This window comes from Oryctolagus cuniculus, chromosome 6 (genome assembly GCF_964237555.1).
Source record: "Oryctolagus cuniculus chromosome 6, mOryCun1.1, whole genome shotgun sequence".
Lineage (NCBI taxonomy): Eukaryota > Metazoa > Chordata > Mammalia > Lagomorpha > Leporidae > Oryctolagus > Oryctolagus cuniculus.
In genome coordinates this window covers 101015864-101304221 of record NC_091437.1, presented here as the reverse complement: position 1 = coordinate 101304221, position 288358 = coordinate 101015864, and the positions used below count along the sequence as shown (strand labels likewise).

The 288358-nt window shown below is 38.4% G+C and overlaps 1 protein-coding gene and 1 pseudogene across 5 annotated transcripts; both read right to left on the bottom strand.

The window, feature by feature from the left end:
* Window positions 1-120378: 120378 nt before the first annotated feature.
* Window positions 120379-259005, bottom strand: HNF4G (hepatocyte nuclear factor 4 gamma). Of its 5 annotated transcripts, XM_070075241.1 has the most exons (12): window positions 258687-258742; window positions 189510-189632; window positions 187941-188060; window positions 143667-143838; window positions 140657-140751; window positions 136606-136712; window positions 134922-135077; window positions 131464-131551; window positions 128248-128400; window positions 127887-128123; window positions 126798-126920; window positions 120379-123145 (listed from the first exon to the last, which is right to left on the bottom strand). In XM_070075241.1, the coding sequence occupies exons 4-12, from the start codon at window positions 143810-143812 to the stop codon at window positions 123024-123026; spliced, it is 1227 nt and encodes a 408-aa protein (XP_069931342.1). In that variant the 5' UTR covers window positions 143813-143838; window positions 187941-188060; window positions 189510-189632; window positions 258687-258742; the 3' UTR covers window positions 120379-123023. The 5 variants fall into 5 exon arrangements, with proteins under 5 accessions (XP_069931342.1, XP_008253895.1, XP_008253898.1 ...); XM_008255673.4 differs by lacking the exon at window positions 189510-189632 and having other exon boundaries at window positions 258687-258820; XM_008255676.4 differs by lacking the exons at window positions 187941-188060; window positions 189510-189632 and having other exon boundaries at window positions 258687-259005.
* A 12119-nt stretch (window positions 259006-271124) lies between these two features.
* On the bottom strand, window positions 271125-272251 carry LOC103348152 (stress-70 protein, mitochondrial pseudogene; annotated as a pseudogene).
* Between the last annotated feature and the right edge of the window lie 16107 nt (window positions 272252-288358).

Here is a 288358-nt window from a genome sequence, read left to right as displayed (position 1 = left end):
CGGGACAGACTCCTGCGCCCCGACTGGGACTAGAACCTGGTGTGCTGGCGCCACAAGGCGGAGGATTAGCCTAGTGAGCCGCGGCGCTGGCTGAGATCATGCATCTGTTGATTGACTTAGCAAATCCCTGCAGCAGTCAGGACTGGGCCAGGCTGAAGCCGAGTCAAGAACACAATCCTGGTCACTCTTGTCGGAGGCAGAGACCCACTACTTAAACCACCACCTGCTGCTTCCCAGGGTAAGCATTAGCAGGACACCAGACCAGAAGTAGAGCCCAGAATCTAACCCAGGGACTTCGATATGGGATATGGGCATCTGAAATGGAGACTTCACTGCTGAGTTGAACACCCACCGCAACAGTTACTTTTAAATTGAGTCAACTAGTCTACTTCCAGAATTTTAATCCACTCCTTGGTATTTTAAAAAACCTACTAGAAGCAGTCTACAAATGTAAATACCAGAATTTTATACATTCAAATATAAAGACACTCTTAAGACTAGTATTTGCCAGAATTTTAGCAGGCTAAATTTCAAGTGATGTAAGTTAGTAGTAACACATGTCTGAGTAGTATACTGAGAAGAATTCTGAGGGCACACTTGACTTCAGCTGGAAACTCTGACTGATATTTAGCTGAAACTTCTCAGATTAGTGATATCCATCATTGATGCTGGAAATTGTACTGTTAGCCAGTGTCCACATATTTGACATTTAAGTCAGGAAATCTACCTGGTGAACTTTCCGTTTTGTGACAAGACCTTACACGATCATTGCATATGTTATTCTGTCTAAAAATAGGAGTGGATTTTTGTTGCAGTTTAATTAGAGATATTTTCATGTTAAGACGCATAAGAATATTTCAAAAATCTGAAGATGTAAAAATGAGAGCTTGATGTTTATGTTTAAGTTTTTTTCTCCTTCCTTTCTTCAGTTTAATAGCATCTGTATGATACTAAAAATTAGGGAAAACATGAATGACACAAATTCCATGCATAGGCTAGCAATGATTTGATATAGACCAATGAACAGGGCTTGAGTTGAGCACTTTTCTGCCTTTTGGGTCAATGATCACAATTTATATTCTACAGGGCCTTGAAAATGTTTAGTAATGTAGATGAAATGCTGGTTAGTTAGGCTGTCAGAACATCTTTTATCAGCCAACGATTTAGTTTCACATATTGTCTCAGAAAAACAGAGATTTCTTACATACTTTTCAGTACCAAAGTGAATTCAGTCCTGTCTGCAAGCTTCAAACATATTTTGCCAATGAAATAATTTGCTGCACATATTGACATCAGGTACAATGTGGCTGTATTTATGTGTACAGATTAAGAGAAGTAGTCTGAAGTGAATGCTCCAGAAATATTTTGTTGAAATCATATATTAATTTTCTGCTCTTTACAAGGTTTGCACATAATATTATCAGACATTCTTTCTATACAATATACTGTGTATAAGTATTTTTAGTTGATTAAATCTCAACTTGAGTAGGTCAGATACCATTCAGTGTAAGATTTAAGCAAGAATTAACAATCTATCTCTATCACAGTCTTTTCAAGAGTACTTGACAAAATGCTTTCCCCATGTTATTTGCAGATTGCATTTATCAACTATTAATCCTATAAGACCCATTTGAAAAGTTAATACTAATATTGCACAAGGAGCCATAATTTTAAAAAATTCTGTTTAGATAGCATTTTGACATAAAAACTTTTTTTAAAAAGATTTATTTTATTTATTTGAAAGACAGCAGAGAGAGGTAGAAGCAGAGAGAGAAGTCTTTCATCTGCTGGTTCACTCCCCAGATGGCCACAATGGCCAGAACTGCGCCAGTCCGAAGCCAGGAGCCAGGAGCTTCTTCCCTGTCTCTCACGAAGGTGCTGGGGCCCAAGGACTTGGACCATCTTCTACTGCTTTCCCAGGACACAGCAGAGAGCTGGATCGGAAGAGGAGCAGCCAGGACTAGAACTGGTGCCAATATGGGATGCCGGCACTTCAGGCCAGGTGTTAACCCACTACGCCACAGCGCCGGCCCCATCAAAACTTTATTTTTTAATGATAGCAAAATATATCTTTGATAATCACTTACATAACTTTTAAACTCAACAGTACAAATACATCCTTCAACAACAGTAAAGGAATTATTGGAATATATTGCCACTACTTTAAAACCACTTTTAATAGTGTAAGGAGGGGGCTTCTGTCATTTATTCGCATGCAAATTCTCTGATACTCTTCTATATATTTGGGAATTCCCTTGCCTGATGAGAAAAAGCTTTACGTCACAGCATATCCTTAATTAGATACTTCATTGCCTTCAATTATAGAACATTATCTGAAGGGATTGTAGAAGCAGAGAGATGCTGACTGCAAGCCATTTAAGGAGGTAGCAGGCCAATTTCCATACAGCAATTCTAGATCCTCCTCTTCCCATGCTCCACTCCTTTATCTATTTCTGTTTCCTGAAAATACACACTTTCTACTTTATCCATGCCTCACCTCTCTCCACAGTCACTAATATTTTTTTTTAAAAAAAAAGAGAAACAAGGGCCAGAGCCATGGCGCAGTAGGTTAATCTTCCACCTGTGGCACCAGAATCCCAGATGGGCAACGGTTCTAGTCCTGGCTGCTCCTCTTCCAATCCAGCTCTCTGCTGTGGCTTGGAAAAGTAGTAGAAGATGGCCCAAGTCCTTGGGCCCCTGCACCCATGTGGGAGACCAGGAAGAAGCAATTGGCTCCTGGCTTCCGACTGGCGCAGCTCTGACCATTACAGCCATTTGGAGGGTTAACCAACGGAAGGAAGACCTTTCTCTCTATCTCTCCCTCTCACTGTCTGTAACTCTACCTCTCAAATAAATAAATAAAATCTTTGAAAAAGATCCATCCTTCTGTATTTCAAGATGCTTATTCTAGTGCTGAACACTTGATAAATCATAGATGAATTTCACATATGAATTTATGAACAAGTCAAAGATTTATACATAGTTCATTCCCTACCACAGATGTCAATTCAATAGCAAGCATTTGGCCTAGTGATTTAAGGTGACTCAATGTTATAAGAGAATGCCTGGGCCGGTGCCGCAGCTCAGTAGGCTAATCCTCCACCTGTGGCGCCTGCACCCCGGGTTCTAGTCCCGGTCGGGGCGCCGGATTCTGTCCTGGTTGCTCCTCTTCCAGTCCAGCTCTCTGCTGTGGCATCGGAGTGCAGTGGAGGATGGCCCAGGTCCTTGGGCCCTGCACCCCATGGGAGACCAGGAGGAAGCACCTGGCTCCTGGCTTCGGATCCGCGCAGCGCACCAGCTGTAGCAACCATTTGGGTGGTGAACCAATGGAAGGAAGACATTCCTCTCTGTTTCTCTCTCTATCTCTCTCTCTCTCACTGCCTGTCCAAGAGAGAGAGAGAGAGAGAGAGAGAGAGAGAGAGAATGCCTGAATCAGAGTCACAGCTACTGCTCCTGATTCCAGCTTCCTGCTAATGCAGACCCTAGGAGGCAGCAGTTTATGGCTCAAGTGATTAGATCTCTGCTACACACATGGCAAACCTGAATAAAGTTCCAGTTTCTGGCTTCAGGCCAGCCCAGCCCTGGGTATTGTAGGCATTTGGGGAATGAACCACCAGATAGGAGCTAGGTCTCTCTCTGCTTTCTGTCTCCGGATAAGGGAGCAGAGAAAATGCATATGTGTGTGTGTGTGTGTGTGTGTGTATCTTGTTCTCTCTCTCAATAAATATATGTATATTTTTAAAATGCCAATTCTAATGGGAACCAAGATGGCTATAAAATATCTGAACAGTATACTTGCTAAAATTCTGAGCTTTATTCTCTTTCCACTCAGAGAATTAAAAATAAAAAAAAATTCATGGGGTTTTAAGGAGGCTTAAGAAATTCCATATTCTCGTATCAAGCATCTGGAGTTTAGTTGAAAATACATTGTCCAGTGCTCTTTAACCTCCTCCACTGGGAGACAGACTTCAATGATTATGTCATTCTTTCAAGAATAGTTGGGCTCTAAAAGAATTCTGTCATCATTGGTAGAAAATTTGTTTTTCTGGATAGCAATAGGATTAAAAATCCTTATTACAACTGACAGTTTGATCACAAACTTTTGAGGAACTGTACATATGGTAGACTTAAAATGAGTAAGGGCAGATCAAGTGTTTGAGTTTCTGAAAAACACATGTCCAAGCGATTTATTTAGATTTTTTATGTTATCTAATGTTATTTAGAATGCCAGTTTTTTTCATGCTTCAAAACTATTCAAATAATATCAAAATATTAGTGTATCATATTATTAATATTCATCTTTTGGAAGATATTTGGATTTGTATCTACATTTCTTCTGAAATTTCAGATACTCCTCTCGTACTAGGACATCTATACATACCTTTTCAAGGCACTGCATATCATTTATGAGTGTGCTAAGTTTAATGAATATACATATATTCATTATATATATATATATATATATACACACACATACACTGTGGTTGACTGCTCCAAGTCACTCCCCATTTCTAGTAGGAAGATCCCAGAGATCTACTTTATATAGAGAGTTATATATCCCTACGTATGTCCTCATCCCTGAATCACTGTTGGGAATCTAAGCTAATTGAGCTCATCCCCTCTTACCGCAGAGAAATAAAGACAAAGAAATTTGATGAAATTTTGGTCAATGAGGCAAGAGGTAAAAGGTTTACTTGTCCTTGAAAGGAGATAAAAGGGGAGAAAATGTTCTTTCAGTGAACACTTTAGATGAACACTGACATCTAACATTGACACTATCTTACAATCATCATAACAAACTAACACTTAAAAGAGCAACTTAAATGATCAAAAAAGAAAAAAAAAGAATAAATCCATGTTAAATTACTCTACTAACCTTGGAACTTTCCCAATTTGTTGTATTTTTGTATGATTCATTATTTTTTCCTAAATTTTTTTCTTTAATATTATATGCTGTTTGAGATGGGGTGAATGTTAAAAGAAATATATAAATTTCCTGAATTTATTTTAACTATAGACTATCAGTTCTGTTATCAAATTTTTCATAACCAGTTTCCTCTTTGACAGTGTGATTAATGTAAATTTTAATATATTCAGTTAAGGAATTTTAAAATTACATTTTTAAAAGTTTGATGTATTCTATAAAACAATAAAATAGGTTTGTTTTATTCTTGTACACAAAGAATATAATTGGATCACTTTTCCAGTGGTGTTTGTAATATATTTTTATATAGTCATTACTCATAATGTTCTGACATGTAATGTTATTATTGGAATTTCTCTCTCAGTTTTTATTACAAAAATCTTCTGGGTCTGAGAAAAGTTTAATTTATTAAAATGTAATAAATGCATATCTAACCTTAACCCCAATTTATGAAAATTAGATATACTATTTGACATTCAGAGTACTAGGTTTTACAAGTTTCACATTTAAAATGTGAAAATATACATACTTGCCAAAATTACATTTAGCATCTTCTATATAATGTATATGTTTTCCTTTAAAGAGACAGGTGTATGTAATTTTAATGTCACCCTCAGAATCACCAAAAAGCACCCTGGCAATCAGTGGAAAGGTTTAATAGGTTTTCTGTCTTGTTCTTAATTTGCTGAAATTACAAAATCAATACTTTCAGTTGTAGCTGCAGTTACCCGTTTTACTGCTTTAAGATAAAGTCTACAAGAAAGTAACCTTCACTTTCAATTTGTAGCTCAGAACATCAGGTTGTTCTTGGCCACTACTTAAATAGCCTGTTCTCTGCCATCCTATGTAAGATATTCCAAATGTGTTGTGGTTCCATTTCCAAGGAGATATATACTAAAAGGAACTGTGATTAATACAAAACAAGCAGAAACTCCAACTTGTACAACTTTCGCACTTCGCCTTTCTCTGTGCAATATACTCACGCACCTTGATTTCTTTAGCTTAAACTCATGTGAGTTCCTACTATAATTTTCAAATCTGAATCTTAGATCAGCATCAAATATCCACAAACACTCTCCACCCAAAAAAGAAATAGTTTCACACTCTCTGAACTCTGTCTTACCTCTACGATACTCGTTACAAGGGCACATTCCTGCCGCTTTTGAGATAAGGAAATTCTCCCAAGCTGGAGTCAGGTTAATATAAAGTAGACAAGTAAATACATTTCTAAGATTTTAGTTTGGAAAAAATGTGATAGATCAGTTACTTTAAAATGTCAAAGATACTGGAACCTACAAAAAGATTGTGAGTATTAAAGCTATAAATGTTTTTCATTGTAAGAAGTCTCAGTTAACATGCACAAAATTGCTACTTAAACTCCAGTTATAGTGTTTATCATAAAGTCTTGATGTGTACATCTTTTTCATATTAAAACTATTGAGAGAAATAAGCAATCTTTGTTAAAGAAAAAAAAAGGTTTATGTAAATTTTTTTTTCAGGACAAGATATGAGTGACCTAGCCCCAGGAAACACAAGCCTAATGCGTTTTAATGAGTCTTGGATGTGCTACAAGGTAGGCAGGTTCTCATCAGAATTTATGTATTCCAGGAAAGTAAATTTTCATCATTACAAGTGAATATGCATTGGCGTGGCCGTAAAAACATGGGCCTTAGGTGAGCAGAGTGAATTTCCCACAGGGTGGAGATTGCTTTCTTTAGAACATGATTGGTTACAAACATCATCTCTGAAAAGAGGCTACTGGAAAGAAGGCTACTTGATTAGTTTTAAGAAGGACATTCCTGGGAATAGATAAGGAATGTATAGATAAGGAACAAAGGATTACACCAGTTGCTCCAGATGCCCAAGAAGAAACAGACCCTATGTGCACATCCACAAGTGAAATTGACCTGTTAGATAAGATTAACAGCTCTGTCCAGACATTTCTCAACTAAGTCTCACTAAGTGTTTCCCTTGAATGCTCTGCAGGATTTTTAAGGGAAGTTTATTCTCAGTTCTTTCTGCCAGTCACATATCATTAGCTTGTGCATATGCAGACCAAGCTGTGAATACGAGCCCATGTATCAGGAAAGTCCATTCCAAGAGTTTCCTCAACAGTGATATGGCAGCAATTTCAGGTTGGTAGGATAGATATAGCTATAACTAAATTATACCATAGATCATAGCTAGTTGTTGTGATATCATGATCTGTGGATTTTTATTTGGGTCTTTTGACATATACAACATCTGGTCCAATATTTGCAAGCAACATGTGAAATAATTAGCAATAGAATACAAAAGAGTGATTATAAAAGTATACATCCTAAAGAAGTTACTTTCAATCAAAAGGTAACATACATTGATCATAGCCTACCAAAAAATTCCCATACAAGCATTGTTATATTCCTTAACAAACTCTAATTTGTGTTTGACTTCATTATCCATAATCATTGGGACCTTATTTTTAATTTTTCTTAAAGCCAACCAATTTCCATTGGGATTACATCATAGGGAGGAATAAGGGTGTTGTCTTTGGAAGACAGGATTAATCAAAGGAAATATGCTAAGCACAATTATATGATAAAGTTTAAATCAAATAACAATCATTATCATGAGCAAGCAAGAACAGATGCCAAAGATAATTTCAAATATCCCAATAATCTCTTCACCAGATTCCCGAGGTCTAGTCCATGGTCTTTGATGTCTGCATCTCTTGGGAGCTCACTGGAAACTTGGCCTTTTTGTGGTAAGCTGATAATTTTGTAGATTGCTTCCTTTTTTTTTTTTTTTTTACCAAAGAAAACTTTTATTTAAGGAATACAAACTTCAAGCATTACATAAGTAAAACTTTAGAATACAGTGATACTTCCCACAACACCCCCCTCCCACCCACACTCCCACTCCTCCTCTTCCTCCCTCTCCCATTCCCAGTCCCATTATCCATTAAGATACATTTTCAATTAAATTAATACACAGAAGATCAACCCTATACTAAGTGAAGAGTTCAACAATTTCCACCAAAAAAAAAAAAAAAAAAAAAAAAAAGAAAGAAAGAAACTGTTCCTCAGCAGTCGAGACAAGGGCTGCTCAAAGTCATTGCATCTTAAAGTTAATTTCACTTTTTTTAGAGGCATAATTAATTTTAAAGAAGCACCCAAAAATGATAACATCTTTTCGACCACTTAGACATAATTATAATACAACTTGAGGACAGAGGTCCTGCATGGGAACTTGGTGCACAGCAACTCTTGTTAGATTTTTTCTTTTTCTTTTTTAGTTATACACCAAGACAACTGGTGAACTAGAATCACTAAGTTTTCAGTCAGAAGAGACACCCCGTTACACTTCTTTTTATCAGGGTGCTTCATCAAGTCCTTCCATGAAGCTGGAATTTTTTTAAAAATGTATTTATTTATTTGAAAGTCAGTTACAGAGAGAGAGAGAGAGAGAGAGAGAATGGTCTTCCATCTGGTTCACTCCTCAACTGGTCGCAACAGCTGGAGCTGCGCTAATCCAAAGCCAGGAGCCAGGATCTTCTTCCTGGTCTCCGACTCAGGTGCAGGAGCCCAAGGACTTGGGCCATCTTCTACTGCCTTCCCAAGCCATAGCAGAGAGCTGGATAGGAAGTGGAGCAGCTGGGGCTCGAACCAGCACCCATATGGGATGCCAGCACTGCAGGTGACGACTTTACCTACTACACTGGAATTTAAAAGGTTGTCACTTCTGTGACTTTCAAAATTTTGTGGGGAATCTCAGAGTGCTATTTAAAGGTCTTTTCCAAACTGAATATAAAAATCAGCAATAATTTTATTGGGTCTTATCTTCACTATCATATCTTAATCTAATCTTGGATTCTAAGAATAATTTTGTGGCCAGGACCTTACACAATCACCCAATTCCCTAATTATATCATGGCCATCACCATGTACTTTATCTAGTGGTTTCAACCACTCTGTTAACCTAAATCATTGAATTTACTCCATGATGCCAATATTTGAACCAACTGGTTTAGGTAGGAGTACTTAAAGTTGTAAGTCTGGAGATTAATTCTAAATTTATTGAAAACTCTAGTGGATTTTGGATTGGCTCAATGAATGCGAAAAGTAAGACTATTAATTCTGTTTATGTTCAGGGAGCAGAGAGTATTTGGTTCTCCATATTGAGTGGGTTTGCTTTTTAATGGTGTGATTAATATCCACCCCTTTATCTCAATTTTCTTTCTTTTTATTAAGTATAGGTAAAGATTCAGGTGGAAGAGGAGAAGGAAAGTTGAGATTCAAATCATGAGGTAATTCAGTGTGGAAAGGACAGAGAGTAGCTATAGGAAGATGAAACAGGTTCTCAAGTTCAAGGGCAGATGATTTTTCTGCTGCAATTTCTGATGCCCTTTCAAGCTCTGTAACAGTCTCAAACATTTTCTGATTTACTTCTTTTATAATAAGGCTAATTTATCAACCCCTCTTCTTGATGTTTCAAGATACCAGTCAAAATAATTTTCCCATTTTTTATCTTTTGCTCAAGATTCTAATCTTTCCAACCAAGTTCCAAGAAGAAAAATTTCATATATTTTCTCTGATTCATGGTAATGAATATAAGGGGTACAGAAAAATGTAATATATATGAATGAAAATAACAACTTGAGACTTGATTATTATTAAAGCCCTTCTCTATTCTCCTGAGGAACAGTGGTCTTTCTACTTACTACTTGTTGAATTCTTCATTTAGTAGAGGGTCAAGCTTGTAATTATAAAGTAAATTGAAATTTTTATGTCATTGAAAAATTAAAGAACAATAAGAAAGAAGAAGAGAGGAAGGAAAATATGATATATCCTTAAAATTGTATATATGAACAATATCAATTGTTCCTCATTTTGGAATTCTAAAGTCATCTTTTCTAAGACTTTCCCTTTACTGAAATGCTTACAAGTAAAGGTGCCATAGTCACTGAGCACAAACCAGCTTGTAAGCCAGAAGGAGGCTAATTGTCTCCTTGTTCCTCTGTTTTTAAAATCATCCTTGGCCGGCGCCGCGGCTCACTAGGCTAATCCTCCGCCTTGCGGCACCGGCACACCGGGTTCTAGTCCCGGTCGGGGCGCCAGATTCTGTTCTGGTTGCCCCTCTTCCAGGCCAGCTCTCTGCTGTGGCCCGGGAGTGCAGTGGAGGATGGCCCAAGTGCTTGGGCCCTGCACCCCATGGGAGACCAGGAGAAGTACCTGGCTCCTGCCATCGGATCAGTGCGGTGCGCCGGCCGCAGCGCGCCGGCCGCGGCCGCCATTGGAGGGTGAACCAACGGCAAAAAGGAAGACCTTTCTCTCTGTCTCTCTCTCTCTCACTGTCCACTCTGCCTGTCAAAAAAAAAAAAATCATCCTACCCATTTCTGGAGGAGAAAGCTGCTGGATTTCTTGGACTAAGATCATGTGTAGTGGATCAGAATGCGCTGCTTTAGGTAATTTTCTTACCCATCTTAGGTGTCTTGGTTTTCTCTCCACCATAAACTTAATGTTTCAGGGAGAATTCAAAGCACAGGGTGATCCTCCCTCATATGTGCTTCCCATCTTTTCCTATTTTCATTATCTGGTTGGAGTCACCTGTGTAGCTGGACGCATCAGAAAGGGACCACCTCCTTGACATTCCACTAGGCCTCCAGTAACTTAAGGGAGACTTCCAGCTGGAAGGAGCTGGTGCCCATCTCTTCAGAGCTGATGAACTTAGTCTCATTTTTTGTAGCAAAGCTGGGGCAGTCCAAGCTTTCCCTTATTTTAATTACACCCTATTGAAAGAATCAAGAAGGCGAGGCTTCAAGCTTCTGAAAAATGAAAAGTCTCGAAGTTTCTGAAAAAGAAAGACAAAGATAAGCCAAGAATACACCTGGGAGGCAATTGACCAGAAACAAGAAATTCTAGAGGTTCAGGAGTACTTACTGCCTTAACCCAGGAGAGCAGCTCAGGTTAGGAGGGGCACAAGGGGAAACTTCTGGTACCAAGTCCCCGCCTGGGCAGCCCTCTGGGGTCCCAAGTTTTCTCTCAGCCGTACATTGGGTGTCCACCTATGGTTGATGAAAATAAGCAGGCTCTGTAAAAAGATTAATAGAATAATTACTCAGAACAGACTATGAGTGACTTAGGCCCAGGAGACACAAGGCCAATACCTTTTAATGAGTCTTGGGATGTGTTCCAAAGTAGTCAAGTCCTAGTCAGAATGTATGTATTACATGACAGCAGATTTTCATTTATCACTACACAACAATGAGCGTTCATTGGCGTGGCCTGGAAGTGCAGGCTTGAGGTAAGCAGGAGCAGAGTTCTCACAGGCTGGAGATTACTTGCTTCAGAACTTGATTGGCGGCCGGCGCTGTGGCTCACTAGGCTAATCCTCCGCCTTGCGGCGCCAGCACACTGGGTTCTAGTCCTGGATTCTGTCCCGGTTGCCCCTCTTCCAGGCCAGCTCTCTGCTGTGGCCAGGGAGTACAGTGGAGGATGGCCCAAGTCCTTGGGCCCTGCACCCCATGGGAGACCAGGAGAAGTACCTGGCTCCTGCCATCGGATCAGCGCAATGTGCCGGCTGCAGCGCGCCGGCCGCGGCCGCCATTGGAGGGTGAACCAACGGCAAAGGAAGACCTTTCTCTCTGTCTCTCTCTCTCTCACTGTCCACTCTGCCTGTCAAAAAAAAAAAAAATCATCCTACCCATTTCTGGAGGAGAAAGCTGCTGGATTTCTTGGACTAAGATCATGTGTAGTGGATCAGAATGCGCTGCTTTAGGTAATTTTCTTACCCATCTTAGGTGTCTTGGTTTTCTCTCCACCATAAACTTAATGTTTCAGGGAGAATTCAAAGCACAGGGTGATCCTCCCTCATATGTGCTTCCCATCTTTTCCTATTTTCATTATCTGGTTGGAGTCACCTGTGTAGCTGGACGCATCAGAAAGGGACCACCTCCTTGACATTCCACTAGGCCTCCAGTAACTTAAGGGAGACTTCCAGCTGGAAGGAGCTGGTGCCCATCTCTTCAGAGCTGATGAACTTAGTCTCATTTTTTGTAGCAAAGCTGGGGCAGTCCAAGCTTTCCCTTATTTTAATTACACCCTATTGAAAGAATCAAGAAGGCGAGGCTTCAAGCTTCTGAAAAATGAAAAGTCTCGAAGTTTCTGAAAAAGAAAGACAAAGATAAGCCAAGAATACACCTGGGAGGCAATTGACCAGAAACAAGAAATTCTAGAGGTTCAGGAGTACTTACTGCCTTAACCCAGGAGAGCAGCTCAGGTTAGGAGGGGCACAAGGGGAAACTTCTGGTACCAAGTCCCCGCCTGGGCAGCCCTCTGGGGTCCCAAGTTTTCTCTCAGCCGTACATTGGGTGTCCACCTATGGTTGATGAAAATAAGCAGGCTCTGTAAAAAGATTAATAGAATAATTACTCAGAACAGACTATGAGTGACTTAGGCCCAGGAGACACAAGGCCAATACCTTTTAATGAGTCTTGGGATGTGTTCCAAAGTAGTCAAGTCCTAGTCAGAATGTATGTATTACATGACAGCAGATTTTCATTTATCACTACACAACAATGAGCGTTCATTGGCGTGGCCTGGAAGTGCAGGCTTGAGGTAAGCAGGAGCAGAGTTCTCACAGGCTGGAGATTACTTGCTTCAGAACTTGATTGGCGGCCGGCGCTGTGGCTCACTAGGCTAATCCTCCGCCTTGCGGCGCCAGCACACTGGGTTCTAGTCCTGGATTCTGTCCCGGTTGCCCCTCTTCCAGGCCAGCTCTCTGCTGTGGCCAGGGAGTACAGTGGAGGATGGCCCAAGTCCTTGGGCCCTGCACCCCATGGGAGACCAGGAGAAGTACCTGGCTCCTGCCATCGGATCAGCGCAATGTGCCGGCTGCAGCGCGCCGGCCGCGGCCGCCATTGGAGGGTGAACCAACGGCAAAGGAAGACCTTTCTCTCTGTCTCTCTCTCTCTCACTGTCCACTCTGCCTGTAAAAAAAAAACAAAAAAACAAAAAAAAAAAAAAACAAAACACTTGATTGGCTACAAACATTGTCCCTGAAGAGAGGCAGCTGAAGAGAAGGCTACTGGTTAAGTTTCAGGAGGATACCTTTGGGGTTAGAAGAGGAATGCATAGGTAAGGAGCAAAGGCTTGTGCCAGGCTGCTCCAGATGGCTAAAATGACACAAACCCTATGTGCTCATCACTCAAGCCTGACTGACCTGGTGGGCAAGATTAATGGCTCTCTCCAGACACCCCTCAGACAAGTCTCTGCAGGTGTCTCTCTTTTAAGCTATGAAGGTCTTACAGGTACATTTTTTTCTTGCGACTCACATTGTCCAGGAAAAGGGGTGATCATTTGGACTTATTAACTCAAATGTCCATTATTCAATTCCAAAATTCAGAAGTGGTGTGTTCCAGGCTATTTTGTAGGAAAGGAGCAAGTCCAGATCAGTAGTAAATGTCCTTTCACCTTTGCTTTCCTGAGCCCTCATGCGTCTTACTCGACATCTTGACTGTAAACACACGAGGTGTCATTGTCTGATCATGTCATGCATACTATGTTTGAGGTACAATAGTAGTAATTACATCCTTTATTTTTCTTTAGGCCTTAAATTACCAGAAGGTTCTGGGATAGAAAGAAAGGGATGATAGGAAAAGATAAAATACTCCACTCTGGTTTTTTTTTTCTTAGCCATTCCCTTTTTTAAAAAATTATTTAAAAATATACTTCAGTGCTATATAACATTATACCTATGCATAGGGTACCATGCAATGTTTTGGAACCCGAATACTCATAGACTGTGTAATGCTTAAATCAGGATAAATACATCCATGTCCCTACACCTTTATCATTTCCTTAACATTCCAAATCCTTTTTTCTAGCTTTTTTTTTAAATACATGACAATTCTTTAAAAAGAACAGAGAAAAATGTATATTATTTAAAAAGCATGGATTTAGAATTTGAGTTTAGTTTTCATGGACTTCAAATATCCCACACCAAATATAACTGATCATTTAATTCCATGTGTACTTTTGAATTATGTTCATACAGTATGTTATATATTCCCCCATACAGTACAATATATAATCACCTTCTCATGCAGCACTACTCATAATAGCCAAGAAAGGGAAACACCAACTGATGAATGAATAAACAAAATATGCTGTAGATATGCAGTAGAATGCTATTCAGCCATAAAAAGGATTAAATGATATTCTTCAACACTGTGGACAACTAGAGATCATTATCTTAATTGAAATAAGCCAGGCACAGAAAAACAAGTATCGCATGGTCTCACTCATGTGTAGAATCTAAAAATGTTTCTCTCATGGAAGATGAGAGTAGAATGGTGGATAGCAGAGGCTGAGAGTAGTGGAAGGTAGAGGGGAAGTCATTTAACAGGTACTAAATTAAAGTTAGACAGAAGAGAAATGTTCTGGTATGTTCTCATATAATCTGTTTCAATGATCTATTTTCTATGCTTGTCTGTTCTTACAGACTATAACTATTTGAAAGAAATAATTTCTTACTACTCTAACACAAAATCTCAATACAAGGCATTCAATATACTCTTTAGAATGAAAAAATCAAGAAAAATTAAACAAAACTTTAACTGGAACTAAAATCATGATGAACAGCCAGTAAATTTTAGAGTTAATAACACGAGAGTTAATAACAGATGTTAAATACATGAATTCTAAAAGATTCACAGGATTAAATTTAAGGTGGGATGGGCGAGGGGGGAAATACCATCATTGAACACATCACATGGGTAAAATGCTTTCATCTTATGGTATCAGTTTGGATGATGTTTCTCGAACTATAGGTTTTAAGCCATGAATGAATTATGAAATTGAGTTAGCAGGTAGTAACCAAAATTATTTGTCCTCACAGAATGGAATAGAATAAAACAGAACAGGGAATAACAATAGATAAGAGGGTACATACTTAAGAAAAATATCATAAAAAAACTCTTAATTAGCTATATATTTGTATATATTGTATTGCAATATATACACTGAGGGTAGTAGCCAAAATAACTTGAAAGATATAGAGTTACAATATGCAAGGTATACTCCATTGAGCATAAAAATAAGTTTTATTTAGATGCAAAGGACATTGATTAATCTCTTATCTAAAGGTCTAGATGTAAACAGTCCAGATTACCCTGGCACTTCAGAGTCAGTTTCTGTGCTCCTTCTGCCTTGTTGCCTTGTTACCCCTAGAACATTGCTCTTATCTATGTTATCCAAGAGACTCCAACTCCAAGTCCCCATGCCCACATTTCAATCATCAGGAGAAAAAAAAACGTGGAAACAGGAGAGCATGACTCAAAAGTTGTCCACAACCCTCTACCAACATCAGATGCCATACCCAGATCCAGGAAAAATTTGAAAAATATTGTCTTTATTCTGCAAAGCCATACACCACCTAAAAATTCTAGGTTAAATTTATTGTGTAAGAAAGGGAGAATGGGGGCTGACATTGTGGCACAGCAGGTTAAGTCACTGCCTGTGATGCCAGCATCCCATATGGGTTCTGACTTAGGTTCCAGCTGCTCCACTTCCTATCCAGCTCCCTGCTAGTGTGCTTTGGAAAGGAGCAGATGATGGTCCAAGTACTTGGGACTCTACCACCCTTGTGGGAGACCCAGATGGAGTTCCAGGTTCCTGGCTTCCATCTGGCCCACCCCATCCATCCCAGCCTTTTGGTGAGTGAACCAGAAAATGGAGGATCTTCCTCTTCCTTTCTCTGATTCTTCCACTCTATATTTCTCTGCTATTCGAATAAGTAAAATGAATATCTTTTTTAAAAAAATGAAGGGGAGGATTGAAAGCTATAGACCAATTGCAATCTTGATACATGTTTGGTAAACCTAAGGCAAGGAGACTGTATGAAATAGATTTCGCTATATGCAACAAGTTTTATCAGTGTCCAGAATGAAGTCATCCATGGGTAGTTTCCCTCTCTCTATTGATCTCCTGGTCAGTTTTTCTGAAGAACATCATATGTTGGTAAGCAGGCTCCCTGTGATTCTCACTGATCCCTATCTTCTCAAAGTCATACCCTTACGTAATCCCCTGCCATTGAGTAGGGCTGCACATCAACATAGTGACTCACTATGACCAAGAAATATGGCAGAAGGGATGTTGTGTCACTTTCCAAGGTTAGATAATCAAAGTGACACAGGGATTTCTGTCTTGGTCTGTTTTGTGCTCTTTCTCTTAATCTTGGAAAGCCATGTCATGAACTGCACTATGGAGAGGCCACATGATGAGGGACTGATACCTCCTGTTCACACTGTGAGTAAGCTTAAAAGCAGATTCTCCAGCCCGAGTTGAGACTCCAAATGCTGCAGCCTCATGAGAGATCCTAAGCAAGAAACGTAAACTAATCTGCCCCAAACTCCTGACCCTCAGAAACTGACATGATAAATCCTCAAATTTTCTAGGGAATTCATAATGAGTCCTACATTTACAATGTAAACAAGAGACCACCAGCAAAAAAAAAAAAAAAAAAAAAGGAGCCACAACTCAGAAGAGTTTATCTCGTCTACTGAAAATATAAAAGTTGGTCATGTAAAATATGTAGATGTGTTTATTTTCAAGAAATAGATTCTGGGTCTAAGTGGATGCAAACCATTATTTATCTTGTACATGCACATTTTTAATCAAACTTTTAGATCTCAAAAAATTCTACAAGAATAAGTTCTCCTTTATCCTCTTCATATTGGAGAAGGGAGACTTGAATTGATTGGATAAGACAATTCATATAGCATTGCTGATGTCTTACAAATGGTATTATTTTTAACTACAAAGCCAGAGACATAGAATATACTGGTTTTGGGTTATTAAGTACTATTGAGTCAATGGGGTATAACCACACATTTATTTTTAAAAGCCAGATTTCCTATGAAAGAGTTAGATATTATCCATGCAGGAAATTCTCTGTTGTAACTTGGAATATATTCCCCCTCTTTGTACATACTTTCCAGTACCACAAGGACTACATTTATTTCTCAGAGAGAGAAACAGGACTATATTTAAGTCTCCTTTAAAGTAGGACTCTACCAATGAGAGGTCTTCATGCATATTTGTAAGGCTCAAGTAAGGTGAAAGTGTTTGCATTAGCTTCTTTTGTAGCACAATAAACTATCAAAAGTTTAGTAACTTAAATACCAGAAATTGTCACATGGTTTCTGTGGTTTACAGGTCTTGGTACAGTTTGGCAGAGTCCTCTGCTTAGTGTCTCATTGTGCTGAAATGGTTGAATGAGTTACAATCTCATCTGGAGCTTGGCAGCTTTGAAGCACACTGTACGTTGGCAGAGTGCTGTCTCTTATGGTTAAAAAACTAATGTCTTTACCTCCTTGCTATCGGTCAGCTAAAGGCTGCTCTGTACTCCCAGAGGCCACCCTTCCGCTGCTGCCATGTTACACTCTCCATCACAGCAAACTCCTTCAAGGCCAACAGGTCAGACCTTGGCACTTTACATTCTCTGTTCTGTTGTAAGGACTCATTCAATTAGGTCAGGATGATGTCCCTTGATGAGTTCAAAATCAACTGACTACGAATTCAATTACAATGGTGAAATCCCTCTACCACTGAATGTAACATAATCATGTGAGTAATAACCCATATTCAAAAGTCCCATGCACAATCAAGAGAAGGGAAATATATAATACATGTACATCATGGAGCTGGAATGCTGGGGCTATCTCAGAACTCTGCCTTATGCAGTCATCTCCCTCTTGCTTTTTCTTTTGGAAAGTAAGGTACCAGAGACCTGAAAGTACATAGAAAGTTGTGTTTGCTCAGCTCAGCATTACTGTGTAACTACCAGTTCTTTGAATGTTAAGATGCAGCTCTACAAGCAGTGATAGTGGGAGCTGCAGCAGATTTCTACTTTCTATAATTATTGGGTGTGATACTGCCTTAAAGTCTAATCCAGTGGCTTCTGTTTGATCTCTGCTACTCCAGTCCCTCCAGAGATGTTTAAACCTGAATTTCCACATTAAATTTCTACCTAAAATATTGTAATGTTTTTGAGTCATGCATAAAACCAGACTGATTCATTCCAATTGGCAAAAAAAAAAAAAAAAAAAAAAAAAAAAAAGACAGGTCACAGGGAAGAAAGTGAAGAAAGAAAATAAAATTCTTAGACTGGAGGAAGAGAACATGGCCACTCTGTTCTCAGGATTGAAGATTCTGGGCAGAGTTTCTTCACCTCGAAGAAAGCTGGTATCAACGGAATAGAAGTCAGGAAAGAGTTAGGAATGATAAGGAGCCAGATTCTGTTGGCTATCATAACAGTCAAGAGAATGTTGCTTGGAACTGAAATTCCTGGATCTTATCCGCATGTTTCTGATAAAAACCTTGTAAAACCTTCTTACAAGCTGTATCTGGATATTTACTAAACTATAGAGAATTAAAGGCAATATTGTGAATTTTCTTGATGAACATTCCAGAGGAAAGCAGTATCTCTGCAAGGCCAGTGTGTTGATAGGATTGGCAGCCTAAGCAATTCCTTGGGCTGGGATCACAAAAACAGCAGTAGCAGCAGCAATAAAAAAACAGACCCTTGGTCCTACTACAGCTTGGAGCTCAAAGTTCAAGCAGACTGTGACACACACTGTTAGAATTCACACAAAATATTCCCTCTTAATAAATCAAAGAGGAAAGAAACAAGAAAAAGAGACTGAGGCAATTCTGCCTTAGCATGTTGAAGCTTTGCTGCATTTTAGTTATACACACACACACACACACATATATACATATATATACACACATATAACCTGTAAAAATGCTTACTCTTTTGAATTGGAATCTGAAGATAGTATGGCCAATATTTTTGTTTCCATATGGCATAACTCAGACAATAAATTCTTCAAATACATTATGATCCAGTTGTTCTTTTATTATATTGTATTACCTCTCTTGACCCTATGGAGCTATAACTGCTAAGTAGTGTTAAGTATTTGAAGCACACCTGGCACCTATAATATCCTGCCCATATATTCATGTTGAGTGCAAGCATTTAAAGCCACCAAGTAGGCTAAAGGAATCAACCATTATTAAAGAAAAAATTACCTGTGCTTAAAAAAGGCACATCATAGGATGGCATTGTAGTACAGTGGGCTAACCCACCGCTTGACACTTGCATTCCATAGAGGAGTGCTGGTTGAGTTCTAGCCACTCTGCTTCTAATATACCTCCCTACTAATCCATCTGGAAAGGCACCTGATGGTCCAAGTGCTTGGGTCTCTGCCACCCACATGGGAGACCCAAATGGATTCCTGCCTTCTAGCTTCAGCCTTGCCCAGCCCAGACTGCTGTGTGCATTTGGGGAGTGAGTCAGTAGATGAAAGATATCTATCAATCCCTTTCTCTGTCTCCCTTTCAAATAAATAAAAAACAAATACATTTAAAATGAAAAAGAGTAAGGAGTTGCTTTTCCTAAATAAATGTTTATGTCAAATAATTATGTATTAGAGAAATTATTACTGTGGAGAATTTGCAATAATGAAGACAAAACACAATAGAAATTGTATTGAAGAGAATATGATAATCAATAAATACTTTTAAATTGTATAATGCACTTCTTCAATACCAAGTTAATTATTTAAATAACAGAATTTTCTGATGTTTTGCTTTGTTTTTACTCATTAAATTAGCAAAAACTAAAACACATATAGACATTTGTAATATCCAAAGCTAGCATGAGTTGGAGAACACAAATATTTTTGTAGTTGATAGAAAACAAACTAGTTGAGCATTTTAGAAGATAATTGGTGCATGTATATCATGTGTATGCATAAGACTGCTGGAATTCAACAGGATATACAGCAATATTGGTGAGAGTAACTACTCCATAGGTCTTGAGAGTTGGTAACTGAAGGTAACAATTGCCAGAGAGATAAGATCCTCAGACTCAGAATTCTGGGATTACCTGTTGTTCAAGGACATGGGGTCTGGAAAGGCAGGGTTCCATCCTGCATGTTCATTTTTTATTCACTCTCTACCATAAATGTGTTTTACTCTGAGAATATTTTCTTGGAAGTTCCATGTCATTCTGAACTATTTGTTACCAGAATATCCCATGATTCTAAAAATCAATAGCAGCTATTAAACTCATGATGGGAAAGAAGGGTGTTGTGCATCTGAAGAGATAACAAACACCTGACTGGCCTCTGTACTCAAGAGATTTTCAATCTAATCAGCAATTTTATATAATAGCTTCACAAAATTAAACAATTTTAGCAAAACTAATATTCACTTTCTTCTGAATTTTTTAGGCACTTTATTTGTACTTCTCTTACTAAATTCATGCCTGTGTCACAAGTTTTGGTGCATATTTATTAACTTCCAATTGTAAAATAAGATAATCATAGCTAAGACCATGTTTTCCATATTTAACTATTTAACTTTCATAGAGTGCAATATAAAAATATGAATCAATAATGATCTATAATTGATGAGGAAAAGTTGTATGTAAAAAGTACTTTAAAAGACAGTTGAGACACAATGGGCTAGATTAATCTGCCAAAAATTTATAACTGTGTAGATGTGACAAATTTCACAGTCCTTGAGGTATATAAGACTAGAGTCTGTAAACATATATTCTATGCGAAGAAAAAAGTTTTGATGGACACCTTTGAAAACTAGACATATTTGTGTGAAAAGACAACATTAGGGACTCATAGACAGCAAAACTAAAAATAGACTGAGAAAGCACTCCTGTTCGTTGTGCTATAAAATTCCATAGAAATGCAAGTGATAATGGCAAATTTTCATTTTTTTTATTGTGAATGGGTATAAAAGAACAAAGAGCTGCTGCAGCCAGCCTAAGTCTGAGAGGCCAGGGGAGAAGAGATACATAGGATTGCAGAGGGAAGTGAAGGCCTGCCAGAAAGCTGCTCAAGAGCCCCTGAAGCCCCCTTGTGAAGGAGTCACATGGTTGACTGTTGGAAACTGCAGTCTGGAGCACAAGGGAGCAGACAAAAAGTGACCAAGCCTCACTTCAGCCCTGCTCCTACTCTCGCATCTCCTGCGTTTGCTCTCATCAGCTGAACATAACCCAAAGCCAGCAGGTAAGGGAGACTGATGATTAAAATAACATCATGTTCCAGGGAACAAGGTAGAGTAGGAGAGGGAGACCCATGGGTTCAAGGAGGGGAGACGAGGGACCACCAGCACAGTACTTCTTCATGATAAATGAGAGTTTTAATGTCCCATAAGACAGATGGAAGCAAGTACTGATTCTGCCTCTTAGTAGTTTTTTAGATTTGGACCATCCACTTCCTTTGTCTAACCTCCAGTTAGCTGTCTTTCATAAAGATATATGCAAACAATTGCCTTATTGAACAAAAGATATTAAAATTCCTCTAAAGGTAAGCTTGAGGGGAGGGTATTTAAAAGGAAATTAAGGGCCAGCACTGTGGCATAGCAGGTAAAGCCCCCGCCTGCTATGCTAGCATCCCATATGGGTTCCGGTTCAAGTCCCGGCTGCTTCACTTCCAGTCCAGCTCTCTGCAATGGCCTGGGTAAGCAGTGGAAGATGGCCCAAGTTCTTAGGGCCCTGCATCCGTGTGGGAGATCCAGAGGGTCCTGGCTCCTGGCTTCTGATTGGTCCAGCTCCAGACATTGCACGAGTGAACTAGGGGATGGAAGACCTATCTCTCTGTCTCCCCCTCTCTGTGTCTGTAACTCTGCCTCTCAATTAAATAAATAAATCTTTTAAAAATGGCATTTCCAAGGAAGTATCATAATGTTTTCCTCACTGTTTAGCTTTCAGAATTGTCATTTGACATATTCAAACCAAATCTGTACATATAATCAATTGTGATTACTAAGTTGTTTGTATGCATCATGGTTTTTTATGCATTTTGTTGGTTTTATCTGATGTTGTTTTGGTTTGCTTATTTGTGAAAATAAAGATATGTACTCTTTGACACATTTGTAATGATAAATACTTCCATATAGTTTAATCTTCAATACTTTGAATTCATGGTAAACAATAAAACCATTTTCCTGGAACCCAAAAATATAAACAATATTTATGTAAGAGATTTGACTTTTTTCAAATTAGATAGTAAACTACTATTTAAAATTTCTGTGGCTCAATAACACATGTATGGATAGATTAGGCCCAGTCAAGAGTTTGATGGGCAGCATGGACTAGCACACATCAAAAACCACGTATTTATTTATATCACACATTCATGGATTATTTTGGGAAGCAAGAATCATTCTTTTCATGAAGCTGGGCTTCAAGGGTATCTACAGTACTGCATGTCCTACTGTCTACTATTTGGTCCAGTCTTAAAGAACTGACAATCTGCCTTGAATTCCTTAAGTGACACTCTGTGAGTTAGCATAATTCAGAATCAAAACACATCTCCAACCTCATTGCTACCACCATTATGATATTTTTATCAGTTCAGCAATTATTATCATGAGCAGTACTAGCACCAAATTTAAATTTAGACTACCTGTTTTCATGCCTTGCCCAAGATTTCACTTTTGTGAGTGTTGTTGCTTCTTATCTTGTCAAAATCTGTTATAAAACCTGGATTGTTGGGGCCAGCATTGTAATGTAGCAGGTAAAGCTGCCACCTGCAATACAAACATCCCATAGGGGTACCAGTTTATGACCCGGCTGCTTCACTTCCAATCTAGTTCCCTGAAAATGGCCTCAGAAAATCCTCATCTTCAGAGGATGACCCAAGTGGCTGGGCCCGGGCTACTTACATGGGAGATCCAGAACAAGCTCCTGGATCCTGGCTCCTGGGTTTGACTTGGCCAGGCCCAGGCTGTTGCGTCAACTAGGGAGTGAACCAGCAGATGGAAGATTCTCTCTCTCCCTCCCTCCCTTCCTCCCTCTCTCTCTGTAACTCTGCCTTTCAAATAAATGAATAAATATTTAAAAATGAAGTTAATAATCCATTTGTAGAAATAAAGCATGAAAAGCAAAAAAAAAAAAATTATCATTTGCAACTCAAGATAATAACAAAGACAATCAAAAGACAGTACAGGGGTGGGCACTGTGACACAGTAGATTAAGCCACTCCTTCAAAGGCCTGCATTCCATATTGGAGTGCCTGAGGTGACTCCAGCCTCTATGTCTCATCCAGCTTCCTGCTAACAGGCCTGGGAGGCAGCACATAATGGGTGAAGTAGGTGAGTCCCTGCCATCCTCATGAAAGGCTCAGCTGGAGTTCCTGGAACCTGGCATCATTCAGGCCCAACCCCAGCTTCTGCAGGAATTTTAGGAATGAACTAGCAGACAGAAGATTTCATTCTCTTTCCCCATCTCACTATCCCTCTCTAGCATTCTTTCTTTCAAATAAATAACAGTATGTGATCTTTAAATAAAAGGTGCACTAAGTAATCTCTTCAGGGAATTAGAGAATGGCTATTATACTGGTTTAAGAAAGCATAGCTAGTAGGTAGGCAGAGAGAATAATCTAGTACATGCAATATTATAAGTGCAGGTAATGAGATAGATGAACAGAGGGACCATTTTGTGAGTAATATATTTACTAAACAGAACTATTTTTTTCTGAAAGATTGTGATGAGGCTGGAAAGAATGCAGAGTTTAAAATTTTCAGGGCCTTACATAATGAGCCAAGTCACCTTACCTTTGTCCAATAGACAACGAGGAGCTATAAAATATTTTAGATAGCAATAGGGTCATTAACCTAGTGGTGATAGAAAGAACAGATTGGAGAGCATGAAGCTTACATGGAGGCAAACTGGGAGGCCACTGCAGTAGGTCCTAAGGTGCAGCGATAATTTCAAGAATCCAGAGTGGCAGTGAGAAGAAAACAATGAACTATTTTCAGAGTGGACAGTAATTTAACACATTAAGCACAAAAGACATGGAAAAGCAAGAGTCAAAGATGATCCTAGAGCTAGTGAGCTGGGAAAACAATAGCACTTTAGAGGGGCTGATTTGGAAGAATCACGTTAGAATAGAACTTGGGTTCTAAGTCTAGATATTCAGTATGTGAAATTTAGAAATGCGGGTCCAGAGTGTAGGAGAGAAACAGGGTCTAAAGGTATGTATTTTGGAGTGACAGCACAGTGCTATTTGAAACTCCAAGTTGACAAGCTGCAAACTACAGGAGTGGAAGTGTAGAGAAATGAGAAGATGTGTCACAGTCAGTGCTGAGCCACACTCAATACATGTATTTGATGATCACAAAGCCACGCTCCAAACAAACCAACCTCTGAACAAATGGTTTACAATAGCAATTCTGACAGGCTCCTGATCTCTGTTAGAGCACCCCTGACTATCAAAGACGATAACACACTGTTTTCTTGTTTTTATTTATTTTGCAAATTAATGTAATAAACATGCACTCTAGTTGTGGAATTTGGAGCTCCTTAGGAAAACATGAATGTCATTAAAATTAAGTAGACAGTATATGATTTCATAAGCAAGGCAGATGACCTAATATTAAACTATAGTTGTAAAATATGTAACTGAACTAAATAGTACACAGATTTTCAAGAAAATCTATAATTTTATAAGTGTGTTATGGAGTAGCAATGGTATTAATATCCCTGAAACACTGAACTGAAACATGTGAAAATTTGAAGATCCCAAGTACTCAAATATCCATAATTTACATTATTCTACCTATAATTTGAATTTATACGTAAATTTATACCTTTAGCAGATTTCCAAATTTTAAAATTCAAAGTAAAATATAATATGCAAATAAAAATTCCTGATCTTACTTCGATATACAAATATTTTTACTGTATTTAAATCTCAAAAAAGAGTTGTATGCATGATAAATTATATTTTATTTATAACCACATTAGAATTACACAATGACTACTGTGCTATAAAAAATTAATGAGGGGCTGGCATTGTGACAAAATGGATTAAACTGCTGCCTGGGACATCCTATACGGGCACTGGTTCATGATCCAGCTGCTCCATTTATGATCCAGCTCTCTGCTAATGTGCCGGGAAAGCAGCAGCAGAAGAGGTCCAAGTGCCTGGGGCCGAGCACTCACGTGGAAGACCTGGATGAAGCTCCTGGCTCCTAGGTTTCCACAGGGTCCGGCACTTGCTGTTGAGGACATTTGAGGAGTGAACCAGCAGATTGAATCTTTCTCTCTCCTTCTCTCTTTATAAGCACTATCTTTAAAAAACAAAGAGCAACAACAAAACAAAAGCTAAATGAGCTGCTATTTATTTGACAAAGTTGTCAAAATATAAGATTTAACAAGTAGTAAAAACAAAGAGGAAACTATGTCCTCTTAACATTGTGTCTACATTGATTCTCATTGATTCTATTAACAAGAAAATTGCCAAACTATTTTACTTTGTACTCTATGAACATGAGATCATTTACTTAAATCTATTGAAATGCTAAGCAAAAGATAAAAAAATTACTTCTAAATTATTGATCTACTTTTAAAGTAGATTGGACAGTTCAGCATCATGAAGCTCAGTACAAAACTAATTTTCTTCTTTCAGAGAAGGCACTATCATAATCTATTTGCTAAATGCATGCATTTGATATAAGAAAATTATGGTAATGTGACATTCCTACTACATGATGGAATATTCTTTTAGATAGCGAAACATATTAATAACACACATGATAGAGTTCTTTTTGGTTCTTGACATTTAGAACAAAATTTTTCAAAGGTTGTCCTTATTATATATGTATACAGTAAGTATAAACCACATCACGCATACACACAAATGCCTCTTAGCTTTTGCCTCAGTGGAGTTTTGCACAAATCAACAGGTGATCACAATTTTCCAGTTTCTTTTCAATCAGTCTTTCACATAACTGAATGAAAGAATTTCTTGTGAAATTGACACTTTTGAGAAAAACCTCTGTTCCTTTGTGACAAAAGTATTTGGGATGAAGGATGAAAGGGAGGTTAAAGAGTTACACAAAACATAATGCTCCCTTGTCTCCTGCTAAAAACTTACAAAATAACATTTGTTAGAGATTCGTGTTTTATATTACTCAGATGCACATATGTATACAGACCTAGCTATTACATATTTAGATAATGTTCCATGGAACACATTTTTTTATAAAGATTTTTATTTATTTATTTGACAGGTAGAGTTACAGACAGTGAGAGAGAGAGAGAGAGACAGAGAGAAAGGTCTTCCTTCCGTTGGTTCACTCCCCAAATGGACGCCACGGCCATAACTATACCAATCCAAAGCCAGGAGCCAGGAGCTTCTTTCCTGGTCTCCCACGCAGGTGCAGGTGCCCAATCACTTGGGCCATCCTCCGCTGCCTTCCCAGGCCACAGCAGAGAGCTGGACTAGAAGAGGAGCAACCAGAACCAGAACCTGGCGCCACAGGTGGAGGATTAACCTAGTGCGTCACCGCGCAGTCCCTGGAACACATTTTAAAAGCTTTTATCTCACCCAGCTGATCTCTTTGAGATTCTTTGAAACCACACCCCAGAAACACACTCATCTGCAATACATGTCACATTTTGCATGACAATACAAAGTTCAGTAGAATTCTGGAGTCTAATAATGGGACTCTCAAGCTGCTGCCTTCAAAATAGTGAATTCAATAAACCCTTTAAATATTTTAACTATAATTCCATTTTTTAGAATTAAAATTTTTCATTGTCTATGGCTGAAGTAAAGAATATATCTCAAATTTCACTGCTTCTGGTTTCAGACATATCTTATCATTCACACACATGGTGTGGTTTTGAGTGCCTGATAATATCTTCCTAAGGACATCAATACTACAAATCACAAACCTTTTTGTCTTTATAGATTTGTTTTTCTGCTATTGTTCCTTTTTTAAAAGAAAATGTATACTACCCAGTCAATAAATGATTTTAAGTACTCATCATCAATATTTATTTGAAACCACAGAGAGGCAGCTATGGTTCTGATACAGCTCAACTTGAAAGTTTCGAGTGCCTAGCTTGGAATTTCGTTTCCCCTAATTATTTGATTCATTACTAAGTCACTTCACTTGTCAAAGTCTCAGTTATCCTGCTTTCTATTCATGGATTTAAAAAAAAAAATCAAAGCATGTTAGAAATATAAAAATACTCATAAAATTTTACCACTTAAAATAGCAACTATGGGTAGCTATTTTTATTTTTTTAACTTGTTTTTTAAAGAATTTGCATATTTGATGCTTTGTCATCTTTAAATTATTTTTATTTTTAAAAATTGATAGGTTTTTATTTATTATATATAATAATAAAGTATATATACATTGTGGAATGGTTAATTCTAGTTAGTTAACATATATAATATCTTACATGTTGTGATTTCTGATTACAAGTAATGATCTCACACCAATGTGGAATTTGAAAAGACTGATCTCATAAAAGTAGGGGGACAAGTAGTAGTCAGCAGAGGCTGGGGAATTGAGGGAGGAGAGTGGGATGTTGCCAGTCAAAGAATACAACAGTCCAGTTGGATAGGAGGAGAAAGTTCCAAAGACCTACAGTATTACACAGCATGGTGACTGTCACTAAGGATGAAATATCTTTGAAAAACACTAACAGTTAACTTCAGTTTTGTTCATCTTCTAGCTTTCCTTTTGTCTATCTCAATGTATCCCGTTGCCCAAATTTATAAGTACTTACATTCTCACTTGTGGTGATTGTAATCAATTAAGATTTGTTTGGGTATTTTTGCTTTTCGAAGTATGTTTTCATGAAATGAGTTTATCAACTGAGTATAACCACAGTAATAATTGGCAACCTCAGAAAACATATTCAACTGCAAAATGTGGTAAGGTGGATGTCATACCTCCACAGTCACATTTCTCCTCTGATAACATATATAAGTTTTATATACATTTGTGTATGTAAGTTATAAATATATATATAAAAAAGATGAGGGGCTTTCAACCAGAAAATTGTGCTTTTTGAATATAACAAAATATTAGAAATTTTAATGAACCCTTATGCCAAGCTTTGATTAAAATTTAAAATTGACTTATGGATTTTGATAATTGACTTGCTACTGAAAAAAATTTAGAAAAATACTGACTGTTAAAATGTATTAAGTGAATTAACTTGAATTTTTGCTATAAATTCCATATAATCCATCAGCACAATGTAGAATACAATGAGTTTGAAGGCAAACAATTTACCTTAAACAATAGCCATCTAGCAACATAGTACAATAATAATCATTCTATTAACTGATGCTCATTTTCATTTTATGAAACGGTGATTCCGAAGTTTGTTAGCATAGCAGCCCAGAGAGTTGTATAAAAAGGGAACTAGATTGCTTCCAAGACATCATAACCCATCAAATGTCCTTTGTCCAGGCAAGGATTTCATTTTTCTGAATCTCAGTTTAATGACCTCTGCTATAAAACCAGTTGATTTAGCAGCATTTGGGTAGTAAATAGAGTTCAATTTCAACTTTAGTCAGTTAATGGTAACTTCCAGGAGCCCAGATACTTACTTGTCGACTCCATCTATGCTGGGCTATCAGAAGGATGCCAGAGACTAAGGTGGAGTCAATACTAACCCCATGTCTCGTTTTCACTAGTGTGGTGTTATATAAAAATATAAGTTTCTTTGCAATTTTTTTTAAAAATTAATTTCTTATGGCTGCTAACAAATAATTTATACTTATGCTTTCTTGTGAATCTTTTTTTGAAAATGATTTAGATACATATAGACTTTAAGTGAAACATATTTGACCTGATAAAGGAATAAGTACAATACAATTCAGATTTTTTAAACAATGCTTTTTATACAAAAAGAAAATTTTCCAATATGAGTTGGTTTATAACACAAAAAAAGTTGTACATTCATAAAACTGTTTGCTTTATAAATTGACATCTATTTCACCCTAAATAACAGAATATAAATGAATGTGGGTTGTGAATAGACTGCAAGTGCTGGTGATCAGTAAAATCAGGAAAACAATGGCTACGTGTTAAATTAACTTTGGAGCCCTACCTGGACTTGTCAAATAAGTGATATGTAATAAACTTTAACAAAATTATACTGTATACAAGGGCCGGAGTTGTGCCACTGTATTTAAGCTACCATTTGTGATGCCAGCATCCCATATCAGATCACCAGTTCAAGTCCCAACTTCTCCATTTCTGATCCAGCTCCCTGTTAATGCACTTGGGAAAGCAGAAGGTGATGGTTCAAGTGCTTAGGCCTCTGCAACCCCAGTAGGAAACCTGGATGGAACTCCTGGCCTAGGCCGAGCCTAGCCCCAAACATGTAGGCCAAATGGGTAGTAAACCAGCAGATGGAAGATCTCTTTCTCTGTCTCTTCCCATCTCTCTGACACTCTGGTTTTGAAATCAATGAATCTTTAAAAAATATATATGCAGCATCTAGTTAGAACAGCACTTGGTTCAAACATTTATTGACTATCAATTACTCCAGTCTTAAGTAGTGTTTAAGTACTGGCAGAGAAGTTTTAGTTTCAGTTTTTTTCTGTTATTTTTTAATTTTAGGTCATTTTTATGGTCAAAAATGAATTTATGAAATATCTTGCCAATATTGTGATTCGATTTCTAGTAGACAGCACAGTGGAGAGACCTTTGTATTCAGGACCATCCGGCCTCTTGTTCACTTTATCCTATCTCTCTATGGACCACAGACTGGACTCCCCATGAAGCAGGAATGGGCTGGGTAGTAGAAGGAAGGGGAATATCAGTCAGTTTATGGACAACTCTATGAAAGGGGAAGGAAGGAAGCAGCCCTGGGGTGTGGAGAAGCTGAACCTGATTTGAAGTCTCAACCCATTCAGTGGGAAGTTCTGGAGCAAAAATGAAGCAGGAGTTGCTTGAGTAGGTACTGCTTATACCCCATGCTATTCATTAAGTGTGGGTGCCCCCAGAAAGGGAAGGTGACCTTGGGCCTGAAACTTTTGTTTAGCAGAAACAGTCTTATCTGAAGGCTGCCAGCTGAGGCCTACCCAGGTAGCATTTGCTGCAGGGAATAAAGTCAGTCTGAAGGGGGCTGTAGGCATGCAGCACACTCTACAGCAGGATGAGTTAACAGGCAACCCTGGACCTAATCATGTAGTGTGACCACTGGTTGTCTAGTAGCTGGAATGTTGATAGTCAGTCTCTAACTTAGATCCCTACACCTTTGCTATGGTTCTCTCTTAGGAATTATTTAAGCATAAGGCAACATAGCCATGAACACCATCAAGACATATATTCAACCATCATTTTTGAGAATTCTGGGAGAATGTCTCATCAGCCATTAGTCAGTTTAACAATAATCAGTTTGCAAGGCTTGGTGCACACTGTGGCTTACACCAGGCCACACTGCAAGGCTTGGCCACCAAAGTCAAGCCTGTATTCATTCAACTTTGCCTTCTCTAGTGAGAGGAAAGGGTGGTCATTGCAACCTGTCAGCATAGGGTCATTATTTTCTAGCTTGTACAAAGCTGTTCGGTCCTTATTGCTTTTTCTCCCTATCTATTAACACTGCGAACACATACATACCCCACTGTGTTCTTTTCTTTTCTCTTTCAGATGCTAAAAATGACCATGTTGACAGTGGTGAAGAATTCTATTTCTGTACTATCAGCAAAATGGGTTGAGTGCTGTCAAGGTGCACTATGCCTAATATACATAGAGATCACACAATGACCTTGATATTTATTTTTACCACTACACAAAACAATTCAGAAGAAACATGGCAGAGGAAAGTGAATTCTATTAATCAGTTTAAGCTCTCTAAATTATTGTTTGGTTTTAGAACCCCTTAAAATACCAATATAAAAATCTACAGAATTAGGAATTTATGAAGTAAAATTCTACAGGAAAAAAGCTAAGTAATTATTCCTACTTGTATTAAAAAGTCAACATTTTCATGAATTATACTCAGTGTGCACCCACTTAATCATATTTATTGCCATAAATTTTAATCTACATTTCCACTATTTGACATATTGCTGACTGTACAAATAAATATAATTCTAAATAAATAATAATGATAACAAAATACCCCTGGAATTTTTACAATTTTTGTCCATGTTCCCATTTGTTTACATATATGAATTTATATACAGAGAAAACCCATTTCTAGTTCTTCAATACAAGTCAAAGAGTATTTAGGTAACAGTGCCACCTATTGCTGCAAAGTTAAAGTAGCCCAATTTTTTATCATGCCCTCAGTATTCGATCTTACAATTATTTTTCTGACTTCCACCTGTTATCCAAAGTTCTCACTTTGACTGTAAAATAGAAATAATTTAAGGAATTTAAACACATGAATGCTTCCCAAAAAACTACATTTTAAAACAGAGTTATTTGAAGGTATACAATGTTTCAAGAAGCAATATAAAAATAAAATAATTTAGGCTTGCTTTTTTTCTGCATTAAAAACCAGGATTATAGTAAAATGTGAAAGAAATTCATCCTTTTAATTTAGTTTTATATCATTATCAAGCACAAACTGTTTTATTTCATCTGTGGCAAACTATGATACACTATATTAATAATAGAACACTGGAAAAAGGAAATCAAATAAATAAAATTTCTGAGTTTTTCTAAGAGAACTAATCATAACACTAATTTGGATTTACTTGAGAATATTTAAATGTAATATTTTGCCACATTTTATTTTCATTGTTTCTACTTTATAAGGGTTTAAAGTTATTGGAAATACATGTTTATTTCTATGGATATTAGCTGCCTATTTTTAAGTAAAATATTATTTTTGCATATGTTTTAATGTAACTATTTTAATATGCATATAAAAATGCTTATTTTCTTAATTAATGTCAAAGACTACTAGCTCACCTAGATATATATAATTGCAGCTTTTAATTTTATTTTCATTTTGTGTTTTATTTTCTATTTATCATTGTATGTAAAAATAGTAGCAAATGGCTTTGTAAATAATGAGATTGTCTAAAAAATGTAGAGAAGTTCTTGAATTTTCCATCAACAAAGTCTCCAAGGAAGATAAACAAAAGAAAAGCAATTTTTTTCTTTTCTTGCCAAAAGAATGAAGGTATGAAGTTGTAATTTTAGAGTCTGAACGTAAGAATACTTTAGATGACCAAAAGAATGGTTGATTTTTAATACATGCTTTTCAGTCTTAGGGATAATGTAACAAAGCATGCATTTCTAAAACCTAATTATATAGATTGTATTGATTTTAAAATTATAATTAATATATAGTTTGTATATAATCTCTGTACCTTAAATATAAACAATATTTCAAGTATAGCTTTTAATTATTAAATGAAATTATAATGAACTGTTTCATTGATTGTATGTTTTTATGAGGACAGTAATATTCTTAAAGAATCTCAAATTGTAAAACTTAAACTCAAAGTATTATGAATGCCATATAAAATCTGAATATGTGGAACTATTGAATTAGTTCAATACCACTGAGTAACTGAATGCTTGTGTAGCTCTGAATATAAAGACACTAAAGCTTAATTAAAATAGAATCAAGTACTTATCTAGGAGAGCAGACAATACATATTTTTATTTCTGGATTCTTAATTACTTGTGTTATGGGAAAGATGTAATTTACAGATCAGAAATTTTGTTCGTAGCTATACTTACAGTATCTAACACAGTTCTTGGTACATAGTAGGTATTATACAGTTATTTTTGGAAGATTAAAATAATAAATATAATTACTAGCTCTTCTTAGAAAGATAAACATTTTTTATTTGTTGCATTTATAATTGATCCTCTTATTCAGTATAATTGATTATTTTAAAAACAATTCCATTTAAGTAGATTATTTTCAGAAAAATGTTAACTGGGCCTTTCAAGACACTATATAAAAATAAAGAAAGTTTAAAAACTTGCAAGACATCTAACTGTTCTTTCAAAAATCTTTGTTTTATATGATATAAAAGACATAAAATTATTATCAATTAATAGCATAACAAACTTTCAAATGTTCCTTGTCTGTGGAATAGTCTCTTAATACATTTCAACTGAAAAAATAGGGAAAAAAATAACAAGATTGGAAGCATGGGGAAGGGGAATTGTAAAAATGTCTTAAACAACCATTTTTAAATACTTTAATGCAACTGTGTAATAGATAGTACTGGATATGAAACAGTGCTTTTATAAAGCATTTTGTATTATTGAGAAAAGTAAAGAACACTAGTAAGGTATATTAAAAACAAAATTACATGTTTCCTTGAGAAAAATAAGCTTGACTGATTGTCTATAGACTGAACTTGTTAATGACTGGAGTCTGAGTGGTTGGCTTCTTACTGTTGGAATCAAAATAAGTATTTCATAAAAAGATGTTCAGGGTTTTGAATTTAAATTCTGAGATCATGATCCTCTAAATAAGATTATCATTAGAGCATTATTCGGTCTGGAATAAGAGTAAGGAGGTGTGAGTGATTTGGCCTCAAGTTTAATTATTTGCCTTGGCTTCCCACATAATTTGCTAAGAAGGAAGACTAGGAATGCGAGTTAGAATGCAAAGACAAGATGGCTATACCTCAGCAGCTAACATCATCATTGCTTTTATGTCTTGGCTTTACTAGGTCATTGCTTTACCTGAGCATCACAAAACCAGTGGAGCTTTAGTCTCCACATGACCTTCCCCTCATGATCATTTTCAATTTATTTTTTTCCTTTAATGTCATCATTTTAATGTAAATCTTTCTTTTTCTTTTCAATGAAATGAAATGATTAAGTAATTCTGCCTTTTGCATGATTAAAGATGACGGATAAGCTTGGGTGGATAAAAATCAAGGCTCCTAACAGAATCTATGCACCTCACATGTCAGAATCCTTCTAGCTTGCTCACTGTTAATGACAGGAAAAATTAGCATGTCTGTGGAAAGCCTAGGAAGAAACCATAGATAAGGAAACTATATCATTTTTTTACCAAAAATTAAATTGCTTTCACTTTTTGTTGTAATTAATCTCCAGTATAAAGAGTAGAAATTTAATTTATGTTAGTCCTAAGCACAATAAAGTTTCTATTACACTGAAAAAATCAGTGGTTATTTAATAATTCTTTAGAAAATATACAGATATAAGCATATATGGGACAGGGAGTAAATAAAATGCAAGGCAATTTACTGAATCATTTATGATATAAAATATTGTTTACTCTAATAGTACTGCTTTGGTAAGTTCCTCACAGTGACTTAGGGAAAACAAACCAAAAAAAAGATGGTATTTTTCATTTTACTTTTTAGAACTCCTTTGTAGTTCATCTTTTTATAGTTTACCTAGAACTATCTATCAGAAAGAAACTATTACAAGAGACTACGTATCTATTGCCATTGTTTTCAGATACAAGTCCTGGACTCCTGCTAAGAATTGGATTTTTGGCCTAGCACTAGCTAGTCTTCTGTGATTCATTTGAATTTTTAGCAATCTGATGTTAAATGCCCAGAATATTTTTAATTTCCTACATTTTCGAGGACTCACCCATAGTTTCAGCTTTGGTTTTGTAAAACAAAAACCATTAGTTTCTAAGCAGAGGCCTGTGGTAAAACAGCTCAGCATCCCCTCATCAGCTCTGCCAGCCAGGATCACGTTTCCTGACCTAAGTTTTGTAGACATCTGTAGCGTGGTATCCCTGGGTTCCTTTTTTTGACAGAAGAAATTACCATTCTTTGAATTTTTTTTTTTTCTGAGTATGTTCTGGATGGCAAAATTTGGGCTACAAAATGCTAATTTCTAACCTAACACCATGACAGCAATCACAGCCGTCACAAGGACGGAATAAAGAGAGCAATCTAACATCCAGGGAGATGAGTTTCTCATCAGTGGCTGGCAGGCTGCCGTGAAGGCTTACAGTAATCCCATTGGACAGCCCTGGCTGATGAAGCCTGGGAACAGGCAGCCACAATGTAGGGAGTTCACAATTGCAAGCATTTGTCCATAATTTAAAGCTATACGAGAAGTGGAGAGTATTCATCTGAACAACCAGCTGTAATTTCACTGCAGTAACATTTACACAGCGTTTAACCCATTAACTCCTTCCTTCCTTATGCGCACTCTCATCCTTGTTTTATAAAACGTGTCTCTAAAAAGCAACATGCAAACACCTACCCAAGCTCATCTATTAAGCTGTGAAATGCTGCCACAAGAATAAAAGCTTTCTGTTTGGAAACAGCATCAGTGAGTGACATTTCTAAATCTCAGACTTGGCAGTTTTTTGATAGTTTCCTCTATCTATCGTGCCTTTAGTACTTGAAATTCATTTTTAGCATATTTTGAGCCTATCTATCTAGGCTAGTATTTAATTTTTTTTTCATTTTTCATGTGTGCTGCATCTGGTCATCTATGATTCCAGCGTGAGATGTAACCAGAATGTAATAATTCAAGGTATCACAATTTTACCACTCACACAGAGCCGTGTGTGTGTGTACATCTTCCCTGGCTACTGCACATAAATATCGCAGACCTCTGCAACATATGCTTTATTTTTCTCCATTGTTTCTTTAAATATTGGTCATAGTTTAAGGAAAAAATTATTTTGTTATGGTAAAAATGTAGAATGATAGCTTTTGTTTTGTTTTGTTTTGTTTTTAAGGCAAGGAAAGAGGCAGAAAGACAGACTGAGATATCTCCCATCAGCAGATATCTTTGCCTAGAACAACCAATGCTGGGCCAAGGCAAAGCCAGGATCCCAGAACTAAATCCACATCTCCCACATGGATGGCAGTGACCCAAGTACTTGAGCCATCACCTGCTGCTTCCAGGGATGTATATTAGTAGACGTTAGAATGAAAAGCATAGCCAGGACTTGAACCAAGGCACCCAGGGATGTGGGCATCCCAAGCACTGTCTTAACAACTATGCCAAATGCGTACCCCTGGAATGATAGTTCTTAAATATACAAAGTGTTCCCCCTTTTAAGAATGATAGTGGCTATGTTATCTGCAGCTCATTTGAGTGGAAGAATGTTGCATCATCTATAGTGGAGTTGGCAAGTTAGGGGTACTTTCTTTTCTGACATAATCATTTTTTCTCCTTCTTTCCCTTCATTCTTTCTCATCAACATTCTCATATGAATAAACATTACAATTAGACTATTTTTTCTTCTTTTCCCAGCTAAAAAAATTAGGCCTTCTCATATCACATATTATATTAGTTCCAATATCAACCCTCCACCAGTATACAAAGAAAATCTGTTTTTATATCTTAACAATAGTTACTCCTTCTCACCATTGTTCTTACCCCCATCATACCCTTTCCTTTTCAAACCACAGAAAAATACTATGGTAACCTAACATTTTAAGCTTTTAACAGTTTGGTCTCAAGTCCAAGTTTCTTTCTCAATAAATTTGTTGAAGGGTAAAGTAACTTGACTTGCCTACAAATCCAACCTTGTTAATGACACTAAACCTTCCATTTGAAATCAAGATCATTACTTATTGTGCAGAAGTATGGATAAACATAATGAAGATTAGCAATTCTTTTAAAATCAGACATATTACTGGGGCAAAAATCACTTTTTTGGCTGCTAATTATTCCATTACACAAATAGAAGAATCCAATAGATAGCTTAGCATTGAGCCACACAGAATACCTGCCATGCATAGATCTTTCGCCCCTAAACAAGTTTGCTCTTTTCATGAAGTTGTCACATATTATTATTACCTGTGTGTATGTGATGCCTAAAGAACAAGGATTTTTCTTTTTAATTACATTCATCATCTACATTTCTTAAATTTTATTGGTACAAAGTATTTATATGTAGTTAAGAGATATAATGTGACATTTTGATACATGTATACATTGTGTATTGATCAAATCAAGTTAATTAGCATATCCATGACCTTAAGGACTTATAATAACAATTTTTTACTTAAATATGCTCCAGAATCCTCAAGAATAGCCAAGATGCACTTCCAGATGGCCCTGAAAGTGATGTTTCTATTCATTCTGCTACTCTCAAATTACCCTTTCAGATTCATATTTAAGCTTAGATTCCTAAAATATGATTAGGGGCCAGTGCTGTGGCATAGCAGGTAAGACCACTGTCTGCAGTGGCAGCATCCCATATGGGTGTCAGGTCGAATCCCAGCTGCTCCACTTCCAATCTAGCTCTCTGCTATGGTCTGGGAAAGCAGTGTAAGAAGGCCCAAGTCCTTACACTCCTGTGGGAGATCTAGAAGAAGCTCCTGGCTCTGGTTTTAGATGGGCCTGGCTCTAGCTATTGCAGCCATTTAGGAAGTGAACCAGCAGATGGAAGATCTCTCTTTTGCTTTCTTTCTCACTGCCTCTTCCTATCTATAACTCTGCCTTTCAAGTAAATAAATAAATATTTTTTTAAAAAATTAGACTAAAAATAATCGATAAATAATTACACAACAGAACATTTAATTTACATTCTTTATCTTACCACTCATGACCCCCAACCTCTAATCTTGTAAAACTTTATTGGAAAATTAAACACAGATCCAGAAAAACACACACACAAAAAATATTATAGCTTAGTCTACTACTGTAGGCAAACCCTCTGTAACCTAACTCAGGCAGGAAAAATAGGACTTATATACCTATGAAATCACTCATATATCCCTTCCCAATGTCAGTCCACTCTCCCGAAATTTGTTGATGGTTTAATCACCAGAAGTGCCCACTTTATAAAGTTCTGATCACTATAACATAGTCTTACCAAAATTTTAACTGGATGTCTTTTTTTTAAAAAAAAATCTTTGTATTTTCCTACATTGTTTCCCATAAAACTTTTCAGGTGAGGTACACAGAAGTCAAAGTTCCCTAAAAAAGCTACAAGCATTTGATTTGAGTTCATAAATCTAGTCTTGCTGGTTGCAAACTCAAGGTACCATTAAACGTGTTCCTTATCCTCTCTACTTCCTGAAAACTGAAATGTTGTTTCCAGAGACTTGACCAGTCTCATGAAACATGTCTTTGAGGGTGTTTTCTTTCATGAGGAAGCACAAAATGCCTTTTCTCTTCTGTTGAAGTTGGTAGCTAGAATGCAAAATGCTTAAATCTATTCATTCATTGAGAATTGCAAACTAATGATAATCTAATTCTATCATTCTTTCTTTGTTAGTTGCGATGACTTTATAAGTAGGAATTACCTATAACTGACCTTGAAAAGCTCTCTCTACCTCTAGAAAAGCCTAAATATCTGACTCTTGGGCAAGTTAAATGCAGTGGGATTTATAACATGTTGTTTAAAATCTAAAACTCCCCTGATGACTCCCAAACCCAGGGTCAGTTTGTTTACTTATGATTTTCAACTGGTTGAATAAGTTAAACAACATGGCTGAGTATGTGAACTGAGGGCCACAAAATGGAAAATTCTGCCTTTACCTCTTCAAAACTGAGATCTATTCCATATATCTTAGTGATTCAATCCAGAGACATACACTTGTTTTTTAAAATAATAACCATACAAAATTGCACCTGGAAATATGTGGATCCTCAGGGTTCATCTGAATTGTATTCTTACATACCATCCTCCTTGACTTTTTTTTTTTAAAGATTTTTTATTTATTTATCTGAGAGGTAGAGTTATAGACAATGAGAGGGAAAGACAGAGAGAAGGGTCTTCCATCCCTTGGTTCACTCCCCAATTGGCCACAACGGCCGGAACTGCACCGAACCGAAGCCAGGAGTTTCTTCCTGTCTCCCACACGGGTGCAGGGACCCAAGGACTTGGGCCATCTTCTACTGCTTTCACAGACCACAGCAAAGAGCTGGATTGGAAGAGGAGCAGCAGGGACTAGAACCAGCGCCCATATGAGATGCCGGCACCACAGGCGGAGGATTAACCTACTGCGCCACCACACTGGCCCCCCTCTTTGACTTTAAATAATAGTTTTAAATAAATATACTCTGTGGAATCTTAGAGATATTTTCAAATATACAAAATTACTCCCAACAATTTTTTATATTGTGGGTTACTTCATACAGACAAGCAAAACAAATGTTTATTTCTTTCCTGTGATTTAGTCAGCAATGAATTGATTCCTCAATATGTAACTATATCCTAGATATATGAATATATGTATCCATTTTTGAAACCCATATGTAGGATGGATCTATTTAAAAGTTCATGGAAATGCATAATATGAAAATCTATGCATGGATTTCAAAACCTGCTTGCCCAAATAAACTTACTATTTAATTCCATTTTTCTACAAACCTTTTGAAATATATATAACTTATTTAAACATATTTAACAAATTTAGATCAAGTTAATATTGGCTTTGATTCCAGCTCAAACTGTTCCACTTATTCAACTACTGTTGCCATCCCATTTGTCCAGATGTTCCAGAGTCATCTTTCCTCCCCCTGACATGCTGTGTTGATCAGGATTCTACTGAAAGACATCTGCAATAGGACATAAGATATACAGTTACATAAGAAGAATTTATTAGAGAAATTGGCCATCTCAGTTATGAAGTCTGAGAAGTCCCACAGCAGGCCACCTAAGCTGGTGGCTTCCAGTGGTATGGCTCAGGGTCTCAGTCTAACTTAGAAGCAAGGAAGCTGCTGATAAACTCAGTCTAAGACTCAAAAGTCTAAGGCTCAAAAGCCCAGGAGGCCACTGGTGCAGGTTCTGGAATCCAAAACCGGGCGAACCCAGAATTCCAACACACAAGGGCAAAAGAAGAGGAGTAACCTGGCTCTGGGAAATAGAGCAAGAATTTGCCCTTCCTTTGCCCTTTTATTCCACATGAGCCCTTTGTCAATTGCATGATGCCTGTTAGGTGGATGTTGCTCATTCAATCCAGCAACACACATGCCAGTCTCCTTCAGTAACAGTCCCACAGACATGCAGAAGTAATCTCTTAATCCATAGGCATCTTGGATGTGTGCTTGCTGCTCCAGAAGCTATGCTCATTGCTATTGAATCAGCCATTCTCTACAGGCCATTTAAGTGAATAGAATAAAATAAACATTTAAAATGCCATATGAGTTCTTACTTATACCTTGAATTCAGAATCAAGACTGTAGAGTGTTTCCTTAATCTGTCCTAAGCATCTTCTCCAGAGAGAAGACACAAGGTGCTCTAATGGATATTTGAAGAGATTTATCTACAAAGAGGGAAATTGCAAAAGTTTGAATATAGAGGAAACACAAAGGTTGGCACAAAAACCCAGGCAACCCATTATCAACCCCATTACAAACGAATGGAACTGGGGACATATAAAAGAAAGGTGTGGAGAGTTAGTGTTTTGCTAGGAAACATGAGGATGACCAAGGAACACAACCAGTATAAAGGGACTTTATAAGGAGGGAACCAGGAGAATTAATGCTCCGATCTCTCACTCTCTTCCCTTCCAGTCTCCTCCCCAGAGCTCTGCAGTGGATACATCTAAGTAGAATCAGACTCAGTAAGAGCACTGTTGATACAGTCCATAGAATAAAGGTGGATGGAAGATAAATAATAAAGATGCAAATGGAAGATGTTTACATCATCAACCTTATCCTTTGTCCATGTGAAAAGTTCAAGTTCTCACATTAGCTGAAATCAATTGCCATAATCAATGAAGTAATCAGTCTCAAACTTAGGCTTCTCTTCTTTTCCTTTCTTCCTTTTAGAATTCATATGAAGGACAGAATTTGTTGTTAACACAAAAATTTTCCCTAGAAGTTCATTTCTTCCTTTAGGCAGTAAGATCTCTGAATCTATCAACTCCAAGATGATAAGTGCATGAACGCTATTGATACAGTCCAGCCAGATCAGTCCCCACAGCCAGAGAACAGGGTGGGAAAACAATGGAGAATCAACCTAATGTAAGCCAAAGACATATGATAAAATCCAAATTATACTCATTGTTTCATAGCTTATTTTTATACTTACTGTGTTTACCAATAAAAGTTCATCAAAGACAGCATTTCAATTGCTGAAAGATATTACATGAATTTGTCACAAATAATATATTCAATTAGTAAATAATCACCTTCTTTCCAGTTAATTTTCTGATTTCAGGAAACATCATTATGGACATCCATGTGACTAATTATTTTGGTTTTTAGCTATATATTGGGCAGCTATATGTTTATAGTTATATGTTAGGTAGTTTTGTAGAAATAGAATTGATATTCCAAATAGAAAGTGCAATTTTAGTGCTTTGGGGATAGTTCACAAAATTGCTCTACAGAAATACGGTACCAATTTATACTCCTTCCAACAACAATTTCCTTCACACTTTTGCCAATAGTCAAGGCAAAATCAAATCTTAAGTAAATATATGGCCCATGATTTCATATCTCCTGACACGAAAACCAGACTCTACTATATATTAGCTACCAAGCTCAAGGCATGTAACTTAACCTTTCTCAGTTTCCTAGCTTCATTGTTCTGTAAATAGAGATGGTAGTTATTGTATCAACTTGTAAATTTTCCTAAAAAGATTGAAAAGGATCCTGAATGCTCAAATACTGATATTAGCTGGCGCCGCGGCTCACTACGCTAATCCTCTGCCTGTGGCGCCGGCACACCGGGTTCTAGTGCCAGTCAGGGCGCCGGATTCTGTCCTGGTTGTTCCTCTTCCAGCCCAGCTCTCTGCTGTGGCCCGGGAAGGCAGTGGAGGATGGCCCAAGTGCTTGGGCCCTGCACCCGCATGGGAGACCAGGAGGAAGCACCTTGCTCCTGGCTTTGTATCAGCGCAGCGCACCGGCCGCAGCATGCTGGCCGTGCCGGCCATTTGGGGGGTGAACCAACGGAAAAAAGGAAGACCTTTCTCTCTGTCTCTCTCTCTCTCTCACTGTCTAACTCTGCCTGTCAAAAAAAATTTAGACAAAATACTGCCTGATATTTAAAAAACATTTAATAAATGTCATCTAAATAGTAGTGGGTTGTTTTTATAATTCTAAAAGTATTTTCTAATTTGGTAAGTATAAAATTGTTTTTTATTGTTTTAACTTAAACTTGTTTAATAATTTAATATTTTTTCATCCCCTTACTATTGATTTGGGTTTATACTTGGTACACATTGTTTTTATTTTGTTGGTGTTTAAGTATTAAGGATGGCATTTCTATTTTACAGATACTTTACATATTATGTATGTTCATATTATTCTCAGCATTTCAATTAGATTTCGTGTTCATGATGATTTTAAAAGTTAAATATTTCCACATAATAGGTAATTTCTTCTATCATTTTAATAAATGATTTCTGACTTTATAGTGGCCAAAAGACCTTCCACAAGAAGAAATTACATGAATAATCATTGTTTTCTCCTAGCTCTATTATAATATCTTTAAAATGTATCTGCACATTAATTGAATGTAAGTTGTGAAATGGACAATCTATTAATATATGATCTTAATGGTTATAATTGCATCCATATTGTATGTGCGATTGTTTATGTGAATTTAGGTATAATTCAGAACTTTCTGTTGTTTCAACCATATCTTACAGCTTTGTAAAACATGTGACTAGATTGCATGTGGGGCTAGAACTATGGTGTAACAGGTAAAGCCACTGCCTGCAGTGCTGGCATCCCATATGGCATCAGTTTGAGTCCCAGCTAGTCCACTTCTGATCCAGCTCTCTGCAGTGGCCTGAGAAAGCTGAAGATGGCCCAATTCCTTGGGGCCCTGCACCCAGGTGGGAAACCCAGAAGAAGCTCCTAGCTCCTGGCTTCGGATCAGCACAGTTCCTGCCATTGCAGCCAATTGTGGAGTGAACCAGCAGATGGAAGACCTCTCTCTCTCTGCCTCTCCTTCTCTCTCTTTGTAACTCTGACTTTCAAATAAATATTTTTAAAAAAAGATTGCAATGTAAGAATTCCCTCTCAACATTTATTTTAAAAAATTCAATTAAGTAGTTTTGTAATGGTTCTGGTAATTAACTTATTGGAATGTGACATTTTAAGGAAAATTAATAAAATAGGAAAACGTGACTTCATTACTGAATTTAGAATAAATATTATTTTTATGTAACTTGGTCTCTTTTTGTGTACATGCATTTGTATATGTGGATTGGAGTCCAATTCTGAATTTGCTTCATCAGTAGGTCACAATCCAAAAAGATGTAAAGCCACTGCTATATTAAAAATTTTTCCAAATAATGTTAGAATAATGTTGATTCAAATTTCAGTGCCTACACCAAGATTTTTCCCATTGGGATTTTTAGTGGCCTTTTATATGAAGCTTTACCATCTTTACTTTCCATTTTAAAGGACAACTTTGTCTGAAGGATTCCATATGCAAGCTTATATCATTGCCATGATGTTTTAGTATTTTTCAATGTGTTAGATAAATCTAATTTAGAATTAATCTGGATTTGTCTTTCATAATTTCTTCTCTGTATGTCTCAGTGTTATTCATTACCTGGTAAAGGAACATTTACTCATATTGAATTTACGGCTCCCATTTGTATCAAGAAACACTTACTCCATTGGAATGTAGGTGAGAGACATTTCTCATGATAAATGGATAAGTATCATATCCTACCCTGGGCCATTTTTTCCTAGAATTTAAGAAGCAACTCGCATATCACTGAGACAGACAGCAAAGAAACATCGAATAGCATTTTGCCCAGACTAAAAAATTGAAGGAGTAAAGATTTCATATGTTTCTTGGTGCTTTAGAAACTTGTGATAGGAAAACAATGATGAAATTATAATATCTTGTTTAGTAAGGTGAACATTCTTAAATTGACTAAGAGGTGAATTTGTGTGTGTGTGTGTGTGTGTGTGAAAGACATAAAGGATAAAGGCACCTCAAAGAGTTCATGAAAACTGAATTAAAACATAAGTTTATTCTGTTACAACAAATTCTGAAGTCCATGTTTATGAGGGGTCTTCAAAACATCCATGGAGATGCACATTATGAAAAAACTATGAATGGATTTCCAAAGGTTTTCATGCCAAAGTAAACGTCTTTTAAGTATATTTTTCATAAACATTTAAAATTTCCTGTGTATGTATATCATTCCTGATAGTACCTTTACCAATATCAAACTTCAGAGTAGCATTTAAAATGTTCTCAATATTGGGGCTGGTGCTGTGGCGCAATGGGTTAATGCTCTGGCCTGAAGCGCTGGCATCCCATATTGGCGCTGGTTTGAGACCCAGCTGCTCCACTTCCCATCCAGCTCTCTGCTAAGGCCTAGCACAGCAGTACAAGATGGCCGAAGTCCTTGCGCCCCTGCACCCACGTGGGAGACCTAGAGGAAGCTCCTGGCTCCTGGCTTTGGATCAGAACAGCTCCGACCCTTCCTTGAGGCCAACTGGGGAGTGAACCATTGGATGGAAGAACCCTCCCACCGCCCCCCCACCCCCGCCTCTCCTCTCTCTGTGTAACTCTTTCAAATAAATAAGTAAATCTTTAAAAAAAATGTTCTCCATATCATGCTAAGGGTTCTACATGTATTCTCTTATTCTCTTATTTAAACTAATCCTATGAAGTTCAAATTGTCATTGTACAAATGTTGAAACTGATGCTAAGAACTAAGAAACTCACACAAGGACTCAAAGCTGGTCTGCAGCATACCCAGGACTGGAAATCTGATTTACTGATGCTTAAACACTGTACATACTGCCCAAATGACAGAAAAATAGTTGTTTCACAGGTTCCTTCATTTTGGAAACAAAGAGATGGACTTTTCCTTTCCAGTTCAGAGTTCCTTGTGGCACTCATTGTTGTCCTTGATTGACTGAATACTAATTCATTCCTTCCTAACCAACAACATTGCCCCAGCATTCTTCACCCTAGATATAATGGCATTTTTCTCTTGTTCTGGTATTCATATTTTTCATTCACATAACTTTTTGAGAGAATAAACGATTCTTCTAATTTAACTTCAACACAGGACAAAGCAAGATAAGTTCAATGTTTTTTTTCATTTTTCACTTTGGGAAAAAAATAAGCTGTTAGTCAAATCAACTTAAGAAACAGCTTGAATTGCAAGATAATACTGTTCCTATAAGTAATTGCTTATGTGCTTGTCCTATTCATAGTGGAAGAGCTATGATTTATGAACATTTTTATTTAAAGCATAATCTTGGATTTATTCCAAATAATTGTCATCTTTGAGATGTTGTCAACCTGGGCTAGCCACAGGGATGCCAGAATTAAAGTATTATATCAGCTCACCACATGGTCCACCCATTGGGCTCAAGTACATTTTTATCCGCTCTCTTTTATCACGCATTCCCTTACTTCACATTTATATTTAATCCATTGACTTATGTGATTTCTTTTATACAAGAGAGCATGTAAAACACAGGAGAAAATGAGTAGACATAGTCACTTAGCAGGAGCTTTCCTCCCAGTTTTTCTCTCCCCCTTTCTGGCTGAAACTCCATTAGACAAAAGTGCCCCTGGTATTAATCTACAATGATTAGCTGTGAAGTGGAACACAAAGGCAGGCCTGGGATGGAATCATCTGAGGGTGGGAAGATACTTGAGAGCAAAAGGATCATGAAGAACATGAGTTTAAGAGGCAAACTTTCAAATAATACCAGGAGCAAGAAATTATGTTAGTGACAGCTGCAACCAAATGGGGATTTTTATACACACACACACACACACACACACAAATTCACTACTGTGGGATTATTACTAACCTGGCAATACATGCAGCCAAGAGAGCAATGTAAATATATTTCAGTTAGTTTTTTCTCTCTTTCTTCCCTATTTCCTTTCTAAAGATTGTAATCTCCTGACCTTTTCCTCCTGTAACCTTCCACATTTTATTTTTACAACCTGCCATTAATATTGGGCTAAAAGCAGCACTTCTTACAAAATATGTCTATGCTCCTCTAATTAATCCAGACTCTGTTGCAATGGTATTAGGCCATAAGTTTAGCTGCAGTCAACATTAATTAACAGAGATGATTTGTTTTACCTGTAGCCTGTGTTTGAGAATTAGTGTGCTGCTTCCTTGGGGAGAAAGTAACATAACATCATGTAGTGAGCTGAATCTCTGTCACCAGATGGAAGAGCAGCTCCAATGACTGGCATAGGATTTCCCCTGGATAGTTTTTTTTTTTAATTATTTATTTATTTGTTTACCTGAGAGGCAGAGTTACAGACAGAGCGAGCTCTGGAGAGGCAGAGAGAGGTGTCCTCCATCTGCTGGTTCACCTTCGAAATGGCTACAATGGCCTGAGCTGAGCCAATCTGAAGTCAGGAGCCAGGAGCTTCTTCTGGGTCTCCCACGTGGGTTCAGGAGCCCAAGAACTTGGGCCATATTCTTCTGCTTTCCCAGGCACATTAGCTGGGAGGCAGACAGAAAGTGAAGCAGCTGGGATTCAAATCAGCACCTGTATGGGATGCCAGTGCCAGCCTCTTGAATAATTATTAAAAGTTGTGAATTCAACTGCTAAGATTCTAAGATCAATTTCCTCTGTAGTGTATAGATTTAGTATGTTCTATATAGATTATAGGTCAGTTTGATCTGTAATATAATCTGCTTCCCATTAAGCAGAATTTTAAACTAATATGTACATTGATACTTACTGCTAACATGCCCACTAAGTTGAAAAAATACAAAGGTCAAGACCAGGGTTTTTCTGGTAGCCCTTCTAAATTCCTTCAGATACATGTAGAATGCCTACAGTATGTTCATGATTATTTCAGGTATGTATTGGGAGCGGTGAAAGACAGACAAGATTCCTGCTCTCAGAGGAGGCTTCCAAAAAACAAATAAACAAATAAACACATAACACAGAGATTGAAAAGTGCCATAACAGCAATACCATTATTACACGACAGGAGTGGAGAAGGGGATTTTTCAGCTAACTACTTAATGAAAGCGAAAGTTAGGGAGTTAGGGCATGAATGAAATAAAGGAACTAGCTCAAATTTTTTTGATTATAGATGAGATTATTTTACTGCTTTAAGTAGCAGAAACAAGTCTAAGATAATTGGACATCAAAGCATAATGAACCTGCAGAGAATGTACTAGTACTAGTAGTACTTTAACTACTTAAAGTTTAGTACTTTAACTACTTATAAGTACTACTAGTACTAGCTGAGGCCAGAGAGCAATACGCAGTGCCTTCAGCCATGATAAGGATTTGCAGTTTTACTCTAAATTCTATGGGGAAATATTGGAGAAATTTAAGTAGGAAAATGTCTTAATACCATTTACATTTTTGAAAAACTTATTCTGGACATGATGCAGAGTGAATATATTTTTAACACAAAACTGATCAGAGCACTAACAGATGTGTAAAGTAAAGAAACAAAGAATAACTCCTCTGTTTAGATTTTGGTGGCTATGTACAGGGCTCCCTTTGCTAAAATGTAAAGCTGGAAGAATTTGCTTTCAGAAGGGATTTGTGATGCCAAGGGATGTCCAAATGTAATAGTTTAGTAAGAAATTAGAAGATACAAGAAAACAGTGGGAACATTAGAGGAAGGCATACAATTTACAAATCTCTTTATAAAGATTTCCTTCAACGGTGTTAGATTGAGTAGGATTCCTTGGGGAGAGAGCTCACATCAAGAGGAGTGATCTGAGGTTGGAGTCTTGGAATATCCCAGTGTTTAGAAACTCAGTCTTAATTACTCAGTTTCTAACTTCCTCTCATAGCCTATTGCTCTAAGCATCTTCAAAGTTGTATTTTCAGGGAATCCATAGCTATTTTTGTGAAAATTTTAGTCATGCTGGGAACCTATTAGGAAAACAACACTTTTTGAAAAATCTATAAATCACACTACTTACATGCTAGCTTACTGTGTCTGTAGCCCTAATTTAACTATGAAATAGTCAACTAACACAAAAAAATCCACATCATCTGGATCAACATAGGGAGAGTCAGAACAAACTGCTTCCTTCAATAAAAAAAAAGAGTGTGAATATAATCATAAATTTGAAATAACTTATCACCCTGCCACAAATCTTGATTGGGTTTCCATGAAAAGCCCACTAGTGAAAGAATCACTTGGGTAGTCAAGGAAGTGATAAGGAGGGCCACAGGAATGAGTAATTGTTCTAAGCATGATCTGACCTAGTTATATGGCTTGGAGACATCACTCAAATTTCCTCTATTTTTTTGAAGCAAGTGCTTTGAAATGACCAGCAGCAGAAATCCCATTTGCCATCTATGAGACCTGCATTCACAGGCAAACCGCAGCCCACTGCTCACCAGTTTATACAAGTATGGCTTTTATTGGTAACAAATGCCAGATCATGCAGATGAGGGAGGGGGCAGAAGATGTCTCAATGAAAGAATGATGTTCATTTCTTTAAAAACTCTTAATGAATTCCAGAATGCCAGCAACAGCTTTCTTTCTATAGCACCATAAACACTGTATCCAGAGAAACTAAAGGAAGATGTTAAATAAAAATGTCTACAACACAGTCTTAATTAGCAATTTCATGAAGGATCTTAATAAGAAGGAATTTGGGGTGGGGAGGAGAAAACTTATTTGTTCAATTTGTTTTAGTAATAGCCTATATATAACTTTTTCACATCTGCTTAGTAAACGTTGATGAATAGGGTAAATATGGATTGGCTTGATTTGCTGTGAACTGTCTCATTGCCATAGAATGATTTCCAATTACATTGGGAGCATTGTGATATATACAGCTGCTATTATAAATTTGATAAAGGATAAATACGAAGAGAGAAAGAAAATGGAAGAGGAGAAAGGTATCAAGGAATCTCCACCTTACCTGAAATCTTGGCTTCTGCTGTTTGGCTCAGATTCATATGAAACTGAAGATCCTGGTATTGTCCTTTCTCCAAACTTGAGAATCCCAGACTTGAACATAGATGTCTAATTGGCTGTTATTAATGATCCATGAGATCTATCAAATTTTTTCTTCATTTTCCAGTTACATATTTAACTTCCAGCAATTTCTACTTCCCTCTGCTTTGCCAGCATGAATTAAGCTGTTTAAGAATTAGGCGGCTTTCAGTACAGTCACACAGATCTCCATTACCATATGTAAAACTCAAGCTTATCCTGATAATCACAGTATACCCAGTCATCTTGTATGGGGTTTTGTTTAAATTTACCTGCATATTCATATATCAAGACCCTTCAAACAATAATTCACTCAATTTATTAATTTATTAAATATTATTGAGCCCTTACACTCTAACATTTGTCTCCTTATGATATACTAATTATAGAACAGTGAGCCAGACAGACATGTGGGAGCCAGCACAGTGGCGAAGTGGATAAGCCCACTGCCTGCAGTGCCAGCATCCCATATGGATGCCAGTTCAAGTCCTGGGTGAACTACTTCCAGTCCAGCTCTCTGCTATGGCCTGGGAAAGCAGTGGAAGATGGCCCAAGTCCTTAAGCTCTTGTACCTGTGTGGGAGACCTAGAAGAAGCTCCTGGCTCTTGATCGGCACAGCTCCGGCTGTTGTGGCCATCTGTAGAATGAACCAGCGGATGGAAAAATCTCTCTCTCTCTCTCTCTCTCTCTCTCTGTCTCATTCAAGAGGCTGGCACTGGCATCCCATATAGATGCCAGTTTCAGTTTCAGCTGCTCCACTTCCAATCCAGCTGTTATGGCCTGAGAAAGCAGAAGAAGATGGCCCAGGTGTTTGGGCTCCTGCACCCTTGTGGGAGACCTAGAAGAAGTTCCTGGCTCCTGGCTTTGTATCAGCATAGCTCCAACCATTGCAGCCATCTGGTGAGTGAACCAGCGGATGGAAGACACCCCCCCCACCTCTGCCTCTGTGTAACCCTGCCTTCAAATAAATAAATAAATCTTTTTTAAAAAGACACGAGTCTAATGTGTAAGCAAGAATTATAGAAAAAAATAAAAATTATTCAGTGACACAATATATGGAGTGATTCTAGAATACATTTTAATTATTATAATAATACTGAGCAGTATCCCTAAAATCATGGCCTATTTTTCTCTATAGTGGAAATCACTCCTTCGTCATTCCTGAGTCACATTGTCTATATGTTACTATATGTCTATATGTCTCAATGTTACTACATTGAGATCTCTTCTGCAATAATCTCAATTTGCTGGGGCTAAGATAGGGTCTTGGTCATCTGTGTACTTATTCAGGGACTTGATAATTGTAAATCGATGAGCAATTTTGTATAGACTCCCTCCACTGAGAATTATCATTAAGATAAAATCTCTTGTAATTAAGCTCTACCCAGGTGGATGGGGATTTATTGGGAATTTTCATGGGGAATTACATATCCCTTCATTCTTCATTATCATACAGTAAAACTGTGCTTCTCAAGTTCATTTGAAGACTTAGACATTAATACACTGATGCTGTTAGGTCTAAGTTCATATTCTACCCAGAAAACATGGTGAGAGTCAATGCAAAAAATTTAAATTTAATCAAATCTGCAAGCTATGATATGTATGCAATAAACAGGCAACATTTTTCGTCTATGTTTTGGAGTAGCTATCTTCAACAATCTAAGTATTTATAGGGTAAAAATCCATGGAGTAGAAAGAAATATATTTATATCCTATTAACCCATGAGCAGAATCTTATAAAAAATATTTCTCTTCCCAATAAACATCATATTGACAAAAACATTTTGCAATTGAATTCTTCAGTACATTTGTTCCAGTAAGATTTTTCTTTTTTTTAAAATTTTTTTACACAGAAGCTGTTTTCACAATTTTCTATTTACCAGCACATGTCTTGGGTCTTTCTCCTCCTGTGAACAGTTTGTTTGGAGTGACTTGTCATTTCACATGCTTATTTGGCACTTCCTTAAGTGCTTATAAAAAGCCTTTCAAATAATCACTCAACCAGATCAGAATTTTAGAAGAGAATTCAATTGGTGCTTTGGTTGGTGGTAGGGTGGGTTGCATTTAAAGGAAATAGTTAATGTTGTCTATACCACTTACAGTGATGCACAGTGAAAAATGTTTCTTGGTTTATTGCCTCCATCTGAACAGCAAATCTGTGTAGAAAATCTGATCAAAGCACACTGTTTAATAATGCATCATCTCTCACTATTGACATTCCTAAGTTGTGTTGACTTTTACAACACTGGTAATGGTAGGCAAAGCCTAACATTAATAAGTGGATTGGTATTTAAAATATATATGCTCCACCTGAGTATTTGGAAAGTCATTTGAATGATGTGGGAGGTCAAATACATTGAAGAAGAAAAATCTTCCCCAATTGTATATGGAATAAATGTAGGTAAACTAGATCAGTATTTGTCTTCATTTGTTTTCTTTTTGTCTGGTAGAAAAATAGGACATATGCCCTGTTGTGTATCAGGATTGCGCTTTAGCTATGGGGTACCCACTGGATTGGTCATGAAGTGGCTGATTTGTGAGTGGTGAGTTTACTGATTTCAACGCCAGCAAAGGTGTTTCAAGAGTGTTGTCTCATCAGTCGGTATTCTAATGACCTTTCAACACTGAATTGAGATAAAGCAAGAAATGCTACTAATAGAATTTGCTGCAGGGAAGCCCATGGTGAATTGCTGACTTTACCATGAACTCTAGTGCTATTTGACACTGAAACAAAGTTAGAATGAAGGAAACAAAGTGAATAGGAAATAAAGAGGAAATGTATTTTTAAAAAATTAACCAGAATATTCAGAGGATGTGTAAAATATTACACAATTTAACCCTCAACAATTTTGTTTGTGAAACATACAATATGCTAGTGACTTCTTAGGTTAAATAAGCATTAAGGAAACGCACAAGTTTTTATGCAGCTTTGTGACACTTAGGATAGCATTATACATTATAATAAACAAAATGCTGGAAGGTCACAGTTGGCTAAATTCCTATCAATTATGAACTTAATTTTTACACATATTTAATACTTATCTCATTTCAGATTTTGCTATACTGAGAAATTTTCTTTTAAAGAAAAATGGTTTATACAGTTCACTTCCTGCCATAATCAAGGTCTTTCTAACCTGATATCTGAAGGTTATGCTTCAGTGAATAATTCAGTAGGTTAGTGAAACTCTGGCAGCAAAGAAAGTGCTAATCTTAGATGGAAGCTGTGAGGGATATTAAGAAACAATTGCAAAAAGTGACATATTTAATAGAGAAAGATTACACTGTGCTACATCTATTTAATTTGAATTGAATAAATTTTTGCCAGTATTTGATGAGATGCAGGCTAGAAATTATGTGAAACTTCGTAGTGTCACTGAAGTCTAGGAGAGAGAATGAGGGCCTTAAAATATTTTATTGTGATTTTTGAAGACTTCTCATTCATTCAAGAGAATTTTGAAGACACTGCGAAAGAACTCACTGCAGGGTTTTATTCGTCTGGATTAAAAAGTAAGGACTAGTGGAAGGAGATCTACCAAAAGACAAATAAAATACAGACCTAAAAGGAAATAGAGTTGTGTGAGTCCTTGAAATTGAGGAATCTCCTCTGGACTGTGACTGAGTGAGATGGGCTTCCTCATCCATTTTTCAAGGAAATTTAGTTCATCTGGCTGAAGCAAGTCTGAAATTATGAATAATTGCAAGTATGAAAAATGACGGGGCAGTTTGTGGCCTTCCCTGATGAGCCCATGTACGATGTGTGCAACCATCTTTCGCCAGATGTTGGTTAATGACAAAATTTCTGAAAAAGAAAACTTAAATACTTTTAATGCATAACTTTGTACTACTCAATTTAGGATCTTTCAAATGACACATTTATTAACAGGTTAACCTGAAGAGTATTTGTCTGCAGAGATTTCTAGTGTAAAATATCACAGGATCTGTTCACAGTATCTAGAACCTATTCCATGAAAACTATGAATCCACTTCAAATAATTTGGGCATACATATATAATCTATGTTTTTATTGGGTATTCACAATATAATTTAGCATACTTAACAATCTAGGGCAAGGTGTTGAATCACAGTGGTTAAGCTGCTACTTGGGACACCTGTATCCCATGTTGGAGCGCCTGGTTCCAGTTCCAGTTACTCCATACTTCTGATTCAGATCCCTGGTGATGCACCTGGTAAGTAGCAGTTTATAGCCAAGTACTTAGTTCCTGCTACCTATGTAGGAGACCCAGCTGGAGTTCCTGACCCCTAACTTTGACCCAACCTACCCCAGTTGTGGGCATTTGGGAAGTGAACCAGCAGATAAAAGATTCTCTCTCTCTCTCTCTCTCTCTCCCCCAAATAAATATAGTTTTAATTTAAAAATTAATCTAAATATTCCAAGGGAAAACAAGTTTTGAAACATTTTTAATTGCTTAACATTATATTTCCCTAACGTATTTGGCTCCCAAAGTCTATATATAATACCTACTAACATTCTGAAAAATACATTTTTGGACATTATTTTTATATTTATTATTTTATGTCTTATTTTGCTTATATCACATCCTTAGGTCACTAAACTTTCTTTTGTCCTTATCCCACGTAGGGTTATACATCTTAGTGTTTTAAAAGATAGCTGCCTTTCAAAAAAGGCAAAGGAGGGGCAGGCATTTTTGGCTAGCAAGTTAAGCCAGTGCTGGGGACACCAACATTCCATATGAGAGTGCTGATTCAAGTGCCCATTGGTCCGCTTAAGATCCAGCTTCCTGCTAATGTGCCTGGAAAGTCAACAGATGGTTGTTCAAGTGCTTGGGCCTCTGCCATTCACAAGGATGGTGCAGCTAGTGTTCCAGTATGCTGACCTAGGTCTAGCCCAGCCCTGGGAGTGAAACAAGCAGGTGAAAAATCCTCTCTCTCTCTCTCTCTCTCTCTCTCTCTGTGTGTGTGTGTGTGTGTCTCTCCCTCCATCCCTCTCTCTCTCTCTCTCTCTCTTTCTCTCTCTCTCATCTGTCTCCCCCCAACTCTATTCAGTTTGCCTTTCAAGTAAGTGAAATAAATAAAATTTGTTTTTAATAGAAAGGACCATGTCCTTGGTCTCTGTCTTCATATCCAGGGCTTACTTTTGCGTATTCTAGAGTCATTTCCATACCTTTCGGAGAATTATTCATATCTAAAACTGAGTAGAGTAATACCACATTGTTAAAGTGATGCAAAATTAAATGTTACCTAACATTAAAAAGTTTAGAACAGTGTAAATTAGATAAATAGATGATAGCCCTTAGCATGTGGCACAACATTATTATGATCATTATTATTAAAGAATGTCTAGGAGCTGACATTTGGCACAGTAGTTAATCAAGCAGCCATTTGAAATGCCCACATCCCACACCGGAGTGCCTGGATTCAAGTTCTGACTTCACTTTAGATGCAGTTTCCTTCTAATGCACACCCTGAGAGACAGCAGAACATGGCTCAAGTACTTGTGTTCCTGCAGTCTATGTGGGGATAGAGTTCCATACCTCTGGTTTCACCCTGGCCCAATTTGGCTGTTGTGAGAATTTGGGGAGTGAGTCAGTCAATTCAGAGATAGTTCTCTTGTTCTCTCTCTCTCTCTCTCCAATCAGTTGATAGTTCTCTCTTGTTCTCTCTCTCTCTCCCTTCGCCCTGTCTCTTTCTTTTCCTCTTGAATAAATAAGATAAATAAATAATTCTTTAATTTAAAGGAAGTCTAAAACTACCTAAGCTATTATCAGTAGGCCTTTATGTGCTATAATAATACTACACATACACACACCTTAACGTAGTTAGGCAGCCTTAGAGAATAAGTCTACTAGGTTTCTGATCCCTTTCCTTCTTAGCCATGTTACAGATTATGAGATAAAACATTGCCTGTTTTGTTCCTATTGCAGATGCTGCCCATTTTCCAGTTTGCACCCTGTGGGTCTCTCTGATTTAGTGCACACTTGCTACACGTGAGCCAAGTGTGCCTGAGGGGCTTTCCATTTGGCCACTTGGCTCATGCAAAGCAGGCCAGAAGTGCAATCCCCAGCATCCTTCGAGAAATTGCTTTTGAAAGTTGGGTATACATCCCCCACCTCCCTTGCCCCTAGGTGGGATAACTCTGAGATGCCTGTATTTCTGAGTTTCCTGGAGGGGTTAAACTCACTTGCTTACTTCCTTTGTTATATTCCCTGCAGTTTCCAAATAAATTCCCTGCACTTGAAGCTTTGTTTCAAAGTCTGCTTCGGGGAGAAAACATCCTAGGACACCCTTAGCTCCTTTGAGTGGGGGGAGAAAGCTCCTGCAGATTGGGGCGCACACCCAATGGATAGCTTTCTCAGGAATGCTGCTTTTGTCATCAACTTTCTGGGCAGTCTAGGCTTCTGACACAGCAGTTCCACTTGATGCTCTTCCATTTTCCTCAAAATCCTAAAGACTGATTTGGAGGCAAGGACATTTTGAAAACATTTTTGTGGTGAAAAATCAAAAATAAACTTAGTTAATAATGTAATCCACATTATATGTAATAGGAGCACTAACGGTAACATGACTGACACCTGAATCTGAAGTCATTTACCTGCCTGGATTCTACACTGAGAGTCCAAATTCCTTCTCAAATGTTCTGAAATTCTAGGACAGAATACACTTTTTCAGCATCACCTTTGCCTCTGGGACTTGCGTCTATGTGTACCTTTTTAATTTATACAAAATACCGCTCACACCAATTATCAGTGAAAGTAGCTGATGTTACTGAAACCTGGAGAAGCTGTTAAGCAACAAACAGTTGTATTTATTGTCTTGTAATAATGAGGAAAGCCATTTTTCTTCCATAGAGCATTAGGCAATCCATTGTCAAAGTATTATCTGGCCACTAGATTCCCTGCACTGTAAAAGACTCTCTCCACTGTAACAGTCCCCACTTCCCACAACTTTCCCCTAAACCCATCCCCTAAAGCACACTGTCTCTATGCCCCGATCAATCATCTTTCTTTCCTCTGTCTTTACTTCCCCTCTTTGAGAAACACATTATTTTCTGCTTAGCTCCTTAGTGGTTCTCTCTATCCCCTAAAGGCAATGCTAGGTGTTTTCTTCACTAAGAACACTGGTGCCACTTACTTCTAAACACCATTGATTTTACTTATTTATCTAAATACTGACAGTAACTTCTTGTAATTCCTTATCCATCCTCACCATGTCAGAGTTAATAAGGGGCTAAATTATGTGTTCTACAAAATGTTACGAGATTCCATTATAATTTAGTTATAAACTTATTTGTACAAGTATCAGAATCAAACTCAAGATTTTAAGATAAGACTGCCTAAGATACTACTTTTAAAAATTCTGATTCAAGTTCAAGTTGATATAAATAAAATATCATAAACATGTTAGTAACCTGAGTGACCCACCGACATGACAAGAATGATGAAGGTGACATTTGACTAACTGAATAAAATATTTCCCTAAGGTAATGACGAAATACTTAATCAAAAAATGTCTAGGAGAAATGTTTTTTTCATGATGCAGGTCCTATTCATTTATCTCAAAATTGTATATATTTCTTGAAAATGTGAGTATATGCTACTATCAGTTGAATTGTTAAGTGCTTTTTTATCAGAATTGATATACTAGCTTCAGTTAGTTGTAACTCCCTCCTTCAGATACTATTCAAAGTTTCATAGTGACTCTATCAGAGGAAATTATATTGGCCTGGTTAATTCTTTTTTTAATTTAATATATAATATTCATGTGCACATATCTTTATGGATGGATAGATAGATGATAGCTAGATATAGATATAAGGATAAAATAATACTTTCAACTTCAGTACTCTTTCAATGCCTTTAAGCAGACCAGCATTTCCACTTCTGTCATTAACCCTATTTTCTTCAAAATCCCACTTTAAAAATGTCATTTTCTTTTCTCTTCTAAAATGAGTGAGTTCTTGTTAAATATTGTGAATTTGAAATAAGATGATAATCGAACGTTAATATTATCTGTAAGAGGATTTCTTTTTATTTTTCCTTGGCTATTTAAGATGCATATTTCCTGTCCCCAAAACATTATTTAGAAAGACTTTCATGTTTTAGAAATACTTCTCAATTATTTAACAATTTGGAGATAATTAGGCTGTTTCTCAAAATTTGGGAGACAAAAGAATAAAGATCATAGCAGTTCTTCAGAATTCTTCTTTCAGTCAACAAATATGTATCCAATATTACACTGATTGACATACAAAAAAAGCAAAATCAAATTTTGATTTTTATTTGCCTATATGCCAAGTGAATGTAGTATTATGTCCTCATGATGCCAGTATCTTATACAGGAATGGTGGTTCAAGTCCTAGCCCTTCTGCTTTCTATCCAGCTCCTGCTAATGTACCTAGGAAGGCAACAGATCGTGACCCAGATTTGGGCCCCTGTCCCCATGTAGGAGTTCTTGGCTCATGGCTTCTACCTGGCCCAACCCTGACTGAAGAATCCATTTGGGGAGTGAACCAGTAGATAGAAGATTGTCTCTCTCTTTCTCTCTCTCTCTCTCTCTCTCTGCCTCCCTCTCTCCCTCCCTCCCTCTCTCCCTCTGCCTTTAAAATAAACAAATCTTTTTAAAATACACTTATTTCATATTGAATGCATAGGCCATAGCCCAATTTCAAACTTTACCATCCATTAGTTCAAAGAGACTAAAATGGTAAAGCAAAAACTTCTCAATCTGTGATTTTTTGACCTTGTATTTGAGAAACATACTTTTTTTTCAAAATATTGTTCAAATATTACCTAACTTTATCTTCATAATAAATAAATCAACTGGCTAGGTTAGGTCATTGCACCCAGTTCATCAATAAGTTGATAGATGAGAAGAAGCATATGGACCTTAAAAATGGCAAACATGTTTACATCTAAATTTCCATCCCAGTCCCTCTCACTTTGCCTAGAAACCCCACCCTCTAGTTGGCAACGGACAAGTCTTTCTATAAAGAAAGAGTACTAAGGAAACAGTCATTAAATTATGGATCTCAGTCAACCATAATTACCCTAAAGCCACCTGCACTGCTATTTATAAAAAAAAAAAAGAATGATCCATCAGCTTTTGTCCAAAATATGTGATTCAATGACTCTGTTTAGACACTTCATAGAAAGAACATTTGTCTTCTAAGAGGCCAGCCTTCCCATTGCTGCCCTAATCTTATAATTTTCTCTTACCTTCTATGTCTCTCCCTCTCCATCCATCCATCTCCCCACTTCTGCCTTTGAGCATAACCAGGACATTCACTATTAAAAGAAAGAAAAAAACTGAACACTGTAGGTTCCAGCTATCATGCATTTTATATGTTATCCCATTGTATTTTTCAAAAATCTAACATTCATAATCTCTCTGTAGGTAAGCCTTAAATATATCTTTGAGTAGGTATAAAATTTGAATTATATTAAATGATTAAAATATTTTTTTTGTTTTTAAAATTTTTTTATTTGAAAGGTAGAATTACAGACACACACACAGGGAGAAAGAGATCTTACATTCACTGAAAGAGAGAGAGATCATACATTGACTGGTTCACTTCCCAAGTTGCTACAATGGCCAAGACTAGCCCAGGCAGAAGTCAGGAGCCAGGAATTCTATCTGCATTCCCATGTGGATGGCAGGGACAGAAATACTTGGGCCATCTGTTTTCCCAGGAACATTAGCAGGGAGCTGGATCGTAAGCAGAGTAACTGGGACTGGAATTGGCGCTCAGACTGGGATGCCAGCATTCCAAGAGGAAGCTTAACACACTGTACCACAACACCACCCCCTGAAGAATATCTCTTCCTCCAAGTTTGTACCAGCCCAGATGCAGTTATTTCATCACTGGTGTCCTTCCAGAGCTAGTAGAAACTTATGTGAGCATATGTATTCATTTTTTATACAATTGATAATATACAATGCACATTGTTCCATGTGTTAGTTGTTCCGTCTGTCAATCTATCTTGAAAGCTACAAAATGTTAGTGTCTATGAAAAGGCATAAATTTACTTTTTGCAGCTTCCTTTATTTTTTGACTTGCTTGCTTGTTGTAGCTGCTCCGTAGACATTGCATAGAGGCACTATAATTTATTTATCTGTTGACGAGCCCTTAGATGTCTCATATATTTGGTATTTCAATAATACTGTAATCTACTCACATGAGAGTAAGATTAACTGTAGGCTAAGTTGCTTGCTTAAAAAGAGAGCACAGGGGAGAGTATTTCTGGTGCAATGGTTAAGACATTGCTTAGAATATTCCATCCCGTGGAAGAGTGCCCAGGGTTAAGTCTCGATTCTCCCCGATTCTCCTCGATTCTCTCCTCGATTCGCCTCGATCCTCTGCTAACGCACATCCTGGAAAGCAGTGGGTGATGGCTCAAGTATTTGGGTCTCTGCCTCCCATGTGCGAGACCCAAATTGAGTTCTGGGCTTCTGGCTTTGGTCTGACCCTGCCCTGGCTGTTATGGGCATTTGGGAGAGAGAAACTGCAAGTGGGAGAATGATTTCTCTCACTCTCGCTTTCACTCTGCCTTTCAAATAAAATAAAATTAATTAATTTTTAAAAGGGTCCAAATACCTTCTTTGTAAACTTTTCTTTCCATGCTACTACATGATTCTACACTCCAGCCAAAAGAAATGACCTCATAATTCTCACCACCATCTATTTGCCAGCCATTCAAATAACCTTCATTTTGTGTCCTTGTGTTTTAGTGACCTTGCCATCACACCATTCTTTTTAGTTACTAGAATCCTCCTCCCGCACAAACTGTTTTCTAATTATTCGTTCCATGAGAACACACTTCTGTTTCTTAGCATCACCAGTACAACTTATTTATAACGAACTCTCATGACCTTTACTGATCTCAATTTTGTAATGTAATTATTTGTATTAATACCCAATTCCCTTGTAAATTTTAAAGGACAGGATATAACTTTTTTGTTTGTTCCTCCTCATATGCACTTAAGACAGGGCTATATGCTTATTAAATTTAATGTTTGTTTGATTAATGTATTAATGGGAAAAATGAATAAATGAATGTGTAACTGAAAGAAATCAAAGTTTTCAAAAAGCATATTTGATTCAGTCTGGGAAGGCTAGGCTCATTCTTCTGGACTTTACGTATTTACTTGACAAAGCTGTTTGTTAAATGAAACATCAGATTAATTGTAATCCCTTCAAATTCAATGCTACCCATATATATTTGTCATTCACAGGAAAATGTTATTGTGAAAATGTAATCTACTCCACTCATGCACAAGGAGTCTAGAAATTAATTCCTATATCGTAGTAGGGAGCAAATGCACGTTCCTAGAGAATTACTGCTCGTGTTCACTATTCAAGGAGGTTTTGCCTTCTTGGAATCCCCTTTGTTGTTTTGTTTTGAACATACATTTAACTTGGGTTTCAGTGAAAAAAGAAAAAATTTGGTCTCCAAATAAGGTGGAATACAAGGCTTTTTAATTTTTTTTTTATTTTTATTAATATAAAGAGAACAGATTTCATGTATTTCATAGATTTCATTCTAAGAAGATAATGCTATTTCCCTCCCTACCTCCATCCAATCCCTCATGTTTCCTTCCTTTTTTTTTTTTAAATTTTCACAATAACATATATTCAGTTTACTTTACAATCACAGTGACTGGTTCTGAAAGAGGTACACAATTGAGGGCACTGCTGTTGTGAGACAATGCTAACATCATTTGCTATTCCTCTGTGCAGATTTCATTTAGGATCTTTTGTGAGAAAGCTCTCTCTCTCTTTTTTAAGATTTATTTATTTATTTGAGTTAGAGAGAAAGAGAAGAGAAAGAGAAAGAGAGAGAGAGAGAGAGGGAGAGAAACTTCCCTCTGCTGGTTCAGTCCTCAAATGGCTTCAACAGCTGATCTGAAACCAGGAGCCAGGAGCTTTCTCTGGGTCTCTCACATGTGTGCAGGGGCCTGAGCATTTTGGCCACCCTCTGCTGCTTTCCCAGGCACATTAGCAGGGAGATGAGTCTGGAGCCGCTAGGTCTCAAATTTACTTATTTATTTGAGAAGCAGAATATAGGAGAGAGAGAGGGAGACTTCCAACCACTGGCACACTTTACAAATGTGCATACTAGCTTTTTATTAGACAGGAATTTGATCTGGGTCTCCCATATGAGTAGCAGGATGTGATGTCCCCAGTGGCTGCTTAACCAACTGGGCCACAATGCCTGCCCCAGCTTTTTCTTTTTTATTAGGGAAACCTATGAAAGCCATTTCCTTTTCTCATAATCAGAGGTCAATTGTATAATTATCATTATTATAAATATTGGAATGTTATACATTTTACAATTTCAGGCATTCTCAAACTTTGTAGGAGAAGAACTATTTAAAATTCTGACTACTGGGTATTGGAAATAAGAAAAAAGATCAACAACTTAGAAAAGAGTTGTAATCTAATTCTGTGTCTGTGTCCCATTGTCCAGGTCCTCGTCTCTGTCCTCCATCTTCTCATTGCATAAATAATGACTTAGGCTAAAAAACTTAAAGGTTCATTGAAGTCCTAATGAGCTATTTAGGAGTGGGGGCCCGGGAAATGGATAACCTGCTTCCCAGATACAGTTCCACTATCATGCTAAGTGAGTTATATAAGTTTCTGAGCCTCTGTGGCCTGTTCCCTCTGAGATGAATGATGCCTTCTTTAGACATTTATTTTTGGGTTCAAATAAAACACAGTGAAAATATTTGTAAACTCAAAGTCACTCCATAAAAATAGTAATTATTATAATAACATTGTTATTTCTTAATTGTGAGTACAGACAGGTATCATTTTTATTGCATAGTGAGTCTTAGATAAAGTATTTAGTGGAGAAGTGGTGAGGTGCCACACGCTGGCTTCCATAATAAGCACTAAGACTTAATATGTTGGGAGTCACATTATCTCTTTTAGCCACAAAAAGCTTTTCAGGAGAAAAAAAGCCTCATTTGTTGCAAAAATCCTAATATAAAAGTAGAGTATCAAATACTATTTAGGAATATTTGAAAATAAACCAACCAGGCTGGCGCCGCGGCTCACTAGGCTAATCCTCCGCCTTGCAGCGCTGGCACACCGGGTTCTAGTCCCGGTCGGGGCGCCGGATTCTGTCCCGGTTGCCCCTCTTCCAGGCCAGCTCTCTGCTGTGGCCAGGGAGTGCAGTGGAGGATGGCCCAAGTGCTTGGGCCCTGCACCCCAAGAAGTACCTGGCTCCTGCCATCGGATCAGCGCGATGTGCCGGCTGCAGCGCGCCGGCCGCGGCCGCCATTGGAGGGTGAACCAACGGCAAAGGAAGACCTTTCTCTCTCTGTCTCTCTCTCACACTGTCCACTCTGCCTGTCAAAAAAAAAAAAAAAAAAAAAAAAAAAAAGAAAATAAACCAACCAGACCAAAATAAAATGCTTAAACTTTAGCATATTTCTATATATTCCTAATAATAACAAAAATAAAAAATCCTAATAATAACATATATTCCTAATAATAACAAAAAGTAAGTAACATTTTACATTTGAGTTTTAGACATTTTTATAAGGACAGTATACATTAATAGTATGCATTAATCAATCAATACTAAAACCAGGTATGCGCGTGCGCACACACACACACACACACATACAGTTTCTTTAACTTACAAGTGAGATGGAGGAACAGGTTAAAGAACTTGATCAAGTCACATTAGTAAGTAATGTCATTTAGATTCATATATTTCAGTTTATAATCAGACTTTGAATGTAAACTACATAGCTCATAAAAGATGTTGAATGACAAAAAAGTAACATAATAATAATAATTACACTAAGCTCGGTTATTGTAGTCCCTCCTAGAGAGAAAATTTATTAATGAAACTTTTTTATTATCCCCATGGTTTTAAATATAACATGAAAAAAATGGAGAGAGAGAGGAAGACAGAGAAGCCAAGATAGACAGGGACAGAGAGATAGGTGCTGTGAGAGATGGGAGGTTAGCACGTAGAGGAGAGGAAGAATGAGAAGAGGGTATCTGAAAGTTCATCATGGGGAGAGAGAACTTGGCCTAATGACCAAGATTCCTGTATCCCACATCAGAGTGGCGGAGTTTGATTCCCAACTCTGGCTCTTGACTCCAGCATTCTTTTTAACGCAGACCCTGAAGGCAGCAGTATTGGCTCAAGTAATTGGGTCCCTGCCACCCATGTAGACGACCAGGACTAGAATCCTGGCTCCCATTCAGGCAATTCGTGATCATTGTGGGTTTTTGGAAAGTGAACCAGCGAATGGGAGCCCTCTCTCTCTCTCTCTCTCTCTCTCTCTGTGTGTGTGTGTGTGTGTGTGTGTGTCTTGCTTTCAAATAAACAAAAGCGTTCATTATCATCTTTTTGTCTCTATGGTACATGAAAGCTTCACTCCCTTATCACCTATAAGGGAGATGAATGTGGTAGCAACTGCAATGTTGGAACCAGTGTCAGTGACAGCAGCATTAGTATCAACATCAGTAAAATAGTCAGCATTAGCATTTAAAAGAGATTTCTGCGCATCAAAATTGTAAGCAAAAATGCATTCCGTCCTTGTTTTCTTTTTTTGATTGTGTGCGTGTCTTGCAAGATTGTCCACAAAGTGAGAGAATATTTAGAAAAGAAATGCTTATTATTAAGCCTATGCATCTGCCGCTTAAAACAGCAGTAGTCTGTTGTTATTTCCTTACAGAAGAGTGAAGGCGAACTCTGTCTTTTTTCCTTGTTGTGATTTATTTTGTTTGGTTGCAGAATGCAACATTTTTTATAATCAGTAACATTTGTCTCTATCCCAAGGAGTAACTAAATGAAAAGTCTGAAATTATCAAACATTATCATTGCAATAATGGTACCAACTGGAAGCAATTGGAAATTTTGAGAAACTTTAACTTGCCTTAAATTCTTTAGGCTTATAAAGCTTTTAGAATCTAAGGGTAATTAGACCGCTGATTTTAACAACGTGGATTGGTCAAAAACCTAAATTGGAAAAGGTTGTGTTTCACTGAGAATAATGCATTTACTTTCCAAGCTTGTATGCAAAATGCTATTTAAAATAATAACAATAATAATATAATAATAATAAAAACAGGCTGCCTGAAATATGGCTGAAGTCACCGAAAGTGTGGTTATGTAGAATTAAAGGACCACAGACTCAGACAACCACAAAAAATAGGAGAATAATCTTTCCTCAAAACTCAAAAACACTGCATTTGCTTTCATATGCTCAAATGTACTCAGCAGACCTAAACAATTTATCAGTGCAAAGCAACCCAGAGTTTTCTTTGTTTTTGTTTGCTTATTTGTTTAAGAATCATCTTTAAAAACAAGAAACATTTAAAAAAAAAAAGACGCATCCTTGCTATGAGCGCTGTAATTTACAAATCTACCTCACTGGCGTGTCTCAAAAATGAGAAGCAGTATTGTCAGAAAGATCCCTGTTTATTTTACTTAGCCTTAAACATCAGGATTGTGTTTCTTGGGAAAAAAAGGAGAGATGTTGTACGTCAGATGTTAGTTACTTGGTAACTCAGAACTTCACATTAAACTAGCTCTTGAAATTTTGCCACCCTTAGATTTAAGACAGTTACTGTAAGCCTATATATATATATATGTGTGTGTGTGTGTATATATATATATATATATATATAGCCTATTCTTAAGTAGAGAAAAGCATTCCTCTATTTTTCATCCACTGAAGAGTTTAAAGTCCCTGGTTTGTAAGACAGCAGTTAAAAATAAGAGTCATGGGAAACATTGTGTCCTCTTGAAGAGTAGGAAAGAGAAAGACAATGCTTGGCTTCCATAAATATGTAATTAGCCAACTGCGTTCTTTAAGCCATGCTCCCACAGGAAAATAGGAATAAACGAGGAGTCTGCTTAAAAGTGGGTACTTTCTATTGCTTGCTTTTTTTAAAATAAAGTTTTCAACTGTGTGTGTTTATATGCTATGCATATGAGACCAGAAATTGCAGTATAACAAATCCAATAGAACATGTATGTCTGTGCATTTCCCCTAGATTTATAGATGGTAGATAGATGATCAATGAAAGATAGATAAGAACAACAGACAACAAGACAGACTTCTGAAAGAGAAGTGAAAAGAAAGGGAAAAAAAAGATAAAAAAAAAGAAGAAAGGAGAAGAAAAGGAGAGCAAAGAGTGAGTTTTATGAAGAAGGGATCTTTCAGGATCTGGAAACCACTTCAGTTGCTTTCATATCCTTTGCTTCCTGGCAGCTATAGAGCTGAGTGGAGCCTTCTTACCTGGCTTAGAGAAAAAAGGGAAATCTCTAACCTCTTCTCTATCCCCTCCAATTAAATCCCTGCCAACAACCTGCGCTTAGTCTCCAAGCATCTCTACATAATGCTGGGGATTACATTTAACTATACTCTGCAATTGAGACTACTCATTCAATTGTATCTTCCCATGTATGGAAGGAAATTATAACATGAAACCAATGCTGCCAATAGTCTACACTGAAACAAAAAAAGGAAATACAAACTGATATAAAATAATATTCAGGGAAATATAAATTGACATCAGGGCAATTTAAAAATAGTAATTAGAAGGTATATGTTCAAATTGTGAAGATGAATATTCCCTTCATACAGCGTCATAAAAGCTCAAGTTGTCCTAATCCCAAGAAAAAATATAATTATATCTCCACCTAGTGGATATTGGTGGCAGAGCAAGTGTAAGAAGTAAAACCCTCAGAAATTCCCTGGAATAAAGCATCAAAGTAGGCTTGCCATTAAAAAAAAAGTGGGAAATGAGCCCCAAATTGGCTTACGATGTCTTGAGAGTCCTAAGAATTTCTAGGGTAACCCTGTTTTCAATTTTTATCTAAGGCCGGATAATTCTTCCTCTAAGCGGTACAACATGGTCCCTGCCTCTCTGCTGGCAAGATGTTTTTCACTGAGCAGGGAAAAAACTAACTTTGATACATCTGAACTGTGCATTCCAGTTTATCTCAGAAAAGCATGGATTTTCAATGGCATTTAGGATTTATTTAGTTTTTAGAAACAATCAGGTAAATAATGCCTCTTAAAATTTTATCAAAAGAAAATTCAGTTCTTGATTATTATTGTTGAGGTCAAAGAGAATTCCAGATAAAATAAAAGATGAAAAGAGAGCCTTGGGTTTTAGTAAAGATCTGCCAATTGACAATTATTTGGATCCTACTGATGGAAAAACTGACAAAAGACAAATACATTGAATACCCAGGGTTAGGTAGAGGTGATTGGATATAGTTCAAGTTCTTACAGAAAACTGTAGTTTTTTTTTTAGCCAGCATAAGCACTTTTACTCTAGGAGCAAATGAAAAATTTTATTTTGGCTTTCTCCCTTTAAGTGTTCATGGGAATGTTATAAATATTTAAAAGCTGTGATTTACAGCTATAAGATCTAGAAGCAGTGGACTGAAGTAATCTGCACCATGTAATATATTTAGCACAATAATGTTCATCACGAAGATGTATATGTGGGGTGTGTGTTTGGAGGAGGGTGAAAAATGCACTTCCTGGAGAGTCAAAGAATAGATGGTATTAAAATACCATGATTTCTCAACACACACCAAAAAAGTGCTTTAAAGTAAATCATTGCTAGAAAGCCAAGATCATGGGTAGTTTCAAAAAAATTGTTGGACCCATGCACAGGATGATTTAAGCATCATAAATTAAGCATAATAAGAAAAAGGAAAAAAGTAATTTGTTTAAATGAATTTAAATAGTGAACAATGTATAGATTCTTTATGGTAGCCATGGATGAAGACTTATGAACTAGATAGCACATGTCTAGAAAAGTATACTAATAGAAGAAAAAAATCATTCAGCAATATAAAAATTATACCACTAAAAACTGTTGCATGTTAATGATGAAATAAGATAGCAGTAGAAGAGCGAGGATTCAAGTTCCAAAATAGTCCAATAGTAAGTGTGTTCAGAATTATTTTGATTCTACTTTCAATATTTGTTTATTTTATTATCATTTGTTTATGTTTTGATTTTCTAAAACTTCTAAAAATGACATTTTGTCAATCTTTCCATCTGGGAACTTTGTAATATATTAGCTGCTATTTTATAGATAAACTTGCCTAAATGACATTTTGTTATTGATAGTTTCAAAGATAATTTAAATAAAATTTTCTATCCAATTTTATTTCTTCTTACAGGATTGAAAGTTAACTTATAGCTCTACTATCCAATGTCATATATATTTTCTATTTTTTACATTCCTTTGCTGGTCTTGTTTTTGGAAAAGTGCTGAATGCTATTTTCATAATAGTAGCACATTTAATTTCCTTCTGCCTAATTCCATAAATTTCAAAGCTAGCTTTTAAACATAATTCTCTAATCTAGCAACAGTTTTTAAAAGAACAAAAATTTACAAAAATCCTAGCAAAGATTCCATTTCCTTCCCACTGTAGATGGCAAATTAGTTACAAATAAGAAAATTAAATCATGTGTACCAGTGTTTAGGATAATTTTTGAAGCCTGTGTCATGGTAAATGAGCAAGCTTATTTAGTCATGCAATTACTCCCAATATGTAATATCAGCAGTGAAACTCTTCTGCATGTATATTCTTGCAATGTTTCTTAAATTTTTCCTAGGTTTTTTTTTTCTCATTTCTTATGAAACTAAATATAGACGCCATGCCTGCTGTTGTCCTTCTTCTAAAGATTTAAATTTAAGAAATAACACATGCCTGTCTAGACAACCCTAAAATTGTTTTAGTTACTGATGTATGGATGACTGATAAATGTCATCTTTCCTGCCGGCAGCGCATCTTGAATCTAGTCTACTGACATTTGGCTGTAGCTGACCTGTGTCTGCATTTTAGATTTACATGAAACATTTAAGTTGTACAACTATAAGCCTTTTGGTTTCATTGTTCCTACTCTACATCCACTACAATAAAACAATTAGATTCTCAGCCGTGTTTCTTCCTCCTCACATGGATGTTTTTAATTAAACCAGCAGGGAAGATTGTAATCAAACGAAAGGCAATGGAATTTACTTCATCCCTTACCTAGTGAAACAATTATTAAATTCCCTAGCTTCATATTTCTCATACCGATAAAATTAAATCTGCAGCTTTGCTAGGAAGGGAAAAAAATGCAGTCCCAAGTAATCAAAGCGTATATGTCTTCAGAACAATAATGCAAAATATATAACTCCGTTGTCTGGAAAATTGTTAGCTTACTCCTGTAGGTTTCATATCAGTTTTCCTCATTTTTGCTTTACTGGGAAGTGTTCCTATATTTTACACATAATATCAGAACAGTAGCCCTTAGAAATGTGGTTATAAGATCTAATTAGGTTATTTCTGAACCATGTTTTTATAGAATAATGGCTTACCTTGCGTTGACCCATGATTCTACTGAAAGAAATAGTTTTCTTTCCCTATGCTACATTATGAATGTGAAATTATCAAGATCATGAATATGAAGAAATGCTTTTCAGGCTGTGTGTCTATGAGTCTATGTTAGACATCTCATTACCCTGATACACTGTGACATGTGACATTCCCACTTTTCACCTTTTATGCTGTTTACAATGCTTGGACACACTGAAAAATTTATATGAGAAACAATCATCCTTACATTTCAGAAAAACAGAGAAACATAATTTACATAATTTCTAGCCAATAAAGACACAAAGAATTTGAGCAGCTGTATGAAGTGATAACTTGTGTAACATGAACAACTGACAGATTTAGGTTTGCACTAGATTTCTAGCTGGCAATCCCATGTGTATACCTTGTTTTCAGCACTTATCTCAGATATATCAATATTTGTCTCCATCATTTGACTGTGTGTTTGAGGGAAGAAAACATAACATTTGTCATTATCAAATACTTAGCTCACTGTAGGCACTCTATGAATGTTAAATGAATTAATAAATATTAAAAGAATAAATAATGTGATAGTTGAACTATTTGATAATATGCCACAGAATCCAGAATCTGTCTTCTTTTAACACCAAAAATATTAGAAACACACTTGTTTATTTGCCAGAGTATCCTATAAAGAAAACTAAAAGTCATCAATGAAGGTAAGCAAAAAATTAAAGCACAAAAATCCTGAAAATCCAGAGAAAAACACTTATGGGACAATAGCATATTGAGATGAGATCAAAGAAAAAAAGCAATTAAGATAGATACAGTTTTACAATATTTTGATTATGAATTTGAAGCTTTAAAGTATATTAATGGAGATAACTAAATGAAAATTGGGCTACAGTGTTAACTTCCTGGCTCTTCTTTATGATTCATTTTGACTGTCTTAAAAATGAATCTATGTTCTGTGAGGAATGCTGACTCTAATTTATGAAGTGATTTATATGGGCAGAGGCAGACAACTGGCTGAAACTGGTGTTTGGTCGGGGATACAGGAAATGGAGTTATATCTGCAGTAAATGCAACTGTGTCAATGCAACTAGTCAATGCAAATGTGACAGACTGTATAATTAGTAAGACAATAACGATTCTTGAAAAACAATACAGAAAGACAAATGATGCCATCTTACACTGTTTTGGATATGACTATGGATGTAGGAAATCAAGAATAGAGCACCAGAAAAATAAAACAAATCCTCTCAGTAACAAAACAAAACAATAAAAAAGAATATCACCAAAGAGGATAAAAAAAATAAAGTAAAACAGAATATAGGTGACTCACTTATTTTCCTCCAAAAAGATTATCTCCTTCATTAATTTCTTTTATAATTTCTTATTTATTATCTGCAAACTAAGTAGAAAGTGAAAAAAATAATTCCACTTAAAAATAAGGACTAAAATATTATCAATCAAATAATAAAAGGCAAAATATAGTTTCTAAAACTCTAGTGAATTTAGAGAAAAGGAAATGAACCCATTTTTAGCGAAAGTAGAGTCTGATTTTCAACAACTCTCTTCACAAAATATCCATGCCACCCAAAGCAAACTTTACAATGTTGAGCTATTTGTTTTCTTGCAAATTAAGATATATAATCAGAAGGTCTATGTTTGGAAAGCAAATATCACTCATGTTAGCTCAACTTAACACATTGCAGAAATCTCAACTGAACTTATAACTTGAATAGATACTTGATAGATTAGAAGATAGGTTCCATAAGTTTACTCAGAATGCACTATAGAAATATAAAAAGAAACATGAACAAAAATTTACAATATCAAAGCTAGATTGCAGAGGTACTAGATGTAGCTAATAGATCTTAAGTTTCAATTTTTTGTATAGTACAGTAAGTTATTAGTGAACTGATCTTCCTACAGCTTTTTATTTTGATAAACTCCAGGCAAAATATCATAAAACAACTACCTTATGTGTTTGAAGCATAGACAAAAGCAGGCTTATTTTGAATGAGACCAAAAAATTGGCAATGTAAACTATCAGGAGTGAATGCTCTGACTTTGTGGCTTTGGCCTGGCTTCAGGCTGAGGGTACAGCCTGCACAAGGTGACACAGTCCTATAGAAAACCTGCCGTCTATGTGGTGTGAGAAAGAAAAAAGACAGGCTAGTCAAGAAGCCAGACAATGAGCACGGAATTTAGACAAGAGGGATTCAAGAAAGGGAAGCCCCAGTTCTGTGTATGAACTCTGTCCAAGTTCTGCCTGACCACTGGTTCCAACATTTCAGAAGCAGAATGCCTAGCTAAGGGGGGCGGGGGCGGGGGCGGGGCCGGGGGGGGGTGGGGACTCAACCTGCAAGCATCTCTAGGCTGCAACAAATAGCACGTGGAAACCTTTCAGTCTCACCATGTTAACTACATGCTAGATCAAAATCATTACATTCTTCGGAGGTAAGAATACAATCTAAAACTGCTCACTCTACCAAGAATCGGAGACTATGATTCATCTCCAGAGAAAAAGACGATCCAGAGGCAACTGTTGGATGACTTACGTCTTGGAATGAGAGAAAAGATTTACAACAGCTATCCCAACTATGTTTAATAGGACAAAGGCAAACTTTTTTTTTTATTATTAAAGGAAGATACCAAATTCTCAGCAGAAGAAAGAAAATGTAGAAAACCTTATGGATGTGTGCTCCCACAAAAAAGTCAAAATCCTAACCACTGATATTTGTGAATATGACCTCATTTGGAAATAAGCTTTGCGCAGATGTAATGAAGATGAGAGCAGACTGTAAATGTAATCAGCATTGTAGTAAGACACAGAGACACAAGTGACGAGGGAAACATGGAGGTAGAAAGCGAAGTTACACTGCCACAAGCCAAGGAGCTCAGAGAGGCGAGGAGAGATTCTTCCCCAGAGCTTTTGGAGAAAGCACAGCCCTGCCAATGCCTTGAGTTCAGACATAGGCTAGAGAACTGGAAACAAAATAACTTTCTTCTTTTTTAGACAACTCAATCAGAAGTAATTTGTTATAGCTTCCCTAGGAAACTTACACAAGAACAAAACTGAGCATTTAAAGCTACAAAACACAATAGAGAAGCATTCAAAAATTCATGGGCTGAGCTTAACAGCAGAATAGAGACGACAGAGCAAAAAGACAGTAAATTTGAAGATGAATCAATAGTAATTATCTAAACTGAAGAACGTTGGCATGGACTGGGGAATAAAAACAGACATAAAAAAAAAAAAGACGGACCTCAAGGACTGTGGCACAACACCAAAAGACCTAAAATATATGTTATGAGAATTTCAAAAAAAAGAGAGAGAATAAAAATTTAAAAAAATAATGGTAAGAAATGTCTAAAATTAGGTGAAAAACATAATTGGACAAATTTCAAAACATCAAGGTATCCCTAAAAGTAAAGAAACCAGATCTAGGCAAACCATAGTCAAACTGCTGATAACCCAAGGTGAAGAAAAACCTTGAAAGCAGCCAAAAAAAAGAAAAGTGAAAGATTACACAAAGAAAACAGACTGTTGCAGGCCTTTGGAGTGTAAGATATATCTCTCTTTCTCTCTGTGACTATCTCTCTCTCCCTTTTTCAAACAAACAAACAAACAAACAACTAAGTGAACTTAAAAATGGTAATGAGAGAAAAAAAATCTAACCCAGAATTTAATAAAAAATAAAACATCCTTAAACGATCAGATGGAGGAATATCTCTTTAGCAAAGAAGAAGACAAGGAAGAGGAAGAAAACTTATCTCCAACAATGCTGTAAAAAGCTGAAGGAAAATGTTCCTGGAATGAAACTTAAATCTTTAGGAATGTAGGGAAAGTATTGCAAAGATTATTTAAAGCAAAAGCTATAGCATTGCTTTCTTGTATTTAAAACATATGTAGAAGGTGCCTGCTGATCCACTTCCTATCCAGCTCCCTGCTAATGCACCCAAGTCCTTGGTCCCCTGCACCCATGTAGAAGTCCTGGAAGAAGCTCCAGGCTCCTGGCTTCAGATCAGCCCAGCTCAGGCCCTTGTGATCATTTGGGGAGTGAAACAGGGAATGGAAGATCTCTCCCTCTCTCCCTCTCTCCCTCTCTTCCTCTCTCCTTCTCTCTCTCTCACTGTAACTCTTTCAAAAAAATAAATAAATCTTTAAAGACAAAAATCATATGTAGATGTGCATTTGGGGAGTGAACAGCATATGGGAGTGTGTGCAGTCTCTCTCTAATAAAAACTTTTAAATGTTTAAAGATGTACTATAAATACAAACTACAGCATAAATAATCATATATAAGTTGGTAAGGAAAGGCAAATTTAACTATTAATAGCAAGTAGACTCTTAGAACTAGAATGTAGGTTCTATGCTTTAGTGCAGTGAATTTTAAAAAGTGAGTTACATCTTTAAAGAAAGAGTAAATAATATAGGCATTGCAAAAGTGAGAATATATAGAATATAAACAGTAAATAAGAGGTACTCTCAAAGTGAGACTATAAAGAATATACAGAATAAAGCTAATTTCAAAATAGTGACTTCTACCTTAGAAGCACCATAATCCTAAAACAAATGCAGCTGGAAGAAAAGTCCAATCTTATACCTAAGACTCATGAAAATTTAGATGAGAGCATAATTCTTATAAATAAAAAATGCCAGAAGACAAATTAATATTTCAAATGCTGAGGTAAAAACTCTCAACCTAGGGTGCAATATCCAGTTAAATGATTATTAAAGAAAAAATGGGAAAATAAAGACATTTTCAGGCAGCGCCTGAGGGAATATAATTTTCATGACACTGATTGAAAGAAATATTAAGAATGAATTTTGTTAGGAAAGAAATTGAATCTTTAAGAAAGCATGTTGGTAACTCTAACTAAGTACTGACCTCATAGACAGGAATAATAATAATAATAATTGTTTAAGCAGGGATAAAAAACAAAGTAGAACTAAAGTACTGGAAAACAATAAAATGAAAGATGGAAATCAGCAGGCAATTGTTTGGACATCAATTGTTGTGTGGCTTTGTATTGTTCAGCATAATGATAGAGGTATTTATTTTAAAATTTAATAAATGTAGGATGAAAAAATATAAGGGTAACTAATGAAAGAATCCAAACACATTAAGTATCACAATAACTATAAAAAGTATTATACTCCTTTTCAAACAACGGCAATTCCCACATTGGGGGAAGCACAGAAAAAAACAGAATTTATACAAAAATTCACCAATATTTCAGTACATGTACATACACACACACACACAGAGAGAGAGAGAGAGTCAGAGAGACAGAGAGAGAGAGAGAGAGAAAAGGGAAAGAAAAAGACCAATCAGTGTGGCAGTATTGCCAACAGACTGAATGGACCTGAAAGGACAGTGTTCTTAGGAACCTAGGCTGTTCTCTAACATTAACGTAAACAATCTCCATAAATATGAAACTAATTCTGAATCTGTATGCATTGAAAACTTTGCTGTGAATAGTTAAAATAATCAAAGAACTTTAAGAAAATTCCATAAATGGCAGAGTTGAAAAATAAATGTGGGCTTAGAGTTGTGCATGTGTATATCTGTGTGTGTACATATACATAAGGCATATGCATGAATATATCTACTTATATGTGTTCTGGTATAGGAAGAGAGTATTCTGACACATTACCTTCAAAATACATTTTTTTTTTTTTTTTTTTGGACAGGCAGAGTGGACAGTGAGAGAGAGAGACACAGAGAAAGGTCTTCCTTTTTGCCATTGGTTCACCGTCCAATGGCGTTGCAGCCGGTGCGCTGCGGCCGGTGCATCGTGCTGATCCGAAGCCAGGAGTCAGGTGCTTCTCCTGGTCTCCCATGTGGGTGCAGGACCCAAGGACTTGGGCCATCCTCCACTGCCTTCCAGGGCCATAGCAGAGAGCTGGCCTGGAAGAAGGGCAACCGGGACAGAATCTGGTGCCCCGACTGGAACTAGAACCCGGTGTGTCGGCGCCGCAGGCGGAGGATTAGCCTAGTGAGCTGTGGCGCCGGCCTAAAAATACATATTCTAATATATACAGATAATTAAAATTTAGCAACGTATTAGCCCACAAAGCAAATTTCACAAACATCAGCTATTATTCTTAAGTTTTTTTCAAACCACAGTGATTCAAATTCAGAATAAAGCTGTTTTAGAAAATGTAATCCAAAAGAAAGTTTTGGAATTTTTAAAACATATTTCTAAAAAAACTTTGAGCATAAGAAAACTAGAAAGAAAATATATTTACAACTATAAGATGATATCACAATGTGTTAACTGCAAATGTGCATAGCTAAAATTAAAAATTTATAGGCTGAAATATTTATATTAAAGTTAGCAAGAGATTGAAAATTACTAGCTAAAGCATCCTATTCATGAGGTTAGAAAAATGAGAGAATAATACAAGAAAGTATAAAAATAAATAAAATAAAAGACATAAATAAAATGTAATATTAAGAAAAAATTATCCAATTCTAAAGCTAGCTCTTGGTTTTTAATTTTTAATGAAATATACAAATGGTTGGCAAGTTTATGCAAGAAAAAAGAAAACAAAATATATTAGAAATAGTAAAAGTGAAATAACTATAAAAGTAGAGATTTCCAATAAGAAAATATTGAAATGTATAATGTCAACTGATTTTAAATAACATAAAAATTATCTAGAAAAGCATAACTTTCAAAATTTATTTAAGTAGATATAGTAATCCTGAGCAAACATTTAACCATTAACTTAACCAAGTCAGCAGTCAAGTCCTACTTCAAAGGAAAAAAAAAAAAAAACAGTAATTAACAAAACACCTGACACAAACTCCTTCTTAGCACAACTAGATTAAAAGGAAAGAAGACACTACTCCATATGGAAAAGGCTCCTTCTCATGCTCTCAGCCTGAACCTCACAGAAAGGTTTAAGTAATGAAGGGGTAGACAGTGGGAGGGGGAAGGAGGGAGAATGATTGACAACTAGGAAAAGATTGGGAATAATCAACATTTAGCTGAGTTACGATTATATGATGAGAAATTGAATTTAAAGTTTTTAATCTTTTTAAAAATGTGTTTAAAGGCAGACTGACACAGGGAGCAACAGAGAGAGATCTTTCATCTGCTAATTTACTTCCCAAATGGCCACAACAGCTAGGGACGGGCTAAGCCTAAGCAAGGAGCCTAGAACTCTATCCAGGTCTAACATGTGGGTGTCAGAGACCCAAGTACATGAGTCATCCTCCACTGTTTGCCCAAGCACATTTGCAGGGAGCTGGATAGGAATTGGAGCAGCCAGGACTGGAACTTGCACTCCAAATGGGATGCTGGAGGCTCAGGCCACAGCTTAGCCTGCCATGCCATAGCTCCAGCCCCTGAATTTAAAGTTTTAAATGAGAGGATTACATGACTAGCAAGTGACACAATATATAAGTGTAGATGTCATTACTTCAAGAGAAAAATCAAAAAACAAATTAATTCAAAAACTGTATTTCAGCTTTGAATTATGTGTTCTAGAATCATGAGTTCTGGGATGCTGGTGCTTCAGGCCAGGGCAATAACCTGCTGAGCCACAGCGCCGGCCCCAGAACCTCAATTAGATTGTTCATCTTTAACAAAAAGTATACAAAATAAAATGTTCATACATTGACTTGCAAAAGAAGTGCCACTATTATGAAAATAAAAGTTCAAAGCTATAAGACACTAATCTGAGTCATTTTTAAATTTAAAAAATTATTCATTTGAGACAGAGAGAGAAAGACAGGGAAAGAGCACCATCCAATGGCTCACTCTCCAACTGCCTGCAGTAGTCTTGAGTAGCTGAACCAAATCTAGGGGCAAGGGCTCAATACAGGTCTCCCAGGTGGGTGGCAGGAATCTGATTATTTGAGCCATCACTGCTGCCTCCAACTGGAGTCAGGAATTGGAGCCAGGTATTGAGCCCAGGTACTCCAGTGTGGGACACAGGAGTCTTAAGCACTGGGCTAAAACCCCACAACTAATTGAATAACTTTTACTTTACCAAAATATATGTTTTTAAAAAGACTGCAAGAATGATAAATTAAGAATTAAAACCATAAGAATAAAAAAACTTGGGCCCTGCACCCCATGGGAGACCAGGAAAAGCACCTGGCTCCTGGCTCCTGCCATCGGATCAGTGCGGTGCACCGGCTGCAGCGCGCCGGCTGCGGCGGCCATTGGAGGGTGAACCAACGGCAAAGGAAGACCTTTCTCTCTGTCTCTCTCTCTCACTGTCCACTCTGCCTGTCAAAAAATAAAAAAAATAAAAATAAAAAAATGTAGATTCATAAACATCTTTATTGGGACCAAGAAACTAAAAACAAAAAGAAATATAAAAATTTATTTATAGAAACATAGATGTATGGGTGAAAGATGTCACAGATGAGCCATTCTAAGTGATAACAAGGTCTTAGTTATGTCTGTGTCGATGAGTGACTGAAGGTGTTGAGAAAATTCACTGGAATATAAATGGTAGGAGAAACACGGTTATTAGACACTAAGACATTAAAATCACAGAAGTTGTTGGGAAGGCGTAGAGTGGAGGAAGAAGACAGGTCTTGCTCTGAAGTCTCTGAATAAGCTCATGTGAAGACAAAGGGTAAGACAGCTCTGAGGACATGTGTTACACAGATGGCATAAACATCCACAGAGGTGAGGTGTGTGAAACACAGTGCAGTCGCCGACTGACCGTGGGAGCAGAGAGTGTGCCTGTTCTCTCAACCACGAGGAGCAGAGATTAAGAAGCAGGGGCTGCTGCAGCACAAAAGAGATGTGGTGTAGTCAGGAGAATTGCAAATTAACACGAAGGGCTAAAAAGATGGGAAAAACAATTATGTCATTTCTGAGGAGTCTGGAGAGACTGACAGCCACACGTTAAGGCATCTACAGGGTAGAGGGAAAGAAATCACTGTGAAGGACTGTTGAAGGGTACACTTAGAAAAGGACAAAATTGGGCTGAATAGGATTGAGAGTAGAAAGCAGATTTTCTAAGATTTATTTTATTTATTTGAAAGGCAGAGTGGCAAAGAGAGAGGGAGAGACAGAGAGAGACAAATTGCCTTGAATCCACATAATCCCTCATCAGGTTTTTTGTTTGTTTGTTTTTAAAGATTTATTTATTTAAAAAGCAGAGTTACAGAGAGGCAGAGACACAGGGAGGGAGAGAGAGAGAGAGAGAGAGAGGAAAGAGAGATCTCCCATCTGCTGGTTCACTCCTCAAATTTCCACAAACGCCAGGGCTAAGCCAGGCCAAAATTAGAAGCCAAGAGCTTCTTCCAGGTCTCCCACCTGAGTACAGGGGCCCAAGTACCTGAGCCATCTTGCACTGCTCCCAGGTGCATTAGCAGCGAGCTGGATCAGAAGTGAAACAAATGGGATTCAAATCCGCACCCAAATGGTGCTGCAGGTGGCAGCTTTACCCATTGTGCCACAGCACTGGCCCCACCTCATTGTTTTTATAAACACAATCAATATCTTGAATAAATTATTGCCTCTATCAGTTGCAAATATAAATTTACATGTATTATTTAGCAAATACACTTGTAAATGTCATTAAGATTTGAAAGCAGGAATGCATAGAGAGAGCAGCGGAAGAAAGGATAAGAGGAATTTTATAGAAGTCACTCCATCATCTCTATCCTTTTCCTGCAACATAAGAACCACCAACACACATTACAGTTAAGTATCACAACACTGTTTGATATTGCTGTTGTTTTCTAAATCAAGGACTAAGCACACTAAAATGAAACAGATCATTTACATTTTGTCACTGTTCTGCAGATGGTGCTGTTGGCCTGGCTTCCCACTCTGGGCATTACAATGGGAACAAAAACAGCATGTCCGGTACACATGCTTTTAGCAATGCAAACTTGTTGCTCTCATACATAAAAACTTCTCTTTTCTAGCTTCCGAAGTATTAAAACATAAATTCTCTTCTAAAAACTGAAAAATATATTGAAAGAAAATATTCATAGTAACACCATCCAAACATTAACATTATTATAATATCCTCTAGTATTTTTGTTAGACATATTTAATATTTTCAGACATCACAAATTACTCCAAATTCTTCTTCATTTTATATTACATTGAATAGCATTTTGGGGTGTATTTCAAGCATCACTTTATTTTATTCTTATTTATTTTTATTTTACTTAAAAGTCAGAGAGAGGGATCCAGGATTCACTCCCCAAATGCACAGAGTAGCCTGAGCTGGGTCACACAAAAGCCAAGAGTCATAGACTCAATCCGGGTCTCCCATGTGGGTGAAAGGGACTCACGGAGTTGAGCTATCAACTGCCTAATTCCAGGAAGCACATTCAGAAGAGCTGAAATCTTGAGAGTAGCTAGAACTCAAACCAAAGCACTGTGATACAAGATGCCGGTATCCCAAATAGCAACTTAACCACTACACCAAACACCTTCCATTCTAAGGGTATTTTGAATGATTTTTTTGAATATCTGAATATTCCATCACTTAAATAAAAATACATTCTGTTTTTAACTCAGGTCCTTAATGAAAAATCTAATTGCAACATACAACACTCTCCATGTGTACATCAGTTTGAATGTAGCTATTAAGAACAATTTGTATGTAAAAGACAGACATACAGGTATACAAGAATGGTGGAATTGATCAACCACTCAGATGTCAACTGCTTACTTTTTATTAAAATTGATGAAACCTTCAGTCAGTTATGGCTCTGGGGATCCCTCTGTTCTGATTCTGGGCTAAGTCTACACTACTAGAGGATGTCAAGAAGTTTATGGAAAGTAAAATTAATAGATAAGCTTCCCATGTCCAATAAAATAAAAAAGGGAGAGAACGATCCAACATGGGAAGCGGGATACACAGCAGACTCATAGAATGGCAGATGTCCTAAACAGCACTCTGGCCTCAGAATCAGCCCTTAAGGCATTCGGATCTGGCTGAAGAGCCCATGAGAGTATTTCAGGCATGGAAAGCCAAGTCACTCGGGGAAAAAACAAACAAACAAACAAACAAACAAAAAAAAAAAACCTAAATGAAAGATTTCTGTGAGATTCCAGTAGAAAGAACGGGCCATCAAAGAAGGAGGTACCTCTCTCTGAAGGGAGGAGAGAACTTCCACTTTGACTATGACCTTGTCTAAATAAGATCGAAGTTGGCGAACTCAAAAGGCTTCCATAGCCTTGGCAACTCATGACAAGAGCCTAGGGTGATTACTGATGCCATAAACAAGAGTGTCAAATTGTTAAGTCAACAATAGGAGTCACTGTGAACTTACTCCTCAAATAGGATCTCTGTCCTTAATGTGTTGTTCAATGTGAATTAATGCTATAACTAGTACTGAAACAGTATTTTACACTTTGTGTTTCTGTGTGGGTGCAAACTCATGAAATCTTTACTTAATATATACTAAATTGATCTTCTGTATATAAAGATAATTGAAAACGAATCTTGTCTATTAAACATTATATATATGCATTATGCATATGCAAACATTATGCATTATGCATTATGCATATGTTTTTTAAAAATTTCTTTATTGCATACTATAGAAATGAGCATAATAGAGACTAAAGGGAAAATACATAGTGTCAGTCCTAAACAAAACAGGAAGTTAAGTTATTCATCAGAAGATTCTCTCTCTCCTTCTCTCAGCTTTCTTTCAGCAATTCCACTCTTTTATCCTCACACAAATCCCCATATCAGAACTCCTTTTCCTGCCTTGATTTCCACATGGTAACCCATTCAGCTAAGATTTGTCACACCCTAACTTACTCACTTTTGGAGACATACATCTTCAGAATAATAACCATAGATCTGATGAATGATGACACAGTAGGAATCAGGTAAGGTCTTTGGTGATTTTATTTGCATTATTGAATTCATTGATATAAGTTTTCTATCAGGCCAACAGTGAGTTTTTTTCCCAGTAGGTTTGCCATTTTGAATCCCTTACAAAACATAAGCAGAAAAGTTACAAATACTTCTTTTGATAATTATTAATTTAGATGATGAAATCAAACCCCTACAAAAAAGATCCTTAAATAAATCCAGGTATGTAATGACTCAGTCACCTTTGACTGCCTTTTACTGCCTTTGTACAATGGGAAACTCAAAAAGCCATTCTAAGTCTCAGTCTCTTCACTGTAAACTGTAGACTTTTTAAAATGATTTATGTATGTATTTGTTTGTTTGAAGTCTCACAATGCTGGCCCCTAAATGTAGATAATTAATAGTTCATCTACATTAGGGTTTTGAAAGTCAAATGAAAAATGCACACAAAGTACTAAGTACAGTGTATGGGAAAGAGAAGGCATGTAATAAAAATTACCTACTATTGTTGGTGTTATTTGTCCTAATCATTAAAATAATTAGGATACTATCAATTTAATGACAACATTTTCTGTATTTAAATACTCTCTAATACAGAAATAGTAGAATTTAAAATTTAGATAACCTTTAAGGTAGCTTCAAACACTGGGGTCTAATTTTGATTATTCATTAATTATGAATTATGTTTTAATATGTATCTAATCAAAAATAATTCCAGGGAGAGGAGTTGTAGTGCAGCCAATTAAGTTGCTTGTTACAACACCTGTATCTTATATGAAAGTTCTGGTTCAAGTCCTGGTACCTTCACTTCTCATCCAGCTTCCTGATAATGCATCTTGGGAAGTAAGATTATTACTCAAGTGCTTGATTCCTGCCATCTATCCAGTGTGTGATCTGGATAGATTTCTAGGCTTCTGGTTCTGCACTGGCTGTTGCAAGCATTCAGGGACTTAAGCGGTAGTTGGGAGATTTCTCTCACTTTTTTTCTCTTTTTCTCTCTCTCTTCCTTCCTCCCTCCCTTCCTTCCTCCTTCCCTCCCTCCCTCCCTCCCTTCCTTCCTTCCTTATGTTTTAAAATATATTTATTATTTTGAAAGACTAAGTTACATAGAGGGGATGGAGGGAAGTCATGGAGAGGGATCTCCCATCTACTGTTTAAAATGGCCACCATGGCCAGGACTAGGTAATGTTGAAACCAGGAGCTAGAAGTTTCACCTGGGTCACACATGGTTGGCAGGGGCCCAAGCACTAGGGATTTTTCCCACTGCTTTTCTAAGCACATTAGCAGGGAACAGGATCAAAAGTAGAGCAGCCAGGACATGAACAGGTAAGTACCCATATAGGATGCTGGTATTACAGGCAACAGCTTAACCCACTTAGCCAAAATGCTGGCCCATGGCTCTGCCTTTCAAATAGATGAAAATAAATTTAAAATAAACTTTTAAGAATCCCAAATGTAATATTACTATATTTTTCATTTTTCCTTTTTATTTGTAAATTTCTAACTGCAAACTCTTATAACTTAAAAGTGATGAGACTCTAGGCACCAATGTCCTTAGTTTTACTTGAGTATCTAATACAACAAATGGTGAGGGTGACTGTGTTATTGATGTTGAGAGACTGAAACTAAAATCACCATTGAAGCAAATGGAGGTTGATGATTCCCCCTTCACTTCAGACAACACAATTGTTCAACGTCATTTCTTTGGGGATGTGTCTGCTGTCGGATTCTACTGACCTCATTGAGGATGCCATCGTTATCTGGTTGCTTATTCAGGGAAAGTTGGAAAGTGCTTCTGCCAGTATACAAAAAATAATTTGATTTTTAACATTTTTGCTCTTTCAAAACCCAGATTTTTCTTTTTCTAAATGGCAAAAAGCAGTAATGCCAAACATGCTGTTTGATTATTTGATTTAAGAATCAGACTTAAACTCTTAAATCCAGCTATCATCTTTTTGACAGATTTTGAAAAAGACCACAAGAGCTACACTACTGACTGTCAAAAAAAAAAAAAAAAAAAAAAAGGTTGTGTTCAATGCTATAGCTTCCCCAAGGTCTGGTTACCATTTGGTATTCTTAACGTACTTATTGAATTTTCACTCAAGTAGTCTGGGTTTCTGAGAATTGTCAAGCTGTTCTATTAGCAAGAAAAGCTTGTTTGTAGAATGGCAGTGAAAACATGACTCAACCAGAATTATGTCAATTCAGTCATTTTAACTTCTCACATTAGTGTGTGTCATATTTGGACATGATTTTCACTTAGATTCAAACATGCAATTTTTAGAAAGTTCTTGATGCAATGAGTAAAGGACTAGGGTTTAATTTTGCTTTGTGCCAAATTGAAGTATTTCATTTCAAATCAATATGTACATCCCCAAATGCTTTTGCAAATTACATTAATAAGCTATGGTAGCATTCTGAACACAAAAATGTTTTGGAATACACTTTCTCTGCAAAGAAAAATGAGTGACAGACTAGTTATTATGTTTTACACATTCTTGACATTTTCAGTTTCAGGGCATTATTTACAGCTTGTTAAATTACTTCCAAAATGCAAATGTTATAGAACTACCAGTTATGAATGGCCCTAGAAATTCAAACAATTTATTGATTGTGTATAATCTAAATATAAATGAAAGAAATAAAGCCAAAATGCAGGTATGTATGTGACTAAAAGTTTGCTTAAAATTAGGTCATTTGGATGCAGGTTTTGGCCTCAAGGTTAAGACTTCTGCATTCTGTAACTGAGTACCTGAGTTTGTGTCCCAGTTCCATCTCTTGATTCTAGTTTCCTGCTTCTGCACCCTGGAAAGCAGCAAGTGAGAGCTCAAGTGTTTAGATTCCTGCCAACCATGTGGGAGACCTGGACTGAGTTCTCAGCTACCAACTTCAGCCCAGCCCAGCCCCAGCAATTATAGGCATTTGGAAATTGAACAAGTGAACCAGTGGATGGCAATTCCGTCTACTTTCTTTCTCTCTCTCTCTCTCTCTCTCTCTCTCTCCTGCCCTCCAAACTAAGCAAAGGTAAGCCTTTTTCAAACAGATTAAGTTAACTTATAGAAGTACACTTACTGAAATGGACACTATGAGAAACAGTGACTTGATCAGCCCTTGTCCTGACTGTTGATATACAATTTAATACTTTATCCCTTTTAGTATTTTTTGTTCTACTTAATACTATTGGTTGAACTCTGTAATTAGGACACAATTATTCTTAGGTGTTTAAATTTAACTGAAAAGTGATCCCTGTTAAATATAAGAGTGGGAATAAGAGAGGGAGGAGATGTACAATTTGGGACATGCTCAATCACACTTGCCCCAAATGGTAGAGTTAGAAATGTGCCAGGGGATTCCAATACAATCCCATCAAGATGGCATGTACCAATGCCATCTCACTAGTCCAAGTGATTAATTTCTGTTCACAATTGATCATAATGATAATAGGTCTAAGAGTCAAAGGGATCACACAAACAAGACTAGTGTCTGCTAATCCTAACTGATAGAATAAAAAAGGGAGAGAACGATCCAACATGGGAAGCGGGATACACAGCAGACTCATAGAATGGCAGATGTCCTAAACAGCACTCTGGCCTCAGAATCAGCCCTTAAGGCATTCGGATCTGGCTGAAGAGCCCATGAGAGTATTTCAGGCATGGAAAGCCAAGTCACTCGGGGGAAAAAAAAAAAAAAAAAACTAAATGAAAGATCTCTGTGAGTGAGATCCCAGTAGAAAGAATGGGCCATCAAAGAAGGAGGTACCTCTCTCTGAAGGGAGGAGAGAACTTCCACTTTGACTATGACCTTGTCTAAATAAGATCAAAGTTGGCGAACTCAAAAGGCTTCCATAGCCTTGGCAACTCATGACAAGAGCCTAGGGTGATTACTGATGCCATAAACAAGAGTGTCAAATTGTTAAGTCAACAATAGGAGTCACTGTGAACTTACTCCTCAAATAGGATCTCTGTCCTTAATGTGTTGTTCAATGTGAATTAATGCTATAACTAGTACTCAAACAGTATTTTACACTTTGTGTTTCTGTGTGGGTGCAAACTCATGAAATCTTTACTTAATATATACTAAATTGATCTTCTGTATATAAAGAGAATTGAAAATGAATCTTGATGTGAATGGAATGGGAGAGGGAGCAGGAGATGGGAGGGTTTCGGTGGGAGGGAAGTTATGGGGGGAAAAAAGCCATTGTAATCCATAAACTGTACTTTGGAAATTTATATTCACTAAATAAAAGTTTTTTTTTTTTTTTTAAAAGAAGTGCACTTATAGAAGTAGCACAATCTTCTCATTTCACAGATAACAGGATGCTACACAGAGAGGGCAACTGACATACCCAAAGTCATATCTACAGCTCAAAGCTATTACATCTACAGCTCAAAGCCACAGGCATTTTGACCCATAATTCTATATGGTTTGCCTTTAGTTCATGCTATTAGTGTAAAATCATTTATTAATTCTAGCTCTATCAATCTGGACTGATGTATGCAGCAATGAACATAACTGAGTTCTGTGAATCACTCACCAATCACAATTCTACCAACATTTCCCATATTTTAAATTATCTTATAAGAAACAGACAATTTAAAACAAATCTATAATCCGAAAGTTTGATTTTTCTGAGATAGAAAAATTATTGCAGAAGCAAGTCCATGTTCAAGTATTATGTTTTAAGTAACTGGTGATAAATTAGGTGGGAAAGATAAAATTGAAAAGGGGAATATTCTGCTGTTAGTACAATAACCATTTTCTCCTTCATTTTTATCTCAAAGGCACATCTAGCTAGCAACAGTTTTGTAGTTTGACTAGATTTTACATATTCGCATATAGAGATATTCATTCAGATGTACATATAAGCAGAAAAAAGAAGATTGTTCAGAGGAAACTTCATCTTTGTTTTGTAGGTCGGTGATTTCTTCATATAATTTCTATGCTAATTCTTCACTTCAAAGTTGTTTTTATACTTTTTCAAAGATCATAAACTCTGTACACTTACATTCTTTCCTTCTCCTTTAAATATGAAGACATTCCTCCAAAAGTCACAACTTCACACCATGGCTACTGGCAAAAAAAAAAAAAAAAAATGCACTAATAGAAAAAAGCCAGTTATCTAGAGTATTGTGTGGTCAACTTAGCAACATTCCCTGCCAGTTTTATTTAGGAACACAAATGATATACTCTGATATACTTGAACTTTTCTGATAATCAACAATAATTTGACTATTCTTATTAAAATATGTGAGTCCCAAAACGTTAAGGAATATGCAGCAATCTAAAATGAAAATTGAATAAAATCATTTAGCTTTATACCAGAGGCCAAGGTGTACTTTGTCATTTGAATTGGGGTGAAAAAAGATTTTGCTTTATTGTGGTGGTTTATCATGAATTACTTCCAGTGGCAGCCTTTTCAATCAATTCTCCAGAACCTCTTTGACTAGTGTTTTACCAATCCATTCAAAAGAGGAATGGGATTTTTATTTGATGGTTATTCCATCTGCAGCAGACTACTTTGATACACAGTCTATAGACCATTGTTTGTAATATCACCTTCATAGGAATGTGACATAAGCTGTGAAGCAGTTAAGAAGCTGGTTGGAATACCTGTGTCCCATGTCTAGAATGCCTAGTTTGAGTCCTGGCTCCTCTGCTTCTAATTCAGCCTCCTGTTAATGGCTGCCCTGGGATGTTGTAGATGATGCTTCAAGTACTTGGGTCCCTCCCAATCACATGGGAGACCCAGATGGAGCTCCTGGCTCCAGATTTTGCCTCTGGACCACCCTTGGCTATTGGGGACATTTAGGGAGTGAACCAGTCAATGGAAGATCTCTGTCTCTTTCTCTGTCTTTCAGCTTTCCAAATAAAGTAAAAATAAACAAAAAAAAATTAAAAAAAGAAAAAAGAAATGTGACACAAAATGTGTGTATCCTAATCCAGAAATTTGAGGGCAAAACTAATATCCATAATTGATCTATCTTAAAAGACAGTGATGAAGTACAGGAAAATCTTAATGTCATGCATTCTTTAAACTTGTTTTTAAAAAGCTGGTTGATGTCACTTTTCCTTTATTAAAGCATGCTGTGGCATTATTAAGTGGGCTAATTTGGTTTGTCACATAGAACAGATATCCAAAATATGCAGTAAATCCATAGAACACACAGTTTCCAAAGATCTTTGTCAAGGAAAATATACTGTCTTTTTTATAGTTATACACTGTCAATCTCACTTTTCCTCTCTGAGTCTCTTTAAATCAGTAGTGTGCATTCTGTTTTAAAAGGTGAGCATTTGTTTATTGATTTATTTATTTGTAATAATTTTGCCAGCATTTCTAGCTCCTAATTATTTAGCCTTCTAAATCTTTTCGAACATACTTCACTTTTGCAAATGAATATGTGGAAGATTATACAACTCTTCCTACTATTTTTAATTATTAAGTCCAACAGGGTATTTGAACATGTATTTAGGAAGCTGCTGACCTAAGTAGGTTATAACAAAATCACATAATTGCATGGGTGCCCTGTGGTAATTCTCATTCATTTCACTTGGAAAGAATGTTTTTTGAAGCTGTGCATAAAAGTAAACCAAAATAAACAGAAGTTCATCTACTTTAAAGAATGAAAAACAAAAGAAAAAATTGAGAGGTATGAGTATTGTGGTACAGTAAATTAAGCCTCTGCTTGGGATGCCACTTACCATATCAGAGTGCCGGTTTGAGTCCCAGCTCAGCCACTCTGATCCAGCTGCCTGTTAGTACACGCCCTGGGAGGCAGCAGATGATGATTCAAGGTCTTGGGTCCCCATGACCCGCACGGAAACCCAGATAGAATGTCAGGTTTCTGGCTTCAGCCTGGCCTAGCCCTCTTTATTGTAGGCATTTGGGACATGAACCAACGGAAGGAAGATCTTTCTGTTCTGTGTCTCTGTCCCCCCACCCCCAATCCCATCACTTAAATAAATAAATAAATCTTTCAAAAAAATTGAATTGTCTTCAGAGTCTCTTGGCATGATGTAGGTGGGTGTGTGAAAGAGAAATAGCTAATTGTATGGAGCGGTTTTGTATCCAGAGCTGGGATGAGGTTGGAATGATTTGCATTGAAAAAGTTATATTCAGGCAGTTGACAAGGGAATTCCTGACACTTAGGAACTATGCTTGAAAGAAAGATTGACAACCCAGGCAAGCACACAAGACTAGAATAAAATGGCTACTAGGTAGACCACAGTGAATATCCTATGAGGAATGAGAAGCTATAAGGCCCATTACGAGTACAACTCTGTGTTGTCAGGGCAGTATGTGAAAATATTCAGAGTTTCTTCTACGTGGACTGGCTAAGGCTTGGCTTGGGGAGTAGCAGATAGCTGGCACAGTTGGTCCTATACTAGGTGGGAATAATAGCTTTTACTATTTTTTAGATACTGCCTCAGTTCCTTATATTCCTTATATGAAACTCACAGGAGGCCACCAGTATAATGGCTGACAGCTTTCTTCCCTCTCAACATTGAGTTGGTTCTTCCTATTATCCAAACAGTAATGCTAAATGAATTTATTTTACTTCATATTAATTTTATTCTACTATTTTCAGTTCTTCAAGGGCCAACTTTTTTAATTAGCCAGAAGGTTTATATACATCCATATCTGAAATTGAGACTAATAAAATAAACACATTTAATATAAATCTATATCCAAGTAACATTCTCATCTAAAGCAACAAGAGAACATTGATGACAAGTGATTACAGATTTATTCTTTAAAAAAAAAAGTGTTTTTAAATTATTATTTGAAAAGGCAGAGTATTAATGAGAGAGAAAGAAACAAAGGTTGGTCTTCTATTCACTGGTTCATTCCCCAAATGCCTGTAAGAGCCATGAATAGGCCAGGTTGAAACCCGGAGTTCAAAACTCAATCCAGGTCTCCCACATGGGTATCACATACCCAGGTGCTTGAGTTGTCCTTTGCTGATGCATTTCTAGGTTGCATTACTAGGAGGCTGCATCAGAAGGTGAGTGGCAAAGACTTGAACTGGCGCTGTCATTATGGGATGTAGGCATCCCAAACAGTGGCTTAATTTTCTGTGCCACAGTGCCTGCCCCAACATCTGTATGTTCCAAAAAATATCTGGGCATGAAACTTAAGGGTAAAAGAAAATTTATCCTTATACATTTGATCATTAAAGAATCTCTTAGTTGACTGATGTCTTACGAATAGCTTACATAACAAACAGAAACAGTAAAGAAAATTATGTACTAAGGGTAAAGCAGGTAAAGCTGCCATCTGCTACACTGGTGTCCCATTTGAGTGCCAGTTTGTGTCCTGGCTGCTCCATTTCTGATACAGCTCCCTGCTAAGTGCAGCAGAAGATGGCCCAGATTCTTGAGCCCCTGCTACCAACATGGGAAAACCAGAAGAAGCTCCTGACTCCTGGCTTTGGTTTGGCCCAGCCCTGGTCATTGCAGCTATTTGGAGAATGAACCAGCAGATGGAAGCAATCTCTCGCTCTCTTCTTCTCTCTCCCTGTGAATCTCACATTCAAATAAAGAAATCTTTTATAAAACAAAATAAAATTCTGTACTGAAGTTTAACTTTGTTAGTCAATTGGTCACACTCACACTCTGAATCTGATAATTTTCATCATCTTCACCCTTCCAATAAAATAACAAATTATTTTTTAAAGTTTTATTTATTTTACTTGAAAATCAGTTACACACAGAGAGAAGGAGAGGCAGAGGCAGAGGCAGAGAGAGAGAGAGAGAGAGAGAGAGAGAGAGAGGTCTTCCCTCCGCTGTTCATTCCCTAATTGCCCACTAAGGCTGGAGCTGCACTGATCTGAAGCCAGGAGCCAGGAGCCTCCTCCAGGTGCAGGAGCCTCCCATGCAGGTGCAGGGGCCCAAGGACCTGGGCCATCTTCCACTGCCCTCCCAGGCCATAGCAGAGAGCTAGATTGGAAGTGGAGCAGCCGGGTCTTTACCCGCTGCGCCACAGGGCCGGCCCCATAAATTATTCTAATATCCAAATTATCATCACATTTCTTATAGATCTCCTGTTTCCACTCCAAAGTTTTGGTTAAAATTCAAATATTTGGTCTGATACTGTGGCACAGCAGGTTAAACCACCACCTGGAGTGCCAGCAGCCCATTTGGATGCTGGTTCAAGTCCCAGCTGCTCCACTTTCCATCCATCTCCCTGCTAATGGGTTTGGGAAAACAGCAGAGGATGGTCCAAGTGTTGGGTCCCCTGTACTCACGTGGAGACCCGGATGAAGCTCCTGCCTTCCGGCCTTCAGCCTGGTCCAGTCCTGGTCTTTGAGACCATTTGGGGAGTAAAATGGCAGATGGAAGAACTCTTTTCTCTCTCTCTCTGTCTCTCTCTCTGTGTCTCTCTATCTCACTGTAACTCTTTTAAATAAATAAATAAATCTTTTTTAAAAATCTCAATAATTCATTTAATATTCCAAGTGCATTTGCTCCTCAAAATGCAACTTAAAGAGTTTTATTTGTTTGGGCAAGGACTAGAACATCAGGGAGGATTCTAAAAATACAGATTTCCTAATTTTTGTATTTTACAAGATGATATTTTCATTTTTAGAAAAGATTTACTTATTTAAAAGGCAGAGTGACTTGGAGAAAAAGAGAGAAAAGAGGTCTTCCATCCACTGGTTCACTCCTCAAATGGCACCAAAGGCCAGGGCTATGCCATGCTCATGAGCCCAGCACTCTATCTGGGTCTCTCATGTGGGTGGCACAGACCCAGTTTCTTGGGCTATCTTTCTCTGCCATCCCAGGCACATGGCAGGAGGCTGAATAGGAAGAGGAGCAACCAGAGCACTCACCAGGGATGCCAGCATCACAGCCGGCTTAACCCATTGTGCCAAGTGCCGGCCCCATCTGTGAGGTACTGACACAGAGACACGTACCTATGTTAAACTGATACCCAGGGCCAGCGCCACAGCTCAATAGGCTAATCCTCCACCTGCGGTGCCAGCAAACCGGGTTCTAGTCCCGGTTCGGGGCGCCAGATTCTGTCCCGGTTGCCCCTCTTCCAGGCCAGCTCTCTGCTCTGGCCCAGGAAGGCAGTGGAGGATGGCCCAAGTACTTGGGCCCTGCACCCCATGGGAGTCCAGGATAAGTACCTGGCTCCTGCCTTCGGATCAGCGTGGTGCGCCGGCCGCAGCGCGCCAGCCGTGGCGGCCACTGGAGGGTGAACCGACGGCAAAAAGGAAGACCTTTCTCTCTGTCTCTCTTTCTCACTGTCCACTCTCTCACTGTCCACTCTGTCAAAAAACAAACAAACAAACAAAAACAAAAAAAACCTGATACCCAAAGCAACAGCTGCCTCTTCAAGGTTTCGGAAGGGATACACCTTGCCGTCGCCTTCAGGTTCTCCTGTGGTGGTTGGGGCTAAGGTGGTGCAGAGTCAGGACACTGACTCCTGGAGTCAGTGAAAGCAGGATAGAGGCAAGGGGCCCGCACTCATTTATTTCAGGAAATACATGTGCTTATATAGCTGAGGCAGCCAATCCGGTCAGAGGGAGGGCTATGCCATAACCAATCACTGCCTGTTGCTAAGCAGACTCCATTGCCAGGTGTATCCTGCCGCCATTCTCTGTGCAGCTGAGCCCACATCTCGCTCATTTGCCAGTACCATCTTGGCACGGCCTGCTCATTCCACCACAACGCCTAACACATGGCACATTAGAATGTAAGAAGCTTTTATAACTAAGTAAGTTCAACTGCCTTTTCTTTCTCAGGCTCTAAAAATGAAGTGGATAGTTGTTTGCATAGTATGAGTCTTCAGTGATGTTTAATGAGATCTAAAGATAGTGAACTGACATAAATCCTAACCATGGAAAATTAGAATCAGATAGAGTAACAGTCTCTGATTAAGATTTAAGACAGAGTTGGCCGGTGCCACGGCTCACTAGGCTAATCCTCCACCTGTGGCGCCGGCACAGCAGGTTCTAGTCCCGGTTGGGGTGCCGGATTCTGTCCCGGTTGCCCCTCTTCCAGGCCAGCTCTCTGCTGTGGCCAGGGAGTGCAGTGGAGGATGGCCCAGGTGCTTGTTTCATGGGAAACCAGGGGAAGCACCTGGCTCCTGGCTTCGGATTGGTATGGTGCACCGGCCGCGGTGGCCATTGGAGGGTGAACCAACGGCAAAGGAAGACCTTTCTCTCTGTCTCTCTCTCTCACTGTCCACTCTGCCTGTCAAAAAAAAAAAAAAAAAAAAAAAAAAAAGATTTGAGACAGAGCACACACCTGAGATGCTTTGCCATTCCTATTTCTCACTACTGAGTTGTTGCCATACTTAGCTGTTTTAATTGACATTCTCATTGATTTTCTTAATTGCTATGAAAGAAACAATAACATTGTGGCAAAGTCATTGCAAAGATTTGACAGACCATTCTGCAGAGTTGATGCAAGTACTTGACCACATACTGTGTCAAATGGCAGAGAATAAAATTTGCTAATTTGTAATTTTCCATTGTCTTAGTTCTTATTAGTCATTTAACATTACTTTTTGGTCTCCCTTTTGTTTGTCAAGATCTGTCTCTATACCTGTGTCTCTAACTCCCTTTTATTCTCCTTCTCTCTCTCTGCTTCTCATTTCTTATATAATAATCCCAATTAGTGTTGAGTCTGCCGCTGGTGTCCTGAACTGTGGGCTCCCACGCTCTCCACGCAGGTCCACTGTGAATCACTGGTTCCAGAAGAGTTTCTTCTGCTGTTTCTTCCCCTACTCTTCCTTGAACCCGCAGTAACTCCACTTTTATTAAACTGTCTCTCCCCGGACTATCAGTGTGCTCCCTTCCTATTCCGCCATCTTGCCCGGTCATCAAAATAAATAAATAAATAAATAAATTTAAGACATAATAATAAATCATTCTGGTATTTCATGTTCTTTTGATCACTGCATTCTATGAAAAATTTGGGGTTGTAATCATGCATGTACTACTTTGGGGCCCACCAACTTCATGAGATTTTTGAAACTTTCAGTTGGTCGTTGATGAACATCTTATGTAATAGGAATAAACAATAAACATTATGGATCTAAATGGTCATTGATTGGTCAGCTTATCAGACACTAAATCTAATGATTTTCTTCATATACATCTAACCAAAAAAAGTCCAGAAATAAGTATTCTAACATCCAGATTAGCTTCACATTTCTTATAATGCCATTGTTATAATCAGCAGGAAGCTAAAAACAACAAGTAAATATTCAATCAGGAATTATCACTATTGATGATATTGAGAACATAAGAAACTACTGAGAATAGATGAGGAAGATAATATGTAGAAGGAAATAGATATACTTGTCTATTTGATTTTGCTGAAAACTTTTTAATGATTTATATTCCACCATATAAGCTCTTTTTTGTACATGCGTGGACTTCTAATGGTAGCCACATTTAAAAAAAAATACAACAACAATCTCATGGAAAATGTTGTTTTTTCCATTAGAACTCCAGATATTAAATCCATTATCCATTTTTTTTTCCTTCAGTGCAATATGTCTCTTTGCCTTGCCCCTATTAATGCCACGTTGAAAAGTTGAATCTATTCCCTAAGTTAGTCTCTAACCTCTTTTATTATTTGAAAGAGAGTTTAGTGCTTGGAAACTTGCTCAGGGAAATAGAATTCCCTTCCTAAAATTTTCCATCTCACTTACATCAGTATTGCAAGCATGTTCACAAGTGAGCCCCTGGCCTGCTTTTGAAGAATTACTGAACAAAATGACTGAGGTCAATATAGGGCTTCTCAGAGCTCAGTTAATTCACATGCTACAGGTGATGCTGATCTTTGCAGACTAAATGAAAAACCACTACTTTTAACACCCATTGTATGATTGTGGGAGGGGAGTGAAGAGGAGAGTAGGATTCTTAGATCCACAAGCTTTTAGGGATCTAAGAAGTTGAATAAACTTAATGCCGGTTTCAATTGTTTTAAAATGTCTTCATTTTTAAATCAGAAGCAGATTCTGTTTTTCCATATTAAATTAATTTATTGCTTAACAAAATTATCATTCTTTATTTAGTAATTTGTGCATGTGGACTGAGTGAGAGAAGATTGCTCAGAATTGAATGCATATCATGCACAAAGTAATATAGAAAACAAATCAAGTGGTTTTTTTTCCTTCAGAAACATGGAAAACAGAGCAGATGAATTAGCACATCCTCCCCCATAAAACTCTTTATCTCTGTCTCCTGGTCCCTCAACTTGGTTAGATCACTGTTTCTTTTGAGTTCTGCTCCCTATGTCATGGTCTGGGTTTGGGTGTTTCATCCAGACAAAAAAGTTGATGCAATTTTAAGAGTCACACCATTGAGGTTTTTTTTTTTAATTTTTTAATTTTTTGTGGCTCTGTGGTTTTTCTTCTCTAAGATCTAAAAATGCTAGTTTTATGTTTTATTTTTCTTTCAATTTTATATTCTCCTTGACTCATGCAAGAAGAAATTGCTACATTTGTTTTGGGATTTTAAATTTTCAATTAAATTGCAGTCCTCATACAGAAAATTTTGCATATGAGTGTGTGCGTGTGTATAATTTAGATCAAATAACATATTATATATAATTATATACATATATGTTATTGCATCCACAAAAAACATAGTATCTATATACTTGACAATATGGAAAATCTCATTAAATTTCCATTTCAGTAACAGAATTTTAAGTTTTCAAACTCATTTTGCAGTATGAAACTGTTGGTCTGCTTACTTTCAGATTGATAGGTTTATTAACTTCTGCATTTCCTTGCTTAAAGTATGTTGAATTAAAATGGAGTTGAAGTAAGTGTTAGGAAGCCAACAGTAAGGTAGATAAGTTGCAATAGGAATAAGGAATCTCACAAAGTTACAACACATTCATGATTTATTTTTGATACACAAACCACAGAAAAGTTTGAACCAAACCATGCAGTGATATTGAAAGTGTGATTAATATGCACCTTGTTTATGCACATTCTGCGTTCAGTCATTTTTTGCTCTTACGCAACTCCAACAAACAATTATGCTGAGCACTGGCACAGAGCTTAAAGAGTAACTACATTGCAAGATTTTATTTTAGTGGGCTCTAACAGAGTTTATGGATAAAAATGTTCAGAAAGCTACATTTGATCAGTTCAAGTCTCTTGTTTGGAGACCACTTCTACTCCACAAATGCTCTTTGCTCCAAACTCTCCAGAATCTGACTCCAGTTGTCTCTTTTACTTTAGTTTTCGCCTTACCTTACTGTTTAGAGCACTGCCTGTAGAGTTATTATATAAATGATCATTTATATATGGTTATATAATGATATTTATAAAACTGTATAAAGATAGTAACAAATACATAAATATTTTTATAACTATATCTATGGATATAGTTATGGATATGGGTAGTATCATAATTACAATCATAACTTAGTTGAATACTAAATAATCTGAAGGTTTCATGATTGCACACTCCCTAACCCAAAGTCCAAATTAGACAAATGAATCACAGCTGAACACAAAATAGTATCATTGGAAGGTTATTCATAAACAAGTTAAGTGCTCCCATTTTTACTCTGAAGTACCAAATTCACTGCCAAAGATGTTTGTGCCTGTGTATTAAATTAAGTGTGGCAAGTACATGGCTCATAAGTAAAAAATACTTCTGATTTATTTGTGTAGAGATTTTTAACAAAGTCAATTATGAGACTGAATTGTTAACAGTGGTTATTTTACTTTTATGCTTTAATTAATTGTTTCTCCACCTAGATATTCAATTTGTACTCTCTGGACTCCCACCCATCTCAGATCATTTCCTCTCCTGTTCTTGGTTCCTATTATACTTTACTCCCCAGTGTGGAAACGCCTCTATTTATTTATTTGACAGGTAGAGTTATAGACAGTGAGAGAAAGAGACAGAGAGAAAAGTCTTCCTTCCATTGGTTCACTCCCCAAATGGCCGCTGCAGCTGGTGCACTGCACCAATCCGAAGCCAGGAGCCAGGTGCTTCCTCCTGGTCTTCCATGCTGGTGCAGGGGCCCAAGCACTTGGGCCATCCTCCACTGCCCTTCCGGGCCACAGCAGAGAGCTGGACTGAAAGAGGAACAACCGGGACTAGAACCCAGTGCCCATATGGGATGCTGGCGCAGCAGGCGGAGGATTAACCAAGTGAGCCACAGCACCGGCCCGTAAACTCCTCTTTATAAGTAGATTATGTTGTGAATTCTTTGAGCCTTAAGTATCATAAAAGCAAGCATTGACAACTCATTTTATCACACTCCTGTTACAAAAGGTGAAACCTCAAGCACAAATAAAGAGAATGACTTATTTACATCATGCGAAAGTCCTTGATTAAGAGCTAAATAATGACTTAAATATAAATATATATATATATATATATATATATGTATCTTTTAATCACATGAGAGTTCTTGTGTAAGAATCTGGAAACATCTTTCTGGAGCTATGGGAGCTCTAGAGTGTATGATAAAAGCCAATAGGATCGCAGTTGGCCATTCTGTATATGAAATTGTAAGACATCTGTAAGTGAAGAGAGGGAAATTTATGGAAAGTCTAAGAAATAGATATGAAAAAACAAAAAGATAATATTAAATTTTTACGTAGCTCAAGAAGGACTCCTGCTAGCCAAGAATTTCAGAAATTATATTTTAGAATTTACTACTAGAAATAAATTTCTTTTTTGACTGTAGCATCTTGAATTGTGCTAGTCGGAAATATTTTATTGTTTGAGGCAACTAAAAGTATCATGGTATCATAGTTTTCTAATTTCTAATTTTTACATTCACTGTCATTCACTAACACCATGAACATGGAAGTGTCAAAGCACTTGCCAAATGTAAACACTGTATGTTTGGTTTGTTTTTTTAAAATACTTTAACATAAATGACATTGATCACAAAATTGAACTTACTTTAGTTAATTTTGTTTGGAACTTGATTTCAAATAAATGCACATTATAGAGAGAGCACAAATCCGGTTGCAGCTGGAAGTCCAGTAGAAACAAAGACCTCGTCTTAGAGTGTCTGGATCTGAGTTGCGGAAGTGTGGATCCCGGTAGGAAAATTAGCCAAACCTCCTCTACATGAACAGGTTTGTCATGACGCTCATCATCATTAAAGTTGTTTAAAACTTTATTTTCGGCCGGCGCCGCGGCTCACTAGGCTAATCCTCCGCCTAGCGGCGCCGGCACACCGGGTTCTAGTCCCGGTCGGGGCGCCGGATTCTGTCCCGGTTGCCCCTCTTCCAGGCCAGCCCTCTGCTGTGGCCAGGGAGTGCAGTGGAGGATGGCCCAAGTGCTTGGGCCCTGCACCCCAGGGGAGACCAGGATAAGCACCTGGCTCCTGGCTCCTGCCATCGGATCAGCGCGGTGCGCCGGCCGCAGCGCGCCGGCCGCGGCGGCCATTGGAGGGTGAACCAACGGCAAAGGAAGACCTTTCTCTCTGTCTCTCTCTCTCTCTCACTGTCCACTCTGCCTGTCAAAAAAAAAAAAAAAAAAAAAAAAAAAAAAAAAAACTTTATTTTTAAGCATGATTAAGCAGAAATTACTTTTAGAACATTGTTGGGTTCATAGCCAAATTGTGCAAAGTAGAGTTCCCATGTTTCCTATTCCTATATACTCATGCTCTCTCCCACTATCCACATTTGCACCATAACAACATCTTTGCTCCAATCAATGAACATTCACTGATACATTGTCACTAAAGGGCTAAAATTGCCATCAGCATTCAATCTTGATGTCGCTCATTATATAGGTTTTCACAAATGTACGATGTATATTCACAATCACAGTGCCGTGTGGAGAAGTTCCGCTGCCCTAAAAGTGTGCTTTCATTCTTTGCCCTCCTCTACCTAACATTTGGCCTACACTGACCTTTTTACTGACTCCAGTTTTGCTTTTCCAGGCTGTTATGTGTGGTTGGAATCACTCAGCCATTTCAAATGGGCTTCTTTCACTTAGTCATGCATTTAAGGATCTACCATGTATTTTCATGGCTGGATAACTCCTTTCCTTTAAATGTTAAGTGATGTGCCATTGGCTAGATGAATGAAAGCTGATTTGTTCACCCATTGAAAGACAATTTGGTTTTGTCCAAATTTTGATAATCATGAATAAAGCTGCTGGCTTTTGTGTAAACATATTCTTGATTCATTTGGGAAACATTCAAGAAGAATCATATGCTGGAGCATACGATAATAGTGTGCTTAGTTTTCTACAAAACTGGCAAATTGCCTTCCAAAGGACCATTTGGTATACATCAGCGATCAGTAAGAGTTTCTATCAGCTAGCATCCTTGCCAGGATTTGATGTTGCCACTGTTTGGGATTTTGGCTACTCTAATAGACATGTAGTGGTATTTCTTTTCTTTCAGCTTCTTCTAGATGACAATTGACATGGAGCTTCTTTTATTATGTTTATTGTTATCTAAATGCGTGTTGTGGTGAGGTGTCTGTCCAGGTCTTTTGTCTATTTTTTAATCAGACCATTCATTTTCTAATTGTCAAATTTTAAGAGCTCTTTGCATATAGATGAAATTGATTATTTGTGCTTTATCTTTTTTCATGGTTATTCTTAGTAGGGATCTATTAATTCTACATTTCTTCAAAAAACTTTCAGATCTGTTATTTACTCTCATTTCATTTATTTTATTCTTCAAATAATTTCTAATTATTTAGGATATAATATTTATCTGTTTTAGTTCCTTAGAAGCAAAGTATAAGGCTGGCATTGTGGTACATCAGATTAAACTACTTCTGATTTCAACTTACCATATCTAAGTACCTGGTATGAGTCCGAGCTACTGTGCTAATGATTGAGATTCCTGCCTGGGAATGTAACAAGATATGGCCAACGAATTTGGGCCAGTGCCACCCAGTTGGGGGACGTGAATGGAGTTCCTGGCTCCAGGCTTCAACCCGGATTTTCCTCAGCTATCGAACCCATTTGAGGGATGAACTGACAGATAGAAGATCTCGCTGTATGTCTCACTCTTTTTTTTCTGAATCTGTCTCTCCCTTTCTCTCTCATTCTGCTTTTCAAATAAATAAATAAATCTTTTCTTTTAAAAAGAATAAGGCAGGTCCTCAGTGTTTCAATGTTCCTTTCCTGAAACAAGTTTTTAAAGCCATGAATATTCCTTTAGGAACTACTTCAGTTGTCCTCAACAAATGTTGATGTTTTCTTTTCATCAAATTGCAGTCCATATGTTTTCCAATTTTCTTTATAATATTTTTTCTTGGTTCAGGTGGTCTTTAGGTGTACTGCCTAACTTAAAAAAATGTGAATTTCTAGATATCTTAGTTGTATTGATTTCTAATTTAATTCTGTTGTGATCAGAAATGATGCTCTGTATTATTACAGAAATGTGAAAATTATCATGATGTTTATGGTACAATATATGATTTACCTTTATTAACTGTCTATCTGTCATTGAAAAGCATGACTGTCCCAGAGTGGTTAGGTGTCATTTAAGATTTATTTATTTATTGAAAGCCAGAGATACAAAGAAAAAGAATGAGATATACACACATATTCACACACACAGAGAGAGAAAGAGGGAGAGAGATCTTCCATCTGCTGGTTTACTCCACTGATGGCCACAGCCACTTGCACTGAGCCAAGCTAAAACCAGGAGCCAGGAGCTTTCTTCAGGTCTCCCACATGGGTGGCAGAGGCCCATACACTTGGGCCATCACCTGCTGCATTTCCCAGGCCATTAGCAAGCAGCTGGATGAGAAGTGGAGCAGTAGGGACATGAACTGGCATGCGTGTGGAATGCTGGCTTTTTTTATCTGCTGGCCCACAGCGCAGGCCCTATTAGGTGCCATGTTGATGTAGTATAACCAGGCAGTTAGTGCAAGTTTTGGTGAGTTGGAAACTCCTGTACTCCTGCAATGTTACCCTATCATTTTTACCTATTGGCTTGATTCTCTCATTTTTCCAGAATGTACCTGTTGTATCCAGGACCAGGTCACATGCTCAGACCCCACCCCAGCTGTATATCTGATTACGGCTCCTCCCCTTTTGTTTTGAAAAAAGATGGAAGACAGGAGAGAGAGTCCTTTCTGCCAGGACCCCTACTTAGAAGTACTGCTCTCTTTTTCTCTTTCCGCCGTGGACCACTCTCACACAGACCACTACTCTCCAACAGATCACTCCTGTGTTTCCTTGGAGGAACCATTTATTTGGTTTTTTCTTCTCTTCATTCAGGGGCAGCTCTTTGGCCCATTCATACTGGGTATTTCTCAGTGTGGGCGGCCCACACTGCCATGTGAATGGATGCTCATTCCTTCACTGCTAAATAAATTCCATTCCTATTTGCACACAACACTTAGTACTTTTATTTCTTCAGGAGACAGACAAGAATTTGGGATGGAAATTAATACATTCATTGCTCACATCAATATTTGTCAAAATTACAAAATGTTGAATGATGATTTTATTTAAATTTTTATATGCTGATTTTTGTGTATTTTCAATAGGTTTTTGTCTCTTTCAATCACTCAGGTATAAAATTTCTCCAGCTCTGATTGTAAATTTATGTGCACTCTCCTTTAGTTATCAGTTTATTTCAAATATTTTAGCACTGACATTAAATATATACACAATATTAACACTCTGTTCTTAATGAATTGAATTATGAGAATCTATGTTAACATAACCACTCCTGTTTTGTTTGGAATAGTTTCTATTCTATTCTATTCTTAAGTTTATTACATTATAAGTTTTCCATCTTGTATTTGTTTTTTGTTTGTCCCACATGTTCTTCCTGTTTTTCTCAATTTCTACTTTCTTAAGGATTTCTGAAGGTTATTTTAAATACCGTAAGTGGGCCTACGCCATGGCTTAATAGGCTAATCCTCCGCCTGCGGCACCAGCACACCAGGTTCTAGTCCCGGTCAGGGCGGGACTAGATTCTGTCTGGGTTGCCCCTCTTCCAGGCCAGCCCTCTGCTGTGGCCCGGGAGTGTAGTGAAGGATGACCCAAGTGCTTGGGCCCTGCTGTCGCTCCCCCTCTTCGTGGAGGAGCGACACAGGACCCTGCCTAGGTTTCCTATCCGAGTCACGGCACCATTATGTCACTCCCCGTCTTCGTGGAGGAACGACACTAAACCCTGCCTAGGCTTCATATCCGAGTCACGGCACCATTATGTTGCTCCCCCTCTTTGTGGAGGAACGACACAGGACCCTGCGCTGTTCTTTTGTCTGCTCGGCCCTTCCCGGGTTTGCTGCTGGTTCTTCCCGGGTTGGCTACCGACCCTTCCACCTCCGTGGAAGGGCGGTTCCCCCTGCCACTTTCCCCACTTCCGCGGGGGAGCGGCACACCACCGGCCGGCTCTCTCGGGTGCTGCACAGGTGTTCCTTCAGGTGTTCCTGGTGCATGTTGTCTCTCTCCTCCTTTATAGTCCTCTTCCACCAATCCCAACTCTGCTACCCACACGCCAAGTATGCTGCTCTCCTCCAATCAGGAGCAGGTCCTGCTGTTTATTGGTTGAACTGGAGGCAGCTGTGTAGAAGCTGTTTCCTCCTCTCCCAGCGCCATATTGTGGGAGAGCAGATGCATAGAATAAATCTTAATTCGAGTAACAGTCTAGTCCCAGTTGCTCCCCACACCCTGCACCCCATGGGAGACCAGGATAAGCACCTGGCTCCTGGCTTCGGATCAGCGCGGTGCGCTGGCTGAGGCGGCCATTAGAGGGTGAACCAATGGCAAAGGAAGACCTTTCTCTCTCTCTCTCTCTCTCTCTCTCTCTCTTTCTCTCTCTCTCTCACTGTCCACTCTGCCTGTCAATAAAAAATAAAAATAAATAAAATAAAATAAATACCATAAGTGTTGCTATTGTTTTGGTTTTATAAGTCCTATAGACTTTTTATAGTTTATTTTTTATTTACTTACATCTTTGCCATTTTTTTCTCTGCTAAGATCCAAAGTTCAATCTGTTATTATTCATGTTCAAAAATAATCATGTTCCTTGGCATTTCTTGTATTTTATGTGTGCTGGCAATTAATCCTTTCTGTTTTCATTTATACAAACTAATTTGTTTGCCTTCATATTTTTTGTAGACTATTTCCATGAAGTTGCAGATTCATATTATACTTCTTCTAGCACTTTAAAGATTCATTTTTGATCTTTAATTTTTTTTCTGCCATTATTTTTATCATTGCTACATTTTATGTATCTTTTTCTTTCATTTCTTTTAATTATTAGTTTTTAACATTATTTTTCAACATGTAAACCATAATATGCCAATGTATATGAATATGTGTGTGTATGTAAGTGTGTGTTCTTTTTGGATTAAGCTGGGTTTTGTATTTCTCTGGGTTGATATTTTTATTAACTTTGGAACCTATTCAACCAATATTTCTTCAAATATACTTTTTATCCTATTTTATCCCTGTCTTCATACTGAGACTCCGATTACATATATGTTAATCCAATCAATATTGCCCACTTCTCAAGGAAACTTTATAATTTTTAAAATACATTTTTTTAAAATAATTATTTGATTGTTTAAAAATTTACATCATTCCTATGCCTCCACCAAGTATACATATTTTTCTTTTTATTTATTTATTTATTATTAATTTGAAAACCAGAGAGGCAGAGAGAGAGAAGTTCCATCCACTGGGTCACTATCCAAATGCTTGCAACAGCCAGGGCTGGGGCAGGCTGAAGCTAAGAACATGGAACTTGATCCAGGTTTCCCATAGTGGGTGACAGGGACCCCAGTACTTGGGCCAGCACTACTGCCTTCTTGACATCACATTAGCAGGAATCTGGAATAGACAGTAGAGCCTGAACTTGAACTCAGGCACTCTTATATAGGATGTGGTCTTCCAGGCAGTGTCTTAATCACTGCACCAAATGCCCGCTCCAGACACCTTTTTCCTGTAAGTTCGTCAACATATTCAGCTATTTTATGATGTGTATCTACTAACCTAATAGCTTCAATGCAAGTTTTCTCTAAGTCTGATTTTATTGACAGCTTTATTCTTAGAGCTATAAGTTACATTTTCCTGTTATTCATATGTTTAGTAATTTTTATTATATACTGAGCATCATTAATGTTACATCACAAATATTCTGAATTGTGTTATTTTCCACTGAAGAGAACTGAATCGTTATCTAGTTTACTAAATTATTGTGAAACAACCTTGATCCTGTAAGATTGACTTGTGGCTTCTGTGGATCTATGTAAGTTCTGCCTTCTTGCTAAAGGACAGCCCTTAGCCTGGAATTTGATCTTTGCTTCCTAAATGTAGATCTATTGTTTCAATGGACATATTTATTTACCAAGGCTTTCTAATTTGAAGAGATTAAAACTCAACATTTAACTGTTTAGATGTGAAATGTCTTCTCAGCTCTTTAGCTTTCCAACTATTGTTTTCCTCTGGGTTCCTTGGAATTTTTCACTATTTATGCACAATTCAGAAATCAGACAATTATTTCAAGGAAATTTGTGGATTTTTGAGGCTTCCTAAGAATAGATTTTTCTGCTTGTAAGTTCCTTCCATTTCTATCTGCTCTGCAGCCCTGATCTAGAATCTTGCCAGTATATTCCAGAACATGGACACACTGGGGAGTCACATCAGAAAAAACCTATCACAAATGATCTCAACTATTGGGCTTCCTTCTTTCAAAAGATGTATAATTTACAATTTTGCCTGTATTTAGTTGTTTTTCAGTGTTCTTAAGTAAATTTTTGTGTTATACAAAGTTTATAATTATCCTCAGTAGAATGGTTGGTTTAATATAAACTATTCTAACATTATATGAACCAGGATTCTGTTCTTGCCTTCTTTTAAATTATTTTACTACATAAAAATAGCTAAAACTTAAGGAAATGGATATAACAACAATGGTATTACAACTTGCAACACACCTACATGGCTTAAAACCACCACAGCAAGCAACCAGCCATTTCATTACCTTTCTTTGCTTCGCATTTGGAGCCTAGCAGCCCCTATGTTCTAGTTTTTATGCAGAATATTATAAAGTATTATGAGTCACTCTCAATCTACTGTGATTCAAAATAATAGAAGCCATTATGTTCATTCTTGGGGAATGGGAAGAATTTGATAATGAGTGCTAAAATTCAGAATGTGACCGTATTCAAAAGCAGGGTCATTGCAGACTAGTTACATACATACACTAGTACATATGTAGTTACATACGTACACTGAGGTCATACTGGATTAGGGTATATCTTAAATCCTATTACTTGTAGCCTTATAAAAGGAGAATAAGGCACATGTTGTTGCACAAAAGAAAGAAAGCCACATGACTGTAGAGAGAAGGAGAGATTGGAGTGATGCACCAACAAGCCAGACTGCCAAGAATGGCTCCCAAACTCTGAAAACCGGTGGGAATATAGGGAATGGGTTCTTTCTCAGGGTCTCCTGAAGGAATCAACCCTGGCAACACATGGATTGCAGACTCAAGGCCTCCTGAACTATAACAAAGTTAATTTCTGTTTTTTTAAGCTAAACAGTTGTGGATATTTATTTTCCTAGTCCAAGAAAACTGATAGATTACCTTTAAAAAGCAAATGATCAATGATATTAAGAATATATCTCAAAATATGACAGGGATAAAGCTAACTATAAAAATGGAAATTATATGTCATCTGAATGCAGAAAGCAAGTCAAAATATATTTAGAGGTTTAAATTCTGGAATTGTTGTTTAACAATAATCTCAAGATGGTTTTTTATAATAACTGTGATTATGAGTATAAAATAATCATCAAGAACAAAAACATTGGCCGGCGCCGTGGCTCACTAGGCTAATCCTCCGCCCAGCGGCGCCGGCACACCGGGTTCTAGTCCCGGTCAGGGCGCCGGATTCTGTCCCGGTTGCCCCTCTTCCAGGCCAGCTCTCTGCTATGGCCAGGGAGTGCAGTGGAGGATGGCCCAGATGCTTGGGCCCTGCACCCCATGGGAGACCAGGAAAAGCACCTGGCTCCTGGCTTCGGATCAGCGCCGTGTGCCGGCCGCAGCGGCCATTGGAGGGTGAACCAACGGCAAAGGAAGACCTTTCTCTCTGTCTCTCTCACTGTCCACTCTGCCTGTCAAAAAAAAAAAAAAAAAAAAAAAAAAAGAACAAAAACATTTAATTTAGATAATTCTTACTAATTTGAACCCAAACATGCATAGGAAATTATGTGATCATGGACAAGTTGTGTAACTGCTCAATTAAATTATTTCATATATGTGTAGGTGTATATATAGAATGGTGTGTGTATGCCTGCTGTGAGAATTAAATAAAGCTGTATGTGTTAATAATGGACCTGATATTTTAAAAAATAGTAACAATCAAATAAATGAATTAAAAATATATAATAACTTGGGCCAGCATTGTGGCACAGTGAGTTAAGTAGCCATCTGCAGTGCTTGCATCCCATATGGGCACCAGTTCATAGTCACAGGTGCTCCACTTGTGGTCCAGTTCCCTGCTAAAGCACCAGGGAAAGCAGCAGAAGACAACCCAAATCCTCGGGCCCCTGCTCCCATGTGGGAGACACAGAGGAGGCTCCTGGCTGCTGGCTTTTGCCTGGTCCAGCCCCGGAAGCTGCAGCCATTTGGAAAGTGAACCAGCAGATAAATGACCTCTCTCTCTGGCTCTCACTCTCTCTCTCTCTCTCTCTCTCTCTCTTTCTCTCTGTAACTCTGCCTTTCAAATAAATAAACCAATCTTAAAAAAAAAAGATAGGGACAATTTATGAACTTAATGGTGAAAACAATTTTGAATTATAATTTTGTAGCTATCACAAATAATGGGGTGAAAAGTAATTCACATTGGGATTGCAAAAAAGAGTAATTTATAAATAATGCAAACACACATCCATGGAAAATATTTAGTTCTCGTTAGTTGGAAGTAGCAGAAGGAAAGGAATTAGCAAGTACTAGCTGTGCATACCTTTGAAAACAAATGTTTGTCTCTTAATTCATTCAACAAATATTTGTTTATATCAGCTCCATTTGTGACTCCTATAAATTAAATTCTAAAGACAAATGTACAAATAAAATAATGTCTAGTTTAGTTACTAAAAATATAGCTTTTACAAGGTTCTCACTGTGACAATAAGAGGTCCTTGTGAAGGCGTGACATAACATTGAAAAATGAACTGTTACAATGTGTTAACCATATGAAGAGTATTCTGAGTAGAAAAATGAGTATGGTCAAAAGTGCTAAGTTCCAATAGCCAAAATAATCATGAGAGCAATAATGGTGGTGGTGATGATGATGAGCATGCTGTGGTGAAGAAGGTCCAATGGGGGATGATGAGTTGGAAAGATAGAATGTGTATATTATATAGGGCTTCGTGAGGCAAAGTATAGGACTTACATTCACTCTGATAGGATACATTAAAGGACTTGAAAATGGGGAAACACCATGATCACTTATGTTTAATTTTCACACAAAAATCCAGTTCTACCTTAACATTTTGGTCCAATTTTATAGGTGTACCAAGATATCGTGGTATACCAAATAATTAAACAAGCACCCCTCTTTCAAAATATAAACAAATCTAAATATTTTCAACTTCATGAATTTTAAGTGAAAATAGAAGTTTAAACGAATGTCTCCCATTATATATTTATTGCTACTAAAGTTTTAGCATTTCTTAACTGCTGAAATGCACATGGTGGGGCGAATGTTTGACACAGTGGTTAAGCTGCTAGTTGGGATGTCCACAGCCCATGCTCCTGAGTTCACACCCGGCCTCCACTCTCTGTTGCACACCCTCAGAGGCAGCAGGCGATGCCCTGAGGAGAGATGGGTTCCTACCACCCTCCCGGGGACCTGGACAGATTTCTGGGCTCCCAGATTCCAGTTGGTCCAGCCCTGGCTTCTGTGGGCATTTGGGGATTCAACTTATAAATGGGGGTTTCTCTCTGTTTCTTCTCTGGCTCTGCTTTTCAAATAAATAATATAAATAAATAAGATTGTTTAAAAAGATATATGTACATGTTGAAAAGGCATCATGCAGTTTCTCCAGTAATTTCCTAGGGAGGACTGTTCTCCATTTGTGATCTTATCTGAATCTACCTGGGAGTCAGGAGACTACAGTGTTGGCCCCAGAGTGAATTGCTATAAATACTTGGCCAGATCTCAAAATCCATGTGAGAAGAGCACTTTGAGCTTTCTATAACTATGAAAAATTCTCAGCCTATAGGAATTAGAGAGATCCTCATTTATAGCACTCATGTAATTGCACCTGTATAATTATTTACAGCATGTATAATAGCAAGAACATAGATTAGGTTCCTTGGACTGTCTGGATCTTAAGTATTGCCACATAGGCTTGAACTCTTGGGTTGTGTTCTTGAAGTTATTCTAGCTACCTGCTCCAGCCACACCACAAATTCTTGGAAGAAGATTAACCACTTCCTTGCATCTCTACCGTTTCTTTTCAGCCAGGTATTTCTTAGATAACAGCAGCAACAAAAATATGGAAGTAGATAGCCCGTATCCAAGCTCAAAAAATGTATCCCACACAATGTATGGGTGTTTGTTTTTCATTTCATTGTTCAATAATTATGTTTCTAGTCATGTTTATAAACTTCTGGTTTGTAGGTCCTCAGAGAGTTTATATAATCACACAATGTTCAACCAGAATAGAAAAATGACATTATCATGTTAGAGTCCTATATAGAGTAATACATAGTATGTTTCAGGATTGGGTTCAAAAACTTATTTAACTGACTTAAAAGTGGGTTTTATTCATCTAAGCTCTTAGATCTAGCTTTAACTTGTCATCTCTGTGGTGCGCTGTGCCCTTGCTTACTGAATCTTCTGATATAAGTATTAACAATTTGTCACTCGGTTTCAAACTACCACAGAGCAGAAATATAAGTCATTCATCTTTGGGTTTCTGACCACATCCCACTGACTGTACTACTTGATCTTAGCATGTACAAAAGAAATATTTGTGAAGTATTAAATATGCTTAGATGATCAAAATTCCTCTTAATTTCATTTTTATTCTGTAATTACCAAGATACATTTTATTGTAAGAGTTTTTTCTGTATGTTGGTAGAGAAATGTAGAGGCAGTTCTGTGGCAATTTAATAGCATGAGACTTTCATTATGGTATTGAAATACCATCACCTTGCATGTATTATGATGCCATTGGAAACTTTTAGAATTTCCTGGTTTAGACAAAAGGTCCGACTGTGGACTAAGGTCAGTGTTTTTCTTTTGCTTCCTTGTTTAGATGGACTTTTATTTTTATTTATTTGAAAGGTACAGTGATGGAGAGAAAGGGAGAGGCAGACAGAGAGAGATGCCATCTGCTGCTTCAATCCCCAAAGGCCCACAACAACAGGCTAGGCCAGGCTGAAGCCAGAAACCCGAAATTTCATGTGCTTCTCCCACATGGGTGACAGGAACTCAAGTACTTGGGCCTTCATCTGCTGCCTTCCCAGGTATGTTGGTAGGAAGTTGGATTGGAAGTTAGAGTAGCCAGAATTGAACTGGCATTCTGATATGGCATGGGGGCATCGCAACGGGTAGCTTACCCAGCTGCACCACAATGCTGGACCCACCCAGGTCAGCATTGTTCTAAACAAACACTGTAACAAGTTTTGATTTCTACTTCTGACTCATTTTCCTGCCAACTAACTACTCATTAGATTATTTTTTCTTTCTTTCTTTTTTTAAATTTATTTGACAGGTAGAGTTATAGACAGTGAGAGAAAGAGACAGAGAGAAAGGTCTTCCTTCCATTGGTTCACTCCCCAAATGGCTGATACGGCCAGCACTGCGCCAGTCCAAAGCCAGGAGCCAGGTACTTCTTCCTGGTCTCCCATGCGGGTGCAGGGGCCCAACAACTTGGGCCAACCTCCACTGCACTCCGGGTCCACAGCAGAGAGCTGGACTGGAAGAGAAGCAACCGGGACTAGAACCCAGTGTCCATATGGGATGCCGGCGCCACAGGTGGAGAATTAACCAAGTGAGCCACAGTGCTGGCCCTAGATTCTAATATTTGTATTTAAATCAATATGGGTGTCAGTTCGGGACCCGGCTGTTCCACTTCCCATCCAGCTCTCTGCTATGGCCTGGGAAAGCAGTGGAGGATGGCCCAAGTTGTTGGACCCCTGTACCCACGTGGGAGACCCGGAAGAACCTCCTGGCTCCTGGCTTCAGATCGGCGTAGCTCCGGCCGTTGTGGCCAACTGGGGAGTGAACCATCAGATGGAAGACCACTCTCTCTCTCTCTCTCTCTCTCTCTCTCTCTCTGCCTCTCCTCTCTCTGTGTAACTCTGACTTTCAAATAAATAAATAAATATTTTTAAAAAGATAAATAATCAAATTATTGTATACTTCAAGACAATGATAATTTATTTTTATTTGTTTAAAGATTTATTGTACCTTTATTTTTTTAAAAAAACTTTTATTTAATAAATATGAATTTCCAAAGTACAACTTTTGGATTATAGTGGCTTTTCCCCCATGACCACCCTCCCACCCTCCCACCCACAACCATCCCATCTCCCACTCCCTCTTCCATCCCATTCTTCATCAAGATTCATTTTCAATTATCTTTATAGAAAGAAGATCAACTTAGTATATACTAAGTTATCAACAGTTTGCACCCACATAGAAACACAAAATATAAAGTACTGTTTGAGTACTAGTTATACCGTTAATTCACATAGTACACACATTAAGGACAGAGATCCTACATGAGGAATAAGTGCACAGTGACTCCTGTTGTTGATGTAACAATTGACACTCTTACTTATGACGTCAGTAATCACCCTAGGCTCTTGTCATAAATTGTCAAGGCTATGGAAGCCCCCTGAGTTCACCGACTCTGATCATATTTAGACAAGGCCATGGTCAAAGTGGAAGTTTTCTCCTCCCTTCAGAGAAAGGTACCTCCTTCTTTGATGGCCCATTCTTTCCACTGGGATCTCACTCACAAAGACTTTCGTTTAGGTTTTTTTTTTTTTTTTTTTTTTTTTTTTTTTTTTTTTTTTTTTGCCACAGTGTTTTGGCTTTCCATGCTTGAAATGACAGTGATGATTTATAATAAAATAATCATCAATATAGCCTTGTAGCTTTACTTCATGTCTTTTTTTTTTTTTAAAAGATTTGTTTATTTATTTGAAAGGCAGAGTTACAGAGAGGCAGAGGCAGAGAGATAGAGAGGTCTTCCATCCACAGGTTCACTCCCCAGATGGCTGCAATGGCCAGAGATGTACTGATCCGAAGCCAGTAGCCAAGAGCCTCTTCCAGGTCTCCCACGTGAGTGCAGGGGCCCAAGGACTTGGGCCATCATCCACCGCTTTCCCAGGCCATAGCAGAGAGCTGGATCGGAAGTGGAATAGCTGGGACTCGAACCTGCGCCCATATGGGATGCCGGCACTACAGGCGGTAGCTTTACCGGGTACACCATAGCACTGACCCCTTCACGTCTTTTTATGACCATTAATTATCTTAGGGCATCTGGGCTTTACAAAGTTTTCCATAATTGTCAGTGCATTGTGGGCATGTTATTTCATAGCTAAAAAAAAATAAAATTAACCAGTACTATTGTGACTATATCTACTTAGCCACCTAAGACTAACCCTACTTCTAGTAATATAAGCAGGAGAATGATTTATATGATTGATGATTCAGATTAAACAAAGACAAAAAGCTTAACATGTAAGAAAAAAAAAACACTTTGCACTTTTATACTGTTTTGTCACATAAAATATTTATTGTAATATATATTTGTTGAGGCGGGTGCTGTGGCTTAGTGGTAAGACCACCGCCTACAGTGCCCACATCCTATATGGGCACTGGTTCGAGTCCCGACTGCTCTATTTCCAATCCAGCTCTCTGCTATGGCCTGAGACAGCAGGAGAAGATGGCCCAAGTCCTTGGGCCCCTGCACCCACATGGGAAGATCCAGAGGAAGCTCCAGACTCCTGGCTTCAGATCAACATAGCTCCAGCCATTGCAGCCATCTGGAGAGTGAACCAGTGAATGGAAGACCTCTCGCTCACTCACTCTCTCTCTTTCTCTCTCTGCATCTGCCTTTCAAATAAAAAATAAATAAATCTTTAAAACTATATATATTTGTTATAAAATATCCTTTTATATAGTTAAAAATGTAACTTGAAATGTATTTTAAATGCATATATAAGTGGGCCTGGCACTGTGGCATAGTGGATGCGGCACTCCAGTGCTGGCATTCCATATGGGAGAATGGGAAACAGTTAGAGTCTCTGCTGCTCCTCTTCCAATCCAGCTCTCTGCTATGGCTGGGAAAGCAGTAGAAGATGGCCCAAGTCCTTGGGCCCCTGCACCCTCGTGGGAGACCTAGAAGAAGCTCCTGGCTCCTGGTTTCACATCAGCACTGCTCCAGCCATTGCGGCCATGTAGGGGTGAATCAGCAGATGGAAGATATCACTCTCTCTCTGCCTCTGCCTTTATAACTCTGCCTTTCAAATAAATAAATAAATCTAAAAAAAGTAAGAAAAAAATATAAGTTAATAGCACAGAGATTAAATCATAGTACTTACTAAAATTTTTCTATTTTATTTTTAAAAATTAATTGACAAATTATATCAATGCAATTTTCTTAAAATAATTCTTTGGACTAGTATACGCTTTGTTTTTTCTTCAATACTTTTTAAATATATTTACGTATTTATTGAATTTATTTGAGAAGTGAAGAGAGAAACTGACAAAGAACTTCCATCTGCTGACTTACTACTAAATTCCCACAATAGCTAGGATTCGGCTGGGGCACAGCTGAGAGCCTGGAATTCAATTCAGTTTTTCCAGTTGGTTGGTAGGGACTCAACTATTCAGTCACCCATCACTGCTGCCTCTCAGGGTCTGCAGCACTAGGAGGCTGGAATCAGGAGCAGAGTGTGGACTTGAACATAGGCACCTCAACATGAATGAGGGTGTCCCAAGTGGCATCTGAACCACAAGGCCTAATGCTCATCCCTCTTCAACAGTTCTACTTACTGACCTCCACTAACAGAGAGTAATTAATAGTTGTGACTATTCTCTTGTCTATAATTTAGAAATCATCATTGATAACCCAATGAGCTTTAGGAATTATATTGAATCTTGGAAATATAGCGATGTATCCAATATTGTTCCTGCCCTCCTGTAGCTGGCAATAAACAAACTATTGAAATAAATGCTATAAACAGCAGTACGTAGAATAATTGCTTACAATTATTAATATATAAATATAAATATAAACACATTCACAGAAGAGTTGAGGGTGCTATTTAGCTGAATCTCAAACAGCAAGTAGAAACAAGCAAACTAGAAGAAAACGCCTGTCAAAGAAGTAGGCTGTGAAAAGGGTGAAGCTAGAAATATGTCATCTGGGACTCTTCTGTTATGAATCCAAAACTACAATATATTTTTTGAGACAAAACACAGATCTGGCCATCTTTTCTATTTTATTTAAGCCCCCAAATATCCGTAGTTTAATCTCATCACATGTTATATGTCTCCCTTTTCTCACAATCCATTTGTTCTTGACATTGGTACTTGACATTTACTTAAAGATGAATGAGAAGCAGAAATGCTTCATAGTTTTCAGTGTCTTAGCAGAACATTTTAATTAGAGTATTTTATGATTTTTTCTTTTTTTAAATTAGACTTTTGTATTTATTTTGTTCAAGGAATACAACTTTCTGCATTTAATACATACAGATTTGGGAACATGATGCTTCTTCTCCCTCTTTTACTCCAGCCTTTCTTCCTCCTCCCTCTTCCTTTCCCATTCTTCTTTTTTACAGAGATCAATTTTCAGTTAATTTTTATACTCATAAGACAAATCCTGCACTAAGTAGAGAGTTCACCGATTAGTATGAAGAAGAAAAAAAGATGTAAAGAACAAAAACAAACAGGAAAAACATTGTTCCCTAACAGTTAAGACAAGGTGTGGGGAGCAACTGAGACTAGACTAAGTTACTGGAATTAAGACTTATTCTATGCATCTGCTCTCCCACAATATGGCGCTGGGAGAGGAGGAAACAGCTTCTACACAGCTGCCTTCAGTTCAACCAATAAACAGCAGGACCTGCTCCTGATTGGAGGAGAGCAGCGTACTCGGCGTGTGGGTAGCAGAGTTGGGATTGGTGGAGGAGGACTATAAAGGAGGAGAGAGACAACATGCACCAGGAACATCTAAGGGGAACATCTATCTGAAGGAACACCTGTGCAGCCCCCGAGAGAGCCAGCCGGCGGTGTGCCGCTCCCCCGTGGAAGTGGGGAAAGTGGCAGGGGGAGCCGCCCTTCCACGGAGGTGGAGGGATCGGCAGCCAACCCGGGAAGGACCAGCAGCAAACCCGGGGAGGGCCGAGCAGACAAAAGAACAGCGCAGGGTCCTGTGTCGTTCCTCCACGAAGAGGGGGAGCGACAACAAGGGATGTTCAAAATCATTCCATCTCAAAGTGTCAGTGTTGCTCCTATAGATTACATTTTAAGTACTCTATTAGTTACCACAGATCAGAGACCATATTGTATTTGTCTGTTTGCGACTGGCTTATTTTACTAAGTATAATGGTTCCCAGTTGCATACATTTCATTGTGAATGACAGGATTTCTTTTTTTTTTTCACTGTTTTGTAGTATTCTATAGTGTATATATATAATTTCCTTATCCAGTCTACAGTTGATGGACATCTGGGTTGATTCCATATCTTAGCTGTTGTAAACTGAGCTGAAATGAACATGGGGGTACTTAGCCCTGCCATTTTTCCTTGAATATTCCTATAATTTACTTTGGATTTTTTGTACTTTTACTGGGGGATTTTCTGCCTTTGTATTCTTTCATGTGGTGACTTTCTTTCTGTATTTCTGTGTGTATCACATCCTGGATGCATGGTGACAAATTTTTTCAATGTCTGTTTGTTATGGAAGGCTTTTATTTCACCTTCATTCATAAATGAGAGCTTTGCAGGGTTTCTGGATTGACAACTTATTTCTCTTAATATTTGGACTCTATCTTGCTATTGTCTAGTCTGTAGGATTTCTGATGAGAAGTCAGCTGTGAGTCTAGTTGGAGATCCTCTGTCTCCATCAGTTGCTCTAGCACTTCTGTGGGTGCCCCTGCTGACTGGATGGGGGGGTGTGACCTCAACAATTGCTGGGTGGGTGTGCACACACCATCTGGGGCTGCTGCTAGGTATAGGTACAAAAATGGCACCAGCCCTCCCACCACCGCTGGCTGCAGGTCGCTGTTGTAGGAGAGTGAAGGCAAACTTTGGTTAAAGAACAAGTCCAATGGTGACACAGACTCAACAAAAGGGTGAGCAGGTCCTAGCATGAGATCTGAAACTGGGATGACTCTTCAAGAGTTTTCGAGCTGAGATAAGAGGTCTAAGTTTCTTATGTGTTCTTTAAAAAAAGATTTATTTATTTATTTATTTATTTGAAAGAGTTATACAGAGAGAGGAGATGGGGAGAGAGAGAGAGAGAGAGAGAGAGAGAAAGAGGTCTTCCATCAGCTGGTTCGCTCCCTAATTGGCTGCAATGGCTAGAGCTGCGCCAAACAGAATCCAGGAGCCAAGAGCTTCTTCTGGGTCTCCCTTGCAGGTGCAGGGGACCAAGCACTTGGGCCATGTTCTCCTGCTATCTCAGGCCATAGCAGAGAGCTGTATTGGAAATGCAGCACCTGGGACTTGGACCAGTGCCCATATGGGATACCAACACTGCAGGAGGCGGTCTTACCAGCTACACCACAGAACCAACCCCTCATTATGTTCTTTCAAGAGGCCATTTCCTCTTTCTTAAGCAAATAGCTTCAGACTGAATATAAACCCATATGATGTCCTATAAAATGTCATAATGATCTAGGTATTTATAAGATTACATACTGGAAGAAGGCAGGAAGGCAAGATAACTTTGGATCAAACTGTAAATGTGTATTGTTGTCCGTTCTCAGAGAAAGGAAATTGTTTCTCGTACTTCTTACTTGTAAGACCAGAAAAGAATGCATTCATTAGATCAATTGCCTTCTATCTCACACCTGCAGCCATTAATCCACTGAACCAGGGGTACCATTTGAATCCCCTTTGTGATACTCTGCTCTCATCCTTCAGGATCTAGACGTCTCTCTTTTGATGGTTCCGTCTGATAAATTAATTGGAGATATAATGGATATCACTCTCTTACATCTTGTAGATAGTTAAGGGATCATAATATTGGTCTGCACAATACACACACACTCACATAGGATATGTTTTTTTTTTAATTTTTATTTTTACCAGATGTATTCCTTAATCTTTTTCTAAAGATCAATTGTCTCCAGAGACAGCTAGCTAATTTGCATCTTATTACCATGATCATTTCCCCCATTTTTCCTAACATTTTCAACAATATTCTGTCAGAATTTACCATAGGTGAACATGCAAACAATTGCTGTTTTTTGACAAGGGCAGTGACAGGGTCTTCAGTTGGAACTCGCTGTTGTAGCATCCTGTTTCAAAATCCTATTTTAGAGTCTTTTTTCTTGCATCACTACTTCTATAAAATGTTGCAAAATGGGTTCTCTGAGGAGCAGACTATAAAATTCAGATTAGCTTTCAGGACATTTATGAAGGAGTTATTTGGAGATCAACACAATTAGAGGAAAGGGAGGATACAAGCCTAGGTAGAGTGAGATGCTGAGTGACACTGGATTCTTAACAAAGAATTCAGCCAGTACCACAGGGAAACCTACATGGTTTGTCAAAAGCTACAGTTTGTCAAGATTATCACAATTTGAGGTAACAGGGCCAAACCTTTATAATCGTGCAACATTGGGTAAGAGATGCCAATGTAAAGAGAAATTTACTCTGTATAAGCAGGCATTCTATAGCCAATGGAAATTCCCACAAGGTTAGCAGCTAACAGAGAGAATCCTCCAATCCTGAAGGATTTTATTGCACATCACGATACTCTGTATACATATTGACACTTCATATAGTGCCTTTGATATTTTCACTTATAAATTCCAAACTTATCTACTTAAAATATTTTATGTACACGATTGTAGAATATGTAAAAATTGACAATATTCTTTCATTATCCTCTCTCCATATATATATTCTCTCTCCATAAATATTATATATATATATATACACTTAACATCTGTATATAACATCTGCTCTCTGCCTTATTGTACTGTCTGGGATTCTAAGTACATTATTATATGGAAGTAGAGAATCTCTTGTCTCCTGACTTGAGAAGAACATATTCAATATGATGTTAATTATAGAATTCAATGAGGTTTTCTTTTATTTCTAATTTGCTGAGTTTTGTTGTTGTTGATATTTTTATAATTTGATGATGTCTTTCATCAATTATTTTCTGCATCAGTTGACACAATCATCTTAGTCCTAATAATGTGGTGGATTACATTGATTAAATTTTTTAAATGGTAAACCTATCTTGAATTTCTGGGATAAAGCCCATTTTAGTGCGATACATTGTCCTTTTGATGTAACATTGAACTTCCAAGTGTTTTTTGGTATTTTGCATTCATGAGTAATTAGGCTACAATTATTGTGCTTCCTCTATGTTCCTTGAGTTTAGTCTAATGTTTCTGAGTAATTTTTCATTTCAGTGTATATTCAATAACTGAACTTAAAAATTATCAACTCTTACCACCCTCCCACCCCCTTCCTCCTCCCTCTCTTATTCTCACTCTTATTTTTTTTAAATATTTATTTATTTATTTGAAAGAGTTACAGAGACAGAGAGGGAGAGGCAGAGAGAGAGAGTCTTCCATCTGGTTCACTCCCCAATTATCTGCAACAGCCAGAGCTAGGCCAATCCGAAGCCAGGAGCCAGGAGATTCTTCCGGGTCTCCCACACGGGTGCAGGGGCCCCGTGTGGACTTGGGCCATATTCTACTGCTTTTCCAGGCCATAGCAAAGAGCTGGATTGGAAGTGAAGTACCAGGATTTGAACCTGTGCCCTTTGGTATGCCAACAGTGCAGGCAGTGGTCTTACCAGCTATACCATATGCCGGCCCCTCTCTTATTTTTTACTAAGATTTATTTTCAATTATGCACTCATGATTAACATGCTAGGTAAAGAGTTCAACAAATAGTCTTAAAAAAAAAAAAAAAAAAAAAAAAAAAAAAAAAACTGTTCCTCAACAGTCAAAACAAGGGCTGTTGTTGTGGCTTAGCGGGTAAAGCCGCCTCCTGCAGTGCTGGCATCCCATATGGGCGCCAGTTTGAGTCCCGGCTGCTCCACTTCCGATCCAGCTCTCTGCTATGGCCTGGGAAAGCAGTAAAGGATGGCCCTAGGGCTTGGGCCCCTGCACCCACCCAGAAGAAGCTCCTGGCTCCTGGCTTCGGATTGGCACAGCTCTGACCAATGCAGCCATCTGGGAAGTGAACCAGTGGATGGAAGACCTCTCTCTCTCTCCCTCCCTCTCTCTCTCTCTCTCTCTCTCTCTCTCTCTCTCTCTGTCTCTGCCTGCCTTTCCTTCTCTGTGTAACTCTGATTTTCAAGTAAATAAATAAATCTTTTAAAAAAAAGGGCTGTTGAAGTCATTGCTTCTCCAAGTGTCAATTTCACTTGTAGAGATTGCCTCTTAGGTGCTCTGAACCACTATGTTCCTAAAGTTGTATTTATGAAAGGCATGAAGTCTGTATTCCTTAAATAAAAGGTTTCTTTTTCTATTTCCTAAATACCTTTGTTTTTGCATTCCTGCTTATATATTGTTCCCTACTGCTTGATTTAAGTTTATTTCTTCTTATAATTTCTTATTTATAATTATTACCTTGTTTTCATGTGAATGTTATTCAGATATGATTTATGTACAATATAGTCATTTCAATGTAAAGTTTGATGAATTTTAACAATATGTACACCCATGTAATTCACAAAAATCAAGATTTAAAACCTTCCAACATTTCCTTCTGCCCCTTTGTAGTCAGATTCTAACCTACGCAATAATTGACTTGCTTTCTGTCACTATGGACTAGTTGTATACTTTTCTGAATTTCATATGCATGGGATTACACTGTGTATACTCTTTCTTCTGGCTTTTCATGCTCATCGTGTTTTTGGGATGTATACATTTTGTAGTATTTATCAGTAGTCCATTTATTTTTAGTGCTAAATTAAATCTGCTTACCTATTATCAGCTCTTAGATATATGGATTGTTTGCAGTTTTCAGCTATCGATAAAAATATTTGCACAAGTCTTTATGTGATATACATTTGCATTTCATTTAGGCAAATATCTAGGAGTGCCATTTCTGGCTTATATGGTAATTATATATATAACCCTTATAGTAAATCCCTAAATTATTTTCAAAGCAACTATACCTTTTTACATAACAAATCGCAATAGGATCATTCTATTCTTTCTATATCCTTATTAAAAACAGGCTATAAAGGACAAATACCATAACAGACAAATTAGATAAATTGAACTTATCCAAATAAAAACTCAATGTTCTTTGAATGCATAAGCAAGAAAATGAAAAAGCAAGTCAAAGGCTGGGAGATTTGAGGGGCTGGCGCCATGGCTCACTTGGTTAATCCTCCGCCTGCAGCGCTGGCATCCAATATGGGCGCCGGGTTCTAGTCCCGGTTGCTCCTCTTCCAGTCCAGCTCTCTGCTGTGGCCCGGGAAGGCAGTGGAGGATGGCCCAAGTGCTTCGGCCCCTGCACCCGCATGGGAGACCAGGAGGAGGCGTCTGGCTCCTGGCTTTGGATCAGCCCAGCGTGCTGGCAGTAACAGCCATTTTGGTGGGTGAACCAACGGAAGGAAGACCTTTCTCTCTGTCTCTCTCTCACACTGTCTAACTCTGCCTGTCTAATAAAAAAAAGGCTGGGAGATTTGATAGATATATTGATAAAATTGAGCAGAAAAAATACACTAAGTGAAATTAAATATGTCATCAAAGTCTTCAATAGCAGATGGATCAAACAGAAGAAATAATTCGCTTGAAGCCAAGATATTTTGAAATATGCAATTGGAGGAGAAACAAAGAATCCAGAGGAATGAAGATGGGATAACATGAAAAGAGCAATATTGCAGTTATTGAGATTCAAGAGGAACTGAACATAAAGCACATTCAGAAGGATATGAGAAAATACTTCCTACTCTGAAGACAGATGGAACCATCCAGGTACAAGGAAGTCAAAGGACACCAGTTGCATTCAACTTAAGCAAGTCCACCCAAAGCCGTATTATATTCAACTTCTCCAACATTAAAAATAAACACAGAATTCTCAACATTGCAAGGAAAAAAAGACCAACACACTAAAGAGTATTTCTCAATTCACTTGACTGGAGATACTGCAGTAGAAACCTTACATGCTGAGAGAATGGAGTGAGATTCTTAGTACTGAGGTTAGATAATTTCTATCCAGAAAAACTGTATTGAGCAAATTTATTCTTTCAATATGAGGGAGAGATACTTCTATCAGATAAGTAGGTTTTTAAAGGCAGTGAAAGGATACCAGCAAGGTCATTACATAATGATAGAGTTCCATCCTGCAAGAGGAAATAACATTTGTGTGTATATATGTATAGATAGATAGATAGATAGATAGATAAAGATATATAGTTTATAGCCCTTGTCTCTACTGTTGAGGAATAGTGTTTTTTTGTCATACTATTTCTTGAACTCTTTATTAGTGTAGGGTTAATCATGAGTATAAAGTAAACTGAAAAAAAGATTTTTGTAAAAGTTAAGAGTGAGGATAGGAGAGGGAGGAGGAAGAAAGGTTGGAGCTTGAGTGTGAGGGAGGATAGAGTGGGAAGTATCACTATGTTCATGAATCTATATATATGAAATACATGAAATTTGTATATATTTAATAATTTTTTTAAAAAATGTCCCATCAAAGAAAAGCCCAGGATCAGATGACTTCACTGCTGAATTTTACCAAACATTTGAAGAATTAATATGAATCCTTCTTAAATTTTAAAAAATAGAAAAGTATGGAGTTCTTCCAAAGTCATTCTATAAGGTCAGCCTTTTTTCCATGCCAAAATCAGACAAAGATACATCCAGAAAAAAAAAAAAAAAAAGAAAGCTATAAACCAATATCCTTGATGTTCATAGACACAAAAATCCTCAACAAAGTATTAACAAATTGAATCCAATGACACACTGAAAAGATACTCAAGGCCTAGAGTTGTGGCATAGCAGGTTAAGCTGTGACCGATAATGCCAGTTTCCCACATGAGCTCCAGTTCTACTCCCGACTTCTTTACTTCTGACACAGCTCCCTGCTTAAGTACCTGAGAAAGCAGCAGAAGATAACTCAAGTGCTTGGGCCCCTGCCCTCATGTGCGATACCTAAATGGAGTTCCTGGCTCAGCCTCACCTAGTCCCGACCCTTGCGGCCTTTTGGGGAGTGAACCAGAGAATGGAAGGTCTCTCTCTCTCTCTCTCTCTCTCTCTTTCTCTCTGTCTCTTCCCCCCATAACTCTTTAAAATAAATAAATCAACATTTTAAAAAATAATTTAAAAATAGATGAATAAAAGATCTTTCATCATGATCCAGTGGAATTCATTGCAGGATTACAAGGATGGTTTGATTTATATAAATCAATTAATGTGAAACACATCAATAGAATGATCACTTCTCGGCCTTTTGGCTAAGATCAAGTGTACATCAATAGAATGAAGGACAATAATGATATTATCATCTCAATAGCTACTGAAAAGTCATTTGATAAAATTCAACATTCCTCATGATATACGTTCAAATTAGGTTAACATACCTTAATGTAAAAAGTGTTGCAAAGCCATCAGATAACATAATAATGAATGAGGAATAGCTGAAGGCTTTCTAAGATGTGGAACAAAACAAGGATGCCCACTTTCATCATTTTGCTTTTCAGGATAGTACTGGAGCTCCTAGGTAAAGCAGTTAGACAAGAGAAGGGGATAAAATGTTTCGATTCATGTAATTCATGGGAGAGACCTGGACAAAGTTCCAGGCTCTGGCTGCAGTCAGACCCAGCACAAGCTGTTGTGGCCATTTGGGGAGTGAACCAGCAGATGAAAGATCTGTTTCTCTCTCTGTCTCTTCCTCTCTCTCCATAACTCTGCTTTTCAAATTAATAAAATAAAAATCTTAATTTTTTTTTTAAAAAAGAAGGTATCGTGTCTGCTTCCAAATATACATCCAGTGTTGGTATTCTCATCCAACATCAAATTACAGGCCTCTCTTTTCTCCCTGTCTCAATAATGTCACTCTCTGAACTCATGCAGTGCTACTCCAACTGGACTTGCTTTTCATGAACAGAGTGATGTATTTTAAAAAATAAAATCAAATCACGTTTCATCCTACTAAAGACAATTCAGTGAATCATTGACACATTTAAACCAACATTAAAAATACCTAGCATTCTCTCTAAGGAATTGCATGTTCAGCCTGCCCTTCTGTGTTTCGTCTCCTTCTCAAGGTTTGGCACTAACTTTCTTGCTTGCTAAACATTCGTGACCAGTGTCTTTCAGGTTTTTGAGACTTTTTTTTTAACTTGGAAGCATGTTCATCTGGTAAAGTCTCGAATAGTACTGAGTTACTGGACTATAAGATAATGACTGCTTACTTTAAGTTACACGTATGACTAAGACTTAATGTCTTTCCCCAAAAAATTTCATGGGAAACTTGAGAGCTCTGGTACCCAAAAGTTTGTGGCACTGATAATAATTTTATAAAAGATAATATCAACATCTCTAAAATTATTAAACCATTTTAAACACTAACAAAACAACCCATTTCAGTTTTTTTCTGTTTTTATTTAGAAAGTTCAAACAACATCACAGTTCAGAAATATTTTAATCTCATTATAATTTAACATTTAAAAAATCTAATAATTTTGATTTTCAATAATGAAATTTATAAAAATAATTTTACATTTATAAAATGAATTATTTCACAATAACTTATCCATTTCTGTTACCTGAAAAAAAAGTTGTGTATTATATAAAAGCAATAACTTTCTTATCAATATATTGAAAATATGCTGAAAACATCAGTTCCTGTCTAGCATTTTTGGCAGTTCTGTATATAAAAATATTATATTACAAATCCCCTGACCATAGGTATTAAAACCAAATCATTGATAATAATTTCTAAAACATAGTTGTGTAGTAATAAATTAGAAGATCCACTAAAAGTAAATTTTGTGTTTTACATTTTAGCGGTGTTTGTTATGATCTGAATGCTTGCCTAGTTCAAAGTTCCTGTGTTGAAACGTAATTGCCAATGTGACGGCATTAGCAGGTGGTGCCTTTGGGATGTCATGAGGGCAGAGCCCCTGTGAATGGGATTAGTGCCCATACAAAAGAGGACACAGAGAGCTCCTGCCCCTTCCACAAGCAAGGACCTAGCTTGGAGGTCCCACTCTGAAAGAGACACTGAATTTGCCATGCCTTGATCTTGGACTATTTAACAAGGAGAACCATAAGAAATATATTTATGTTGTTTATCATATGTGCGGTTTATGGCATTTTGTTATTAAAGCTCAAATGGACTAAAACAGTGTATTTTATATCTGCTGACAGAAGAACCCAAAATAGTAAACAAAACCTACAGAAGACATTTGTATTTATAAAAATCAAAGACATTCATGAGACAGACATTAGAGAAAATTTTCCAAAATTAACAGCTAAAATTTTTTCCATCTCACCTATATATTTTACAGTTTCACAAGAGTGCCAGCTCTTGAAGGAATACTATTGATTGTATTAAATCAATGACAGCTTTTAAGTAATCATTATTCCACTTTAAGTGTTCAGTTTCATTTTAACAGCCAATAAGTCAGTTAATGTTAACATCTTTTTATTTCTAATAATAGAAATTTTGAAGGGCCCTAAAATGATTTAATTCAATCTCTTACAGCTTGAGATACTCTTTATTACATCATTCATAATTATGTTCCCTGCTTCAGTAAGTATAGTGAGAGAGAGGAACCACTGCTTCCTGAGGTGAAGTGTTACTGATTGTTTAAAATAAATTCCAGATTCAGATGATATTAAGGAGCTTAGGGCTCCAGTTAGCTGTGTTCAGTCCAGAACCGGTCATTTCACATATTCCGGGTTGTTGAATTTCTGAAAGTCTTCTAAGTCAGTTATTTGATTTTGCTTTGATTTATTTTATCAAAATTTATTTGGTGTATTTTTATTTTCTTTAATGTTTTGAGGGGAAGATTTTTGTCATAAGTAGAAAGGTGGTTCATATTCACACTACAACAATTTTGTGCTCATCACTTATTTGAAAGATATATTACAGATAACATGACGGACAGCATTCATCCAATCACTCAATTGCATATATTTAAAAACCGCAGTGTGAGTAAAGTGCTCACATTTTTCATCACATACCAAAGATCACCTTCATTAAAGTCGATCAGACCTGAGTTTTGAATGTGGCTTCTTACTTTTCAGGTATATGAAGTTCGGTTACAATCCATAAGCCTCCAAGCCAAAGATGTTTTTATTTCCAAAAGAGAGATAATAATGCTGCTTTAATGGGGCTTTTGTGAGGACTACACAAGGCACACGTGTGGAACATGGCTCATTGGTTTCCCCATATCCTTTCTCCCAGAGTTGTACAGCCTGAGCCTGCACAGGCTTTCCACCCAACAACTCCACGGCCCCCTGGGAGATAGTCGTGGTCATGTGCTGCTTCCTGCTCAGTGGATGGCTATTTCTAGATTGTTTCAGCAAAAAAGAAACAAACATTTCTCTCAGTGAGGCCACTGTTTTAGAGGTTTCTTTGGTACAGGGTAGCTGTATCCTAACTGATAAAATGAGCATGCTCTATCTGAATACACACATTCAAATACAGTCCAGTTTCATAGATTACCCAGTCATCCTTGAGAAAAGCAAGTAACTGTGGACCAGAGAAGCTTCTTGGCCACCGAATGCACATAATGATTCTTCTTCAAAGAAATACATTCTATTCTACAGCAACTGCTTTGCCTTTCTAATCTGCAAGCTTATAATTTATAAAAAAAACTTGGTTCATTTTATATTAACCTGGGATTTCTCATCTGCTATTCTCAGTTAAAAAAAAAGCACTTAGTTCTGTATCACATCACAATAAAGCAATTATTTACAGATTTAAATTAATATTAAGACAACAAATGAAAGTAATACATAGGATTCAACTGTTTCAGGCACAGTTGGAAAAAAATACAGTATATAAACATATTCAAACTCAAATATACACTGGTTGCAGGTGAAGTTTTACACAGTAGGCATAACAAACAAAAGGAGCATATAAACAAGAAAATGATACCATCTTACAACAGCACCATGAAAAAGTTTTGGCTGAGAGTTTGCCAAAAGGTCTATCCTGAGATATTTCAAGGCCAACTTTTCACATTTATGCAGTGCCGTTCGAAGTAAACATGTCCTCACAATTGCTTTTGTTTGGAGAGAGGCTGATGTGAGATGACGGACGCTTGGTTTGCAGCTATTTTGTACTGTTCTTGTCCAGAACCTTGGGGTGGGGAAGGGAGTGGTGTTTCTGGAGTTGCTGAAACAAACAAACATAGAATTGTCTGTGATGGTAGTGGTTAATGTGCCTTTGCCCGTGAAACCCCACACAACTCCAACATACACTTGTATTTTTTGACACATTTAAAAATTATCTTACATCCCACAATGAGCTACATCATGCATTATCAGTCTGTCGACATACACTGAATAGGCAATTTCACTCTGCTCCTCAAATAACATTAAGCAGGAATAGGTCACTGTAAGGTGTCATTTGGTTTCTCAATAGCATTTGTGAGCATTTGAGTTGCTAACAAACCCAGGAAAAAGGAGTTAGTGAAAAGAATGAATAGACTGTTAATGATTTCAAATGTTTCAAAGCAAAATATACTTTTTAGATAATCAACATGCATGAAAAATAAAAACATATTTGGTGTGGATTCCATTAATTTAGACACATTAGATGACATAAAAAATTAAGGTTAAAATACTTTGTAAGTGTTTTGATATCTAAGCTACAGTCAAAGGCATCTGAAAAATGCTGGTCTTGTTTTTTCAGTATTATGCTATTACAATTGATAGCTTGCCTGTCCTCTCCCCATCAATGTAAAAAGTAAGCCTGAAAAAGTGAATAGAAAGTAATTAAATATTTTAAAAAATTGTGTTGAATATAAGATACAATTTGAATAGTTCATTGTCCAGAATAGTATTTCCTCCTATTATAAACCCTTACCATGTAATTATATAATTTATTAGATAATTAATATGTTTAAAAACTTGAAATATTTTAGTACTTATTATTCCATATATTGAGCAGAATAGATAAAAATTTTAATCAGGATAATTAATTTTATTATTTTCAAATGCAGTTTATCAAAAGAATATAAAAATTTGCCTTTAAAATTATTTGTAGATATTTATAATGGACCTAGAATCACACTAGCCTTTTCTAAAAGACAGACAAAATATGCATCATCTTAGATTTTTTTATTCATGTGTTTAATGTCTTGTTTTGCATAAAATATAAACTATTCCAGATGAGCACAAGCAACACCAAGTTTTCTGTTACAAATGATTCTCATAAATGTTTTGTTAAAAGAGGAAAAATAAAATTAAAAAGTGTGATAAAGTGATTTTTAAAAGATTAGGGCTAGTAAATATATTTTTTAAAATCATAGAACACTAGCACTTACAAAGTGAGGGATTCAAGTGCCAGCAGTATTGTCAGACTCTCCCATTGATGCCTACAATACTTAATGCATTGTCCATGTGTTTATTTTCTGAATTTATGAATAACTGTTCCCTGAGAAACACAATTCTGATATGGTATTGGGCTTGTCTCTCTCACTGTTCTTGACTATCTGGTAAATGAAAATGGTAACATTTACTTTGCAAGGATGGTTCCAAATTAACATCATTCAAATACTCATGATTAAATACATCAGATTATTTCCATAATTTATGCTTTTTATTATTAATTTCCTTTCTGCTTCTCTTAGAAACTCAAAGAATATTGTTGCATACACAATTTACAAAAACACACTCCAGGCCTTGTTTTTTTTTTTTTTTTTTTTTTTAATTTTTTGACAGGCAGAGTGGACAGTGAGAGAGAGAGACAGAGAGAAAGGTCTTCCTTTGCCGTTGGTTCACCCTCCAATGGCCGCCGCGGTCGGCGCGCTGCGGCCGGCGCACCGCGCTGATCCGATGGCAGGAGCCAGGAGCCAGGTGCTTTTCCTGGTCTCCCATGGGGTGCAGGGCCCAAGCACCTGGGCCGTCCTCCACTGCACTCCGTGGCCACAGCAGAGAGCTGGCCTCCAGGCCTTGTTTTTAAAGGGAAGCATGACAGCGTCCATCTCACTGGTCTCTACTTTCTCTCATGCTCAAGCAGTCAGGTGGAAATCACAAAACTGTTATTGCATAGCAGGGAACATTTAGGTAAAGCAATATTGTAGCTAGATACTAACATTTATTGTGAATTCAATAGGCAACACTAGTATGCCTTTTGGTTGCAACACAATAACTCTAGTCATCTCAGGGAGTTGGTTGGTTTGGTGTTCTGAGGCAATGGAGGCAAATATGAGATTAGCCAATAAAATTCAGAAGCAATGAATTAATTCTAGATATTTTGTTAGATAATTAGAGATTTTTAGCACCAGGGTAGCTTGAATAGACTTTGCACTAAAACTCCAAATAATATGTGATTAATTTAGCTACTAACAACCCCTAGGGTACATAGAGCTTTATGAGTTCCAAGGAGTTTCACTTTGCCTAGTTCTTGTATGCAGGAATCCAGATAAAAGTCTTAGTTGAATAGCACTAGTCTTGCAACAATGTAGCGCAATTTCATCAGGATTACTCACAAATAACTGCGAGCTAACTGCATAAATAACACCTCCATCTATTAGTTCAGCCAACGACTTCCAATGGAAGGAAGACCTTTCTCTCTGTCTCATTCTCTCTCTCACTGTCTAACTATCTGTCAAACAAATAAATAAAAAGATCCAAATGTTTAAAAAAAATGTAAATGAGAAATCAGCTGAGTCCTGGAAGTAGCTGACCATGGGTATTTGACACTGCCGCTATCTGAGTCACTAACTGTGCAGCCAGGAACAGTGAAGGAAGACATGTCCACATCAGTGACAAAACTGGCTGTAATGAAAAGGATGCAGCTATCCCAAAGGAATTAAAACCAGCCAAAAAGATCACAATAAACGCATTCATAGATATTTTGGGACACTGAAAGTACAAAGACGGAAAGGTTGAAAGCTAACAAACTTTCCAAGGAGTAAAATTCATCAGGCCATAGACCAAGATGCTCATATCTTACTGTAAGTTACAGAAGGAGACCAGCTCTGTTCAATTTCCCAGATTTTTTACATGAAAATAATACACTTTAATGCTCAGTGTTTCTAATGTTTCAAATTACAGTACACTAAATAAATATTAGGATTATTACTTCCTCAATTTCTCTACATACATATATATATAATCTATAGTTTAATAGAGTTCTTAATGTTTGGAGAAACATCTGAAAAGTTTATTTATTTTCAGTTTTATTTGAAATGCAGAGAAATAAAAAGCTCCCAATCCACTGGTGTAGTCCCCAAATGCCCACCACAGTTGTGGCTGGGCCAGGTCAAAGTTAGAAGCCTGAAACTCAGTCTAGGTCTCATATAGGGGTGGCAGAGTCCCAGGTATCTGAACCATCAGCTGTCACCGCCAAGGCTGTGCACTGGTAGGAAGCTGGATTAGAAGGGGAGGAGCTGGAATTGGAACCAGGAGCTCTAATAAGGGATAATGGTATTCTAAACATCTTAATAGCTGCACCAAATGTCTATCCCCTTGATAAGCATTTTTACAGGCCATAAACAATCATACTTTTCCCATGATTATTGATTTTTGTATGATTTTAGCTTGCATGGTCATTTTTATGGTCCCTTGCCAACATGCAAATCTAAGACAACCTGTGCATTCTTTTGTGCTTCCAAAACCTATGAAGTAGAACATTTTAAGATCTCATGCCTAATTAATGAGTAGCTGAATATCACTATGCCCCATAGTTGAGTCATGGAGAGTACATTCTATCCTGTTTCTACAATTTCTGGGTAATAATGGATTCTTCCCTGAATTCCACTTTTTCTCAGTTAATTAATTTAAGAAATATATAGTGGAAAAGTATCCCAGATACTTACAGATCTGGTCTGTGTGAACCAGGGTTGACATGGGACCTAAAAGTATTGTTTGTCCAGTTAATGGATCTTGAGACAAATGTGGATGCATTGGGTGATGGAGATGGCTACCATCATTGGAAGCACCTACAGAAGATAAGAAGACACTTGCATGAGTGGTAATGTAACCAGAACGGCAAGTTTACCTGGACATGAATGTTGATAGAAGTTTGAATATTGCTATTTTTGCCAAGTGCTTTTTGAGAATTCAAAAATAAGTGCACAGAACCACTGCCATAACACGGACCATGTCAACTTTCACTGCACATTGGCTAGATTAATGTTGTTTCATATTTTGCTGTATATTAATAATGGAACGTATATGCTATTTCCTGGAATCATTAGGCTTGCTGCCTGTTGTTAAGGCAATTCCAAGAATCACTTACCTTAAGTTTATAGTATTTGGGATCACCCTAATAGCATGAACAACTTTTATTTCACAAAGATATCATTAGGAACACATTAAGCACCAGAAACTCAAAAATAATGCAGTGATTTTACAAGGAAATTTAATTTACATCAGAACACAAAATAAATGGTTTCTTAGCTTATTTCTGACATTTATTGGAGCACTGAAATCTAATTTTCCCTGTCTACTGTTTTGTATCAATTATCTCAAGACAACACATTCATTTTTAAGTTATTTACTACTCAGGCTATGTTGCAATTCTAATATTCATAAGATTTTAAAGCAGTCAGGGCATTAAAAAATTAATACATTTCAAGAGGTCTTTAAAACAGGAAATACACTTCTATTTATCATATTTGGAAGGATCTGAATGTAGGCTTAAGGGCTCTGTGGGGTAAAGATGGTGGATTAATAAGAACGGAGACTTGAGCCCGTTCAAATTTTTTGTCTCCCTCCAATAGGTTTTTCAGACTTTCTAAATATTAAAAATTGAGTTATCATATCATGGCAGAACAAGATAAAAGGCAGAAAAACATGGCACATCAAAAGATGAAAAATACGTGAACCAAAAAATAGGTCAAATTTACTTTAATGTATTTAGTATGATGTCAATTGATGAAATAGAAGTTCATAAACATACTCACCACCCAGTAACATTTCCTGAAGGAGGTTGTCAATTTTGACCATCCCAAAAAGTTTCACAAACTGTATTTGCTCAATCATTTGCCAGGTGATGCTTTGCAGTGTGGGCAGAAGCAGCAGCAGTTCTCCAAACCTCCCCCGAGAATCATACTGCCGATCATTGATATAGTCCTCCAAGCTGATCTGCACTTGGAATCGCATGTTCTTAATTTTCACTGGGTCACTCAGCCCTTTGGCATCTAATAAAGGGGGAAAAGGGACAATCTGAACACTTAATCTCATCAGAGTGTGAAACCAAATATTCAAATACAGAAAAAGTTTCATTTTCATTATATTAATTTTAATGGAGTTTTGAAAACAAACCTGGGTCAAAAAACACAATTGCCTTCAAACAAGCATATTCGTTGTCATCAATCTGGATTTCTTGAAATGGTCGAACCAGCTCATCTAGGACCCGATTGGCCACACGGCTGATCTCAACTTCACAGCTGTTGCGGTGAATTACATAGTTGTTTCCTAGGGTGCAAAGCAAACACACAAGTTAACCACCTCCCCTCAAAAACTATCAAGCCTTGTTTACACCTTTACAGAACAACAATCAAAACGGAACAGTGATAGTATTTCTTCTCTCAGTAGTTACTTTAGAAAACCTTAAGGATACTTAAAGGATCAATAATATTGATAATGTGATCACATGCATTTTAACAGTCTCCGTCACTGGTGATAATACCAAAGTACAGACTAATAACGAGCTAATAATTGACAAGGGCAAACCAACATGTAATGATTAGCTTTCCTCCATGTCAGTCATCCATTAGTGTCTTACTCATTAACGGGCGTAACACAAATCCTAAAGAATCTTTGTTATTTATAGTGGATTAAACAGCTCTCCTTTGATGCTTAGGCAGATGAAGGAGTGAAAACTGAGACAGGGCTTTAACAAGCCTAAGTAAAGGAAGCCGATGTGAAAAAATAAAAATAAAATAGCATGTGTATTCTCATGAGTTGCTCATTAGATATTCCCTCTTCCTGGATTTCTTTAAACAGATGAGTGATGAACACTTAAGGAGCTACATTCAAGACAGTTAAGAAATTAGAGCACTTGGTCAACTACTCCCTGTAGTTCTTTCTAATTTAGATATTCTCTGGCTATGATACAATAATTACTTATTGTACTTTCCTTTTTATTTTTTATTTTTATTTATTTATTTTTTTTGATAGGCAGAGTTAGACTGTGAGAGAGACAGACAGAGAGAAAGGTCTTCCTTTGGTTGGTTCACCCCCCAAATGGCCGTCACTGCCAGTGTGCTGCGCTGATCCAAAGCCAGGAGCCAGGTGCTTCCTCCTGGTCTCCCATGCAGGTACAGGGCTCAAGCACTTGGGCCATCCTCCACTGCCTTCCCAGGCCACAGCAGAGAGCTGGACTGGAAGAGGAGCAACCGGGACAGAACCGGCGCCCCAACCAGGATTAGAACCCAGAGTGCTGGCACTGCAGGCGGAGGATTAGCCAAGTGAGCCGTGGCTAAGATAGAAGCTAAATTGCTATTTTCCATTTTCATGAAAAGCAAAATATTTTCAATTCTTTCACTATATGCAAAAGACAATCTTTGAAGTAAGAATATGTCCTAAAAGATTTATTCAATGTAGCCTAACTCCTTTCCCCAGATTTATTGAGGTATGATGGGCAAGGTAGTATAGATACATAAAGTGCACAGTGTGATGTTTCAATATACATATACAATGTGAAATGATTACCAAACTAATTAACCTATCCATCATCTCACAGTTCCTTTTTCTCTCCTTGAGCCTCACTCTTTCTTACTGGAAATTACCTATCCTAATGTTTCAATTTGAATGACATAGGAGACTATTATAGTTATGTTGCAATCAGATTTATGAAGAAAGAAATGTTTGAAATGTTTACTAGAAAGGCAAGAAAGGTATTTAATAAGGATTTCAGTGCACAGTCTCTGCAGTCAAATTATGTGGTTTAGAATCTTGGCTCCACTCTCTCTTAGCTTTGTGACCTCAGATAAAAGTTCTCTGTCCCCATTTCTCCACTTGCAAACTGGACTGAAAATAATAGTATTCATCCCTTAGCATTCTAGAAATTAAAGTAGAAAGGATGTACCTGTAAAACACTCAGAGACACATACTTACATAGTAAGTCCTCAATCAATACCAGCTATTGGTATATTATGTTCTGCTTATTTAAATTTAGAGCAAAAACATCTATCAATGAAATAAAAAAATCTCATCATCATTTTATACAAGCTAGTAATCATTAGAAGGAAAGTAATCCTAAAAATCTAATTTGATGAATTTAGTAAAATGAGGATTTAAGCAATTAATGAAGCTTTTCCCTCATGTTTTTCCCACTTGATATCCTACTTTTGTTTCTTCCAGAACAAATTTTTCAGACATTGCCACCAAATTTTTTTTTTTTTACAGGTAGAGTGTACAGTAAAAGAGAGAGACAGAGAGAAAGGTCTTCCTTTTGCCATCGGTTCACCCTCCAATGGCCGCGGCGGCCGGCGCACCGCACTGATCCAAAGGCAGGAGCCAGGTGCTTCTCCTGGTCTCCCATGGGGTGCAGGGCCCAAGCACTTGGGCCATCCTCCACTGCACTCCCGGGCCATAGCAGAGAGCTGGACTGGAAGAGGGGCAGCCAGGACAGAATCCGGCGCCCCAACCGGGACTAGAACCTGGTGTGCCGGTGCCGCTAGGCAGAGGATTAGCCTAGTGAGCCGTGGCGCCGGCCCACCAAATTTTTTAATTGGTTATTTTGTAGCACATCAAGGACAATGACATCATAGCAGATAAAAATGTTCCTTAAAAGCACATAAACTAATTCATTAAGCAGACACTTTGAAGTGTGAAAAAATTTTGGGACCACAAAAGACAATCAGATACATTACTAACTCTTTGTTCCAATGCAATTTAAACAAACTTCAATACTATGTTTATTGAGCAATCTTTCCTTTTTTTAAAGAAAAAGATTTACTTATTTATTTACTTGAAAGGCAGAGTGACAGAGAGATAGAGAAAGAGAGGGAGAGACAGAGAGAGAAGGAGAGATCTTCCATCTGCTAATTCATTCCTCAGATGGCTGCAATTGCTGGAGCTAGGCCAATCCGAAGCCAGGAGATAGGAGGTTCTTCCAGGTCTCCCATTTGGATGCAGGGGCCCAAGTAATTGAGTTATCTTTCACTGCTTTCCAAAGTGCATTAGTAGGAACTAGATCAGAAGTACAGCAGCTGGAACTCAAACCAGAGCCCATATAGGATGCTCCTGCTGCCGACGGCTGCTTAACCCGCTAGGCCAAAGTGCCGGCACCATGATCTCTCCTTGTTATTAGGAAATTTTGATGTTCTGTAATCATATCATTGTACTCTGAACTTAACACAATCAAGGCAAGGAAAAACAGGAGCAAGTCAAACACAATTAATCAAATTTGATGTGTGAAGTAAGGGCACCATGTGACAATGCTTATGAATGCTTTGTATGTACAGAATAGATCCTGCTTGTTATTGTAAGGACGAAATATGCATAATTTTTCTTAAATTAAAAAAAGCTTACCCAAAAGCAATATATCTTTATACATCATGGATCTCTTTGTAGCTCCAAGCAGTAAGTGTTCCCCCGCGTGAGCTCTCAACAGTGCCACCTTAATGAAAGATTCCAAGTTTAGCAATTAATTATAAAATATAATGATTAAATGATGGCATAATTCAAGTCTGATTAACTTACAGTGCTCTTTTAAGCCTGGGACTTTTTAGTTTTAACAAACTATAATACTCATAGATCCTCACCATATTAAGCCTTCTAGTTTTCTATCTTATCATGTCAAAAGAGTTTACACTTCAAAATTTCTAAAATTGCCTAAGAAATCAATACAACGGCAGCAGAAAAAAATGCAGAGCAGTTAACTCTTGGAGGGAAACAGAATCAGGCAGATAAGAGGTCAAATACCCACTTAGTCACGAACTACATGTTTAACCTTGTGTAAATTAACCAGTGTATTTGGGTCTGATTTGTTCACATCTATAAAATAGGAGTAACAATAAAAAGAAAACTCACTGTATTTATGGAGACTAAATGATAAAATACACATAAAACATAATCCTCTGACCATAATAAACAAAGGCAAGATGAGGACTTGTAGTGGGAAACGGATAGAGGTCTGGGTTCCACAACTCCAGATAGAACCTCTGAGTGTGCAGGAAGCTCTCAGTTGAGCTTCATTCATATTCTCAATACCGGCTGGAAATCACCACTGGGAGGCATAGGAAGCATTCCACGTCCAACACATACCAAAGTCATGCTTCTCCAACATCTTTGTCATCTTAGTAAACAGTACCATTATCCAAACCGTGTGTTCATATCTAAACAGAGCCTACTTTGAGTCCTCTCTAACTCTACAATAAACCCCATTGCTACTTCTCACATTAGAAGCCAAACAGAAGCATCACTCTCTATTGCCATGGCTACTATTCAGGTCCAGGTTCCTAGACAACCACAACACATTCAGTAGGTATTCTGGCTTTCTTACTAGTTCTTCCATCCTAAATCCTCTTGACGGAGCTTTCATCTTGATATTTGCAAAATAGTAATCACTTAATATCACATCTCTGCTGAAAACTCTTCAACGGTTTCTTGTCCTTAGAATATGATCCAGAGTCATCAATCATAGCTGCTGGGGTGATGGGAGGTGTGGGGGAGGGTTTGATACTTTAACCTCTCACCCGCCGTGTCTCTTGACTTCATCTTGCGACACCCTCTCCTAGCATGACTCAGAACTTTAGAACATGCTGTTCCTGTGCCTGGAATGCTTTCTCCTACTATCATGGTGTGCTTAGGTCCCTTGTTGTTCAGGTTGCAGGGCCTATTTTCCCTGATGCCTACTTGGAAGTATCCTTTCCATTCCACCCCAAGCATTCTCCAACAATTCATCCTATTCCACGTTATAGCATTTTACAGAACCTATCTCCACCCAGAATTAACTTTCTCATAATTTGTTTATTATTTATTGTGTGTCTCTCCTAAATTTCAAATTTTATGAGAATGTTGAAGCAATCTTTCTTTAGTGCTGAATACCCACAAACAATAAAACTCAACAGCAGTCTCCCGATAAATGTTTGTTTGATGAATTTACTGAATGGATTCCATTTCACCAATGCAGGATTCTATTTCATAGATGGTAAAATGGAGATAATAATACCTGTGCCACAGAGCTCCCCAGAGAATTAAATAAAATAATATAATTTATAGTGCAAGCAAAAGTTAATTCCCCAGGGCATTACCCATAATAGACACTCATTAATCATGGTTGTTAATGTACACTGTTAATATTAAAATATCAGTTAGCAAATAAAAACTGTTTCTGACTGGTTACTGGATTTCAGTTTCCCAATTCTTAAATCATGTCTTCATACATAAGTCAGCAACTTCTAAAGAGTGATAATAAAAATATAAAACTGATAAATAACATAACCCTACTTATATTGCTTGGGGTGAGACTGGTAAGTTTTAGCAATTTAGCATTATTCACTTTGGCATAATCTTCTGAGCCAAGCTATCTTTACGATATGTCAATAACCATGACTCAGACCAGGAAGGCAGTTACAGAACATTTTAAGAATGATTTCAGACTTCACAGTATTTTTTTTTTCCCTGTCACCAGGTGAAATGCTCCCTTAGAAATAAAACTGCTAACTTCTTAGGAGTGTTTTTTTTTCTGGTTGTGCAAACATTTTGTCCTTCTTTGATTTTTACACAGCCATGCCCTTTCCCCTGTGGTTGTTTCTTTGTTTTTGTGTGTCAGTGATAACGAACGCTGGTCAGAGGGTGTACAGATGTATACCATATATCACATCTACCAACGGTAATTCAATATGGCAAAAATTGAAGCTTTCTAATGACTTTCATCTATAAAAATTACATAAGACAAGTTCAAAATGAATCTGAATCTTCATAGACTAATTGGAATTCAAGTCCTAATTATGAATTAAAATGTCTTAATACCTGTGACAAAGTACAAAGACATCTGTATTAGGAAACAATCACGAGATCTCTATTTTTCTGATGATTTCAGATTGTGATTTCCCAACCTTTCTTGCCAAAACTAATATTTTTATACGATAAACGCTAGAATAAAATTGTCAACATGAAAGGTAAAACTTCTGCTAACTGCATAAACTGCTTGCCAAGACACCAACACATCTTGTATGGTGTCTGTCCAGGAGTAGCCTGGTATTGCTGAGGAATTTTTACAGCACCTGCGGGAAGCACCAAGACACACCAGTGCACCTTTTGCCTCCCAGAAATTTACTCTTCCAATACTTTCTCTCACAATGGTAGTTACTGTCAATCTTGCTCTCACATAAGCTTTTTAAACTCCAAGAGGGCAGATCAGTGTCTTGTTCAACTCTTTTCCAATCAATAAGTTTGCTAGAGCCCTAAAATACAAGTCAAACAATAGTGCCCCTTGTCAAGAAAATATATGGAAAAGAAAACCCAAACCTTTTCTCTTATGATAATTTATCCCTGGTCAAATAAAGTAAATTTACTACAAATATAATTAGGCTGGCGCCACGGCTCACTAGGCTAATCCTCCACCTTGCAGCGCCGGCACACTGGGTTCTAGTCCCGGTCGGGGCGCTGGATTCTGTCCTGGTTGCCCCTCTTCCAGGCCAGCAATCTGCTGTGGCCAGGGAGTGCAGTGGAGGATGGCCCAAGTCCTTGGGCCCTGCACCTCATAGGAGACCAGGATAAGTACCTGGCTCCTGCCATTGGATCAGCGTGGTACGCCAGCCGCAGCGCGCCGGCTGTGGCGGCCATTGGAAGGTGAACCAACGGCAAGGAAGACCTTTTTCTCTGTCTCTCTCTCTCACTGTCCACTCTGCCTGTCAAAAACAAAACAAAACAACAACAACAACAACAACAAAAAACAAATATAATTCAAAGGACACAAATGCTTAGTACAAAAACGTTTCTTTAAAAAACATACAAACACACACAATTTCCTTAACCTATACCTGATCATCCAGTGGTAACTCACAGAAGGCAGGAATATATTTAGCCCATTCCACCAGAACTAAGAGCTGCTGCTTCATAGACTCACAAACATCACCAATACCTGCAATTTTCTTAACATTTATGTCAGTGCTTGCCCCTGGGCTGGGGACTGAGATCTAGGGGTAAGAAGAACATAATATTAATTCGTCATCTAAGATAATACATGGAAAATCTCTTTTTTATTCCTATGGCTATGATAAGAAAACACAGCTGAAGCAGGCATTTGCATTTTCACAGTGTTTTGAATCATACTAAAATATGACTTTTAGCTGAGAAATAGCATACTTTTCAACTTAGAAATTAAGGTGAAAACATTCAATATGCAGCTTCATGCTCTGGGAGCAGTATCTTGTTTTCTGGTCAAGTTTGCAAATAAATTTACCACAACTTCTGGGGAATTTCCTAATTCAAAATGGTTTCTATATGCAATAGGCTTTATGGCTCTGTTTTTCATTAAAAAATGGAATTTCCATTAAGGAAGTACACTTTTAGTGTGCTGAAGTTTGTGAGGAAAATATTTGCAGCTTATAAAATTTGCTCAACTAGGAAGAAAAGTTTTAGACAGGAAATCAGAACTACTGAGTTTAGTTGCATGACAAGGAAGAGCATCAGAATAAAATCAAGAAACCAACTGTTGACTCAGCAATGCTGAAGAGATTAACACACAAGGATAAATTTTTAAAACTATAATTATGAGATCTGCAAAACTATAAATGGTGCTTAAAAAACTTCTCTGCTACTCTACTTAAAAGTTTTTATAAATTTAATTTTTGAAGATGTGTGTGTGTATGTGTGTGTGTTGAGTGTGTGTGTGTTTATGTGTATCTGTATATTTTCCCACAACTCCCTTCTAAGTCATTCTCTAAATGGTGCCAAAGTCTTTTATAAAGTTGGTCATCAAAAAATTTCAAGCTGACAAAGGTGATGTTAACCTCATCATATGATGCCTTGGTTTTTAAAAATGAAAGTCATATCGACTCTGTAGAATCTGATTAACTACCTAGCTGCTTCACAATTGACTTTGTAATAGAAAAATATCATTGGCATTTCTAATGGGGCAAGGCTAAAATAAACGGCTTTCAGTGAATTTCTTTGTCTCCTGTTTGAATATATAATGAATGACTTACTTTTTAAACTTTAAAACTGATATTCTAGAAAAAACTAAAGTAAAAGATCACTTTTTCTCATGTTTTCTGAATTTTGGCACTTCATTAAAAAAAATCTATTTCCAAAGCAGGTATCAAGGTGACTTGAAATGACTATAAGTCATTTTCAAGGAAAGAAACCTTGATGACATGTCTTAACCCAACTGTCTGAAGGTCATGGTCTCTGATTTTACAGATTCAACCCATAAAATAAAATAACACCCCCAGGGCATCATGCAGGGCCTTTTTTCATCAACATAGTTTTTATTCTCAAGGAATTTTAGACTGAAATGCTCTTGAATTTTCCACTTAAAAATAGGATCTTGTCTCAAAAAAGTCAAAATTAAACCAGCTGCCCATTAACTCTCTCAAACAAAAAACTCTCGAATTTGTGTCGATGTGATTTATTCTAGTAACGAGTACCCTTGAATGAACCTAGATGAGTTCAGCTTTATTCCTAAACATAACACAGGGCTGGATGCCAGAGAGCAGCAGGTACCTGGCGAGAACGAACTTCAGCTTGTGCCAGGGTGTTAATGGAGGGAATGTTGCTGCCATCAAATGTACTTCTTCTGGTGCTTATTCTGTCGCGTTCATTTTGTACAGCTAAGGAAGAAAATGCCAGCATTTATTGGTCAGTTCTCTTTCATCTACCTCAGGTTACACACTTTGGAGTAAAAAAAAAAGTACAAAAAGTTAAGGAAGACTCTAGAACACGTTCATGGGGAAACAAGACTGACAATATCTTCATTCTGTGCCAGTTAGAGCTCTTACAATGCCACTGGTTGATACTTTGTGATGGCACACACACAGGCAGCACACCTGGCTGATGGTTCTGCCACACTCTGTGTTCAACCAAATGGTCTTCTCTTCACTCCAGGTTACTAAAACTGTAAGATAACTAGAAGCAAAGTATCGCCTATGCGATTGACCAGGTCAAAGATAAGAGTGTATTCACAGTTGGAAGGTGAGTCATAGATTTTGAAACCTGGATTTTCTTTTTCCTATAAAACCCTACCAAAACTGGAAAGTACATTTGTCTTACCTAAGGTGATTGTAAGATTGCAGTCTTATGATCTCTTAGGAAGCACTGTCCCTGGGAGAGTTTAGAAGCATTAATAATAATACTAATAATATAATAATAATAATAAAAGTTGCAGCTGTTTAAGGTCATTCTGAGAAGACTGAGATTTGAGGATCAGCATTTTGGACAGGTGAAGAAATCTTACAAAATATTTAAAAGTTTCTAAAACAGCATTATTGTGGAAGGCAAAGAATGAATAACATATATCTCCAAATCCCTTACTAAAAGCTATATTCTTAAACATTAAAAGTGAGAAAGAGTATGTTAACTACTTTCTTGTCATATAAAGAGTACATTGAGTCAGATGTTAAAGTTGTATTTTAAAACTTAGAAGGTAAAATTATCTTTTATTAATCAATGAAAAGGAAAACAAGATGTGGATACTCTAACTTATTTACATTAGTACTCTAATCTGTTCTGCTGAAAAGAAGACACATTAAACTAATAGATTTTTTTCTGCAGTTATTATTTTTAGTAAAGAAATACACCAATGCTTTTTTCTGAAATTTTATACTCTTACAAGGCATTCTTTTTTTTAAAAGATTTATTTACTTATTTGAAAGACAGAGTTACAGAAGCAGAGAGAGAGACAGAGACAGAGACAAACAGAGATAGAGACAGAGGTCTTCCATCCACTGGTTCACTCTCTAAATGGCTGGAATGGCCCAAGTTGGGCTGATCTGAAGCCAGAATCCTAGAGCTTCCTCCAGGTCTACCACATGGATGCAGCGGCCCAAAAACTTGGGCCATCTTCTACAGCTATCCCAGGCCACAGCAGAGGGCTGGATAGGAAGTGGAGCAGCGTGGACACAAATCAGCACCCACATGGGATGCCAGCACTGCTATACCTTAGTGCCAACCCCTGAAATCCAGCAATTCCCATGCCGAAATCTAGGGAGAGACCCAGAATTGCTGGCCATCAACTGCATTAAGACTTGTGTCTTTAAGATGAAGTGAATGGTCTTTAAGTTGGAGTGAATCATTAATATTTTATTTTAAAGTCATACTTATTGATAGCTTGCACTTTTGTTTTAACAGAAATTTTAGTGATTTACAACTTAAACTGATTCATTTGGAAACGCATCTATAGAAATTAAAAATCAACATGTTATCTTTGCTTTTATGAATTAATGTACATGATCAGACATTAGAAAGAGATTAAGACATTGTCAACATTGGTAATCCTCTTATTTTTATCAATGTAATTTAATGTTTATATGTTTAATCAATCTTGATACTGTTATTACTAAAAAGAAGAGAAATATATCAACTTTGAAACTCAAATGTTACTCTGTATTATCTTTAGAAAAATTATTGCATTATTTCTAAAGACATACTTATTTATTTGAAAGGCAGAGTAACAAAGTAAGAGGGAGAGAGAGATCTTTCATCCATTGGTTCATTCCCAAAGTGGCTGCAGTGGCCAGGGATGGGCCAGGCTGAAGCCAGGAGCAGGAACTTCTGGCTCTCGCACATGGGTACAGGGGCCCAAACACATGGGCCTTCCTCCATTACTTTCTCAGCCTCATTATCAGGAAGCTGGATTGGAAATGAAGCAGCTAGAACTGGATCTGGCACCCATGTAGGATGCCTGTACTGTAGGCAGCAGCGGAACCTGCTATGCCAAGACACCAGCCCCACATTATTTCATAAAAAATTATAACTTCACTAGTTCTGACATAATTTCATTTTATAATTATAAACTCATAAAGGAAATATATGCGCATGATTTACTTGCAATTTTAGGGTAAAAATGAAGTTCAAGTGAAGATGGATGAAAACAATTTAAAAGCATGTCATTAACTCTATAAGCTACCAAATGGATATTTTTATATTAGAAATGCCATTTTTGGAATGAAAAAGTATTTTTTGTAATTTTACAGACTTTTTTTGCCAGCCTTTTTGAGATTAACAACCTTAGCAAAACCATTGGAATGTTTGTATTTTTAGCATATTGAAGGACAAAGAAATAAACTAGCTATATTTCAGTTGGATTTGGTATATTTTTATACTTCTGTAGTATCATGATTTAAATTGAATTTTTAACTTTGTAAACTAGTTGTGCAAAACCACTAAATATGATATGTACAGGGATACAGCAAAACTAATAGGTATCAAATATTATAGCTGCTGGACCCTGCCAAAGATTTAGAATGTGTTCAACATGTTTATTTGTAAATTAACCATTTTTAGAATGTAGAAGAACATACTCAGAGTTTTTAATATTTCAAAATGGAATTAGCACACATTAAATTAGTGCACTTAGTTGAGCTGATTATATTCAATAGAATAACAACTCTCTAAGGGAATGTGATTTTTTCTATTATGCTCACTACTGAAACCTCAGTACCTAGCTCAGCATCTGGAAAGTAGCAGTGCTCAATAAACATTTGTTAATTGAATTAATGCTTGAAAAATAGAGCTAGTATTCATGAAACAAAGATATTAAATTGTTGTGAATATAAAATGTGTTTAAAAACACACGCATACTGGGGCCAGCACTGTGGCGCAATGGGTTAACACACTGGCCTGACGCGCCGGCATATCATATGGGCACCTGTTCAAGACCGGGCTGCTCCACATCCGATCCAGCTCCCTGCGATGGCCTGGGAAAGCAGTATAAGATGGCCCAGGTCCTTGGGCCCCTGCACCTGAATGGGAAACCTGGAAGAAGCTCCTGGCTCCTGGTTTCAGATCGGCGCAGCTCCGGATGTTGCGGCCAATTGGGGAGTGAACCAGCAGATGGAAGACCACTCTCATTCTCTGCCTCTGCTCTCTCCGTGTAGCTCTGACTTTCAAATAATAAATAAAATAAATCTTTAAAAAGAAACACATGCATAAAGTGTTAGTCCAATAGATTATATTATTAATCTTTTGACAGGACACTGGAATGGTGTTTAAGACTAATTATATAGCCAGGAATAGCACAAAGGTGGAGAGAATCGTGTCTCTATGGAGTGGTCACCCCACACACTAGCTGGACACTTTTGAGCTAAATTTTTTTTTTTGACAGGCAGAGTTAGACAGTGAGAGAGAGAGACAGAGGGAAAGGTCTTCCTTCTGTTGGTTCACCCCCCAAATGTCCGCTATGGCTTGCATGCTGTGCCGATCCGAAGCCAGGAGCCAGGTGAATCTCCTGGTCTCCCATGAGGGTGCAGGGCCCAAGCACTTGGGCCATCCTCCATTGCCTTCCGGGACCACAGCAGAGAGCTGGACTGGAAGAGGAGCAACCAGGACAGAATCCGGCGCCCCAGCAGGGACTAGAACCCGGGGTGCTGAGACCTCGGGTGAAGAATTAGCCAAGTGAGCTGCAACGCCGGCCTGAGCTAAATTCTTTAACACAAGGAGCCAAATATTCTCTCATTAATACACTGAGGAAAATCAGAACTCATGTAAAAAGATTATTATGTTTAATTAGTATGTGTGTATATCAATAATATTCTCATCATCATTATTACTATATTACCTTCTTTTTTCATTCCTGCTCTAAAACATTTTCTTAATCGACAATATCTACATTGATTCCTTTTGTCCTTATCAACAACGCATTGCCGACTGAACCTATAACATCAAACAAAGATATATTAGTTTGCAGAAAATTAGCATTTATCAAAAAGCAAATAAACAGACAAATGGTCTTTAAGTAATAGTCAAATATGGCTCAATAGGAAGAATGATCTGTATGTACATGGAAATATAAGCTTGACGTCTCAGGCAATCTTATAATGAGATTAAAAATGAATGAACTCTAATTTTTGGATAGTATACATGATCATTTCTACCATGAGTCATGAAAACAAAATTTAAATTCTAGGTGCTTACTGTAAATAGTTTCACAATGGCCTGGATTACAGATCAGAACTTCAGTCCATTGCTTTGTCTCTTTTTCAATATTTTTTTTATTAATTTTAAACATTTAAAATATATTTCAGAATTTGTTTAAGAGACAGAAAATAAAACAGATATCTAGGGCGAGAGCTCCCATCCACAGATTCACTCCCCATAGACTTCGAAGGCAGGTGAGCCAAAAGTAGAGCTGGGAACAGGGCAATGTGGGTGACAGGAGCCTAATTACTTGAGACCTCAGTGTAGCCAGGAAGCTGGAGCCATAAGCTAGAGGCAGGTATCAAACCCATGTAGGACATGGGTGTCCCAACTACCAGCCCAAGCACCAGATCAATTTTAAATGCACACACATCACAGCCAACTGAAGTTCACTTTAAATCTCAAATTATGTATCGAGGACATTGAGAACAGCACTGTGACAACAGTCCCTACACAATGATGTACTCCATACCCATTAGAAAGATTGTAATTGAAAACAAAACAGAAAATACAAATATTGATGAGAATGTGGAAAAACTGGAACTCTCACACAATGCTAGTTAGATTATTAAATAATGAAGCTATTTTGGAAAAATGTTTGGCAGTATCTTAAAAATCTAAGCCCAGCCATTCCATGCTAGACATAAAGTCAAGGGAAATAAAACATATGAAGGTTCTTCAAAATGTTCAGAGAAAATGTATGTTGTGAAAAAAGATATGTTTGAATTTCAAAATTCTTGAGCAAAAATAAACTTTTTTGAATTAGATTTTTTCCACAAACTTTTTCAAGTACCCTCATATTTCCATGCACACACACACAAAAGCCTATACACAAGCGTCCATAGCATCAGTCACAAATAGCCAAAAAGTGGAGACAATCCAACTGCCCATCAATGAAGAATATCAAAATGAGGTATGCCCACACAAAAGAATATTATTATTTGTCAATAAACAGGAATGAGGTACTGATACATGCTACAATGTGGATGAACCATGAGAACATTCATCTGTTCTAAATTAAAGGAGTTAGTCCTCAAAGGAGTCCTCAACGGCCACATAGTGCATGGCCAGCTAGAAGAGACAAATCTATAGAATCACAAAGTAGATTGGAAGTGTGGGAGAGAACTGGGGGAAAGGGTATGAGGAGTGACTGCTAAAGACTAGTTCAAAGGTTGATGAAAATGTTTCAAATTGATGTAATGATAGTTCACAATTTGTGAATACACTAAGAAAGCTGAATTGTATACTTAAACAAATATACTCTCCCAAGTCTACCATTCACTGTTGATAGAACTCAGAGATGTTAAACAAGGTTAATTTGCAATTGTACAGGAAGGAGTAGGACTTGCCAAAAAATATTGTTGTGTGACTGTACTTTACAGATTTCAGAGCAAATATTAATCATATAGTAAGCAATGACATTTCTTTAAAATTATAACATAAAATGATCCCTTTGTATTAGTATGTCCCTGATCATTTGTAATTTATCATTAATAATGAAAATAAAAGAATATATTTTGTGAGCCATAGAAGAATATAGTTCCTCTGAAAAATATGAAGGGCCACTTAAAATTGAGTAAGAAGTAAAACTTACTGCAAATGAACTGAGCAACAACAGAGATGTGTTTTCTGGGTGAAGAAAAAGCATTGTTTGTTTAGAAATGCATGGCTAAGGAGACCAGAAAATACTAAGTAGATATTTGAAGATATCTGAAAGTTATATATTGTTTATTACACTAGAAAAAAAGAAATAGCACCATGCTGTAAGTTAACTTCTTCCCAAATGTCCAACTTGCTCTTAAAACAACTTAACAATTATATACATCCCTTTCAAAGATAAAATTTTCTGTTAAAATACATAATTTTTGTTAATAGTTCATATTCATTCTAGATGTATTCTGCATCCAAGAACTGATCAAATTGCAATATCTAAATCTAAAGTGTTATGATGTTGACTTGATATCATTAACAATAAAAACAGCCTACTAGAAATGTGTGGCACATATAGTTAAATGAGCTTTAAATAAAACATTTACATTTAAGGGCAAGAAAATGTTACATTAAAAATACATTTCAAACTGCAGGAGTCAAAAATTCACTTTTACTTGTTGACATCTTCAAGCTACCAAAATCACCTGCAGTTTTATAATTTTGTTTTACAAGATCCAGGATGTAATTACACTGAAAGGAAAGCCAATATACATAAAAATACACACACTGAGAAACCATTTAAATAAAGATTTTGAAATGTTTAGTGGTGTATGAACATGTGGTAAAACAATAAACACAAGGAAAAGATCGCCACCAAATTTCAGATAATAGTTACTTCTGGGAGAGAGAGGACAAAGAGAAAGTGACAGGGGAGGTGTCTAGTAGAAGCATCAGCTGTACTGACCTAACCGGGTAGTACACACATGAAATTTTTTACACGTACATATGCCTTTCATAAGTCTTAATGTTTCATAAAAGTGAACTACCTGTGTGAATGCATTGCGCATATATACCCGTGCATTTTTACCTTTATTGTGGCTTAGAGGTTTTGTTTATGAGTTATAGATATATGAAAGCTCTGAATTTTCTGCTGTTACCTCCTGCATGCCATTTTCCAACACATCTAAAGATTACTTTCCTAAAAGGCGCATTTCAGGTACCTGCAGGAATACACGTGACTCTTGCGTATGCTGCGTCTGAAGAAGCCCTTGCACCCATCACAGCTCGATGCCCCGTAATGTTTTCCTGTTGCTCTGTCTCCACATATAGCACATAAACAGTTGACGCCATTGTCTGTGGTATTCATACTTGTTGTCTCTGGGGCAGAACTATCTGTTGCAAAAAAAAAAAAAAAACAACAACAAAAAAAAACAAAGGAGTTTAGAGTGAGTACTGAGTATTTCTTTCATTTTTTTAAAAAAAGTATTTATTTATTTATTTAAAAGGTAGCATTACACAGAGAGGGAGGGAGAGAGGGAGAAAGAGAGAGAGAGCGAACGAGCGAGCACACTTCCATCTGCTGGTTCATTCCCCAGCTGGCCACAAGGGCCTGGACTGGGAGCCAGGAGCTTCTTTCAGGTCTCCCACATGGGTGGAAGGGGCCCAGTGAATTAGACCTTCTTCCACTGCTTTCCCAGGCACATTAGTGGAGAGCTGGCTGGATAGGAGGAGCAGCTGGGACTTGAACCAGCGCTCATATGGCATGTTGGTGTCACAGGTGGCTGTTTTACCTGCTTTTACACCACAACGCAGGCCCCCAAGTGCTTCTTGATTAAATTGTCCTTTCGATTACCCACAGGCTCACAAGAATCCATTCTTTGGCTTCTTGGAGTCCTTTCCTTTTTCATCACTAGTCGTCCATTCCAAACACCTGAATCCCATTTCTGTTCATTACATTTCAGGATACCATAAGGCTCAGTCCCCAGCTAAACTCTTTCCCAAAGAAAGCTCATCCAGTCTTATGACATTAAACATCGTCTGTAGAATGAAAAGTCCTCAAATTGTATATTTTGTTCTAGTCTATCTTCCAGATGTCAGTCTGAAATGCCTAAGTATCTATTTTGAAGCACATGTAAGACTCATAAATTAATGTATCAAAAACAGAACTGTGATTTTTTTTTAACCTATAACTTGTCTTCTTTTCAGACATTCCTATGTCAGTCCATGGCTTCATGCTGCACTATAGTCAGTAACCTGGGACTCTTTCTCAAATTATCTCCTTACCTTTATATATAATCCATTAATTAAGTACATATTTAACATACAAATGTAATCTATCACTTTTTACCCTTTCACTATGGCCAACCTTATTCAATCAAACACCATCTTACCTTGGCTTATTGCAACAGTTTCCTATCTAATTTCTCTACTTGCACCCTTGCTCTTCCAGTGTTTGTTTATTATATCAATGCCACCAAAGTGATCTGGGTATAACAGATTTATATCCTATCACCATTCTGTGTCCAAGCCAGCCATAACTTGTCACTAGATACAGAATAAAGCCTTAGCACTTTACCATGGCCCATAAAGTCCTGTGGGATGAAGTCCCTGCCTGCCCCACCCCCTGCTCACAGATCTGTTACCACTTTTCATCCTGTTCACCACTCTCTAGAAATATTGCCTTTTTCTTTTCTTCTTTGAAGCCTCTTTACAGCTTGAACCTTTTGCACTTCTTGCCTCAACTGCCTGGAAGGAAAGTTATTTTCCTAGATTTCCTTGAGTTAGTGTCAGATTTCTGCTCAAACCACATTTTGTGGGAAATCTTCTCTTAAAACACTTCTAAAAGAGTCACCGCTAATCTGCCCTTAAAGTACTACCTAGAACCTTACTTATTTTTTAATAGCAACTTCATTGCCCAAAATATATTATGTATTGGTTACTCATTTTTTACTCATCTTTACACATAGAATATTAATATTATGATATCAATGTATGTCTTATTCATTCCTTTGTTTTCCAACTTTTAGAGCTGTACTCAGCATAAATAGGCATCAAATACATGTTTCCAAGGAAGAGGCATTTAAAATACACTCAGATATTTTTACTAAGTAAACATTTCTTAATTGAGTTGATGTTGACATCTTAAAAATCCATATATACTCAAAATATATTGACTAAATATATGAAAATTTTAATTTATCAATTGTATAATATGAATTATTATATTTGTAATATAAAAAAGAATAAAAACACAGATTGTCATGTCCCAATTACATTCAGTGACATTACATATATTCTACTTCCTAATACCTCTGAGTAATCAAATATTGTCATACATAATTTCATAAACTTGGAACAAACTTTAATGAGAATACACTTAGAGTTAACTGGGTGACATTAGAGAATTTAAATGTTAAGAATTTTTTGGATAATATCAACAAAATAGATATTAGCAATATGGAAGTTAGAAGTGTTCGGAATTGGTTGAATTCTGGTAAATATAGGAACATATGAAAAGGTCGGCTTTAATGCTATACTTACATGTAATTATCAACATTATTCTATGCAAACAAATTAGATAGCACTTTGGAAATGGCCAAACAACTTAGCTATTATAATGTATTTGGTAAATATTTAAGGAAAATCTGTCCCAACGATTTAGCCGTTAACTTCTAGAGCCTTTGTTTTTGTTAAGTAATGATTCTATTGTGGCAAATATTCTGTTAAATATATCTAAATGATTTTTTCACACACACAGTAACATTCTTTACACAATCGATTCATTTTAATTCTATCTGTGCTAAAATTTCAGATTTCATTTTTGACAATTTTTAAAAACATCCCCCACCAATAAATTATTGCTTATTGGAACTATAACTAGAATACCAGTTACACAAATTGTTCGGCATGGTAGAATATAAGATATCCTAAGACTAAGATGTATTCTCAGTCTTGAACTAAACACATACACACATTCACAGAGAAACTTTCCAAAGTACACATAATTACTAGATGTTAGGAGTTCTAACAATTATAACTTATCTTGGACAAGACTTTTACTTGGAATTCTTTAAGTCTGTAGTGAAATGTATTACATAAAGACACGAACCCTAAACAAGTCATGTCTTATTTAAAGTTAAACTGTTACAGTAGATAAATACCAAAAGCTCTGTGCAGCTAAACATTAGCTTGTCAAGTGAGGTTATAATATAAACCTTTACTTCCTTTCATATTGGTGTTCAATGCAAAAACTTGATAGTAATTTTAAATGCAATTTCTCATCAGCAGTAACTGAGAACTGAAATAATGGAAGGAAGAGGCAATCAGTAAAACTTCCCAGTGTTTTAAGGAAATTTTGTTCTATAAGTCATTTTAAATATTGTATAGAAAATATATTTTCACAGCCAATCTGCCAATATTACTTATTACTATGATTTACAGCAAATAAAATAACTGCTGAAACTACTCTTTTCACCTTTCTAACTGGCTCATGACAGAATTCTGAGGTTACTTTATTACATAAAACCAGACTTTTTCTACCTCTAATATAAAAAAGCCATAGTATTATTAATTTCAGTTTTATTATGAAGTAAAAAGCTCAGATTTGTGGCCTTAAAAAAGCAAACCTTAATACTCTAGCAATAAAATGTAGAGCCACCACCTCAGGAAACTCAACTTTACATCTCCCATTATGCTTACCTTTTCTTTATGCTTATAAGCAAATGAGAACTCACCATTTGAATTGTATAGAATCTGCATAGTTTCAAACTCCAAAGTTGTGTAAGTTGGGTCCAAAACTTCACTGTAATTTGCCATGTCCATGTCCAGTATTGGTTCCGATACCCTCATCATTGATTTAGAAACACACATACAAGTGGCACCACAAGCCCAGAGTGTGTGATGACTGTTTTTGCTTTCAATCTGTGAGTGATAATTCCAAGTTAACTGTAACTGAGTGACTTAAGTGCTGCAGTGGGAGGGGCTGTAAAACTGTAACCTCCTTCAGCAAACCATATTCTGCTTATTTCTTCTTCTTTTATGGCATACGAAAGCAATTCCTTGTGATAATCTTGGAAGGCTTCATGGAATCACCTTATCTGAAGTGCTTAGTAGACTAATACGATTTCCTAAATAGATTTCCAGTAGACAATAAATGATATCTCTAAGACAAGGATTAAAACTAGAAATGAGGATCTCTCAGGGTATAAACTGTAATTATAATGTGAGGCATCCTAGTTAAGGGCTCAAAACCACACATGCCATATCTTCTGGAAGATGGAACTTGGTGTCTTGTCATAAATTTGATAATTTGAGACTATAAGTTAACACCTAACAGGCTGGGTAAGCACTGCACAGTTTCAAGTTTTCTTCGAATACATTGACACAAAAGAAGTTTGGAATTTGGAATTTGGAATTTAGAATTGACAAAAACTTATAAGAGTCCAGAAGCATCTTGAGTATAACTCTTTCTTATTATCAACCTTTTCTTATTATCTTTAGCTATCAGTTGATGTGTTTGTGTCCCATCTGTGTCAAGTTAATTTTCCCAAGACAGAACCAGTATAGTGGCTAGTATATTTTAGATACAAGTTTATTATTGTTAAACAAATAAGGTTTTATTCCTTTTGACTTCTGATGCTTATTCCATGATAAGCACTAAACTTAAGTATATTTACCCTTAAAATGTGTGGCCATACATGTTCCCATCAGCTACCTTTATTTATATAGCACAGTATGTCTTTTTGTGTGCATATGTGAAAATGGGGCATTTCAGAGTTTGGGTAATATCGAGATGACAGTATTTGATGGGTATATTTTACTACTGACAATGTGTTTATTCATTTTATCTTCCAAGAAAGAATTACAGCCCCATTCACAGCAAAATAGTATTTCTTAATCAGTTCAATTTCTTTTTTAAAAAAGAGTTATATATTTATTTGAAAGACAGAGTTACACAGAGAGAGGTAGAGACAGAGAGAGTGGTCTTCCATCCGCTGGTCCACTCCCCAGATGGCCGCAATGGCTGGAGCTGCGCTGATCAGAAGCCAGGAGCTTCTTCCAGGTTTCACAAATGGGTGCAGGGGCCCAGAAACCTGGGCCATCTTCTACTGCTATCCTAGCCCACAGCAGAGAGCTGGATTGGAAGAGGGGCAGCGGGCTTCAGGCCAGGACATTAACCCATTGCGCCACAGTGCCGGCCCCCAGTTCAACTTCTTAATACCATAAACCTGTGAATGGTCTGTCTTAGAAATTGCTGACTTCATCATCTGGAAAAGCTAGCCTCTTCTGTGCAAAACCATGTGTAAAGAAAATAGCAGTTGGGGCTGGTGCTGTGGCGCAGTAGGTTAATCCTCCACCTACAGTGCCAGCATCCCATATGGACACCAGTTCAAGTCCCGGCTGCTCCACTTCCAATCCAGCTCTCTGCTATGGCCTGGGAAAGCAGTAGAAGAAGGTCCAAGTGCTTGGGCCCCTGCACCCTCATGGGAGACCTGAAGGAGGCTCCTAGCTCCTGGCTTCGGATCAACTCAGCTCCAGCCACTGAGGCCATTTGGGGAGTGAACCAACGGATGGAAGACCTTTCTCTCTGTCTCTCCCTCTCACTGTCTGTAACTCCATATCTCAAATAAATAAAATAAAATCTTCACAAAAAAGCAAAAAATAAAAAATAGCAGCAAGTCATTTAACAATATGATTCATTAAATCAAACACTGATCATTGGAATGCATTCTGTATGTCCTTAATTGTGAGGTTAATATTTTGAGATAATTTTAGGAACTGGTTTTCTTTAATGAAGGCTACCCATCTTACTCAGTTTTGGGGCAGTAGACAGTACAAATCCTGTGGCTTTCATTTGCAAGAAGTGGTTCTCATTTATCATAAAGCAATGAAGGGGTGAATTGTGCTGAGCCCCTGTTCTTTATCTGTGTGGCAACTAATCAATACTTAGGGATGTCACTAACTGGAGTGACCCAACAGAAAGAAAATAAGAAAAAGATACGGAACCTCTCACTTACAGGACTGCACAACACCAAAAGAAATCTGGACTCAGCTCAGGAGAACCATGTTGTCACAGTTTGTCATTCGCCCCTGTCTGTTCCCATGGCAGTTCAGGGCATGTGACTCTAAGTTAGAAGGGGCTATGCATAAATCTCAGCACAGTTCTCCAAGTGGCCATGAATGTTTAATCTGAGCTGAATCCTCAAGATGGGACTTACTGTGAAAATTCTTTTTTCATTTTATAAAGTAAGAACTTGAGGATTTCCAGAGGATAGAACAGAGCTGAAGAGCAGGTCTGTCTCTATTAGTGGACAGTTTTGTCCTCTTAATGATTTTCAGATGTGAAAACAGTGATAGAACTGTCAGCCTCAATCTGGCAAAGGGGGATTTCCTGTAACTTTTATTCTGAGAGAGAGTACAAACTGCAGTAGATGTGCTCTTCTCTTAAATTCTAGGACTTGTAATTTATTGACCTGATTAAGCAAATGAAATTAAAACAGAATCATGAAAATGATATATCTATATTTATAGTGTTTTGACTTAAATGGATATAAATGCTACTATTTTGTTTTGAGAATAAACAGAATTGAGTACAAATCCACTGATTAGGATTCTGTACTAATTGTTTCCTTCCTTCCTTCCTTCCTTCCTTCCTTCCTTCCTTCCTCTTTTTCTCTCTTTCCTTCCTTCCTCCCTCCCTCCCTCCCTTCCTTCCTTCTTCCTCTTCCTCTCTCTCTCTTTCTTTCTTCTTTTTCTTTTTCTTGCATAACATTCACGCACTGCCTTTGATTTCCAGTCTTTATTTTAACAGAGGAAATAGCTATCTATAAAACAAGCTGAATGCAGAAGGCTTCTATAATTTTATAGTTCTAAAGATTTTGTGTATTTCAATTGCTTTGCTTTTACCTATATCCAAATTATATCCCTTTTAAAAATGTATTCATTTACTTATCCATTTATTTTTTATTTCTTTGAAAGGCAGACAGACAGTGAGAGCTACAGACAGTCAGACAAACAGAGATCTCTCATTCCATCCACTTGTTTATTTCCCCAAATGTCTGTAATAGCCGGAAGACCTGGCTGGGCTAAAGCCAGGAGCCAGGAACTCAGGCTTTGAGTCTCTCATGTGGTTGGCAGAGACACAACTACTTGATTCATCACCTGCGGCCTCAAAGGGTGCCAACCAGCAGAAAACTGGAGTCGGAAGCAGACCCAGGACTTGAACCCCTGCACTCTCATATGGGATATCAGAGTCCCTACTGGCATCTTCACTGCTATGCCAAATGCCTGCCCCTCCCTTGATTTTATATGTGGGAAAATAAAACTCGTTTAACTCTCATTTCCATTAGATTGTGCAACAGTTAAATTATGAAATAAAATAATAAGAATAAATGATAGTAACATGCCAGGTAACAGGTACAAGTGACTCCAGGTAGGTATATAAAATTGATGAGATATGCCTACTCTGGAAACTAATTGGTATTGCCCACAAAGGAAATTGAGAACCTAAGTTAATCCCAGGAGCTGGCTAAATGGAGACTGGTTATGTTTCTCCGGTATTGATTTTTAACTTAAGATAACTTATATTTATAAATATTTATATTCTTCTTTAGGACCAATCTTTTATGCCTACTTTGAAAACCAGTCAGGGCATATTAATAAATTTATTTTTATTTTATCTAAAATGCAGAGAAAGAGATCTCCCATGAACTGGTTCATTTCTAAATGTCTACAGTGGCTGGGGCTGGGCAAGACCAAAGTCAGAAGCTGAGCACAAAATCTGGGGCTCCCTCATGGTTGGCAGAGACCTAACTACTTGAGGCAGGGTCTGCTCAGTTCTGTGTGCGTCAGCATGACACTGAAATCTGGAGCAGAGTTGAACTCCAAACAGAGCTCTGATATGGGCTACGGACGTCTCCGGCAGCAGCTTCACCTCAGGATACTTTTAATTTGTTTAAAGAGGAGGAGGAGATGATGGAGGACAAGGAAGAAAAGAAAGAGAAAAAGAGAAAGTTACAGAGAAACAATTTTATAGATTTTTAGCTGTGTATCTTAAGCAAAGCAAGTAACACATTCTAGTATCCCTTGTGTTTTTCATGGAATAGTGATTGAAGTTTCGTGATTCTGAAAATGTCCATGATTCACCAGCAGCAAAAATAAAATAAAAAGTTGTAACAAGTACTTCCAATGGGTAAATTCATTAAGAATGTATTATATTAAAAGAGATAGAAAAATGACATGAATTTTATGCTTATGTGATAATAATAAGAATTATCTTTAAATGAATGGGACTTATGCTACTAAACCCTTCCTTTAAAATAAATATATGAGTAATTTTAAGTTTACTTCTATAAGTTTAATTGGGTAAAATATCATAGATACTTGAAAATATAGGGAGTGGATAAGGGGAGGGTTGCGGGTTGGAGGGACGTTATGGGGGGGAAGTCATTGTAATCAATATTCTGTACTTTGGAAATTTATATTCATTAAATAAAAGTTAAAAAAATTATAGGTGATTTCAAAAAAAAAGAAAATATATGAAACAGTAATTTATGAATAGCATTCATTTCCTACAGTAGAAATATATAAATGTAATATATCCAAAAGTACAAACATATATGATAAAGTATCATCTGAAGAGCTCTTGTAGCACAGGGCATTTTGAAGTACCTGTTCCCTAAGGTGAGTAATATAGTACTGTTATTTTCATGATCTCATGTTTTGTGCATGTACTGTTTTAGCCCTACTGAGATCAAATACTCCAGTGAGAATGACAACAGTATTTGCTAATAAAAGGTCAACTTTGAATAGCACAACAAATTATCTTGAAAAGTTTTTCTCTCAGAGCAATGGTTTTATAAACAGGTATGTGAAATATGATATTTAAATTTCTTTAGAGTAACACGAGCTGAAAATAGCATAGCATTTAAAAAAGACAACTCAATTCACAATTGACTGCTCAAGATAATAGCAGAAACATTTCTATCTTATCTGTGAAACTATTAAGACTGTTAAATCGTTCTATATATTTGATTTAATCATTCCTTAAGAGCGTGATTTAGAATAGAAAACAGGCTAATAAAAATCAAGGTTGTTTTCATAAAAGAATTTTCATGGAAATAATCCAGAATGCTGGTATCAATACAAATACATTTAATAGTCAACAAAATTTGCTCTGAACTTATTCATTTGGCATTATTTTTCATTACATAAAGTGCTACATAAGAATCCCAAAAGCACATTTGTAGTGTTTGCTGTTTCCATATCCCACTTTTCAAGTATGAAGATTATACAAATATGATCACTACAAGCCAGGTGAACACGAACAATCCAAATCAGCTCAGCATATTTTTCACTGTAAGCATTAGTGGAGAACTCTACCTGACAAAGTGGCTTATTAATTCATAGCAAGTCACCTTTCATTTTTTTCAAAAAAACCCCAAAACATTGTTTTTCCTCACTGCCTCTGTCCTACCTTAACTATCATTCATCTTTTGAAACAAAAATCTTGTCTTCTTCCTAGTTTTGAGCAACAAAAACAAGAAAATTAAAACAAAAATTAGGCATTTTGAGCTTCAAAGCAAGTCACTATCACCAACAAGGCTTATAGTTGCTTGTAAGGATGCCGTCTATTTTCAAAGACTTCCATAAATCTTCTCAAAAGACTCAGATTATACATAATTTACAGATAAGCAAAAATAATTTTATTTTTACCTTGTTTTTTGATCTAGCAGAGCTATATACAATGATCACAGAATCAAATTAATTCATTAGGATACTTAAACCACAGTCATTCCCATTATTTAAAAAATGTAATTTTGTTATTATTCTTGAAACATAGTTCTTAAAATTGCTCAAAATTTATAAATGCAAATTGAACTTTCAAAGCTTTTCTTATATAATTTTATAATTCCCCTTAAAGAATTACATTAGAGCACATTTCCCAATTTATATTGTTTTTATTGTGTATAAGCCTTATTTCAAAGAATCAATTTTAAGTCTTGATTTTAGTGTTATATCGGATCCACATCTTTTTTCTGATCAATGTAACCAACTCATATCAGTACTAGAGAATGTCATTTGACTGTAAAACCTAAATATATTAGAGAAACATGAGCACCTTATGAAATAACTGAATTACTTTGGAAATGTGCTACTATTCTTTGTAATATTTATGGTTACCTAATCTATTAATATTTAATTTGTTCATTAAGCATTCAGATTATTTTAAATCAGTTATGCAAGTAAATGCAAAGTCCAAAACTAAAGAAGAGTGAAAACTATATTATAATTAAATCAGTTACTGTTATAATGGACAAAATAAAGCTTGTACAGCTGAGAAGTACAGTTTAGAGGTGATATAGGAAATCTGCATATATTAAATCTACCTTCAAGGTCAGTTCCCTTATGATTCAAAACATACTCTCCTTTTCGGAAGATAAGCAGCTGATTAGTACTAAATTATTAACTGGAATATAGATTATACTGGTAAGGGGAAAAAAGTTCAGAACATCTTGGGATTTGACAGTCACTATTTCTGCATCTTATTTTTACAGTAAGTATAATCATTGTTGCCACTGCAAACTCAACAAAACTCGTCAGAATATTGAAGATTATGGTGGTATTCCGATACCAAAGTTGCTGCATTATACAAAATGAAGGGAAGGAAGTTATCAGTTTAGGTCAGTACATTCAAATACGTTCTAAAGAGGTACAATGTTTAAGAAAAATAGCAACAGTTTATTTACACTTCAACGTTTTAAAAAATATACTGTAATGACCATAAACATTAGCTTCAGGATGCCAGACACATGAGTAGATAAATAACGATTACAATTCTTCCATTTAAAATACAATAATAAATTATGTGTAGAGTCATGTGTTGGGAATCAGTTCAGCATTGCTTCTTATACTTTTTTCAGACACCAAGGGAGAACAAAGTTTTAATGTGATATTTAACTTGGATAAAACTTAACTATTACATTTCCATTTAACAATGGTTTAAACCACTACTTGGGATGCCTACAACCCATGTCAGAGTGCCTGGGATTGAAGTCCAGGTCCCCTGTTTTCTATCCAGCTTCCTGCTAATGCACTGGGAGGCAGCAGATTATGACTCAAGTATTTGGATTACTGACATTCATGTGGGAGGCACGGATGGAGTTCCTGTCTCCTGGTTTCTTCAGCCTGGCCCAGCCTTGGCTGTCATGGGCATTTGGTGAGAGAACCAGCAGTTGGAACCTCTCTGTCTTCTCTTTCTCTCTCCATCTCTGTCACCCTGCCTTTTAAAGAAATAAAGGTCTTTTAAAAACACATTTTCAAAACTGCTATGATAAAGTATTTATTTTGGAGTAAAAATGCAGGAATTAAGTGATATTAATAGGAAACATACAAATCTACTATGGATTAAACATCTTAGGTGGGGGTCGGTGCTGTGGCTCAGCGGGTTAACGCCCTGGCCTGAAGGGCCAGCATCCCATATGAGCGCCGGTTCTAGTCCTGGCTGCTCCACTTCCAATCTAGCTCTCCGCTATGGCCTGGGAAAGCAGTGAAAGATGGCCCAAGTCCTTGGGCCCCTGCACCTGCATAGGAGACCAGGAATAAGCTCCTGGCTCCTGGCTTCGGATCGGTGCGGTTCTGGTCATTGCGGCCAATTGGGAAGCGAACCAGCAGATGGAAGACCTTTCTCTCTCTGCCTCTCCTCTCTCTGTGTAACTGTGACTTTCGAATAAATAAATATTTAAAGAAAAATAAACGTCTCGGGTAAGGTGGTACCTTTTGTAACACAGCCACCATCCGTAATTGTTTATTGTCTAATTTACATTAAAAGTCAGTGATTCACAGGTTCTACTGCCCATTAGTATAATCTGGGGAATCTTGAAGACTTCACAGTATCAAAGTTGTGTCAGATACCACTTAGGTCAGAATATCTGGAGGTGGAGAGTATTCAGTATTTTTTTAAACAATTTTTTTACAGATTTATTTATTTGAAAGAGTTACACAGAGAGAGGAAGAGAAAGAGAGAAAGATCCTCTCTCTGCTGGTTCAATCCCCATATAGTCACAACAGCCAGGCTGAAATTAAGAGCCAGGAGTTTCCTCCAGGTCTCTCACGTGGGTAGCAGGGACCCCAGCATTTGGGCCATCCTCTGTTACTCTTCCCAGGCCATTAGCAGGGAGCTGGATTGGAAGAGGAGCAATCAGGACTCAAACCAGTGTCCATATGGGATAGAGTCACAGGTGATGGCTTAACCCACTACACCACAATGCCAGCCACCTTTAAAAATCTTTACATGAGGGCCGGCGCCGCGGCTCACTAGGCTAATCCTCCGCCTAGCGGCGCCGGCACACCGGGTTCTAGTCCCGGTTGGGGCGCCGGATTCTGTCCTGGTTGCCCCTCTTCCAGGCCAGCTCTATGCTGTGGCCAGGGAGTGCAGTGGAGGATGGCCCAGGTGCTTGGGCCCTGCACCCCATGGGAGACCAGGAAAAGCACCTGGCTCTTGGCTCCTGCCATCGGATCAGCGCGGTGCGCCGGCCGCAGCGCGCCGGCCGCGGCGGCCATTGGAGGGTGAACCAATGGCAAAGGAAGACCTTTCTCTCTGTCTCTCTCTCTCTCTCACTGTCCACTCTGCCTGTCAAAAAAAAAAAAAAATCTTTACATGATACCATATACAGTAAAGTCTGAGAACACCTACTTTGAAATGTGACTTCCATGAAGGCAAAGACATTCTACTAGGACATTTCAAAATGTTTGCACAAAAAATGCAATTAAAGGATAAATTTATTGTGCTGCAAAAAAATTTTATAGCAGTCTATTTTTACAAACTTTTTGAAGAGGGTGTGCTTTCTATTCATTGTCATGTCTCTAGTGCCTAGAACATTATCTGTCACATGGTACATACTCTGTGGATAAACTAAGGTTGATTCATTTGTTTGGAAGGGTGACAGAGAGTGTGGGAGATACAAGATTTTCCATTTTCAGGCTTACTCTGTTATCTACTTGCCCACAATAGCTAGAGCTGAGCCAAACTGAATCAAGGAATCTAGTTCAAGTTCACTACTTTTCTTTTCACATGGTATTTCTACATAAACAGAGAAAATCTCTGCTTTTATCAAACTTAGCAACAAATATTCATCCTAATAATGATGATCGTCATGATGACAATGATTTATATCTGTATGAAGAGAGACCTGAACCTACCTTCCTTCCTTCCTCTTTCTTTCTCTTTCTTCCTCCCTCCCTTCCTTCCTTACTCTTGCTTCCTTCTCCTTCCTTCCTTCCTTCTTCCTTCCTTCCTTCCTTCCTTCCTTCCTTCCTTCCTTCCTTCCTTCCTTCCTTCTTCCTTCCTTCCTTTCTCTCTCTCTCTCTCCCTCCCTTCCTCCCTCCCTCCCTCCCTCTCTCTCTCTCTTTTTCTTTCTAGATTTATTTGGGGCCACAGCTGTGGCATACCCTGTATAGCTACCACCTGTGGCACTAGTATTCCTTATGGGTGCTGGTCCAAGTCACAGCTGTTCCACTTCCAATTCAGATTTACAAAATCAATTTAAAGATTTATTTATTAGTTTGAAAGAAAGGCAGAATTACAGAGAGAGAGAGAAAGAGAGACAGAGAAGTAGAAACAGAGAGAGAGTGGTCTTCCATCCTCTGGTTCACTCCCCAGATGGTTGCAATGACCGGAACTGAGCCAATCTGAAGCCAGGATCCAGGAGCTTCTTCCGGATCTCTCATGTGGGTGCAGGGGCCCAAACACTTGAGCTATCCTCCATTGCTCTTCCAGGCACATTAGCAGGGAACTGGTTGGGAAGCAGAACAGCCAGCATGTGAACTGGTGCCGATATGGGATGCTGACATCGCAGGAAATGTCTTTACCCGCTACGCCACAACACCAGCCTGGATCATTGTCTTTTACAGTATGCGTGAAGCTGCATTGAGAAATACTCATATAACTAATGGACAGTATAGTAGAATTCTGAAACAGTGAACATACTGGCTTACAGGTAAACAGAAAGGTATAAGCAGTCCTACTGTTTAGTTCCTGAATGCCTGTCTTAATTTGCACTGCTACTCATTCTTAGGTGTTTTAGTGGAAAGATGAAGATGATGTATGTGTATATAGCATTGCTAGCCAGGACTGATTTAAACCAGAGGTAAAACCCATTCTGATTTTTCATGCAGTCTTTTGCATGCAATTACATATCCATATCATGACACTGATGCTAAGACTTTCCAGAATATGACAGAAATTCTTCTCATTGCCTCATTAATTTCCAATCTAAGAATAAACGTTAGAGGTAATATTTGGGCAGCCTGATTCAGTGTGGTATAAAAACCAAACTCTGGAATGAATAGAAGGTGCCCACAAAAATACTATAGAGAAGGCTTACCAAAATTCAACATTAAATGTGCTTCTAAATAGCAGCCAGCACCATTTCCCTTAACCTAGGAATATTACAAGAGTATGCAACCTCAAGGGGCCCATGTTGTAGCATAGCAGGTTAAGCTGTTGTCATTGACTCCAACATTCCATATGAGCAGCGGTACTAGCTGCTCCACTTCCAATCCTGCTCCCAGCTAATTGCCCTGGTTCCTGGCTTTGGCCAGCCTCATCCCTGGCCCTTGCAGCCATCCGTGGAGTGAACCAGTGAATGAAAGATCTCTCTGCCTCTCACTCTTTCGTAACTCTGACTTTCAAATAAAAAAAAAATCTTTAAAAACAAAAAAGAAGTATGCAATCTAACCAACACTAATCAACATTATCGTTTAGATTCCAGCATACTACTGTACGAGTAAATGAAATAATTAGTATAAAACTTAGATCTGAAAATGATCTTTGGAATATAATCAGCTAGAAATGAAGACACTAGCATTCAATTTCATTATATGTAAAAATTAGCAATATATAAATAAAATTCCCTCAAAATGACAATTGCAATTAACAAATCAGCTCTAGATTGGATTTTATTTACTATTGATGGGTTACAGAAGTTTTAGATGATATGACTCCAAAGTCATTTGCAAATGGTCAAAAAATATGTTAAGAAATATGATAATCTATCTGTACGTAAACATAATACAAAGCCACTATAATAAAAAGTGTTGTTACTACAATCAATAAATAAATCCAAAAGTATCTGGTATATTAAGGAAGTTAATATATTATAAAGGTGGTTACTTCAATTAGGTGTGAAAGAAAAGGACATTTTATCCAAATAATTATTTGGATATTTTTAATCTCCTGGATAAAGGTAAACTGGCTTCATTTACCACACTACATGTAAAACTAAATTCCACATATATTTAGATTTAAAAAATAAAACATAACAATACAAAATTGAATAGAAAATCTGTACCTTTCTTAACAGATAGATCATATCTTGAATAAGGTGTCAAATACTTTAATCTCAATATTCCATAATGTAATTCTATAAATACAAAATACATGTATTGAAATGCAAAACCTGTTGACATGACATCTGGAATTCCAGAATTTTCCATACATCTTACAAGTGCATCTTTTGTTTTATATCAATCTTCTATAGAAGTTGGTACACCTTTTCTATCTGTGCAATATATTTTTCAGCAAAGGAGGATAATTTTCATCTTTTTTTGTGATTTTCCTCTCTTTATTCTTTTTCTTCTAAGATCTTCCATTATTCACGTTAGCTTTCCGTGGAGCTTTGATATCAAATGGTCTTTGTGAGAATGAGATAATTAGGGTCTGAAAAGTACATTGAGCAGTACCTGATACATGGTAGACTTCAAAATACTTAAGCTCATAGTAGCCATCTTCCAAGTCATATATTTTCCTTTATGATTTCCATCTCTTTACAGTTTGGCTCTTGATCAGCTATTTATTCTAGTGCACTTTATGGACTATTAATTAGTATCTCTGTGGGGATTATACACTCACTGAATTCTTGCTCTAAAATTTTTTAAGGACTTATTTATTTATTTGAAAGACAGAGAGAGAGAGAGAGAGAGAATCTTCATCTGCTTGTTCACTTCCTAAATTCCCTCAACAACCAACAGCCAGGGCTGGGCCAGGCCAAAGCCAGAGTCCAAGAACTCCATCCAAGTCAACCATGTGTATGGAAGGAACCTGAGAACTTGGGCCATCATCTGCTGCCTCCAGATACATCAACAGCAGCCTGGATAGGCAGCAGTGATTAGGAGGAACTAGGACAAAGCACTTTGACAACTGGCAGCTTAACCTGCTGTACCACAATGCCTGCTACCTTCTTCCAAATTTTTAAATTCAAAATCATACAGAAATTAGTCTTAGGAAATAATTTAAACTCAATACTGATATAAATATTCATTATTTTTGTTCTAGTTATCATCAGTCAGCTGCAGAAGTTCCAGCTAAAAGCAATTGACATATAAGTATTCTATTTATTTTTCCTTTTTCTGGTTACTGGCTTTCCTTAGCTACATCCCCCCACAACCCCCCACCCCCACTGAATTACCGATGTATTCCTCCTCAGGTCCCAGATCTCCCTGCTTGGGTATCGTAAGTGGCAGAAAAAGAGACAGCAGCCCTGTGGTCAGGTAACAGATCAGCTGCAATGTTGCCAGTTCCATTTCAAGGTACCAACAAGAGCCTCTCTGCTTGCAGTACCTTTCAGCTCCAAAGTTAAGCATTCTAAGGACCCAGGGATGGGGAAGAGAGCTTAACACCAGGGGCCTAGACTAGAAGATCTTCCCAAAACAGTACATTTAGGTTGGCAAAATTTATTCTTTAGGGAAGTGGATCTGTTCCACACATCCTTCACTGGGACCCTCATATTCATATCAAGAATAGTGGAACAATGACTTCAGCACTCTCATCTGTGACTGGTTCCCACCCTCTGGCCTTACTGCCAGCTATCCTCAGCACCCTAAAAAAAGCAGGATGTGCTGAATTCAAAGTATGAGGGGAAAGCAATAAAACTGAATATTTGTACTGCCATAATTCCTGTATAATGTTATTTTATTTTGTCAAACTTTATGGTAAATGTCTTAATTAGATGATCAATCTTTTTAAGGTTTATTTATTTATTTGAAAGGCACAGTTACAAAGAGAGAGGGAGAGGGGGAGAGAGAGAGAGACAGACAGACAGAAAGATTTCCTATTTTTCCCAAAATGGCCACAATAACCAGGAATGGCCCATAGAGCAGTCAGGAGCCAAAAGTTTCATCCAGATCTCCCATGGGGGTGCAGGGGCCCAAGCACTTGGGCCATCTTCCACTACTTTCCCAGGCACATTAACACGGAGCTGGATCAGAAGTGGAGTAGTTGGGACTTGAACTTGTGATCATATGGAATGCCAGCATCACAGGCAATGACTTAACCTGCTGCAACACAATGCCATCTCCACAATGATCAATATTAAATTTTCTTATAACATTACTGTGAGTTACACATGGATGCATAGATGTTTGGCAAATGAGACAGTACCATGAAGATAAGATAAATAATAGCTTGCTAATCTGTATAAAATATAAGATGAGGTAAAAGGACTATAAGATGCAGAGACAACTGATTGAGATAAAAAAAAAAAGTAGGAGATCACTTCAGTTAGATGGGCTATTATCAGGCAGGCATTGTGGCTCAGCAGGTCAAGACACAGCTTATGATGTGACATCCCATATTGGAGTGCCTTGTTCAAGTCCCAGCTTTTCTACTTTAGATTCAGCTTCCTGCATATGCACCTAGGAGGACAATGGATGATGGCCCAAGTACTTGGGTTCCTGTTTCCCACATGGTAAACCCAGAAGGAGTTCCTGGCTCTTGGCTTTAGACTGACCCAACCCTAGCTCTTGAGAACACGTAAAGCAGCAGAGGGAAGATCTCGCTCTCTCTCTCTCCCCTAGCCTGCCAAATATATATATATATATATATATATATATATATATATATTTTAAAACAATAGCAAGTGTGGCAAGGATGTGAAGCACAGGGAATCCTTACATACAACTGGTGGAAATGTAAATTAGTATATATTTATGAAAAATAGCATCGAGATTTCACAAAAGTAATTTATGAATCTAAATTTAATTCATGGTATCAAAAAATCTAATGATGTATCTGTTTCAGAAGTAAATATTAAACAAAATTATTGGACTATGAGTAGTATAATAGAACACATTTATCATTTAATTTTCTAATCATCAAAATAAGATTTTGTTTTCTTCAAGGCTGTAATGTTGGAATATTATCATTTTCTATTTTAACTTAAATGCCAAAGTGTGTGTATATATATATATATATATGAATATATACACAGAGTGTACATGTATATACATGCACATATATACAGCTGATTCTCATCTGTGGTAACCACTTTCTATAAAGTCGTAATGAACACTGGGTTAGCAAGTACTGAACTACTGCTTTCAACGGATATAATGGTCATGTTCCTTCAGCCTATGATCATATGTTCATAAACCAATCATTATGTAACCATTTTATGTGTGCTGTTTAGTATATATGTTTAGCATATATTGTAGATAAGCCACATTGAACTTATGGCCTACAATACTGTCACATTCCTGAATGAAGCTTACCTATGTAATTTCCTCATAAGGCACATCACAACTCTCTTGTTATGATGAACACTAGACAATCTTTGAGCTAAATCACAAACAACAGGCCCAAAAACTATGTTTTGAAAAGGATGCCTACTAGCTTAGTATATGAGACCTGAAACAAGAAGGGAGGGTGTTGTTTGGTTTGACTCACCTGGGAATATGCACTTTGAGAAATTCAAACTTTTTACCACTCAGTACATGTCCAGAAATTAGTATTGACTTAGGGGTTGAAAAAATGTAAGTATGCAAACTTGCAAAGTAATGAAGATTAGCTTGTATACACTGTTACTGAAGTTTTAGATATATAATAAAAAAAAAGCTATGGATTGGGCTGTATAGTGTATTAATTACATTTTGAGGCAAAGAAAAGTTTCTGAGAATAAAAGTTCTTTTAAATATGCATATTTTTAAAAAAAATCTTTGGGCAGACATGTGAAGTAGGGGTTAATATACCAAATGGGATGTTCACATTCCATGCTTGAGCGTGTGGACTCAAGTCCCTGTTCTGCTTCCAAAGAGCTTTCTGCTAATGCATACCCTGGGAGGTAGCAGGTGATAACTCAAATACTTGGGTCCCTGACACCCACGTGGGAGTCCAGGATGGAATTTCAGGCCTCTGGCATTGGCCATACCCAATATAGAGAGAAGATCCCTCTCTATATCATTCCACCTTTCAATTAAGTATGTTTTTTTAAAAAAGCACCCCCAAATAAGAATTATATAAAATTATTGTTTTAATTTGTTGAGACACTAGGAAATTTGAGATAAGTATTTAGCTTTTAAGTGCAAAGAAAAATTGATTTTTTAAACAAATGTATTCCTTTTTACTTTTGCTTATTTTTGTGAGCCAAACTCCAAAAGTTTACAAGTTATTTTTTTGAAACAGGAAATTAAATGATGACTTTCCAGTTCCAGGGCTCTAAAAGTAAAATCTATCTCTAAACCTATAATATATATTTAAGAAAGGAGGAAAAAAAAAAAAAAAAAAAAAGCCGGCGCCATGGCTCACTAGGCTAATCCTCTGCCTTGCGGCGCTGGCACACCAGGTTCTAGTCCTGGTCGCGGCGCCGGATTCTGTGCCGGTTGCCCCCCTTCCAGGCCAGCTCTCTGCTGTGGCCAGGGAGTGCAGTGGAGGATGGCCCAAGTACTTGGGCCCTGCACCCCATGGGAGACCAGGATAAGTACCTGGCTCCTGCCATCAGATCAGTGCGGTGCGCCAGCCGTGGCGGCCATTGGAGGGTGAACCAACGGCAAAGGAAGACCTTTCTCTCTGTCTCTCTCTCTCACTGTCCACTCTGCCTGTCAAAAAAAAAAAAAAAAAAAGAAAGAAAGAAAGGAGGAATATCACTGTGATATCTGTGGGTTGTGACAATATATGCGGTCTTTGTTTAGCCAAACACTTACATCTAGGCAATTTAGTTTTTCAATGATAAATATGCATTGATAGTAAATATCATGTTCTTTTAGCAGTTCTCCCATTAGTTATGGTAGAAAGAAAGAGCATGAGAGAGAAAAGAAGAAAAAGAACAGAGAGGGAGAGAGAAAGAGAGAGGAAGGCAAGAAGGAATGGAAAAATAAAAGAACAACTTCGACCAGAAAACAGTCTTGGAAAAGCTCATAGACAATGTTTGTTATAAAAAAAATTGTGAATTTCAATATTTAAAACAAAATATACTTGTCTTTGAATTCCACTTTGCAAACAAAGGTTTTTAAGTAGCCTAGTATGAACCTCCAGAAAAGTTTAAATAAGGCATGAACACATGAATATGTAGAATTTAAATAAATTCAACATCTATTTGTATCAAAATGGTAGGCACAAATATAATTGTGTTTTATTTAAGTGTTGAGAGGATATCTGAATCATTTTTGTGGCTTTATTACTTTTTAAAAAAGTTAAAATGAATAAACCTTAGCCGGCGCCACGGCTCACTAGGCTAATCCTCCGCCTTGCGGCGCCGGCACACCGGGTTCTAGTCCCGGTCTGGGCGCCAGACTCTGTCCCGGTTGTCCCTCTTCCAGGCCAGCTCTCTGCTGTGGCCAGGGAGTGCAGTGGAGGATGGCCCAAGTGCTTGGGCCCTGCACCCTATGGGAAACCAGGATAAGTACCTGGCTCCTGCCATCAGATCAGCGTGGTGCGCCGGCTGTAGCTCGCCGGCCACGGCGGCCATTGGAGGGTGAACCAACGGCAAAAAGGAAGACCTTTCTCTGTCTCTCTCTCACTGTCCACTCTGTCTGTCAAATAAATAAATAAACAAACAAACAAACAAACACACCTTAATACCAGGAAGACAAAACTTATACTTGTTGATCTGGTTTTCAAAGGGTCTGAAGCTTACTCAGTTTTGAAGGGCTTCTTGAAGAGGAGTGAATTTCTAGAAACACTGTCAGTTGAGGACAAAGAAGGGGTTTCGGCACTAGAAGGGCACTGAAATTTCAATCTCATTAAGCTTCACCTGAAATCTATCTCTGACTTACCAAATACATCAACTGTTTATGTTTAAAATTAGATTATCCTAAGTCCTCCTCCACCTATGGAGAACTCCCCTTTTTTCCACTTCCTCATCTGCCTCATAAATACAGAGTTTCACTCTTTTCTTCTTTGGAATAGCAGGCATTTAAAATGACCATCACTATTTAGAAATATGATTCTGAATTTTTAAATAGTAATTACCCCTCTGCAAAATATAATTTTATATCCTCAGCTACTGAGGGTATAATATTTCTCCACAGAATGCTTTTCAGTCATATATAATAAAACTTGACCACCATAATATAAGTTGGGACCAAAACATGCAGTGTTATCACTATGTGTCTAGTAAAATGGCACAGGGAGCCTCTGGAGTTAGCTGGCTTCCAGGTAAAGCATTGAGTGGCACAAGCTAGGTCTTTCTAGATCCCAGAGGTGGTTTAGACATGGTAATTATTATTTATTAAGACCAAAATATTACTGGGGAAGATTCTGGAAGTTGTGATTGGTTAGAACTGGCATGACACCAACAACTATTTAATTCCTTATTTCCCTCATTCTCACCTAATTCATCTCCCCTCAAACATTGAGAACTGGGAGCATAGGAAGAAGGAAAGCCAAGTGCCCAATATATATGCCAAAATTGTCTGTCTCCTTGTCTCTGACTCTCAAATGAATTAAAAAAAATTAGACATGACACAGTACTAAATGATGAAATTCATCTCAAGACTACTGTTTTAATCAGACTGATCTTGAGGTTTGGGTTTTATATATATATATATATATATTCAAATTTTTTGAACTCTTTATTGAGTTTATATTTATTTATATTCAATATATATATTATTGTATATATATAATATGTATATTATGTACATAAAAGGTTTAGAGATAGATTTTACTTTTAGTGTCCTGGAACTCAAAAGTTATTGTTTAATAACAGTATCAAAAATTAATCTAAATTTTCTCTGTCTCTCTCTCACTGTCTAACTCTATGTGTCAAATAAATAAAATAAAATCATTAATTTAAAATATATTTGTTTATTTATTTATTTGAAAGAATGACAGAGCTAGAGACAGAGTGATCTTCCATTACTTGGTCCACTCTGCCCAAATGGTTTTAATAGTCAGGATGGGCCTAGCTGAAGCCAGGAACCAGGAACTTCAACCAGGTCTGCCATGTGAGTGGCAGGAACTCAAGTACTTCATCAAGCCCTGAATCCCAGGAGCAGTAGCAGGGAAGTGAAGAGCAAATGGAGAATCCAGGACTCCTACTGGCACTCGTGTAGGGGTTCCAGGCATCCCAAGAAGCAGCTTAACCTGCTATACCAAAATGCCTGCCCCATATCTTATGGTTTCTTGAATCTTCATTCCTCAATAAGGAAGATTTGGTTGGGCATACCGTTTTAGACTCTTTTGAATTGTTGGTTAAAGTTTCCTTTTATATGTCTCTCAAGCAATAATTCCTTCCAGAATTATAACTTTACATATCCATCCCTATATTTCATGATGCCTGGTAGAATACTATAATATTTATATAGTAATTTTATTTAATATATATAGATACGAAGTCAATCTACATGGAATGTAATTCCACCATAGATATTTAAAAGGCACTCATATCTCTGTACTTAAATCCTAATTTCTGCGGCTGGCGCCACGGCTCAATAGGCTAATCCTCCACCTCTGGCGCTGGCACCCCGGGTTCTAGTCCCGGTTGGGGCACCGGTTCTGTCCTGGTTGCTCCTCTTCCAGTCCAGCTCTCTGCTGTGGCCTGGGAAGGCAGTGGAGGATGGCCCAAGTGCTTGGGCCCTGCACCCTCATGGGAGACCAGGAGGAAGCACCTGGCTCTTGGCTTCGGATCAGCGTGGTGCGCCGGCCGCAGTGGCCATTGGAGGGTGAACCAATGGAAAAGGAAGACCTTTCTCTCTGTCTCTCTCACTGTCCACTCTGCCTGTCCAAAAAAAAAAAAAAATCCTAATCTCTGGATGCATGGGTGTGTGTGTAGTTGTGAAATTTTATCAAGCTATATGCTTAATGATATGTGCCCTTTTCTATATCTATATTATACTTCAATAAAGAGTTCAAAAAATTAATCTGCTATGAGATTGTGGAAGGAAGTGTCACGATTTCTTCTAATTTAATACAATCCCATATAAAGTGTATGATATTAAATGTTTTCATTATTTTGCACACATCATTAGACTACAAATGTTCTGTTATAGAGAAGTTGCTAATATTTCTGTGGAAAATATAGAGACCAACTATACATAATTTTTTTTCTGGTCACTTGTAATCAGTGTTAAGTTTTAATGCAATACCTTGGTTGTCTTTTTACAAATTTAGTACTCTACAGTATTAAGCACTTTAAAGAAGTTTTTGAAAAATTCATTTAATTTCTTGACCCTAAAAAATGCTACACAGGGGCCAGTGCTGTGGCACAGCAGGTTAAAGCCCTGGCCTGAAGCACCGGCATCCCATATGGGCACTGATTCTGGCCTGGCTGCTCCTCTTCAGATCCAGCTCTCTGCTGTGGCCTGAGAAAGCAGTGGAGGATGGCCCAAGCCCTTGGGCCCCTGCACCCATGTGGGAGACCTGGAGGAAGCTCCTGGCTCCTGGCTTTTGATCGGTGCAGCTTGGGCAGTTGCGGCCATCTGGGGACTAAACCAGTGTATAGAGGACCTCTCTCTCTGTCTCTACCTCTCTCTGTAACTCTGTCAAATGAATAAAATAAATCTTTAAAATGCTACACAGTTCACTGGTCTATCCGCAACCCAAATGCTGATTTACCATTATTACTCGTATCAGTGTATGCTGACGGTATGGGGAAACTGGTATGTGCATTAGTGGTAAATAAGCAGGTGGAGTTGACTAGTGAATTATGCAGCATCTCTCTCCTCTCTTTATTTGTTCACCACTAGGGTCCAAAATATTGGAAAATTAGTTTTTTCTACATCTAGCAGTGTTTTGTGTGTGTGACTGGGAAAAGAGGAAAATGAAATAAATGATAAGAACTTTTTCTACAAGAAGCCATTGCAGTAATGAAGTTTAGGGGCCACTTACAGAGTCTATGAAATGCACAGAGATGTCATGGTCAAAGTCCTTGATTCTAGAATTAGTGTCTGGGAGAAGCACAAGGCAGAAGAAACTCATTGTTCTGTGGATGTGAGAACATTACTCTTCTTTTACATCATCTGCATCATCTACATAGAGCTGCGATTCAAAAGAGGCCTTTCTGATTGCAATGGCTTTGATGTTTTCAAAGCAAACTGTTTTATAATTGCATTAATTTTTGTCATGCTGTTTAAAGTAACCAAACTCCAGTGAATTACATAGACATGCTACCATTTCAGTTTTATGTTGAAGTATGTAAAATATCACTCTATCAAAAATTAGGTAACACATAAGGACAATCAACAAGTTACGTCAGTGGCTCTCAGTGGGGACTGATTTTTGCCCCCTCCCCAGGGGTACATATAATAATGTTTGGGGACAGGTTTGGTGGCAACAATGGAGAGAAAGGGAGGGGTGCTACAGCATCTAGTTGGTACAGGGCATGATGCTGTCAGCATCTCACAGTAATAGAGCAGTCACCAGTCACCCACAGCAAAGAATGATTAAGGTCAATATGCTCAGGTTCAGAGACCTTGACCTACAGTATTATAGGCTCATGTCTGCTTTCAGCAATCATGTGTCCTTGCACAAGATACCAAGCATATTTCATATAAGACTATGATAATATGTGTAAGCATTTGACAAGCATTAAGGATAAGTTGTCATAAAATGATTGAGGTTTTTGATACCAGATTATTACTATTATAAGACTTATTAATTAATTTATTTATTATTTGAAAGGCAAAGTGACAGAAGAGAGACAGAAAATCTTCCATCTGCTGGCTCATTCCTCAAATGCCTGAGACAACTAGGGGAGGACCAGGACAAAGTCAGGAACCAGGAATTCAATCTAGGTCTTTAGTATGGTTAACAGCATTCCAAGCACTTGGGCCATCATCTGCTGCTCCCCAAACTTGGACTGCATTACACCGGGTGTTTTCCAAGTTTTCCAGTTTGCAGGTGGCAAACTAGAGGACTTACAGCCTGCATATTCATATGAGCCAATGCCTATAAAGATTACACTATTGTAAGGATAGGCACCGTGGCACCATGGGTTAAATCTCCACCTAGAGGACCGGCACCATGGCACACTAGGTTAATCCTCCTCCTGCGGCACCAGCAACCCATATAGGCTCCAGTTCTAGTCCTCTAATGCACCATATGCCCTCATATGATAGGCATTAGAATGTTCAGAATTCTCACATGCAGTCTCAATTGCTGGATTACCATTAGTCTGCCACGTTTTTATATATACCTCCATTTAACTCTAGACCTCTTGTCTGCCACATCTTATATCCAGGACACTGAGTAAGAATCTCCGTAACCCCCCACCCCCAAGCTTTTGTACTTCCTGTTTCTTTGTGATGTTGACTCAGTCCTTGAGGCTTCACAATGAAAACTGTACCATTACATTGTCTAGACATTTAGGACTCACTAGGAGAGGGCGTATGACCCCAAGCCTAGCTATACATTTCTCACCCTACTCCATCCAGTCCTCTTTCAATGCTTTCTCTACATACAAACCTTTGTTGACTTATAGGTGAGCAAAGTCCTATAGGTATGTCAGCCTGCCTGATGCCTTTTACTCATCCTCTTAGCTAAGACTTTTGGAATTTTCTGTTTGATTATGAATCATCTCAACGTGTCTTTCCTTGTAAGAGAGCCAAACTCAATTTTCTAAAATTCTCGTGATATCACTCACTCAAAACTCTTACTCCACTGCTCTCCATGTGAATTACAAGATACTTGAGGGGGCCGGTGCTGTGACTCACTTGGCTAATCCTCTGCCTGCGGCACCGGAATCCCATATGGGCCTGGGGTTCCAGTCCCAGTTGCTCCTCTTCCAGTCCAGTTCTCTGCTGTGGCCTGGGAAGGCAGTGGAGGATGGCCCAAGTGCTTGGGCGCCTGCACCAGCATGGGAGACCAGGAGGAAGCACCTGGCTCCTGCCTTCGGATTGGCGTAGCTCCAGCTGTAGCGGCCATTTAGGGGGTGAACCAACAGAAGGAAGACCTTTCTCTCTGTCTCTCTCTCTCACTGTCTAACTCTGTCAAATAAAAAAAAATTTAAAAAATTATAAAACAAGATACTTGAAACTCAGTGCTGTATATTAATGAATTTTTCAGCTCATGTTCTCACTTGCATCTGTATCTATACCTGGTTATAGCTTCTCTCATTTCCCTCTTATTGTACTCAGTTCTTCCTTTCATTACAAAGATCAACATGCACATGTTATTGTAATGAATTGGGTTGTATTTTCAGCTAGGCTCTAAGCTCTTTGAAAACGGTACTGGAAATTTTGTCTTCTTCAAGTTACACATCTAATAGCTGAAAAATTTAGGCTTTGATAGTTTCTGAACAGACAAACCATCTTAAACCTATGAAATTCTTCCTCAAGATTTTAATAACTTGTTTATAGTTGTTGAGGCATAATTTCCCATTTAGCTCTTCACTATATTTGGAATTTACTTGGGACCTTGGAGTAACTTGGGAATCTAATTTCCTTCTATTTTTTTTAGTGAATATCTGCTATTTTTAAAATAAATACTTTTGTACCCACTCATGTTGGCTTTTATAGAGGAAACACAGTGAATCCTTATAAAAACACATAGTGTTTGAGTACTGAAAGAGTAAGAAATGGCTCAAGGCCCATGTCCCGTGTTCTTTCAGGTGTGTGAAGGGATCTGTGCAATCTCCATTCATACCCTGAGGATGCAGTTTTTTCTGTCTGAAGGAAAAGGATTCCACCTAGTCACCCTATTTGCTACAATATTCTCTTTTCCCATTCTTGCTTCAACACTCTGATTGTATCATCACAACATTGTTTATAATACCTAATCTTGTTTCCATTCACTTGTATCATTTTTCAGAATTACTACTTTATTCTGTTTATCATGTTAAGATTAATTTTAGAACTCTTCTGACAAGTTTGGTTCAGAAACTTCTGAATTTCTATATATTTTACTTTTCCTCTCCAGGTAGGTAATTTCATTCATTCTTTTTTGTTTTCTTTTACATCACTTAATAATTGTAAAACTGTTGTAAACATGGCACATTTTTGTTCATAATTATTGCTACATACCATGAGGTGTTAAACATACTGAATTAAATTTTGATGGAATTCCTTAATACATTTTTAAAGCAATTTTGCAATTTTGTTATATAGGCTAAAATTTTGTAAAATATATCTTTCATAAAATGAAAAACAATACTCATCATTACTTTTCCCCTTAGGTCTTTAACTATAAAGGTCAAAAAGCTTGGTTGTAAATACTTAACAGCAAACTTTACATTGTGTGCACATTAAAACTTAAAAGTTAAGTACCCCTTTCTCAGTGTCACTCCTCACATAGGGATATGGAGATTGTAATAAAATAGATAGGAATGTAAATAGATTATGTGTAGAAATTGATCATTATATACCCATATGTAATTCCCATATGTTATCTATAATAAACACAAAATATATGCCACAAACACAAATGTGCATATAAATACACAAATACCAATATAATTTTATATACATATTTGTTCATCTATTTACAAAACTTTTCAGGCCAAATAAAATTATAGTGTTTAATCATCAAGATATGCTTATCATTTTACATTAATATAGGGAGACATCTCTCTTTTTTTAAAGTAACTGCATAAAAGAGAGTTCTTTCTCTTGCCACAGAAGCATTTCAGAGGTTCTCAGTTCGGCCACAGGAACTTGTCCTTTCATCCTGTCACAAAACTGTCTGAAAGGAGAAAGGAATCCTTACAGATGACCTTGGTATTATATGGGGTGAGAAAAGTGAAATAAAAAAAAAAAAGAGAGAGAGAGTATAAAAGCAGCACATTCAGAAGATACTTAAGAACTAAGATGTTAGTAAGTCAAGGCCAATCATGACATTTATTAAGGTTTGAATTAGAAAGGAGGTCAAAGGGAATGATATTGTAGCAATCAAGATAATGCTTCCTTATAAGAATAAAGGGATATGAGAATGAGGTTGGTTGTTAATTATTTTCTTTGATTAGGTTACCAATTCCTCCCATACACATTTAAAAATTAATCAGAGATTTGCTTTAGTGCAGTATTATTCAAAAGGGTAAAATGAGGGAAGAGTTCAAGTACAAGATAAACAACCACAAAATGGAAGATAAGAGTTCCCTGCTTATTAAACCTAACATTTAATAATTACAAAAGTTGCCTATGAATTCCATGATAGATTTCATTCTTGTTATCTTATAAACTAAATTCTTGTGTTTCTGAAATCACTTTATTAGCTGCTCGACTGAACTTTCAAAGTAGATTCTTAAAATCGCTAAATCGTGTACTCTTCAGACATATCATTATCTATCTAGTTTCCAATACACTAGGAGATTGGTATGCAGTGCTAGAAACAAAAAGTAGGATCTGCTATAACACACACCTGCTGCTAAATTACTTATATAATCATTCTAAAAAGCATACCTGGGTTTCAAAAATGGAGAACATGTTTATTTTCATTACGAAAGAAAAATTCAATAAATTAATCAATTTTAAAGTTCGATTTCACTTCTAAGAATCTTAAACTCTGGGGGATGTATCTTCCTAATTTAAAAAAAATTAATTAAGGTGCACTGTGTTAGTTATTACAAACAGGGTGTCAAGGGTCATTCCACTTAAATCACTGAGTAGTAACCAGAGTTAATCATTCAAAGTTTGTATGTCTACAAAATACTTAAAATGTAACTGATAGTTAAATGGATTCATCCCATTCTTTCTCAGACAACCTTTAAACTAAATTAAAAAGTGGCTAGAACTCTCCAATATGTGTGTTTGTGACCTTTGTGTAATGTACTTTTTCCGAGTCTTGCGTTATAAAGTTTGCTATATGACTATCTTTAACATAAAGCAATTATGTTTGCTTATGAATGATAGGACAGTGAAACTGAGGCAAAAATACTGAAACATAAACATTATTACATGTTTTGTTTTCAATCTGTTCATGTTTTAGTGAACTAATGGAATTTCAAAACATTCCGGCTTTGTGCCCCAAATTTTTAAAATCTTTCTACTGCTTCTCTTGTTCTGAAAAAAAAGGGTTACAAAATGAAGTAGAGACAAGCCAACTCATGGTAACTTGACAACCCCAAGTTCATTTGCATATTCCAAAGGTGTACTTGGAAGATGGACATGCACAGTGTAGATGAATCAGGAAGTCACACCTAGTGAGGAGCTCAGAGACATCTCTAATGCTTCATTTTGTGGTTGAGGAAACAAAGAAATTAAATGGCTTGTCAAAGGTCCACGAACAAGTTAGCAGAAAAGTGGGCTTGACAAATCATTAACATCAAATATTTGGCTGGTAAAATCAGTGGCTGCACTCAAAAACTAACACATTTTCAGAAAATGTCAGTATTGAAAAACAGGGACCACCTTCTCTCTAAATCCTAATAAATTATACACAAAATCATGACAGTTAAGAGTTGAGTATATGGGCCGGCACAGCGGCTCACTAGGCTAATCCTCCACCTTGCGGTGCCGGCACACTGGGTTCTAGTCCTGGTCGGGGCGCCGGACTCTGTCCCGGTTGCCCCTCTTCCAGGCCAGCTCTCTGCTGTGGCCAGGGAGTGCAGTGGAGGATGGCCCAAGTGCTTGGGCCCTGCACCCCATGGGCGGCCAGGATAAGTACCTGGCTCCTGCCATCGGATCAGCGCGGTGCACCGGCCGCAGCGCGCCGGCCGCGGCAGCCATTGGAGGGTGAACCAATGGCAAAGGAAGACCTTTCTCTCTGTCTCTCTCTCTCACTGTCCACTCTGCCTGTCAAAAAAATAAGTAAATAAAATAAAATAAATATTTTATAAAATAAAATAAAATAAAAAAGAGTTGAGTACACCACAGGTTCTGGTGAAAAGTTTTATGATCAGCTACATTAGTAAGTGAAATTAAGAGCTATCAATTCTCTTTTCTACTCTTGTACCACCAAATACAGTTGGTGTAAGTCAAAAGTAAATTACAGAGTCAGACAGATAAAAGGCTTAAACTAACTTTCATAATTTGCAATACACTACATAAACTCATGGAATTATTTGAAAAAAGTAGTGAGATATCATTTTAATTTGGAATGCAAACATCAAGTCCCTAATATATAAGTTGTCATCAACAAAATATAAATATATAATGTATACAAAGAAAAGTATAAACAGAAAACCAACATATAGGAAAATGTGTAAATTTGGAAATAATTATGGTACATTATCCTCCAAATATAACTTTACTTTTAGAAAACTCATTTATTCTGTAAATGACATTATACACAGTAGATAGCTGCCATCACTCACGCAAAACTGATCACAATGTAAGTTGCCTCCCTACCAAACATACAATGTATGTACAGAGATCCAAAGCCATAAAAAGCATTCATAACTTTTGGCTTAGTACTCCCAGTTCTAAGAATTTGTCTTTCTTGAGCTTTAGTGACCAGAACTACATTTGATGTTTTAAAGGCAGAAGCATGGTAGTTAAAAAAACAGTGTAAGGTTATATTCTGTTTTCTTTTCTGATCTTGCCCATAATTTTATTGGCTTTTAGGATTATGGTGGCAACTTAGACTTATGTATTCTGAAAATAGTATGCAATAATTCTTAGGCCTATATTTTACCTGAACTTCCTATTTACTCACTTTAAACTAGTTTCCATCCACAACAAAAGTATGTGGCTGTGAGCACGTGATTTTCCCATACAGGCATACTCCCACTGGCACTCCCAGAGTTGTCAGCAATTCTCAACACTGACTATAAGTAACTCCACCTCTCTCCGTGCTCAAAAAAAAATCATTTCATAATTACAGACAGTGAGAGAGTTTTTATGGGTACAACACTGATTCAGCCCTAATATGGAAGAAGCAATCCTCCAACTTCAATAAAGTGTTATACAAGTAATCAATTACTCATAACATAAACAGCAATGTACACTAGCTTGTCAAGACACCAAGGATTAGGTTTGATATAGACCAGGAGCCACTGCAAGAATGACTTTAAACGCCTCTTATTACAAGTCAAAAATGCTGTACATCCAATCACCTTATACAACCACGGTGACTATGAGTAATTAAATAACATATGTGATTGAGTAAATGATTATGCCAAATACTGTGTTACTTTACTTGATTTATCTTATTTAATTCTTAAAATAGCATATTTTTTGACTTTTTTTGACAGGCAGAGTGGACAGTGTGAGAGAGAGATAGAGAAAAAGGTCTTCATTTTCCGTTGGTTCACCCCTCAATGGCCGCTTCGGCCAGCATGCTGCAGCCAGCGCATCGCACTGATCTGAAGCCAGGAGCCAGGTGCTTCTCCTGGTCTCCCATGCAGGTGCAGGGCCCAAGGACTTGGGCCATCCTCCACTGCCTTCCCGGGCCACAGCAGAGAGCTGGCCTGGAAGAGGGGCAACCGGGACAGAATCCAGTGCCCCGACCGGGACTAGAACCTGGGGTGCCGGCGCCGCAGGCGGAGGATTAGCCTATTGAACCTCGGCGCTGGCCGGTGACCACCATTTTTGTCTTTATTTTTGACAGAAGAATCTGTGACTTAGAGGGTTTAAGCAATTGTTCGGGAAGTAATAAACAACAAAACCAAAAACAAATACAGGGCCACCTAATGTCAAATTCTGTCTTCTTAGTTAGTGCTTCCTTTTCCACAGGAAGCTTCTTTAAATATTTGAGGATTATTTGTCTAAGGAATCACAATATGAAAAGTTGTCTTTTCCAGAACGTTTCCATTACTACACACAGACACACACACATACACACACCCCATTTTAACAGTAATACCCATTACCCACCTCAACCACTCCCTGAAAATCAGTAATCTATGTTGTCCCTATAAGCTTTTCCCTTCTAAACATTTCATGTTAATGAGATAGCATACTGTTTTATTATCATGTGTGAGTCTTGCTTCTTTCTTATAGCATTATGTTTTCAGGGCTCATTCACAGTATAGCATTTACTGACACTTCACTTTGTATGGCTAAATAATATTATTTCTATGGATATACCCCTGCTTTATTTATCCATTCATCAGTTAGTAGAAATCTGGATTGTCTCAACTTTGTTTTTTTAATGAGTAATTCTTCTATGAATATAATTTTCTAATTTTTCCTATGAAAATATATTATAAATTCTCTTATATCCATATTTTGCACATAAATTATTGGATCATTCATATGGCAACTCTAGATTTAACTTTTTAAGAAATTGCCAAACATTTTCCTAAAGGGGCTGCACAAGTTTACATTCTGGCTAACAATATATGATTTCAGTTCCTTCATATCTTCACCAACACTTGTTATTTTCTTTCTGTTTTATTACAGCCATCATGGTGGGTATGAAGTATTATTTAATTGTTGCTTTAAATTGTATTTCTTTAATGATTAATGATGAAGACCATCTTTTCATGTGCTAAATGATCATTTGTTTATCTTCTCTTAGAAACATCTATTCAAATCCTTTGCCTGTTTTAACTAGATTATGTATCATATTATCATATTATTGTGGCACTGAAGTATTATTTGTATATTATAAATACTAGCACTTTATTAGGGATAGGATTTATAGATATTATCTCCCATACTATGAGTTGTCTCTTCACTTTGCTGATAATGTCCTTCAAAGCACAATGGCTTTTTTAAAAATTTTTTTTTAAATTTTTTTATTTTTGACAGGCAGAGTGGACAGTGAGAGAGAGAGACAGAGAGAAAGGTCTTCCTTTTTGCCGTTGGTTCACCCTTCAATGGCTGCCGTGGCCGGCGGCACGCTGCGGCCGGCGCACTGAGCTGATCCAATGGCAGGAGCCAGGTACTTATCCTGGTCTCCCATGGGGTGCAGGGCCCAAGCACTTGGGCCATCCTCCACTGCACTCCCTGGCCACAGCAGAGAGCTGGACTGGAAGAGGGGCAACCGGGACAAAATCCGGCGCCCTGACCGGGACTAGAACCCGGTGTGCCGGCGCCGCAAGGTGGAGGATTAGCCTATGAGCCACGGCGCTGGCCCACAATGGCTTTTAAATTTGGTGAAGTCTACTTTATTTCTTGTTTTAATGTTTGTGCTTTTAGTATCATATCTAAGAATCCACTGCCTAATTAAAGGTTATAAAAAAGTAAAGCGATGTTTTTTTTCTAAAAGTTTGACAATCTTAGCTGTCATATATGTCACTGATATCATTAGTTAACTTTTCAATTTCATTATTTCATGCGTAGGTTTGCAATTGTCTATTTTTGTTTAAAGAGACTATCATTCTCCTCACTGAATTGTCTTGGTGCCCTGGTCAAAATAAATTAATTATAAATGCATGAGTTTATTACTTATCTTTCTACTCAACTCTATTGATCTCTGTATCTATTCTTATGTCAGTAATATACAGTCTCAATTACTGTTGCTTTGTATTGGGTTTTGCATCAGTAAGTGTGAGTCTTTAAAGGTGGGATTAGTTGTTCTGTTTTTCCTATTTTGGGTTTCTTACAATTCCTTATGGACTTATAGTATTCATCTGCCAAGTTCTTCAGAAAAAAAAAAAAAGTGGGAATTTTGTCAGGACTGTGTTGAATACTGCCATCTTAACACTATGAAAACTCTCAGTCCATGATCATAGAATTTCTTTCCATTTACTTAGGTGTTCTTCAATTTGTTTCAATCATGTTTCATAGTTTTTAGCACACGAATCTTGTACTTATTCTGTTAAACTTACTCATTAGTATTGTTTCAATGCTATTGTTAATGGAATTGTTTTCTTAATTTTATTTTCAAAATTTCCATTATTAATGTATAGAAATAAGACTTATTTTTACATAGTGACTAAAAATAATTTGCAATATTTAGAGAAATCTGATTTTATATGGTAATGGAGCAAAGATGTATTCATCTCTTGCATGAAACATGTCTTTTTTGTGCTGTCTACTGATAATGGATTCTATGGTGAAACTTGAAACAGAGAGACAGAGAGAAAGGTCTTCCTTTGCCGTTGGTTCACCCTCCAATGGCCGAGTCACACACCGCGCTGATCTGAAGGCAGGAGCCAGGTGCTTATCTTGGTCTCCTGAGGGGTGCAGGGCCCAAGGACTTGGGCCATCCTCCACTGCACTCCCTGGCCACAGCAGAGAGCTGGACTGAAAGAGGAGCAACCGGGACTAGAACCTGGAGCCCATATGGGATGCTGGTGCCACAGACGGAGGATTAACCAATTGAGCCGCGGCGCCAGCCCATAATGTTGCTTTTTCTCACTGGTTATTTATTAGTTGTGTTATGAATTTATACTGCATGTGAATTTATACAATTTATACTTCTTTTAATTCCTCTGCTACAACAGCTCACTCCTGGCCTCTATTATGTCTGACAAATAAAACTTCTTTCTATAAAGAACCAAATATGATACCTTGTGCCTGATGGAATTCAATGTGCTTTAATAACACACAAAAAATGCTTTCCTGCCAAGACTGTGTTTTAACATAGCCATCCTATGAAGCTAAGAAATTCTGGATGATGTTAAAAGTGGTTCAAATATAAATATACAGCCTTGTTTCATTCTCAATCATTATATCTCTTTATTTATATGCTCAGCCAAATTTAATGAAGAGCAAGAAACAAGCTGTGGACTCCATGTAACCAGAATTTTCAGAATCATAACTAAATGGAACTCAGGAAGTACGTACTCTTTGCAACAAATTTTGCATTTCTTTTAAATCTAGTATACATGGCTGCTTTTGATTTTCCCTAAAATTGAAGTTATTATTGCCTTAGAAGTTTACACTGATCATCTGAGACATAGCAAAAATCATTCTTTGCTTATTTTACTGCCATTTACACAGAAGCAATATGTGTGAGTATATGATGCTGCTGCTTTGCAGTATCATTTTCACATGTGACATTGCTTTGCATTTTTTATATCTATTTCCCAGTTTTCTGGTTATAATATCCGTCCTGTTAATTTTCAAAGAATAAAAAAAGTGTTATAGATCTCTTTCACGACAATGAGTTAATATATTTTTGAACTTTGCAGAATATTTTCTATTTATGAATTAAATGAAAATAGCAGGTGCAAGATTCTTTGAAACTGGTAATACTTGAGAGACATCCCCTTTGAATATTACAGTATTGATAATTCTGATTCAAGGCATCCAAAATAACTAGAAAACTAAAAATATCAAACTCTTGCATGATTTGCTAGGTGTTGAAGGCTGTGTGAGACACAAACCAAAAATTTCCAGTGCCGTGAAAACAAGTAACATTCATAGAGTGGAAAAGAAACCATAATATTGACATTCAGGAAGCTACTAGAACGCTGCCAGTAGGTGTCAGATAGAGTTCACGACAAGAAGAGAACAAAGTATAACAGGGATCCGAATACTATTTATATATATATATATATTTTTTTTTTTAAAGATTTATTTATTTGACAGGTAGAAATTCAGACAGTGAGAGAGAAAGAGAGAATGGTCTTCCTTCCATTGGTTCACCCCAAAATGGCCGCTGTGGCCTAAGCTACGCTGATCCGAAGCCAGGAGCCAGGTGCTTCTCCCTGGTCTCCCATGCAGGTGCAGAGAACCAAGAGCCTGGGCCACATTCTACTGCTTTCCCAGGCCATAGCAGAAAGCTGGACTGGAAGAGGAGCAACCCCGGGACTAGAACCGGCGCCCATAAGGGATGCCGGCACCACAGGCGGAGAATTAACCTAGAGCGCCATGGCACCGGCCCCCCCAAAAATAATCATTTAGCTGTAAGAAGTAAATTTTAATGTATTTTTTGTTTTATCTTTTGATAATATTATGTATCTTCTAAATTCTTTGCACACTACTTGTAATTTTAAAACCGTATTTGAATGTAAGGTTGTTTTTGAGAAGTAATAGATTTGAGATATTAGTTTTAATATTTTATTCTTTTTCCCATAGGTATTTCATACATCTTTAGATTGTTAGTAATTTGCAGTATGGCCTTGTAAATATAATACAATAGTCAGAAAGTTCAAGGTTTTGCTGAGGAGGAAGGAAATACATAACTGATAAATGAAAGGGAAAACACATAAAAATATTAATGTTGTTTCAGCTCTTAATAAGCTGATGGCAATAGTGTGCTTACCTAATATTGTAATTTATCAGGGTGCTTGCATTTTTTTAATTTTTTTATTTATTTTTTTTTTTGACAGGCAGAGTGGACAGTGAGAGAGAGAGAGAGAAAGGTCTTCCTTTGCCGTTGGTTCACCCTCCAATGGCCGCCGCGGTTGGCGCGCTGTGGCCGGCGCACCGCACTGATCCGATGGCAGGAGCCAGGAGCCAGGTGCTTTTCCTGGTCTCCCATGGGGTGCAGGGCCCAAGCACCTGGGCCATCCTCCACTGCACTCCCTGGCCACAGCAGAGAGCTGGCCTGGAAGAGAGGCAACCGGGACAGAATCCGGCTCCCCAACCGGGACTAGAACCCGGTGTGCTGGCGCCGCTAGGCGGAGGATTAGCCTAGTGAGCCGAGGGGCCGGCCCAGTGCTTGCATTTATTAAACACAAAGGTACTACAAAATGTTCACGGAAATAGAATTAAAGTACAGCAGGTTAAGCTGCAGCCTGCAGTAACAGTTCAACTCCTGGCTGCTCTACTTCCAATCCTTCTATTAATGTGCCTGGGAAAGCAGTGGAAGATGCCCCTGAGGATTGGGTTCCTGCCAAGAGCTCCAACTCTTGGCTTCTGCCTGGGCCAGCCCAAACTGTTGTGGCCATTGGGGAGTGAGCCAACTGATAGAAAATGTCTCTCCCTTTCTTTCTGTTACTCTGTCTTTCAAATAAATAAATAAATCTTTAAAAAGGGATAAGTTAAAAAAAGAATGAGCCATGCATACAAGGTGTGTTTGAAACATTCACAGAAAATAAATAGAACAAAATAATTAATGATGGATTTCAAAAATTTTTTGAACTTCTAAAATAATGTAGTTATTTAACACCAACTCATTACCTTGGCATGTAGTTGGCAGGCCATAATTTACAGTCAATCTAAATAAAAACTATCATTACCTTTTTAAAGTAAATAATTATTAAAGTAAAATACATTTTTCTAAGAATTTACATTTTAGTATATGCTTATTTCTGCATATGCTGAGTTAATAAATGGCATTATCTGAAATCTGATCCTTTCAAACACTATACTTAATCACCATTCATAGAAAAATAACAATGATCACTTATGTTTAAGGCACAAATCTAGGCAATAATTGAAACGGTTCTTAAAACATGGTGCCCCCACTCAATAAGATTGTAAATATACATGATTTATACTAAAGTACAATATTTATTTGTTAAGTTCAATAAAAACAAATTTAATTTCTAGTCAAGAACAATATTCTCAATGGTCACAAATTAAAGCCCAATTTATACAACTATAATAAGAGACCATATAAATGTTCCTCTCATTATTTCAAACAGTAAAAAAAGCTTAAATTTGTACCTATCTACCACGTGATTTTATCCCTACACGCCTTCAACATCATCAGCCAGTGTGTGTGAGTTGGGAGAGACTGCCTTTTCCTTACTCTCTGCTAAAACATTTTGTCTACCTTTATTGTGCCATTTGTTTGGTGTTTCCTGTTAACTTACTGAACCATATGACATTCTTTGTTCATTTCATGAAAGTGTAATGTTTCGGACAACTCAGATTTACACACTTCTTTTTTTGGAAAAAAAGTATATACTCAGAGAATTTTCATGAATGAACTACAAGTTTATAATCATTGATTTGTATATAAAACACATGCATTAGAATATATAGATTTGGGGCCAGTGCTGTGGCATAGCGGGTAAAGCCACCGCCTGCAGTGCCAGCATCCTATAGGGATGCCAGTTTAAGATCCCGCTGCTCCACTTTGATCCAGCTCTCTGAAATGGCCTGGGAAAGCAATAGCGGATAGCCTAAGTCGTTGGGCCCCTGCACACACGTGGGAGACCCAGAGGAAGCTCTTGGCTCCTTGCATCAGATCAGCGAAGCTCCAGTCATTGCAGCCATTTAGGGAGTGAACCAACAGATGGAAGACCTCTCTCTCTCTCCTCTCCTCTCTCTGTGCAGCTCTTTCAAATAAATAAATACTTTTTTTAAAAAAATGAATATATAGATTCTTATTTAAATGTAAATACAATGCTGCTCAGAAATCTCCCATATGAAAAATATTAACATAAAGAAAAGATATTCTATTTTTTTTTTTTTTTTTTGACAGGCAGAGTGGACAGTGAGAGAGACAGAGAGAAAGGTCTTCCTTTTGCCGTTGGTTCACCCTCCAATGGCCGCTGCGGCCGGCACACCGCGCTGATCCAATGGCAAGAGCCAGGTACTTCTCCTGGTCTCCCATGGGGTGCAGGGCCCAAGCACCTGGGCCATCCTCCACTGCACTCCCTGGCCACAGCAGAGAGCTGGCCTGGAAGAGGGGCAACCAGGACAGAATCCGGCGCCCCGACCGGGACTAGAACCTGGTGTGCCGGCGCTGCAGGCGGAGGATTAGACTAGTGAGCCGCGGCGCCGGCCGAAAAGATATTCTATCATTTGGCACCTATCTCTGGCAAGTTTGCTTGCTGTGGAAAATGTGGGAACAAAGAAAATAAAAAGAAATGTACCCTCAGGCCGGCACTGTGGCTCACTAGGCTAATCCTCTCCCTGCGGCGCTGGCACCCCTGGTTCTAGTCCTGGTTGGGGCGTCGGGTACTAGTCCCAGTTGCTCCTCTTCCAGTCCAGCTCTCTGCTGTGGCCCAGGAGGGCAGTGGAGGATGGCCCAAGTGCTTGGGTTCCTGCACCAGCATGTGAGACCAGGAGGAAGCACCTGGCTCCTGGCTGCAGATCAGCGTAGCTCCGGCTGTAGCAGCCATTTGGGAAATGAACCAACGGCAAAGGAAGACCTTTCTCTCTGTCTCTCTCTCTCACTGTCTAACTCTACCTGTCAAAAATAAAGAAAGAAAGAAAAATAAATAAATAAAGAAAAATTTTTAAAAATGCAATGTACCCTCAATTACTTGGGACAATCTTGTAAAAAAATTCTGGATATAAAACACCAGAAAAATATAAACAGGATTAATGAAATTAATGGGTACAATGAAGAAATTTTCTAATTCTTACATATAATCAATAGAAATCACATTTACTTGCTAAATGATGTTTAAACAGGTAAAAAATTCACAAAGCTCATATAAGTTCAAAAACCTTGTTGCTAAAGCAGGGAAACAGAAGAGTTAAGAGTATACAATTTTGAAAAAAGAAAATTTGAAATTTTTATCTTATACTGAGTGTCATACAGGATATATTCTTTTACTTGTCGAATTAGCATTTTATTTTCCAATTGCAATGTCCACTGCTGACAAGGATACATGGAATGAACTGTCTCTTACACTTCTGTAAGGAATATCTATTGGGTCCAAGCACATTGCAAAGGTTTCCTCTGATATACCAGCATTACTATAAGACTTTGGCCTCCAGGACTCAAGTTATATGAGAAAGAAGAAATCTGGAAACTCGTTAGGGTGAGGAAGTATGGGAATAGCCATCCTCCATTTCTTCCTGCAACATGAAATTCAGTCTAACACACATAGTTCCCAACTTACAATGACTTGACTTACGATTTTCAGCTTTCTGATGATGTGAAGTGACAACATTCAGTAAAAAACTGTACTTCAAAGCTAGAATTTGTATTTTTTCCCTCTGGCTAGTGCTATTCCCTGCCTCCTTTCCTGCGATGCTGGGCAGAGGCAGCAGACAAGGCTCCCAGTCAGCGCTGCGCTCTCCAAAGTGATCAACCGAGACTCCACAGAGAAATGTGTGGCTGAGCTGTGCTGATCTCTAGGGTCAATGTCTTAAGTGCATTTTCGACTTACGATACTTATCAAAATGTAACCCCATCATAAGTTGAGCATCATCTGTAGCTCCTCACTCTCTATTAATTTACTTCTATCAAATGTCATGAAGGGGTATAAAGAGGAACAGATATACATATTTTTCAATACATGTTTCTTATAAAATTTTGGTTCATATTATCAATGGACTTCAAAGTTTGCAGAAAACTGAAATTAAAAGATAAGCTTACTGTGGTGTAAAAAATTGTAACTCATGTATTATTTTTTCATAATATTCATTTTCTGTAATTTTTTTAACAATCCTTGGTAAATGGACATGTTAACATGTATTAAATCACATGGCTCTGTTCCCTGATGTGACTCTTGCAGACATAGTCTACTGACTCCTCCCTGTCTTCTATGTCAAACCATTCTTTTGTTCAGAGACTCTCTCCCTTTCTGCCTTCAAAATCGAATAGGCAAAGGCTGCTATGACAGGTGGTTCTTCTTTAAGTTTTACTGAACAGAAATCAGCCTTGTTGCCTACACACCATTGAAACTCTCATAGGCTTTGACTCTTCTCTATAAAATCAGGATAACACACATTGACTAAGATTGCTTTGAGTAATAAATGAGATAAATTATTTGAAAATGTATGGGACATATAAATTATTGTATAAAGTTGTAATGTAGAAAAATGTAGGGGAGGACTGTAAGGCTCCAAACTGCTGTAAAACTATGCATGAGGGGCTGGCATTGTGGCACTATCTGCAGTGCTGGCACCTACCAGTTCAAGTCCAAGCAGCTCCACTTCTGCTGCAGCGCTCTGCCAATGTACTTGGGCATGCAGCAGAAGATGGCCCAAGTTCTCTGGGCCCCTTCCACCCACGTACAAAACCCAGATGGAGTTCCAGGTTCCTGGCTGTGGCTTGGCCCAGACCCGGCCATTGTGGCAATTTAGGGAATGAACCAGGGGGTGGAAGATCTCTCTTTTAGTCTTTCCCTCTCTCTTTGCCTCTGCTTTTCAAATAAATTATAAATCTTAAAAAAAAAAAAAAAAAAAAAAAAAGACCAAGCATTTTCTCTGAAATCACTCTGCTGTTTAGAGTTTGGCTTCCCTTTCATCTTTTATCATCTGACTCAGGAAGGAAAATAAAAGAAACTCCCTTGCCCTGCACCTTTCAAGGTGATAGACAGTTTCTTAGGAAGCACTCATTAAACCAGCTAGCTCTGTATCTAATCTCAGCCAGTGGGAGAGGATTCTTTCTATCAATGCTGAATGAATTTGGAAAGAGAGGAAACAATGAGGTGGGAACAACAGGAGTAGATTGGGTGGAGGGAGTGGCACTTCAGCTGAGTTTGGAAACATTGGAATAATGAAGAAAGAGGCATTCCAAGGCAGGAGGTGATATGAAAATAAGAGATTCATCTTCAAGGTGATTTCCTACAGCATTCAGGGAAAGAATGATATAAAAACCATAATAGCAGATGACGGCACAAACCAGTGGGCAAGAAAGCCAGCACTGCCCTGGAGCAAACTTGTCTGAGAAGACGGCACAGAAGCAGGCTTGAGGCTTTGCCCACCGTGGCATCATTGTCTAAGACCACTGTGGCTTTTAGCTCTGCTCTTCCGTACCCATCTTTTGTCCAGAGCAGTCTGTCTACAAATAGCTAGCTTCCTCTGCTGAAAAATGTGCACGATCTTCTCCTTTGTCCTCAGATGGGCCCTGAGAATTACAGTGATCTTATAAGTGCCTTTTCAAGCACCTTACATTTCTACAATTAAAAAAAATCCCTATAAAAAGCTTGATTTTTTAAAAATTTATTTATCTGAAAGTCAGAGTTACACACACACACACACACACACACACACACAGAGTGAGAGAGAGACAGAGAGAGAAAGAGATAGAGAGAGAGAGAGAGAGAGAGAGAGAGAGAGAGAGAGAGAATCTTCAACCTGGCTGGTTCACTCTCCAGATAGGGGCTGGGCCAGGCCTAAGCCAGAAGCCAGGAGAGAAACTTGATTTTTTTTTTTTTTTAAGACTTATTTATTTGAGAGGCAGAGTTACAGACAGAGAGAGGAAGAAACAGAGAGAGGTCTTCCATTTGCTGTTTCACTTCCCAAATGGATGCATCCATCAGAACTGGCCAACCTGAAGCCAGGAGCCAGGAGTTTCTTCCAGGTCTCCCACGTGGGTTCAGGGGCCCAAGCACTTGGGTCACCTTCTACAGTATTCCCAGGCTATCAGCAGGGAGCTGGATTGGAAGTGGAGCAGTGGGGACTTGAACAGGAGCTCAATTGGGATATCAATGCCTAGGCTCAGGCTTAACCTACTACGCCAAAACGCTGGCCCCAAGAAGCTTGATTTTTAATGTAGAATTACTAACTGCATATTTTTTTATTCTGAACATGTGCATATTGGTATCATATTAAAGTATAATCACAACAAAACTGAATTCTTAAGTAAAAAATTATATACCATAGACATGTCATAATCATCAGAGATACCTAATACCATAGTTCCCACTTATTGTGGTCTTTGCTTTCCATGATTTCAGTTACCCATGGAAAACATGGTCCAAATATACTACAAATATACACACATAAACAATTCATAAGTTTTAAATTGCTCACAGCTTTGAAAAGAGTGATAAAATCTCACACAATCCTGCATTCTACCCAGGACATAAAACATCTATTTTCCACTGTATCCATGCTGTATACACTGCCCTCCCTTTAGTCACTTACTCTTAGTTGTCAGGTCAACTGTCTTGGGTATCTCAGTGCTTGTGTTCAAAATATGCTTACCAGGGCCACTGCTGTGGCGTACTAGATTAAGCCTCCACCTGCAGTGCTGGCATCCCAAATAGGTGCCAGTTCAAGTCCTGGCTGCTCCCCTTCCAATTCAGCTCCCTTCTGGAAGCCTGGAAAGCAGTGGAGGATGGACCAAGTTCTTGGGCCCCTGCACCCATGTGGTAGACCCAGAAGAAGCTCCTGGCTCCTGGTTTCGGATGGTCCTGGCTCTGGCCATTACAGCCATTTGGGGAGTGAACAAGCAGATGGAAGACTTCTCTCTCTGTCTTTCCCTCTCTCTGTAATTCTGCCTCTCAAAGAAATCTTTAAAAAAAATACCCTTACCTAGAAGCCTAACACTGCATCACAATGACTATTTCATTCAGCTCATCAAGCAAAATCTCACATCATCTCAAGAAGTAAGAGTTCAAGAAAATGAGGTATTTTGAGAGGGAGAAAAGGACATCACATTCACATAAATTTTATTACAGTATAATTATTGTTTTAATATTATATGTTATTATTAATAGCTTATTTTGCTTAATTTATGAATTAAACTTGATCATGGGTATGAATGTATAGGAAAAAACATAGTATATAATGGGTTTGGTACTATACATGGTTCAGTCACCCACTTGAAGTCTTATAACATAATCGTCATAATCAGCAGGGACTACTGTATAAGTCTGTACTAAAACTCTAAATACATTCCCATATTTAGTCTTCTAATAACCCTTTGGATAGATGTGACTGTTATCCTTATTTTACTTTACAGTGGGAGAACCTGATGTTTACAAGGAATAAGTTACTTGCCTAAAGTCACAGAACTCATACACAGCAGAGAGAGAGTCAAAGAACCCTTACCATCCAAACGTCATCTAATAGATTTTAGGAACGAGTGAAAGAGGAGAAGCTGCTTGTATTTCCAAACTGTAAGGGGCACTAAAATAACTCCAGTGCTAATTCACAAAGTGTTTTTACTGGTCTCTTGTAGGAAGCCAGGAAAAAGATAAAGGAAATACATGTAATTATGCACAGATGTCTTTATGTTGATCATCTTTAAATTTAAATGTCTGCGTGTAGTATCAGTTGGATAGAAGTAGGCAGTTGCAATCTATCAGATTGCTCTGTTTACTAGATACAAAATTGTATTTTTAAAATTATAAACATTAAAAAATATTGGTTCAGAAAATCACAAAAGAAAACATAGGAAAAATTCAGAAAAAAAGAGAAAGCATTTGTATTTTTTTAAGAATACTGACTCTAGACATCAGTGCAAATGAATTAAACATATGTATTTACTCTGATAAATAATTTTTATTGATAGAAACTCTTTCCTCCATCATTAAATAAATATTCTTCAAATACTTTAAACTTTTTAATTTCTAAATTAGAAACCAGTGCTGGCTCCAAGCTGCCAGCCTGTCTGGTGCTAGGGCTGGCACATATGCATAAAAACATTTACATTTATGATGTTTGGTAAGCAATATATCAGAAGTAAGAATCAACAGTACAAGGCATAAACATAATACAGCAGGACAATCATATTCACAATATCAGATAGGAAGGAAAGTATTCCATAAGAAGGTTGTGGTCAGAGTACCCCTGGAGACCTTTCAATAGATATGAGACCCTGGAAAGCACAAGGAAGTCAGACAAGGGAAAAAAAAGAGAGATCTTTACAAGGTGTCCAGCTAATAAATAATTTACAAAGCAATTTAGCAACCTCAGCAGGCCCCACTTACAAGGCTGTGGTAGGGAACGGAGTCTATATTTGTAGAGAAGAGCAGAATCAATACAAGGAGTAAGCTGTCAGTTTTTTCTATAGTGTCAATATCTCAGACTGGCTGCTTTCACTGGTGCTCCTGTGGAAACAATTTCCAAAAGTATACTATTGAGTGACATGCGGCATGGATTAAATGATTTACTTTAATCCCCTAACTGCATGTTGAAAGACCAATAGCCCAAAAGGAATACCAGAGCACCCGAGGACAAAGCAACCTGTAATAACAGTGTGATTTTGGAATGGTTTATACTTAGGAAAACCTTAGTGCCACAGCCAGATCCTTTCAGAACAACAAATCTAAATGAGAAGTGGCCACAATAGACTTATAATGTCTGGCTACCAGGAGGATCATTCACAATATTGGGAGATCTGATTAAATAGATTTATTGATCAACTTCTCTGTAAAAGTTATAAGAGAAAATGGTGGTTTGATCTTGGAACTGCAATGAACAATCTCAAGTCCCTTTAAGTTTGCACCTTATGCAGATGTGGCTATGCAATTTATTAAGTATCTTGTAAAAGTCAAACATGATCTTAGCACTAAATAATTATACATAATAAATATTTATCTCCTTATAACAGAAAGTTATAGAATTGGGGGCTGGTGCTGTGGTGCAGTGGACTCAGCCTCTGCCTGCTGTGCCAGCATCCCATATGGGCGCCAGTTCAAGTCCTGGCTGCTCCTCTTCCAATCCAGCTCCCTGCTAGGGCCAGGGAAAGCAGCAGAAGATGGCCCAAGTCCTCGGGCCCCTGAACCCAGTGTGGGAGACTCAGAAGAAACTTCTGGCTCCTGGCTTTGGATCAGTGCAGCTCTGGCTATTGTGGCGATTTGGAGAGTGAATCAGCAGATGGAAGACCTCTCTCTCTGCCAAGTGCCCACTCCAAGATATATTTTATTTTGCTGCAAAATACTTTGAAAACCATACATATACAGGACCTTCCAATAGTTCATGGAAATGTGTATCATGAAAAAACTACCATGAATTTCAAAAACATTTGCACAAATATAAATTTATGTTTTCATTCCGTTTTTCCTTGAACTTTTTGAAATATCCTCATAGTTGCTTGGAATTATTAACTTCTCTTATTGTTTTGTTTAATAACAAACAGCATTGGTGAGAATAACCTTTTAGAAAAATTTTCTAAACACATAGATGCTTTCATATGAAATACCTCATTGGACTATCACAAATTTTTCAGCATCAGCATTTTTATTATGATTAAGATTACAGATTTAAAATTAAAGTTACGGAAGTCTCAAATTAGGAAACCAAGTGGACGCCTGTTTCTCAGTGTGTAAAATTTTATTCTCTTAATAAAACAAAAATTGGTGGGCCAGCACCGCGGCTCAATAGGCTAATCCTCCGCCTTGCGGCGCCGGCACAGCAGGTTCTAGTCCCAGTCGGGGCGCCGGATTCTGTTCCGGTTGCCCCTCTTCCAGGCCAGCTCTCTGCTGTGCCCCGGGAATGCAGTGGAGGATGGCCCAAGTGCTTGGGCCCTGCACCCCATGGGAGACTAGGATAAGTACCTGGCTCCTGCCATTGGATCAGCTCAGTGCGCTGAGCGCACCGTGCCAGCCGCAGCGGCCATTGGAGGGTGAACCAACGGCAAAAGGAAGACCTTTCCCTCTGTCTCTCTCTGTCCACTCTGCCTGTCAAAAAATAAATAAAAAACAAAAATTGGTAAATCTGATAATATTTCTCTATTTAAACCAGTATGTCATAATGTTATAGTCATCCCTCAGATCCCTAATGCTTTAACGTCCTAAGACTGCATGATTCTATGTTTGCTCTCCAAAATGTCCAAATGTCCAGTTTTGTCAAACTGAATCCAACTGCAGCAATTTCTAAGCTCTCTGTGAAGTGGTGAGTAGTGCTAGAGACTGAGAACATAAGGAAAAACATAAAACATGGTTCCTACCCTCGGAGCCAACCAATTCAAGGATAAAGACATTTAAAGCATAAATAAAAGCATAAATAAAATTGAAAATTTTTCTAATTTCTATCATTTCTGAAATTCAGAGGAAAATTCATAATGAGGACAAGAGTGATCATGCCATCATTTGTTATAATAAAACTGAAAGCAACTATATGGTGTGTATTTAGTTTTTTTACACATTTGTTTTGTTAGGTATTATGATTTTCCTTCATTTTAAAGAGAGTAGACATTTCATGGCACAAATCCAATTTTAGATAAAAGATTTTGAGCCTCGATGAGAAGTTTCATGGATGGTACACTTTGGGAGAAAAAAGAAAACTTGAACAATGTAGACTGCGAGGTCACCTGGTGAGGTGCAGGGGGCAGTGTAACAAAGGCTGAGGAAGATGGCTGCTCTGTAGAATCTGCAGAGGGGCTGGGCATCTGTGGGACTTCCCTGGCAGGATGGGTGGACTGTTCCTTTTTAACAAGAGAACAAGTCTTTAACAGGTCTGTTAAAGAGGAGTGGTGCTGAGGACCGCAGACAAGTCTTAGGTCATCAAAGTCAAATGATTACATATGTGTTGAAAAAAAAAAAGAGATCATCTCTGGACTGATTTATTGAGTTAAAATTAGGGAAACTTAACTGACACACTTGGAATAAATCAACACTCATTATTTTTAGAAATGTAATCAAATTAACATTTATTTTAGTAAAAAGGTAATGTGATATTCTATTAGCTATTTCCTCATAATTGAAAAATTATTGTTTTATCATAAAGTAATCACTTCAAACGTTATGATGCCTATGCCTCTTCAGTTCACATGTCAAGTTTAGAAGGACTCACTTGTCCCTGCTGAATGTCAGTCATAACTGAATATGCTGCTGCTTAGTAATAAGATGTTACATTAAAACTTGAACCAGAATGTGAAATGTTAAATTATTTCAAAGAGCAAACAACAAACAATCCTCGTTTGTTTTTTAGGTGAGTTTTCACAAATTAAAACTTTCACTCAGAATTTGAATACACAATATTTTTTGAAATAAAACTTGGCAACCTTGATCTTAAATTCCTTTGTGAACAATCTCCAGGAACCCCATACGCTCCAGGAAGTGCCCTAGTAACTGGAGTCCCACCAGTATCTTCCACTGATTCCCCTTTTCTCATTTGATCTGCCCAGAACCTGTAGCAATCAGAGATCAAAAAGCCATGAAGAATGAAAAAATGTGGAAGTAAATGCTTCATAAAATATGCTACCATACTGTTACTGAGTCCAGGAGGAAAGTTTTTCCCTAACCAAGGAGTCTGTTCCTCTCAGAAATGGCCACAGAGGTGGGCTTTGAAAATCAAATAGCATATTCACTAGCGAGAATGGCAGAAGGGGCTTCCGTGACAAGCCCAGAGTGCTAAGCAGTCTCAGAAGTGGAAAACCAAAATTTGTGTAGAAATTGCTGTATCTGACTCAAAAACAGGAATTAGTAAAAGAAATGGATCATAAAATATTAAAGTTGAAAAAAATTCACAGGTAATCTAGCCTAGGGGCTTTTGAAATCTTTATGAAGGTGGCTTCTAAACAAATTTCAAGCACACTACCAACAGGTAAAATACAAAGTTAGAATTTTGTGGCAGAACAAAGCACTCCCAGTCTGTAGGACTCCACAGAGCGCTGCTTCAAACCCAGCGATCTCATTCCAGTCTCTAATGAGAAAAGTGAGATCCAGAGAAGTGAAGTTACCTGCTCAGGGTTACTGCTGGGATTGAAAATGAAGAGTCCTTTACTTACTGTACAGTAATATGTGTTAACACTATGAATTATCCCAGATGTATTTTCTGGCAAGGTTAAAAGGAAGTAAGGCAAAATATCATTTGCATATCACAATTTAATGAGAATAAATTAATAAATTGGATGATTTTTTAAACCTCCACCTAAATTTTTTGTTTTCATTGTTATCTTTATCATTCACCATGGTTTGAAAGGTGAATATTCTGTTTTAATGTAAAGCCAAAAATCAAATAGGGGTCCTGTAGTCATTTAAAGGGCAGCCATGCTGCAGGATTTAGGTTGAACTCCCAACTTTTCTCTTAAACACTTTTGACATGCCATACATAAGGTTATCTCAGAAAGTTATTAAAAAAAAGTATGGAATTAAAGAATAAGTCTATTTCGGTGCAAAACTTTTTTTTGAAAGCTACACACGAGTTTTGCTCTTTAATTTTTTTTTAATTTATTTGAAAGGCAGAGAGAGAAAGATTATCTCTCATCACTGCTTTACTCTCCAGATGCCTGCAACAGCCATGGTAATGTCAGGTGTAAGCCAGGAACCAGGAACCCAATCAGGAACCCTATGTGAGAGGCAGGTACCCAAGTACTTGAGACTTTGAGGGTACCCGTTAGCAAGTAGTTCAATTTGAGAGTAGAATCAGAACTCAAACCTGGGCCCTCTGATCTGGGAAGTGGGCATCTGTATATTAGCTTAACTGCTGCACCAGTTGCCCATCCTCAGGCATAGTTTTTTCATAAAACACATTTTCCACAAACTCTTTGAAGACCCTCAATCATGGCTACATAGGCATACAATCAAAATGATAGATCATGTTCAAAGAAGTGAAAATGATTTTAACCAAATATGAGTTGAATTTCACTGTACACACTACTTTCTAGTTAAGTTAATTAAATTTTATGCTATTATTCTTGGTAAACTTTATTATTCAGATTAAGAAACTAAAAGTCTTAAAAATTATATAATTAGCAAAATGTTTTCTATTAGACAATTAAGCATATATTCACTAAGAAGTGTATTATTCTTAAACTGCACAGAATTTTCTGCAAAACAATAATCTTATCTCGACAACAAAAGATCCAAATATTAGGGTTACTTTTTATTACATTAATCATAAACTTTGTGATATGCTTTTTCTTTTTCAGGTCACATAGAATATCTTAATCAATTTAAAGCATCATGAAAGACCTTTTCCTCAAAATGAAGCAAATGAATTTGCAAATATGGATGACACTAATAAAATATTCTTATTTCTCAAAACTAACCACAGAGAATATAAAAATTATAAGGGTATTTTTTTACTTCTGTTCAGCTCACTATAAAATTCTCCTTTATGGTATCTAAAAAATATAGAACATTTTTCTAATAACCTCTTATCTAGTTTCTAATTAGTAAAATGTCCATTCAATAACTGTTAAATTCAAAATAGCATTTCTTGTAAGATTTATTTATTTGAAAGACAGAGAAGCATACAGACAAGGAAGGAGAGTGAGAGAGAATCTTTCATCCACTAGTTCACACTCAGATTGCCACAAGAGCCAAGTTTATGCCACATTGAAGTCAAGAGACTGGAACTCCATCCAGGTCTCCTAAGTCAGTGACAGGAGCCCAGGAACTTAGACCACTTTCCCCTGCCTTCCAAGGTACAATAGCAAGGAGCTGGATCAGAAGCAGAGTAGCTGGGACTTGAACCTACACTCTTAGGGGACAGTGACAAAGCAGCAGCTTAACCAGCTGCAACACAATACTGGCCCCCCAAATAATATTTCTTTATATAATATATACACTCACCAAAAACCATTCAGATCCAGTGATACATCTTTGTGTGATGTAGCTCTGATATTAATTTCTTGACTGGCTTTGATTATTTACTGTGTTATAAATAAGTATATGATACTAAAGATAGTCTCCTTCCATTCAAATCCTAGCTCCACAGAGGAGCAACTAAAAATGGAGCATTTGATTCATTTATGAACATTTATCCATTCATGAGCAAAATGAAGAGACATAATCTAAGAGATCCATCTATTTCTTAATAAGGGTTGTAGCTTGGTCAGCAGCAATGATTCTGAAAGTTCCAGTTGAAAGGTAAATACAGACTTTGCTTAACAGATAGATATTGAAGGTTCATTCTCTGCCAGGCCTTTGGCACTTTTTTATCCCCTTTCTGGTTTAATCCAGCTAAGGTGAGAAAACTAAAATGAGAAAACTGAGACTGAAAAGTTAACAGTAATTTGAGCCAGGATATGTACTACCAAAAAAAGCGATATTCTAACCCATACTTAACTGATTCCAAAATGTATTCTCATGTTACACGACACCGGGGGACTCCAGAGTATACCAAGACACTTTCTGTAATGCTTGAGGTAGACTCATAGTTCCTGTGTTTCCAGACTGAACATCTACCTCTTGTTTTCCTATAAATTGTATTATCTTTAAAGAAAGAAACATTATTTGCTGAAAAACACCAAGGCTTGGATTTTAGAATCCATAAAACAAAAGGTTTTAGGACATAAGAATGCAGGTGGAGATATTATGAAGTTCTCATACCCCTGAACTCCTTGATGTGTTTTCATCCTTGTGTGCCCCAAATCATCTGATTTTCTTTTTTATTTTTTTTATTTTTTAATTTTTTGACAGGCAGAGTGGACAGTGAGAGAGAGAGACAGAGAGAAAGGTCTTCCTTTGCCGTTGGTTCACCCTCCAATGGCCGCCGCGGCCGGCGCACCGCGCTGATCCGATAGCAGGAGCCAGGAGCCAGGTGCTTTTCCTGGTCTCCCATGGGGTGCAGGGCCCAAGCACCTGGGCCATCCTCCACTGCACTCCCTGGCCACAGCAGAGAGCTGGCCTGGAAGAGGGGCAACCGGGACAGAATCCGGCGCCCCAACCGGGACTAGAACCCGGTGTGCCAGCGCCGCAAGGCAGAGGATTAGCCTAGTGAGCTGCGGCGCCGGCCCTGATTTTCAAAATATATTTATGTTAGAACTTGTTTTAATATTTTTATAGTGGTATAAATACAATGAAATGAAAAATCTATCACAATAATGGACCCTGGATTTTTTATTTCATTTAACTTGGATATCTTAAACATTTACATATGCAGAAAATATGAGGCTACTTCAACAAATTAATGGAAAAATGAAATGTAAAAATAGGTTCATATTGGTAAAAAAATTATGCATAGCATTTCAGAGTACGTATGTTTCAAGAACCCTGTAAAGAACCCTCAGAGGTGTTTCTCTCTTACTAGGAGATCTTTGCCTGTGCAAGTGTTTCCTTACGTATGTTTTCTGTATATGTGCTTCCAAACCTGGTCACCTAGAAATAAATATTCTTCAGCCTTTATATAGATAAAGAGTACTGAAAGATTGTATCCTAAATATAGAGGCTCTGATAGATGATAATATTGATAAAGCCTAGTATTTCTCATTCTCCATAGTGTGATTTTAATAAACATGTTAACACCAAAATTCTATGGTTCAAAAAATTAACCCAAAAATTTTCTCAACTTTTCATGTCAGACTCTGATATCAAGGAAGGCAAACATGCATCCCCAAGGATAATCTAAAACCAAAATCAAAATATTGAAGATTCTTGAAGCAAAACAGGTGAATACTTTTTTTCACTCCCACAAACTATTCTAATGGAGATATCAAGTAAAATTAACAAGATGTTGATAAGGAGCATGAAGGATTTTCATTAATTCTAAAGCTAAACACACAATCTTTAGTTTGACTTTGAAAGAATAGATGTATGCCAGATTATCATCCACTACATTAAACAAAACTTTTACACTTAATCTTCACACTGAACCTATTCATTAATATTATGAACAATAATGCTTGGGAAGGGGGAACTTATTCCTCCTGATGTTTCTGCTGTGGATCTGCAGCTGTCACTTGTTCTACCAATTTACTCTTCTGACCCTGGAGTATCGTTAGAAATTTATCTGGAAAATCTGGACACTTGGTCCTGCCTTGCCCATCTTTCTTTGAGTAGCAAGTTGCATGCAGTTTCCCATAGAGTTAAAAACAAAGGAATCCCTATCATCTGAACTCTCAATAAAACACAGCATGAACAACCTACAGGATATGAAACAACAAAACAAAAACAAATTTTAAAAAAATTGTGTGTGAATTATATGAAATGTTTTCCAGAAAATCCATTAAAATGGGTCCTATGGAAAATACCCATAGGTTTCAAAAGGGTTTTGCACTAAAATATATATTTTAATCCAAGTTTTGATAAACCTGTTAAAGTTCCCCCATATTATCTCCTTACAAACGCTAAATAACATAACCGAGGTAATTTCACCAAGAATTTTTTCAGCCTATTAAGTGTAAAAATGATGAAATAAGACACAAATTCAGAAGTTCAACAATTTGTATTAAAAATCAAAAGGAAATTAAGAAATCACATAAAAACTGCCAGCTAGAAACACTCAACATCTAATAAAAATTGCACTTCTATGCTTTATTGTCAATGAAAAAAAGGGACTGGGAACTGGGCATTTTTTTCTTGGTATTTTAAAATGAAAACAATAATCGAGTAAATAAGAAACCTCAGTGAAGCTGTGGGTTTTCAGTGCCCATCAATCCAACTGATCTATGAGCCATTAGTGAGTCATAAAATAAGAAAGCTCAATAAAATAATCATAATCCCACATGTTTATTTAGTTCTGAGACTTAAATGATGGACCTTTGTACCTGACTAGTCCTAGAGACAGTTTCACTACATGCACACACACACACACATACACACAAACACCCCCACATGTACATAAACACATACACAAACACCCACAATCACATCCAAAAACACACACACATATACAAATAAACACACAAACATCCCCCACACATACATAAACACATACAAAAACCCACACACACATGCATAAACACACAAACACACACAAAAACCCCCACACACCTACATAAACACCTACACAAATACTCCCCACACACATAAACACACACACAAACACTCATACACATATTCATAAACATGTACAAAAACCCACACACACATTCATGAACACACAAACACACATATAAACACACACAAAAACCCCACACACCTTCATAAACACCTATACAAATACCCTCCCACACACACATAAACACATACAAATACACACATATGTAAGCATACAGAAACACAAACCCCATTATGGTCATGATCTGTCTGTCTCTTAATTGCATAGACTCATAAACAGGCGTGTTCATAGGACTGCATCCATAATGCTATCACAATTTTCTTTAACAAAGAACAATATTATTTTTTATATTTTAAAAAATAACTGAGGCCATAGTATTTTAAAACATATAATCAATTAAAATTATGACCTCAGACTTTCCTCTGAATGTCAGATAAACATAAAACAAAAAGATCTAACTTATGCAGAAAAAATTTTTACTGTTTTGTAATTAAAGTTCTTTCTAAACTTCTCATCATTATTCAAGTTATTTTAAGTAATTTTCAAGAACATGAAATGCAAGACTTTTATACAGTCCTCAATCTTCTTTCTAAGTTTCCTACTTACATACAATATTAAGGAGCATCAAAATTATATAATTTACCCAGTGATAGCAGAGTTTCAAGTATATTTAGACTGAAGAGGTATATGCTTCTTGGAAAAAATTAAATATTTTACTGAACAAGTATCTCCTGTTACTAACACAAAAGTAGTAGGCGTTTTATATAATCACTGATTATAACTGTTGACTGCTGTTCTAGTCGACTTCCAGCTTAAATAAAGAAATGTTTAGTAACTAAGCCTTTCTTTAAGTTCATCTACATCCAGTGTCCCTTCTCATGGCCTCTAACTTAACAACTAGATTTTGGGGGAAGAGACATCTCTTCCTTCTAAAATCATTGCTTTCATCAGGATTTTGATGCCCTCCTTGGTGTCATTTCTGGTCAAGGATCAGACTCTTCTATTGATTATCCCTGGTTGACCACAAAGATTCTCACCTCCTCTGTACTTAAGAAAAACTGTTTCCTAACTCCTACTTTTTTCTTCCTTATTTTTTTCTCATATAGCGGTTGTAAGAAACTGCTTAAAATTTGGTCTCCTGTCATCATCACCTACTCACTTTCTTTTACACCTCATTCTTCCCTAATCATGCCCAAGAAACTGGTTTTCTCTTCCAGTTATCAGCAGTCAAGGCCACCGCTACCTTATCCTCTGCTGCTCAATTCCAATCCAATTTATCCACTCCTGACAGATTAATCTTTCTAATCTTCCTAACATGTAGCTTTGTTAAATCTCATTAGTGTGTAGGAGGGAGACAGGGAGAGGGCAAACAGGATTCCCCAGGACTCTTCAAAATTAAAGAATCAAATGAGTTCTCTTCCTCTGGATCGACTTTAACTTTATTCCCTTGTTATCTTCACCTCTGATTTAGTGAAACTGGCAAACTCACAGTTTTTCCACTTTCTCTACAATGCATTCATGTGTCTGCCTCAAAATTAGACAAACATTTAGACAATTGTCTAAAGTATTTCTCAATCAATTTTTTTAACTATAATCTACAGGGAGACACCCATTTTACATTATGACTTATCCATATGTTTTGTTTAACTCTACAACATGCATAAATCTAAGCAATTTTAATGATACAAGGGCATTCTTACATGTAAATTATGACCCACTAAATTGATTTCATTGACCAATAATGAAGAACTACCCAGTTTAATTTCTGATTTATATTTTCTACATCCTTGACTTTCTCTAAAACTTGGTTCAATTATATATTCCATTTAGTCAATCACTCATTCATTTAACTAAAAAAAAAACACATGAAATAGCTTCATATTGGAAGGCAGACACTGCTTAAGAGAATAAATTCCACTGGGAATAAAATACTATGAGAAGAGTGCATAAGCCCTGCCCCGAGGAGTCAGCAGTGGTACATATCCGAAGAGCAATGCTCACTCATGCCTCCCTCTACTTGAAGTGTTACCTCTTCCAGCCATTTTATAGCTGCTTCATGTCACCTTGCATTTCCTCATCTTGTAGTACAGGAAACAATGCAGCAAATGCAAAAAACAAAAACAAAAAAAACCTGAGTCCTAGTTTTAGCTCAACACTTACTATCTTTGAAAACATAGGCAAGTTATTCACCTTCTCTTAGATTCAGTTTCTTCATTTGTAAAATAAGAAGGTTGTCCTACATCAGCAGTTATTGAATTCTCCTTACAAAGTTTGAAGGATTCAGTGGTGGTTCCAAAGCATGACTGGAAGAGACCTTCTTTCCTAAAGGGGCCAGGAACTTGGGGCCCCATCTCCTGCCTCAGCTGAAACTTGCAATTTTGTTTGAAAAACAAAAATAAAATCCTTAATGCTAAATACTTTGAAACTATTGAGTCCAAAGATTCTGAAATCTTATTCTCTGCATTCTATGCCACACATACTTGAAGTGGTAAGGGAAAAAATAGGAAGAAAAGAAGAGGAATGAGATACTGTAGGCAGGAGGAAGGGAGAAAACACAGGCAAAGGCTTTGCTAGAAGCAGCAGATACATTATCCTATTTTACAACAGCTTTACAATAAACATACTATTATGTTTCCTTTACATATAGGAAAATGAAGCTCAGAAAAGTTAGATAACTTGCTGAAGTGCTATAATTAACAAGCAGTGAGTTCAAGGTCTGTTCTTGTTCCATTATTCCAAGAGACCCTTAAGAGAAGCTTACATGGCTATGACATTCCCTCTTTTTCATTTCTCCTCATCTCACCTGAGTGAATCCTCATAAGTTAGGGGAGTATACTTCAGCATTAACTTTATTTTGCCAATTAGGAAACCAGTGTTGAGAGAAGTGAATGTGATATCCCCAGGGTCAAAATAATTCAGTGAGTCAAGGAAGAAATTAAATACCTGCATTCATATTCTGTCCGCTTTTCACTCCAAACTCCAAACTGTCTCCTTTGAAAGAAAGATAGAAATAAGGAAACAGTAAGAGGGAAGGAGGCAAAAGATATGGGACTGGATGGAGAATTCTAAGAATCCCACTGCTTACTTCAGAGGATTATTGAGTCAAAGGAGATAATTTAATGGAAAGCACCTTGAAAAATCTGAAGCACGTTATCAACATGAGGCATTAATATTAACTTTCCAAACAGTGTGCACTGAAGGTGACATTTTATATTTCTGTAAAATTTCTTGCAGTAATTGTAAATATAAAACAGCTATATAATGAATTAATTGCTTAGACAGACCACATAAACTCATATGAAAGGAGGACAATCTGACACTCTTGAGATTATGATCCAAGAGCTGGTTACATATGCCTGCTTTTTGTCCATGATATATAGTCCCTACTGGCAGAAGAATAATTCAAATTTTCAATTTTTCTTGGATTTCATCACAACCTCAATCAAAAGCATGAAAGCCAGTATTTTAATATCCTTACACCGTGTGAAAAATAATGATATGCTCTTCCACCCGAACTCTCCAAGCATTTTTTATTTTGATTGTCTTCCCATTATACTGAGAGATTGTCAGGACTTTATCAGGAAGATCATCCAAACAAACTAGAACATTATTAAGGTTCCCGCAGAGCAGTAACTCACTGAATGTATGAGTGATTAAAAGCCATACAGTTGTGACAAGGACCATAAGGAGATCAGACAAAGAAGATACACGTCTTTAAAAAGAAAGAGAAGAAGAAGAAGGAAAAAAACCTAGCTGGGATGATTTAACCCCTTGTATCTCTTACCAGTGCTAACGCTGCAGCATTATTTGATCAAATTTAAAGCTTATATGGCTGGATTCCTCCAAAGGTCAAGACAATGGGAAGCAGGATTAACACAGAATTGCAGCATAACTATTGCCTTGACACGGTGCCAGGATTAAATGATATTTAATATAACAAGATGTCCTGGCATAAGTAAAATATTACCTATTTTGTAATTTATCATTGACTATGGTTAGACTTTCTGGGTTCATTGAATTATTTTGGACTTAAAAATAGATTCCCCTTTCATTTAACATTCACAGAACTGGCAATTAAACGCTTCCTATTTGCCAGGCTTTTCTCTGAGCACTGGACACAAGGTATAAACAGAGACAAGGGAGGACAACACCCTGTAGGGAAGGAAAGAAACAGCTACCTTAATTTTTATGCCACAATGTAATTGAAGAAATACCTTCAACAATAACCTACATGAAAAACAAACATTGTTTCAAAATGTTACTGCATTCTTCTAAGCAGAGAACTGATTATCTATTTTCTTCTTTATATGTCATATGACATATGGCTTTTTTTATTTAGACATTTATTTTATTTGAAAGTCAGGATTACAGAGAGAAAGGAAAAGACAGAGAGAGATCTTCCATCTGCCAATTAACACCCCAAACGGCTGCAATGGATATGGCTGGGCCAGACTGAAGTTAGGAGCCAGGAGCTTCATTCAGGTTTCCCAAGCAGGTGCAGAGATCCAAGCCTCAGGCCATCTTCCACTGCTTTTCCAGGCACATTAGCAGAGAGCTTAATGAGAAGTGGAACAGCCGGGACTCAAACCAGAGCCCATATGGGATCCCAGCGCTCCAAACAGCTGCTTAACTCACTATGCCATAGCACTGGCCCTGACACATGGCTTTTATAAGAATCTTTTAATGCTTTTATAATCAGAAGCAAAGAATGCATGAATCAAATTCTTTAATGGGTAATTTATCAGAATGCTGCCAGAATGCCCTAAGAGGCACTACATTCCCTTAAATTCAGGAAAGGCCCAAGAGAAAAGAAAACACCAAATACCATTCCAAATGACTCAGATTTACTGAGTGGAGAAGATAGTTACTGATAATCCAGGTAATGAGAGAATCATCTAAGGAGGAAGTTTTGAAGTTAGCATTCCATGTAGTTTGAGAATGGATGGCAGGTGGTAGGGAACAGCAGGTGAGTCTCCAGGAGAGAACAGCTTGGGGTCAAACTAGAAAGGGAGTTTTATTTATTTATTTACTTATTTTGAAAGGCAAACACAGACATCTCTCACCTGCTGCTTCACTCTCTAAAAATCCACAACAGCATGCCAAGAGCCCAGAAATCATTTAAGGTCTCCCATGTGGATGGCAGGGGCCCAATTACTTGGGCCATCACCTACTGCTTCCCAAGGTGCCCATCAGCAGGAAGTTGGAATGGAATGAGTGGAGAAGACTCGAACCCGTATGAGACACAAGCCTCCCATGTGGCAGCTTAACCATCAGGTTAATACTGGATTCACTCCTGTGAAGGGTGTTAGATGCCATGCTGAAAGCACATGGATTGTGGATTGTAGAGCGTAGTTGGTGGGAAACCAGAGCTCAGCAGTTGAAGCTTCTATAGAGTGGACACTCAAGATTTCTTTCTTCTAAGATGCCTCTGGTTTCCAAGGTTTGTGAGGTAAAATGCTTAAACACTGAGCGAGGGGATTCGGAAGGTACAGTGAGCTGGAAGTGATAGGACCTGTTTACCAGGAAGGTGCAGAGATGAAAAAGAACAACTTGAGGCTAACTCAGGAGGATTTGATGATGGAAAGTTAAGGGCAGTAGGTTTAGAGTACACAAAGAATTAATACAATGTTGAACATGGAGAATTAAGTACCCGTGCAATACTCATTGGACAGATTGAAATCTAAGTCGGATATTCAGAAGAGAGACTGAGACTCTTTCCCTCTGATTGCCACCACTACCACAGGATAGCAACTGATGACAAAACTGGAGCAAGTAAATGATGGCCATTTAATATTCAGCAAGTTAAATCCTTTAAAATGGCATTTGAGATGGCAACCATTTGATGCAGTGGCTAAATCACTTCTTGGGACATTGCAGGTTTCAAATCCAGGCCCTACTCTCCAGATGTGCACACTCACACCATAGCTGAGAAGCAAAAAGGACATGAAGTAAGAGATCAGATTCTAGTTTCTAAGCTGCTTTCTTGTTCGCTTGTTTTGAAAGGCAGAACTACAGAAAGAGAAAGAGAGTGTGCACTACCATAGGCTGGTTCACTTCCCAAATGACTACACAGCAGATCTTAATCTGGGCCTTCCAGGTGGCAAGAGCTCAAATGCTTGAGCTACACCTGCTGCTTCCCAGGGTGCGCATTAGAAGGAAGCTGGATCTTAACCGGAGTGGGACTCCTCCCAGCACTCTGATATGGGGTAGAGGCTTTCTGAGTGGAGGCTTAATCCACTGCACAACACCACCAGTCCCAGGCTGCTTTCTTTGTTTGTAATAAGATGAGGGTTCCAGAAAGAGTTAGAAGTAGAAAAAAATTAATGAAGGGTTGAGTTGTTATGAGGAAAAACAAGTTCAATTTTGAAATTTATCTCTTTCTTTAGTTTGGATACATCTTCTACTTTTTTTCACTGATGATTCTTTTCCCCATTGCTGTGTTTTCACTTTCTCATTTTCTCATCTTTACTAGTTGAACTTCCTGTATTATTAGTTTTCTTTTTCTTTTCCTTTTTAATTTATGGGAAGGCAGAGAGTGTGTATGTATGAGAGAGATCTTACATCCACTAGTCCAGTTCCTAAATGCCCACAGAATTTATTTATTTATTTGTTTATTTAAGTCATAGTGACAAATAACCAGACACACATACATGTGCGCACACACTCTCCTATATGAGGCTATATGTAGGCACTCTTGAAATCTAATTTCCCCCAGTCACCATTTAGAACAGACACAATAACTAGCTACTCAATTCTTGGATACCATGGGAAACTCAGGGGGATTCTGTTGTGCCTCTATTCTGCTTAATTCAGCCAGGGATTAGAAGATAAGATTTATCATCACTACACAATGCTTCATTCCTCTTTCCTCTCCCACTATGTTTTCCTGTTCTTACTGTTTGCACCACATTAATGATTTCTATCCACAGTTTGATGGCATCCTTTGAATCTAGGAATAGTGATTCAAATATTTGTTCCCTGCTGTTTTGGAAACTCCTTCAGGGATAATGCGATCCTCATATCCCTGATTTAAATGAGCAGAGTTGGTGGGTAGTTCTGGGTAGAAGATCAACAAGTGACTAATATCTCAATTTATAAATACACCAGCTGATGGACTATAGAACATCAAAACAATAACAAACAGATACATTCACAAAGAATTGAAGAAACTAAGAATCTCATGCAAGGAACAAATTGAAAGGATTTCCAGTATGACAGGTGCACAGCAGGACTGGGGAGGCAACCAATCCTCAGTGAAGCAGGAAACATACAGAGCATGCCATGAGGGAAGTTTCCATGGGGGAAAATCTGAGCCAGCACAAGACTTTGAGGCAATAAAAAGTTGAGGATAAGATAAAGATAAATTTAGTTCAGGAAACATAAAGAAAGGTAATTTGAAATTTCAGGATGGAAAAACAATGTGTATAAAAAAATCAAGACCAGATAAAATAAATAAATCAAATTTGGAATGATTTTATAGAAAGTAAATATAAATTTAAAACAACTGTAAATTTGGAATGATTTCAAGCAATTGAGTTAAATAAAATACATAAAGAGTAAGAGGATACATTTGAAAATGGGGAACTTTTCTCCATGTGTGTCCTTGTTTCTTGAGAGTGAATCTATATCAAAAGCACACTGTGTGGCTCAACATTGGACAATATTTGTGGAAGTGCCAATGGTATACATACATTTCCAAAATCTGGAGTCAACATGTATTTTTGAAAAAAAGAGAAGATAAATTCTATATGTCTTCTTATCACATGGAAGTTAAAAAAAAATAGTTGATCTGAACTCAGAATAGTGATTTCTACAAGCATGGAATATGTAGGGGAGATGGGATGGAGGGAGTTAGGATGATGGTTATCAAACCACAGTCAGACAGAAGAAACAAGCTGCAGTGCTGCAGAGCACGCTGGAGTGACTGACTACAGCTCACAACAACGTGTTAGCTGGGGGGAAGGAGCTGGGAGGCCTCAAGCCTGGGAAAGGGATATAAAGAATGAAAGGCTGGTTGCCTGCCTGGACTGGTTTTCCCTGTGAATAGAAAAGAATATGTACTGAAATATTGCTCTATATCCCATGAAAATGTACAAGTATTACAGGTGAATCAAAAATTCTAAATTAAAAAGTAAGAAATGATGATGGTAATAGAAAAATAGAAATAGAATTAAGATTTTAGCTGGCCAAAAGCAAACCACAGAAGAAAGGAAAAGCTGAAGACATTAGCAGGTGTATTCACATCTTGTCTTAGAAAGAAAATATAGACTTTGTGAAGAGGAAATAAACTTTTAACTATAATCATATAGCTTTCAATAATACAAGCAATCAATAGAAGAGCAAAAGCAAAATTTAATGCTCAACTATTAAAAGAAGAGGCAGAGAGGGAGGGATAGTTCAATGGGACAGATCCTCAACTTTCATGTCAAGAGTCAATGATATTGCTTTAAAATTGACAACCATTTGATCAAGATACAGTAGTATTTCAAAGAAGAAGACCAACAGGAGTTGCCTCTGAGAACTAAATCACAGTGAGGGAATGAGGAAGCAACAGTAGTATTTTATACCACAACTTTCTATAATGTGAGATTGTAATTTATTTTTAAAAATATTTTTAAAAGGCTGGCACAAGATTCATTTCTCATATAAGAACAATGTATACTTGTAATAGAAAAAACTACACCTTAAAAAAGTAAGTGCCAGGGCCAAGCATTCTGGGCAATGGGTTAAGCCACTGCCTGGGGCACAGGCATTTCATATTCTGCTAAGGCGCTAAGGAGGGCAGTGGAAAGTGGCTCTAGTACTTGGGCCCCTCCACATGGATATATGTGGAAGACAGAGATGGAGTTCCAGACCCCTGCAGCCCTGGCCATTGTAGCCATTTAGGGAGTGAATCAGTGTATGGAACATCTCTCACTGTCTCACTCTGTAACTCTGCCTTTTGAATAAATAAAATAAATATTTTAAAAAAAAAGACAAGGACATTCTTTTAGTTAAAAAAAAGTGCTTAAAATAAGAAGAGAAAAAACCATCATCATGCTAAGTTAATTCAAATGCCTAAATGCAAGATATTTTTTACAGGAAAAAAAAAAAAAAGCAAGCACTGAATCCCAGACAGTTAAAAAGAAAGAAAACACTGAACAACAGAATAATATCTGTAAATGGATATCAAGCCTACAAAATATTTAGAAAAGAAATCATTTTTAAGTTTAACTATTACCAGATGTTATGTGTAACATCTGAGTACAACATGTAGTATTTTATCTGCCTTCCATAACTGTTGCTTTCTTAAAAAATGAGGGAAGAGAAATAAGCATTAAACACTTAGGAACTGGTTGTTTAAATATGTTTCCCTTTGCCTGAAGAATCAAATTTTGTATAGCTCATAAGCACATCAAGAGTTTACCTGAAGTTGCAGTTAGTAAATGATGGAGCAAAAAATTCTCTGGACTCAAAGCTACTCCTACATTTTACTGCTATAACCAGTATAGTGAACATTAATCTCAGTGATTAGATTTTTGACCTTCTAAATGAGAGAAAAATATTAACATTAAAGCACAAGCACACCCATATGACTTCTCTGTATGTATCCAGATCTTCTTTAGACCTCTGTGGTAGGCAGAGTAATGGTTTCCCAAAGATGGTCTAATACCTGGAACCTGTAAATATTTTACCTAACATATCAAGAGTGATTTTGCAAATGTGATTAAGGATTTTAAGTAGAGACACCATCCTGGATATTCTGTGTGTGACTGATTTAACCGAAAGTGTCCTTAAAAGATAGAAGAGAGAGACAGAAGAGTCAAAAGGAGAGACAGAAACGGATGTGAGAAGGGTGGAACTGTTGGCTGGGAAGACGGAAGCAGGAACCAGGAAAGGAGGAAGACTCAGATACTGGAAAAGGGAAAGAAAGGATTCTCTCCCAGAGTCTCCAGGGGAATGCAACCTTGCTGAAACCTTGATTTAGCTGAAAGAGACTCCTGTTGGACCTTTGACATCCAGAGCTGTAAAATCTGTGTTCTTTCAAGACATCCAGTTCGTGGTCATCTCCTACAGCAGAAGTAAGGAGCTAATACAAAACGTATTCCAGAATCAAAAATATCTAGCTTTAAGTCTTATCTCTATCATGTGATTTGGGGAGAGATTCTGAACCTCTGTGAATCTCTGTTCCTTTATCTACAAAGTTGAAATCATAAAAAATAACTATTCACACGATAGGTAATCATTAACCTACTGCAGGACCTCATTAAAGGGTAGCTATTATTACGATGAAGTATTATTATAAAACAAAAATAAAACTAAAACAAAATTCGTGGAAAAAATGGTGATTGCTGTTTGTTGTTTCCAAACCCCCAAAGTCTGCCAGCTAGTGATCCTTCATAACGTATGGGCCACCAGTTGAAATATGAAGGGGGAAAACTACTCCAATATTGAAACCACTTCATGATTTTTGCTCATTCAGTCCTCTCCTTTAATATCTAGCCTCTTTGGGGAAGAGGCAATATCCTTGACTGGCTATAAATTTATGAGTGTAGTTGTGTTTATGGCTCTGAATGTAATAGAACCTAAGTAAACACTGATAAGTTCTCTATTCTTCTGAGAAGTTCCCACCCACATAATATTGTCCTATCATTGGAAATCCCCACAGTTTTGATAAGAACGAAGGCAAGAGCTCTTTTATATATAACACTTGTCAATTAGAATCAGAACAGCATTCATCATTTTAGTGGGAAAGGCTATGGGTTTTTTAAAAATCCCTCTTGAAGTCTCTGTAATAAGATTCTACCCCTCCTGGTTTTTGAGCACCTTCAGCTGGTTTGGAAGGTGAATGCAGGCTTTCACGTTGATTTTCTCCAAGCATCTTTCCACACAGTTTGCCACTACAGATTAAAAGGTAAACTGAGTTAAAGGCAGAGTGGTCTATCTCCACAGTCTCCCCTCATAAACAGACCAGAAGCAGAACTGAAAGCCATGCCCATCTTTTTAGTGTGGAGATAAGGACTGTCTTCATTAGTTAACCCTGTGGGGAAACTTACCACTTTCAACTACTTAGTTACCAGTCACTTTCAGGAATTCTTTGCACACCCTGTATTTAAAGAGATGTTTTGTTCTTCAGAAGCTATGTGTTGATTTGAATTTTCTACATATAGGTTCATAACATGATAGTTACTTAGTACCATAATGCCTTACAACTGAATGAATTATTACAGAAAACCATGATCACTCTAAAAAGTGTAAAGTAAGGGTGAGCATTGTGGTGCAGCAGGTTAAGCTGCCACTTGGAATAACCACACCCTGCATCAGAGCGCTGGTGTGATCTTAGCTGCTTCACTGCCAACCCAGCTTCCAATGAATACATCCAGGGGGGCAGCAGATGCTGGCTGTCACCTGTGAGGCTTACCACCTACATGGATGAGCTGGATGGAGCTCTGGCCGCCTGCCTTTGGCCTAGCCCAGACCTGGTTATTGTGGGCATTTGGGGAATGAAACAGTGGACAGAAGACTCTCTCTCGCTCTCTCTCTCTCTCTCTCTCTCCCTCTCCTCATTCTTTCGCTCTCTTGCTCTCTGTCTTAATTTATCTGAAGATAAATTTTAAAAAGATAGCTTGCTTCTCAGAAAGGCAAAGTTATTCTTTGCCTTTAATTGATGCACAGTTATTCTTAAGTGTTGAAAATTAACTGAAATGTGATCCCTGTTGAACATGGTGGTGGGAATGGGAGAGGGAAGAGATGTATAATTTGGGACATGCTCAGGCTGACTTGCCCCAAGTGGTGGAGTTGGAAGCATACCAGGGGATTCCAATTCAATCCCATCGAGGTGGCATGTACCAATGCCATCTCAGTGTTCCAGGTGATCAGTTTCAGTTTACAGTTGGTCATGGTGGAGGGACTGGGAGTCAAAGGGAGCACATAAACAAGTCTAGTACCTGCTAACGCTAACCGATGGAGTAAATAAAGGGGAGAGTGATCCAACATGGGAAGTGAGATACTCAGCAGACTCATAGAATGGCAGATGTCCTAAATAGCACTCTGGCCTCAGAATCAGCCCTAAAGGCATTCGGAGCTGGCTGAAAAGCTCATGAGAGTATTTCAGGCATGGAAAGCCAAGACACTCTGGCAAAAGATCTCTGTGAGTGAGATCCCAGTGGAAAGAACAGGCCATCAAAGAAGGAGGTACCTTTCTCTGAAGGGAGGAGAGAACCTCCACTTTGACTATGACCTTGTCTAAACAAGATAAGAGTCGGAGAACTCAGAGGGCTTCCATAGCCTTGGAAACTCATGACTGGAGCATAGGGAGATTACTGATGCCATAGACAGGAGTGTCAATTGGTAAAGTCAACAACAGGAGTCACTGTGCACTTACTCCTCATGTAGGATCTCTATCCTTAATGTGCTGTACATTGAGATTTAATGCTATAACGAGTACTCAAACAATATATTTCACTTTGTGTTTCTATGGGGGTGCAAACCGTTGAAATCCTTACTTAATGCATACTAAACTGATCCTCTGCAAAAAAAAAAAAAAAAAAAAAAAAAAAAGAAATTATCAATTCCCAACTTGACTCTCACTGGGATTAAACATGACAATAGGTCTGCTCTGATTTCATCATCATTAAAAAAAAAAAAAAAAAGAAAGGCAAAGTTATTCTTTAAATTAAAAGAGTAAAATATGACTAAGGAATAATAATGACTTGATATATTAAGTCTCTCTATTCCATGGTGTTTGTTTTTGTAAATGTGGAAACTACTTTGAGAAACAATGTATTTTGTAAAACAGCTCCTTTGCACCCTGTGCCCAGTCCAGAAATGGGAAGCTTTTCTAGCTGGCCGGCACTCTCAGATGTTCCTACCCACGCTGCCACAGAACCATCAGTGTTGAGTTCCATCAAGGAAGAGGGGTATGGAAAACATGCATATGAGTCACAAATGTATAAATAACAGACATTTCTGGAATGAACATACATATAAACGAATTAGTTCTTGGGTTTCATGAGAAGATAGAGCAGATTTTACTTCTCTTTGCTAATATGAAGATACAGTGCACTGATAATTCATAAACTCCACTACATAAGTAGCACTAAGAATTCAAAATGAGAATACTTTTTTTTTAAATTATTTTGGAGGAGAAGAAAAAGAGACAGAGTAAGGGAGAGAAGAGACAGAGTTCCCATCCACTGGTTCCCTCCCCAGATACCCACAGCGGCCAGTGTCAGAGCCAGAGTCCTAATCCACAGCCACCTTCCACACTGGCAGCGAGAAGCCAGCTACTCTGAGTCATCACTGTCTCCCAGGGTCTGCACTGGCAGGAAACCAGTCAGGAATAGCAACTGAGAGTCCCAGGCAGGCTGCTGTAGGATGCAGGCTGAACACCCACTCCTACAATAAATCGTTCATTATGCAGAATTCTGCAGCAGGCAACAAATCAACTGTAGGTTTTTGTTTCATGAGATTTCATAATCATATTTGATATCATTGGTTTAGAACAGAGAAAACAGAGAACTTAGAGGTTTTTATACACACTGAGAAAAATTCCAGTACCCAAGTTTAAAATTCCACAGAAAAGTTAGGTTTCATATTCCTGACAGGCCACAGTGAGCTCTCTTTCCTAAGAACATCTGACATTTTATGACTATTATACTGCTGATGGATATCTTCATATAGTGCTTGCTTGGTATTGGTATCTAATCTGCACTCCATTCAGTTTTATAAACATGCTATTTACCTGTCTTGTAGAAGTTCATTCCTACTAGAGAAAGAAGAAAGAGAGAAAGAGAGAGAGAGGAAGGAAGGAAGGAGGGAGGGAGGGAGGGAGAGAGAAAGACTGAGTGGATGCTGAGTGAATATGACCATTGTAAGTGAAAGGAAAAATGGAAAAAAAATTTAAGTGACTAATATTTTATAATGTACTTTGTTACAATAGGTTCTCCTTTTTAAGATTTTATTTTATTTATTTGTAAGGCAAAGTTACACAGAGAATGGGAAAGAAAGACAGAGAGAGAGACCCTTCCATCCACTGGTTCACTCCCCAAATGGCTGAAACAGCCAGGACTGGGCCTGACCAAAGCCAGGAGCCAGGAGCTTTTTTTGCGTCTCCCATGTAGGTGAGGAGCCCAAGCACTTGGTCCATATTCTGCTGCTTTCCCAGGCACATTATCAGGGAGCTGGATCTGAAGTGCAGCTGGGATTCAAACAAGCATCCATATGGGATGGTTGCATTGCAGGCAGCAGTTTCACCCACTATGCCACAACACTGATCCCATGATAGCTTATTTCATTATCTTTATTACCTAAGATAAAGAACAACGCTGTTTCTTAAAAATGTACTTTTTAGGGATAAACAGCATGTTTGCATTAATCTCATATTTATTAAATAGTGGTTAACATATGAAAAGTCATTAGGAAATAAAATAGAACAAGAGGTAAAATCATTATTCTCTTTGATTTTCACTTTCTATTTAAAAGCATATATGAAGTGAAAACTCTGCCCTTAACTTTGACCCAGCTGCAACAATGGAGCAGCATGAACTATGCCCTAGAATGCCAACCTGTAGTGGAGGCAATTGCTTCTCTCAACAATAGTGTCAACTCCATTCAATAAATGCACCTGTATCAGACATTCAGGCAACAAAAATGTTAAGAAGACACAATTACCATTTTCCAGGAGCTTACAGGATAGTGGGAACATTTTTATATTTTTTTTTCCTTTTTTGTTTCCTTGTTTTGTTTCAACCGTCAAAGTCAGAACAGGCATTGGTTGGTTGGTTGGTTGACTGAGTAGAAATCATGAAAAGCAGAACTTTCTTCCGTTGGGAAAATGAAATTTTCAAATCAGTTTGAGTGCCTCTTTGTTCTCAGGGTTTCGATCATTTTGATAACTCTTCTTCCGCAATAAGTAGATAAGAGTTAAACCACTAAAAATATGCAATTAATAATCTCATTTCTCTTAATTATGTTCTTCCTTCCCCATCTCCTTGGTTAGGTTTTACAGTTTCCTCCCATCTTTAATTCAGGCCCCAATGTTTAACTCTATTTTATCTATTGATTTATTTATCTCTGCAGACATTATCTAAGTGAGCTTATGCACAATAGGAGCAACTACTATTACAATTACCTCTAAATGTGTATTTCTTTTTTAAAACACATTTTTTATTTATTTGAATGACATAGTTACAGAGAGAGGTAGAGACAGAGAAAGGTCTTCTATCCACTGGTTCACTTCTCTAAATGGCCGCAATGGCTGGAGCTGAACTCATCTGAAGGCAAGAGACAGGAGCTTATTCCGGGCCTCCCACATGGGTGCAGGGGCCCACAGACTTGGGCCATCCTCTGCTGCTTTCCCAGGCACATTAGCAGGGATCTGGATCTGAAGTAGAGTAACCAGGACTTGAACAGGTGCCCACATGGGGTCCCGGCACTGTAGGCCGGGGCTTTAACCCGCTGAGCCACAGCGCCAGCCCCCAAATTTATATTTCTGATTGGATTCACCTGCCAATGCGCTGGTTAGTATTACAACATAATTTAATAGCTCATTATATTTTCTTTAAAATTAATCTCTGTCTCAAATTTCTTCTCCACTGCAAAGGTCCATAATCTCATTCCTAGCAAAATATACACAAGCTCACATTACATTTATTTACTCAAATATTACATGGATATATCCATATCATTTATGAATATTCGTGTATTCTATAATATAAATAGTAATATCCACAGAGACACATATATCTGCATGCATAAAATATAAAATTCTGTTTAAATGTTGATACACTTATTATGCTCCATTTATTATGAATTCGTTGACAATTCCTCAATTTCAAGTTTTTATTGTCTCTAAAATCCTAGCAGTCTAATGAGAAATGCCGCCTTACTGTACAGCTCTAGCAGTGCACCATCTGTCTTGAGGTTCTTGAATGCAGCTTCCTGATAACACCCACTTTGGCACCTCAGAGTTCCAGATGTTCAGTCTACCTCTTAGTTCATACCTCAGCTCACTTCAACCACCAATCTAATTTCAGCTTGAGTTGCTCTGTCTAGCAACTCTCTCCAGCAGACCAGGCCAAGACCGCAGGTCTTACTTTCTGCTTCCCTATATCTAGGAAGAATTACTAAACCCTACGCCATTGCTCTAAAAAGAAAGCATCCCCATGCTGAATTAGACCTGAGCAACTACCAACCCTAATGCCCAATATCTGTTCCTGATGTTCCCCTTCTTATTAATGGGTTTTCCTCAGTAGCACACAGAGGCTTTCTTGTTAGATACAATGCAATATATCAGGCACCGTGGAAGTTACTATTACACTGCTCAAAAAGTTCATAGTAAAATCTAGGGAAAAGATCTTGTTCTGCTACTTCCTGTCTGATTATGGACAATAATTTTTTTCATTTAAAAAATGGTGCTAAAAGAGCTATAGGCATAGAATGTGACCCAATATGGGCACCAACTTCCCTTCTATGAATATCTGAAATCAAAGACAGCATTCTATCAAGGTACCTGGCAAGTCAAGGTACTACCTGATGGTGTCAAATAAGTTTCAAGGTGCCAGTGTGTTAATACACATCTTTATCTTCTCTTTTTCTTTTAGACCAATGGGTGAAGGTGGCCTTTTTCTTATTATGAAAACTGATCTACATGGGTTTTCTTTACAACCAATCAATAAGGCTATCCACAACTATGAGATTTTCCATCTGCTTAGAATATGCTCTAAATACTCAGATGTTTGGTAAATGACTCAAATAATGAGTCAGTGAGTTTGTGCTGGATATACCAGGGTACTTCAAAAGGTTTGTGAAAAAATAGAAATAGAAGATAAGTTTATTTATGTGCAAAAAATATTCATGATACATTTTCCATGAATATTTTCAAGACCCATCTTATGTGTAGATTTCAAAATTTTTTTCTTACAAAAATAAACATACTTTTTAACCCTATTTACCACAAACTTTTTGAAACATCTTTACATGAGGGACTTGGTAAATATTTTAACAAATATTTTGGTAAATATTTTAACTAGTTGGAATATTATTTACAATAGTGGCTTTATAGAGTCTCAATTTCACCATCTTCTGACAACTAGGAATTGATTTACGTTGCCATCTAGAAAGACCTATTATTCATTTTTGGGTTTTGTCTTTTAATTTATTTTATTTGTTTGAAAAGCAGCCAGAGAGGGACAGAAAGACAGAGACAGACGGAAACAGAGACCTTCCATTTGCTGCTTCAATTGCCAGCAACAGCATGGCTGGACCAAGCCTAAGCCAGGAACGTAGTCTCTCACACAGGTGGAAGAGAGAAAGTACCTGAGTCATCACCTGCTGTCTCCCAGGGAGCTGGAATCTGTAGAAGAGAGGAGACCCTGGATTCAAATCCAGGCACTCCAATACGGGATGCAGATGTCCCAAATGGAATCATACCTGTTATGCCAGGTGCCTGATCCAAACTATCATTCTTATGCTTTCTAAGGAAATATTTGGGTAACTAAGCACCCCCAATAAAGACAAAGTCACATTTTCCAGAGTACTGTGTGTTCAATGAAACAGAAATTTTGAAAACAATATCTAAAGTATACAAATCATCAAATACTTATAATAGTCCTATAACTCTCTTCTTGAATTGTTATATCCCAGTCCTCATATTACCTTCAAGTATTTTTTATTGTCACTCTTTGTAGATACTCAATGCATTCAGATTAATCCTCTTCTTCTGCATTTACTTCTTCAGTAATATGACAAACAATTTGAATTTTGAATGATTCAGTTAGTATCTTACGCAGAAAATAAAATAGCGGAGCCAGTGCTATTGAGCAGCAGGTTAAGCTGCCTCTTGCAAAGCTGGCATTCCATTTCAGTGGCTGCTATGCCTCCCATCCAGTTTCCTGCTAATTTGTCCAGGAATGCAGTGGAAGATATTACCCATGTAAGAGACACAGATGGAGTTACTGGCTCTTGGCCTCAGCCTGACCTGGTCCTGGCTGTTGTAGCCATTTGGGGTGTAAAGCAAAAGACAGAAGATCTCTATCACTCTCTGTCTCTGTCACTCTGCCTTTAAAATAAATAAAGTACATCTTCAAAATAAAAAAAAATCTCAGATGTATAAAAAATGAGCTTTCTAGATATATGAGGCTCTAGGTTGCTTTATAAAATTCTATGTAGTTCTGAATGAATTCCCTAGCTATACCCAAATAAGGAGTACACTTTCTAGCTCTCATAATCACATACAACTTGGTGCAACTAATTCTGATTAAAAGTACCTAATTCCATTGAATTAAAACTATTCAATTAAGACATTTTTGTTTCAGTTCGATTTGACTTGATTTTTTTGTTTCATTTTGGCTTAGTTTTTGCTTTTTTTGAGAGAGAGAGGAAAAGGGAGAGATGGCATTAAATCAGTCTTCATATAGAATGTATGCAAATATTGCAGCTGTTAATATGGTAAAGTAGCAAAAGTATCATCTTAACAGAAGATAAAGAAGCAATTATCACTTCCTTATGCTTTTAGAGCTATTTCACTAGCTCAGTTACATGGATGTGTCTGCAAAATCAAATACAGAATTGAAAGATCTTATTGGGATAAATGTTAACAAAAGAACACTTTCTTTAATTATTTGCACCTGTCACTTTCCCTTACTGTAAGCTGAATTATCCATAAAATTATAATTCTCCTTGTTCATGCAAAACAGGAAAGACTGAGTTCTAGAAATTGATTTAATTATTCTCTGGAACATAGATTATCTGAAAATTACTCAGCACATTGATTGTTATTGTTGGATGTGTAGTAACTAAAATACTAGTATTATTTGAAACTTAATTATTAATCATTTCCTATATATATAAAGACAAATGACTAAATAGAAATAAATAAATAATATCTCTCTAGACAGAGACAGATGGAAAAGCTATATGGAGTATAATACCTAGATTTCAGAAAAAGTTCAGGGGCCAGCACTGTGTCACAGTGGGCAGCACTGGCATCCTATAGTGGCACTGGTTCAAGTCATGGCTGCTTCACTTCCAAACCAGCTCCCTGCTAATGCACCTGGGAAAGCAGCAAAAGATGGCCCAAGTATGTGGGCCCCTGGACCCATGTGTGAGATTTGGATGAAGCTCTTGGTTCATGGATTTGACATGGCCCAGCCCTGGCTATTGAGGCCATTTGGGGCCATAGAGTGAAACAACTAACTGGAGATTTCTCTCTCTGTCTCTCTTTATCTCTCTGTAACTTTGCCTTTCAAACAAATAAATAAATAACATCTCTTAAAAAGTAAAGAAAAAGTTCATAAATATTGTGTTTTAAAAAGTATATTTTGTATTACCAAAAAAAAAAAAAAAACATAGCAATCTGGTACTCATTAGGAAGTCAGTCTCCCCAAAGCTTACAGATTTTAACATGTTGGTGGTTGACATAATTAATTTGAAAGGAGAGTTTTGTGATTGGGTAGAAAAATACATTTAAGCAATGTGCTACTTATCCAAAAGGGATGTGTATAAGAGCAATAGGGAAAGAAGGACTCAAAACCTTTATCCCATTTTCCAAATATGAATGATAACCATTCCTTCCAAAATATCTGTATCTATTGTGATTAATATATAATACATATTTCTAAGACATTTGTTCTTTTTTTAAAGATTTATTTGAAAGTCAGAGTTATACAGAGAGAAGGAGAGGGACAGAGAGAGAGGGAGAGAGAGAGAGGAAGGGAGAGAGAGGGAGAGAGAGAGAGGGAGGGAGGGAGAGAGAGAGAGAGAGATCTTCCATCAGCTGTTTCACTCCCCAATTGGCAGCAATGGCTGGAGCTGTGCCAATCCAAAGCCAGGAGCCAGAAGCTTCTTCTGGGTTTCCCACGCAGATGTAGGGGCCCAAGGACTGCGCCATCTTCTACTGCTTTTCCAGGGCATAGCAGAGAGCTGGATTGGAAGTGGAGCAGCTACGCCACAGCCCCGTCCCAGAAATTTGATTCTTAATAGCAGCATTTTCTTACACAAGTCCTTGTATTCTGTCAGTAAATACATAGACTTACTACAGATTAGGTACTCTGCTGTGTATTGGGAATAGTTTCTGCCTTCAAAGACCTCATTCTTGTGGACAAGAGGGGCACTACAATTATATGTCAAAATGTCAGTGACTGCTAAGAAAAATGAAGAGACATGAAACAAGAGGCAATAGCATGATGGAGCTATCTCTATATACTGATTGTAGAAAACTTCTCTAAGAATATGACATGTTGGGGCCAGCACTGTGACATAGAGGGTAAAGCAGCCACCTGCAGTACCGGCATCCCATATGGGCACTGGTTCAAGTCCTGGCTGCTCCACTTCCGATCCAGCTCCCTGCTTTGACCTGGGAAAGCAGTAGAAAATAGCCCAAGTCCTTGGGCCTCTGAACCCACATGGGAGACCTGGAAGAATCTCCTGGCTCCTGGTTTCAGATCAGCGCAGCTCCAGCTGTTGTGGTCAATTGGGGAGTGAACCATCAGTTGGAAGACCTCTCTCTCTCTCTCTCTCTCTCTGCCTCTCCTTCTCTTTCTGTGTAACTCTGACTTTCAAGTAAAATAAATAAATCTTTAAAAAAAAGAATATGACATGTAGAAAGAGAGCTGAGTAAACACCTGGGGAGTACAGGATTGCTGTGGAAGGCACAGCACCGGCAGTTCTAATGGAGAAGCAGTCTGTGTCTTCTGCAACTTCACTTCCACCAATGTGAATGGAGAGCAAAAGGGCAAGCAGTAGGGGATGAGGCAGAAAGGTAACAAGTGGCCTGCTCTATGCTTACTGTTAGTGGGCACCTATCGTGGGCTGGGTACGCCTTTAGTGCTCTGCATAATGAGAATGCTTGCATTGAGTCCTAATGATGTACCAAGAAATGTCCTAACCATTTTACACTTAACCCTCAGCACCGCCTGCCTTAGTCAGCTTGGTCATAGACAGGGTGGACAAAACAGCGGTTTGTATCAGCTCCAGAGGCTACAAGTCTGAGATCAGGGTCTGAGTGAGTGTTGGGTTGTAGTGAGTGCTCTCCTGGCTTGCAGGTTGCTGCCCTGTGCTCTCACACAGGCTTTCCCCAACACACCCAGGTGGGGGTGGGGAGGAATCTGTTTCATTCTAGAAGGCCATAAATCCCATAGTGAAGGCCTCACCCTTACCACCTAAAGTAACCCTGATTACTTCCTAAAAGTCCCATCTCCAGATATCATAACATTGGGTGCTAGAGCTTCAACACACAAATTTGGGAGGGGTACAACCATTCAGTCCATAAAGCCAACCCTTTTGATGGACAGTATTTCCCTCATTTCAACAAACAAAGCAAAAATGGGCCAAAGATATGAAATAGCTTGTCCTTAACAGAGGCAGGTCAACGACCCAAAGTCAGGAGGCTCACATCCATCTTAGTTCCTGTGCATCTCTGCCTCCAGCTAAGAATAACAGAGACACCACCGTGGTTCTGTAACAAAGAGTCTAGTTACAGGTATTAGAACAGCCTAGCGCAGAAAATAGAGGGCTGAAGTTGAGAAGCCCTGACATTAATGTGACTGCTAAATCATCTTGAGCAATTATTTAATCTCTTAAAATTAAATTTATATAATCATTCATTTCCTATGTGTCCATTCTAAACATAAACATTGAAGACCTAATATAGACCTAACAATGTACTCAGAGCTAAATGAATAATAAGGTGTGCATTCATGAACCCCTCACTCAAGTGGAAAAGCAAACATCTACTCTCCACAGCAGTGTTCTGGTTTTCCTTACCCACTAGTGACCCCAAACACAGGCATTCAAGCAGGAGTGCCTGGGTTAGAATCCGGGCTCAAACAGTAGCTAACTGCATACTCCAGTCCTTAAAATACTTAAAACTAAGAGACTAATATGGAGAGCAGTAACGATAAATACACTCAACTATTGGGATTGCATTAGGATTAGAGGAGATAAAGTATGTAAACTTCTTACCATGGTATCAGACACACATTAATAAAGTAGAAATTTTTGTCATTGTAAGTACACTACTGAAATGACTAATAATGGTAAAATCCCAACACTGGATATTCTTATTTTTATTCCTCGGTTATACGCATTTATATTATTTATTATATAATTATAAAGTTACCTTGAATTTATTTGCTACCAGTTTGGCAGAGACATCCAAGAATTTCCTAATAAAAGTTCTCCCTCCCTCAACAAGAAATTGGTGTGTGGACACTTTGAAAAAGTAAACCGCATGTCTCAGCCACTCCTAGAGCTGAAACCTGCCGTGAAATTAAGGTTTCACCAATGGACTGTGTGATATTTGCTACCTATGTGTGTATGAGCATGGGTCTTCGGACACTGCATATGAAACGCTCCATGTCTCCTCATTCCCACAAGCTGAAATACTGGAGTGCTGTGATGGCACTTTGGATAAGCAAAACAACACAGTGCCCTTGGGTGGCAGTCATAAAGCTACCCAGTTCCCTATTTCTGTAAATAAAGTTTTACAGAAAACAAAACAAAACAAAACAAAACAAAACTGGAGGCATCATAATACCTGATTTCAAAATCTAATAGAAAACTAAAGTAGGGGCCAGCGCCATGGCTCACTTGGTTAATCCCCCGCCTGCAGTGCCAGCATCCCATATGGGCGCTGGGTTCTAGTCCCTGTGGCTCCTCTTCCAGTCCAGCTCTCTGCTGTGGCCCAGGAGGGCAGTGGAGGATGGCCCAAGTGCTTGGGCCCTGCGCCTGCATGGGAGACCAGGAGGAAGCACCTGGCTCCTGGTTTTGGATCGGCGTAGCTCCGGCTATAGTGGCCATGTGGGGGGTGAACTAATGGAAGGAAGACCTTTCTCCCTCTCTCTCTCTCCCTCTCTCTTTCACTGTCTAACTCTGTCAAATAAATAAAAAAAAAAAAAAAGAAAGAAAGAAAACTAGAAAACAATAGTAACAAAACAGGATAATACCTGGATAAAAGTAGGGACATAGGCCACAGGAACAGAATAGAGAGAATAGATGTAATTCCACACATTTATGGCCAATTGATTTTTGACGAAGTTACCAAGAACATACAACCAAGAAGGACAATCTCTTCAATAAATCATCTGGAGAAATTGGTTATCCACATGGAACAAGATGAAACTGGCCCCTCATCTCACACCATATACAAAAGTCAACCAGACACAGGTTAAAGACTGGAAAATTCAAAACTGCTAACAGAAAATCTGAGGAAAAACTCAGTGACACTGGTCTGGGTTATGAGTTTTTAGTTATGACCTCAAAAACACAGACCTAAAAAACCACACATAGATAAATGTGATTGCATCAAATCAAAAGGAAATAATACCCAAAATACCAAAATACATACTCGTAAGGAATCCAAACAACTCAGTAGTCAGGAAACAAATAACTTGATGAAAAAGTGGACAAAGACCCTGAATAGACATTTCTCAAAAGAAGGGACATAAGAAAATGCTCATCATGAATCTTCAGGCAAATACAAATGAAAACCACAATAAGACATCACCCCATGTCTGTTAGAATGGTTATGTTCAAAAAAATAAAAGGTGGGCATTGTTGAGGATGTGGAGTAAAGGGAATCATTGTTCACTGTAAATGAGAATGCAAACTACTGAAGCCACTATAGAAACACTATGGAGGCTTTTCAAAAACTTAAAAATAGAACTACCATGTGATCCAACAATACCACTCTGAGTATGTATTACGGATAAATAGGATTTGGCCCCCTAACTCGTGCATATCTTTAAAAGCAAAGACTTTTGTTAGCAGTTATAAATTAATGCTAACAGTGATGGATTAGGGAGGAGGCTTAACACAATCATGATGTGTGGAGGTGGGATCTTTGGGAAGTGGTTGGGTTGAACTAGGTTGCTATGGTAGAGCCCCATGATCAAGTCAACCTGCACAAGAAGACACTACACAAAAAGTTGAGGAAGGGTGTGCTACCTGTCTCTCTCTGCTTCCGGGTTCATGATGTGATCTTTGCCCCAGAAAAGCTCTGCCATTGCCAGCTTCTATCGGATGCCAAAAGAATGAGCTCACTCAAATATTGGACCATTAGCCTCTACAGGAAACTATTTTTCCCTCAAGAAATTCTCAGGTATTTTAAAGTAATGAAGAGATGACTAATGCAGTATTTACCCAAAGAAACTGAGATGAGTACCTCAAGGAGTCATCTGCAGTTCCATGTTCATTGCAGCACAATTTACAATACCAAGGAATTGAATCAACCAACCATTCACGGTGTTAAGTAAGATATGGGATCAACCTAAGTGTATAGACAGTGGATAAAGAAGAGTTCTCTCTCTTTTGGGTCTTTATATAAATGAAATATTATTTTAACACATTCTTTGATCTGATGTTTTTGTTGAACATTGTGTTCATGAAATTGTTCTATGTTAATGGATATAGGAATACTTTACAAATTTTCTTTGTTTTACAGTAAATCATCACATGAATATACCACAATGCAATTCATCCTTTCTAGTATCAATGAACATCTGTGGTATTTCCAATTTTTACAAATAGCACTGCAAAAACATTCTGGTATGTATTTCCAGGTACACATATCAATATGTGGTTGTTGGATTTATGCCAGGAAATAGATAGTTTGTCTCAAGAATGAGATGGGGTAAGTGCAGAAGTAGAGGGCATTTAGAAGCTTAAACAGTAATTAGGCTTTGCTGTAATGTGTAAGTACAGAATCAGTGAACTCATATCATTTAACAGGGCTTCACCAATTTGATGGTTGAATTTTTATATGGTGAGTCACAATATGATAAATGCCAGTCCTCAAGATCCAATGCACAAGGTTTTGCCAGCAGTTAATAATGCTATATTGTATAGTTAAAAATATAATATAGAAATATCTCATGTTAAGTATTCTTACTCTAAAATAAGAGGAAAAAAGAATACATACCATCACATACACTAGGACCAGGTTGTGGTGGAATGAGAAGGCCATGCCAAGATGGCCGCTGGCAAGCGAGCATCAGTCACTCAGGAATGGCTTTGGAAACCACCTGGGAAACCACTTGGCAACAGAGACTGCCTGGCAACAGGCTGTGATTGGTTAAGGCATAAACAGCCCCTTGACCAGATAGGCTGCCTCAGCTATATAAGCTGCTGTACCAACTGAAATAAACGAGTCTGTGGGCTAATCCCCTCTGGCCTGCTTTCACCTGACTCCCGGCGTCTACGTGGTGACTCCGTGCCTCTGGCCCCCACCGTGCTCCTCTTCTTAGAACGAATCCACAGCAACATCTGGCATCCGATGACCGAGAGAGAGACAGCGTGTCAGACTCTGAGAGGTCCTCCCTTGATTTTGGCAAGTAGGCCCCTTGGTGTTTTGTGTGCTGTTCGGTTCTGTGAGGATGAGCACAGAACCCTCTCCTACGCCCCTTTACTTGTCCTGTGCTCTGTCGAAGTGACCCCAGATTATGCACACACCGCCCAGAAGCGTAACACCACTTCTCACCTCCTCCTTTTACTTTCAGTTCACCCGGTGAATTCACATAAGGGACTGATCATCCCAGAATTCAGAACCAAGTCATCTTCCCTCACTCAAGAGATGACACTCCGGAGATACCATGTGGGCATACGGCCTTGAACTAACGAATCAAGGAAGTCCCCCATTAAGCACAGGCCATACTTATGATCTGATATACCACTGTTCATCTAACGTAGGGAACTCCCTGCCTAATGCCATCAGCCACTGAGGTGCTAGGAATTTGTTTTGTTATGGCAGCAGTGCTGTGAGTGTCTTTCCTTTGGCTAGAGTTGGCATGGTGCACGCTCTTAAATGCTCAAACATGGGAAAGATACCCCCCTCTCAGAAAGCCACACAGATTACCAAACATAATCAATCTGTGAGTGATAACAGCCTGTCACTCCAGGCCTCTGCCTCACAAGTAACAGTTGATGACTTAGGGAGAGTGAGCTCCGACAGTGAAAATGACATGACAGCAGACAATGCAGCAATGCCTTGTCAGCACCCCGCAAATATCTGTGGGATGAACTTAGAATACCTTGAGGCAATAACCAATGCGAGGTCATCCCATCCGCACGAAGTGAGGATCCCAATGTTGGTGGCTGTCTCCGGGCACCCCAGGCTCTCAGGATAGCTGCTAGACCCCATCCCACCTGCATGTTTGCCATTTATCTCGAAGTGGATACAGAATTCAGGCCCTGGATTCCAATGCCCGTAAAAAGGCTTCTGCTAACCAAGGGCCAAGGATATGCTTGTGTCTTTCCAGAGAATGCAGGACAGCCCATTTGGGTACCAGCCAGAAACATCAAGCCTGCAACTGACAGTCAACTAGAACAAACTGAACAAGACTGAAAGTCTGCCTCATTGCCAGACGCACCTACTACTGATTGTCAAGCTGCTGCCCTATCATCCTGCCCTGAGGAGCTGCCTACAGTCACATCCGCTACTGTTTTATACTGCACTTATCCCTGGTCAGCCACTCAAACAGCCCACAGTCTGTGTGTGGTCATGTCATTCCTGATTACCATTGTTCCTCACTCCTACCCACATCTGAGCAAGCACTCCTGTGGTCTCCTGTTTTGAGGGCTGGTTAGTCAATGATGGGTAAGACCCCTGGGGGACAACCTAAGATAAGCACAGCCGTGTACAGAGACCACATGAAAATGGGGTTGATAATGGTATGGCCAAGAATCATGCCTCCTGTTGCTCAAAAACAAATGAAAAGGAGGAAAAGTGGTGGAATGAGAAGGCCATGCCAAGATGGCCGCTGGCAAGCAAGCATCAGTTACTCAGGAATGGCTTCAGAAACCACCTGGCAATGGAGCCTGCCTGGCAACAGGCTGTGATTGGTTAGGGCATAAACCATCCCTTGACCAGATAGGCTGCCTCGGCTATATAAGCTGCTGTACCAACTGAAATAAACGAGTCTGCAGGCTGCTCACCTCTGGCCCGCTTTCACCCCACTCCCGGGGTCTGTGTGGTGACTCCATGCCTCTTGCCCTCACCATGCTCCTCCTCTCAGAATGAATCCACAGCAACACCAGGTGATATTTTTAAATTTGATTGGCAGTAGAGAAACAAAAGTGTATAAAAACTAGTTAAAATATAAACATATTTACTTTTATAAATATATTTGTAGTCTTTTATAATTAAGCCTACTTTTAAAATTCCTCCACTGCTTTCTCAGGTATATTAGCAGAGAACTGAATCAGAAGTGTAGCTAAGACCTGAACTGGCACTCACATGGGATGCCAGGTTCACAGGTTGCTTAACTTGCTGTGCCACAAAGCTATTCCTATGTTGTATATTTTTAATGCCTTATTTATTGATAGAAATATAAGCTTCACTAGAATTCTGTTGCCATTTGTCAAGACAGTATATAACTTTTCAGAATATATAGTGGAAATAGTAAAAAAAAAATTCAAAGAAATGAAACTCCAGTATCCACTAAGTATTACCCAGGAATACTATTATCTCTTATATTTGATTCAGTTCGGGAGCCAATAATACTGATAATATGTGAAGCCACACATTTAATATCTCCCATTTAAACATTAATATCTTACATGTTCTTAAAAATAGAAGTCACAATATGACAAATACCAGTATTGCTAACACTAAAGATCTTCAGTAGCTAAAATATTAGTAAAAGACTACATCAATAGTGTGTCCTTAGAGGAACCAGCGTTGTGACTCAGTGAGTTAACCACTGCCTACACGCCAGCATCCGGACTGCTCCACTTCAAATCCAGCTCCCTGCTAATGGCCTGGGAAAAGCAGCAAAGGATGGCCCAAGTTCTTGGGCCACCATCACCCATGTGGCAGATCTAGATAAAGCTACAGGCTCCTAGCTTCAGCCTGGCCCAGCCCTGGTGGTTGCAGCCATCTGGGATATGAATCAGATAACAAAAGCTCTTTCTCTCCATCTCATTCTCTCTGTAACAGTGCCTTTCAAATTAATAAATAAATCTTTTAAAAGTATGTTTAGAGATGACAGGTGCATATACAACTAAGGAAATTCAGTTACAACTTTTCAATGACAACATAGTTCAATACTTTATAGAAAATGGGGAAAAAATAGAAGACCAACTCAGTGAACAAAAACAGCTAGGGTTTGATCAATGCAAAGATACCACTGAATTGGCAACTACTTTAAGATATATGCAAATTTTATATAGTGGTGATATAAAGAAACAATTTTTCAGCTTTGTTGAGAACAAGCACAACCAGTCATACATCTATAAAACTATAAAGATCATTTAACAAAACACCAGTCTGGAGTTTGTTTCCTTAACAGTGTGTTCTAGCAGCTGGCATTGGGCACAGCAGTTAAGGCTCGTCCATAGGATAGGATGCCTGAGTTGGAGTCCTTTCTTTGATCCTGATTCCAGTGTAATACTAATATATACCCTGGGAAGCAGCATAGGATGGCTCAAGTAACCTGGATGGAGTTCTGGGCTCCTGAATGGCCTGGTCCAGCCCTTGCTGCTTGTTGCATGCATTTGGAGGTAACCAGCAGATGAAAGATCTCTCTCTCTCTGGGTATGTGTGTGTGTGTGTGTGTGTGTACTCTAGCTCTGTCTCTCTGCCTTTAAAATGAATAACATTTTTTTAAAAAGAGCATGATCTGATAGTACAGCTAAAATGACAAGCAAGTATTCTTAAATACTCATCCAGACCAAGAAACTTTCACTAGAAAAGAAATCAACATTCTGTTCTAATTTTTTTTTCATTAAGAAAATCTGCTTTGGGAAACAGAAAGTCTTAAGGACACAGTAAAAATTGTGTATTTTTTAAAAATAGATTTGGCTTTTTTCCAGTGTTTACTCATTTTCAGAAAGAGACAGAGAGATCTATCCACTGGTTCACTCTGTAAAGAGGCAGAAATCAGGGGCCAGCGGCTTCATGTGGGTATCCCACATGACCAGCAGAGAATCAAAACTTGGGCCATCATCTGCTGTCTCCCAGGAATGCACATTAGCAGGAAGCTCGATGAGAAGCTGAAACAGAGGTGGGGCTAGAACCCAGGCACTTGGGTATAGCATGGGAACGTCCAAAGAAGCAGCTTAACCTACTGTGCCATAACACTTACTCCCAAAAATAGAGATTTAAATTGGATTTGATTTTCCTTATTCTGATATAATATATAAACTTATGATTTTTATAACTTCTTATTTTAGGTGGAGATACAATGTTTAATAAGGGAAAATTGTAGAGAATGTTTGATAAAGAAATTCAAATAAACTTAATTTCTCTGCAATTTATATATTTTTTAAATTTTTACTTATTTTCATTTCATTTGAAAGGCAGAGGGATAGAAAGATAGAGACTTGCCAGTTCATCCCCCAAATGTCTGCAACAGAGAGAGCTGGGCCAGGTCATAGCCCAGATGCCAAAACTCTGTGTGGGTCTCCCCTGTGGGTGACAGAGTCCAAAGTATTTGAGACATCATCTATTGCCTCCCAGGATGCATATTAGCAAAAAGCTGGATCTGAAGTGGAGCTGCCTGGACTCAAACTAGGCATGGAATATGCCTAGTGATAGGGGATGTGGGTGTCCTAAGCACTGACTTACCTACTGCCCCAAATGCCTGCCTCCAACCATTAAAAATTATTTATTTAGTTTCATTCTATTTCATCTTATTTGAATGGTAGAGAGACACAGAATGTCTCTGCAATTCATTAAATCATTTCTATGACAATTATTTCAAGACATGACTGAAATTGGCAGAGTTGTTTAATTGTCTTTATCTTTGTTACATTTAATGTTCTCAATAGTTTTATGCAAAAGGGATGCCACTTGAGATGCCTGCAACCTGTACCTGAGTGCTTGGTTCGAGTCCAGCCTCTTCTACTTCCAATCTAGCACCCCGGGAGGCAGCAAGTGATGGCTCAAGTACTTGAGTTCCTGACACCCAAGAGTGAGTCAAGGATTGAGTTTCTGGTTACTCATTTCTTTCTTTTCTTTTTTAAGATTTATTTTATTTATTTGAAAGAGTTAGAGAGAGAGGTAGAGATAGAGAGAGAGGTCTTCCATCCACTGGTTCACTCCCCAGGTGGCTGCAACTTTTGAGGCTCTGCAATCCGAAGTCAGGAGCTTCTTCCAGGTCTCCCAGGTGGGTGCAGGGGCCCAAGGACTTGAGCCATCTTCTGCTGGATCGGAAGAGAAGCAGCCGAGTCTCGAACCGGTGCCCTTATGGGATGCCGGCGCTTCAGGCCAGGGCTTTAACCTGCTGTGCCACAGCACCGGCCCTCTGGCTACTCATTTCTGCTGGTCTCCAACCTTGGCTGTGAATCAGCAGATGGAGGTCTCTCTCTCTCTCTCTTCCCTCTTTTTCTGTTATTCTGCCTTTCAAATAAATAAATAAAATTTGCTTGTATTTTGTTATATCTTTGTTTTCAAATTTGTTATTTTCTAGAAACAAGACAGTTCTTTCTCTAATACTTCATATTACTATATTTTATAAAATATTAGAAATCTTTCTTTTTCCTGAGTGACTTGGATAGTTGAGAAGCACTGCTGCTCCAACACTTGCCTAGTAGAGCTGCTGCCTCAGGGTTACTGCTTAACTTTACAATTAATTTCAAATAGTTTTCTAAAGTGATTGTACAAAGATACACTTTCACCTACAATGTGTGCCAGTTCCTGTTGCTCACTAACGCTGATATCGTCATACATTAATTCCCGGAAATAGGATGAGTGTGAAATACTAGTCATCGTAGTTTAAATTTGCCTTTTGCTTATCACAGATTAATGCAAGCATGTTGACAAAATTTTGGGGGCTACATTTATTTCTTTTCTATGAAGTGCCAATTAGGGCCTTATCCCCATTTTTCTACTGGCTTTTTCTTTTCTCTTATTGACTTACACCAACATTTTATATATTCTTGATTCTAAAATGCAGTGGTCAAGGGGAACGAGAATCTTCTCTTTCAGATTCTGAACTGTCAATTCATTCTTCATAACCGCCATTCCGTGGTTAAAGTTCTTAATCTGAATGAACTGGGAGGTATCAATCCATCTCTTTGTGACTGCACTTCTTTTTAAAAATCATTTTTCATGGAAATGGAAGAAAGATATTCTCTGATGTGCCCTTTCAAATTTAACTTATTAATCCAATTGGAATTGATTTTTTATTAAGTGTGAGAAGGGCTCCAGTTTTATCTTTTCTATATTAATTGCCAGCTTTCCCAATACCTCTCATCCAGGAGACCAGGCTCTCCTCACCGATCTGCAATTCTGACTCAAAGAGCAAGTTTCCGCAAGTTGCTTGTCCACTAAGCATTCTGTTCCAGCATCATACTTCTGAATGAACAGCACCCTTTAATAACTGTAAGTTTAAAAAGATCTTGGCATTTGACAGGGCAAGATATCCTTCCTTGTACTTTTCTGTGAATCAGCAATTACTGCCCATTTGATATAGCATGTCAATGTTAAAATGTGCCAGCCAGTCTTCGGGAAAAGTCTCAGATTGCAGGAATCACATTAGCTCATCAATCAATTTGAGGAATAGTGCCATTTTAAAAGGTGTCTTTTTAAGTAACTAGAATATAGTATGACTATTTACTTATCTACCTTTCAGTGTTTTCAATATAATTTTCATAAGTTTCCATGTAAAAATTTTGCATTTCCCCCTTGAGGTACCTTACAAATTATGTTGTTACAACTGGCAAAACCACTATGGAAGGCAGTTTGGAGATACCTCAGAAATCTGAATCTAGTTCTACCATACGACCCAACCATCCCACTCCTAGGAATTTACCCAAAGGAAATGAAATCAGCAAATAAAAGATTCATCTGCACCTCCATTTTTATTGCACCTCTACTCACAATAGCTAAGACATGGAATCAACCTAAATGCCCATCAACGGAAGACTGAATAAAAAACTATGGGATATGTATTCCATGGAATACTAGACAGTGGCTAAAAAAAAAAAAAAAAAGGAAAATCCGTCATTTGCAACAAAATTGATGAATCTGAAAAACATCATACTTAGTGAAATAAGCCAGCCCCAAAGGGACAAATACCATATGTTCTCCCTGATCTGTGATAACTAGCAGAGCACCTAAAAGGTATCCTGTAGAAGTGAAACTGACACTACGAGAAACAATTACTTGAACAGCCCTTGTCTTGACTTCTGAGGAAAAGTTTATTATTACATTTTTTAATTTATTCTTTCTACTTAATATCATTGGTTGAACTCTTTATTTAACATAGAATTAATCATAGGTGTATTAAGTCAATTGAAAATAGATCCCAGTTAAAAATAAGAGTGGGAATGAGAGGGGAGGAGCTGTACAGCTCAGCACACATTCCCAGGGACTTACCCCTAAGAGTGAAGCTAAAAACTTGCCATGGGACTCCAAATCCCATTAAGGTGGGTGGTACTGAACCCATCTTACATGGTGAAGTGATCATGGTAAGTGTGGGATTGATTATATAGATAGGATTAAGTTTCAAAGGGATCACATAAATAAGACCAAGTGTCTGGTAATAACAATAGATAGAATTACAAAGGAAAGTTCCAACATGGGAAGCAGTCCACACAACTGACTCATAGAATGACAAACGCCCTAAACAGCACTCCAACCTCAGAATCAGCCCCTAAGGCATTTGGATCTGCCTAAAAATCCCATGACAGAATTTCAGGCACGGAAAGCCAAGACACAGTGGCAAAAACTGTTCCTCATGAAGGATCTCTGTGGGTGAGACCCCAGTGGAAAGAAGCGGCCATCAAAGAAGGATGTACTTTCCTGTGAAGGTAGGAGAGAACTTCCAGTTTGCACATGGCCCTGTCTAAATACCGACAGAGTTTGTGGACTCAAAAGGCTTCCATAGCCTTGACAGCTCATGTCAAGAGTCTTGAGTGGCCACTGACATCAAAAATAAGAGTGTTAGGCCAGCGCCGTGGCTCACTAGGCTAATCCTCCACCTTGCGGCGCTGGCACACCGGGTTCTAGTCCCAGTCGGGGCGCCAGATTCTGTCCCGGTTGCCCCTCTTCCAGGCCAGCTCTCTGCTGTGGCCAGGGAGTGCAGTGGAGGATGGCCCAAGTACCTGGGCCCTGCACCCCATGGGAGACCAGGAGAAGCACCTGGCTCCTGCCTTCAGATAGGCGCGGTGCACCAGCCACGGCGGCCATTGGAGGGTGAATCAACGGCAAAGGAAGACCTTTCTCTCTGTCTCTCTCTCTCTCTCACTGTCCACTCTGCCTGTCAAAAAATAAAAACAAAATAATAAAAAAAAAAAATAAGAGTGTTAATTGTTAAATCAACAGCAGGAGTCACTGTGCACTTACTCCCTATGTAAGACCTCTGTCCTTAAAGAGGTGTACTATGAGAATTAACAGTAAAACTTGTCTTCAAACTGTACTTTATATTTTGTGTGTCTGTGTGGGTGCAAACTGGTAAAATCTTTACTTAGTATAGAGTTGGTTTTCTGTATATAAAGTGAATTAAAAACAAACCATAATGAAGAATGGGATGGAAGAGGGAGTAGGAGGTGGAATAGGAGTGGGATTGGGAGGGCAGGAATGGGGGGAAGAACCACTGTATTCCTAAAAGCTGTACATATGAAATTTGTATTCATTAAATAAAAGCCTTCTAAAAATCATATTGCTACTATAATAGAATGCTTGTATTTGACAAAGCTAAAATATTAACTACTTATTAATATACAGAAATGCCTTTGATTTTTACATTTTGATTATACAGTAAGAATTACTAAAATTTAACTGTATTTATTTCTAAATAAGAAGTCACATTAACTATATAACAAATTAAATTTTGTTTCTTTACCCTCAAAACCTATAGCAGATCTTATGTTTTTTCTCTCTTCTTAATGTCCCGGCTATGATCTGTATTACAACACTGAATTGACATGAAAAAAACAAGTGTCATTCATTTATTCCAGATATTAATGTTTCACCACTATACAATAACAGATTTACTAAAAATTCTTGGTATCTACACTTTATTATGTTAAAGACAATCTTTTAGATTCCTAGTTTGCTAAACATTTCAACAAAAAGATGAATATTCATTGAATTTTGCACACTTGTTTCCTGTACTTTTAAAATGATCATTGGAATTACCTTTAACCAACCAATATAATTAACATTAAAATATTTTTAATGTAGAATCAACTTTGTATTATTTTAATAAATATTACATCCCAATTTTGTTATAATGTATTACATTTTACAAGTACTTTTTATTTTCTTGTACTAATATTTTGTATTGAGTTTTTGCAACTGTGCTTATTAGAATGATGTGCTATTTTCCTTTTTCATATAATATATCTGGTTCTGTTTATCAAGGTTATACTAACCTCATGAAATAAGCTGTAAGTGTCTGTCCTTTAAAAAGTTCAAGTAAGGCCTGCGCCGCGGCTCAATAGGCTAATCCACCGGGTTCTAGTCCCGGTCGGGGCGCCGGATTCTGTCCCAGCTGCCCCTCTTCCAGGCCAGCTCTCTGCTGTGGCCCGGGAGTGCAGTGGAGGATGGCCCAAGTGCTTGGGCCCTGCACCCCACAGGAGACCAAGATAAGCACCTGGCTCCTGGCTTCAGATCAGCGCGGTGTGTGACTCGGCCATTGGAGGGTGAACCAACGGCAAAGGAAGACCTTTCTCTCTGTCTCTCTCTCTCTCTCTCTCTCACTGTCCACTCTGCCTGTAAAAAAAAAATTTTTTTTTAAAATAAAGAGTTCAAGTAAGACTGAGATTATGAGTCCTTGATTATTAGGCAAACAAACCTATAAAATCATTTTTCCAGACTTGTATTTTCTATAGGGAGAAATTACTGACTATTGATTTAATCCTTATTAGCCATTAGATTATGATTTTCTATTTCTTCATGCATGATTTTGATGTTACATTTTTGTGGGATATAATTATGTTTCTCACTTTTCAAATTACAGGTATAAAGCTAGTTATAATATCCTCATATTATTATTGTAATCTCTGTTATATTAAAATTATATCCCATTTTCATTACATTACAGAATTCTGTGTGTGTGTGTGTGTGTGTGTGCACACCCATGCGCATGTGTAAAACCCAACATTGTTCTTTTCAGTGATTTTGTTAGGAGTTCTCAAATTTCTAGGGTTTTTTTTCCCATCCACTTCCTATTATTCACTGGACATTTTATTAGTGTTTCTGTTCATTAATTTCTTATCATTATGACTTCTTCCCATGTATTTCTTTTTGTTTATTCTGTTGTTGTAACTTTTTAAATTGAATGTTTACCTAATTTATTTTCAGTGCTTGTTCTCATCTATTACAAGCTTGTTGACTTTAAATTTTCCCTTTTGTTCCCACTGCAGTATATTCTGAAAATTTTGATATGTGTCATTTTAATGATCATTGATTTCTAAGTATTGTATGATTTCCAAAATGATTTATCCCTGGAAACATTTTAAAATGCATCTTTTGATTTCCAAAATAGAAGACTTTTATCCTTGATTATTGAATTCAATGTTAATTGTGCTGAAGTTAAAGAATGTGTTTGTTCCAGGGTACTTCAAAAAGCTGATGGAAAAATAGAACTGAAAGATTTTTATTTTTGAAGTATTTTCATATGATACTACTCTTCTGAGATTTATAAAATCTTCTACATGCTTTTTTTGTCTGATCAATATTAGAAAATCCTGGTGTAGGTGTGTTAAAGTTACCAATGCTACTGTTATTTTAAAATCTCTGTAAACAATTACCCCATTTATTTTGAGGTATGTTTAAAGGTTTAAAATTAAACCTTTGTGCTGAGTTGAAATTCTATCTTTAGTATATTAGTTATCTACTACTGCTTAACAAAATTGCTTAAGATTTAAAGGTTTAAGCCAATAAAAACTTATTATCACAGTTTCATGAGTTGGGCATTAGGAACAACTTAGCTCAGTCGTTCTATCTCAGGATCTCTCATATGGATTCACTCAAGATATCAGCAAAGATGCGAACGTCCAACGACTTGACTGGCACAGAGGATCTACTCTGAAAATGACTCACTCAAATGAAATGAAATGCTAAATGAATGAGGTCACTCAAATGAAAATGACTGGCAAACTGATACTATCGGTCAGCAAGAGGCTTCAATTCCGTGAACATGTGCCTGAACACAGAGCTGCCTGATCCACCCAGCAGCATTGCCATTGACATCCTCCACAGTAGCACTCTGAGAGATCCAGCTGGAGCCTGCAGTGTCATTACATCCAAACCTCGAAAGTCACACATTGTCCTTTCGCAGTTATCCTATTGGTTAAACACGTTGTGCCTATTCATTCTTGGATGAAGCAACACAGAAGTCATGAATACAAGGAGACAAGGATCATAGCCAACTAAGAGCCTTGCTACCACATGGACAATACTTTTTGGCTAAGACTTCACTTTGTCACTTAAAAAGTAAACTCTTGTGTTGCTGCTTAGGCTAGTGGGGTAAGTCTCCACCTGTGGCACTGGCATCCCATATGGGCGCCAAGTTCCAGTCCGGGCTGTTCCTCTTCCAATCCAGCTCTTTGCTATGGCCTAGGAAAGTAGTAGAAGATGGCCAAAGTGCTTGGACCCCTGCACCCACGTGGGAGACCCAGAAGAAGCTCTTGTCTCCTGGCTTTGGATTGGCTCGGTTCCAGCCATTGCGGCCATCTGTAGTGTGAACCAATGGATGGAAGACCTTTCTCTGTTCCCCCTCTCTCTGTCTGTAACTCTACCACTCAAATAAATAAATAAAATTTTCAAAAAAAAAAAAAAAAAGTAAACTCTTTTGTTGGTCACAACTTTGGCATATCTTTCCCCATCTTTTGCTTTCAACAGTTTCTTTGTTTTTTTAGGTTAGCTATATTTCTTTAAGCAATAACACCAGGATTTGGGTTTTGTTGTTGTTTTTCCTCTGATAATCTCTTACAACAGAAACCACATACTTTAAAGCTTTTTTGGGGGGAAGGCAGAGAGACAGAGAGAGTTTCCATTCTCTCTTTCACTCCTCAAATGCCCGTGGCAACTCAACTTGGGAGACAGGAACTCAATCCAGTTCTTCCACATGGATGCTAGAAACCCCATTACTTGAGTCATCACCACTGCCTCCCGGGGTCTGCATTAGCAGGAAGCCGGAGTCAGAAGGCGGAGGTGAGTTTAGAAGACGAACATTCCAACAAGGGCAGCAGCATGTTAACCAATAGTCCAAATACCTTTCCCTCAAATATCCATTATGATTTCTACTATGCTTGGATTTGTTTCCACTATCTACTACTGTCTTGTTTTTACCTGTGTTAACTTTTTTCTTCTTCAGTGATTTCACTATATCAAAGATTTCTATGATTAGTCTATAACATATAATCACTTTGAGATTTGTTTTATGAATTGGAAGATCAGTGTCTTTCATGAATTCTAAAAGTATTTCAGCCATTATCTCTTTGAATATTGTCTGCTCCGTTTTCTCTCCTCTCTTTCTGATTCTCCAACTAGATGTACGTTACACTTTCTCTTTCTATCCCACATTTCCTGTGTAGTTTCTTTCTCTTAGCTCTACTTTCCACATAATTTATCCCATTCTATCCTCTATTTTAAAAATTTCCTTTTTCCATTTCTATTCTGCTACATAATCCATGCAATAAACTTAAACCATCACTTCTTAATTTTTGGGTTAAATATGTAGTCTAAATCTCCTTTACATCAGGGTGAGATTAGGAATCTTCTTCAGAAAAAGTTTCCTTTTCTTGGATTTCACTCAAAATCAGGTCTTTCCTACAAGAGCACTGTGTGTGTGTGTGTGTGTGTGTGTACCCACCCTTCTGATTTTCTTGCTATCTACTTCAGAATATGAGTTGCCTTTCTGGGATCCTATTTAAGCAGGGCAAGTATCAGTCTAATCTGCTATTTTTTGCCAGCTAAATTTTATTTTGTTTACTAAAAATTGACTTAAATAATAGACTGCCTGGCATGAACAATTACCAGAATTGCCAAAGAAAATGTGTGTTTCTGGGGCCAATGCTGTGACATAATGGGTTAAGCCACAGCCTCTGATATTGGCATTCCACACAGGTGTCAGTTCAAGTCTGGGCTGCCCCAGTTTTTTTTTTTTTAAGATTTATTTAATTTATTTGAAAGGCAGAGTTACAGAGAGGCCGAGGCAGAGAGAGAGAGAGAGATCTTCCATCCGCTGGTTTACTCCCTAAATGGCTGCAATGGCTGAAGCTGTGCTGATCCGAAGCCAGAAACCAGGAACTTCTTCCAGGTCTTCTATGTGGGTGCAGGGGTCCAAGCACTTGGACCACCTTCTACTGCTTGCACAGGCCATAGCAGAGAGCTAGATTAGAAGTGGAACAGCCAGCACTCCAATAGGTGCCCATATGGGATGCCAGCACCACAGGCAGCTGCTTTACCGGCTACACTACAGCGCCGGCGCCTGCTCCGCTTCTATCCTGTCCTCTGCTATTGCATCTAAGACAGTGTAAGATGACTTAAGTACTTGGACCCCTGCCACCCACATGGAAAACCAGATGGAGTTCCAGGCTTCTGGCTTCAGCTTGGCCCAGGCCCAGTCATTACAGCCATTTGAAGAACTCTCTCTCTCTCTCTCTCTCTCTCTCTCTCTCTCTCAGTATGCCTTTCAATAGATAAATTAGGAAGGAAGGGAGGGAGGGGGGAATCTGTTTCCATGCTTGCTTACTTCTCTTGGATCTGTGGTTTCAGGTTGTTCATGAACTCTGATAATTCCTTTTCTTTTCCCTTAGCTCAGCTATGCAGTTAAGTAACCTTTACAAAATATATTGCCCGGCATTTTTAGGGTTTTGTTACTGGGAAGATTTGTCTAGACATAAATCTACCGTATTGTCAGAAATCAAAGAATTTGGGAGTTCTCATGGGAAGAGAGGAATTGAATCTTATGATTTCTTTTGTGGCTCTGATTAACCTTCAAAAGGGAAAAATACACTTCAAATCACCACACCTGTATGGATTGTCCAAGATCTTCACTAACCTTGAAGCAAGTCTAACATTAGATACTACTAGCATCACTATGAGAGATGGTATTATTTTAAGCATAATGAGTGACAAAAAAAACAATGATCCTTTATGTGTTGGATCTAAAGCCAGAGAATCCTATGATTAGAAACTGAAATGGAAGAGAGACAGAGACATAATTATTTCCTTATATTCACATGCCCATGTATGCTGTGTTTAAAAAAGAGGGAGAAACAAACTGTTCCTATACTATATTGAAGATTCAATTCAAGTCATAACAGATACATTGTAGAAACATACTATTGAAAGGCAGTGTCTAAATTAAATCAATATTTTCTATCAGATGCCTGAAGTGTACAAACATGCACAAATCTGACAATGTACAGCATCCCTTTAGCCTATGCTCTTCTTTGTATATTGTCATCCATTTAGGCAGCCTAGAACCTTAGAAAATATTCCTGAGTAATCTCTGTATACTCACCATATCCAATTCATTATCAAATTCCTTCATTTGCTCTCAAAATTTCTCAGAAACCAATCTAATTCTCATCTCCTGTTCGTAATAACAATTATATGTTGTGGAAACAACACTGCTCAGACTTTCTAGTTTAAAATTATCTAAGATGAATCCTGCTCAGTATGGCCTCTGATTTTCTTATTTCTCCCAATGTTACATTTCTGAGATTCAACAATATTAAAGGTACAGCTTCAGTTCATGCATCTCCCTACAATATGGTATTCCAGAGTATGTACATAAAGCAATGCTTTATTCACTGAGCAATTTACGGACATTCTGCTATTAATAACCACATTGCTCTGATTGATACTGTGTTATATAGCTCCTGCTACACATGGGCAAGACCTTGTCTAGGGTATGTAACCTGGAAAACAGCTGCTGGCTTGAGGTGATACAGAAACATCCAGAGCTCATGTACATAAGTGAAATACGGGTTATTGCATATGTTATACATACACACATTTACATAAGTATTATACAAATTCAACTTAGTTTCTACATGTTTCTCAATATAATCAACTATTAACTACTCAAAGAGTCATATCCCTTGTAAGATTTTAACCTGTTTATTAACATGTTCACTCACTCAAAAAATAGATATCTCTTTTCCAACTTGGTCCCTGCAAGACAGCTCCTGCAAGCAGAGGTGGCAAGAAGGAGGAACATTCACAAGCACATCCATGGAGTGGACTTCAAGAAGCGTGCCCCTCAGGCACTCAAAGAGATCCATGAGTTTGTTATGAAAGAGATGGGAACTCCAGATGCCCACGGGGATACCAGGTTTCGACAAAGCTGTCAGGGCTAAAGGAATAATGAACGTGCCATACCACATCTACACGAGACTGTCCAGAAAACATAATAACGATGAAGATTCACCAAACCAGCTCTCTATTTGGTTACCTATGTCCTTGCCCCACTTTCAAAAATCTATAGAAGGATCCAGGGCTGTGGCATAGGTATTAAGGCCACTGCCTATGACACCGGCATCCCATATGGGTGCCTGGTTGAGTCCCAGCTTCTCCACTTCCTATCCAACTCCCTGCTAATGTGCCTGGGAAAGCAGTGGAATATGGTCCAAGTCCTTGGGTCCTTGCACCCACATGGGAGACCCAGAAGAAGCTCCAAGCTCCTGGCTTCAGACTTCTGGCAGTTGCAGCCATTTGGGGAGTGAGCCAGCAAATGAAAGATCTCTCTCTCTCTCTCTCTTGCTCTGTGTGTGTGTGTGTATGTGTGTGTGTGTTACATGTGTTTGTGTGTCTCCCTCCCTCTCCCTGTAACTCTTTCAAATAAATAAATAAAAATCTGTAAAAAAAGTTATACAACTGTAACAGCAAATATATACATACATATATATGTTCATGTATGTATACATATTATACATATGAGATACATATATATCTCAAGATACCCAACATGTGTGAGATACTATATTGGATGCCAAGACAGTGTTAATTTTGTATATCCTTATTCAAGTTAGAGTCTAGATGCCTGCTGTGCTCAACACCACAGCCTACTCACTGATCTTCAGAAGGTAAGGTTCATTCTCAAGCCAAGAATCACAAGGAAATCACGAGTTTAAAACGACCCACAAAAAGCCAGTACACAGAATGTTTTAAATTGTTGGTAAAACTTTTCTAAAAAGATAATTTATTATCACCTCACTTCTCATGTAAAAGCAGTATCTTTGAACATTAACTAAAACTCTTTTCAAAATTAAAACCACCTAAACAGCAATATGGAAAAGAGTAATGTCTTAATTAAAAAGTAAACATTGCATTTGTTCCTCACATCCTCACCCTTGGGCCTGGATATGGCAGTACCCGATGGAGTTTTAACAAGTAACTACAATACTCCCAAGTACCAAACTAAACATTAACATGGTTCGATCAGTGTCAGGGAGTTCCACGGTACTGAGCCAAACATTATCTCTTCCCTTCTACTCTTTTTCACAAAGCGATGTGTTAGCCTCCAATAAATAAGAATTGAAAAATAATGGAAACATGGTCTTCTATACTGCAACAATATTATTAAGCTTCATACTTCGGCTATAATGTTGGTGTTCCAGAAAGAAAATATTCATTATGGGCACACCCTAACAAATAAAAGTGCTTAATGACTATGCAGGACAGCATGTATTGAAGGAATTTTTTTGAGCTCACTTCCTGGTTCAGAGGTATAAGATAAGCTGTATAAGGAGTGTCTGATGAAATTGGGAAAACTTTTCTGTAAGATGATCAGAAGAGATAACTTTTAAGAAGACTCTAAATTCTTCAAAATGTATGTTTGTATAATCTTACTGAAATAAAAAAGTATATTTTCAAAATCATGCTAACACACCATGAAGTACAATATTATTGCATATGGGTGTGCTAAGCTGAACTATTTATATGGATTCTGTGTTAATCATAGTGCCCGGGTAGAGTTTTATTAGTTTTTAGCTTAAAGGAAAACCTACATCGCAGTGGATGGTGTGTACTGAATGTGAAGTGATGCACCATGAGCAACGGGTAAACAACAGAAACAAGTGAGGATGTGTTTCCAGGCAGTCACAGTAGCAAGAGCAAAATTTAGGAGAAAGAGAAGCAATGGAGGTTGCTTATGGATAATAAACATATAATACATTAAAAATGTATCTGAGTGGAGAGTTACATAGGTGTATGCACAGTAAATTTATACAGAAAGAAAAAAGAATGATCAGGGGCAGGTGTAATTTCACAAGTTGAATTTCTAGACTCAGTTCTGCTGTGGCTTTTCTAAATTATTTGATCTCATAACTTTACCAGTTTATGAAATAGAAATATTTCTGTTTTTTTTTAAATTTTATTTACTTATTTATTTTGAAAGGCAGACAGACATAGAGACTGAGATTGCTCATCTACTAGTTAATTCACTCCCCAACTACCCACAACAGCTGAGGATGAGCCAGGCTGAAGCCAGGAGCTGGGAACTCAATCAGGGTCTTACACACGGGTTGATTGGGTCTCAACCACTTGAACTAACACCTGCTTCTCTCCAGGGTATGCATCTCTGGGAAACTGGAATTGAGAGCAGAGCCCAGACTCAAACCCACACATGCTGATATGGGTTGCAGACATCTCAAGCAAAATCTTAAACACTGCACCAAATGTCCACCCCTCTGTTAGTGTTTTAAATAGATTTAATACACCTTACAAAAACAATATGAGCTAAACATATGCATCCCTTATATTCTAGTAATTCCACACTTGGGAGCATATCCATCAGAACTAGAGTTGAAGTCCAAAAAAAGACACATAAATTATGTTCAATACAGATTTGTCTGTCATTGTCAAAAGCTGGGAACAATTCAAATGATCAATGCAGACTTGGTAAATTATTCACTGTATATTTACCTAATGTTATACTACAGAACAAAGAGAAAGAATATGGTATTGAAAGACACAGCAACACAATTAAATTGGCAGAATTAATCTATGTCTGAGTAGGAGTGCCGATACTTTAAGAGGAGCTGGTAATTTTCTCTTATGGTGGGTGGGGGGTGGATTATGGTTACATGAATGTATACAGGGTAAAAATTTGGGGTCAGCATTGTGGTATAGTGGTTAAAGCCACTGCCTGTGACACCACCATCCCAAACGGTCTCTAAGTCGAGTCCTGACCACTGCACTTCCAATCCAGCTCCCTGCTAATGGCCTGGGAATAACAACAGGAGATGGCACAAGTACTTGGGTCCCTGCCACCCATGTGGGAGACCTGGATAAAGCTTCTTGGCTCCTGGCTTTTGCCTGGCCCAGCCCTGGCCAATGTGACCATCTAGGGAGTGAACCAAAGAAAATAATATCTATTTCTACTTCTCCTTCTCTCTCTATAATTCTAACTTTCAAATAAATAAATCTTTAAAAATAATACAAATCTCAGAATATAGTTAAGATAAGCTACAACTGAAAAATTTTTCATTTAAAAGCAAAAGCAATACAAAAACACATGCCAGCAGACTAAAAGAAGTTAACATCTTGACTCACTAAATTAACTTCTGTAAATTAATATTAAGAAAAGAAAGGCTATATTCATGGACATTCATTACAAAATTATAAATAGAAAAAAGTTAAAATTGATCTGTACAAAAATTATTGAATGTTGTAATTCTGCTTTTAAAATAAAAAACAGGCCTGCGCCACGGCTCACTTGGCTAATCCTCCACCTGCGGTGCTGGACCCTCGGATTCTAGTCCAGGTTGGGGCGCTGGATTCTGTCCCAGTTGCTCCTCTTCCAGGCCAGCTCTCTGCTGTGGCCCAGGAGGGCAGTGGATATTGGCCCAAGTGCTTGGGCCCTGCACCCACATGGGAGACCAGGAGGAAGCACCTGGCTCCTAGCTTCGGATTGGTGCAGCACACCGGCCGTGGTGGCCATTTGGGGGATGAACCAACGAAAACAGGAAGACCTTTCTCTCTGTCTCTCTCTCTCATTGTCTAACTCTGCCTACCAAAAAAATAAATAAATAAAATAAAAAAATAGAAAACAAGCATAAATATAAGAGTTGTTAAGAACTGAGTCCTGGGGGCCGGTGCTATGGTGTGGTAGGTTAAGCCTCGACCTGTAGCGCCGGCACCCCATGTGGGCTCCAGTTCAAGTCCTGGCTGTTTCATTTCCTATCCAGCTCCCAGCCAATGGACTGAGAAAGCAGAAGATGGCCCAAGTGCATGGGCTCCTGCACCTGTGTGGGAGACCCAGAAGAAGCTCCTGGCTCCTGCCTTTGCAGCCATCTGGGAGTAAACTAGAGGATGGAAGATCTCTCTGTGTCTCTTCCTCTCTCTGTCTGTAACTCTGCCTCCCAAATAAATAAAGAAGCCTTAAAAAATATTGAGTCACTTAAAACATTATTAGGAGGCAGATAAAAACAAAATGAAGTTAGGTCATGCTTTCAAATAAGGTGAATGGCACTGAGAGGACATAGAGAGTGGCAAGACTACAAAATTAAGCAAAAGGGAAAAAAATCCAAGCAGAAACAATTCAAGATATGTGAGTATAAATCTATATAGCATAGGAGGAGGTCAAGGAAGAGTAGATCAAGCTTTAAAACAACAAATTCAGGAAATCAAGAGTCTGGTGCAGTGCTTAAGACATTGCTTGGATGCCCACTTCCTGTATCAGAGTGCCTGGTTCAAGTCCCATTTACTCTATTTCCAGTCCGCCTTCCTGCAATGCACACCCTGGGAGTCAGCAGTGATGACTCAATAACTTGAGTTCCCACTACCCATGTGGAAGGCCAGGATTGAATTCCAGGCTCCTAGCTTCAGCCTGGTGTAGTCCTGACTTTTGCAGAAATTTGGGGAGTGAAGCAACAGCAGAAGAACTCTGTCTGCCTTTCTCTCTTTGCCTTTCAAATAAAATGTTAATAAATTTAAAAAAAAAAAGAACAAATTAAGGCAACTAAATTTCACAAATGAGGATACAATAGTATTTAAGAATTCCTTGGGGCCGGCGCTGTGGCATAGTGAGTAAAGCAGCTGCCTGCAATGCTGGCATCCCATATGGGCGCCCGTTCAACTCCTAGCTGCTGCACTTCTGATCTGGCTCTCTTCGTTCACCTCGGAAAGCAGTGCAAGATGGCTCAAGTCCTTGGGCCCCTGCACCTGCGTGGGAGACCTGGAAGAAGCTCCTGGCTCCTGGCTTCAGATCGGCACAGCTCTGGCCGTTGTAGCCATCTGGGGAGTGAACCAGCAGATGGAAGACCTCTCTCTCTCTCTCTCTCTCTCTCTATCTGTATTTCTGCCTCTGCCTCTCTGTAACTCTGCCTTTCAAATAAATAAATAAATCCTTAAAAAGAAGAGAGAGAGAATTCCTGAATATCGTTCCTGCATCTAACTGTCTGGGTAATCCCCTCTTGTAAACTAAGGATGATGATACAGTCATCAGCTTGTTATGGGGACCAAAGGAACTGATGCAAGCAAAGCCGTTAGGGCAGTCCCTGCCCATAAAAAGTGCCCAATGAATATCAGAAAATAAAACAGGGGCTCAAAGTTTGCAGAAAAATGTTAAGAGAGAAGATTAATTTATCTCAATTTTCCCTAACTTTAGCATTTCAAAAAATGTTAAAACTAACAGCTTTCAGCCAGCGCCATGGCTCACTAGGCTAATCCCCCACCTTGCGGCGCTGGCACACCGGGTTCTAGTCCCAGTCGGGGCGCCAGATTCTGTCCCGGTTGCCCCTCTTCCAGGCCAGCTCTCTGCTGTGGCCAGGGAGTGCAATGGAGGATGGCCCAAGCGCTTGGGCCCTGCACCCCATGGGAGACCAGGAGAAATACCTGGCTCCTGCCATTGGATCAGTGTGATGCGCTGGCCGCAGTGCCCCGGCCGCGGCGGCCATTGGAGGGTGAACCAACGGCAAAGGAAGACCTTTCTCTCTGTCTCTCTCTCTCACTGTCCACTCTGCCTGTCAAAAAAAAAAAAAAAAACAAAACCAAAAAAAATCTAACAGCTTTCTCAAAGTCCATATAATTAATTTGACAATGATTTTTCTCATCATTCAGAAATTTGGTATTAATTTTATCTGGTATTTACTAAAGCTTGATTTGTACAATTGCACTTTGTGTAATTTAAACATGACATAGTTGCTGTATATATGGTCATCCTGTTTATCTAAACCATGTTACTAATTTCTATATAAGCATCAAAGCTAATTAAAGACTTGGAACTTCGTAGGCAAGATGATGGCTACAAAAACAGATAAATCACAACGAAGGAAACAACAGCGTTTTATTTGAGTATTCAACAGATCTATTATTATTTCAGTAAAAGTCTATAATCCAGACCTCGAAAATAGACATTGTTCAAGTAAAATACCCTACTGTTTCCTTACCTCTCAGAGGAACAGTGGTAAATATATATATAGCTATATGCCATATATATAACTATATATATAATTATATACATATATATACATATAACTATACTATATAGTTAGATATACTATATAGTTATATACATATAACTATATATATAGTATATATATATATATATAAAAAAAAAAACTAAGGGTCCCCAGGGAGCTTGTAGTGCCCCATCTCTTGGCATTTCTTTAATAATGTCCTTTGCTAGAATTAATTTTGCTCTTGTTCTCGCCCACTAAGTTTCTTTTGCTCCTCTTTGCTTCAGCTAGAATTCAGACCCTTAATGAATAACAGTAACTTTTTCCCAGCACTGCCCTCTCCCATCTCACCCACACACATAAAAACAAACAGCAGTCATTTCCACCAACCACATGAAGAAAGGAAAACCACAGTGTTGCTCCAGGTTGTCTCCACACATACTGTGCAGGAAAGGAGATGAGTCTGTGCAAGCACTGGCCTCCACCAGCCCCAGTCCCCGCACCTGGCAAACTGCTTCAAGTGCAGCTTCCGGCTGCCATGCCAGACCTGCTGAATCAAGAGCTGGGAGGGTGTGGCCCAGCAATCTGCAGGATCATTGGCTGCCTACGCCACTCTGACGCCCACTCAGGATGCAGAATGGTTTGTTTATGCCATTCCCATGTAAACTGCCTCATAACTAATTTTCAATTTTTATTTTTAACTGACACATGAAAATAGTACATATTTATGGAGTATTATGTGTTTTGACACATGTAAATATCATATAATGTTCAAGTCAGGGTAAATATATCAAATTCCTCAAATATTTATGACTTCTTTTTGGCTAAAACATTCAAAATCTTCTATTAAATATTTTTTTTAAGAAAACATGAAGGACCTGGCCGGCGCCACGGCTCACTAGGCTAATCTCCCGCCAGCTCTCTGCTGTGGCCAGGGAGTGCAGTGGAGGATGGCCCAAGTCCTTGGGCCCTGCACCCCATGGGAGACCAGGAGAAGCACCTGGCTCCTGCCTTCGGATAGGCGCGGTGTGCCAGCCACAGCGCAATGGCAGCGGTGACCATTGGAGGGTGAACCAACGGCAAAAGGAAGACCTTTCTCTCTGTCTCTCTCTCTCACTGTCCACTCTGACTGTCAAAAAAAAAGAAAGAAAGAAAGAAAACATGAAGAACCTTATCATTATAACCACTGTACTGTGCAAAAGAAAACCAGAACTTCTTTCTCCTATTTAACTGTAACATGGTAATTTTTAAAGGTAGTAGAAACCTAGCCGCACTACCAACTAACTATCCAGGTACACAAACCCATATCAACCCTGTTTACATTCAAACATAATTAAGATAAAGACAATGGGTTTTTCATTTTCAAAAAATGTCAGAAAATGATTTTCTCATAAATCTATTTACAGGTCTTTGAACACAGAAAGCTGATGTATCTAATCTGAAGAAGCCAATTCAAAGTTAGATTGTCAGAGCAGGCATGTGGCACTGTATTCCACATGCCTGCCCCATTTCCAATCCAGCTTCCTGCTAATGTGCACCTTGGTAGCTAGCAGGTGATGGCTCAAGTACTTAGACCCCTGCCACCCACACAGCAGACCCAGGTGGAGCTCCTGGCTGCTGGCATCTGCCTGACCCAGTCTCAGCTGTGGCAGACATTTGGGAAGTGAAGTGCTACATGCAAGATCTCTCTCTCTCTCTCATTCCCCTCATCCCATCTTTCAAATAAACTAGTAAGTTACATTGTCCCAAAAATAAATCTGGAATCATCCCAGACATTGAAAAGAGTCCTATAGATTGAACCACCTTTGGTTAACGTTTAAATACAGACTGACCAACAAGGTAACCACTCACTTCATGGGATAATTGAGCACCTGAATAGTAGCTAGTAAAAACTGAGATGTGCTGCAAGTATAAAAAATATACCAGATTTAAAGGACTTTCTACGAAAAAAGAATATAAACTTTCTTACTAACATTCTTATATTTTACATTGATTATACACTGGAGAGATCATGTTTTTGAAATGTTGGGTTAAATGAAATAAATTATAAAGAGGACTTTCCCTCGGGATGGCATTGTGGCAAAGCATATTAAGCCACAGCAGCTCGGGAAGTTGCCATCCCACATCAGACTGCCAGTTCATGTACCAGCTTCCTGCTAATGCCTGGAAAGGCAGCAGATGATGGCCCAAGTGCCCAGTCCCTACCTACCACCCATGTGGGAGACCAGAATGGAGTTCCAGGCTCCAGGCTTCAGCCCAACCCAGACTTGGATGTTGTGGCCATTTCGTGGAATGAACTCATGAACTCATGGACAAAAGATCTCTTTGTGTCCCTTTCTGTCTCTTCCTTCTATCTCTTTTTTGCTCTGCCTTTGAAACAAATAAGCAGATAAATAAATAAATCTTTCTTTTTAAATGACTTTCCCTTGTTTCTATTTGCCTACAATGAGAAGACACAAGCACATACGGGGTTGAATTACACTTCAATTGCAGAGTGCTGTTTTAGAGTTAAGAAACCAACGCCTGGTAAAAATCATATTTCAACCCAAACATAAGCAGTCATGTGATATAAATTGTCAAGCTATATGTAGATCAAAGAATATGTCAAACATTTATTTTCCTCTGTATGAAATACTTGGTATTCTAATTTCCTTTCTCCACTTGCTCCCCTGGCCTTTTGTTTTATTCTTTTTTGGTACTGTCTGCTTAAGCTTTTGCTGCTGAGATCTTCCTGCCAGTCGGTCCCTTGGATGATCTCCAGTCACCAACACTGAAGAAGCCACTTGTACAGATAGAGGAAACTCTGAGTAACTGAGCCCTGAGGATGAAGACACACTCACATGGTATTTATGTGTGGGAAGTGGAGGTAAACTTGGAAGGAGTAGCAAATGCAAATGGAAAAGGCCCTGAGATGGGAAATAATGGGCTTTTACTGGGGCACTGAGAACAAAAAGCCTGAACATGCCTAGAATGTAAGGAGCTGTGGAAGACTGCAAGGGGCAGAGAAGTCAGGGAAACAGCACAGATATCGCACACCTCATAGGCTACCACCGAGAGCCTGGAATTGACTTCTTGCCCAATGGGAAAAGATTCAAATGGTTTTAAGCAGGAAGATGGCATGTTCTTATTGATGTGGGAAGAAGGTCATCTTTGAAGGGAGATACATGGAAACAGAAAGAGCAGTTCACAGATTATAAGAGCTGCCCACATGTGCAGTAACTGTGGCTTGGATGATGGAGCAGACCTGAGAATAAGTGGAAAATTTGAGACTCATTGGGAGGTAATTTTAGAAGATCTATAATTCACCAATATATTCTAGAATGTAGAAGGAAAGGACAGAAATTAAGGAAGATTCCTGGTTTTCGATTTAAGCAAAAATTGAGATTTGCTGTCTTTTTTTTTTTTTTTTTTTTAATACCAATTTCTAGGGGCAGGCGTTGTGGTGCAGCAGGTTAAGCCATTGCTCGAGATGCCTGTGTCCTATAATGGAGTGCATGGAAACAGGTCTTACCTCTACTTTGGATCCAGCTTCCTGCTAGTGTGCCTGGGAGGAAGCAGATGATGGCTCCAGTGGGCTCCTGCCACCCGCACAGAAAACTGAATGGTGTTCCTGGCTCTTGGATTCAGCCTGGCCCAGTCCTGGCTGCTGTGAGCATTTGGGTGTAAAGCAGCAGTTGGGAGATTAGTCTCTTCCAACTTCTCACCAGAATAATGCCATATTCCAAACACCTGTGATTCACAAGTACCTATATTGTTAGCGAAATCAAAGTATTTGAAAGAATGAATCATGGAGCTTTAACTGCAATCTGAGAAACTCTGAAACAATCTGTTTAATGCATAACTTCAAATACAGAAATTGTCCTTTGTACCTGACAGCCCGAGTGTGTTTATCTTTCTCAATCAGAGCAGTGGGGATGGTGTCCCTGGGACCTACTCTCACATCTTGGCACTTTTGCTATAGGTCAAATGCTCTACTGAATGTCTCCTTCTCATTAACCTGAAAGGAAAATAATTCAGCAATTTCTGAATTATTACATGTGCCAACTCAATGCTTCTTATTTGAACTCAACACAGATTAAGGCGGTGTCTACATGCTTGTATGAGGACCTGTACTCCACAGACAGTAGAAGCCTAAGGAAAAGAAAGATAAACTTAGAATATTTTCTCTAAAATACAAACAATCTCTACCTGCTTTGGAGTTCAGCTCACTACAGCAATAGTCACTGATAGTTTTAGTGACAGAGACATATGCACCAAACTTCCCTCTGCTGCTACATAATCAAAACACTGCACCATTTACTCAAAGGCCAAGATGGGAAAACAACAGTTAGTACTAAAGGAGTGAACAGCAGAAATATTCTATTAGAAATAACAGACTGATATCCAGGTTATTCATGAGAGCATCTTCTTTGTATAAAGTAGTCAGCGATTCCGTAGTCATCTCAAGCCACAACAATTTTGCTCTTTGTCCTGGCCAAAGGGGCTGTTCAAAAGGAAGTTTATATTAAGCCAATGGTGAGGGAAGTGTGGATGGGATATATGTTAAGAGAGTGGGAGGCTTTCTGGAGCTCAACAAAAAAGATTTGTGATCCAAATGTTTGAACAGGGTTGATTTAATACATGCATGAACCATAAGGAAGACTTGAGCAAATACATGCATGAACCATAAAGAAGACTTAGAACATTTGAGGTTGCAATAAGACTAAATCACTTTACAGTTACCTAGCTGTTAGGGGCTGAATTGTGTGCCTCCTTCCCCCAATTTCTAGATGAAGTCCTAACCCCTAGTATACAGAATATGATTGGTTTGTATAGGACTTTTAAAGAGGTAATTGAGGTAAAATGAGGTCACATGGGTGGGCCCTAATCCAATACAACTGTTGTTCCTATAAAAGGAGATTAGGGCACAGCCAAAACGCAGACCAAGGGGCAACCATGTGAGAACACAGGAGAGAGCAGCCACCTGCAAATGAATGAGACAGGCCTCAGGAGATATCAAACCTGCTACCACTTTGATCTTGGACTTCCAGCCTCCAGAACTGTGAGAAAATACATTTCTGTTGTTTAAGCCACCTTATGTTATGACAGCTCTATAGCACATTAATAAACCTACCTAAAGAAATACTCTTTGCTTCATGTATGAAAAGAAAAGGATTTTGAGAAAAGTGCTAAGTACTTGTATTTTCCCTGTATCTGATATAAACACCCTCCCCCCAAAAAAGGATATGCAATCTCTGCAGTGTACATATTTTATAGGAACGAATTCACATAACTGGTGCCCACATGGAACATCAGCACCTCAGGCAGAGGCTTAGCCTACTATGCCACAGAGCCGACCCCATAGCTGCTTCTTTCAAAGAAATAAGCTGAGCTCAATTTCTCTAGATGAAATGTCAAGTTTTTGACTCACTAATAAGAAATAAATCAGTGACTTAGAAAACCACAGTATTATTCAAAAATTGTTTTACGGTATGTATTTGGCCTAGAAGCTTGATTCCATATCCGAGTACCTGGGTTATACCTCCAGGTCGGGCCTCTGACTCCAGCTCCCTGTTAATACCAACCCTGGACCAATGGATGAGTGCTTTTCTTTTTTCCAGTGGGTGTCACTAGGCATAAATAAAGTAATGTAGAGGAACACACTATAAATTGTGTTTATATATGAAAGAATTCTCTAAACTTCAATTATTATAATCAATATTATTAATAAGACACAGGTCTTTACCTTTGAGCTTCTTCCTACTTTTGTAAATTCACTTTCTACCATTTTTTCCTATTTCACTAGATGTTAGAGCCTCCTAGAACCAACTTCATATTTTTCACCGTAGTAAATACTATTTCTATCTGTGATTATAATACCATTTTTTCACTTTTTCCTTTTCTCAAATTGTTCCTACCTCTTGTAAAATAATAAATTCATATGGGTAGAAAATATTTTCAAAAACCATAATTTATAGAAGATTTATATCTATCATACATACAAACTCTTATAATTTGATAATTAGAAAATAAACAACTCAATTTAAGAAGGAAAATGCATAAGTTTGAAACAAAATTTCCTCAGTAAAAGGCATGGATATTACACATGATCATGAAAGGAAGCTCACAATACTAGTCATTAAAGAATTACAAATCTGTCATAATCACTATCATCTCATATATTTTAGAATGGGTTAAATGTAAAAGACTGACTACTAAGTGTTGATAAGAATTTTAAAAAACAGGAACTCTCAGGCCGGCATTTGTGGTGCAGCAGGTTAAACTGCCATTTGAGTCCCAGGTCCTCCACTTCGGAGCCAGCTCCCTGGAGGGTGGCAGAAGATGACTTGTTTGGACCCCTGCCACCAATGTGGGAGGAAGCCAGGAGGAAGTTCCAAATGACCTGGCTGTTGTGGTCATCTGGGGAGTAAACCACTGGATAGAAGATTTCTGTCTCTCTCTGTCTCTGAAACTCGGCCTTTTAAGTAAATAAATATATAGATGAATAAATGAAGTGGTACAACTTTTCTGGAAACAACTTGACCTAGCCATTCTGCTCCTAGGTAATTCTATAAAACTAATGAAAGAATATGTCTACAAAAATACTTTGTACAAGAATGTTCACAGCAGGTATATGCAATGGCCAAAAAACTGGAAATGACCCAAGTATTCATCAACAAGTGACTAAATATATTACTGACTATCTACAAGATAGGTATTCAATGTCATGTGATCCACTGAAAAAACTTTTAAAAATAAATTATTGTTATATGCAACAAAATGAATGATTCTCAAAATGCTGAGTCAAAGAGCCAGACATAAAATACTGCATGAAGCCATTAACAGAAAATCTTAAAAAATGCAAACTAACCTACTGGAGCACAGCCTACATCAACAGTTACCTCAGGACAAATGAGGAGTAGACAGGAAGGAGAATGAGAAACGGTTCCTAAAACAGTTTGAAGAAACTTTTAAGGGTGCCGGTTATGTTCACTCTCTATTGTGGTGATGGTTTCATGGTTATAAATATACAGATATATTTGCATATATGTACATCATGTGTCAAGACTTTACAAATTATACACTTTAAATATACACAGTTCATTGTATGTCAATTGTGCCTAATAAAATCTTTGTCTTTTTTTCCCCAAAGTGATAAACAACTGATACAGACAGTAACATGGACAAGTCTCAAAATAGTTATGCTAAATCAAAAAAAGATGCAAATGAGTACATACTATATTACTCCATTTATTTATTATTCTGAAAAAGGGAACATCAGAGACAAAAGCAGATAAGAGTTGCACAGTCAGTAGTGAGGAAGGCTGATTGCAAAAGGTCACAGGTTAGTTGGGGCCAGGGGTACAGTCATTCCATACCTTTCTTGTGATGGGAGTTATATCACTGTACTTTTGTCAAAACTCATTGAAGGGTATGCATAAAGAAGAGTTTGCCGAATGTAAATTATATTTCAATGAATAATGAATCTGACTTAAAAATAAAGAATTTGGGTTGGGCATTGTGGCAGAGAAGGTAAAGCTGCCTCTTGGGATGCCCACATCACATATCAGAGTACCTGGATTCGAGTCCCACCTCCTCTTCTGATTGAGCTTCATGTTAATGTGCACCCTGAGAGGCAGTGGATGAGAGCTCAAGTACTTGATTCCCTGCCACCCATGTAGGAGACCTGGATGGAGCTTCTGGAGTCAGCCTGGTGCAGCTCCAGCTGTGGTGGGAATTTGGGAGTGAACCAGTAGATGGAAGATCTCTATATATCTCTTTCTTTCCATCACTCTGCCTTTCAAATTGATTAAATAAACTTTTTTAAAAAGAGTATTTCTCAGCAAATTTTTGCTTTTGTTATTGATATTTGACTTCCATTCTCTGCCGTAATCACTAATTAGTTCAGTCAACACATACTCGTGAAGGCTCAACTACATGCCCAGCTAAAAAATTGGGGCAATAATAACACAATTTTTTTCATTACAGACCTAACACTCAATGAAGGATCATCAAAAATCTAACCATAATGCATGACTAAGTTGATAAGTGTAATGACAGAGAAAGAACATCATAATGAAATAGATATATTGAGTCAGTAGTCAGAAAAGTTTATTTATTTGCTTTATTTGAAAGGCAGCGAGAGACAGAGAGAGTTCCCATTCACGAGTTCACGCCCAAATGAATGCAATAGCTAGGGCTCTGTGAGAGTAAAGCCATCAGCCAGCAGACAAGAACTCTATCCAAGAATCCCAAATGGGTAGCCAGAACCTAATTACTTGAGCCATCACTCCTGCCTCCCCAGATCTGTAATGGAGGGAAGCTGGTGTCAGGAGCTACAGTTAAGAATTGAACATAGGCATTCTAATATGGGATGTGAGTGTCTCAGTCTTAGGCTAAACACTCACTCCCAGGAAAGATTTCAAAGATAATATTTGAGCAAAGACCCACATGATACGTGAACGTTGGCTTGGCTAGATGAATGTATGAAAATAAATGATGGCGACCATGGCTGGCAGTGTTCCAGAGAGTGGATACAACACTTTTGAAGGCATGATACCCTCGAGAAACTAAAACAGATTTATTCCAGTTGAAGACTAAAGGAAAGGAATAGAGAGAGATGAGAGCTGGAATTAGAATTTATGGATCAAGTTACAAATAGTCTAGAGATTGACAATTAAATTATAATTTATACTCAGGACACTAAAAGGTTAACAAATGATTTTAAGTAGAAGACAATGAATCAGATTTTTTTTCTGTGTCTGCTATCTCAGAAAATGATTGGAGGCCACTAAGACTGGGAAAGGAGAACAATTTGCTAAAAAATTCTGATTCAAAAAAATAATTACTTTACTGAAAATTAACTCATAATAGGGTGACAGTATTCTCTGTAAGTACCTAAACAACCTCACTCAAATGACAAAATGGACTTCCGCTGTACTATATAGACCACGTTTTAAAACTGGAACAGGGATCAGCAGGTTAAGCTGCTATTTCTGACACCTGCATCCCCTATCAGAGTTCACAGGTTCAAGTTCTGATTACTCTGTTTCTGATCGAGCTTCCTGTTAATCCACCGTGGAATGCAGCAGATTACAGCTCAAGTATTGGGCCTCTGCCATCACCTGGCAGACCTTCCAGGTCTGGCCTATCCTTAGCTGTTACAGACATTCAAGGAGCAAACAAGCAGTTGGAAGATTCTCTCTCTCTCTCTCTTTCAAATAAATAAATAAATAAATCTTTTTCAAAAATGAAAGCTTGCTGCACAATCTTAAAGAACGCAGAGGGAAAGTCAGCTTCAGTCCCGCCTACTCTCACTTTTCATATTCTCCAGTTCTTAAACTCAGCTTAAAGCCTCAAAACATATGGAACAGTGTTGTGTTCAGCAGGCTAAGCTGCCTCCTACAATGCCAGCATCCCATCTGAGGGCCAGTTTGAGTCCAACTGCTCCACTTCTGATACAGCTCCCTGCCAGTGTGGGAAAGCACCTGACAGACTTGGGCGCCAGTACCCACATGGGAGATCTGGATAGAGCTCCAGGCCATTGGCTTCGGCCTTGCCCAGCCCCAGCCATTGAAGCCATCTGGGGATTGAAGCAGTGGATAGAAAATCTTTACGTGCCTCAACCCCCTTCTCTCTTTCTCTGTAATCCTGCCTTTCCTATAAATAAAATAAATCTTAAAAAAAAAAAAAAGACACAAAGTGGCTCTAGATGTAATTCTTTTCTCATCTTCTTTGCCTCAGGACTCTTGTAAAAGCTTCCTACTATCCACCTGTCTTTGTCTTTCCCTTTTTAATCAATCCTCAAAAATGCTGCCAGCAAATCTTTAAAAAAAAAAAAAAAGCCATATCCCAATCTTCTTAAAGACTTTTCATGATCTCCCATTGTCTAGTGGATAGAACTCCAATGTTTGTCACCCACATGTAAGACTGTTAGAATCTGGTTCAGTCTTCTCCAATCATCTCTTGCTACTATTCCTACTCCATTATAATCTCATCTGTTCCAAATACATTTTTCATTCTTCTCCACTCAGCAAATTCTAACCAGGGAATCATTAACTCTTCCATGAAATCTCTCCAGGCTGCTTAAGCTAAATGTGCCTTTTGTGCTTCTGTTTTACATAATATGATGCTGGCAATAATTTTCACTTTATATTCTGGATGATTTACATGAGGCCCTCAAAAAATTATGGAAATGTATGTTATGAAAAACTACACATAAGTATCAAAAATGTTTCTGCATTGAAATAAACTTATCTTTTAATTCCATTTTCCCACAAACTTGATGAAGCACCCTCATTTGTGCTTGTCTTTTCAGTAGAACATTTGTGTTTGAGGATGGGGACACTGCTTTATCTATTTAGTCTTCAAGGCACCTAGTACAATCCTTATAAACTAATTTCTGCTAAATGAATGCATATCAGCCTTACTTGAAATATACAATAACAACATTTGAAACAAGAAATTGCAAAATTTAAGAGGCCAGCATTCTGGGGTAGCAAGTCAAGCTTCCGTCTGTGATGCCAGCATTCCATACGGGCACCTGTTTGAAATCTGCCTGATTGACTTCCAATTCAGCTTCCTATGAATGCACCTGGGAAAGCAATAGAAGACGGCCCAAGTGCTTAGGCTCCTGTAGCCACCCAGGAGATCAGGAGGAAGGCCTGGCCCAGCCTTGGACTATTGCTGCCATCTGGGGAGTTAACCAGCAGATCAAAGTGTCTCTCTCTCTCTCTCTCTCTCTCTCTCTCTCTCTCTCTTTCTCTGTCTCCTCTCTCTCTGTAACTCTGTCTTTCAAATAAATAAAAAATAAATTTTAAAAAGAGAACTTGCAAAAATTAAAATAAAAATTAATAGACAGGTTCTGTAATCTTCAGTAGGGCAGAAGCATAAGCACATCACAAGGAACAATAGTCAAAGACTCAAAACACATCAAAGTACCAGGTCTAAATGATACAGTCAACATTTTTAAATGAGGTGGAAAGACACTACCTAGTTGTCTATATCAATGTTTTGCTATCATATAGAAAAGTGATTCTTCTATATTGTAAGTATAGAGAAAACATTCAACAAATAAAATGTTTGACTTAAACAACACAAAAATTCATCCACACACTTTTTGAGAGCAAGACTATTATTCTCATTTCATAGCATTTTAAACTGAAGCACTAACATATTAAATAATTTGCTCTGGTTCACACAAGTGGCAGAAGGCAGAACTGAGATGCACACAGGCTTTAAAGATTCCAAAGCCCATGTTCTAGCCATTGAACTACACATATCCTGAGTGAATTTTCTCTGTAATGCTTAGAAGCTTTACGATGCCGAAAACTCCACAAAGTCAGGAATTGCCTATCTTACTCATCAATGTACCTCTGAAGCCTATTGGAGGGTTTGGCCAGGCTTCTAGGGTAGGGATCCATAAACCTTGGAAGTTGCATGCATTCTGTTTTCAAATGTGACTATAATAATCTCTAGAACGAGGGAGTCAATAACAACAGGTAATGCTTACTAAGAACTTACTACAAATCAAGCAGATTTTAAGAGCATTATCTCAGTCATAACAACAGCAACAGAGAACACATATTGGGTGCTCAATATATGCCAGGCACTGTTCTAAATGTTCACCATGGATAATCACATCTAATTTATCTACCTGTTCTTCAACATAGGTGGTATAATTCCATACATTTCAAACAGGAGGCAATTGGACCTCAAACAGGAAGACCTGCAGGACTAATATTCCCCCAGTTAATAACTGGGCAGTGAAATAAACCCTCCCATCTGACAGTCAATTGTGATCTCTTGACTTAAGATTCCACACATCTACCTTCCCGGTCATCTTCAAAGGCCTTCATGCTCCCCAAAATATTAAGAGTGTCATACAAGGAGAGAAAAACTGAACAACAAATTTTCCAGAAAGCCATCTTGATAAATTGCAAGATGTTCACAAGAACACAACATTAGACATTGTTAACAAATTCTACCATGCAAAGAGCATTAGCTGTCAGCATGGATTTAATATAAGGTAGGAAATAAAGGCAGCAAGGCAGATCTGTTTTTTCAGATGTGTCCACAATGAGTGGACAAGACAGTATTGAGTTACAAAGGTGCCTATGTAAGCATCCAAACATGTGTACATGTAGCTCCTACAAATGATGCCTCAAGAGCAAGGTTGCCACTAGCCCTAGAAAAAACTTTGTGACCTGAGAAAGTGTCTTTCTCAGGGACTACCCAGCCCAAGAAAGAAGACATGATTTGGTCTGTAAGTTGGGGTCAAGTCTCCAGTTCTCATTCCCAGTTCAGTGGGGGCACCCCTGTGCCGTGAGCATCCCCAGTGACAACATGAAGCTTCTTGTCTCATTCTCAAGGCCTAGTGCAATGGACCTGCATTTTTTTTTTTTTTTTTTTTTTTTGGACAGGCAGAGTTGAACAGTGAGAGAGAGAGACAGAGAAAGGTCTTCCTTCCGTTGGTTCACGCCCCCCAAAAGGCAGCTATGGCTGGCACGCTGCACTGATCCAAAGCCAGGAGCCAGGTGCTTCCTCCTGGTCTCCCATGCGGGTGCAGGGCCCAAGCACTTGGGCCATCCTCCACTGCCTTCATGGGCCACAGCAGAGAGCTGGACTGGAAGAGGAGCAACCGGGACTAGAATCCGGTGCCCATATAGGGTGCCAGCACCACAGGCAGAGGATTAACCAAGTGAGCCAAGGCACCAGCCCCCAGACCTGCATTTGAATCCCAGCTCTATTCTTTGCAAATGTGTGACCTTCATCAAGTTATTTAACTTCTCTCCACTTCAATAAAAAGGGGGAGAATATGAATATGATCTGCCTAAGACTGTCAAAGGATTCTAAAAAAGAAAACTCTTATAAATTACAAGAGTAACTTGCACAGGTTAAGCATTCAATAAGCATTAGCTAAGATATGTATACATTTATCTGTAAGTATAAATATATATATTCAATATTCTTAAATAGTTTGTTTACCTATAAGAGAAAGCCACAATTGAAGTGTTCCTTATGTCTGAGTACGAGTGGCAGGACTGACACCAATAGCTCTAAGTGCCTATGGAGGACAGTAGAGAGAAGTAAATCGGCAAGGATGCATCATCGTACACCCAGTTGTTGCCTTTATATAGCAGATAGCTCTTAAAGAATGTGCTTTTTGGAGCTGGCGCTGTGGCTTGGCAGGTAAAGCCGCCACCTAAAATGCTAGTATCCCATATGGGCACCGGTTCGGGTCCCAGCTGCTCTACTTCTGATCCAGCTTTCTGTTATGGCCTGAGAAAGCAGTAGAAGATGGCCCAAGTCCTTGGGCCCCTGCACCTGCATGGGAGACCCAGAGGAGGCTCCTGGCTCCTGGCTTCAGATTGGCCCAGCTCCGGCTGTTGCAGCCATTTGGGGAGTTAATCAGCGAATGGAAGACCTTTCTCTCACTCTGCCTCTCCTCTTTCTGTGGTAACTCTTTCACATAAATAAATAAATCTTAAAAAAAAAAAAAAAAAGAATTTGCTTTCATCCCAGAGCTGTGAATTATCATTCATGAAGTGGCAAACAAAGTCAGGAGCCACAGAATCACAACAGCAACAACCAGAACAACAATGGTCCACATGTTTGCAATACAGAAATTCTCGAATATCATGTGCCAAAAGTTCCAGCCATTCGGTACATGGGTAGGTGGCAATGAATGCAGTGTTATTTTTTCCAAGCTCAGAATAAGATGGCATTTTGAAGTATATTTAATTCTTTACTTATTTGTAAAGCAAAGTTCTCAAACTCTCCAAGTCAGATGTTCTAAGACTGGTTTGTACAACTTCCAAACATTAAACTCTAACAACGGGGAATCAATTTTTCAACAACAGATTGGCAGCATTGTAAACAGATCATTATTATCTGGTATTGGCAAGCTTGGTAAATATAAGGTGAGGTCTGAGGAAGGCTCTTTGCAATATCAATCAAGTTTAAAATGAACATCTCCCTGGAGCCAGCAATTCTCTTTTCACAGTGAATCTTCAGCGACATCCATGCAAACACAACACACACACAGATATTTACTGCATTGTTGTTTGTAATATTAAAAAACCAAAAAATTCAAGTGAATATTCTGGGGAATACTGCCTGGCTACACTGGGTAGACAAATTTTAGAAAGGATCTTCATATGCTGGCAGAATTATTCAAAAAATATTAAAAGAAAAATAAATTTCAGAACACTGGTATGATATGAACCATTATGCAATGTTTGAAACAAGAAAGAATAATTTGTTTTATACACAGGGAGAGGTTCCCTAACCATGGAGTAGGATGAGGAAGTAGGTTCACTCTATATTTTACTTTAAGTTTCACGTTGTTTTAAAAACTCATGTTACCATCAGAATTCATAGGCATAACAAAGATTTTCAAAATAAACAGGGCACTCAAAAATAATGCTATTGCTTGCATGATAAGTATTCTTAAAAATCTTAGCATTCTCAGAAATAAATGTGTTCCTTCCCAAATGTGAGACATATTCTAATAGAAGGGCTGTACCTGCATAAAGCATGTTGGGAAAATGTCTATCTATATTTGAAGGCCCATAAATGGAGCTTAGGAGGGTTGGGGAGAAAAGACATAGCTCCCAATTTCCTCCACTATGAAGAGAGACAAGTGAGTCTTTGGAGGCCACCCACTCCCTTCTGCCCTGCCCTACTCTCACCCAGCTCCCAAAGAGTTCCAGGGAAAAGCCCAAGGCTAACTGGTTCCTGGCTTTACACATACAACAGATCAGGTGGCTTGGGTGAGTGTACACAGGGCATGAAAACAGAGGGAGGCGTGGTGAGAGGGTGGGGACAGGAAGACAGTATGAAAAATGGTGACAGCTTCAGCGGAAGGATGGTTTGTTGATAAATAATGCTTGAGCAGAAACATACAAGATGAACAGAAAAGCAGGGGAAAGTCGCAAAAACAAGAAATGTTGCTTCCTGCGAGGTGTGTCATTCCCAGGGTATCCCATTAAGTTTGGAGCCCCTGTCTTGCGTATTCTCAGATGAAAGCTTGTAAGACAGTTTTGGTTTCCGGAGAGGAACGCTGGGACTCCGTCTCCAGCAAACCTTAGCAGCACCACGCATCAGGTAGAAGTATTGTATCTGATTCCAACACCTTGCCACGTGCTGGCTTATTCCCGTTAGACCTAGAATGCTTGTTGCTGATACTGCACGCTGTTGTACGCTCCTAAAGGACATGTCTTTGCTAAGATGGCTTAAAGAGTATTTATAAAATTTACCCCAACAGCATCACAGGAAGATGCCCACTCCCAGAAGGTCTCCAGCAGAGAACAGATGGAAGCTGAGACTTGACCCAAGGCACCGGGGGTGACGCTGCAAGCACAACCCCCACAAATATCCACAGTCCAGGAACATCCACAGGTCCTGGCCTTACCCCCTAGGCCACAAGGTAAAATAATAAATATATAAATATATAAATAACCCCCCAACGGCCCCCAGAGACCCGGGAAGCACGTGACCCGTGACAGCCACCAAAGCTTTCCCAGCGCCCACGCCACACACAACTTTCTGCTTTCCTTTCCTAGGTGAGGGGCTCACACGCCCCCCAACCCCCCGCGGCCTCCCCTGCAGCCCTTTCTTCTTCCCTCCACAGCAAGCCCTGGGAGGCCTCAGGGTATCTGCTTTCAACGCCGTCTGGCCTAGGGGTCCTGGGGCTCAGCCCGCGGCGGACGGGCGCCCCTCCTGCAGCCGCCCGAGGGGTGCAGACTCCCGCGCTCCGAGCCTCGCCGAGGCGGCGGCCGCCCGGCGCCGGCCGAGGAACTTACCTGCGCGGAGCCGCTCCGGAGCTCCGGCGTCGCCGTCAGCCGCGCGGCAGCCGCCGCATCGCCCAGCAGCAGGTCCCCCACCCACCCCGGCAGCCGCGTCCTGCGCTGCACTTTTGGGAGCCCGGGAAGTTTGCTGCGAGCGAGGCGGTGGGAAGTGGGGGGTGGGGCTGGGGTGACCTGGACGAGGAGGCCTGCGGATTTTGTTTGTTTGTTTGTTTGTTTCCCCCGAGCCTAGCAAAGACTTTAGACCATATGCTGGGAGAGTATTAGCTCTGCTCAATGGCGACAGGGCAGCCGCCTGACTCGCACCGTGCGATCGATTCCCTAAACAAACGGAGACGTGGGTGGGGATGTTAAACAGTAACCAGAAGCTTCAATGAAAACTGAAAGCTGCGAGGCCGCCGCCGCCTCGGCGCGCGTTTATTTCCCGGTTCCCAAGGCCCCAGGGCGGGTGCCGGGCCCCGGGTTCCTTGGCCCGCAGTGGCTCTCCCGGCGCCCCGCGGGGCCACATGGCCGCGCAACCCAAGCCGTTTCCCGCAGCAGCAGGGCCAGGCGCACGGCGGCCTCACCGGTCCGGGCGCGGGGTTCGCTCTCCCGCCTCTCGCCGCCAGAGGAGCCCCGCACGGGTTCAGCTCGAGGCCGAGCGCAGTCTGTCCCCTCCCCCGCCCGGGGTCACGCCTCCTTGTTTTCTATTTTTATTGTTTTTTTTGGGGGGGGGGGCGTAGGGGGACAGTGTTTGCCCTGCCTGAGGAAGTGTGTGGACCAGTGTTGGGGGCGGGGGGGGGGGGACAGGGAGAAACCCGCTGACCCTAGAATGCGGATCTAATTCCGAGCCAATGAGGTCCAGAAAAGGGCGGAAGTGTCATTAAAGGGAATTAAATGGGCTCCCAGGGGCAGCGCCGCGGCCACACCACTTAAGGGAATCCGCAGCCTTTTCTGAACAGCGCACCTTGGGCCTCCGGGGTTAAACTCTGTCCTGATGCTCCTGACCACCTGGCTCCGCAAGGGTTGTGGGAAGAGCAGGGAGACAGGTTTTCCGTTCCCGGCCATCCCGGCTACCTGTGGTTGCAGTTCGATGGGAGACTTCCCTTTGTCCCTCCCGCAGCCCAAGCGCCTGCCAGCCCTTCAGAAATGATGCTCAGACCCACGCGAGGGCCTCTGGTCTCCCGCACCAGGCACTTGTCCACCAGCACTGTGGCCAGAGCCCCGGCTTCCAAAAACATCTCAGCAATTTAACTTGGTGGTTTCAGGAATGAGTGACTGCGTGCAGGTCAAACAAGCAATTACCCTCACGAGATAAATAGTTACTTAATCCGTACGGTTTTCCTTTTCCGACGGGGGGGGGGGGTGGTGGAGAGGAGTTGCCTGTTATTTTAAGACTGTAATAACAATACCAGGAACATCAAAGGAGGAGGTAGCTTTTTTTTGTCTTTTTAGATCGGGTTTACTAAACTTTCTCAGTTTCCTTCTTCTGAATTTCTTGCTTGAAAAGCTCTTTCAAAAACAAGGAGTTGGCTGTGAGAAATCAGAACAAAAGGGAGAGATCATATACAATTTTCTTTAAATCGGACTTCTTAAGCAAAGAAAAATATTCATTGGGTACACGTTGCCCACGCGATCCGCAAGCGGTGCGAGCGGGATGGGGGTGGGAGGAAGTGATCTTTGTCCTTATGGTCCCCGGGGAAATTGTTGGGAGACCCCCCAAGGAAAGAACGGGTTCTGTTTATTATGCAAATCGCTCACTGGTGTGTGGTTTATGGAGCACCTGTGGACTTTTTCTCTTTAAACCTATTTCCAGAAGCTTGCCTTCTCACGTGCCCAAATGTAAGCGTATAGTTCCCCTAAAACACTGAAAATCTAGAGACAGAAATTCTCCATCCCCACTCACGGATGCTTTAATGGCACCTGAAGTCCCTTGTTCTCAGCAGAAAACCCATATTTTATTTCACAGTCCCGGTTTATTTCACTGTTAATCCGGAATATCAATGGGTTCGGTTTGGGATGAGCAATTTATTATTGATGTGTGGTAGAGTCGCCAGTCTTTGGCAGTAATACCATGTGCTGCGCTCAAAATTATTTTGACACCAAGGGTAGAACCTTTGCCAGAGAATCTTATCAGCACGAAGATTTTGACTAATGATGAGAGAAACGACCGTGCGAGCTAGCATGTAACCTGCGTGCAGACGCAGGTGGTATCCAAGAGAAGCGTTGCGTTTGTCACATTTAGAGAATCTCTGAGAAGTTTATGGACACAGGCAATCCTACTAAGGAACAAGGAGGGACTGGTTTCAGGGCAGTGAAGGAATGAATGAGCGATTTCCCGTGAATGAATGAAAAAGTGACACAGGGACATTCGGTGTTAAGAGAAGGGACAAGGAGCTTGCCCGGTTCTGGAGTTGGGACAGTTTTCACTACCTAAACCAATGCCAAACGACCAAGCTTAGACTGTTCCGGAAACCAATTTATTACGATTCTCCACGGCATGGGTTTAAGCTGCTGAGGATGAAAAATGGGGCTCTGGAGAGTCATCCCCTGATGCTTTGAGGGGTGGCGCAGCAGTGAGAAGGAAGAGATCAGGGTAATTTTCCAGGGTAAGGAGCACAGGAGACAAAAAGTTCCGTTTCGCTAATTAGTGGTTAGGGGAAGTTTATAAACATGAATTCATGTCTCATCTGTTCTTTTTACCTAAAACTAAACTCACAAAATGTGGCATTTTTTAAAAGGGGAGGGGGGCTTCAGTTCACGTTCCTGCTCTATGTGTCGCCTGTGCCTTTGCGCTTTAGTAATCTTTACACTCTATTTTCTTCCCAATGCCACCCAGACTGTCCTGGTGAGAACCCCCTAGGTCTCCCACGAAGGGTTCTGATACTATTAATTAAAAGCAGCGGCCTCCTGCAGAGCGCCTCGGACGCGGACCAGCGCGCTGACCCTCAGGGAAAAGCTCTCCTTGATTTAAGCACCCAGAGACTCCGTTTCTGAGGGCCACTGCGGGTCCTCGCCCTGTTCACAAAACCATCACTGATGCGAACAGGCAGTGTCCTCTTTCTGCCGAGGCGCGCTGCTGCGGCCCTTGCCACCTCTGCTGCCCGCGCCCAGAGCGCGCTGGCACACGCGCGGGGAGTCGGACACCGCCCCGCGTGGGAGCAGTGCACGAGGATGGCGGCCCATTCTGGCTCCTTTGCACGCAGGAGACAGGAAGCAAGAACAAACTCACGCAGTTCTCCACCTCCCGTCTTTTTCTTGATTTGAGCATAACCCAGTGGCACTTTGAAAGCCACTCCTCTGCGGTGCGCCGCAGCGGGGAAGCGGCTACCGGGACTCAGGTGAAATTAAGCGTCTGGAGACGCGCAAAGCGCATCCCGCCGCTCAGCGGACTCGAGCTGCCTGGAGACCCTCGGGGGAAACAACGGATAAAGCCGCCTCCGCCAGAATTTCAAAAACTCCCCGGAGGCCACAGAATGTTTTATGCATCAGAAGGGAAGGCCGGGATTCGGTCACTGGGGCTGAGAGTGGGGGAAGGGCTCCATCAGCAGGATGGGGGTGAGGGGAGCTCGGCGTGAAGCCCCTCTGTCCTCCGGGGCAAGGTGCTTTTTCTCCTGACCTGGGCTCTCTACTTCTGCCTCTGGCTCAGGAAGAGCACAGTCCCTCTGCTCCCCAGTGCAGCCCGAAGCCAGGTGTGGATTCCAACATCTGGGATGCAGGATGCGGAGCCGTTTGATCTCTGTTGACCCCGGGCCTCGAGCCCTGGCGCCCTGGACACCCGGAGCTTTGGTGCCCTAGTCTGCCCTTTGACTTGGAATTTCCAGGGGGCACCCATATTTTAAAGTGATAACGAGATCGAAACAGACCGCTGTACCCCACAAATTTTGTGTCCATTGAAAATCGTAAAAAAAATAAACTTTTGTCGAACTCAATTGAACAGATCGATAGAACATGGCAAAGGGATTGATTGATTCGCTACCCTCAGTCTACGGCCACCATGTAGATGCTAAAAAGAAAGAGAAAAAGGCCTCCTACTTGCCTGGCCCTTTGAAGGGGTCAGGATTAAAACCACCAAAACTGCAGGCATAGTCTTTGGTTCTGGCCAACCTATTTGGCCCGAAAGTGCCCCAAATGAACATTTGTCGTTATTTTGTGTTGGAATCACAGATCAGGAGCACGCAGAGTAAGGCCATGTAAGTGAGGCCACAGGAATGTTCCCAGATCCGTGACCAGTCAATAAACTGCAAAGCCAAAATTTCAAATTGAGCATCGAAATTGAAGCTGCTCTGTGGATGTTACGCGTATGACTGTGATACTGTGAAAACCGAACACTTAATAATTCTCAATGTCACGTCTGGTGCTGGTGCCAGAAAGCAAAGTAGGAGGTTAATCCCTTCTTTTCCCCAACCCCCTCTTTGTAAATTTCCTGCTGAAGTATTGATTGCCAAGGTCTCTGCAAGATTTGCAAACTTTTACAGTCATTTATGGTGCATGCAATAAAAAGAGGTGATATGAGCACACTAGTTCAAGGTGTAATGCAAAGATGTATTTGGTGCCCTTGGCAACTATCTGTGAGGCCTGTTTGTCTTTGCAGAACACACCCTTCTCTGCAATGAACCCCTCAGGAACAAAGATTGGCCCTTTCCATTTCCAGGCCCTGGGCCCCTCAGTGGAAAGGCACACATGTTCAGAGCAAATTATTCACTTATTTCAACCTCATCTCAAACCAGAAAAAACATCTTCTAAACAAAACTGCGGGAAAATAGGAAGAAGGATCTCTTTAAAATTGTCTACTCCCCTACTGACTCTTCATAAAGAAAATTAAAGTAAATCAATTTTCACTTTGCAATGTAATCTCTAACTACCCCTTGCATAACTGGGATCCACAGGACCTTCCATTGTGAGAAAACAAAGGAATTGAGATTATTCTGAGACAACATAACCACTTTTGGATTGTATGTCCCAAAGGAGAAAAAAAGAAGAAACTTGAATGTTTCATGTGAAAATGCATGACTAGCTAAGTATGAATTCATGATGGATTTTAGTTCTACGGATTTTCAAGAAATAAAATAAATATGCCAAGTGTGCCGTTTCACTCTGTAATTATAGATAGAATTTAAAAGCTTATTAGAAACCCTATACTTTTTCACCAGTTTTACCAGTCTTTCTGCTTTTTTTTTAAGGCTATATGTGGGTGACTCGGTGGGTGAGGAGAAGAAAGTGGCTTATTTCTAAAATGTCCTACTTTGAACTAAATCGGTTTTCTCATCTAGTGCTTATAAAATAAGAATAGTTAACATAGTTTCTGACAGGTATTCAGAATCCTACATCTGCCATCTAGTGGGCATAAGAGAAAATGCTGATTCTAGGCACCGACTTCTTTTTCCTGTTTACAAATCAAAACAAGTCTAAGAAATTAAAGGAAAATGTAACTTTAAAGTCAAAGGAAAGGAAATAAATAATTTTGTTAGCGAGCTTTATAACATAATCATTCAATTGCACTCCATTTCCTTTTGTGTTTAGTAATCATTAAGGTTATTGATCTTCGCTCACAACCAATTTATTATGCTAGTTTGTTCCCTACATGTCATCTTCATGTAGATTGTATGCTGCTTGTGTGCTCTGGATTATATTCCCTATCAGCTTTGGATGCAGAGTTCCAGGCTTCCTCTGGCTTCAATCTGGCCTGGCCCCTGGCTGTTGCCAGTAATTTTGAGGAATGAGTCAGAGGATAGAAGATTCTCTCTTCCTCTCTCTCTCTCTCTCTGTCTCTCTCTCTCTGTGTGTGTGTGTGTGTCTCTCTCTCTCCCTTTCAAATAAATAAATAATTTTTCAACATTGAAGAAGAAGCCAACAGGAATTTCCTTTGTTTCTACTCTTAAAATATGCTTACAAGGCTATCGCCCATTTTACTAAAAAGAGAGAAAACAACAAAGATGGAGTTGGTTTCACTTATATACTTGCTTTTGATGTCTCATCATGAGTATTATACTCCTTCAAACTTTTACTTCATCAAATATCAAAACAGATTAAAATATATTTGGTATGCAACACAAAACTATATTTTGCTGAGGTTCACACCATAAAATATGTAGAAGGTTTCCTGCAAAAAAAAAAAGCCATTATCATTTTTCCTTTTTTTTTTTGCATGCTTAAAATGCTCCAGGTATTATTTCATTGGACTTTAACATGTAAACACATGAGTTTTACAACAACCCTAGAAGATTTTTATCATTAACATCAGTTTACAGGTGAGGACACTGAAGATAAGAATCCTGACGCTGGGAGTGCAGGCCTATTTTGGTTCCAGAGCCAAAGTTGCAAACATCTTCCATGTTATGCTGTCTCCCATAGAATAAAGAGGCAAAAAAATAAGAGGACAATTCATGTTATGTGTTAAAATAGGTACTAGATACATCAAAAAGAAACATTTACTAGCACATAATCTACAGACTATCAGACATCCAACTGAATAGAAGATAAAATCATATAATTACCACTCACTGCAAAAATCAAGTACTAAGAAAAACAGATTGTGATAAGCAAAACATATTCTCTTACCTCAACTATTTAGCATAATTTTGATGTAGATTTTGTCATAGGTTTACCCTGCAGTCTATATTTGCTTGTACTTTAATTTTAAGTAATGAAGTTACTGATGCTAAAGGTGACCCTGTCAAATGATCTTTCCTCTTTGCCTCATTCTAATTTCATGTTTCATTTTCTAAATGAAATGTATATACATTCTGAACATAGTTGTCTATTCTCTGTGCAAAATATTCTTTCCTTTCAGACAGTGAAAGTTGCTTAAGCTCCTTAAAGGGTTAAGGATCTTAGAGGATCACAATTAATTGTATTCCAATTCCCTGCCTAAATTTTAATCTGTTCTCTGTATTAAGAGAATAGGTTTTTCTTTGGAAGCAAACTGATAGTTTTAAAATCTATAGGTGAATGATCAGTCTGTTACATAGGTTTTATCTCATTTGTTGTTTTAATTTGCAACCTTTGAGATGTTAATGATTAAGTAGTCAAGCATTTTGTGGGTATGAATTTAAGAGTAATGAATGCTCACAAAAGCTGAAGGCAGCTGACTCGGAATTCCTGCCATAGTTTAATACTCAGGGGTGAAGCCACTAGTTCTGCCTTCCTGATCTTTTACATGGCTTCCAATCAAGATCAGACAGGAGATAAAAGCTGAAACTACAGCAGTCAGGGCCTTTGTATCTCTCCTGTGTATCCATGTAGATCTAAGAACACCTTCCCCTTCTCAGGAAGAAATATTGATGCTGGCACAGGAAGAGGAGTTTCAACTCCTGTTTAAGGTTAATCCCTCCACCTGTGTTCCTGATCCCATCCCTTCCTGCCTATGCTGGCCTTGTTCTCTCAATTATTTCTTCTTATATCTTCAAACTCTCTTTCTTCAATGGCTTTTTTTTCCCTGAAGGCTATAAATAAGTTCAAGTCTTGCCAACAAACCAAAAATTGTTGAAAGAGCAAAAACAAAATACGCTTGTTCTATTTTGTCCCCTTCTGTTGTTGCCCTATTTTTGTCCCTTACAGTAGAGATTCACTGGCCAAGGTGACTTATGGTCTCCTTATTGCCACTTCCCATTCACTCCTCCAACCTCCCTAATCCAGCTTTAGTGGATTCCACTCCCCAGACTGCTCTCTGAAAGGCCTCAGGGGACTCCTCATTGGTAAATCCAATAAGGACATGTTCAGGTCTTATATTAAACTCACCAGTGGCAGTGTCTAACCTTCTTGACATTTCTAAAAAGATTTATTTTGTTTTTATTTGACAGAGTGATGGGGGGGAAGAGAGCTAGAGAGAGAGAGAGAAAGAGAGAGAGAGAGAGAGAAATTCCATCTGCTGGTTCACTCTCCAAATGGCTACAATGCCTGTGTGCTGGTCCAGGCTGCTGAAGCCAAGAGCTGGCATTGCAGGTGTTGGGTAGCTCAGTCTGATGTGCCACAATGCCAGCGCTCTTAGTTTTCTTTTATCTATATTTCTTATATCTTTGCTCCAAGCATCCTATAACAACTGATATTACCTACAATTATTCCTTTAGATTTTTTTTCTTCTAACTTCTCTAGAACAACCTCATGCTCTCTACCAACATTGCCTATCCAAAAAAAAAAAAAAAAAAAAAAGGCTGTTGATTCCCTAAATTATATTCAAACTATTCAAACTGAAATCTTTCTCCTGGGATCAGTGTCATAGAAGCTTTGGTTTACCAACCACCATCTAACTAGAAACTAGTATACCTTTCATAGACACTTCAAATTTCCAAAAGGTAACTTCTCTTCAAATTTCCTTTTCCTTTTGGGTTATTAAGGCATCCTTTGGGGCTGGCTTTGTGGCACAGTAGGTTCCTGCAGAGCCTATATGCCATATGGGTGCCGGTTCAAGTTCTGGCTGCTCCGCTTCCAATCCAGCTCCCTGATAATGCACCTGGGAAAGCAGCAGAGGATGGCCCAGTTCCTTGGGCCCTTGCACCCACGTGGGAGACCCAGAAGAAGCTCCTGGCTCTTGGCTTCATATTAGCCTTGGTCCTACTTTTGCAGTCCTCACTGTCATCCAAATATTGTTGTCTCCCAAGGTGTGCATCAGCAGGAAGCTAGAATCACAGGCAAAATCAGGACTTAAACCCATGCACTCTGACAGGGGATGCAGGTGTCCCAAATCCATTGTTCCTCTTAATTGTTTTAACTTCTACTTGTTGATCTTCATTTACTTTCACATCAGTGATTGTTAATTTTTTTAGGACTGGATTACTTTACAAATCTGATCAAAGCAATTTTATGTTTCATGTCAAATGTTTGTATACTACCAAATTGAAATGAGGTCCCGTTCCAATACAGCCACACTTCAGGAATGCTAATCCCCAGTGTGGCCATATTTAAAATGAGGTCTCTAAGGAAGTAAAATTGAATGAGGCTATAAGGATGGGACCTTGATCTGATAGTATTCTTGCTCTTCGGATTTACAAGAAGGAATGAAAAGAAGTTGAGAAATGTAGGGAACTTGTAGAGTTGGAAGAGTCAACTCTTTCTTAACTCCAACAAGTAAAAGACAAGCATAGCTCACCCAGTACTGACAGGTAAAAAGAACACCATTTTAGTTGACTGGTAATGAACATATTCCCAGATACAAGGTGGCAGAATACTTGCTAAAAATTTCTACAGAGGTAACCTGGGAGAATATCCTGGTGCAGGGGAATGTTATGGAAGATGTAATAAAAACACAGGTATTTAAAAAATATATATGGGGTAATAATGCCTGCACAGACAGCTGAGTTCATTGATTACCATACTGTTCAGTTGTATTCACTCTCTTGAAGAATAATAAGAGAGGGAGAGTTGATAATGAGTAGTAAAAGAGGATGGAAACCACAGAGTTTGTCTTAAGGATAGACCAAATACCCAACTCTCAAGACTACAGAGCTCTAGAGATACTTGAACATTGCCATGACAAATCGGTTCCATGAAGGTTAGGGCACTCATGGGGAAAACCTCAAGATGTAAGCCAAGGTATACAGATGGATGATAGATGGATGATGATGTTGAAGAGGCTGTCTTTTTTTTTTTTTTTTTGGACAGGCAGAGTTAGACAGTGAGGGAGAGAGGGAGAGAGACAGAGAGACAGAGAGGTCTTCCTTCTGTTGGTTCACCCCCAAATGGCCACTAAAGCCGTGTGCTGTGCCGATCCGAAGCCAGGAGCCAGGTGCTTCCTCCTGGTCTCCCATGCAGGTACAGGGCCCAAGCACTTGGGCCATCCTCCACTGCCTTCCTGGGCCACAATAGAGAGCTGGACTAGAAGAGGAGCAACCGGGATAGAATCTGGCGCCCCAACCGGGACTAGAACACAGGGTGCCGGTGCCACAGGCAGAGGATTAGCCTAGTGAGCTGCAGTGCCAGCCGAAGAGGCAGTCTTTATAACACTCCTGAAGATACTGGGGTAACGGAAGTGGTTCACGCTTCCCTAGCAGGAGCTAGCCTTTCCGCAGTGCTGAAAGGTGCTGCAGAACCTCTCCCATTCAAGGGAACTGGTGCTCGCTTGCTGCCCATAGGAGCCACTCACACTTCCTGCCTGTACACCAGAGTGATAACTGGAGCTATCTCTTAGCATAAGCCTCCTACCTAAGGACATGGAAGCAGACCCATAGCTATGTGATCTTCTAGTCATATTGCCTACTATGTGATACAAAAGCAGCCAGTTTCACTGAATTCTAGATTACTCTTTCACAGGCATAAGTGAAGAATCATGTTGGAGGAAACACGTGAATGGATTGGGTGCCACCCTTCAAGTATGTGTACTTATTATATCAAAGATTTCTACATGGTTCTGTGTCCACAAAAGGAAAGGTACCTGGGTCAAGGAACCAAGCAATGGAAGCAGAAGTGGCCTCAATAGCTACCACCCTCAATGACACACTAAGAAATATTGTGCCAATTCTGAGCTGCACAGATTTGGAAGTCCTAGTCTGAAAATGGTATACTCATGAAATAAACACAGCAAGGTTTCCATTGAACAACTAATTATTGCTGCTTCAAAGCACTTTGAGTTCTTTGTTCCCAGGAACTACCAGACAAGAACAGAAATCATCATCTTGAGTGCTGATCAGCAAGAGGAGGTGTGACTTACAGAAGCAAATTCCAAAATGAGAGCTGGGATTGAGGAGAGTTAGGATGGATGGTGGAAGAGGGAGCAGATGCGTACTTGTTGCCTCCCCAGGATCAACTGCAATGACAAGTCTTGTTTTCTCACTCACATCCATCTTTTAGGCTTCACATAGGAAGGACCACAGGGAGAAGAGAAACAGCTTCTTAAATCTGGGTGAGAAGTGTATCATCAACATACAGTGAGTACATTGTGGTGGCTATGAGAATGGGGCTTACAAACTTCCAACCACAATGAGCTCAATTGAACAAGTGATTTACTTTGATATTCATCACCGTGTTTTTCCCAGAGGAACACTTCTCATGGGGTTGTCACAGTGGGTGATCAAGTACGCCACTAACACACTAATCCATTTCTACAGATTCTAGCAGCTTCATTGGAGATATGGGCTTACTCTAACAGCTGACTTTGACTCCAGAAACCCCTGGAAGGCTATTTGAACCTTTCTTTGGATGGCCATCTAGGATTCTTCTACTCAACCTTTCCTTTCTCTCTGCTTCACTCAGGGTCAAGACACACATCATGTGATGATACCCTCCTTCTAGCCTTCTATGGCTCCTTCCTCATTTTCTGTCATAGAACTTTCCCTAATAAAATAGTGCTATTCTTATGATAGTAGGCCCTTTTAGAATCCAGTCAGCAGAATTTCAGAACTGCTCCAGACCAGGAAATGCTTTGTGAATCCCATTTATCCATTCCCAAATGTGAGTGTGTCTGTGGTGGAAAAATTGTCTTGTTCCAGCATCTGTTATTCAGACTTATCTTAATACAAAAACAACTTGTCATTTTTTTAGAGATATCTAAATAAGAAAAGGCTACATCTGGACCTGCTACAATGGCTACTGCACATGACCTCTAACATTAGATAGTACAATGGTTCAACCACATAACTGGTCTTTGAGCTGTGGCCATGTTTGGGGCTTTTGTTACATTTCTCTAGGTGGTGGAACTTTTGATATTTCCATCCTGGAAATTCAGAAAGGAGTATTTGAAGTGAAATCCACAAAAGGGGACACTTTCTTTGGTGGTGACGACTTTGACCAGGCCTTGTTATGACACATTGTGAATGAGTTAAAGAGAGAGACAGGAGTTGATTTGACCAAAGACAACATGGCACTACAGAGAGTGAGAGAAGCTGCTGAGAAGGCCAAGCGTGAGCTCTCCTCATCTGTGCAGACCAACATCAACTTGCCGTATCTTACAATGGGTGCTTCCAGACCCAAGCATTTGAACATGAAGTTGACCCGGGCTCAATTTGAGGGAATTGTTGCAGATTAAAAAAAAAAAAAAAAAAAAGAGTGGATCCAAAGAACAATCTCAGGATGGAGGTGGCAGGGCACAGACCCATGGGTAGCTAGAAAAGTATGCCTTAGGGAAATTTAGGGAGCCTCATTACTACCTTGTTTTAGATGCTATGTAAGTAGCTAGCTTATATAGCTTCTGTCCCACTCACTTACACACATGGCACAGCTACTGGCTTGCCTAGTAAGGCCTCAGTTAAAGGACCCCATTTACACACAGATTTGGTACAGCAGTACTTGTGACTTGAAAAGATCTCTTCCCCATACAATCTTGTTCTAGATCTTTGGCTGACTATCTTTATTGTTGCGTGTGAGATGGTTTCACCCCTTGAACACACAAAGCCATGTTAAGTCTTTATAGTTATCAATAAATTGTACTACCCTCTCTTTTATATGTGGCTAAAAAATGACAACAGGCCAGGACAAAACATAGTGAATGCTATACTGTTGCAATTATCACCCATTAAATGATCCTTTGCTAATAACGGTCACTAAATTTATATATTAAAGAAATTATATATAGAATACTGCAAAAACACAGTAAAAAGACTGAAGTTTGCTCATTTCTGCTCAGGAAGTCCCTTCAATCCCAAGCTTCATCGTATGCCATCCTTTCAGCTTCAAAATCTAATGCTGTTACTACTGCTTCTCCTCCTTTTGATCTTCCTTTTGTTCCCCAGTGCCAGAACTCCCAGCGCCTTCTCACTCGGATGCCATCTCTTTGCGCGCCATTTCGAAGAGCTTCAATGATGCCTGTTGAAGGGAAGATGCTGCCTGCCTAATGTTTTCTCCTGTTTCGCTGTCTTTTTGAGCCAGGAGCTCCCTCATTGTGGAAATCTCTTCTTTTAGCTTGTTGCACTCATCAGCAGGTAACATCATCAGCAGGTCCTTGAATTCTTCCATCTTGGTTTCTGTGTCATGAATGATTCCTTCAGCCATATTAACTGCTTCAACCCATCCCTTCTTTCACCTGTCTTCCTCAGCATACTTTTCTGCATTTTTAACCATATTTTCAATGTCATCTTTGCTTAATCCACCTGAAGACTGGATTACAATCGCCTGCTGGTGTTCTGTGCCCTTATCTTTAGCAGAAACATGTACAACCTCATTGGCATCAATATCAAATGTAACTTCAATCTGAGGGATTCCTCGAGGTGCTGGAGGAATTCCAATCAAAGTGAACTGTCCAAGAAGTTTGTTGTGTCCAGCCACCTCTCCCTCCCCCTGACATACTTTAATCTCAACTTGAGTCTGCCCAACAGCAGCAGTAGAAAACACCTGGCTCTTTTTGGTTGGAATAGTGGTGTTCCCGTTAATAAGCTTGGTGAAGACACCTCCTAGAGTCTCAATACCCAGGGACAGGAGTGACATCCAGGAGCAGCACATCTGTGACATCACCAGCCAACATACCTCCTTGAATAGCAGCTCCAAAGCCACAGCTTCATCAGGATTGACAGCTTTACTTGGGGCTCTGCCAAAAAGATCCTGCACAGTCTGCTACCTTGGGCCTCCTAGTCATGCCACCAACAAGAATCACTTCTCCTATGTCACACTTGCTAATTTCTGCATCTTGCATAGCTTTCTGGCATGGAGCCATAGTCCTCTTGCATTTTGTCCACAGAAGGGAGAATAAACCAAATATTTGTTATCAGATTTGTGCATTGTCGTGTTCATATGAGCCCTTCACTATTTCTTGTCCCTGTCTTCCAGGAATATATCGGACAACATTTCCCGACTCTCTTGTGATTGGCTAGGAGCTGGATAAAGAGTTTTAAGTGGTAGCAACATGTGTATTCCTAGACCAGGACATTTAATCACCAGATGTTGTTTTCCCTCTAAAATAGGGGCAACAATGTTTCTTCAGTCTGGGTTCTGAAGTGGGAACATCATAAAAGAGCTAAGCCAAATAGCACACAAACACCATCCCCCATGGGAGAGAAATAAAAGTTTGATGTTTCAACCCACAAGAAATTTACTAACTCGGCATAAGTTAGCCCAGAGATTCTCAAAATAAGTGTGCATCAGAATTACCAGAAGTTTGTTAATGTAGAATCTCTTAGTAGCCCCACATTTTGAATTTCTGATTGAGTAGGTCTGGGATGAGACCCATGAATCTGCATTTTAAGAAATTCTCAAATGATGCTGATGCTACTGTCCCAATGACCACCCTTTGAGAATTTAAATTAGCCAATCCCAGTGAATTTAACCATTAACATTCTTTTGTAGCCTATGTAACTATGAGCAAGACTCAATTAAAAACATACATGATGGGGATTTTCTACACAATGGGGAGTCTGTTCAGCTCTGAAACAATTAGAAAATTGCTTTTCCCATCAAGGGAAATGGGATGTAGTCTCGTATGTACTCTACACTGTGGACATTACACTGAGTCAGCAGCCAAGGCAAATACAGACAAAGACAATAGTTGGGATCAAGCAATTAGAAAAGAAAGCATTAGTGACTGTATTGGTCAATGTTCAGAGAATGGAATCTAACCTGGTTAATTCAAGCAGGAATTGGTTTAGCATGTGGTTTTAGACACATAACCAAAAATGTTAGGAAGGGTGAAGAAACAAATTTTAGGGACGATATTTGTCCTGTTTACTACTCTGTCTCCAGCATCTCCAAGTGCCTTGTACTTAGCATATATTTTTGATTGGAAATTGCACAGAATGCATGAATTTTATTCTGGCTTCTTATCTTACTGTATATTGTGGCTCATTATCAGTTAATTGTGTGAAGCTTATAACTGAGAATAACAAAACTAGTAAACTATTTTTATAGAAATTTACTCATATTTACTGTATGTCTGGACAGGTTATAGGTAATATATGAACTCTGGTGTTCGGAGTAAAAATTCTCAAGAAGTATATTTAGAAATGTTAGGGATAATGTTATACAAGCATTCAGTTCCTACCTTTTACTGATGCCTTCCTTTAGAGAATCATGTTTCATTGAAATAAACTCTTAAAACAAATGTATTCTATTATATATCAATTGTACCTCAACAATGTGAATTTAAAAAGTAAAAAAAAAAATTCTTTTTCTTTTCTGGGGACTTGTGAATGTGTCATAATAATACATTAAAAGACCCTGAAAATTAAGTGGAAATAAGCAACCTACCAAATATTAGGAAAACATTTTTTCCATCTGACAAACCATTTTTAACAGTAATTTTTTCTTTTGTGGAAACTGAGTCCCTAGCCTAGCCTATTTCAGCCCTCTATACTTTTTATATATTGTCTAGTACTTCACCTATAGAAAACCAAAGTCGAATTGCACCTTGTATTCAGGAGAAAATATCTATTTTTTCATAGCTGAACATTAATTAAATTTATTTATTTTAAAATCTAGCAGGTGGATTTTTGAAACTCGAGTAATTGACAGAGATAGAGTAAATGAAAGATTCTTATTAGGTTCATTTTTTAAACAGTCCTAGGATAGTAAATACAGGAAAGCATAGATTTTCTTCATTTCCTTTGTTTATGCAAAGAAACCTGTTCATGAAAATAACATATTATGGAGCATTTTTCTTATAGGAAATTAAATTATTATGTCATGCAGTAGTCAGTAAACATGATCCTAGCTCTTCTCCATTCTCTGCTAACATCACTAGAACATAAATTGGTAATTGTGTGGTAACTACGCAATTAACTCATGTCACCGCTGTACCTTTTCATTAGCGTCACCAGGAGTAGTATTACCCTCTCAGTGACCTCAGTGTAAGTGATAACATCCTTGGCTGTTAAAGTGAAAAAAAAAATTAAGTGAATTTAGTGTTGTGATGGGTGATGGAGTGACAGCCTTGGAGAGTGGAGCCTTTTAATCTATCACACGGCACAAATGGTGAAAATGCAACCCTCTCTGAGCAGTCTCATTAGTATATCTCACCTCTTTTCTTTAAGAACATAAGATTTCTTACCTACTCCTTTCCTTACTAAGATGACTTGCAAAATCACCTATTGTGTTCACAATTTTTCCCATGCTGGTTAATGGCTACAGGAGCCCTCTCAATGACATGGGTTCGTTCGTTTTCCTGCTCCTAGACAGTACTTGTGCTAACACACTTGGTATATCTATTGGTACAGAACACTTCGTGCTTTAAAAATTCTCATTTTTCTTATTTAATGAATAGCTATTTGGGGTGTAACTAACACACACTAAACATCAAATTAATTTTATAGAAACCTCATTCAAATTCCTTGGTCAAGTTTTTGTTCTTTAGATTCATGTTAAGTGCTGACTATAAAATAAAATTAAAAACAGATCATATATCCTATGGTTTAGTCTCTTGAACTGTGGAACATTAGAAGAGAAAACTCAAGCTGGAGGGTGGCAGATTTCTTTATTATAAGCATTGATTTGGAAATTGGATTCACTAGGATTTTGATCTTGATGCCAACATTGACTGAAAGTAAAAGAAGATAGGAGAATAAGGGCAGGGAGCAGGGAGTGGATGTTATGGCACTGAGAGGTAAACCCCTGCTGGGGTGTCGGCATCTCCTGTCAGAGTGCCTAGTTTGAGTCTCCAGTACTCCGCACCTCCAACTCAGACTCCTGCTCATGCACTTGGGAGGCAACAGATGAGTCCTTAAGTACTTGGGCTCCTACCACCCAGCTGAGAGACCTGGATGGAGTTCCTGCTTCCTGGCTTTGGCCTTGCCTAGCCCTGGATGTTGCAGTCATTTGGAGAGTGAACCAATATAAGATTTCTCTCTCTCTCTCTCTCTCTCTCTATCACTCTGTCCCTTTCAAATAAATAAATCAATTTTTTTTAAAAGAGAGAGGTAATAGGAGTCAGCATTGTGGTTCAGTAGGTTAAGCTGCCACTTGACACCTGCATCACATATCACTGTGTCTGGATCAGGAGCAGCCTCTGCTTCTGATCTCTCTCTCTCTCTCTCTCTCTCTCTCTGTCTCTATGTGTGTGTGAGAGAGTCTGCCTTTTAAATAAATAAACATAACTTCAAGAAGGCAGGAGAACATATTGTACTGAGAGATAATGAATGCCTCCTTAAGGAAATACTCTTTGGTCTGTGATATGAAAGAGAATCAGAGTCATATAGGCTCTGTTTTTCTCACAAGGGGAAATATTTTAGACAGAAAGACTTAAAAATTGGCATGTAAAAAGACCCTATCCTGAGATAGAGCCAAGTGCACTCAAGGAAACCAAAAAAAAAAAAAAAAATCTTGAAGGTGAAGGACATCCACGGGGTAGAAGTCCTGGAGAGGTAAATGGTCATCAGGTTGTGTGGGGTTTGGAGCTATACTGAGGCTGGGGATGGTGTGTTATGAGAAATACAAAGCCCCTCATAGGCTCTAAGTGTACATCTAGTGTGTGTGTGTGCGCATGCATATGAGTGAGAGTGAGCGGGAGAGAGAGAGAGGAAAAGGAAGGAAGGAAGGAAGGAAGGAAGGAAGGAAGGAAGGAAGGAAGGAAGGAAGGAAGGAAGGAAGGAAGGAAGGAAGGAAAAAAGAAGGAAAGAAGGAAAGAGGAAGAGAGGAAGGAATGGGAAGTGTGCAATGCAAAGTATATTGGAGAAGTTTTAATAAAATTTGCACTTTTTAAAGATCAATCTAGGGGCCAGTGCTGTGGCACAGCATGTTAAAGCCCTAGCCTGCAGTGCTGGCATCCCATGTGGGTGCTAGTTCGAGTCCTGGTTGCTCCTCTTCCAGTCCAGCTCTCTGCTGTGGCCTGGGAAGGCAGTGGAGGATGCCCCAAGTCCTTGGTCCCATGCACCTAAGTGGGAGACCTGGAGCAAGCTCCTGACTCCTGGTTTCTGATCAACTCAGCCCTGGCCACTGAGGTCATCTGGGGAGTGAACCAATGGAATGGAAGACCTCTCTCTCTCTGGCTCTACCTCTCTCTGTAACTCTGTCTTTCAAATAAATAAAATAAATCTATTCTAAAAAAAGAAAGATCAATCTGGCTGCAGTATGAATAACAGTGAATATAAGAAGCTACTAGGGGGAGTCAGTTAAAAGACTAATGCAATATCTGCACAAGAAATGAGAGTGGTCTTTACCAGGGTGGTGGCAGAGGAAATGGAAAGATAAGGACAAAGTCCAGCACTATTTAGAGCTGACTAATGAGTGAGGGAAATAAAGAGAGGGGAGAGTATAGATGACTATAATTGTTTTTTTTTACTATTGTTTTTTAAAATTTTATTTATTTATTTATTTATTTATTTGACAGGCAGAGTGGACAGTGAGAGAGAAAGAGAGACAGAGAGAAAGGTCTTCCTTTTTTCCGTTGGTTCACCCCCCAATAGCCGCTGCGGCCGGCACACTGTGGCCGGCGCACCGCGCTGATCCGAAGCCAGGAGCCAGGTGCTTCTCCTAGTCTCCCATGCGGGCGCAGGGCCCAAGGACCTGGGCATCCTCTACTGCACTTCCGGGCCACAGCAGAGAGCTAGACTGGAAGAGGAGCAACCGGGACAGAAAACGGTGCCCCAACCGGGACTAGAACCCAGTGTGCCGGCGCCACAGGTGAAGGATTAGCCTAGTGAGCCGTGGCACCGGCCTATAATTGGGTTTTGGCTTGTAGAACTGGTTGGGTTATCTGCTTCTCACAAGGGGACACTAGAGGAAAACTGGCTTGTGTGAACAACTGAGATTGATCAAGGTGACTTTGAGATCTCTGAGTGTAGATGAGCCCATAGCACTTTGCATTAACTCTTTTTAGTAACTTGAAGCCACTGTTGCCTTGGCAATCCACTTTCCATAGTGAATGAAGCCAGAGTCATCTTAGAAGACCCCAGATTTGATTATAATACTTTTCCTGCTTATCACATTTAAGTAACTTCTCAGTACACTTAAGATTTTTAAAAAAGAATTAACACTAAAAAGCTAGCCTGAGCTGGTCCCTGCTTCTGCTGTTGGGGTTAATAATGCCACTCTTTCCCTTGTCCAGTACACATCCTTCTCACTGTCCTTCTTTCTGTTTCTTGAAAGCAGCACACTCTGTAGTTTACTTGCTGACCAACCTTGGCTTATTTAGCTTATAACCAGGGAGTCAGTTGTTAGCTCAAACTTCCTGAAGGAAATCTTCTCTGCTCTATGTTTTCTTGGTTCTTGGAATTTTTCTTTATAGCATGTATTGTTGCTTGTAAACTTACATTTGTGAGACTGCCAGACTTCTGCATCTTTATGGAAGCATATATATATATGGGTTGGCAGGATATTAAAATTTATTTCGATGCTGTGATGGCAGAAGACTTCCATGTCCATATATGGAATATGTGAACATGTTAGTTTACATGATAATAAAGACTTTGTAGATGTGCTCAAATCGTGTCAGTGGCAGCAAGCTGCTGACCGGCGACTTGCCCCAAGAACAGCCAGTTTGGTCTCAGAGTCCAGGACTTTGAGATGTGAAGATTGCCTTGCATTGTCCCTTTGTGTCCCGTCTTGTCTTATGAGTCCATGAGAACAGATAATCTTTATTCAAGTGGTCAGAGAAAGAGATGTGACTGCAGAAGCAGGCTCAAAAAGATGCTGTGTTGCTGGATTGAAGATGGAAGAAGAGGGACACTAGCCAAAACTGTTGGCAGCCTCTCAAAGCTGAGAGAGGCAAGGAAACAGGTTTTCTTCTGGAGTAGTAAGGGAGGATTGCAGCCTTGTCACACCTTGACTTTAGCCCAGTGAGACCTGTGTTGGAATTCTGACCCTCTCAGCTCCAAGGTAATAAATATGTGCTGTTTGAAAACACCAGGTTTGTGTTAACTTGGTGCAGTAGTAACAGAAAACAAATACAGATGCAATTATGAATTATGTTTATACAAGTAATTCAAAGTCTATTACTGGCCCATTGGTTTCCTACATTAGAAATTACATTATTTTTATCAAGATGCTGAGTCTCATGAAATATATTGCTTTGAATTACCAAAACAAAAAGTATCTTCATTTTTACATTCTTAATTGACTTCATAGTAGCATTCATTACATCATCAAATGCTTCACTTTACAAAAAATAAATTTCCAAGTTTCTACATGGATTCTATAACTTGTATGAAGAAATTATTGACTTATTAAGATTAGCTTTTAATATCATTTAACTCTATATTAATTTCCCCTTTTACTAGCAGACCCAATATACTACCAACAATAATTTCGCAATTACACAAGAAATCTTGGAATTGAAAGCAGTAAAATTAATTTAGAAGAATGGTTATTTGATGTATATGAAAAGTCATACATCACAGTGTGGCAGATAAATATATCTTCTGCAGTCACACTTGTTCTGTCTTTGTCTTCAAGAGCACTATTTTAAAACTAATTCCTTCTTTTTGGGATGGTTGAGAGCGTTTCATCATTAGATTTCATTTCATTTCTTCATTTTTATAGGTGGTCAGTGAGCCACCACGATAGATGGTAGAGAGTAGCATGTATTTTTACCAAGTTACATATTTATATTGTTTTGTTTTAATTTATTTGAGTGACAGAGAGAAAGACCTCAGAACTGCATCCGAGTTTCCGACATGGGTGGCAGGGACCTAGGTACCTGAACCATTGTCAACTGCCTCCCAGGATGCACATTGGTGGGGAGCCGGATTGGAACCCAAATAGCTAGGACTGGAACAAGGCATTCAGCCAACATTGGATGTGCACATCTCAAGCAGCAACTTAAGCTGCTGCACCAAGCTCTTGTCCCCATCAACTCCTTGAGAAATAAATTTCAGTATTAAATGTACATATTAATTTTATTGTTTTTTTTGTTGTTTCAAAAGTGCTCTTGGCAGAATAAAATAGCACATTTTGTGGATTGTCATGATATGACTGCTCATCCTCCATTCCTTGCCTCATGTTGTTGTAACCTATAAACCCTCTTGTTTTCCACTGGCTTCAGTGACCCTTCCCGTGGAACCACTGACTGGAACTCCAGGTGACCAGGAGAGTCCCCTCAGGTGTCGTTCTCTCACCATCACTGAGATCTGAAGAAATGAACTGTCCCTGACCACCCATGTCCCTCTCTGTGTCATGAGAATGTTATACTCAAAGTTTCCCTGGGTTTCTGCTCCTCAGTCTATTCTTTGACAAACAGGTTTGCATGGCTTTATTTTCTCCAGAAGGAATTTCTGAGAGGCTCTTTACCTTTGCCTGCTTCCAAGCTTAGGTGTTTTATCCAATAAATAAGTGAGACACGCCCATTCATCATTATTTGCTTCCTCCAGTGAAACATTGCCAGCCCTGATGTAAGCAGGCCTCTGGCTATCCTGTTAGGAGTCCCTGCAGTCCCTGGGCATATCTGTTTGCACAATTTGAAGAATTTGGCCCCTTGCTCTGGAACCTCTGCTTTGTGCTTTTTCCTCAACTTCCAAAATTTAGAAAAGCTTCAAACCTGCAGTAATGGCCAGGTTCAGCTGTCCCCTTGAAACAACTTTGCTTTGCAAAGTTCTCAATATGACTCTTGGTTCATAAAGTCAGTTGCACTGAAGACGTACATTTATTTGTATTTATTTTTAAAAGATTTATTTATTTTATTTGAAAGGCAGAGTTACATAGAGACAGGGAGAGACAGAGAGAAGAGAGAGATCTTCTACTGCTGGTTCACTCCCGCAAATGGCTGTAATGACCAGGGCTGGACCAGGCTGAAGCTAAGAGTCAGGAGTTTCATCTAGGTTACCCAAGTGGGTGCAGGGTCCTGAGCACTTGGGCCATCTTCCACTGTTTTTTCAGGTGCATTAGCTACGCAATAGCACCAGCCCAAGTTTATTTGATTTTTACAAAAGTGCTTTATAGACAGAAGAATTAGATAACCTGAATTTGAAAACATTGTGGGATATAGAAGACAGATATTCATGGTATGTAGTGAAAAATGGATTTACTCTATGGAGTTAAGCAATCTTAGAAATTTATCTGGCAAGGGTTGGTATTGTGGTATAGTTGATAAAGTCATCTCCTGTGACACCGGCATCCCATATGTGTGCTGGTTCAAGCTGCTCCACTTCCAATCCAGCTCCATGCTAATGCTCCTGGAAAAGCAGTGGAAGACAGCTGAAGTCCTTGGGTCCCAATATACATGAGGGAGACCAGGATGCAGTTACAGGCTCTCGGTTTCCACCTGGCCCAGCCCAAACCATTGCAGGTGTTTAGGGAGTGAACCAGCAGATAGATCTCTTGATCTATCTCTCCATCTTGTTCTGTAACTCTGTCTTTCAAATAAAGAAATATTAAAAAATAAAAAAAAATATCTGGCACATCTGCAAGTCTGCAAAAGTGGCATAGGGCTCTTACAAAGAAACAAACATATACCTCCAAGTTCACCTCAGAATGAAGATGTGTAAGTGTTTTGTGCAGTGATTAAAGTGTCATTTGGAATGTGACATCTCATATTGGAGTCCCTGGATAATTAAAGTCCTGGCTTTGCTTCCAATCCAGCTTCCTGCTAATGTACCTGGGAGGCAGCAGATGATGGCCCAAGAACTTGAGTCTCTATCATCAATGTGGGAGACCTAGGTGGAGTTCCTGAATTCTGTCATTGACCTAACTCAGCCTGGCTTTAGTGGGCATTTGGGGAGTGAGCCAGCAGGTGGAGGATCTATCTGTCTGTTTGTGTCTCTCAGCCTTTCAAATAAAAATAAATAAACTAAAAATAAACTATAGACTAGCTAAATTCTCTTTACCCAGGGCTGGTACTACTGGCCTCAGTTCTATTCCCTCCTCACCCCCCCCCCCAAAAAAAAAAAAAAAAAAAACTTTCTTGGACTCTGAGACTAAATTTACTTTAACAAAAGACCCTAATATGGATGCTTTCTCAGGGAAATATGAGCATATAGATTCTTTGTCCTATTTCAGGTAAGACAAAATATACTTTGATCATATTTTCAAAGAATCCTTTCATTTTCAATTACTTTCAGCTTGCTGTCTTCTCCAAAGAACTTATGACGAACTCAAAGAGGATCTGAGTGGTTATTCTAGACCAGATAGCTTAAAAAGAGAATAACTGGCTCCCTTGCCATCTTGAAGATATATTTATAGGAGCCCACCGAGTGTCCCATTCTTTCCTCCCCTTTGCTTCTATGCATCCAGTGACAGATTTACATCTGTTGAGATATGATGCTCTAACTTGAACACTCTTTTCCATAATTCAAGGAGGATAATAATGACCTAGCATCTACAATAGTAAATGAAAGAATGCATATTTAGCAGACATACGCTTTTTCTTAAACCACCTTCAGAGTGGTAACAAGATATATCCTGCTAGAAGTTCCTAACATTCCATTCTGACCCTTTACTGTCCAGGAATACTAGCCGAAGGACTGTGTGTTAGGGTTATGTTCGGCACTGAAGCAGAAGCAGAAGACATTCCACTTTATGCTGAAAAAGCTAGATCCTGAGACAGCAAAAAACTATTTATAAGAAATAGAAGGAAATGAACATTCCATTATTCAATGATTTCAAATAAATTATCAATTTCTACATTGTGGCTCTGCCAAAAAATATATATATAAATGAACAGAGTAGGATTACTGAAAGCAGGCTGGCAAATGAAGGCTGGAATTCCACAGGTAGAAAGTTTGAAAGGAAGGATCATATATTATGCCTGGAAGAATGAACAAGACTTGGAGGAAAAGAGAAGTTGTCCCAACTCTACCACTAACATGAATATATTTTTTCTACTTCTGGTAATAGGTTAATACAAATGTTTCACTGTTCCAAACACAATTAAATTTACCCCACTCTAAACATCCTAGCTTCCTTTAATTTTTTTAACACTTGCATCTGTGTCATCAATATATTAAAAATAAGAGAACATCATTATTCAAGTTGATCTAAACATAACTGCAAAATCAACCAAAATTTCTTATGAAAATAGCTTTAATTGATAAACTCAGCTCATGATGAGATGATCAGATGAACCCTGTAACCATTATCTCTGTTCAGAGAAGTGGGGATTGAATGGGAACTCCAAAGGATAAATGAAACTCCAGCTTTTGAGGAGCTTGGTGTTCTCATCCCCCAAGCACTGATCTCAATTTCTAGGTAACATTAGAACGTTGCTTCCTCCAACTCATCTCCAACATGCAACCTTGCAACCTACCGCACCCTCCCAACCCCAACCATGGATTCCAGCAGGTTCTGATGAGTTGCTAGCCAAAGCATTTTGCCACAGTGTATCCTTTTCTTCAATAAAGAGAGGCATGTTTCTCAGGCTGAAATAAAAATAACTTTATTCTCTGTGGTCATGGTATCTAAAAGGTGGATAGGGAACACAAGTCAGGACAATCATAATCATTCCTCGAATTTATACAGTGGAAAGAAAACATAGCACTTAGTCTTGAGTCATAAGTTGTTGAGGTATAAACCTATACAAGTTTCCTGAAGGTTAGAGGTATCTGAGATGGAAATACAAAAATTAAAGCTTAGATTAGTGAGGGTGATGGCAGGTGAAGAGTGAAAGAAGGAGAAAAAGAATAAGAGAGAGGGCTGATACTGTTTGAATTCTAAACTTCAGGTTTTGCTACTGAAATGTGTCACACTCTTGACTTTCTAAGGTTTAAGTGAGCCATTTCATTTTATTGAAGTTATTTTTAGTAGAATTTTTCTTACTTCCAACTGAAATTTCCAGAATACGAATTCAAGATGTATATGGAGAGGTTATAGAACAAGAGAACATAATAAAATTATATAACTAAGTTCAATAAAAGTTCAGAGAAGTGAGGGATACATGTAGAATTGCATCTTAATCCATTTGGTCTGCTTTAGCAAACTACCATACGTTGGGAAGCTTATAAACAACAGAAATTTAATTCTCACAGTTGTAAAGGCCATAAAGTCCAAGGCCAAGGTGCTGGCAGATTTGGTGTCTGTTGAGGGCCTGCTTTTTGATTCATGGATGGCCATGTTTTCAATGTCCTCACAAGGCTAAGGGGGGAAAGGGGTTCTTGGGGCCTTTATTTTTTTTTACAATAGCATTAATCTCATTTATAAGTGCATAGCTTTCCAAAGGCTCCACTCCAAATGTCATCACATCTGGGATTAGATTTCAACATAGAATTTTTGGGGACACATTCAGTTTATAATAGATGAGGTCATAAAAGAAAAGAAATCATGATGTACTAAATCTTAATCGGGATTTTGAATGCAGATAAGATTTTGTTGGCAAAAAGCAAATGATTTTCTCTTTGCTTATGAAAGCATATAAGCAAAGACATGGAGGCAGAAAGAGTGAAATATACACATGAATTCAACTATACACAGGATCTTTGAGAAATGTTAGTTCATTTGTCAAAGCACCTGAAAATTGATTAAGCCCAAGTTTCATTTGGGGATAGTAAGCCTCTTCTTTTAAAATATTAAGGCTCTTGGGGCCAGTGCTGTGGCACAGTGGGTTAATGCCCTGGCCTGAAGCTCCGGCATCCCATATGGGTGCTGGTTCGAGACCTGGCTGTTCCACTTCCTGTCCAGCTCTCTGCTGTGGCCCAGGAAAGCAGTAGAAGATGGACTTGGACCATCTTTGGCCCCTGCACCCACATGGGAGACCGGGAGGAGGCTCCTGGCTCCTGGCTTTGGATCTTTGCAGCTCTGGCCATTGCAGCCATCTGGGGAGTGAACCATCTGCTGGAAGACCTCTCTCCATCTCTCTCTGTGTCTCCTCTATCTGTGGAACTCTGACTTTCAAAAAAAAATATTAAGGCTCTTAAAATGATATTAGTCACTTATATGGTGGCATAAATTAACATGATCATTTCATTTTCTCCTAAGAGACAAATATATTAACCAAGTTGAAGGAATGGGTGTTTTGATAAAGAGCCAAAAAACAAAGAAAATGCATTAAATTTTTGAAGAAAAAAAGCGAAGGAAAGTTGCCCTAACAGCTATCAATACTTATACTAATGCTATACTAATTGAAACAGTGAAATATTTTCGCAGCAGTAGAAAAATAAGCACACACAGTTGGAGTTATCTATTGAGTTAAATATTTGTAGTCCTTTAAAACTTTTGATAAATGGAATTCTCTAAATTTGTATTGTGCTTCACTTTTTTGGATCAACATTATGTTGTGTCTAACATAGACATAGATCAATGATATTCCTCTAATGATATAGAAATATGTGAGAAATCTTTGCTTCCATGGCAGCAAGGAAAACACAGATAAAGTAAAAAAAAAAAACAAATTTCTATGCAACTAGCAAGAACAGTGGATACGAGGAAGGTCCCTGAATTGAATTCCGGAAAGAAATAAGGTCTCCATAGGTGAGCAGAGAACCATGTCTAGGGGTGGGCATTTAGCCAATAGGGGTAGATAGAGAAAAAAACTTGACATAAGAGATTCTTCCAGGAATAGGAGGAATCAGCTAACCCTTACACAATAGGTAGGAGAGATTAAATAGAATCTGAATGAACCCAAACAAACACAAAACAAATTGCTCTACCTTACAATTCTCTCCTGGCTCCTCCCAACACAAACTTAAATTTCACACACTGTTTCCATGCTTCCCCAGTTCCCACACACAACTGTAACCAGAGGCTCACAAATATCTGAAATTGCAACGGAACCCAGATACTGATCAGAAAAATGGTACCAACATGAGAGATTGGGCATTTCTCTTCCATAGTCAAATTCAATTGAATCTAAACTTGTATCCCTGGTTCAAACCAACTCATAACTTATCTAAATAATTAGCCCTTACTCTAATTGCCAACCTGAAGATAAGACTTGCACTTTCTGAGAAATAAACAAAGTTAAATGAAACAAAATTACATCTTAACCCACTATTCTTAATAATGGATAGCATACAATTAGAAGTAACAAAACACTAAAGAATCAGGACTATATAACTCATAAATAAGAAAAACCCAAGGTCTTCAAGACAACTCTTATAAATACATTAAGAAATCTAGAGAACAGATGGATACACTGTGTGAAATTATGAGGTATTCCAGGAGTGACATGCAAACTCTAAGAGAGTATCACATGGTTATTTGACTGAATGTGATCCTATACACACAGCTGGTGCTTTGATTTTGTGTTCCACTCCTGGATTCCATATTCCTGGTTCAATCAACTGTGGGTGGAAAGTATTTGGGGGACAGAGTGCAGACATTTTTCCTTGTCTTCATTTCTTAAGCAGTTAGGTATAACATATGTTTGTATAGCATTTACGTAGTATTTATAAACAATAAATAGATAGCTTAAAGTATATAAGAGGATGTTGTAGGATACACATAAATACTATGTCATTTTATATATGGGAGATGAGCTTGTCCTGGGGATCCTGGAAACAATCCCTGAATAAGAGGGGATACACACACACACATATTCTGAAATTAAGTATCTATATGTTGAGTTTCATAAGAGTTTGAACATCATGAAATAACAAATGGAATCAAAATAGGACAATAAGAATTGTTCAAATTGAAGCAGAGAAAGAAGAAGAATTGAAAAAATGATCAGAGTATCAGTGACTGGCGAAATCTTCTCAGGGGACTAATTATACCTAATCTGCTCTCTTTCCTTCATAGCAAGAAATAGCCAAGGCCCAGAAATCTTGGCCAAGATTGGTGCCTTTTACTACAGCTGGACATCTGTAGGTAGCACTGGCCTTCCCACCAATGAGCCAGTGATTCACAGAAAAAATGAAAAGAGAAATCAAAAAATTTCTGGAAATGAATGAAGATAAAAATACAACCTATCAAAAAATGGGATACAGCAAAAGAAGTGCAAAGAGTAAAGTTTATAGCAATTGGTGCCTACATCAAGAAATTGGAAAGGCAGGGCGGAGCCAAGATGGAGGAATAGTGAGGGCATGCACTGATAGTCTGGGAAAAGATAATTTAATAAAAGTGGAGTTACTGTAGTCTCAGGAAAAGGCTCAGGAAAAAATTGCAGAGGAAACTCTCCCAGATCTAGTGGATGTGACACAGAGGACCTACGGGGAGAGCAAGGACGCCCATGGTGCGGAGGACAGCCGTGGAGTCTGCGCACCAGTGCTGGAAGGGGAAGTGAGACAAAAACCTTGGTAACCTGAGACATTGGCAGGGAAAGGCAGAAAGAGCCTAGAGGGAATGAAAGCCCCACTGGGGAAAGCTCACCAGGCTGACTGGAGGAGAGAAAAAAACGAATAAATAAGGGGAACCTGCATGGACACTAGCCTCTCTCTCCACTCACCTTACAAAGCCGAGCAAGACAAAGAGCAGGCGCCATTTTGAACATATGTAAAGCTGCACCTGCCATCAGCCAAGGAGAAAAACCTGACTCTGGTGGGGAGAAATAACAAGAGGTTAGGACCTAGTGAAAGTGTGGAGCTAACGAACTGAGATTTTGAAAATCTGAGGGTGGGTGAGAGAACTCACCGAGTACACAAACTTGGTAACCTTGGCAACCCAGTGAGAGACTGCGGAGAAATTTGAGACCACACTGAGGGCTGCATAAACCCTTTGTGCGGTCCCTGGGGTAGAGAGAGCAGATGAATACCCACAGGGGCCAGATTTCATACATCAGCTACCCTCAATTCCACTCAGCTGTGTGGAATTACTTCCCTTCTGAGTTAAAAAAAAAAGAGAGAGAGAGAGAGAGAGAGCAAGCCATAGAGAACAACCTGGGTGAGTCACCTTTGACACACCCTTAACCCTGAAGAACCAAACAGAGCTCTCTGGCCACACCCATCACAGCCTCTAAGCAGACAGTCCACTTAATTTAAAGTCATAGTATGACAAGAGAAAACACCACAGCGAAGGAACCAAATAATATCTCCAATATGCCAAACAACAAATGCAAAAACTGAAGTAACAAGAACAAGGAAGACACTATAAAGCCCCCAAATGAAAAAGACACCCCAATTCAAGATTATGAAGATGATGAAATAGAAGAAATGCAAGAAGTGGATCTCAAAAAATTGATAAGAACATTAAGAAGTCCTCAAAAACAAATTCTTGAACTACAGAAATCCTTAATGGACAAGATAGAAAATCTCTCTCGTGAAAATGAAATATTCAGGAGGAATCAAAATGAAATGAAACAACTAGTAGAACATGAAACTGTGACAGTGATGAGAAATCATCACTATCAATAGATCAAATGACAAACACATTAGAGAGCCTTAAAAACAGAATGGGTGAAGCAGAAGAGAGAATATCGGACTTAGAAGACAGAGAACAGGAAAGGATACAGTGAGACCAAAGACAAGAAGAGGAAATTAGAAATCTAAAAAATATTGTCGGGAATCTACAGGATACTATTAAAAAACCAACATTCGGATTCTAGGAGTTCCTGAAGGCATGGACAGGGAGAAAGGAGTAGAGGCCTTTTTAGTGAGATACTAGCAGAAAATTTCCCAGGTTTGCAGAAGGACAGACATCCAAGTACAGGAAGCTCATAGAACCCCTAATAAACATGACCAAAAGAGATCCTCATCACGACACATTGTAATTAAACTCACCACAGTGAAACATAAAGAAAAGATCCTAAGATGTGCAAGAGAGAAACCTCAGATTACTCTCAGAGGATCTCCAATTAGACTCACAGCTGATTTCTCATGAGAAACCTACAAGCTAGGAGGGAATGGCGAGATATATCCCAGGTATTAAGAGAGAAAAACTGCCAGCCCAGAATATTATATCCTGCAAAGCTCTCATTTGTGAATGAAGGTGAATTAAAGACCTTTCACAGCAAACAGAAATTGAAAGAATTTGTCGCCACTCATCCAGCCCAGCAAAAGATGCTTAAAGATGTGTTACACACAGAAACACAGAAACACAGCCAT

Excerpts from the sequence above, each read along its gene's own strand:
- HNF4G (XM_002710645.5), bottom strand. The coding sequence starts at position 147,315 with ATGTGTGTTTCTAAATCAATGATGAGGGTATCGGAACCAATACTGGAC. Across the intron at positions 135,078-136,605 it reads CTGAAGTTCGTTCTCGCCAG|ATCTCAGTCCCCAGCCCAGG; the intron begins GTACCTGCTGCT and ends TCTTACCCCTAG. Across the intron at positions 128,124-128,247 it reads AATTGTGTTTTTTGACCCAG|ATGCCAAAGGGCTGAGTGAC; the intron begins GTTTGTTTTCAA and ends CCCCTTTATTAG.